Source organism: Nesoenas mayeri (assembly GCF_963082525.1).
Source record: "Nesoenas mayeri genome assembly, chromosome: W".
Classification (NCBI taxonomy): Eukaryota; Metazoa; Chordata; class Aves; order Columbiformes; family Columbidae; genus Nesoenas; species Nesoenas mayeri.
Genome location: NC_137553.1, coordinates 8,319,409 through 8,607,766, shown reverse-complemented (window position 1 = coordinate 8,607,766; position 288,358 = coordinate 8,319,409). Strand labels below are relative to the sequence as shown.

General features: G+C 39.6%; 1 protein-coding gene across 1 annotated transcript; it reads right to left on the bottom strand.

The window, feature by feature from the left end:
• Window positions 1-76,517: 76,517 nt before the first annotated feature.
• Window positions 76,518-275,315, bottom strand: LOC308051434 (nipped-B-like protein). The gene is made up of 48 exons (XM_080361861.1): window positions 275,002-275,315; window positions 247,871-247,933; window positions 206,757-206,900; window positions 203,400-203,565; window positions 202,398-202,528; window positions 197,700-197,799; window positions 195,938-196,089; window positions 194,717-194,877; window positions 191,505-191,598; window positions 164,491-165,123; window positions 148,868-150,361; window positions 126,768-126,950; window positions 122,929-123,126; window positions 122,712-122,783; window positions 122,536-122,625; window positions 121,286-121,389; window positions 119,765-119,851; window positions 117,186-117,417; window positions 116,759-116,910; window positions 116,309-116,389; window positions 115,144-115,244; window positions 113,166-113,304; window positions 112,935-113,017; window positions 111,821-111,953; window positions 110,759-110,902; window positions 107,110-107,199; window positions 106,652-106,866; window positions 106,447-106,549; window positions 105,434-105,532; window positions 105,185-105,331; window positions 103,920-104,054; window positions 102,431-102,529; window positions 99,849-99,902; window positions 98,524-98,632; window positions 97,822-97,958; window positions 96,001-96,141; window positions 95,584-95,677; window positions 95,319-95,473; window positions 94,963-95,053; window positions 86,577-86,750; window positions 85,841-86,031; window positions 84,950-85,057; window positions 83,530-83,730; window positions 83,001-83,147; window positions 79,369-79,664; window positions 78,875-79,049; window positions 78,079-78,264; window positions 76,518-77,462 (listed from the first exon to the last, which is right to left on the bottom strand). The coding sequence occupies exons 3-48, from the start codon at window positions 206,818-206,820 to the stop codon at window positions 77,097-77,099; spliced, it is 8,307 nt and encodes a 2,768-aa protein (XP_080217987.1). The 5' UTR covers window positions 206,821-206,900; window positions 247,871-247,933; window positions 275,002-275,315; the 3' UTR covers window positions 76,518-77,096.
• Between the last annotated feature and the right edge of the window lie 13,043 nt (window positions 275,316-288,358).

Genomic DNA, 288,358 nt, shown 5'->3' with positions numbered 1-288,358 from the left:
CATCATTTGACAATTGGCCCAAGCTGCAAAATAAAGGCCTTTTGTTTATGAACCTTAAGTACTGTGTATATTGTATTCCAAGCAAGGGGACCCACAAACCTGAGTCACTTCTCCCCCTACTCATACCTCTGGGTGACAGCCTGTAGTTAGTGGGGTTCCTCAGGGGTCAGTATTAGGTCCTGTTCATCAATGACCTGGATGAAGAGACTGAGTGTACCCTCAGCAAGTTTTCTGATGATACCAAACGGGGAGGAAGGTTTGATAAACCAGAAGGCTGTGCTGCCATTCAGCGAGACCTGGACAGGCTGGAGGACTGGGCAGAGAAGAACCTGATAAAATTTAACAAGGGCAAATGTAGGGTCCTGTACCTGGGGAGGAATAACGCCAGGCACCAGTACAGGTTAGGGGTGGACCTGCTGGAAAGCAGCACTGCAGAGAAGGACCTGGGAGTTCTGGTCAACAACAGGTTCACCATGAGTTAATAATGTGCCTTTGTGGCCAAGAAGGCCAATGGTATCCTGGGGTGCATTAGGAAGAGTGTGACCAGCAGATCAAGGGAGGTTATTCTCTGCCTTTGCTCTGCCCTGGTGAGGCTGCATCTGGAGTACTATGTCCAGTTTTGGGCTCCCCAGTTTAAGAAGGTATGGGACTACAGTGGGTCTCTGGATTCCCTGACGGAGGGCGTGGGAAGAGAAATTAGCCTTGAAGATATGAAGGCCTACCCGTGAGAAAGATGGGCGTAAAGGAGTATCCAGAGATGTTAAGGATGTACCCGTGAGAGAGAAGGGAGTAAAAGAGTAACATTGATGATAGCAAAATTAGCCAATGAGATGTTGCTGCTGTAACTTGTAACCAATAGTGAAGAGACATATGAATTGGTAAAACTGTATAAAAATGCACTTGTGGCAATAAATGGTATCTACTACTTTCATCCTGGAAGAATTTGGTCTATGTCGTTTGTCCGTCTCAACCACGACATATGGTGACCCCGACGTTATCCTGTATGAAGAAGGATCTCGCATGAAGAAGAGACAGCGGTGAAGCTGTGACAGCCGAAGATGAGCTGTGGAGACAGAGCTCGGTACAGCTGAGAGAGCAGCAGGGGGGAGCTGCCAAAGATCCGGATCCTTGCAAAGACACCACGCCAAGAGTTGGTGAGCTACCGGGAATAGGGGGGGGGTGTGGAACTTATCTAAAGAAGAGGGTATTATATTATCTACATGGAAGTTGCTTCTGAAGAAGCAGGGTATTAGCCTTCTGGAATTGACTTTACGAAGGACTATGTTGCTATGTGGCAAAGCACTACTGAAAGATCCAAAGAAATAACTGAACTGTTAATGACATGGCCCTTGTTGCTAAAGACTTTGAGAGGATTACAAGAGCAACAGGAACAGGCAGAGAGAGCGGAGGGGGGTGGCTTCTGTGGGCTAGATTTGGAAAACAAAACAATACAAACAAAAACCAAAAAAACTGTTCCGAACCCCCTGTTACTAATGATTCTCCAGCACCGTTCAAGTCCATGTTATCTGATGACTAGGATGAGGATGAAGGTCTGCTCAAGCAAAATTAGACCTATGCAATGTAACAGCTCTAGATCATTTAGGACAGAATGATGGGGATTCGTTGAAAGGGGCAGGTATCCCTCAACTCTTGGAACAGACACTAATTGGCACATCACAATTACAGGCATGATAAGTTTCTGAAATCCTGAGGCAGTCAACAGACCTTGCATATCAAGCTATGACAAAAGTGCCTGAAACTGACAAAGCAGCCAAATCATTTGCAATTATATAATCAGGGTCCCAATGACAATTACATGGAATTTATTGACCACCTTCAAGAGGCCATCAATAAGCAGGTTGAAAACTTAGAAGCTAAGGAAGCACTAGTGTTGAAATTAGCAGTAGAGAATGCTAATGTTTGCTACCAGCGTGTTATCTGCGAGTTTTACAGTACATATTACGTGCTTCTGTGTATTGCCCCTCTGAAAATCAAGCAGCTTGTCAGGAATGTGAGTTAATTGTTTTACTGGTTGTTAGAATTGTTTCTTTGTGGTATAAGTACACCGTAAAACTTTCTCCCCACTTTTCCCACTCATGCTGCAAGGAGCCCTGTGTTTTTCCCCCCCTTCCCTCCCTCTTCTCATGGTTTTTACTTACGAGATGGGGTCGGAAACGACTGTTTTCAGTTGTGTTCCTAAGAAATCGGTATTGGGAGGTGTTTTAAAACATAGGAAAGTACTTGGAAATATGAGGAAGGAAGATCTTGTGAAATATTATGGTCAGTGGTGGCTGCTGTTTAAGATAGATGAATGGGATGAGTGCCTGGAGGATAGAACCTTGAAGTATAACACTTTGTTGCAATTAATGTTGTTTTTAAGGTGAGAAGAGCAGGACAAAATAAATATCAACAAGAGATCATTAGATCATTACAGACAGTTTTACAGGTGGAATGGTTTGAACTTCAACAAGCTGAGAGAGAATTAACTGATAACACACAGGTCACAGTAAACTTGCTGAAGTCTGCAAGATACTTTACTCATTAACCTGTTTTCTTTGTGGGTATGTGTTTAAGCATGTTGCAGTTTTAGTAGATCTTTGTGTGGTACGGTGAGTTCACAGACTGTTAAATAATGAGAATCCATGGTCTCAAAATGTGCGTTTTGTGATAATATAGAAGATCATGAGTAATTTAGTTCTTTACTGTGTGAAAGTGATGGTAAAATTTTGTGTGTAGTAGCAGTTAATTTCCTTCTAGCATGCTAGCTTTATTCTGGCGTTCAGACTTGCGCAACTCTGTGATAGGCTGTGTCTCATCTTGGTGTACTAAACTTGGCTCTTTTGTATACACAGTAGATAAAGAATCCTGTTTTTGGGATAACAGTTGTAGCGCACCAGATGAGACGCTAATAAAAGCCTTGCCCAGTTCAGCTTGCTGTGGTGGCAGGGGGGCAGGTGCCGATTGGGCTCCAGTGCGCACTGACCTGTTTTGTCAGGGAGACCCAGCGGCACCTCCACCTGGCTGAGCAGTAAGCAGTACAAAGGTGCAATGCAAAAATCGAGATATTGTCTTGAATTAGTGTAACTGTGATCCATCTGCATATTTGAACTTGGTATTTGGTTTTCATATCTGAGCTCAGTATTTTAATTTGCATATATATATATATATATATATATATATTTGGTACCAAAAGAATTTTGTTTGGGTGATAATTACAAAATGGGAACCGTTTCCGCTGCTAGAATACCACCTTGCTCCCCCTTAGGATGCATCCTTACACATTAGAGTAACTTTTGGGGAAATATTCTAATAAAAGAAAACTTGAAACAATACTGTACTCAAATGTGGCTTAAATGTGGAATTCTGGGGTTTAGTGCTGTATTGCAATTAATGTTGTTCTGCAGAACTTTGGAAAAAAATGGGTGAAGTACGGTACTGTAAGTTAATTTGCTAATTTTGAGAACAGAAAAGAATTTAAATTGTTAAACTCTGATTCGCATTGAAAAAAAAAAAACAAACAAACCAACAAACAAAAAACAACAACAACAAAAACAAACCAACCAAACAAACAGAAAACAACAAAAACCAAAAACAGAAACAAAACAAACCCTAAATGCTATGATGGATGTGAACTTGTTATTGTATGAGGTTGTATTTTAAAGTTGCTAGAATATGAACTGATTTGGATCTAGGAAAATAGAAAAATGGATTGATATTTAATATGCTGGTTTTTGACATCTGGAAATGGCAAAAGGTAAATGGAGCTAAGGAATATAACTACTGCTGAGCTACTTGGAATTGCATATTGTCCTGGCTTTGGTAAAAACAAGTTTCTCTTTTACTTAATTTGCCTGTCAGCTAAAGCCTTCATATTAACTGCATTTTCCTGGAGAACCAGACACATGTTTTGGTAAACATAGCGATGGAATGCAAACTTATTGATAAGCATGGATGGACATCTCGCGAGAGGGGCAACGAGAAACAAGTGACCAAGAAACCGACCAACTGTGTATAACATTCCATTCACGTGAATACTTCATATAAAAGTGGGAGATCACGAGGATCTCGGCCCTTTTCCCTTCTGCTTATGGCCGACATTAGGAGAGGACCTTGCTAGTCGTCCCTGTAAACTGAGGCCTATTGAGAGACTGAATCCAGCTCCGGTTGGCTGCGGAGTCCAATCCAGTACTCTGGGTGCCAACTCTGCAGTTGCTGAGACTTTCAAGATTGGTTTTTTATATTTTGTATGTTTGCTCTATTCTTATCAGTAGCATTAGTAAAACATTGTTAATTTTTTCCAACTCTCTTCTCTCTGTCCTTCTTTTCCTCCCGATCTCCTGTCCTTAGTGGGAAGGGGGGAGAGGGAGGGGCAAAAGGGGGAAGTGGGGGGTGGAGAGAAGGTTAACAATACATCTGCCACGGTTTTTGTTGTCACCTTGCAATCTAAACCCTCGACACATATAAAGTGTATTATGGTTGGAATGAAATGGGCAAACAATAAAGCAAAATATCCCAGGCCTGTGTTGTACAGTTTGAAAATAAATTTCAGGCCTGTGTCAAGCTGCAAGATAAACTCAGCTCATTGTAACTGAGGAGTTTGCCAGAGCCTCCCGCTTTGTACCAGTGATTACGCTACCAGCGTGGCCTTGGTTACATCTGAACTGCAGCAAGGAAAGAAACTAAAAAAAAAAAAAAAAAAAAAAAAAAAAAGGAAAGTACTGAAAAATACTGGTTGCCTGCTGCTAAGCGGAGAAAGGGGGGCTTTATTCCCCCTGCTCTGTCTTATTTTTCCTGAAGTGTTTTCATCCATCTTTGTTGTGGCACTGCGTTGCTTCTCGGCTTTGAATCAGGGGTTGTTGGTGCTGTTTCTTTTTGTTTCAGTCCTGTTTCTTATGTTCCAGCACATCTGAGAAAAGAGCTCATCATTTTACCTCCTTGCTGAAGTCAATCTTTTCACACTGGTCAGCTTTGGGGGATCAGAGTACTCAGTGCTTCTCTGGGTCAGACTGGTACTAATTTGGGTGTGGAGTGGAGCCAGGTTGGTTTGATGGGGAGTTAGAACTGATTTATTTTCATGCTGGGCTGGAGATCTTGCCATCTCAGATGGGGGCAAGAGGGAGGTTTCATTCCCCCCCACCCCCTCCTCCCAGCAATGTTACTGCTAGAGAACTGTAATACTGCATGAAGGAGTGTGAGGGTGAAATTTAAAGGCATCGCCTTTAATGAAGCTGGGAAATTAAAGAAAAAGCAGGGAAATTAAAGAAAATTTTTTTTTAATAGACTTATTCTGTGGTAACTAGTTGCAAGAGATTTCTTACTAAATTCACCATGCTAGTTTTTGAGGTCATGGGAGAGAATGAAATAAAGGCCGTTTTTTGAGACCAATGGAATGCCAAATTTGGAACAAAGTTTTACCATATGATTTCTTGTAGTTGCCAGAAAGCCCTATACTGCTCTTGGGTCGAGATTTCTTAAGTAAATTGTAAGCTGAAATAATGTTTTCTGAGAATTCTGTTGAGTTGCATGTCCTACAAGAAGCTCCTTGGATGGTGCAGATCTGCTTGCTTCAAGTGAGGAATCTCCAAGGAAATTCTGAATGCTGTATTTCCACTAGTATGGGCAACCAAAGTAATGGTAAAGCAAACACTGCACTGATAGAACTGAAACAGGACTTCGATCCGGTAAGGGAAAACAAATAAACAAATAAATTTATGACAACCTTACAGACTGACTGCATTCGATTGGACTTGCAGATTTGTCTATTTATAGCTACAACATAGAAACAACCTGTGGCTATTGTGGGACAGTATGATGAGAATGCTAAGACTGATATACTGATTGTTACTCTGATCAAGAAAAGCAGGGAATGAATTTAAGTATTAATAGGCCATGATCCTTTTGTCATATATGTACAATTTATGAAATTTAATTTTGATTTTATTTGCAATCTATGTCTTTGTAAATTGCGCTATCTGATTTTCTTAACAGCACAGCTTTTGGCATGCATAAATGTAAAATGTAAATTGCTGCAGAACCTGCAAGTCTTTAACATCAGGTCACAGACCATACTTGTATTTGGTCTGATTGTACATACTTGCAAAGTTTTTGTTGATGGTTCTGGGAAGTCTCATAAAGCTGTAGTGGTTTGGTGTGAAGATAACAATTGGCATCATTCTGTAAAATTATTGAAGGTTCAACCCAATTAGCAGAACTTGGCACAGCTTTACATTACTTAGAGCTTTTTAAGGAGGAACCTCTAAATTTGATTTGTGATTATGAGTACGTAGTCAAGGTCCAACGCACGTATCTGATTCTGAATCGTATTTTTATTTTTTTTTTAAAAAGAGGGGAGAAATAGGGAAAACACCACAAAACCAATTGTCAAAAGCATTGTATGTGATGAATCACTTATATCTATGTGGTGCAGCCCAAATTTGCCCTGTGATGAAACACTTTGCAAGTATTACCCAAAAACATGCTAAATCAGAAAGAACCTATATTAGTTATGGTCAAATCACTAGTTAATTTTCAATGGAAAAGGCCACATCAGTTGATAACCTGGGGGAGAGGCTATGCTTGTGTCTTTACAGATCAAGGGCCGCAATGGTTGCCAGCACGAAATGTGAAACCTGTGCTATCTTCCTGACTATGATTACTGCAGCTGCTGCGTTTTGGATGCCTGCACAGACAAAGACTAACATGTGGATTACTTTAGCCAACATGACTGACCAGGACTCCATATGCCTAGCTATGGCATTTTCGGAAAACCCATTCCATGCATGCTTGGTTGGTATCCCCTTTGATGACTACAGCAGCATCACACAACTGTTTCAAAATAGCGGTTGGTGCAAAGGCATTGCAATGAACTGTAATAATATCAACGTGGCACTTTGGATTAATTGCCTCTCAGAAGCAGATATTGAACCACAGGAACTGGAATTGCTGGCATCTATGCCCGTGGACGCTTGTATCCAGCTGGTTTGTGAAAAGTGTCAGAACAATATACAAGAACATGAATGGATAAAACTGCAAAATGTTAATGCTACCCTTGGTGACTATAGAAATGAAACTCGATGGTGCAATGCCTCGCAGAAGAATCCAAGGTGTGTCACTGATAATGTGGGACAGCAACCCAAACACCTCCTGTATGGTGTATTCTTGATCTCTGGAGATAGAGCCTGGCCAGGAATTCCTTCTAATGCTGTTGGAGGACTGTGTATTTTGGGATGATAAACTCTCTTAACGCCCAATGTATCTATGATAATAGATCACAGAAGAGCAAGATGAGAAAAACACTTTTTGCATGTGTATGAGTCAAAATGTGATGATAGTGTAGATTTTTGGGGATCAGGGTTAAGGGTTTTAGGATCTCTTGTCTCTGGTGTTGGCACAACTAAAGCTTAAAATACTTTAGAAAAATTAGGATGATGGCTAGTTAAGCAAACTAACAGAACTTCTAAGGCTTTAAGTGGACTTTTGTTAGATGTAGATTCTGTAAGACATGCTACACTGCAGAACAGAGGTGCAGTAGACTTTTTATTAGCTCAGAGACGTGAAGATTTTGATGGGATTCGTTAAATAAATTGCTTAGTGGTTGGGGGTTTTAAGGATGGTTGTTAGCAGTAGCAAAAACAGGACTGATTGTTTTGATGATATTTGTGGTTGTGTTACTGATGTTGCCATGCATGGTTTCCCTGCTGCAAAGGGCCCCGCAGCAGGCAATGAAGGAACTACTGGAGGGAGTCCAGCGGAGGGCTACGAAGATGATTAGAGCACCTTTTTTATGAAGAGAGACTTGAGAGAGCTGGGTCTATTCAGCCTGGAGAAGAGAAGGCTGAGAGGTGATCTCGTCAATGCTTATAAATATCTCAGGGATGGGTGTCAAGAGTATGGGACCAGGCTGCTTTCAGTGGTGCCCAATGATAGGGCACAGAATGAAGCATAGGAGATTGCATCTGAATATGAGTAGGAACTTCTTTACTTTGAGGGTGACAGAGCACTGGAACAGGCTGCCCAGAGAGGCTATGAAATCTCTTTCTCTGGAGATATTCAAGTCCCGCCTGGACACTTTCCTGTGTGATCTACTCTATGTGTACTGTTGGAAAGTAAAAATGTGTGAAAGCAAGATGTGCAGTTCCAGCCACCTGGATGATAAAGGAAGATCAGTACTAACATGGCCATCTGGACGGTCAAAGAAATAATACTAACATAATCAGATCATAATAAAATATAAAGGGCCTTGGACAGATTGTGTTGAAGTACTTTTCTCATAATTGTAAAGAGTTATAGCCCAGACTCGTGAGAATGGTATCTTGGGCCGGATAACCGCCCCCAAGTGCATGGGATGTGTGAATGTCCTTGGGCCTGGTCTGTGAATGAGTGGAAAAACAAGTGAGACAAACATCACATGAGTTCAGTGTGTTTTTAATAACAATTAGTGGAAAAACATCTTATGTAAACATCTTAGTCCAGGCCCCTACCTGTAAATTCTATAAATTGTCAATGGTGAATAAAGAAAGTGGCCTAGGTCAGCTCTCTGCTTCCCCAGGCTCTGTGCTTTTTTCCAGAACAAGATCTCTGTCTCTGCGTGAATCTCTGTCTGCGTCCCAGTATGCGTCGTTCCTAATCGCCGCAAATGGTGCCCTATGTGAGTGTGTGACCCCTGGAGGCTCTTCATCGAGCAGTGTGTTTGGTGGCAACCACGCAACCTGACGGGTGAGTAAATTTTATTTGTAGCTACATTAATCCCTACGATATACATAGGGACAAGCGGTCCTCATTGAACAAGACAGCTGCGGGATTGTCTTAGTATGGGCAAGCCGCTTCTCAGGAACATAAATTGTATTTGCAGGTTTTAATGCAGACATTACATTCTTCTGGGTATCGTACTTCTGAGAAGCAGGTCGCTTCGCTCCTGGTATGGGTGTGAGAGAATTGTGCTTGGTTTCCGAGTGAGGGGATGTTTGACAGTAAAACTTGGAAACAGGTCGGGGAACATCTACATACGCAAAAGAATTCAGGTTTTGCATTTCCCGATAGTTTGCATATTACTTGGAGATTTGTGTACTCTGCACTATTGCAGTTGCAGTCGGCAGAGCACATAATGCCAAGGCAAATTGAGGAGGATGACCACAAAAACACAAATGAGCAGGTTGCTAATGATCTGAGTCTTGACAGCACTGACAGCACTAATCCTTTTGAGTCAGGCTCTGTAGATCTCAAAAAAGAGTCAGTTTTATATCCATCATTAATGCCATCACAGCCATGTAAAGATAAGGAAAGAATTTGTGAGGAGATGAGTCAGAAGTCTAAAACTTTGTGCTCAGCACCTCCTTTGCCTGATTTTAATGATGCTTATACAGCACCCAGTAACCCTTTCCTGACTAAGACAGCAAAAGTGATGCAAAAATGCCCTGAAAAAGCTATGGAGCACGGCATTTTTTCTTTCGCCTTTCCAGTTATTTACAAACTACAACAACCACCAGAACATGATGCAATAGCTTATACAATGGTTAAGGAGTTAAAAAAAATCTGTGCAAGAGAATGGGTTACATAGTCCTTTTACAATAGGGATTATTGAAGGTATTGGTGCCACGTACGTAATGACTCCATGGGATTGGAAATTGCTTGCTAAAACAATTTTGACACCAGCACAATATTCTGCATGGCAATTAGAGAATAAAGATCTTGTGACTGAACAGGTCTTGGAAAATTTGTCATCAGGAGCAGGGATTAATCAGGATATGTTGCTAGGAACTGGAGAGTATATCACTCCACAGGTGCAGGCTGGGCTTCTGTGGCAGGTTTTTGAACAGGCAACTCGCATTGCTATTACAGTGTGGCATCGGATCCCGGAGGGAGGGCAGCGCATAAGCTCATTTGCAACAATAAGACAGGGACCGCAGGAGTCTTATATAAACTTCACTGACAGATTGCAAACTGGTATAGCAAGACAGGTTGAAAATGAAGATGCAGCAAAAGTTATACTGCTGCAACTGGCATATGACAATGCTAACTCTGACTGCCAGGCTGCTTTGTTGTCGGTGAAAGGTAAAGCCACTGATATCGCGCAATACGTTAAGGCTTGTCAGAATATAGGGACTGAAACATTTCGGACTTCAGTATTAGCAGCTGTATTGTCTCAGCTCAGTGTAAATCAAGCGAATCTTAAGTGCTTTATTTGAGGTAATGAGGGTCATGTCAGTAAAAACTGTCCTCAAAAGCACTATAAAACACCAAGAGAATGCTCACCACGATTGTGCCCTTGCTGTCAGAAAGGATATCACTGGGGTAATTCTTGGAAATCTCAGTTTGATAGCTCAGGGAAACCCCTGCCGAGAAACGGCAAGAGGGGCACGAAACCCAGTGCTCTGCAATGCAACAGGGTACAGAATCCAACTCCCAGCCGCAGAACAATCTCTCCCCCGGAGCAGCAACAGTATCGCAATCCGGTGTACAGTCTATGATCTCGCGCCTGCAACCGCAGGCAGCGCTGGATTGGATTTGGCAACTGCAACAGAATTGTTAATTACAGACTCCCAGGTATATACAGTAGGTACCTCTGTATGGGGACCTTTACCTAATGCATTTTTTGGATTGATTGTTGGATGCTCTAGTGCTAGTGTACAGGGTATATTTGTCCTTACTGGTGTAATTGATGCAGACCATCTCAGAGAGATTAAAATCATGGACACAGCGACTCAGATTCCCTGCAAAATTCTAGCTAATCAGCGAATTGCGCAACTGTTACTTTTGCTGTACTGGGTCCCTCAGACAGTTACAGCTGAATGAGGTGATTCTGGTTTTGGGAGTTCTGGCCAACCACAAGAATTATGGTCCCAGGAGATGACTACACAGCAACCCGTGCTTACTGTTTCAAATCAGGGGAGACCTTTTACAGGGCTAGTGGATACTGGTGCTGATGTTTCTATCATTTCTAAACAACAATGACCAGAAACTGGCCCCTAGAAGTAGCTATGGCCACAATTGTTGGAATTGGAGGAAGTCAAACACCGATGAGAAGTGCTCGGGTATTGCAGGTTGTTGGCCCAGATAAAGTTTCAGCTTGGATTCAGCCGTATGTTTTACAGACTGCTATCAACCTTTGGGGTAGGGATTTGCTATGGCAATGGCATGTTACTTTAACCACTGCAGACACAAATTTATCTTAAGGGTCGCTGATCTAAAACACTTTGTCGAGGATTTTGATTGCGGGGTGACAATAAAACTGTGGCAGATGTATTGTTAATCCCCTTTCCCCCCCCCTTCAGCCCCTCCCTCTCCCCCCTTCCCACTAAGGACAGGCGATCAGGAAGGAAAGAAGGACAGAGAGAAGAGAGTTTGAAAAATTTAAAAATGTTTTACTAATGCTACTAATAAGAATAGAGAAAATAATACAGAATATACAAAACCAATCTTGAAAGTCCCAGCAACAGCAAAGCTGGCACCCAAAGTCCTGGATTGGACTCTGCAGCTAACCAGAGCTGGATTCAGTCTGTCACTAGGCCTCAGTTCGCAGGGATGAGTCGCAAGGTCCTCTCCTAATGTCGGCCATAAGGAAAAAGGGACAAGATCCTCGTGATCTCCCACTTTTATATGAAGTATTCACGTGAATGGGATGTTATACTCTGTTGGTCAGTTTCTTGGTCTCCTGTTTTCTGGTTGTCCCTCTCGCAAGAGGTGCATCCATGCTTATCAATAACTTTGCATTCCATTGCTATGTTTACCAAAATATGTATCTGGTTCTCCAGGAAAATGCAGCTGATATGAAGGCTCCAGCTGACAGGCAAATTCACTAAAAGATAAACTGTGGGAGATTTGAGGGATTTTCTTGAGGTTGTTGTGTGGATGGTTTCTGTTAGATGGAGATTTATTTCTAATCTAGCCAGGCTCAAAAGAAATTTCAAGGCCAGCTCGAAACCTGAAAACAGGACTTGCTGTGGGAGTGAGGCAGTTCTACAATAACAGGGCCTCAACAAGATGTAAATCAACAGACCTATTAGCAGTGAGACTCGGGCACGTGGACAACTCATGAACATGGACAATATCCAATCAGCTAATGCATGCTTGGAGTGTGGACGTGTGATCAGGAAATAACTGCATATCTAAGGAGGCTTGTTTCTGTAATAAAGGGCTTTGCTTGAATTCATATTGGATTGTGTGGAGTCCATGAGTTTTCGCCCTCGCAAGTGGTGACCCTGACGTGATCCCTATGGAGAATTTACGGAAGGTGGACGATCGCTGCGGGGAGCAAGTCCCAGCTGAAACAGCTCGGCTGGACCATGACCGGAACGCAGTCTGTGGGCTGCGTGGCTCCTGATTGATCGCTACAGAAGCGACAGAGGAGGGATAAAGGATCCAATATCGTTGCAACAGACACCCAAAGAGGTGAGCTGCTGGGAGTGAGAGGAGATGGGGCAGAATGTTTTTAAAGAAGAAGAAATAGTGTGGCTCCTCACAGAATCACAGAATCGACTGGGTTGGAAAAGACCTCAGAGATCATTGAGTCCAACCCTTGGTCCAACTCTAGTCTGTTTACTAGATCATGGCACTAAGTGCCATGTCCAACCTCACTTTAAAAACCTCCAGGGACGGCGAGTCCACCACCTCCCTGGGCAGGCCGTTCCAATGCCTGATCACTCTCTCGGTAAAGAATTTCTTTCTAATATCCAGCCTAAATTTCCCCTGGCAGAGTTTAAGCCCATGCCCCCTTGTCCTTTTGCTGACTGCCTGGGAGAAGAGACCAATCCCCACCTGGCTATAACTTCCCTTCAGGTAGTTATAGAGAGTGATGAGGTCACCTCTAAGCCTCCTCTTCTCCAGACTAAACAAGCCCAGCTCCCTCAGCCTCTCCCCATAGGTCTTGTGCTCAAGTCCCTTCACCAGTCTTGTTGCTCTTCTCTGGACTCGCTCCAGCACTTCAATGTCTTTCCTGAACTGAGGGGCCCAGAACTGAACACAGTACTCCAGGTGTGGCCTCACCAATGCAGAGTACAGGGGAAGGATCACTTCCCTTGTCCTGCTGACCACGCTATTTTTGATACAGGACAGGATACCATTGGCCTTCTTGGCCACCTGGGCACACTGTTGGCTCATGTTGAGCTTCCTGTCCATTAGTACCCCCAGGTCCCTTTCTGCCTGACTGCTCTCCAGTCACTCTGCGCCCAGCCTGTAGCGCTGCAGGGGGTTGTTGTGACCGAAGTGCAGCACCCGGCACTTGGCCTTATTGAACTTCATCCCATTGGAATCAGCCCACTTTTCCACTCTATCCAGATCCCTCTGCAGAGCCCTCCTGCCTTCCAGCAGCTCCACACTCCCTCCCAACTTGGTGTCATCAGCAAACTTGCTGATGATGGTCTCAATCCCCTCATCTAAATCGTCAATAAAGATGTTCAACAGGACTGGACCCAACACTGACCCCTGGGGAACACCACTAGTGACTGGCCGCCAGCTAGATGCAGCCCCATTCACCAGCACTCTCTGGGCCCGGCCCTCCAGCCAGTTCTTAACCCAGCATAGAGTGCACTTGTCCAAGCCATGGGCTACCAGCTTTTGCAGGAGTATATTATGGGAGACAGTGTCAAAGGCCTTGCTGAAGTCCAGATAGACCACATCCACGGCTTTCCCCTCATCCACCAGGTGAGTCACCTGATCATAAAAGGAGATCAGGTTGGTCAGACAGGACCTGCCCCTCCTAAACCCATGCTGGCTGGGTCTGATCCCTTGTCCATCCTGAAGGTACTGTGTGATTCCATTCAGGATGATCTGCTCCATAACCCTGCCAGGCACCGAGGTCAGGCTGACAGGCCTGTAGTTGCCAGGGTCAGCTTTGCAGCCCTTTTTGTGGACTGGGGTAACATTGGCCAATTTCCAATCATATGGGACCTCCCCAGTGAGCCAGGACTGTTGGAAGATGATGGACAGCGGCTTGGCAAGTTCTTCTGCTAGCTCCCTCATCACCCTAGGATGGATCCCATCTGGTCCCATAGACTTGTGAGGATCCAGATGGCTCAGTAAATCACCAACTATTTCCTCCTGGAATACAAGGGACCTGTTCGGCTTCCTATCTCTGTCAACCACCTCCAGAGGCCAGTTGTCCTGAGGGCCACCTGTCTTTCTGGTGAAAACTGAGGCAAAGTAGGTATTAAGTACTTCAGCTTTCTCCTCATCTTTGTTAACTATATTTCCCTCAAAGTCCAGCAGAGAATGGAGGTTTTCCTTGCCCCTCTCGCATATTCTCTCTAAGAGAGGGGTGAAGTATGAGGAGAGTAACCTCAAAAGACTATTAATTTGGTGTAGAGGCAGTGGGTTTCCTGCTGACCTGTTAGGAGCTTTTCAAATAGAGACTTTGGAAAAAATGGGAACTGTGTTGTGGAAGGCAATTAGTCACCGTGAAAAATATATTCTCGGCCTTGTAACCACCTGGAAACTGATAATTACTACAGTGAAGCAGTTAAAACCTGAAAAGACTGTTACGAGCATTAGTGACTCAAAACTTAAACTTGAACTTTGGGATGATATAGGGCAGAAATTATGGGATAAAGTCAGCAATGGAGATAAAGAAGCTAAATCATTAGCAACTACATGGAAACTTATAATTACCACCTTAAAAAATCTTAAGGCTGAACTGTCTGCTGCTGCCGGAATTTTTGCAGCATTGCAGCCTGATAAGTATCCTGAAAGTCGCTGTGAAGTTTACCCGGTTCGTGTCTTTGATACCCTCCCTATTCTATCCCCTGCTGTGCCTTTGGCACCCCCGACAGTTTGGCAGTCTGGGGCGGGGGGAGGAAAAATGCCGAGCGGGTGGCCTCCTGTACCATTGCCCAACCCTAGTGAGAACAGCAAGTCCAGAGGATTGGAGTCAGACAACTTGCCCAAGGAACCTGTGAAAGCTGAGATTGCTGAAGTCATAAACAAGTGTACTATCCGTCCTTTTACCAATTTGTATCTGCCTTTACCGCCTTTTAACCCTTCAACTTCCACGAGAGAGGAGAAGGAGTCACTGGATAAGAACTGGACAAAAGAACTGTGTGACAGACCAGATCAGCTAATAGCGAGTGAATCCAGCAGTCTGCAATGTGGTCATGCTGATCGTGACGGGAAAGGGTGTGCTCCTGGGGACTCAGGTTATACGAATAATTATGATGCTAGAAAGTATTGGCGAGAATGTGCACTGTTCTGAACACCCCTGTTACCAACAATTCTCCAGCACTGTTCAAGTCCGTGTTATCTGACAACTCAGATGAGGATGAGGGTTTGCAGCATTTTTTTTTTTTTTTTTTTAAAGATAACAAGAAAAAGAGTATGTGTATGTGTTGCCTCGAGATCAGATAAAAACCAGGAAAGACTCAAGCAAAATTAGACCTATGCAATGTAACAGCTATAGATAATTTAGGGACAGAACAATGGGGATTCATTGAAAGGGGCAGGTATCCCCCAACTCTTGGAAGAGACACTAATTGGCACACCACAATTGCAGGCGCTATTAGTTTCTGAAATCATGAGGCAGTCAACAGATCTTGCATATTAAGCTATGATAGAGGTGCCTGAAACCAACAAAGCAGCCAAATAATCTGCAACTATTAATCAGGGTCCCAATGACAATTACATGCAATTTATTGACCACCTTCAAGAGGCCATTAATAAGCAAGTTGAAAACTTAGAAGCTAAGGAAGCACTGGTGTTGAAATTAGCAGTAGAGAATGCTAATGTTTGCTATCAATGTGTTATCTGCGAGTTTTACAGTACATATTACGTGCTTCTGTGTATTGCCCCTCTGAAAATCAAGCAGCTTGTCAGGAATGTGAGTTAATTGTTTTACTGGTTGTTAGAACTGTTTCTTTGTGGTATAAGTACACCATAAAACTTTCTCCCCACTTTTCCCACTCACACTGCAAGGAGCCCTGTGCTTTTCCCCCCTTCCTCCCTCTTCTCATGGTTTTTACTTACGAGACGGGGTCAGGAATGACTGTTTTCAGTTGTGTTCCTAAGAAATCGGTATTGGGAGGTGTTTTAAAACATAGGAAAGCACTTGAAAATATGAGGAAGGAAGATCTTGTAAAATATTGTAATTAATGGTGGCTGTTGTATAAGTTAAATGATAGGGAAAAGTGTCCAGAGAATAGAATCTTGAAGTATAACACTTTGGTGCAATTAATCTTGTTTTTAAGGTGAGAAGAGGAGGACAAAATAAATCCCTACAAGAGATCATTAAATCATTTCAGACAATTTTACAGGTGGAACAGTTAGAACTTCAACAAGCTGAGAATTAACTGATAACACACAGGTCAGAAAACTTGCTGAAGTCTGCACGATGTGTTCCTTATTAACCTGGTTTTTTTGTAGGTGTCTGTTTAAACATATTATAGTTTGGTAAATCTTTGCCCGTTATATGGTACAGTAAGTTCACAGAGTGTTAAATCATGAGAATCCGTTGACTAAAAAAGTGCGTTTTGTGATAATACAGAAGATCATGAGTAATTTAGTTCTTTCCTGCGTGAACGTGATGATAAGATTTTGTGTGTTATAGCTGTTACTTTTCTTTCTAGCATGCTAGCTTTATTGCAATATCCAGAATTGTGCAACTCTGTGATAGGCTGTGTCTCATCTCGATGTGCTGGATTTGGCTTTTTTGTATGCAGATCAAGTAAAGAATCCTGGTTTTGGAATAACAGTTGTAGCACACCAAATGAGACACTAAAAAAAGCCTTGCCCGGTCCAGCTTGCTGCAGCGGCGGGATGGGGGGGGTGTCGATTGGGCTCCAGTGCGCACTGACCTGTTTTGTCAGGGAGATCCAGCGGCACCTCTACCTGGCTGAACAGTAAGCGGCCCAAAGGTGCAATGCTAAAATTGAGATATTGTCTAGAATACGTCTAACTGTGATCCATCTGCATATTTGAACTTGGTATTTGGTTTTTATATCTCAGCTCAGTATTTTAATTTGCATATTTATATTTGGTGCCAAAAGAATTTTGTTTGGGGAGATAATTACAAAATGGGAACCGTTTCCGCTACTAAAATTCCACCTTGCTCCCCCTTAGGATGCATCTTATACATTAGAGTAATTGCTCTTATTGTTATTTAATAATTTTCAGACCACAAAATAATTTAAGTCGTTAAACTCTGATTTGCATTGGAAAAAAAGAAAAACAAAAACAAACAAAATAAACCCCACCAAAAAAAACAACAACAACAACAACAACAACAAAAAAAAAACACAACAAAAACAAAACAAACAAACCCAAAACAATAACAAAACAAAAAAAACACAAAAAAAACACAAAAAAAAAAACCAAAACCAAAACCCACCACACCTAAATGCTATGATGGATGTGAACTTGGTATTGTATGAGGTTGTATTTAAAAGTTGCTAGAATATGAACTGATTTGGATCGAGGAAAATGGAATAATGGATTGATGCTTAATATACTGGTTTTTGACATCTGTAAATTGTAAAAGGTAAATGGGGCTAAGGAATGTAGCTATTGCTGAGCTACTTGGAATTGCATATGAAGTGTATTATGGTTGGAATGAAATGGGCAAACAAAAAAGCAAAATATCCCAGGCCTGTGTTGTGCAGTTTGAATATAAATTTCAGGCCTGTGTCAAGCTACAAGATAAACTCAGCTCATTGCAATGAGGAGTTTGCCAGAGCCTCCCACTTCGTACCAGTGATTATGCCACTTGCGTGGCCTTGGCTACATCTGAAGTGCAGCAAGAAGAGAAAGAAAAAAAAAATAAATGGAAAAACCCGTTTTCCCGCTGCTACGTGGAGATAGGGGGACTTTACTCCCCCTGCTCTGTCTTTTTTTTTTTTTTTTTTTCCTGGATCATTGTCATCCATCCTTGTTGTGGCACTGTGTTGCTTCTTGGCTTTGAATCAGGGGTTGTTGGTGCTGTTTCTTTTTGCTTCTGTCTTGTTTCCTAGGTTTTGGCACATCTGGGGAGAGAGCTCATCATTTTACCTCCTTGCTGAAGTCAGTCTTTTCCCACTAGTCAGCTTTGGGGGGTCAGAGTGCTCAGTGCTTCTCTGGGTCAGGCTGGTACTAATTTGGGTGTGGAGTGGAGCCAGACTTGTTTGATGGGGAGTTAGAACTGATTTGTTTTCATGCTGGGCTGGAGATTCTGCCATCTCAAATGGGGGCAAGAGGGAGGTTTTATTCCCCTCCCCCCAGCAATGTTACTACTCGAGAACTGTGATACTGCATGATGGAGTCTGAGGGTTGAAATGTAAAGGCATCACCAGTTCTAATGAAGCTGGGAAACTAAACACTTTTTTTTTTTTTTTAATAAACTTATTCTGTGTCCTTTAACAATACCAAGACATTCCACCCCTTATAATATGCCATTCACGGGATACTTAAACCTTATCAACACAATCTATCAATACAATCTAATTAATCACTACTTCTATGTATATATACACATATGTATGTACATATACAGGAGTAATTCATCAGTGGACCATCCTTTGAAAAACTTCATTAAGTTCATTTTGTCACAACAGTCTCCCAGGGCAGGAAAAATGGTACATCAAGTGCATCTCATGACCACTGTTTCTGGGTTAAAGACATTAACTTCGAAGAAGTTGTCAGGTGCCACTGGAAGAAGCTAGCTCTGGTTTCATCATCACTGTCTTGATCTGAAAGACACTTATTAAACACTGTTAGTATGGCAATTAACATCATGTAGTTCAGTATTGAGTATTTTAACCTAGCATCAAATCCCCTTGAGGTACACACCAGACTTCTCCATCCTTAAACATCACTGGCCAGGTGCTGCCAGGTCCCTGGGCAAAAACAATCCCATGAATAGGGTTGCCTTTGCGTGAGGCAGGAGTAACCCAGACTGCCTTCCTTAACCTATTTTTCATGTGTACTACAGGGACTTTATCTCCTTCTACAATACAAAGAATTTCTGATTGGGCAGGCCTGGCTCGACTAGTTGATCTCCTAGTGCTGACCAACCAAGTAGCTTTTGCTAAATGTGAATCCCAGTTTTTAAAGGTTCCACCACCAAGTGCCTTTAGCGTAGTTTTTAACAAACCGTTGTACCTTTCAGTTTTCCCAGAGGCTGGTGCATGATATGGAATATGATATACCCACTCAACACCCTGTTCTTTGGCCCAGTTGTCTATAATATTGTTTTTGAAATGTGTCATTGTCTGATTCAATTCATAACGCTTACCTTGACATGTTTGTGGAAGTGTAATATAATCAATCTGCCAAGCTTCTCCATACTTATATTTCAACCATCGCCCCCCATACCATACAGGCTTTAACCATTTCGCTTGTTTGATTTCGGCGCAAGTTTCACATTCATGAATAAACTGTGAAATAGTGTCCATAGTTAAATCCACCCCTCGATCGCGAGCCCATTTATATGTTGCATCTCTGCCTTGTGGCCCTGAAGCATCATGGGCCCACCGGGCTAGGAAAAGTTCACCTTTATGTTGCCAGTCCAGGTCCACCTCAGCTACTTTAATCTTAGCAGCTTGATCCACTTTCTAGTTGTTTCGATGTTCCTCAGTGGCCCGACTCTTAGGCACATGGCGAACTTTTACAGGCAGGCTCTCTAGCCGAGCAGCAATGTCTTGCCACAGTGTGGCAGCCCAAATGGGTTTACCTCTGCATTGCCAGTTGTTTTTCTTCCATTGCTGTAGCCACCCCCACAAGGCATTTGCTATCATCTGTGAGTCAGTATAAAGTACTGGCCACTTTTCTTGTTCAGCAATGTCCAAAGCCAGCTGGATGGCTTTCACTTCTGCAAATTGACTAGATTCACCTTGTCCTTCAGTGGCTTCTGTAACTTGTCGTGTGGGACTCCACACAGCAGCTTTCCACCTTCAATGTTTTCCTACAAGACAGCAGGATCCATCTGTGAACAGTGCATACTGCTTATCAGTCTCTGAAAGCGTATTATACGGTGGTGCTTCTTCAGCACGTTTTACTTCCTCCTCATCTGGAGACATCCCAAAGTCTATGCATTCTGGCCAGTCTGTAATCACTGCTAAGATCCCTGGGCGATTGGGACTTCCAATTCGAGCTTGTTGCGTGATCAATGCAATCCATTTACTCTATGTAACATCAGTCGCATGATGTGTAGAGGTAACTGTCCCTTTGAACATCCAGCTCAGCACCGGCAGTCGCAGTGCTAGGAGGAGCTGTGCTTCAGTACCGATCACTTCTGAAGCAGCTTGAACTCCTTCATATGCTGCTAGTATCTCTTTTTCAGTTGGAGTATAGTTGGCCTCAGATCCTTTGTATCCTCGAATCCAAAAACCTAAGGGTGGACCTTGGGTTTCTCCTGATGCTTTCTGCCAGAGGCTCCAGGAAAGTCCATTAAATGTGTAGAGCACATTTTTGACATCTAGTCCAGTCCGAACTGGTCCAAGGGCCACCGCATGAGTTATCTCACACTTGATTTGTTCAAAGGCTTGTCGTTGTTCCGGGCCCCACTCAAATTGGTTCTTTTTACAAGTCACTCAATAGAGAGGGCTCACAATCTGGCTGTAGTCAGGAATATGCATTCTCCAAAAACCTACAATGCCCAAGAAAGTCTGTGTCTCCTTTTTATTAGTAGGTTGAGACATTGCTGCAATTTTGTTGATCACATCCATTGGGATCTGACGACGGCCATCTTGCCATTTTATTCCTAAAAACTGGATCTCTCGTGCAGGTCCCTTGACTTTGCTTTGTTTTATGGCAAAACCAGCATCCAAAAGAATCTGAATTATTCTCTCACCTTTCTCGAAGACATCTTTCACTGTGTTGCCCCATACGATGATGTCATCAATATATTGCAAATGTTCTGGTGCTTTACCTTGCTCCAACGTGGTCTGGATCAGTCCATGGCAGATGGTAGGACTGTGTTTCCACCCCTGAGGCAAGCGATTCCACGTGTACTGGATGCCCCTCCATGTCAGGCACAGCAGCACTCAATGGTGGCGTAACTTCATTCAGGCCACGATAGTCTACAGTTAGTCTCCATTCGTCACTAGACTTACTCACTGGCCAGATTGGGCTGTTAAAAGGTGATCGAATCTTACTGATCATACCCTGGCTTTCCAATTGACAGATCAACTTCTGGATAGGAATCAAAGAGTCTCGGTTGGTGCGATATTGCCGGCGATGCACCGTCGTGGTAGCAATTGGCACCTGCTGATCGTCAGTCATCAGCAGTCCTACAACAGAAGGGTCATCTGAAAGACCAGGCAAATCAGACAGCTGTTCAATTTTCTCAGTGTCCACAGCTGCTATACCAAATGCCCACCTATACCCTTTTGGGTCCTTAAAATACCCTCTCCTGAGGTAGTCTATGCCAAGGATGCACGGAGCATCTGGGCCAGTCACAATGGGATGCTTTTGCCAGTTTTTTCCAGTTAGGCTCATTTCAGCCTCTACAACAGTCAGTTCCTGGGATCCCCCAGTCACTCCAACTATATTGATGGATTGCGGTCCTTTATAGTTTGAAGGAATTATTGTGCACTGAGCACCAGTGTCCACTAAAGCTTTGTACTCCTGGGGGTGTGTTGTACCAGGCCATTGTATTTGTGAAGTCCAATAAACTCTGTTATCCCTTTCCTCCACCTGGTTGGAGGCAGGGCACCTCTAATTTCTGTTTTGCACAGTCTCTGGGTGTGAATTAGAGGTTCCTTCAAGAGCAGCAGAATCTCTTCTGCCCCTTTTGTAAACTGGAGCAGCCATTTTCCTAGGAGTTTTTCCTTTTATCTCACGTACTCATTCTTGAAGTTCTGAGGGAGGTCTTTCATGACATCTATTCATGTTGTCTCCCTGCTCACATAGGAAGAACCACAGTTCCTCGGATCATCTGACTGAAGCCAGCTCGGCCGGAGCCGTGAGTGAAATCTTGAAGCTACAGAGGTAAGAGAAGGTAAAGACAGGGGTTTCTGGTCTCGTTTTTGATTTCCATTCCGCTACCCGGGAGTCCCCGGCAGCCCTTGCGGAGCCGGCAGAGCGCGGCCGTTACCACGGTGACGCGGGAGATTTAAAAGCGGGAGATTTAAAAGCGGCTGTAACTCGAGACAAGCACTCAGTTCCTCGGATCAGCTGACTGAAGCCAGCTCGGCCCGAGCCGTGAGCGAAATCTCGAAGCTACAGAGGTAAGAGAAGGTAAAGAGAGGGGTTTCTGGTCGCGTTTTTGATTTCGATTCCGCTACCTGGGAAGTAGCTCTTGTAGGTGAGTTTGTCCGGGGTTTCATTTTGTTATCTTGTCCCCAGTTTAACTAAGGGTAGTAATGGTTTCCAGAAAAAGGAAAGCTGTTGCTGCCATTAATACAAAGAGTGTGTCTACACAGACACTACCTGCCAAGAAGGATGCAGCCACCCAGGCTTCTGGCTGTGCAGAGTGTCTGTGCCTGGCATTAGTACCAGAGAATGGTATGGGAGGCACCTGTGTACGATGTGACCAGGTCAATGACTTACTGTGCCTAGTGGCAGAGCTTAAGGAAGAGGTGGAGAGACTAAGGAGCATTAGGGAGAGTGAAGAAGAAATTGACTGGTGGGGTCAGGCTCTTTTGACTCCTAAGGGTGTGCAACAGGAGATGGCAAAGCCTTGTCCCTCCTGCCATAAGGCAGATAGAGCAGATCTAATTGATGGGGGGGGATGGAAACAGGTCCCTGATCGGAGAGGTAAAAGAACCCTCTCTCAAACCCCATCACCACCCTTGGTGCCCTTAACAAATAGATATGAGGCCCTGGACCCTGAAAATCAGGCAGAGGACAGCCAAGAAGATCCACCTGGAGAGCCCCCTGGATGGACCTCATCTACAAGAAGGATTACAACTGCAGCTGTAAGAAGAAAAAAAAAAAAGAAGAGTGGTAGTAGTTGGCTGCTCCCTTCTGAGGGGAACAGAGGGCCCTATATGTCGCCCAGACCCATCCCACAGGGAGGTCTGTTGCCTTCCTGGGGCCAGGGTGAGGGACATTAATAGAAGACTTCCGGAGCTAATTCAGCCCTCAGACTACTATCCCCTGTTAGTAGTCCAAGCTGGCAGCGAGGACATCAACAGAAGAAGTACTAAGATAATTAAAAAAGACTTTAAAGCACTGGGTCGGTCAGTTCATGGGACGGGAGCACAAGTGATATTTGCCTCAGTTCCTGTGCTATCTGGGATGGATGAGGAGCTAAATAAAGAGAGGAGTAGAAAAGCCCATCTCATCAACAGGTGGCTTAAGGATTGGTGTCACCGTCAAAATTTTGGGTTTTTTGACCATGGGGCAAACTCCATGGTACCTAGTCACCTCAGATCAGATGGGTTTCATCCTTCTAGGGAGAGCAAGAGGACTATAGCCCGTAAGTTGGCAGGGCTGATCAGGAGGGCTTTAAACTAGGTTTGAAGGGGGAAGGGATTGAAACTGGGCTCTCCAAAGATCAGCCTAAGGATGGACAGACTGTATTAAGAGTGAAATCAGCAGCCCACTTGAAGTGCATGTACACTAATGCACACAGTATGGGCAACAAACAAGAGGAGCTGGAAGCCATTGTGCAGCAGGAAAGCTATGACATAGTTGCCATCACAGAAACATGGTGGGATGACTCATATGACTGGAGTGCTGCTATGTGTGGCTACAAGCTCTTCAGAAAAGATAGGCAGGGTAGGAGAGGTGGAGGGGTGGCTTTATATGTTAGAGAGTCACTCGACTCTGTTAAACTTGAGGTCAGCAGTGACAAGGTTGAGTGCCTGTGGACCAGAATCAGAGGGAAGTTCAACAAGGCTGACATCCTCGTGGGTGTCTGTTATAGACCGCCCAACCAGGACGATGAAGGAGATGAATTATTCTACAAGCAGCTGGCAGATGTCTCAAAATCGACGGCCCTTGTTCTTGTGGGTGACTTTAACCTGCCGGATATCTGCTGGGAGCTCAATACTGCACAGAAGAGGCAGTCTAGGAAGTTCCTAGAGTGTATAGAGGACAATTTCCTTCATCAACTGGTAAATGAGCCTACCAGGGGCAAGACCCCGCTAGACCTACTGTTTACAAACAGAGAAGGGCTGGTGGGAGATGTAGTGGTTGGAGGCCGCCTGGGTCATAGCGACCATGAAATAATAGAATTTTCAATACTCAGAGATGCAGGGAGAACCATTAACAAAACCTCTACACTGGACTTCCGGAGGGCAGATTTTTGCCTATTCAGAAGCCTAGTTCGGAGCATACCCTGGGAAACAATGCTTAAAAACAAGGGGGCCCAGGAGGGTTGGACATGCTTCAAGCAGGAGGTTTTGAGTGCACAGGAACAGGCTATACCAGTGTGCCGAAAGGCTAGCCGGCAGGGAAGACAACTGGCTTGGCTAAACAGGGAGATTCTGAATGAAATCAGAAATAAAAAGAGACTTTACCGACTGTGGAAAAAAGGGCTGGCTACTTATGAAGAATTTATGGAAACAGCTAGATCATGCAGGAAAAAAATCAGGGAAACAAAAGTGCAATTTGAGGTTAATTTGGCCAATTCTGTCAGGGATAATAAAAAGTCCTTCTTTAAATATGTTAATAACAAAAGAAGGGGCAAGGAAAACCTCCATTCTCTGTTGGACTTTGAGGGAAATATAGTTAACAAAGATGAGGAGAAAGCTGAGGTACTTAATACCTACTTTGCCTCAGTTTTCACCAGAAAGACAGGTGGCCCTCAGGACAACTGGCCTCTGGAGGTGGTTGACAGAGATAGGAAGCCGAACAGGTCCCTTGTATTCCAGGAGGAAATAGTTGGTGATTTACTGAGCCATCTGGATCCTCACAAGTCTATGGGACCAGATGGGATCCATCCTAGGGTGATGAGGGAGCTAGCAGAAGAACTTGCCAAGCCGCTGTCCATCATCTTCCAACAGTCCTGGCTCACTGGGGAGGTCCCATATGATTGGAAATTGGCCAATGTTACCCCAGTCCACAAAAAGGGCTGCAAAGCTGACCCTGGCAACTACAGGCCTGTCAGCCTGACCTCGGTGCCTGGCAGGGTTATGGAGCAGATCATCCTGAATGGAATCACACAGTACCTTCAGGATGGACAAGGGATCAGACCCAGCCAGCATGGGTTTAGGAGGGGCAGGTCCTGTCTGACCAACCTGATCTCCTTTTATGATCAGGTGACTCACCTGGTGGATGAGGGGAAAGCCGTGGATGTGGTCTATCTGGACTTCAGCAAGGCCTTTGACACTGTCTCCCATAATATACTCCTGCAAAAGCTGGTAGCCCATGGCTTGGACAAGTGCACTCTATGCTGGGTTAAGAACTGGCTGGAGGGCCGGGCCCAGAGAGTGCTGGTGAATGGGGCTGCATCTAGCTGGCGGCCAGTCACTAGTGGTGTTCCCCAGGGGTCAGTGTTGGGTCCAGTCCTGTTGAACATCTTTATTGACGATTTAGATGAGGGGATTGAGACCATCATCAGCAAGTTTGCTGATGACACCAAGTTGGGAGGGAGTGTGGAGCTGCTGGAAGGCAGGAGGGCTCTGCAGAGGGATCTGGATAGAGTGGAAAAGTGGGCTGATTCCAATGGGATGAAGTTCAATAAGGCCAAGTGCCGGGTGCTGCACTTCGGTCACAACAACCCCCTGCAGCGCTACAGGCTGGGCGCAGAGTGACTGGAGAGCAGTCAGGCAGAAAGGGACCTGGGGGTACTAATGGACAGGAAGCTCAACATGAGCCAACAGTGTGCCCAGGTGGCCAAGAAGGCCAATGGTATCCTGTCCTGTATCAAAAATAGCGTGGTCAGCAGGACAAGGGAAGTGATCCTTCCCCTGTACTCTGCATTGGTGAGGCCACACCTGGAGTACTGTGTTCAGTTCTGGGCCCCTCAGTTCAGGAAAGACATTGAAGTGCTGGAGCGAGTCCAGAGAAGAGCAACAAGACTGGTGAAGGGACTTGAGCACAAGACCTATGGGGAGAGGCTGAGGGAGCTGGGCTTGTTTAGTCTGGAGAAGAGGAGGCTTAGAGGTGACCTCATCACTCTCTATAACTACCTGAAGGGAAGTTATAGCCAGGTGGGGATTGGTCTCTTCTCCCAGGCAGTCAGCAAAAAGTGAGGTTGGACATGGCACTTAGTGCCATGATCTAGTAAACAGACTAGAGTTGGACCAAGGGTTGGACTCAATGATCTCTGAGGTCTTTTCCAACCCAGTCGATTCTGTGATTCTGTGATTCTGTGAACCTCTTTTTGTTGACTGCCTCTGTCCTTTCTCTTGAGATTGGAAATGCCTTCTCCTAATAGCTGAAACACAGGTTTGTACAGGTCGTGAATGATACGTGTCTTCTCTGAGTTCTTTGATTTCTTGCAACAGCTTTTCAAACCGGTCATCAGATTTTTCACACATTTTCTCCACAGCAGAGACACAAGCCCGTAGAGAAACAGTAAAGCTGTCTTCAAAGTTCCGGAGCTGCTCAATCACTTCAGTAGTATTTTGTACACCTCCAGCTGACCAGACCATTCCTGCCAATGACTTAGCATATGCAAGTACTTTGTACAAATCTGCGCCACAGAGGTCATGTACAATTGATTCTATCTGGGTACATCCCCTCTTGGCTGATTGGTCCAAAACAGATGATCTCTCGCGCAGCTAATTCTCTCAGGAACTGGATACCTCTCTCCACAGTGTTCCATTTCCCTTATGTGCATATACAATCTTCCTTGTAGGGAAATCTTACTTTCATAGCTGTCAGGAGTCAGGTCCAGTGGGTAGTGGTGTTAGGGTCTCTTGAAATTGCCCTATCAATGGTGGAATCTTTTGACAGAGATCCCAGCTGCCTGGTTTCACCACCTTCCAATTTAATTGTTTCTGCCCCATTGTCCCAGCATCGGAGCAGCCAGCTTACAATATTCTTGCCTTCACAACGACTGAAGTCTTTTTGCAGATCTCTCAGCTCACCTGGAGAAAAGGACTGAGTGGTGGTCACTTCCTCTCCTCCCTGCACTGGTGGTGCCCCTTGGATTGATGTTGGCCCTGTGGCCCCTGTGCCATTACTTGCTGCACGAGTAGTCTTTCTAGTGACTTTCTTACAACCAGCAACTGATGTTGATATGGGCTCACCATCATTTGATTCGTTTCCAGAGTCTGAATGACTGTCACTGGCATTGACATAGTCGCAGTGATTGCTATGGTAACAACAGCAACAGTGCCCAGTGTGTGAGGAAGGAGGGGCTGCCTTATTGGCCTTTGAGGCTGGAGAAGTAACATTATCTGCAGTGACTTTGGCAGAGGAGCTATGTGGAGGAACTGGAGCTTGGGCCTGCGAAGCAGCGGTGTCTGTGATGGGGAAGGGGGGGGGCGCAGTGGCTGCAGCAGCAGCTTTTGCTGTTTTGCTCTTTCTTGAGCGGCCAGGAGTGCTTTTTGCTAAAGCTTCCAAAGATGCACTGCAAATCTCAGGACTAAAAAGAGACGCAAACCTCCTACTGAACTTCATTTCTCTTAACAGTAACACAAACTGACACACATTCAGCAAACCAGATAACACCATCATAGTTCTATCAAAGCTCCAAGGATATTCAGAGCTCTCTCAAACATTTGCAAACTGTCCTAGTGAAAAAGTGAAAGCATTGTTAGTCAGCCTTTCTAAAGATTCACTCGACCAATTAGCAAACACATAGCCATATTGGTCTTTCATCTCTCCCAGAGGTTTTTCAAGGTAAAGCAGAAACAAGTAGAAATTCATTAGCGGCTGCAATATAATGAAATAAACTAGTGCCAAACCACACCGTATCATCATAAGCATCGTCCAGTTTCTTGTTGTTATATAATGAATACTTTGATTCAGAAAGAATGCCCAGCATAGGTATGGGATCACTGAGCACAATGTAGAAAATAACTGATACAACTTATGCCATAACATCTTTAAATCAATGTAATTCACTTTGCCTTAATACCTCCAAATAATGTTCGAAGCAAACAGACCCATGATTATCACAACTCTATGAGTTGGCACCATGCCAAGAAAATTGAAAGGTACGTCAGAGCAGTAGAAAAGCAAAAAAATCTCCAAATTTACCCCTTTTTAGTGCCAAATTTTAACCCTTTCTCTGCCCCACATTGGGCGCCAATTATCTGTCGAGGGTTTAGATTGCGGGGTGAAAATAAAACCATGGCAGATGTATTGTTAGCCCTCTCTCCCCCTCCTTCACCCTTCAGCCCCTCCCTCTCTCCCCTTCCCACTAAGGACAGGCAATCGGGAGGGAAAGAAGAATAAAACCTGGACACCCCTGCTCAAACTTACTTGTTTGTCAGATAGGCCGGTTTGGGTCGACCAGTGGCCCTTGAAAGGGGAAAAATTGCTCCAGGCTCTTTCACTAGTTCAAGAACAGATGCAGGCAGGACACATAGTACCTTCCACAAGTCCATGGAATACTCCCATTTTTGTTATCCCGAAAAAATCAGGGAAATGACATTTGCTACAAGATTTATGTGCAATTAATGCAGTAATGCAACCTATGGGAGCCTTACAACCTGACATCCCAAATCCCACTATGCTGCCTAGTAATTGGACACTATATGTGGAGGGGTTTTGATAGATAAAGATTTGTTGCTGAATTAGTCTGGCTCAAAGGAATCTCAAGGCCGCTTCCAGAAGCTGAGAACAGAATCTGCTGTGAGAAAGAGGGGCGTCTCCTCATTAACGGGGCTCCAACATGGCGTGAATCATCGGACGTATCATCAGTGAGACTCCAGCGCATGGACAGCCCATGATACTCATTTAGCGAATCCATGCTTGGAGCGTGGACGCGTGATTAGAATACAGTTGCATATATAAGGAGGCTTGTTTCTGTAATAAATGGCTTTGCGTGATTCACATTGAATCGGAATGCTGAGTCCTTTATCGTTCCAACAACTATAGATTACTGATTTAAAGGATTGCTTTTTTACCATTCCACTAAATCCTGATGATTGCCAGTATTTTGCTTTCTCAGTTCCCAGCAATAACAATACTCAGCCTATGCAGCATTATCAGTGGATGATTTTACCTCAGGTTACGATTAACAGCCCCACAATTTGCCAGCTTATTGTGAGTACCGCTCTGCAGCCTACACGTGCGGCATTTACAGAGGCTATAGTATATCATTACATGGACAACATTTTAGTTTGTGCTGAACAATCTGATTATCTCCAGGGTATGGTAACACACTTACTTCAAGCTCTGAAACTTCATGGCTTACAGGCTGCACAGGAAAAAGTGCAGACTGTGTCTCCTTGGTAATATTTGGGTTGAATTTTAACAGAAACTATGATCAGACCCCAGCCTTTGACAATTAATAATGACATTAAGACATTGAATGATTTACAGAAATCGATGGGTACAATGAACTGGGTATGACCCATGCTTGGAATTTCTAACCATGAACTCCAGCATCTGTTTAATTTGCTAAAAGGAGATTCAGATTTAACATCTGGAAGGAGGGGTGGACAGAACAGGTGACTAAAATTGACAAACTAAGTATTTCATCATGTCATACACCCTATAAAAGTGGGAGATTATAAAAGTTTTGTGGTTTTTGACTATGGCTGGCATATGAGGAGAGCCTTGTGTGTTATTAGAAGCCTGGTTCCAGATCCTGCAGCTCTGAATCTAGGTCTGGTTTACTGTGGAGTTCAGCCCAGGACTTCTGCACGCTTGCCCTGCAGCTGCCAAAGCAACACCACCTCCACCATGGGCAATGCTGTGCTACTCTGGGAAATTCAAGAGTGGTTTTGTATATTTAGTGTTATTTTCTCTGTTTATTAGTAACATTAGTAAAGCATTTTTGACATTACAATTTATCTCTCTCCCTTTTTCTCCTATTACTTTTCCTTAGAGGGGAGGGTGGGGGGTTAACAGAGAACATATGCCATGGTTTATTGTTACCCTGCAGTAAACGTCGACAGATTCATTGGTGCCCAAATAGTGTGGGGCAAGTGAGAAGGGCAAAGAGTGACAGATTTATTGGCATCTGAACAGGGACGGGGCTCGAGTGAGAAGGGCTAAGAGCGGTTTCTGACAATTAGCCTAAACAGTTTCCTGGGTAGTACAAGCGTTAGACTTCTGATTTGAGCAGTCTGAGTTCTAATCCTCTGGTAGGAGAAGACCTTGGAAAACAATAGATCTGTGTGTTTTACAGGTCATTTGGTGAAGATAAAGCAGTTATTATCTTGATTTAAAGGATGTTGTTGCAAATCTGGTACTATTTGTATTGTTTGCTAACTTGGATGAATTCAATGATGCCTTTTTGGGGGTTGATGCTTCTCGTTAGTGCTTACGTGCAGAACATCATCTCTGGAAGTTGGGATAAAGTTAGTATAATAGCTTTGTTGCTGGGTTGTGTAGCATTGCTTTATATGGTGATAGTTAAACCGACGGTGTATTTCTATTCATTGTTGTCATACTTCAGGAGTATGCATTTTTGGAATTCTCTGGTAGAAGCGAGAGAACTGTACCTTTTTTTTTTTCAGTTGCAGAAGTGAGATTTTAGGAGAGCTATTCAACTACTCTTTGCCTTTTTCATTAGAGCAAATTACAGATGCTTTTGGGACTTTTGTATATCCCTGGACAATGGAGCGAAGCTTGTTGGTGTTACTGGGTCTCTGGAATGTGTGTCAGTCTTTGCTGGTGATAAAACTACTTCGGAGGACTGTACCAATTCTAACTTCTGTGACAGGTGTTTCAGCTATTGAAACCTCAGCTATATGCACTGCAGCCACTCAAATTCCCGTGACAGTTTCTGCAGCCACGTCAATTCTGACAACAGAAGCAACAGCTACTGCAGTCTCCTCGACAAGCACTGCAGCCACTCCAGTTCTTAACTTGAATACTGCAGTCATGCCAGTGCCGAAGACAGTTAATGCTGCTGTTGCAACTCCAACAGCTGACATTGCAGCCACACCAACGCTGACTACAGATAGACTACAACTTCAACAACTGTCACTGTAGCTATGCCAACTCCAGTGCCAGTTACTGTATCCACTCACACCTCCACAATACGTGATGTGCCCTGTTGGAAAGTAAAATGTGGGAAAGCAAGATGTGCGGTTCCAGCCACCTGGATGATAAAGAAAGATCAATACTAACATGACCATCTGGATGGTCAAAGAAATAATACTAACATAATGATTTATAAAGGGCCTTGGACAGATTACTTTGAAGTACGTTTCTCATAATTGTAAAAAGTTATACCCCAGACTTGTGAGAATGGTATCTCGGGCCGGATAACCGCCCCCAAGTGCATGGGATGTGTGAATGTCCTTGGGCCTGGTCCGTGAATGAGTGGAAAAACAAGTGAGACAAACATCACATGAGTTTAGTGTGTTTTTAATAACAGTTAGTGGAGAAGCACCTTTTTGTAAACATCTTAGTCCAGGCCTGTACCCCGTGTGAGTGTGTGACCCCTGGAAGCTCTTCATTGAGCAGTGTGTTTGGTGGTGACCACGCAATCCGACGGGTGAGTAAATTTTATTTGTGGCCACATTAATCCCTATGGTATAGATAGGGACAAGCAGTCCTCGTTGAACGAGAGAGCTGCGGGATTGCGTTAGTATAGGGCAAGCCGCTTCTCAGGAACATAAATTGTATTTGCAGGTTTTAATGCAGACATTACGTTCTTCTGGGTATCGTACTTCTGAGAAGCAGGTAGCTTTGCTCCTGGTATGGGTGAGAGAATTGTGCTTGGTTTCTGAGTGAGGGGATGTTTGATAGTAAAACTTGGAAACAGGTCAGGGAACAGCTACACGCACAAAAGAATTCGGTTCCCAATAGTTTACATATTACTTGGAGATTTGTGTACTCTGCACTATCAGAGTTGTAGTCGGCAGAGCACATACTGAAAGGGTAAATGGGGAGGATGGACAGAAAAACACAAATGAGCAGATTGCTAATTATTTGAGTCTTGACAGCACTAATCCTTTTGAGTCAGGCTCTGTAGATCTCAAAAAAGAGTCAGTTTTATATCCATCATTAATGCCATCTCAGATAAGGCCGGAATTTGTGTGGAGCAGGGTCAGGAGTCTAAAACTCTGCCCGCAGCACCTCCTTTGCCTGATTTTAATGATGCTTATACAGCACCCAGTAACCCCTTCATGACTAAGGCAGCGGAACACATAGGGGTGATGCAAATTGCCGTGAAAAGGCTATGGAGCATGACGATTTTTCTTTCGCCTTTCCAGTTACTTAGAAACCATAACAACCACCAGAACATGACAGAATACCTGCTTCTGTGTATTGCCTTTCTGAAAATCAAGCAGCTTGACAGGAATGTGAGTTTATTGTTTTATTGGTTGTTGTTACAGTTGTTTCTTTGTGATATTGTTTGTATAAATGCACTGTAAGCCTTCTCCCCACTTTTCCCACTCGCGCCGCAAGCTGCTCCATGCTTTCTCCCTCCCTCTTCTCATGGTTTTTACTTACGAGATGGGATCGGGAACGACTGTTTTCAGTCACGTTACTAAGAAATTAGTATTGGGAGGTGTTTTAAAACATAGGAAAGCACTTGGAAATATGAGGAAGGAAGATCTTGTGAAATATTGTGATTAATGGTGGCTGCTGTGTAAGTTTGATGATTGGGAAAAGTGTCCAGAGAATAGAACCTTGAAGTATAACACTTTGTTTCTAAAGCGAGAAGAGCAGGACAAAAATAAAACTCTACAAGAGATCATTGAATCATTTCAGACAGTTTTACAGGTGGAACGGTTTGAACTTGAACAAGCTGGGAGAGAATTAACTGATAACACACAAGTCATAGACAACTTGCTGAACTCTGCGAGATACCTACAAAGAAAACAGGTTAATAAGGAAAAGTATCTGTTTAAGCATACTACAGTTTAATAGGTCTTTGTCTGTTATATGGTACGGTGAGTTCATAGACTGTTAAATCATGAGAATCTATGGACTCAAAATGTGCGTTTGGTGATAATACAGAAGATTATGAGTAATTTAGTTATTTACTGCGTGAATGTGATGATAAGATTTTGTGTGTGACAGCTCTTACTTTTCTTTCTACCATGCTAGCTTTATTCCAATATCCAGACTTGCGCAACTCTGTGATAGGCTGTTTCTCATCTCAATGTGCTGGATTTGGCTCTTTTGTATGCACACCAAGTAAAGAATACTGGTGTGTACACATACGCAGGCACATTGCAAGAAGAGCCAGAGGCCACGAAAGCATTTGCAAAGAACAAGTTTTATTTTAGTTACCTCTCTACTGGGGGATCTCCGAAGCCACACCTAAGCTCCCAGGCAGAGGTGACACAAGCGGGGATGCAGGTGCTGCTAAGTTCAGCCCTGCTGGAAGATTGGACCTGCTGAACTCGCCTGTATTTCAAGGCTTCAGGCAGGCACAGCCTCCCGCTCTTTCTCACAACAAAGCAGGAATGTCAGACATAGTGATAAGGTGCCTAGAGTTTCTCACAGGCCTATGTTATCTAACACAGAGGTTCTACTCATCAAGCACACAAGGCCAGTAAAACAATTAGTGTGATGTATGTGCTTTTTCTACAGACAGGTGCAAGTCACTTGAGCATATTTACATTTAACTAACCTCCTCACCAAATCTTCCGCTATATCCCCATACACCTGGTTTTGGGATAACAGTTGTAGCGCACCAGATGAGACACTAATAAAAGCCTTGCCCGGTCCAGCTTGCTGTGGTGGCAGGGGGGCGGGTGCCGATTGGGCTCCAGTGCGCACTGACCTATTTTGTCGGGAAGATCCAGCGGCACCTCTACCTGGCTGAGCAGTAAGCGGCCCAAAGGTGCAATGCTAAAATTGAGATATTGTCTTGAATACTTCTAACTGTGATCTATCTGCATATTTCAACTTGGTATTTGGTTTTCATATCTGAGCTCACCATTTTAATTTGCATATTTATATTTGGTACCAAAATAATTTTGTTTGGGGAGATAATTACAAAATGGGAACTGGTTCCACTACTGAAATACCACCTTGCTCCCCCTTAGGATGCATCCTTATACATTAGAGTAATTGCTCTTATTGTTATTTAATAATTTTGAGACCAGAAAATAATTTAAGTCGTTAAACTCTGATTTGCAGTGAATTTGTGCTAGTTGGAGGTATGGGAAATAAAACTAAATGCTATGATATATGTGAACTTGAAGGAGGTTGTATATAAAAGTTGCTAGAATATGACTTGATTTGGATCTAGGAAAATTAAAGTAATTGATTGATAGTTAATATGCTGTTTATTGACATCTGTAGGACATTGCAAACAGTAAATGGGGCTGAGGAATGTAACTATTGCTCAGCTAATTAGAATTGCATATAGAGTGTATTATGGCTGGAATGAAATGGGAAAATAAAAATGCAAAGTATCCCAGGCCTGTGCTGTACTGTTTTGAACATTTCAGGCCTTTGTCTAGCTGCAAGATAAACTTAGATCCCTGGCAGCTCCCACTGGCTGCCCGCTTTTAAAGTGGTGAAAGGGGGGTTTTCTCTCCCCCCCACTGCAGCAATGTTGTAATACTGAATGGAGCAGTCTGAGGGTGAAATTTAAAGGCATACCTAGCAGATCTGTAGTTCTGATGAAACTGAGAAATTAAACCAAAAATTTGTTAATAGACTTATTCTGTGGTAACTAGTTGTAAAAGACTTCTTAGTAAATTCACCATGCTAGTTTTTGAGATTGTGGGAAAGAAAGAAAGACCATTTTTTGAGACCAATGGAATGCTAAATTTGGAACAAAGTTTTAACAGCTGAATTCTTCTATTTGCCAGAAAGCCCTATACCTCTCTTGAGTCAAGATTTATTAAGTAAATTGTAAGCTCAAATAACATTTTCTGAGAATTCTGTTTAGTTGCATGTCCCACAAGAAGCTGCCTGGATGGTGTAGATCTGCTTGCTGCAAGTGAGAAATCTCCAGGGAAATTTTGGATGCTGTATTTCCACTAGTATGGGCAACCAAAGTATCGGTAAAGCAAACACTACACTGATAGAACTGAAACAGGACTTCGATCCGGTAAGGGAAAACAATATCCAATAAATATGACAGCCAAAATGGAGTTAGAAATTTTGAATAAATTTATGACAACCTTACAAACTAACTGCATTCGATTGGACTTGCAGATTTGTCTATTTATAGCTACAACATAGAAATAACCTGTGGCTATTCTGGGACAGTATGATGAGAATACGAACAGACTAATATACTTGGAATGTACTTTTTTGCCCAGTTCTTTTCGTAAACTTATTACTGAGCCCCTGGAATTGATTGTTACTCTGATGAAACAAGGCAGAGAACGGATTCAGGCTTTAGGAGGCTGTGATCCATCTGTCATGTATGTACCTTTTGTGAAAGCAGATTTTGAGTTTTGTGGGGTTTTTTAATTCACAATCTCTGTCCTTGCAAATTGTGCTAGCTGATTTTCTTAACAGCACAGCTTTTGGCATGCCTGAATGTAAATTGCTTCAAAATTTGTGTGTCTTTGATACCAGACCACAGACCGTACTTGTATTCGGTCCTATCCCAAATGCTCGCGCAGTTTTTGTTGATGGTTCTGGGAAGTCTCATAAAGCTGTAGTGGTCTGGTGTGAAGATAACAATTGGCATCATTCTGTTAAAACTGTTGAAAGTTCAACCCAATTAGTGGAACTTGGCGCAGTTTTGCATGCCTTAGAGCTTTTTAGGGAGGAACCTCTAAATTTGGTTTGTGATTCTGAATACGTAGTCAAGGTCCTAGAGTGCATCCTCTCCACTTTTCTTAAAGAAATCTCGCAAAAGCAACTCTTTGATATGTTTGCATCATTGCAAACTGCATTACAGCTTTGCAAACACCTACTGTTTGTTACTCACATATGCTCTCATACAACTTTATCAGGTCCCATAACTGAAGGTAATGCAATTGCGGATTCTTATACTGTAGCTACAGTCGACTTCCAGTCTGCCAGGGCTTCACATGCTTTCTTCCATCAGAATGCTGCTGCCTTAAAAAAGATGTTTGGTCTCACTCTCGAGCAAACGAGAGACATAGTGCGCTCTTGCCCGGAATGTCAAGGTCTGATTACAAGCTCGCCCTCCCTTGGAGTTAACCCTCACAGGATCTCAGCTAATGCCATTTGGCAGTCTGATGTTACACGTTTCATCTTTTGGCCATTTGAAATATGTACATGTTTCTATAGATACTTTTTCAGGTGTACTTTGTGCTTCTGTGCATACAAGTGAGAAAAGCAGAGATGTTCAGCGCCACTGGACCTGTTGTTTTGCCATACTGGGAGTACCACAACAGATTAAAACTGACAACGGTCCTGGATACACTGCTAGATCCATGCAATATTTTTTACAGCGATGGGGTGTTTCGCATGTCACAGGTATTCCACATTCTCCCACTGGACAGGCTATCACTGAATGAACACATTCCACATTGAAACAGATGTTATTAAAACAAAAAAGGGGGAATATGATGCCTCAGGAACAATTAGACAATGCAACATGTACTTTAATTTTTTTGAATCATACTATGCCTCCCTCCTCTATCACAGCAGTGGAAAAACACTCCTGTGTTCCAGATTCACTGTCTCAGAGACCAAAGGTTTTGTACCGGGATCCCCTGCACAACAGTCTGTGGCAAGGGCCTGTAGAATTAATCACCTGGGAAAGGGGGTATGCTTGTGTTCTTCTTCCAACAGGACCAAAGTGGCTTCCTGCAAAATATGTTAAACCTTTCTACGAGTTGGACAAACATGATGCAGGACCTAATGCCAGAGATAAAGCATCTGTCCCTGCAACAGAGGGCAACAAAGAAACAGAAGAGACCAAAGGAAGAGGCACTAGCATATCAGAACAATACAGATTTACATTATTTGGACTGGGGACTAACTGGCGAAAAAACGTGCAATGCATTTGTTGTCCTTATTAGTATGGCTAACCAGTTTTCTCCAATATTTGTTAATAACTGTAATTGTTGTAATTTGTATTATTCTGTTCTATTGTAGGTTGATTTGCAACAAGAAAATGACACATAAGGTATGATGATCCACAGTGGGCATTCAAACTCAGCAACAGAATGCTCCCTTTTGACTTTGGAGGCAAGAGGTGACTGCATTACCACTCCAAAGTAGTTTGTCAGATGACTGTGGTCACAGGCTGGATTGTGAGGCAGTATACATTCCCCTGAAATCTGGAGCTTTCAATAAGGAGGTTGATGGCTCTTTAGCACCTTCTGTGCCCCACTGTGCCTGTCCCCACATATATACACCTAGAATGGCACCAAGGTGTTGTCAATCAGCTTCACCTCTACCAACTGATGGGTCAGGAGGGACCCTCGGTCAATTGACAGGATCCTTAACAAAGGAGGTACCCAGAGTAGCTGAGAAGCTTCTGGACTATGTTGTAATGCCCACAGACACATCTGGCCAAACAATGAAACGGGGTTCTCGCCAAAGACACCCTTTGAGTTGTCTTCTCGGAGCTGTGGGTCTGTAAACTGGAGTCCTTTCCTTAGGCAGGAATACCATCTAAAGAAACTTCCTGGGATTAATGACACCTCACTTCTTTATTTGAGTGAGTGGCTATTTCTTGTGAGTACCCTGAAGTAAAAGGCCTCTAGTTTTGTTTCTTGTGAGTGACTACATGCACGTTGTGGATTCTCATTATTCTTATGATATTGTATTTAAATAATCTCCTTAGCTGATACCTGAACCTGTATTTTCTGTTATCAGAGTGCTAAATATGTGTAATACCGTTGAAATTGATTTATAGTGCTTATGAATGATATGAAGTATAATAAAAGTCTTAGCTAATGTGCAAGGCCTGATTTAGGATTTAGCTAGTACCCTGCAAAATAATTACATAGTTTGTAAGAATTAGGACTGTGAGACAAAATGGCTAACATTATCTAATAGCATAAAGTGATTAGACCCTAAAACTTAATTTTCAGCTCTCAATCTGCATATATGGGTTTTTGTGGGAATTGGATATGCTTGTGTGATGTTTTTTCTTGTAGTCCTCCGAATCATCTGGAGAATGATACAGAATGCCAAGAACAACAAAGCCAGGGTCCTTACTGCGCTCATTGAGAACCTGATGTTTAAAACAAAAAAGGGGGAAATGTTGGAAAGTAAAATGTGGGAAAGCAAGATGTGCAGTTCCAGACACCTGGATGATAAAGGAAGATCAATACTAACCTGACCATCTGGATGGTCAATACCTGTAAGTCCTATAAATTGTCAATGGTGAATGAAGAAAGCAGCCTAGGCCTAGGTCAGCTCTTGGCTTGGCCAGGCTCTGCACTCCTTCCTGAACAAGATCCCTGCCTCTGCGTGAATTTCTGTCTGTGTTCTGGTATGCGTCATTTCTAATTGCCGCAGTGCCCGTTCAGACTTCAGCGGTATTAGTTGCCACTTCAAGGAGGAGGCAAAAGAAAATATAATTGGAATCCGTTGTGAAGGAAGGTGAAGAACAGTCAGTGGAGGAAAGAGAAGGTCTTTCTAAAGCAAAGCAACCAGTAAAGGAAGAGGTAATAGACCGCTCCTTATCTCTGAAGTAGTTGAGAACTGTGAAACAAGATTTTAGCCCTTGTGAAGATGAGACAATTGTCACTTGGGTAATTCGATGCTGGGATGGCAGGTAATTAGTTTGGAATTAGATGGCAATGAAGCCAGTCAATTGATAAGGCGATTGCAAAGAAGAAACAAAATCAAAGCCTCTGGAGGAGAATTTTGTCAGTAGTAAAAATCAGGCATCTTTTAAAGGATGATACTGTATGCTGCCCAACCAAATGGACCACCATGGAGAAAGGTATTAGGTATCTGAGAGAACTGGCTGTGAGAGAGATAATTTACAGTGATCCACAGACAATTATAGATCCTGATGAAGTGCCATGTACCCGAGGAGTACTGCAGAAGTTTGTGCAGAGTACACCACAGACTTATACCCATGCTTCAGGATTATTTGCCATTTCAGTGGGAGACCACCCATCACCTGTGGGTGAAATAGCAAACGTTGCGGCAGTATGAAGACACTCTTTCTTCTCCCCTACAAGCCTGTGCCTCAGCTGTGGAGAAACTGTGTGACAAATTGTCCAAGAAGGAGGAAAGATCCTACTCATCGACTGCGCAGGCCCAAGTCACAGCTATTATAAGAAGATGCCCTTCTGCAGCACCAGCAGAAGTGGAACCTCTCGTGTTCCAGCTTGATCCCATTACTCCTTGTCCTGTCATTGTTTGCCAGCGAGAAGAGCCTGGCTTCATCCTCGTGGCATTCACCCTTTATATATTTATAAACATTAATAAGGTCACCCCTCAGTCTCCTCTTCTCCAAGCTAAAGAGACCCAGCTCCCTCAGCCTTTCTTCATAAGGGAGGTGTTCCACTCCCTTAATCATCTTTGTTGCCCTACACTGGACCCTCTCCAGCAGTTCCCTGTCCTTCTTGAACTGAGGGGCCCAGAACTGGACACAATATTCCAGATGTGGTCTCACCAGGGCGGAGTAGAGGGGAAGGAGGACCAGCATGAGAGATTCCATTTTTACGAATTAAATGGCAAGATGGGTGTAACCAGATGCCAATAGAGGTGATTAACAAATTAACAGCTGTGTCCCCACCAACTGTCCAGAGAAGAGCAACAAGACTGGTGAAGGGACTTGAGCACAAGACCTATGGGGAGAGGCTGAGGGAGCTGGGGTTGTTTAGTCTGGAGAAGAGGAGGCTCAGAGGTGACCTCATCACTCTCTATAACTACCTGAAGGGAAGTTATAGCCAGGTGGGGATTGGTCTCTTCTCCCAGGCAGTCAGCAATAGGACAAGAGGGCATGGGCTTAAACTCTGCCAGGGGAAATTTAGGCTGGATATTAGGAAGAAATTCTTTACAGAGAGAGTGGTCAGGCATTGGAACGGCCTGCCCAGGGAGGTGGTGGACTCGCCATCCCTGGAGGTTTTTAAAGTGAGGTTGGACATGGCACTTAGTGCCATGATCTAGTAAACAGACTAGAGTTGGACCAAGGGTTGGACTCGATGATCTCTGAGGTCTTTTCCAACTCAGTCGATTCTGTGATTCTGTGAACTGTCAAAAAAAGAAACACAAGCCTTTTTAGGTGTTGTGGGTTTCTGGAAAATGCATGTTCCAGGTTAAAGCCAGATTGTGCGCCCTCTCTATCAAGTGACTTGACAGAAATGTGATTTTTTCAATGGGGCCCTGAGCAACAACAAGCCTTTGAACAAATTTAACAAGAGATTTTACATGCAGTAGCCCTTGGAAAAGTCCAGACAGGACAAGGTATTAAGAATGTACTCTATATTGCAGTTGGGGACAATGGTCCTACCTCATGCCTCTGGCATAAGGCACCAGATGAGACTCGAGGTTGACCTCTAGGGTTTTGGTTTTATACTCCAACTGAGAAAGAGATACTGGCCGCATATGAAGGAATTCGAGGTGCTTCAGAAGTGTTTGCTATTGAAGTTGGTACTGAGGTGCATTTGGCCTGGCAACATAAATGTGAACTTTTTCTAGTTCAGTGGGCCCATGATGCATCAGGCCATCAGGGAAGGGATGCAACATATAAATAGGCTCGTGACTGAGGGGTGGACTTAACTCTCCATGGTTATCCATGATTGTAAAACATGTGCTGCAATCAAGCAGGCCAAAAGGTTAAAGCCTGTGTGGTATGGGAGGTGGGGGTAGAAATATAAATATGGGGAAGTCTGGCAGATTGACTACATTATACTTCTTCAAACCCACCAAGGCAAGTGCTATGTGCTTGCAATGGTGGAAGCAATCATGGGATGGCTGGAAACATATCCTGTGTCTCATGCCACTGCCCGGAACACTATTCTGGGCCTTAAAAAGCAAGTCCCGTGGTGACATGGCACTCCAGAGAGAACAGAGTCAGGCAATGGGACTCATTTTAAAAGTAGTTTCATAACCAACTGGGCCAAAGAATATGGCATTGAATTGATATATCATATCCCCTATTGTGCACCAGTGTCTGGGAAGACTGAGCAATACAATAGCTTATTAAAAATTACCCTTAAGGCAATGGGAGGTGGAACCTTTTAAAAACTGGGATAAGCATCTGGCACAAGCCACCTGGTTAGTTAACACCAGGGGATCAATCAATCAAGCTGGCCCTGCTCAGTCAGACCTTTTACATACAGTAGAAGGGGCTAAAGTCCCTGTGGTGCATGGAAGGAACATGTTAGGAAAAGCTGTCTGGGTTATTCCTGCTTTGGGCAAAGGCAAACCCATTTGTGGGATTGTTTTTGCTCAAGGGCCTGGATGTACTTGATGCATGATGCTCAAGGGTGGTGAAGTCTGATGTGTACCTCAAGGAGACTTGATTCTGGGTGAGAATACTCAATTACAAGGTGAATTATGTTAATTGCTGCATGATACTAGCAGCATTCAATAAGTGTCTTTCAGGTTGATGCAGTGGTGGTGATAAACCCTGAGCTAACTTCATTGAGTGGTGTCCAGTTACTTCCCTGAGACTGACATCTTTGACCTGCAATTTTTGAGTGTGAACTGCACCAGATTACACACCATCTCTCCTGCCTAGAGAGACTGCTGTGATAGGCAGAGACGTGCAGTCATGTACTAGTGATTTACATGTTTGTGTGTGTATATACATTTGAAGATAGGCAGAAAACAGTAGTGATTTGAGTATGACATAAGTGGTATGGAATAAGGAGTAGAATGTCGCCCTGCAGTAAATGTCAGCAATAACACATGTTTTAGTTGTTGCTAAGCAGTGCTTTTATTAAGTTAAACTAGGAGGGGACTTAGCCAAGACAGATGACCCAAACAGGTCAAAGGGATATTCCATACTGTATGTCATGCTCAGTATATAAACTGGGGAGAGTTGGCTGGGGAAAAGGGGGTGACCTCTGCTTGGGAACTGGCTGGGTGTCAGTCAATGGGTATTGAGCAATTGCATTGTACATCACTTGTTTTATATATTCTTTTATTATTATTTTCCCTTTCTGTCCTATTAAACTGTCTTTATCTTAACCCATGAGGTTTACCTTCTTTCCAGTTCTCTCCCCCATCCCACTGGGGTGGGGAGGAGTGAGTGAATGGCTGTGTGTGGTGGGTAGCTGCCTACCAGGTCAAACCACAGCAGTCCTTTTGGTGCCCAACATGGACCTCGAAGGGTTGAGATAATGACAGATCTAACCAGAGTGTGTTAAAACAAATTTGTTATAAGCATTCATTATATTAGTTTAATAGTTGCTGGTTACAATGTTGTTGTTCTCAGGGTTGTGTTATGCAATACCCAGCTTGCAGTGTATACTCCCTATGCTGTTGTTTATCACTTCTAAGAACTGGATCAAAGTTACCATTTTCTTATACTGTCTGACACTGGTTTATGATATAATAAAATTATTTACTGTGAGACTAATGGTCTAATGTGGTATTTTTACTCAGTGTTGCCATCATGTCTCTATTTTGAGAGCCATGTAGCTGAAACTATTAATAAGTACATTCTTATCTTTTCTCCTTGGAGACCCAATCTATGGGGGAGATGGAGGGAGTGTTTTCTTCTGCTCCTTCACCTTCCTCTTCTCCTTCAGGCTAGTTAGAACAGCTCTTGACAATTAGAAATATCTTTGGTATGTTCAAGCCAGCATGCTCCCTTTGCTATGTCTCCTGAACGTTTTTCAGGTCTCATTTAGGGTCAAACAACTTCTTAAAAATACCACCCAGCAATCTGCCCCGAGGCTGGATAGTTATGAGTGGCAGGGTGTGTGGAATAGTATGGTCAAGTACCTAGGACAGTGGACACTTCCAGTGTTTTGCCACTTCACCCCCTGAACAAGTGCAGAATCCTGAAAAACTAGTAAAATATTTGGGAAAAGTATGCTGTCACCCTGGTAACTCCAGAGAGACACAAATCAATGCAATATGCTGGGGCCTGGCCCAGTTCTACTGAGCCCTGTTCGACACTATTCAGTACCCTCAAGGGGAAGGGAAAGTCTCTGGATCTGATGAGAGAATGACAGGCATTGCAGCTGAACCAGAGAACCAACATGTGCTGATATCAATCACTATGCACAAGAAGACATCTTGAAAGTGGAAGTTAGCACATTTAGTAAGGGATAACAAAAAAGCAGAGCCACCAGAAGAGGAGGAAGTATCCAATATCTGAGGAGATTAGCCATACTGGAGGTGATTTATGCTGACCTGGACAACCAGCAGTCATCCAAAGATCCAGATGAAGTCCAGTGAACATGGCCAAAGTGGTATGGATTGTATGGATTGTATGGATTGTACAAAGATTGTATGGAGCATACCATCATTGCAGTACTGAGCTGGAAAGACAGAGAGGGGCCAACGATGGAGGAATTGGCAGGCAATTCCTCTAGCAATATGAAGAAAATCTCTCTTCCTCTTTCATCTTGGCTGTAGAGAAATTATCCCAGGAGTTCCAGCAATTCAAAGAGGATATATCGTATTCTCCACCTTTACAGACCAGTATTTCAGCTATTAGTAGTAAGTGTTCCTCTGCTCAAGAGAGAGGAAATAGAGGGTACACACTTGGGCCACTCTGTGGTTTTACCTGCATGACCACAGAGAGGACATGAGGAAGTGGGATGGAAAATCCAGCTCAGTCCTAGAGTTGCAAGGAAAAACAATCACATAAGGGGATTCTTCCAGGAAAATTGCTGTTCCAGTTTCCAGTGGGCATTTCCCCAGACAGACTAGAAGGGCTGATGTTACTTCTGTTCTTAATGAAAGAACTTCTGACTCGTATTTACAAGTGAGTAATGAATGCTATGACCAGGCCTAGAGGTGCCCTGCCTCCAGCCAGGTAGAGGAAAGGGATAACCAGGTTTACTGTACTGGATTTGATGGCCTGGCACAATAGAGCCACAGGAGTATAAGGCTCTAGTGGACACCAGTGCACAGTGTACCCTAATGCCATCAAGCTACAGAGGGGCAGAATCCATCAGTATTTTTGGAGTGACGGGGATCTCAACAGCTAACTGTATTGGAAGCCAAAGTGAGTCTAACTGGGAAAGACTGGCAAAAGCACTTCATTGTGACTGGACCAGATGCTCTGTGCATCCTTGGTATAAACTACCTCAGGAAAGGGTATTTCAAAGATCCAAAAGGGTACTGGTGGGCTTTTGGCACAACTTCTGTGGGGACAGAGGGCATTAAATTGCTGTCTACCTTGCCTGGTGTCTTGCAGGATCCTTCTGTTGTGGGGTTGCTGAGGGTCAAAGAACAGCAGGTGCTGATCGCTACCACAATGGTGCACTGGCGGCAATATTGCACCAATCGAGATTGTTTCATCCACTGGAAAGCCAAGGAGTGATCAGTAATACTAATTCCCCCTTTCAACAGTCCCATATGGCCAATGTAGAGTGGAGACTAACAGTAGACTATTGTGGCCTGAATGAAGTCATGCTGCCTCTAAGTGCTACTGTGCCGGACATGCCAAAACTACAATATGATCTGGAGTCAAAGGCAGCCAAGTGGTATGCCATAATTGATATTGCTAATGCATTTTTCTCTATTCCTTTGGCAGCAGAGTGCAGGCCACAGTTTGCTTTCATTTGGAGGCTGTCACGGTCCACTCAGTGATGGACCTGTGATGGTTCGTTTACCTTGATCAAAGAGCGCAAAATTAAGGCAACCAAAATGCCAAGGGTTTATAATTCAATCAAACAGTGTTACTTTATTAATTTGCCCGTAAAGCGGCACGCGATAGAGAGAGAGTAAGAAAAAGAAAAGGGAAAAGAAATGGGAAAAAAGTAAAGATGAGAAATGAGGTTGCATTTATCACTAGTCCAGTTCCAGAAGCGTCTCTCTGGTCTCCAGTCCCGTAGAGCCCTGCCGGTCCTCCGTCGTGGTTCGGGATCCTCTGGCAGGAAGATCTTCAATGGTGTGCATTCATGAGTCATCTCTTATGCTTCTTTACCCCCCCTTGCTCCCATTGTTTGAGGCCAATCTCCACCTTGACTTCGCAACCCAGGCTTGTACTGCGCAGGCTCAAAAGATTTTGCCAACGCTTACATGTCCAGCATTCAGGGGTCTTTCTCTGGTCCATTGGATGACCTCAGGATGCTTGGCAAGCTTCTGGGCATGCTCCTTTTTGTTGGCCATTGTTTGAGGGAGCAGGTGGGGGACATGTGTGACTGAGGCTGCAGGTGAGAACACATCTTCTGGACGGCGGCTATTGTCCCTGAGTCGAAGAGGCCCTCATAACAATCACTTTCAGGAGGCGGGGGCTGGTTTGGCTGAAGCAGCAGGTGAAGTCCACACAGCAGCCATTGTAAGCAGCAGCCCCCCCCTATTAGAAAACCCAGTGCAACACAATGCTTCTCCTCGGGCCTCTCTCTAAGTCACTGTCCATGCGTTCTTTCTGTCAGGGCCTCAGTTCTCTCAGTTCCTGATGGCAATGTTCAGGCAAATACTGCTCCATCTTCAGACCGACTCTCATAGTCTAGTACACCTGGAATCGACTGCCTCAGGGGTGGAAACGCAGCCCTACTATGGCAGTGGACTTATCCAGCCTGCACTGGAACAGGGCAAAGCTCCAGAACACCTGCAATACATTGATGATGTCATCGTGTGGGGCAATACAGCAGAAGAAGTTTTTGAAAAATGGAATAAAATAGTCCAAATCCTTCTGAAAGCTGTTTTTACCATAAAACAAAGTAAGGTCAAGGGACCTGCACAGGTATTAGGGAATAGAGTGCCTTAGCTTATTGAATTATTTGGTATACTACTTCTTATAACACCTGTTTAGAAACTGCTTTCATAGAATTCGCTTACATAAGTAAACTTCTGCAAGCTGTGAACCTTTAAACGTTCTGCTTCATTAAGTAAAAAAGACCACAGAGTCTTCAAGCTAGAAGGTAAGGGGAGTTGGAGGTAAGTAAAGGAACAGAACTGCATCTAACAGAAGAATGTTTTGGCTATTATCAAGAACTTATTTTCTCCAGCTGTTGTCCCAAAAACAGGGTTCTTTACCTGGTGTGCATATAAATGAGCCAAATTTAGCACACAGAGATGAGATATTGTGTTTATTACAGAGTCGCGCAAGCCTGGATGCTGGAATAAAACCAGTATGCCAGCAAGAAAAGTAAAAGGCATTATATACAAAATCTTATGACTACATTCACACCCTAAAGAGCCAATTGGTTACACATTTGCATATTGCATTACATAATTCTTTTAGCGTATAATGAGCAACATTCAGCTAAAGGACGCTTTATCCAACAGTCTTGAGATATGTGTTAAAACAAGACTCAACTAATTGTGCAGGCTTCAAAAGGTCTAAAGCTGCAAGAGAGATTATCCTTCCCCTCTACTCTGCCCTGGTGAGGCCACATCTTGAATATTGTGTCCAGTTCTGGGCCTCTCAGTTCAAGAAAGACAGGGAACTGCTGGAGGGAGCCCAGTGCAGAGCCACAAAGATGATTAAGGGAGTAGAGCATCTCCTTTATGAGAAAGGCTGTGGGAGCTGGGTCTCTTTAGTTTGGAGGAGACTGAGGGGTGACCTTATTAATGTTTATAAATATATAAATGGTGAGTGTCACGAGGATGGAGCCAGGCGGCAATGGTAAGACTAGGTGTAATGGGTGCAAACTGGAACACAAGAGGTTCCACTTAAATATGAGAGGAAACTTCTTCTCAGTGAGGGTAACAGAACACTGGAACAGGCTTCACAGGGGGGATGTGGAGTCACCTACTGTGGAGACATTCAAAACCTGCCTGGACACATTTCTGTGTAGCCTCATCTAGGTGTTCCTGCTCCGACAAGGGGATTGGACTAGATTTTCTTTTTAGGTGCCTTCCAATCCCTAACATTCTGTGATTCTGTGATAGACTCTCATATGCTGGCCCATTACAGTTGAAAAGAACAGAAATGTTTTTCCTTGAAAGCTGCTTCTTCAGTCATTGTCTACATGGCATGTCTACATTCCTAACTTCATCCTCAGCCACACACATTAGAAATTCAAATATTAGTGAAATATATTCAGTGGAGAAAATTAATAACTTTTAGGTTACTTTCAAGAAATGGTTTATATATGTACTCAGTAGTTGAGACTCTGGTCTGATGCTGTTAATATTACATTTTCACTTTCTCCACAAATTGCTGCAGGAGTTGTGTTTATATAATGACATACAAACTGGACTTGCTCTGTTCATCCAATTTGATTGGTGTTCCCCCCTCTGTTTCCTTTATCACTGTTTCATTTTTGCTTTTCTCTCTCTCTCTGAACAGTTTCAGGCACTAAAACTCATTCCACTTCAAGATCTCATTGCATTTCAGCAATGCCACCAGCATCATACTCTGCTCAATACTTCCTTTGACTGAGACCAAACTGAACCTATCCAGTTACTAAAAACTGATGTTGAACCATTTCAGCTGAGATGTGCAGAATAATAGAAAAAGGCAAGCCAAACTTTTAAAGTGAGTCTTCATTTTGAAAGACTTACTGGTAACCTATACCTTCTAGCTTTGAAATCAGTGGGATTTTTTACAACAGCTTCAAAGAAAGTGGGATTGGATGTAATTCTATTGGATGAGAATAACATAGGAAATATTAGTAAAGGCATAGCAGAAAATGTATAGCACTAGGGCATGAAAGGGTTGCTGCTGTTACCAGGCTGATAGGAAGAAGATTCAAGGGGAAATGTTTTTCATACCTGCTGTATCTGTGGTTTAAAATGTTGCTGTCATATGGCTGTTTGCTATATACTGTTTGTGAAATGCTTTGCTAATTACAAAATTAATCTTAATAGGCTACTGTCTGCACTGCAGATCATCACTGTTAGTATTAATCTTCAAGAAAGGGTTACACTCTTTTAATACAATTCAAGATATAAGCTCTGATTCTGAATCCAAAGAGTGATCAGCAAAATTTCTGCTGAAGGGATATTTTATTTTGTTTTGCTAGGTATGCTATTCATTACTTCTGAAATTTGATTTATACTTTGTTAATTGCACAAGCAGTTAAATCAGTTTGTTTAACTGCATGCATATCTTGTTTCAGTTCTTATATAATTACAATAGATTCCCAGTGTTTCACAGATCTCTGTTTTCCAAAGAAAAGTTAATGGCATCATTGCATCTAGAACAGAACACTTGCTTCTGATTATGATGCTTTTAACTCTGGCAGTTGGAAACAGACTCTAAGATGAGTTTTTCACTTGAAGGTGAAAAACAATTGATACATGAGTAACTGCAGCTGGAGTTCAGAATAGCTAGTTTGATGTTATGAGCTGAAACAATTGAAGCTACAATTGTTGACTCAAAATGTACTTATGAGATATTAAAGAAAACTTGCAACTTTTTTTATAAAGCAGTTAATTAGAAAGTTTCAGTGACAACAGAGATGTTTCTTGATGGAGTGTTTCTTACAGATTCCTTACAGGCATATTGTGCAGAATTGTGGGGTTTTTATTATACACAAAATATGGAAATGGAATATTATGCAATTTGTAATATTTCTTATAAGAGCTTACTAGAGTCTTAGCAGATTTTGGTGTGATTATTGAACACTTTCATGAGGCCTTGCAACAATTTTAGGTAGATTTTGGGTAGGCAAAAATAATTATTTGAACTGGTCTGTACGCAACAGTTGTTTGTCTTTTCCACTTTTATTTCAGTGTATATTTCTTAATAGTAATATTTCTTAGAAAACAATGTTAGATATTTTTAGTATTTCAGTGCAAGGGCGAAAACTCATGGATTCCACACAATCCAATATGAATTCAAGCAAAGCCGTTTATTACAGAAACAAGCCTCCTTATATATGCAGTTATTTCCTGATCACGCATCCACACTCCAAGTATGCATTAGTTGATTGGATATTGTCTATGTTCACGAGCTGTCCACGTGCCCGAGTCTCACTGCTAATAGGTCTGTTGATTTATGTCATGTTGAGGCCCTGCTATTGTAGAAGTGCCTCACTCCCACAGCAGGTCTTTTTTTCAGCTTTCCGAGGTGGCCTTGAAATTCCTTTGGGCCTGGCTAGTTCAGTAACAAATCTCCATCTAATAGAAACCCATCCACACATTAACTTCAAGAAAATCCCTCAAATCTCCCACATTTCAGTGCAGTTCTCATTTTTTATTTGTAACTAATATGTTGACAGACAAAAGAGGCATGATAAGAAACAAATGAAAGAGAAAGAGGAAAAGAAAAAAACAAGCATGTCCTTCTGCCCATCATCAGTATTAGTGATACAGTGATGGTTGTTGAATCAGAGACTGGGGTATAGAAAAATTTTTTTTCTTTGCCTTTTCCCATTCCAATATTAACAGGAAAGAAAGAAGCAGCAAACCGTTGTCGTGGTTTTGCTTGCAGGGTGACAATATAACTGTGGCAGATATATTGTTAACCACCTCTCCCCACCCCTTCCCCCTTCGGCCCCTCCCTCTCCCCCCTTCCCACCAAGGACAGAGGATTGGGAGGGAAAGAAGGACAGAGAGGAGAGAGCTGGAAAAATTAAAAATGTTTTAATAATGCTACCAATTAAAACAGAGATGTCCTGGTTTTGTTAAAAACCAAGTTTCTCTTTTAGTGAATTTGCCTGTCAGCTAAAGCCTTCATATTAGCTGCATTTTCCTTCAGAACCAGATACATGTTTTGGTAAACATAGCACTGGAATGCAAAGCATTGATAAGCATGGATGGACATCTCGCAAGAGGGGCAACGAGAAACAGGTGACCAAGAAACTGACCAACTGTGTATAACATTCCATTCACGTGAATACTTCATATAAAAGTGGGAGATCACGAGGATCTCATCCCTTTCTTTTTCCCTTTTTGCTTATGGCCGACATTAGGAGAGCACCTTGCTAGTCGTCCCTGCGAACTGAGGCCTAGTGAGAGACTGAATCCAGCTCCTGCAGAGTCCGGCTGCAGAGTCCAATCCAGGACTTTGGGTGCCAGCTCTGCAGTTTCTGGGACTTTCAAGATTGGTTTTGTATATTTTGTATTATTTTCTCTATTCTTATCAGTAGCATTAGCAAAACATTTTTAATTTTTCCAACTCTCTTCTCTCTGTCCTTCTTTCCCTCCCAATCACCTGTCCTTAGTGGGAAGGGGGGAGAGGGAGGGGCAATGAAAACGAGCTATGGTAGCTCAGCTGATTATATAGTTGTTATATGCATCTGCTAAGTTGTGCAATAGCTATATGCTAAGTAACAATGATGTTCTACTGAAGTTTAATGCAATCCCAAAAGGTGTTATTGAAATATGCACCAAAAGTTAAAAAGATGCAAAGGTAGAAAATCTGAATGTTATGGGTACTGCTTCAAAAATGCTTTTGAAAATATTTGTATACTTTGATCTTTTCCAAAACCATAATGCAGGACTTGGCCATAAGATTTTTAAATATGATAGTATGTATTTCTAGTGTATCATAAAATCTCTAAAGGTGCTTATGAGTGCTTTTCTTGCTGATCTAAAAGAAATTTGTCCTCAGTTTTCTCTGTGTATTTAAAGAAATTTTTTTCATGCATCTTTATGGCTATATAGTTGCAACATCAGCTTAACTGCTTGCTGGAGCTGATGTATTGAATAATTTATTGTTTATATAACAAATGACTATATAGTACTTGTTTATTTATAGCTACTGTACTGTGCTTAGAAGGAGCATTTTAGGGGTATGTAGAATCATAAAACCATTTTGGTTGGAGGAGACCCTCAGGATCACCGAGCCCAACCATAACCTAACCTAACTCTAGCACTAAACCATGTCTCTAAGAACCTTGTCTAAATGCCTTTTAAACCCCTCCAGGAATGGTGATTCCACCACTTCCATGGGCAGCCTGTTCCAATGCCTGACGTACTTCAGATCCATTTTACATTCATATCAAAACATAGTCTAAACTACTTATGAAGCCAAGTGGTAGAACCAAATCAAGGCTACATCTTTATTTATACATAAGACAATATTTAAGATGTCCATTAGCCTCACACAGAGCAACTAATAATTTAGTGGTTTTGTTCACATGCACAGGATTGGTGCATATATCACAGCTCTGATAATGCACTTTCATAGGGAGTTACAACTGATCTAGTTTCAGGTTGCTCTAGGTTGGACAAATAAACTAAATATGCCACTAACATAAACATGTAAGAGAGATTGGGTTTGAATTGCGGGTTTTTTCATTGATCTATATTAATTACTATTTTTTTTCAGGGGATTATAACATTATTTGAGGGGCATGATTGTTAAGATGTTACAGATGATGAAAAGGAGGGCTTCAGACTGTATCCTGTACTCAGTTATACTACATTGGAAGTGCACTCTTCTGCCTCTGCAATCTCTGCTTCTTACTTTCCCGGTGGCATGAAGTCATCATCTGGTATAATTTTTCAGATTTGTTTTTTTTGTTTGTTTTTTTGTTTGTTTGTTTGTTTTTGTGGTTTTTTTTGTTTTTGTTTTGATATTTTGTTGTGTTGTTGTTGTTGCTTTGTTGGATTTTTTTTCTTTTTCTCCTTTTAAAAATAAGTAATCATTTTCTTCATGGTGTAATACTGTCTCATTTTACAAACTGACAGTACATTGATTTTTGAAATTATGAAAAGTCATATGCAAGCAACCTATTGCCTATGTTTAAAAATGTAGGGTGTCTTATTTTCTTATTTTGTCTGCATATTGCCTGCATTGCTTGCTTTCAAGCTTCTAAAAATGAATGTAGTTTTAGGATTGTATAAATGTAACTATTCCTACATTTATACAGTCCTAAAATTACATTTAGCCCTTTGAAGGCAACCACGAGCTTGATGTGGCCCCCTGGTGAAAATTAGTTTGACACACCTGCCATAGGCTATTTAATATATATATTATTAGTTTGTGTACGAGTGTAAGATTTTTATTAACAAAGGCTGTTTCTGTTTTGGGCTTTAACATATGTATAGATCTATGAGACAGATATGTATTTTGACACTGGTTTTGTTGAAAAAATGTTTACTTTAATTTTTTACCAAAAAGGGCACTGTCAAGGTGGAACTTACGTAAAAATCTAGGCTTTCATTTTCAAACTGAATGAAAGCCTTTTTACTAGTTAATTTCAGGAATTTACTCTGACTTTGGTAGAGTGTGTCAGAGATACTTTATGCAAAAGCTGTATTCAAAGTTGCTTTCTAGTTACAAATAACAGAGCTGTTAATGTAGATGATGCTAATGTCTATGTGCATTTGTTATTTCTCCTACTAGCAAAATACTCTTTTTGAACAAGTACATGTAACTGCTGCTAATAGTCATCTACTGAAGCCAGTTGTCACAGAAAGTTTTTGAAGAGCTACCATTTGAAGACTTTAAAACTGGAATGATTTTATGTATTGAATAAAATGGTCTGGCATACATATTTGTTACTGTTAACTGCTGATAGTCTTCTGGTTCCAGTTTTGCAATAGAAACCAGTAGCTGGCTTCCTTTCTTCCTGGTCATTCTACTCAGTTACTCACCTTCATTAAGTTTTCCCTGAAACATAGCAGTGAACTGAATGGATTAGTTTATTTTTAACATATTTAAGTGAAACTTCTTGTTGTGACTGAAGCAGATTAGAGAATGATTACACAACCTTGAGGAGGGGTGTGAGGTGACAAACTTTAGCAGCTGGCGTAGCAAGGGAGTAACTCAAAGCAACTGTAGCTTGTAATCATAAACTACATTACATTTGGGTTTTATTGAAATGGGCAGAATTTAGGTAAAACCATTTTCTCACACTGTCTTGCTAAGAAGGTCACTGAGAGTTTGGCTTCCTGAATGTTATGGTTTAACCCCAGCCAGCAACTAAGCACTATACGGCCACTCATTCACTCCCCTTGCAGCGGGATAGAGGAGACAATTAGAAGAGTAAAATTGAGAAAACTCATGGATTAAGACAGATTAATAAGTAAAGCAAAAGCCTACTCACTGGTGGGGCAAAATGAGAAGAAGAAAAGGCCTTGATGTTGTGTAAGCACTGCTAGGTAATAACAAAAAATATCTCTCTGTTATCAGCACTGTTTTCAGCACAAATCCAAAACATAGCCCCATACTAGCTGCTATTAAGAAAATTAACTCTATCCCAGCCAAAACCAGCACACTGAATCACGTAGCATCCCACAGCCTCATCCCGGCATGGGCAACAAAACAAACCCTGTGGGTGCTCCTGGACTTCTGGGCTGCCAGGCTCAGCCTCCTCTGGGCCAGCCATGTTCACACACTCCACTGGAGCTCATGCAGTCCAGCTCTGGCTAGGGCCACATTTCTGTATGGTTTATTCAGATCCCTCTTTGATGCCATGCCCCAATGTTACTCAGGTCTCACTCATTCTGTCCTATTCACACTGAGGAGCTACAAAGTTTAATAAAGTGTACATGATGACAGGGAAGCTAAGGGGATCACAGAACCATAGAATAATAGAATAGTTTAGGTTGGAAGGGACCTTCAAAATTCATCTAGTCCAACCCCCCTGCAATGAGTAGAGACATCTTCAAATAGATCAGGTTGCTCAGAGCCTTGTCCTGCCTGGGCTTCAGTGTTTCCAGGGATGGGGCATCTACTACCTATCTGGGCAACCTGGGCCAGTATTTTACCACCCTCATTGTAAAAAATTCCTTCCCCATTGGACCGGCTGGATCATTGGGTTGAGGCGCCTCTTCCCCTCTCCTAGCTAACCGACAGAGGGTTAAACAAAAGGAGCTATTAACTGCTCCACTGCAGGGGGGGGGGATGTGTTGAGGGAAAGAGGGATGTACATGCACCTTCCACATTGAAGAAAAAGGGAGAGAGAGAGAGGGGTGTGCAACTGCCACAATATTAAACAGTACTGGTCTCAGTACAGACCCCTGAGGGACACTACTTGTCACTGGTGTCCATCCAGACATTGTGCCATTGATCACTACTCTCTGCGTATGGTAATCTAGCCAGTTCCTCATCCACTGAAGACTCCACCCATGAAAATCCATACCTCTCCAATTTAGAGAGAAGGATGTTGTGGGGGATTGTGTCAAAGGCTTTACAGAAGTCCAGATAGATGAAATCCACAGCATGCCCTTGTTCACTGATATAGTTACTCTACTGTAGAATAGCTGCATCTATACACATTATCCAAGTATTGCTTGTATGCACTAACACAGTGAGATGTAGGGGAAAGAAAATTCAGTATAAAGGCTTCCAGTAAAACAACCTGAATATTCTCATTTTGAGCACAAAAGGAAAGAAAAAGCCAAGTAAAGTGGCTATAAATGTAACTTGGGGCATTCTTATTTATCTTCCCCTCTTAAGGAAGAGGTAATTTTAGCTATCTTGTCTAGGAATTTTTAGATAGGAAAGGAATTTCAGCAAAAAGGTTAAATAATTCATGTTTACTGGTTAGGAAAAAACTGAACATTTTTCATCTTTTTTCTATTTTTAACTTTCCAAATATTTTTTCTTTTTCTTTTTTTTTTTTTCAACATTGACTCATTTGTTCTGTCAAACCCACTGTTAATAAATCTTTTAGCTTTTTGATAATGATCCTAAAAGGGTTCATGTATGTTCTCTGAAAAAATGTTCATCTATTTTGTTTACCATCTAGCCTTACAGAATCACAGAAACACAGAATGGTCAGGATTGGAAGGGACCTCTGATCATCTAGTCCAACCTACCTGCTAAAGCAGGTTCACCTAGAGTATGCATCCAGGTGGGTTTTGAATGTCTCCAGAGAGGGAGACTCCACAACCTCTCTGGGCAGCCTGTTCCAGTGCTCTGGCACCCTCAAAGTAGTTTCTTCTCATATTTAGATGGAAACTCCTATATTTCGATCTGTGCCCATTGCCCCTCATCCTGTCATTGGGCATCACTGAAAGGAGTCTGGTCCCATCCTCTTGACACCCACCCTTGAGATATTTATAAGCATTGATGAGATCCCCTCTCAGCCTTCTCCAGGCTGAACAGACCCAACTCTCTCAGTCTCTCTTCATAACAAAGGTGCTCTAGGCCCCTAATCATATTCGTAGCCCTCCACTGGACTCCCTCCAGTAATTCCTTATCCTTCTTAAACTGGAGAGCCCAAAACTGGATGCATTACTCCAGGTGTGGCCTCACCAGGGCAGAGTAAAGGGGGAGGATAACCTCCCTCAACCTGCTGGTGACACTCTTCTTAATGCAACCCAGGATATCATTGGCCTTCTTGGCCACAAGGGCACATTGTTGACTCATGGCCAACCTGTTGTTGAGAAGAACTCCCAAGTCCTTCTCTGCAGTGCTGCTTTCCAGCAGGTCCACCCCTAACCTGTATTGGTGCCTGGTGTTATTCCTCCCCAGGTACAGGACCATACCCTTGCCCTTGTTGATCTTCATCAGGTTCCTCCCTGCCCAACATTACAGTCTGTCCAGGTCTCACTGAATGGCAGCACAGCCTTCTGGTGTATCAGTGCTTCCTCCCAGTTTGATATCAGCAAACTTGCTGAGGATGCACTCAGTCTCTTCATCTAGGTCATTGATTGAACAGGACTGGACCTAACACTGACCCCTGGGGAACCCCACTAACTATAGCCCTCCAAACAGACTCTGCACCATTGACCAGAACCCTCTGAGCTCTGCCATCCAGCCAGTTCATGATCTATCTCACCATGCTTTCATCCAGCCCGCACTTCCTGAGCTTGCTTATGAGGATGCTGTGAGAGACGTTGTCAAAAGCCTTGCTGAAGTCAAGGGAGACAATGTCCACTGCTCTTCCCTCGTCTCCTCAGCCAGTCATACAATCATAGAAGGCTATCAGGTTGGTCAAACATGATTTCCCTTTGGTGAACCCATGCTGACTGCTCCTGATAACCTTCTTTTCCTCCACATGCTTGGAGATGATGTCCAGAATGATCTGTTCCATCACCTCTCCAGAGATGGAGGTGAGGCTGACTGGCCTGTAGTTTCCTGCATTATCGTTCTTGCCCTTTTTGAAGACTGGAGTGATGTTGGCTTTCCTTCATTCCTCAGGTACCTCTCCGGTTCTCCAAGATGATGGAAAGCGGCTTTGCAATGACATCACAGAATCAACTAGGTTGGAAAAGACCTCAGAGATCATCAAGTCCAACCCTTGGTCCAACTCCAGTCCATTTACTAGATCATGGCACTAAGTGCCATGTCCAATCTCAGTTTAAAAATCTCCAGGGATGGTGAGTCCACCACCTCCCTGGGCAGGCCATTCCAGTGCCTTACCACTCTCTCTGTAAATAAGTTCTTTCTAATATCCAGCCTAAATTTCCCCTGGCAGAGTTTAAGCCCATGCCCCCTTGTCCTATTGCTGACTGCCTGGGAGAAGAGACCAATCCCCACCTGGCTATAACTTCCCTTCAGGTAGTTATAGAGGGTTATGAGGTCACCTCTAAGCCTCCTCTTCTCCAGACTAAACAACCCCAGCTCCTTCAGCCTCTCCCCATAGGTCTTGTGTTCAAGTCCCTTCACCAGTCTTGTTGCTCTTCTCTGGACCCGCTCCAGCACTTCAATGTCTTTCCTGAACTGAGGGGCCCAGAACTGAACACAGTACTCCAGGTGTGGCCTCACCAATGCAGAGTACAGGGGAAGGATCACTTCCCTTGTCCTGCTGACCATGCTATTTTTGATACAGGACAGGATACCATTGGCCTTGGTCACCTAGGCACACTGTTGGTTCATGTTGAGCTTCCTGTCAATTAGTTTCCCCAGGTCCCTTTCTGCCTGACTGCTCTCCAGCCACTCTGTGCCCAGCCTGGAGCGCTGCAGGGGGTTGTTGTGGCCAAAGTGCAGGACCCGGCACTTGGCCTTGTTGAACTTCATCCCACTGGAATCGACCCATTTTTCCAGTCTATCCAGATCCCTCTGCAGAGCCCTCCTGCCTTCCAGCAGCTCCACACTCCCTCCCAACTTGGTGTCAGCAGCAAATTTGCTGATGATGGTCTCAATCCCCTCATCTAAATCGTCAATAAAGATGTTCAACAGGACTGGACCCAACACTGACCCCTGGGGGACACCACTAGTGACTGGCTGCCAGCTAGATGCAGCCCCATTCACCAGCACTCTCTGGGCCCAGCCCTCCAGCCAGTTCTTAACCCAGCAGAGTGTGCACTTGTCCAAGACATGGGCTACCAGCTTTTGCAGGAGTATATTATGGGAGACAGTGTCAAAGGCTTTGCTGAAGTCTAGGTAGACCACATCTACAGCTTTCCCCTCATCCACCAGGTGAGTCACCTGATCATAAAAGGAGATCGGGTTGGTCAGATAGGACCTGCCCCTCCTAAACCCATGCTGGCTGGGTCTGATCCCTTGTCCATCCTGAAGGTGCTGTGTGATTCCATTCAGGGTGATCTGCTCCATAATCCTGCCAGGCACCAAGGTCAGGCTGACAGGTCTGTAGTTGCCAGGGTCAACTTTGCAGCCCTTTTTGTGGATTGGGGTAACATTCACCAATTTCAAATTGTATGGGACCTCCCCAGTGAGCCAGGAAGATGATGGAGAGCAGCTTGGCGAGCTCTTCTGCTAGCTCCCTCATCACCCTAGAATGGATCCCATCTGGTCCCATAGACTTGTGAGGATCCAGATGGCTCAGTAAGTCACCAAGGTTGGAATTGAGTATTGAGTTGGTAATTGAGTATTGACATGTGCCAACACTCTCAGCATATGAGTGCATCCCATCGGGGCCCATGGATTTGTGGATGTCCATTTTGTCTAAATGGTCTCTAACCTGTTCTTCCTCAACCAAGGGAAATTCTTCCTTTTGCCAGAATTTCTCTCCTATGTCTAGGGTCTGGGATTCCTGAGGACCAGTCTTACCAGTTAAGATGGAAACGAAGAAGGCATTCCGTAACTCTGCCTTCTTTCTATCGTCCATCACCAGGGCATCCTCCTCATTCAGCAGCAGACCTAACATTCCTTTTGCTGCTGATGTACTTGAAGTAGCCCTTCTTGTCCTTAACAGCCCTGGCCAGATTTACTTCCAAGTGGAGCTTGGCCTTCCTCACTGCATCCATGCATACTCTAACACCCTCCTTATATTCCTTCCAAGTGGTCTGTCCCTTTTTCCACATTACATAAACATCCTTCTTCCACCTGAGTTTTGACAGGAGCTCCTTACTCATCCATGCTGGCCTCTTACTCCCTTTACTTAATTTCTTGCTCATAAGGATGCATTGGTCTTGAGAGGTTCCTGAAGTCCACTTACAAGCCTCCCAAGCCAGCTGCAATTAAATGATTGTTATAATGAGTTAATATGTAATATTAGTTTTTCTTTTTCAATATAGCTCTGTTATCGGAACATCACAGTATGAGAATATCACAAGCGCTTTCCTTGATTATTTCAGTGTTATATGAAACAGTGGTGTTACCTGCAAATGAAATGTGGTGGGTTGACCTTGTCTGGATGTCAGATGCTCACCAAGCCAGTCTGTCACTCCCTCAACTCATCTGGATGAGGGAGAGAAAATATAATGAAAGGCTCGTATTCTGAGGTAAGGACAGGGAGATCACTCAGCAATTAACGTCACAGGCAAACCAGACTCAGCTTGGGGAATTTAATTTTATTTATTGTCATTCAAATCAGAGTAAGATGACAAATAAAACCGAAGTCTTAAAACACCTTCCCACCACCCCTCCCTTCTTCTCAAGCTCAACTTCACTCCTGATTTCTCTACCTCCTTTCCCAGAACAATGCATGAGGATAGGGAATGGGGGTTGCAGTCAGTTCATCATACATTGTCTCTGCTGCTCCTTCCTCCTCACACTCTTCCTTTTCTCCAGCATAGGTCCCTGAAGAGGGACCCTCAGCAGAAAAAAACTTGGACTATTATACCACCACAATCAAAGCCCCCACCCTCCATGCATGACTATGGACCAAGTACAAAGTGGTCTCCCTGTTCTTCATTGGATCTCTTCATTTTTGTCAGGCAGGCTGTCAGTTAAAGTTCTGACTTTCAGTTGCTATTTTGCACCTGGTACCGGGAATTAACAATTAACTAACTAACACTTAAAGAACTAAAGAGCTAACACTTAGAGTGCTAACCCTTAACCCACATCACTATTGCCTAGCCTTGCTTAGCTTTGTGTCACTTGTACGAGAAACAGGAGTTCACTGACACCTTGCAAAGATAAAAAAACCTTGGATGCATCCTTGGTGCATCCTTGGGTGAACTAGATAACATAAACTTGGGCACAGGACAGGAGATACACCAGTTTTAACCAACTCAGCAGTCTGAGACCTAACCAACTCATCACACTGGACCAAAGGTGACCGTGTACAGAGAAAGAGGATCTTGGTTCACGATCACTGCGCAGCTGCAACCAGGAGGAGCCGGAGGTGGAGACTATGGAAATGGTCTCCCGGAACTCATTGTAATAAGAACCGCTTTCTCGGGGACAGGTTATGAATATGTATAGGTGTTCCTGAAACTTTCATGAATATGTAACAGTTTACTTCATTTAACCAAGCTCACAGCTACTGGAAATTTGCACATCTTAAGTGAAATTATTCCCCGTGTGTCCAGCACTGTAAATACATACCTTCTTTACAATCTCAAGGGTTGTAAGGTCATTTCTGAGCCTCACACCCACAGCTGGAGAAACTAAGTTCTTGGTAACAGTGAAAACATTATTCTGTTGGATACAGTTCTGTTCCTTTACCTACCTCCAAGGATGCAACTTCTGTTATCTTCTAGCTTGAAGACTCTGTGGTCTTATTTACTTAAAGAAGCAGAAAGTTTGAAAGTTCACAGCTTGCAGAAGTTATGCTAAGCATACTTACTTATGCTAAGTGAATTCTATAAGTTCTATAAGAAGGAATACATCAAATAATTCAATAAGCTAAGACAGTCTGTTCCCTAACACTCAGCTAAGTGGGCTGTAGGTGGTTTCTGTGGCTTTTCTGCCTTGTCTGAATAAACATTGTTAGATGTAAATTGTGTGGAGGAATGGTATATGGTAGACGATGGTAAGTATTTAGGTTTTGGTGTGGTTTTTTTCTTGCTGTAGAGGGTGTGGAATAATTACTGAGTGGGGACAAATTATTTAAACTAATTATCAAGGATATTGAGAACAAAGTTATATCCACATCCTCAGCATATAAGGCAGCTGCGCAGCGGGGAAGAAATCTGCTCTGTACGGTTTCACCCCCCCACCTGGCTTGCATTCTTGGCTGGTAGTGCATGGGGAAGCCCAGTGTACTAGCAATTAAGACATACAGGGGTGCAGAGAGGTGTGAAGATACTGTGGCCAGGTCCTGTGTAAAAAGTCAGGTACAGGAATCAGATGGTATAGCTGCTGCCAGTTTTAAAAGATAAGGTATAGGTGCTGTCAATTAAAAAGGATAAATGTTCAATTACGTCCAAATGCTAGTTACTGAGCCAGAAATTTGTCCGATGTATGAACTTTTCTCATTATAATACCAAAACTCACCTCCATCTCAAAGGGTACCCACCTCTAGCACACGTCCGAGCATGCTCAGTGAATTTTTTTACCTTAAAAATCTAATCAAGTTTTTACACCAATCAATAACAAAGATATGTATAACTAGAGTCACTCAAGGTCCATCTAAACCAAGAAAATAGTATAAAATACCCTAAAAGGAGAGGAAAGTTGGGGAAGGCACCATCACTGAGAAGTCAAGGGAACAGCATTATAGCCGCCTTCTCCTCCCAAAGGGACGGTTTTGGATAAGATTTGCATATTTGGTTATACCACAGTTTCCCCAGGACACTTAGACTTCAAGCTTGTATTTGTAATCACATTAATAGCTCTATATAGTCATCTTAGAATGTATATATATTTGGTACCAATACGTATTTCTTGCAACATGTGTTTTTTACAACTAAAGTGTATTTTGTCACTAAAGTGTGTTTTCGCAGACAGTGTATTAATATTTATCAATGGCAATCTAAAATAACTTTTACCTGTTGCTTTAATAAACATCATTATTTGTGGATCTAGTCATGAGAATTTCTCATTGAATGCCCTCAGACATACTGTATATTATACTCTTCGTGAATTTGTGCAAGTTTGTAAATTCAGTGGTCTTGACTACTCTGTGCTATCAGTGAGTCCAGTTGTGCAAATTCAATAAAACATCAGATCAGCTGTTGAGCACGATTGGACTTATAGTGCCGACTTGAGGTTATTTGATGTAATTCAGCCTAGCCACATCTAAGCTGTCACAGTGAAATAGTTAGGACAAGCTAGATCACAAGGAGGCTTAACTTCTGCTATAATAAATTAATCCTCGTAACACAATAGAGGGCATCTGAATAATCACATTCTGTGAGAAAGGAACAGAATTTGTACCAAACCAAACTTTGGTCAAAAAGGATGCTGTTTCACTATAACTCTTGGTTTAATACTGTCCAGGGATAAGAACAGAACTTTCTTAATGAAGGCACATACTGAAGATCTTGTTCGAATTACTACTGGATTTTGGGAGAGAGGAGTCAGACTTACAGTCTTGAAGGTTTCCTGTCCTGAGGATTTTGCAGCTATGCTATCATTGGCTTGTTAAATGACGAGTTACCTTTCCTTATAATCTCTTTGAAATCCAAAGTAGCTTAATGTGCTATAGTAAGAGCACTGTGTAATCCATGAAGTTAGGTCATAGATGAAATTTTTGAAGCATCTTTTGAATAGATTTGATCTACTGCACCTAATGTTGGAGATGTTTGCTTTGTTTTTCCAGGAAATGCCTCTCTGCTCCTACAGAAAAGTACTGCCAGAGGAAGAATGAGAAATGCTGCAAACCATTCTGTTAGTTCTAGACACTTTAAGTTACAAAGAGCAATGACATAGTGCTCTTGAGTTACATAATAACATGGAACATTTTGGAATACAACCTGGGCAGAATTTATGCAACACAGGCCTCAGATAAAGCATTAGCTTAGAAGAATAAAAATCTTTTTTTTTCCCCCCACATAAAAATCCTCTTCATTAAAAAATTGTGATTTTATTCATTCACCTCTTTTTACCTCCTGAAAGGTTTTACCCAGATGGCAGTGCCAAGATTACTGTAGCAAGCATGCTGGACTTCAGTGATTTCCTGAAACAGGCATTACAAAGTCATGAGAGACAGAGGACTTGATTCTTTCAGCTAAAATGCACAGTGGAGAGTTAGCAGTACATTACGTAAGTAGAATAGAAAGGGACTTACAACGATCATCTAGTCCAACTGCCTGACCAATTCAGGGCTCAACAAAAGTTAAATCAAATTGTTAAGGGCATTGTCCAAATGCCTGTTAAACACTGATGAGCATAGGACATCAAACACCTCTCTAGGAAGGCTGTTTCAGTGTTTGACCACCCTCTCAGTAAAGAAATGCTTCCTACTGTCCAGTCTAAACCTCCCCTGATGCGGCTTTGAACCATTCCCACCTCCCTTTCCACTTCCCCTCCTCAGGAAGCTGTAGAAAGCAATGAGGTCACCCCTCAGCCTCCTTTTCTCCAAACTACACAAACCCGAAGTCCTTAGCTGCTTCTCATAGGACATGCCTTTCAGCCCTTTCACCATCTTTGTTGCTCTCCTCTGGACAAGTTCAAGCACCTTAACATCCTTCTTAATTTGTGAAACCCAGAACTGCACACAAAGTGAGGCTGCACCAGTGTTAAAGAGAGCACCTTTCTTGAACAGCTGGTTATGCTTCATTTGATATACCCCAGAAGGCAGTTTGCCTTCTTGCCTTCTGGGACACACTGCTGGTTCATATTGAGCCTACTGTCAACCAGGACCTCCAGATCCCATTCTGCAGGGCTGCTTTCCAGCCACTCCTATTCCCAAACTATACTTGTGCCAAGCTTTACTCCATCCCAGATGCAGAATCTGGTATTTGGTCTTGTTAAATTTCATCCCATTAATCATTGTCTAGTGCTCCAATCTATCTATATCCCTCTGCAAGGCCTCTTGTCCCTCGAGAGAGTCAGCAGCACCTCCCAGTTTGGTATCATCAACAAACTTGCTAATGGCACATTCAACTTCTGCTTCCAGATCATTGATTAAAAATGTTGAACAGAACTGGCCCTAGGATTGAGCCCTGAGGAACACTGCTGGTGACTGGCTACTAGCCAGATGTAGCCCCATTCACTACAACCCTTTGAACCCTGTCATTCATCCAGTTCTTCACCCAGTGCACCATGTACCTGCTCGTCTCACAGTTGGACAACTTGTCCAGAAGGATGCTGGGAGGGACAGTATCAAAAGCCTCACTAAAATCCAGAAAAACTACATCCACTGCCTTCCCTTCATCCACTAGGTGGGTGACCTTATCATAGAATCAATCAATCAATCAATTAATTAATTAATTAAACAGGACTTTCCCTTCATGAACCCATATTGACTGTGCCTGATGATTGCGTTGTCCTTTAAATGCCTTTCAATAATACCCAGTATAATCTTCTCCATAATTTTTCCAGGAACTGAGGTTACACTAGCAGGTCTATAGTTTTCTGGGTCTTCACTCATGGCCTTCTTGTAAACTGGAATAATGTTGGCTAACTTCCAGTCAGCAGAGACCTCCCCAGACTCTTGAGACCTGATCAAGAGGGGTCCTGCTGTAATATCCACTAGTTCCTTTAGTATTCTGGGATGAATCCCATCAGGCCCCATGGACTTGTGAACATTCAGCTGATATGGCTGGTCTGTTACAATTTCAGTGTCAACAACAAACTTCAACAGTTGCCCAGACTTGCTCGTGACAGCAGTATGGTATTCTCAGTTGAAATCTCTCATAAGGACAAGGGCTACTGATCCAGAAATTTCTCCTAATTGCCTATAGAATGCCTATATAGAATGCCTATATAGATGACATCAGTGCTGTCATCCTGGCTGGGTGATCAATAGTAGACACCCAGTATGACATTCACTTTGACTTCCTTCCCCCTAATCCTCATCCAGAGGCTCTCAGACGCATAATCACTAACTGTAAGGGCTGTACAATCAAACCTCTCCCTTATGTATAGCACGACATCTCCACCTTGCTGCCTGCCTGCATATCCCTCCTGAACACCCTGTGGCCTTCCATCCTAGTTAAAAATCACACGGCCATTCACTCACCTTGACAGTTAGATGGAGGAGAGAATTGGAAAAAATACTAAAATTCATGGGTTAACATAAAGGCAGTTTATAGGGGTCAGAAAGGAAAAGCAATAATAATAATGATAAAAGAATAAACAAAACAAGTGAGAATGAGAAGCTATAAGCCCTTAGGCTCTACAGAGGTATTTGGACTGGCTGGATCATTAGACTGAGGCCAATTGTATGAGGTTCAACAAGGTCAAGTGCCTCGTCCCACATTTGAGTTATAACAACCCCAGGCAACACTATAGGCTCAGAAAGCTGCCTGGCAGAAAACAATCTGGGGCTGTTGATTGACAGCTGGCTGAACATGAGTCAGCAGTGTGCCCAGGTGGCCAAAAAGGCCAACAGCATCCTGGCATGCATCAAGAATAGTGTGACTAGCGGGACTAGGGAAGTGATCATCCCCTTGTACTCGGCACTGGTTAGGCCCCACCTCAAATACTATGTTCGGCTTTGGGCCCCTCCCTATAGGAAAGACATTGAGGTACTAGAGAGAGTTCAGAGGAGGGTGATGAGGCTGGTGAGGGGCCTGGAGCACAAGACTGATGTGGAGCGGTTGAGGGAACTGGGGCTGTTTAGCTTTGAGAAAAGGAGGCTGAGGGGAGAACTTATCGCTCCCTACAACTATCTGAAAGGAGGTTGGAGCATGGAGAGTGTTGGACTCTTCTCCCAAGTAGCAAGGAAATGGACTCAAGTTGTGCCAGGGAAGGTTCAGATTGGACATTAGGAAACATTTCTTCACAGAAGGGGTTGCGAAGCAGTGGAACAGGCTGCCCAGGAAATGGGTGGAGTCACCATCCCTGGAGGTGTTTAAAAGATGTATAGATGGGGTTCTTAGGGACATGATTTAGTGCCAAAATGATTCTGATTGTGTTCACAGATGGATCCTGTCGCATTGTAGGTGCATCAGAGGTGGAAAGCTGCTATGTGGTGTCCCACATGACACATCACAGAAGCCACTGAGGGACAAATTGAATCAAGTCAATTAGCAGAGGTGAAAGCCATCCAGCTGGCTTTAGACTTTGCTGAATGAGAAAAACAGCTGGTGCTTTATGTCTATACTGACTCATGGATGGTGGCAAATGCCCTGTGGGGGTGGTTACAGCAATGGAAGAGAAGCAACTGGCAGCGCAGAGGCACACCCATCTTGGTTTCTGAATTACGGCAAGATATTGCTGCCCAGCTAGAGAACCTGCCTGTCAATGTGTGCAATATACATGCTCATGTTCCTTAAAGTCGGTCCACTGAAGAACATCAGAACAACCAGCTGGTGGATCAGGCTTCTAAGATTAAAGTGGCTCAGGTAGATTCAGACTGGCAACACAAAATTGAATTATTTATAGGTCATTGGGCCCATGATGCCTCAGGTCATCAAGGAAGGGATGCAACATATAGTTGGGCTTGTGATCGAGGGGTGAACTTGACCATGGACACTATTGCACAGGTTATTCATGATTGTGAAACATGCGCTACAGTCAAGCGAGCCAAGCCATTAAAGCCCATGTCGTATGGGGGGGCAATGGCTAAAGTATAAATATGAGGAGGCCTGGCAGATTGACTATATCATTCCCACAAAGCTGCCACAGCAAGCACTATGTGCTTACAATGATGGAATCAACCATGAGGTGGCTGGAAACATATCCTGTGCCTCATGCCACTGCCCAGAACACTATTCTGGGCCTTGAAAAGCAAGTCCTATGGTGGCACGGCACCCCAGACAGAACTGAGTCAGACAAGAAGACTAATTTCTGAAACAACCTCATAGATATTTGGGCCAAAGAGCATGGCATTGAATGGGCATATCACATCCCCTAGTATGCACCAACCTCCGGGAAAATTGAACTGTAAAATGGACTGTTAAAGACTACAGTAAGAGCAATGGGTGGTGGAACTTTCAGAAATTGAGATTCAAATTTGGCAAAGGCCACATGGTTAGTTAATACTACCAATTGAACTGGCCTGGCCTAATCGAAGCTTTCACTTACTGTAGAAGGGGATAAACTCCCTGTAGTGCACAGAAAAAAAATATGCTGGGGAAGAGAATCTGGGTTACTTCTGCCTTGGGCAAAGGCAAACTCATCTGTGGGATTGCTTTTTGTCCTGGTTTTGTTAAAAACAAGACCAGTTCTCTTTTAGTGATTTTTCCTTTCAGCTAAGTTCTTCTAGGTGGCTATACTTTTCTGAGTTTTTGCCTGTATATTTTTCCTCGGATTATATACTCAGTGCTGATAAGAAGACCAACAGAATGCTGAAGAAGCTCATGTTTAGATTTATTACTATGGTAGCCAAGAAAGACTGATAAGATTTCCCACATGCTGTCGTGAGAGGGGCGTGTTTGAGGAGGGGTGGACAGAACAGGTGACTGAAACTGACCGAGTATTCCACCCCATGATCGTCATACCCCCTATATAAGAGGGTGATCAGGAGGGTCAAGCACTCTTTGACCATGGCTAGCATCTGAAGAGGACCCTCTCTGTGTGCCTGTGATACCAGGTCCAAGGCCCTGTAATCTCTGCAACCAGTTTCCGGTTTGTTGTGAAGTTCCACCCATGACTTCTGGGGGCCTGACCTGCAGCTGCTGGAGCCACACCAGCTCCGCACAACCAGCTCTGCTGCTGCTGGAGTGACACCAAGTCCACATCGAGCACTCAAGATTGGTTTTGTATATTTTGTATATATTCTTTATTTATTAGTAGCATTAGCAAAATCCTTTAAAACCTTCCAACTTGAAGTCTAAGTCCCTCTTCCTTCCTCCTTATCTTCCCTATCATCTTTCCAATCTAAAGGAAAGAGGTGGCGGGAGGTAAGAGGGTAACAGGGAGCATCTGCCACAGTTTATTGCCACCTTGCTTTAAACCTTGACACTTTTGCTCAGGGACCTGGGTGCACTTGGGTGGTGATGCTGAAGGATTTAGGAGTCCCATATACACTTCAAGGGGATTTGATTCTGGATGAGAATACTCCCATGATGTGAACTGTATTATGTTAATTGCTACATAACACCATACACCACACTAAGAGTATTCATTAAGTACCTTTTAGGTTAATGAAGAATGAACTTCAATAAAATGAACACAGTGCAGCAATGATGGAACCAGAACTGGTTTCAACGACTGGCATGCAGCTACCTCCTCGAGGTCGCCACCTTTGACCTGCAAACCGAGAGCATGAACTACACCAGATGCACAAGCTACGAGTTCTAGATGCAGCATGCAACAATGCAAGACTCCAACATGATACTCCATCTTTCTTGTCTCAGATTGTCTTGATAGATAGAAACCAAAGTCATGGACTAAATGAGTTTTGATGGACATTTTAAAGGGATGAAATTATGTCATGAACTAAGGGAATAATATCTGTGTGTATATATATTTAAGGTGGTAGTAATTAATTGAAATATATTTTAAGACCTGAGAATGACATAAATGGTATCAAAAAAGGGGTGGAATGTGCTGGGTCAGCCAAGATAGGGTTAATATCTACAGGTAGCTGGGGGGATCACAGAATCACAGAATGCTAGGGATTGGAAGGGACCTTAAAGATCATGTAGTTCAATCCCCCCGCTGGAGGAGGAACACCTAGATGAGGTTACACAGGAAGGCATCCAGGAAGGTTTTGAATGTCTCCAGAGAAGAAGACACCACAACCCCCCTGTGAAGCCTGTTCCAGTGTTCTGTCACTCTCACTGTGAAGTTTCTTCTCATATTTAAGTGGAACCTCTTGTTTTCAAGTTTGAACCCATTGCCCCTTGTCCTATCATTGGTTGTCACCAAGAAGAGCCTGGCTCCATCCTCCTGACACTCACCCTTTATATATTTGTAAACATTAATAAGGTCACCCTTCAGTCTCCTCCAAGCTAAACAGACCGAGCTCCTGCAGCCTTTCCTCATAAGGGAGAGGCTCCACTCCCTTAATCACCTTGGTGGCTCTGCACTGGACTCTCTCCAGCAGTTCCCTGTCCTTCTTGAACTGAGGGGGCCAGAACTGGACACAATATTCCAGATGCGGTCTCACCAGGGCAGAGTAGAGGAGGAGGAGAACCTCTCTCGACCTACTAACCACCCCCTTCCTAATACACCCCAGGATGCCATTGGCCTTCCTGGCCACAAGGGCCCAGTTCTGGCTCATGGTCATCCTGCTGTCCACCAGGACCCCCAGGTCCCTTTCCCCTACACTGCTCTCTAAAAGGTCGTTTCCCAACTTATACTGGAACCTGGTGTTGTTCCTGCCCAGATGCAAGACTCTACACTTGCCCTTGTTATATTTCATTACATTTTTCCCTGCCCTACTCTCCAGCCTGTCCAGGTCTCGCTGGATGGCAGCACAGCCTTCTGGCGTGTCAGCCACTCCTCCCAGTTTGGTGTCATCAGAAAACTTGCTGATAGTACACTCTATTCCCTCATCTAAGTCGTTGATGAATATATTGAATAGTACTGGTCCCAGTACTGAACCTTGAGGCACTCCACTAGGTACAGGCCTCCAACTGGACTCTGCCCCATTGACCACAACTCTCTGGTTTCTTTTCTTCAGCCAGTTCACAGTCCACCTTACTACCTGATCGTCCAGACCATACTTCCTCAGTTTAGCTGTAAGGATGCTGTGGGAGACTGTGTCAAATGCTTTACTGAAATCAAGGTAGACCACATCCACTGCTTTGCCATTATCACCTTGTTATGTCTTCATAAAAGGCTATGAGGTTGGTTAAGCATGACTTCCCCTTGGTGAAGCCATGTTGACTGCCCCTAATGACCTTCTTCTCCTCGATTTGCCTTGAGATGGCACCAAGGATAAGTTGTTCCATCACCTTTCCAGGGATAGAGGTGAGGCTGACCGGTCTATAGTTATCTGCCATGTATTTGAAAAAGCTCTTTCTGTTGTCCTTGACCCCTCTCGCCAGGTTTAATTCTAAGGAGGCCTTAGCTTTCCTAGTTGCCTCCCTACATCCTCTGACAACAGCCTTACATTCTTCCCAAGTGGCCAGACCTCTCCTTCCATGATCTGTAAAGTCTCCACTTCCACTTGAGCTTACCCAGCAGCTCCCTGTTTAACCACGCAGGTCTCCTGGCTCCCTTCCTTGACTTCCTACGTGTGGGGATGCTCTGATCTTGAGCTTGGTAGAAGCAGTTCCTGAATGCTAACCAACTATCTTGGGCCCCTTTACCTTCAAGTACCCTTGCCCACAGGATTTCCACTAGCAATTGTTTGAAAAGGCCAAAGTTCGCCCTTCTGAAATCCAGGGTTGCGGTTCTGTTTGCTATCCTGTTCCTGCCACATGAGATCCTGAACTCCACCATCTCATGGTCGCTGCAACCAAGGCAGCCCTCAACCTTTACTGCTTTGACCAGACCCTCCTTGTTAGTGAGGATGAGATCCAGCAGTGCACCTCTCTTGGCTGGTTCATACACCATTTGCATGAGGAAGTTATCATCATTGTACTGGAGGAACCTCCTGGACTGTGGCTGGCTGGCTTAGTCCTTCCAGCAAACATGAGGGTAGTTAAAATCCCCGATGACAACCAGGGCCTGTAACTGTGAGGCTGCTCTCAGCTGCCTGTAGAAGGCCTCATCAACTTCCTCATCCTGATGTGGTGGCCTGTAATAGACACCTACAACAGTATAATATATAATTATATATTCATAATATATAATTATATATTCCTAATCTTGAAAGGTGTGCATCAGCAGCAATTAAATGTGTACAGGAGCTTGTGTGATGGAGATGAGAAATTTTTATTAGACTAGTAAGACACAGACACCTCAGCAATGCTCTGCTAACAAAAATGTTTATAATTGCCTTAAAACCCTTAACTGAAGGTAGGTGGCTACACTGGTCTGGATAACCTCTGTCTATCATGAGACTAGATTTCAAGTCAACATGGACACAGCAGTGTGATACAAGGTTAAGGCATCCTTTTCAAGCCAAAAGGAGCTGTTTTGACACATACAAACAGGCTGAATACTTTATCAGTTGGAGTACTTTGATATTCTGTTGATCATTTTCTTCTGAGAACTTAACAGTTGGGAGGTAACAGAGGTGATGTTTTCACAGGAGACAGGTCAAGAAAAATGCTCTTCAAAAAAATATTCTAGTGCCTCAGGAGGAAACAATGCTCCTCTCTATTAAAAATCTTTATCTGTAAAAATTAACTTCTTCCAGAAAAAAACCAAAATTTTCTTCCAGGAAGTTAAAAAAAACCCCAACAACAACAAAAAAAACCCCACCACAAACAAACAAACAAAAACCCCACAAACAAAACAAAAACCCAAACAAACAACAAAAAGAGACAGTAAGAACAACACCCACCACCAACTAAAAAACCCCAAGTAAACAAAAGAATTAAAATAGCAAGAGAAAAAAGACAAAGTTATAAAAGTAAGAAGATACAACTTTGGCAATCTTTATTCTTTAGTATGATATCTTGATTATTAAGAGACACAGAGTGATAAAGAAAGTGGTACTTACTAGTCATTGTCTGTCTTTAGCTATACATCTTCAGAAGAAGTCTGTCTTTGTCAGAGCTCTGGCTGAGATATTTAATCTAAGGGATTACTAAAGAGATGTCAAATTATGTGAAAAGACAGCTTAAGATACACAGGGCTGCCATCTATGTTTTTGTTTCCAAAAATACTGCCTCAGTAAAGAAAGATAAATAGGTATCATTCACAGGGAACATACAAGGAAAGGTACGTGCATTTTGTGCTGCTTAGTTCCTCAAAGTCACACTCATATTTTCTGAAAATGGAAGAGAGTGTGTTTAGCTGTGGAACAAGATACTTTAAAGATCCTACCCAGGCTTCAAGAAACTGTATTTGGCATTGGAACATGTGCTGAAGTCTGCACTACAATTTGTAAAATTTTTGAAGAAAAAGGAACAAGTATTCATTAATAGCTACTACCCACCGAATAAATACAGCCCTGAAACTTGCTTTTGAAATCACGTTGCACATCTTTATGTAAGGCAGAAGTAAGGCATCAAGAGACTACTCTGATCCTCAATTGGAATATTTTAAAATCAGTTAACATAATAGAAGTTGGTTTTTTTTTCTTTTTCTGATGCATAAAGACATAACAAATAGAAAAAAAGGTAAGTTCAGAAAATACAAAGTTGAAAAGGACCCTCTGAAAGAAATACATGCCTTGTGATGACCAACTATGTGCACCCTCCTAAAAGTATTTAATATGACATTTAAGGAAGTGGCCTGTTTGAGTGGGTTTCTCAGCCACCATTTAAAATTGAAGGCAGGAAAAAATTCCACTAACCATGGAGTATCCAGTACTAATCGGAGTTGTCCATAGAGTAGGTGTGTAGAAGACTGTACATGGTTGGTCTGGAAAGTTTGGTCTGAAGGCTGAACATGGACTTAGTGTCAACTTCTGCTTGCAATTATTTCACATTGATTTCAATTTGAAGGGAAGGAAAGGAATCCTCTCTCTCTCATAATACTTTTAAAAGAAATTTGCTTTCTAGTACAGAACATAATCCTCCCCCTTCCTTGCGGTGTTTTGGTTTTTAAATACCACTGATGCTTTGAGAATATAGCAGACAGACCTTTTAGAGGAATAAATTATTTAGGATATAAAATTCTGCCTTTCCAGAAATTTCTGACAACTGAGCACAAGTTTAATCAAGTTAACACAAATGCATAATTTTTTAAAAAAATTCTGAGTTTTCTGACCTGCTACTGAGCTGATCAGAACTGAGAATTTTATAAAATATGAAACAACTGTTAAATTTTTAGAAAATATCATTATGTTCATTAGTTTTTTATCCAACCAGTACTTTTGGACAGCAAATAAAAAGAATTGATGAGTGAATCAAATCACAGAGAACTTAGTATTACATAAATCTGACCTGCAGATTTGTATGTAGATGAGGTGGTACTATTCAGAACTGCAGGGATGCATCAGACAGGAGATTTTTCAAGGTTGATCTTGAATTTGAAAATCTGTCTCTACACAGAACTCTTCAGAATCAAAAAATTCTCATGAATTGGAAACAAATGGATTTTCTCAAGGAATTATTACACTTGGGCACAGAGCACATTTAGTCTAACCAGGAAGCACAAATCCATTGAATTTCTCCTCTATGCATGTATTTCTGGCTTATAGCAATTAAGTGCAGTTCAGGTTCTGTATTATTTCTGTACAACCTTAAACCCTGACGAGAGAACTAAACAAATAAAAGAGATAGAAAGAAGGCTAAATTAATTGTGGTGACAGACTTAGGTTGTTTCCAACAAATTTTGTAGTCCTCTATAATTGGGAAGAGTATTGCAAGTAAGTAAGAGATAGGTAAAACAAATCCAGAAGATATTTTGGGGGAAGGGTAAGGAGGAAGTGCTTTGAAAAGGAGCAGATCAACAAAAAAAAAGTGTGTGTGGGGGTGTGTGTGTGGTTTACATCCAAACCTAGTAGTTGAAGAGGTGCCCCATGCGACATAGTTTAGTGCTCATAACTACAGCTTCCAAAAGACAGAGGCTACATTACAAACACAGAAGTAGTATCCTGTTTAATAGTAAATACCCTGGGGAGGTGAGGGTGGAAATGAGCTAAATCACCATTCTAGCTTTTAGGAACTAGAATATTTGTTTTCAAAACAAAAATATGAGCCTTTCAACACAGCTTCACTAAGTACAGTTATGAAGAAAAGCTCTTTTGAAGTCAAAACAAAAAAAAACATTAAATATTCACTGAAATACTGAGAAATACTTGCCACTGTGTCACAAACTGTAACTGGGACAGTCAGTTATTTGGTAATGTACTTTCACAACTCCAATGTTGTAGACTCCCTTGCCTGGACAGATGATTGCTAAAAGGCATGCCACACACTTGCATAACCACTACACTGGTTGCCAGAGCTATTGCTGTTGCTCACAGGATAAACTCGCCCCTCCCACCCCCTCACTTCCCCCAAATCAATCCTCAGCTTAAGGATTTTTTTTAAGAATATGTTTGGAAGAGACATTTGATGCAGTAGCTGCAAATAGTGTATTCAGTTGGATGTATGCCAATGAAAATTATTCCTTCCTAATACAGAGAAGTCCAAAATTAGGTGGGAAACTGCATTTGAATCATGTAGAAACTAGAAACTATGTATTTTTGTCTGATGGGCTGAACATAGACTGGCAAGACTTCTCTCAGAATAATTAAAAAAAAATGGATTCCCTAGATGCCTTATAGGTGCTCCAGGCATAATTTGAGCCTTGTGAGCACAATAAGAAAAGAATCAAAAAAGTGTATGTGCATTCTAGGATAAAAACTTGCAAGTTTCATTTTGGAAGGGTCCAAATTGAACTCTTACAACATTTATTTAAAATAATGAAATATGAAAATACTATGAATTTGTTATAACAATAACACTTTAATAATTAGTCAAGGAACCAAGAAATCTAAAAACTTACTACTGAAATTAAGAACTCACCCATTACAACTCAGTACTTTAATGATGACAAATTCTCTGAGGGATATAGAAACACTTGTATGATTATGGTGTGGCTCTTCAGTGAGTGGAAGCAAACATGCGCCTTAGGCTCTCGCTATTTCTAGCACATGAGACTTAGGAGTGTCAGGCACATAACAAAAGCATTAGGCGTTTGATTTCAACTCCATTAATATCTGTCTGAGGCTCAGAGCTAAAATGTGTTATCTTTATAGTAAGGATCAATTGAACTGATCCATTCATTACCCTGGAACATTATTAACACCTGTATTTAGGCAGAACTTCCTGCTGTTTAACTAGCATCAGATGATTCAGATTTGATTATATTTTTTTTTTTTATGAGCCATAAATACATTTAAGAACTATTTCAGTTCTATAAGGTATTTCATGTCAGAGCTAATGTTTAGCACAATTCAATTATTTCGCAGCAACAATATTCTCACTGATGACACCACAACAGCAAAACAAAGGCTAAAGATTGACTTAAAAATGTAAATATCTTTTTAATGGCCACACCTCACTAAAATACTTATGGCTGAATATTGCCCATGCCTACCTTTATACATGTTAGTGTCATTAATATAAGCAATAGAGAACTTAAAAAAATACAAAAGGGTATTACTGAATCATTTAAAAAACACTTATTTGTAATTAAAGTTTTGCTGCAGATAATGAAAATACTCAAGAATTATTCTGCAATTTTACAGTACTGAACTGGAAGATTAAAAATAATAATTTAATTCATATTTATTTAGATTGTGGAAGCGTCCATGTTTTCTTAAAGAGTACAATATGGTTAGAGTTAATTCTAAAAGCTTGACAATATTCCTTTGTTAGGTAAGCTACTGCAACAAGTTTCCATGTACAGAACTTGTATTCAAAGGGAAAAAGCAAAAAGAATAAAAAAATTCAATAATCATTACAGTCATGTATGTAAAAATCTATAGCCATACAGTGAAAAAATACAAAGCTATGTCAACACAAAGGAGTAAAATTCTGTTACTGTACCAATTACTGCACTGCAGCACTTTTTTTTAATGTTAAAAAAACCCCTTATCTCAGTATGTGCTGTTGCCAATAACGTGGTTAACGTTGGTAAACCCACAACTGCTACTCAAAGGCTGAGCACTGCACAACTTATAGTTGCAGCCTCAGGCTTTCTATTTCATATCTCTGAAAATCATCAGCCCATGTTATATACAGGTAACAGGAATTTGTTTCCCAAAAATGAACTCTGCTACCTTTTTCTTTCACAGCAAGTAATCTGAATATTTGTGATAGGCAAAATAAAGCTAGATATTACTCTGGGTAGTACAGAAGGGGAAAATTCAACTCTTAACTAGTGAGAATCTTATTCAATTTATTCAACAATCTAGAATTAATCTTTTAAGTCTATTCTATATTATAGCAAACAGATCCCATCAAGGATCATGTATGCCCTTTCGCATATTATGCAATATAATAATGGTCCAGAACTTCAGACTTCAGGTTTCTATTGTGTAATTATAATTTATTTCTGATAACTTTATTCTAATAAATACCTAACAAATTGAAATAAAACCCCCTCTTTTTTATTGACAAAGCCACATGACCAGGAAACAATTTGTTTATGAACAAGGAAACGTTTGTATTATCTGTTAAAAAAAGATTATTTAAAATAAATAGCATCAGAAATGGCTAACAGACTAGTGACAACATTTTAGACTGCATCTGTATGAAATTCTTGTTTTTATCAATCAGGAGTTTCCTTGTGAAGTATTTTCAACTCTTTCTACTAGTAACATGTGACATGTCATACAACCCCTCTATTCTCAAAGTATGAAATTCCCACTATAAAAGATGTTCCTGGCCCTAAAAAATAGTGTTTTGTCATTTGCTACAAAGATGTCCTGCTTCCAGAGCTTTAGGGGTGACTTCTGCTTTTTCTACTTCTCCCTACTTTAACAATACCTATCTTAGCACAAGATGTGACTTTGTAGAGTGAAGAAAACACCATGAAAAGTGAAAACAAAAAGTGAGAAAATATTTCTGTTTAGAAAAATTCCAGGGATGAAACAGCAAAAAGGCATTTCCCATGGGAACAATTACTAACTAGATTATGAGGAGTTATTAATCAATTCAGTTTAATGGTTTTTCTGTACATGAGAGTATTTTGGAATACTGTTAATATTCCTCACAAATTGAATAACGCATTAGAATTCTGCAATCTAGTTTCATAAAAACAGCCTCGTACCATAAATTAAATTCGTAAAAGAAAATAAGCATAAGAGAAATATTTACTTATTGAGGAATATCTGTTTTAGATAAACAGATTTGAAAACACAGCAGGGTTTACTATTCCCCTAAAAAGTTTAGTTGTTTTGGATTTTTTCTGTTTGCAAATCTGCTGCTTTTGTTACTCTCTAGAAAGGCAAACTGCTTATGAAAGGCTTGTGGCAATGTAGCCAAAACAAATGCTTCTTAAAGCTTTCAATAGCATTTTTTCAATTTACAAAATGTGAAAACATCTTTCAATTAGTAAAAAAAATAGGCTAATATACAAACTTTTTTTTTTAATTCATTTGTGAGAGAACGTAATGTAATTACCTAGATTCATACCCATTCACTCCTCAGATAACTGTAGCTATCTCCTTTTGACACAAACCTCTCTATATTAACCCAGAGAAATGCATTCATGGCCAGTTAGCCCAAGCAGAATAGTCATTCAGCTTTCCCCAAATTTAAACTATCATAAATTACCATTTGGACAGCATTAGAAAGAAATTGAAGCATACAAGGAATAAACTATAGTTTCTTTTTATATCAAAACGTACTCTTGAAAATGTGTTTGGCACAGTGCTAAATCATATAGTTAATACTAAATATTGCAGGATACAATAAAACCCTGGAGTTAACTTGTGTTTACATCCTTTAAGGGATAAAAATAAAAAGATACCAATTATTCAGAAGTCAGCCTATACAAACTGTATAAAGAATATTTTCTGTCTTGTTTTGAAAACCACTAATACAGTAAATTTTACATAAAAGACTGCAAAATAATATAAATTGATTTAAACAGATCTTTACAATAAGAAATTCAAATGGAAACGGACAAGTAACAAAGAGAAGTAAAAAAATTTATTGCAGTATTCGTTCCACCAGATTTGCTGGGGATCCCTTTTCTTGTATTATTTCAGGGTGACCTAATACATCAAAATATACATTTACAAAACTCCTCCTGCAGATAGGTCATAGATACTGCATGCTTTTTTTTCTTTTTTTATTTATTCTTTTTAATTTTTTTTTCTCCTCAACAGAATAAATTATATATCCAGTAGATTCTGTCATTTTACAGCCTGGAAAAACAATGCTTTCCTGGAAATTGGGCTAAGCTAAAGAAAGCCATCCGCTGCTAGGTTAAACTCCAAAAACACTTTATTAAGAACATTAACAGACTAATTTCCAACATTCACTTGTTTATTTTTTTAAACAGAAAGTTTTTTCAAGATATAAACAATTTTTTGTTAAACTATAGTACAGTGGGAGTAAAAATGAACTGAGAAGTTTCTGCTGCACAACAGCGAAGGAAGCTCCCACATAAACGTTTACCAAACATTTCCTTCTTTTCCTGCATCCCAGGTTCCATTCTTACTCTTCATTTAACTGATTTTTTTTTTTTTTGACAGAAAGTTGATATTTCAAGTTTTTCTGTTATTTCAATTCCTGTAAATTTGGCTGCATGTACAAATTCATTAGCTGGAAGTTCCATCCTTGGCAGCATACAGCAATCGTAAAGTCTGAACAACTTTATTAGTCAGCTTATTAGCACTCGTTAGAGCAATTTTTTTGTAAATAATGTCTGACTCTTTAATAGTGTCTACCCAAGGCACCAGTTTGCGGCCATCACGGCGCTTAGCCTCAGTCCAGGAGCCACTGTAGGAGCCTGCCATCCACTGAACACTGAAGCCATTGCTGGTTTTCTGTACTACTCTTGCAATTTGTGGTCGGTCTTTGTACTTTGGACAGCAAATAGCGATGACATCCATGACATCAACACTTTCATTCATCTGTGCTGCCAACTCCGTAGAGTCTGAATTTCGTTTTGACCTTCTCAATGACTAAAACATTGGGGGGGAAAAAAGACCAAGTGTTACACAAAAGAACTTTAGTGAAATTATTGCTTTTATTGCTTTTAATCCCTTGACGCCGGGAGTTGGGATTTCCCAGCACACATTCCATTGCCGGCAATGAGACGCACCGCGACCGCCAGCGCCAAGGGGTTAACATATCATTGTAAAACCACATACTCTTAATTTGTACCCGTGTCTTTATCTCTTATTGATATATAAAATTATATATACACACGAATCATAAAGCTACATAAAAACTTGGCAACAATAAAAAGGATAACACACAGTACATTCCAAAGGAAAATTAATAAATTTTTATATGGGATAAATCTCATTTTCTATTTTTTTTTGTTTGTTTTGTTTTTTGTTTTGTTTTTTTTTGTTGTTGTTGTTGTTTGTGTTTATTTTTTATTGTCTTTTCTGTTAAACTTTCTACAAAAGTTGTATAAATGGTTAAGTAGAGAATCTCTATCTACAAAATGCTTTCTTTCATGTGGATTACATTACTCGGTGTACATTTAATATAATAGACTAACATTTATAAGCACATAAAGTAATTTTACGTAATACGCTGCGAAATACGTTGACTCCTCCTCCGCCTCACCCCTGAAGTGCTTCCTCCTCTATCCTCCCCATCACTTTCATCATCCTCTGTCTCAGCTGCATTGTTTTTAGGGCTGCCTCCTCCAAGCAGTGAGGTAATTGCTTTGTTCCGAGCACTTGTGCTAGCTGAAACCTCTCCATCTTCTTCCTCTTCATCAGGATCCAAATGTTCCATAAGGAGCTTGAACTATTAAAAAAACCCCCAGATCAGTCCACATTCTAACTTTAAAAATATACATTTATGTCACACTACAGTAAATAAAAAACAAATGAAAAGATAAACAGGGTAAAACAAATGGCAGACAACTTCAAACTTCAACAGCTTGTGTTTTGTTCTACAAACTTTCATTTTCTAGTAGGTATGTAAAAGCTTTCTTCCTGTGTTTCCAAAATTGCAAGTTTTCTCTAGTTAATATTTCAAAGAATTGGGGGGGGAAGGTAAATACACTAGATCTAGTCTCTGTTCCTATGATGGAAACAGTCAGGGATAAAGTGAACAAGTTATATGATAGAGGAATACAAGACGGATATCAAAAACAGGAAAATACTCTGCAAAGATGAATATCCTTTAGTTTAAATTAATTTTTATTGTGTTAAAATTTATTAGAAGACTTTGAAAGACAATCCTGCTAAACATCCTGAAAGGAAATGGTGAGTTACCAGTATATCGCATAAGATTACCAGGAACTTAACATTTTGAAATGTTCATCCAACACATCAGCATCTACTTTCAAGCATTATACTGTGTTACCTAGTTTGAAAGGATTTCAGATTTTTTGCAAAGCAACTTTACTTACATCTAAGTACTGTTTTACTATACTTCTCTTCACTTCTTCAGTAATCTTGGAATTAGCCATATCACTCTGCAGAAAATCCAGAGTTTGTTTTGGATGGAAATGAACGCCCATCTTCCTATTTATCGCTTTATCATAAACTTTTGCAGATTCAGATGGAGAATATTTCTGAATTTTACTGTTTAAAGAAAACAAAAGAGTTTTTAAGGAAAGTCCAAAGCAATTTCAAGGAAAAACTTTTAAAATCTTCAATATAAGTTGTTATATTTTAATAATTCCATATACAATAGACATCCTGTTGAGAAATGAAATAATTGCTTTTTCTAATCCAAAGTTTCATTACATTCAACCTATTACATTTATGTTTTTTCTCTTATACAAATCTATTGTTTAAACAATTATTAATGATCAACTTGGAAAAAAAAACAACCTTCCAATCTTAATCCTTACAAAGAACTCACTAGATAACTTATGGCTTATTATCTAAATATCCTTACCTATCAGAGAATCCACAGAGGTTCTTTAAATGCTGTTTCAGCATCAAAAGTAATAATATGCCTTGGGACACATTTGCAAATTCAATTAAAGGAGCTGAATTTTCTGGTAAACACTTCATCACAGCATTTACATCATTTTCTTCATCAGAATCTGAATCAGAGTCTACCCGTTTCCGTAACCTCCGAGGCTTAGAAGCTTCCTCCTCACTTTCGCTCTCACTGACACTGTTACTGTCACTCTCAGTCTCCTCATCTGATGAAGGCTTTCTTTCCTTTTTTTTGTCTTTCACCATAGACTGCAAGACAGAAAAGTTAACACACATTCCAAAATTAGGATAAGTAGCATCATGCATATTTAAAAAAAAATATTTCCAAAATAATTTCTGTCTTAAATTAGGAAGAATTCCCTGAAAATATCATATCATAACTTGATATCCAAAGATTAAAATTATCGATGGCAAAAAGTTGCTGAAGGCCCCTGAAAAACTGATCCAAAGTCCACATTTTTTTCAAGGTGGTTACAGAAGGAACTGAAGCAATAAGTACTCCACTAGCATGTTATTCTTAAAAAGACTGCTCAAGTTTGTTAGTGGAGACAGTAAAATGCAGTAGAAGGCCAAATACAATAAATCAAGAAGAAAATTCCATTTTTGTTTCACCCGAATATAATTTTCGCATGTTACACAGATTTCCATATGTATGTACTTTGGTACACACTAGTTCAATCTGGTTGCCTCTGTTAAAATTCCATAACACTAATTACACTGCTGACCAGTATTACTAATAATCAGTTGTATTATATTACCTGTAGAGCTACAGAATTTCACACTTGCATTATTACTGCACATACTATGATTTTTCATAACACAGAACTTAAGAAGTCCCAAGTAGGATCTCATCCTCTATGTGCTGGTGATACACACTGGTCCCTCATCTAAATAATACACTGTTTCTTTCTAGCAGATTAAAAATCGATTTTGGTAAGGTGAGAATTCAAAGTAGTGTACTTTTCAAGGCATTGTCCTATCATTGGTTGTCACTGAGAAGAGCCTGGGTCCATCCTCCTGACACTCACCCTTTATATATTTGTAAACATTAATAAGGTCACCCCTCGGTCTCCTCTTCTCCAAGCTAAAGAGCCCCAGCTCCCTCAGCCTTTCCTCATAAGGGAGATGCTCCACTCCCTTAATCATCTTTGTTGCCCTGCGCTGGACTCTCTCCAGCAGTTCCCTGTCCTTCTTGAACTGAGGGGCCCAGAACTGGACACAATATTCCAGGTGTGGTCTCACCAGGGCAGAGTAGAGGGGAAGGAGAACCTCTCTGACCTACTGACCACCCCCCTTCTAATACACCCCAGGATGCCATTGGCCTTCCTGGCCACAAGGGCCCAGTTCTGGCTCATGGTCATCCTGCTGTCTACCAGGACCCCCAGGTCCCTTTCCCCTACACTGCTCTCTAATAGGTCATTCCCCAACTTATACTGGAACCTGGGGTTGTTCCTGCCCAGATGCAAGACTCTACACTTGCCCTTGTTAAATTTCATTAGGTTATTCCCCGCCCAACTCTCCAGCCTGTCCAGGTCTCGCTGGATGGCGGCACAGCCTTCTGGCATATCAGCCACTCCTCCCAGCTGGGTGTCATCAGCAAACTTGCTGAGAGTGCACTCTATTCCCTCATCCAAATCATTGATGAATATATTGAATAATACCGGCCCCAGTACTGCTCCCTGAGGCACTGCACTAGATCCAGGGCTCAACTGGACTCCACACCATTGACCACAACTCTCTGGCTTCTTCCCTTCAGCCAGTTGACAGTCCACCTCACTACCCGATCATCCAGACCGCACTCCCTCAATTTAGCTGTAAGGATGCTGTGGGAGACTGTGTCAAATGCCTTACTCAAGTCAAGGTAGACCATGTCCACTGCTCTGCCATCATCCATCCATCTTATGTCCTCATAAAAGTCAATGAGGTTGGTCAAGCATGACTTCCCTTTGGTGAAGCCATGTTGACTGCCCCTAATGACCTTCTTATCCCTGTTATGCCTTGAGATGGCACCAAGAATAAGTCGTTCCATCAGTTTTCCAAGGATGGTGGTGAGGCTGACTGGTCTACAGTTACCCGGGTCCTCCTTCTTGCCCTTTTTGAAGACTGGAGTAACATTTGCTTTCCTCCAGTGCTCAGGCACCTCTCCTGTTTCCCAAGACTTGGCAAAGATGATGGAGAGCGGTCCAGCAATGACTTCAGCCAGCTCCCTCAGCGCCCACAGGTGCATCCCATCCGGACCCATGGATTTACGGATGTCCAGATTACCTAACTGCTCCCTAACCCAGTCCTCATCAACCGAGGCAAACTCCTCCATTGTCCTGCCTTCATCTGGGGCCTCAGTGGTACGGGGCTCCTCAGGACAGCTTCTGGCAGAGTAGACAGAGACAAAGAAGGCGTTCAGTAACTCTGCCTCCTCTGTATCCTCTGTCACCAGGGCACCCACCTCGTTCATCAGTGGGCCTACATTGCCTCTGGTGTTAGTTTTATCTGCCATGTATTTGAAAAAGCTCTTTCTCTTGTCCTTGACCCCTCTCGCCAGGTTTAATTCTAAGGAGGCCTTAGCTTTCCTAGTTGCCTCCCTACATCCTCTGACAACAGCCTTACATTCTTCCCAAGTGGCCAGCCCCTCCTTCCATGATCTATAAACTCTTCTCTTCTACTTGAGCATACCCAGCAGTTCCCTGTTTAACCACGCAGGTCTCCTGGCTCCCTTCTTTGACTTCCTACGTGTTGGGATGCTCTGATCTTGTGCCTGGTAGAAACAGTCCCTGAACACTAACCAACTATCTTGGGCCCCTTTACCTTCAAACAGCCTTGCCCATGGGATTTTCCTTAGCAATTGCCTGAAAAGGCCAAAGTTTGCCTTGCTGAAATCCAGGGTTGCAATTCTGTTTGCTATCCTGTTCCTGCCACATGAGATCCTAAACTCTACCATCTCATGGTCGCTGCAGCCAAGGCAGCCCTCAACCTTTACCGCTTCAACCAGAGCCTCCTTGTTAGTGAGGATGAGATCCAGCAATGAACCTCTTCTAGTCAGCTCCTCCACCCTTTGCATCAGAAAGTTATCATCAAGGCACTGGAGGAACCTCCTAGACTGTGGCTGGCCAGCCGAGTAGTCCTTCCAAATGTATTTAAATTCTCCCAGGTGACACACATGTAACTGCCATCAGCTATTTGACAACAAAAGAAACAGCAAACTGGATTTTATTATTAAAATTATACAAACATGATAAACCAATATTTAATGATGATTCCTGGTTCATGTACTTCCCAGATGCATGCAATTAATATTAATTCCAATTAATACAGCAGTATTATGGAATCATATAGATTTATTATTAAGAACTCAAAATTTGTCATTCTTTTTTAATAACATAAGCAGCAATGCAAGGGAAGATTTTAACTAGTGTCTACCAGATGTAGGCCAGAACAGAAAGGGTTGGTTGTTTTTTAACTACTGGTTACAAAGTAATGCTACTGGTGCATATCATAATAATGATACTGTATTCACTGAAGAATTAACCACATTATAGAGAAGTATATATTTCCATCATAGTAAATATATTAAAATATAACTGCACATACCTCTTTAAATGACTGTAGTAGGTTGCTACCAGAAACTGATAGCGTAATGTCAATATGATGCATTATAAACAGTGGCTCTTCCTGTGTTTGATAAGGAAAACAGGCTAGATTGTCTGCTATGTACAAGAGCATATTCACTTCTGTTTTCTGGAAGTTAAAAAAAAGGTACATATAAATATACATACAAATATCTTAGATTTATACGCTTATCCTCTGTTCCTAACAGTCTAGAACAAAAACATGACCACAAATTTTATTCTACTTACCTCCTAAACAACATGCATGTATACAAATTTTATTCATACCTGAAGATACACTATTTCTGATCAATCCAAACTGAGTACAGAAAGGTACAAAATGATGCATTCTATTATATAGGTAAATACCTTATATTACAAAGCAAAACAAAGTACCTTAGGGAAATTAAGTTATCAATAATTATGTCATAAAAATACATTGTAAAAGGAGAATTTAAGCTTGTGATGTTATATTTTATTTTCTTTTCAAGTGAAGAAAATGTGATGCTTACTGCAGTATCATCAAAGAGGTTGAGTAAAGAAATTAGAAATGCTCGTCTGTGTTGACGGTTCCCTCGGATCATGGAGTATAGGTGTGAACACAATGCACTGGATGATTCATCATGTCTAAAACCTCTTACGGGATCCTTTGGGCACGTATTGATTGCCTGTTGTACCTGATAAGACATCTTCATACCAGCCACGGCTTTCATCTGAAATGGAAAAGTATTTATTTTTATTTAAACCATTGCTTGCAAGCAGTAAAACTGAAAGAAGAAAATTAAACAAAAGCCTGTTAACGGAAAGTGCTAGCTCATTTTTTCGCTTATTTCTTTTTAAGCAGATGTTCATCTGGAGTTTAACTTTCAAATATGCACTGAGGTGCACTACTATCTTTTAAGTTGGGAAACAGATTAAAAAAGAATTTGTAGCAGAGATCAAAATGTCTTGTGAACTGCTTTCACCGTAAATTCTGTTAGAAACATACAGCTAATCTGTTTACCTGTTGCAGCCAGGTATTCCAATTTAAACAATTTTCAATACTAAAATGAACAAAATATTTTACCAAATGTGTATGCGTGATGTCACTTGTAGTGAAACCAACAACTGAGTCCATATTAGTACAATAGCACTGACAAACAGAAAATTAGGGTTGTTTTTTTTTATATATTCTGCAATTTCCAGTTGATTTTACTTACAACAAGCCTCCTGCTCTAGTTTCAGAACAAACAATCCCTAGCTAGGCTGCATATCCAACTCTCCTCATACCACCTTTGCTTCTCTTCAGCATAGTTGTCTCTTCATCTATACATTGCCTTAAATCCCAGCTGTCTACATAGCAAATTTCATCTGCTAGCCTTCACCTACTGGATTAGGTATCTGTTTGGATGCCATACACAGAGCAATGCTCCAATTTCAGTGGAATACAATCAGATATGGGAAGTCCTACAATGTAGTACACACTGAACCAAGACTGGGGCCTTCTGAAATAAGGAGAGGGTTCTGCAGCTCAATTTCAGATCTTAAGCAGAACTAATGGGATGATGCCACAACTCCACAAGTTCTCAGATTTTCCTTTCAACAAGATCCCTCAGTTCTTAACACCTTCCTATGCTCCTTCTGCTTAGATTACAATTTATAAAGCCTTAATGCCTTAATGTTCTAATACATATACACTAAGGACCTCTAGTTTTACAAGGTGTTCTCTTCCCTAGTCTACTGATACAGGAAAAACATTGCTAAACATTATGAATCAGCTGTCCTTGTCAAATAAATGCTCTTATATACTATTCAGTAAGGAAAACACTTCTCTGAATTATAAATTAAAGGAATTTTTAGACTGGAAGAGATGCTTCAAATTATTATCTTCAAGTGTTAAGTCACCAAAGAATGTAACAGTATTTTGTAAAATGATAAATTAGAATTACTTACATGAATGAACCCAGCATATTTTTTGTCTATTTCCACCAACTGCTGATCAGCTTTGTTTCGCATAGAGGGTTCTGGATCTGTGCCCATAGCAATTAAGTATGGCACACACTTGAAAAACAAATGAAATGATTATTCAGAGTCATTGTACCTCCTCTTTCTCACTCTTTGTTTTTCTATTGCACTGTTGTTCTTGCTTTATTCTGACTACTGCAGAAACTAGAATAGGAAGCTCTATGCAACTTACTACCTGACTACCCTTTGCAAGGAGATAGTACAAAATAGACAAGAGACCAGCATTATAAGTGATACAAGTTGTGTGAAGTTTCAGGTAGTATTTCTGTTTCTCTCAAATTCTAATGCAAATTTACACTACCAAAAAAAATGCCATTTTAAGAAAAAGAAAACACCACTTATGACTGAACATGCTGCAGTATAAACAAAGAATTAAAAAAATATTATGTAAGCAAAGAATAATGGAGATGATAACTGAAGTTCTGACATTGACTCTGGAATTCCATACTGTTTGGAGGACATGGGGATCGAAGTGGAGGCAAGCTGACAGTTTTCAGGATAAAGAATCAAATAAAGAAAACAGCTTGGCATACACCTGAAATTTATAAGTGTAACAGAAATATGCTCCAATGTACATTTGTAAGTGCTCTTTAGGCACTGGCTGGGCTTTTACATCTTGATCCAAAACCAAGAAAATACAGCATTTGGATCTCACTGGCTAAACAACATAAAACAGATTTCAAAATATGCTTTCTGTAAAGGCCCCTTGCTACAATAAGAAATTACTGTAGCATAGCTGGAAGAGAAAAAACTAGAAATGCATTTAGCAAGTGTGAAAACCTGAATAACAAAAACACCCATCATAAAAGCCTAACATACCTGAACAGGATGGATGAGACCCTGGTTTAATGTCAGTGCAATGACATTTAGAGCAAAGTGGCGTACACTGGACTGGGTATGAAAGAAAGCCTCAAGGACCTGTTTGAGATATAGCTGCATGATGGAACTACTCATCCCTGAGGAAATATCCCCCATTTCTTTCAGGTCTTCCTGCTTTGCTACTTTTTTCCCTGCAAAAAGGACAAAAGCAATAGCATACTCATCACAGTATAATCATTTACTTTGCCAGTACTTGATGCGTACTGATATTTAAGCTTTACAATACATACACATTTCAGTTGTCTTAGAATGGGTTTATGATCTCATGAAACACAGAATAGTCTGATGGCAAATATACTTCAAAAAACTAGAGACACAACTTTAAAGTCTTGTTCCTCAATAAAGGTTTTAATTTAAAACATTTCTTATTTTGTATTTCTTATTTTATATATGCAAATTGACCTTAGAGAAGATTTTGATAATAAGTATTACTACCATCATTACAGCAATTATGCATTCTGGATTGCTTTCAGGATTTATACGTCTTCAAAGTAAATAATAAGCTATACTTCTCAATATAGCTATGCACATAATTTTTGAAAATTATTCTAAGATACTTGGTGTACAAGATTATCAATAAGATAACAATCAGTTATACAGTTCATGCATATAGTAACTGTATGCCAGAAAGTTAGGTTTTGCATGCTTCATTAGCACAGAAGTACTCAACACTTACAATCTCTGTCTGCCTGCTGCATACGTGTATCCTCCTCCTGCAAGTAGGTCTGGAGGTTTTTTAACACCTGGATTTTTAAGTTTACAGAACAGTTCTTATCTGAAAGAATGCTGTTGTACAGAGTCTTCACTTCCTGTTCGAACATTAAACTTGGGTGTTGTATAAATGCAAATCCTAAGGGTGGAAGAGGAAATATTTCACATTATTATCTAGAAACTGTATTTCTGCTTTTTAAGTCTTTCTTCAAAACAGAGGTATGAGATTTATCTCCTTCCAACAGCATAGCTTTTTCTAGTATAAATAGTAATGCTTTTTCATATGGACACCATTCTAAGTTTATAAGGAGTTCTATTAGCCATGACAATTCTATTAGCCATGACTCTGATAGATAAAGATGGAGTGCCAACCCAGGGCAGTTGCACTAAAGAGAGTTAAACAGCTTTGGAAGCATGTCCAGTGTTCTGGTTTTCATCTGAATAACTAGGAGGTCTCCCAAGAACAAGGAAAGAACATTGCTAAAAATTACCCATTGTTTTTCTAATATATTTGGAGAAAAATATACTGCTGAACTGTGATTCATATGGAGGCAGAGCAAATGTAGAAAAATTGATAAATATCACAAGTATTTAAAGAATAAAATCTTAAAAGAAATAAACATAGTGAACACAGTAAATAAAATTTATACCTCTCACTGTCATTATTCATACACCTATTAAGGTCTTCTTTTGAAAACTATCTGAAGCATTCCCAAGACTACATATGTTGGAAGATATAATAGAATTGTTTTTAGCTGCAGCCTTAGCCTTGACAAAGAAGTGGTTATTCTTAGTCAGGGAAGCCTTTATTTCATAAAAACTTTGATCTAAATTAGTGACAGTATATATCATTTTAGATCCCATATGTAGATTTAGAAGTGCTGCCAATTAACTCTTACAGACTGTCATAAAAAAAAACAGTAATGAGAACATAATTTCCCAATTTAAACTATGCTTAACTACTTGATTCATTTTTTAAGACTGTGAGAAAAGTAGACATTAAGTGTATTTTTCACAACGACAGGAAACTAAGATTCAAAATGACCTCACCAAAAACATATAAACATAAAAGAAGAATGAGGGGAAAAAATGAAAGCAAATAAAATTATGCAAAAGCAATGTATAAAAGTGGCTATAACAAAGGGAAGATAGAGTCAGTTTTTTTAAACTGCCTCTGTGCACACAGAAAAGACAGTGTAGGTAAAGGCTAAGTCTAGGGCAAGACCTCAGTATGTTTAAGATCTCATTTCAGTCTCAAAACAGGAAGAAGAGAGAAAGCAGGGGAGATGGAGGGGAAAGAGGTGAAAGTAAAAAGAATGATTCTCCTCTTTGGAGTATGTAGTATAATTGCCCACTCTATACAGGTGTATATTAATGTTTATAACTTGACCACCTCTGAGAAAGTCCAATCCATTTCTTAAGGTTAATTTTAAAAATGAAAAGCACTTGCATGCATGTGTAACAATCCATAACTATTTATTTCCTTCATTCACTTACTTTAAAGAGTCTAAAACCACCAGTATTCTCAGGGAAATTCTTATTTTTCCATCCCCTGTAAGCAGGGAAGAAATCTTACTTGGCATAAAAATTTGTCATAGGAGATGAAAAAAGGCATCTGTTGTTTCCTTGAAGGACTGACTTCACATCTCGGGGCTGCCCTCACACCACTTCTCTTCATACCTTTGTTTTTACTCTGTTATTAGTAAGCACTGAACTTGGTTAAGACATTATCTGTTAGATACTTACAGGTTTAGTTAAATTTACTAACAAAATTTTGTATCCTCAATCTGCCTTGCAAGTGAACATATAGAAGAGAAGCATAACCATAATCATTAAGCATATGGTTAAGCTTAATCCCTCAACTGCAGTGATACATCCCAAAGCAAATGCTAGAACTGCTGAGTGTCTTTACTGAAAGGACACACTAATAATTACTGATTGGAAAGCCTTCACTGTATATAAATGTTGAATTAGCTTGTTAGTAATTTTTACCTTGCTGCTGCACACAAATGTTGAATGGATTTGACGACTTGGCTCAATTACCAGCCTGTAAGGTAGAACTTTGCGCTGCCTACCACATCTCTGTACATCCAGCAGCTACCCTCAAAATGGAACCAGTACTTAGATGAGATTAATATATCATTGAAAACAGTTGTCTGAGGTTTAATTAAAATAAAGACTGACATGCTTATGGGCAGAGAAAAAATATCTGAAGAATGCCTACTGATAAGCCACCTCTGTTTTCTCCTCTTCCCCTAAACTGATCACAGTTCAGTCTGTAATTCAGAAATATTTTTGACAAATGCAACATTCTCAGAATCTATGAGTAAAGCAATCATGCCTATGGTTAGGAAGACAGCCCCTATCCTATGTGTAATATTCTGCAGAGGACAATTAAATTAAAATGGACTACAGTAAGTGTTGTGCATCTTGATACAATGCCTAGAAAAACCTCCAGCTAGTCCAGAACACTGGAGTATTGCTCCTGCAACAAAGGCAACTCTAAAGCCATTAATCCTACTCAGCTGTCTGAAATGGTTTCCTCAAAGAATATCAAATCAGGATTCAGTCTCAGTCCTTATCCTCAGAGTCCTCCCTAGTCAGAACTGAAACAGGATATCTAAAAAGCCACCAAACAGCAGTATAAGGAGGCAAATTCTTGACCACAGTTAAACCACACAATGCAAGCTCACATGCATGGGAGACAACTTTCTTTAGATTAAGCCATAGTGACAGAGAATGAGGGAAAGTCTGAGGTACTAAATGCCTTCTTCGCTTCAGTCTTTAATAGTCAGAACACTTGTGCTCCAGGTACCCAGCCCCCTGAGCCAGAAGACATGGATGGGGAGCAGTACGAAGCCCCAATAATCCCACGGGAAATGATTAGCGACCTGCTATACCACTTGGACACCCACACGTCTGTGGGGCCAGATGGGATACACCCAAGAGTGCTGAGGGAGCTGGCAGAGGTGATCACTAAGCCACTTTCCATTATCTACCATCAATCTTGGCTAACTGGGGAGGTCCCAGTTGAATAGAAGTTGGATAACATGACGCCCATCTACAAGAAGGGCCGGAGGGATGATCCAGGGAACTACAGGCCCTACAGGCCTGTCAGTCTAACCTCGGTGCTGGGCAAGGTCATGGAGCAGATGATCTTGAGTAACATCACATGGCACTTAAAAGAGAACCATATGATCAGGCCCAGTCAACATGGGTCTATGAAAGGCAGGTCCTGTTTGACCAACCTGATCTCCTTCTATGACAAGGTGACCCACCTAGTAGATGAGGGAAAGGCTGTGGATGTTGTGTACTTTGACACCGTATCCCACGGCATTCTCCTGGAGAAGCTGGCAGCTCATGGCCTGGATGGGTGTACTCTGCGATGGATAAAGAACTGGCTGGAGAGCCGGGCCCAAAGAATTGTGGTGAACGGAGACAAGTCCAGTTGGCGGCCGGTCATGAGTGGTGTTCCCCATGGCTCAGTATTGGGGCCAGTTCTGTTTAATCTCTTTATCAATGATCTGGATGAGGGGATTGAGTGCACCCTTAGTAAGTTTGCAGATGACACCAAATTGTGTCTCTTCACTCCTTCCATCTTCAAGTGACGATGTGGGATGGAATAGGAAAATTCAGTCTCTAAATGGTTGGCTCCAAGAGTGGTGCTACAGGCAGGGCTTTGGATTTTTTGATAATGGTTGGTTCTATAAGACACCAGTCTGGACAGTGTCACACGGGAAAGGTTTATCTCGTAGGGGCAAAAGGATGCTGGGGAAGAATTAGCTGGGCTCATTTGGAAAGCTTTAAACTAGGCTCGAAGGGGGATGGGGTTGTAGCTGGGCTTGTCCCAGTGGGGCAGCATTCTAAAACTGATGAGGACCAGGTGGCCTCCTATGCCCCTAGGGAGAAATTGCTGTGCTCTGCTCGCTCCCTGAAATGCCTCTACACCAATGCACGCAGCATGGGGAATAAGCAGGAGGAGTTAGAATCCTATGTTCGGTCAGGAGAATATGATCTGGTGGCAATTACAGAAACATGGTGGGACAGTTCACATGACTGGAATGTGGTCATGGATGGCTATGCCTTTTTCAGAAAAGACAGACCGGCCAGGCGTGGTGGAGTTGCTCTCTATGTGAGAGAGCAACTACAATGTACTAAATTCTGCCCAGGAGTGCATGACGAGCGGGTTGAGAGTGTATGGGTCAGGATCAAGGGGCAGGCTGGCAGGGGTGACACTGTTGTGGGCATCTGTTACAGGCCACCAGATCAGGCTGAGGAAGTTCATGAGGCCTTCTATGGGCAGCTGAGAGTGGCCTCACAGTCACAGGCCCTGGTTCTTGTGGGGGATTTTAACTTCCCTGATGTTTGCTGGAAGGACTAAGCCAGCCAGCCACAGTCCAGGAGGTTCCTCCAGTGCATTGATGAGAACTTCCTCATGCAGATGGTGGAGGAGCCGACTAGGAGAGGTGCACTGCTGGATCTCATCCTCACTAACAAGGAGGATCTGGTCGAAGCAGTAAAGGTTGAGGGCTGCCTGGGTTGCAGTGACCACGAGATGGTGGAGTTCAGCATCTTGTGTGGCAGGAACAGAATAGCAAGTAGAATTGCAACCCTGGACTTTAGCAGGGCTAACTTTGGCCTTTTCAAGCAACTGCTGGGGGAAATCCCATGGGCAAGACTGCTTGAAGGAAAAGGGGCCCAAGATAGCTGGATTGCATTCAGAGATTGCTTCTTCCACGCTCAGGATCAGAGCATCCCCACACGTAGGAAGTCAAGGAAGGGAGCCAGGAGGCCTGCGTGGTTGAATAGGGATCTGTTGGGTATGCTCAAGTAGAAGAGGAGAGTTTACAGGTCATGGAAGCAGGGGCTGGCCACTTGGGAAGAATATAAGGCTGCTGTTAGAGGATGTAGGAAGGCAGCTAGGATAGCCAAGGCCTCCTTAGAATTACAGCTGGCGAGAGGGGTCAAGGACAGCAAAAAGAACTTTTTCAAATACATAGCGGATAAAACTAATACAAGAGGCAATGTAGGCCCACTGATGAATGGGGTGGGTGCCCTGGTGACAGAAGATACAGAGAAGGCAGAATTACTGAATGCCTTCTTTGTCTCTGTCTACTCTGCTGGAGGCTGTCCTGGGGAGCCCTGTACCCCTGAGACCCCGGATGAAGCCAGGTCAATGGAGGAGTTTGCTTTAGTCGATGAGGACTGCGTTAGGGAGAAATTAAATAGTCTGGACATCCATAAATCCATGGGTCCAGATGGGATGCATCTGCGGGTGCTGAGGGAGCTGGCTGAAGTCATTGCTGGACTGCTCTCCATCATCTTTGCCAAGTCTTGGGAAACGGGAGAGGTGCCCGAGGATTGGAGGAAAGCAAATGTCACTCCAGCCTTCAAAAAGGGCAAGAAGGAGGACCCGGGTAATTATAGACCGGTCAGCCTCACCTCTGTCCCTGGGAAAGTAATGGAACAGCTTATCCTTGGTGCCATCTCAAGGCATATCAAGGATGAGAGAGTTATTAGGGGCAGTCAGCATGGCTTTACCAAGGGGAAGTCATGCTTGACCAACCTCATAGCCTTTTATGAGAATGTAACAAGGTGGATCGATGATGGCGGAGCAGTGGATGTGGTCTACCTTGACTTCAGTAAAGCCTTTGACACAGTCTCCCACAACATCCTCACAGCTAAGTTGAGGAGGTGTGGTCTAGACAATAGAGTAGTGAGGTGGGTTGCAAACTGGCTTAAGGAGAGAAGCCAGAGAGTGGTAGTCAGTGGTGTGGAGTCTAGTTGGAGGCCAGTATCTAGTGGAGTGCCTCAGGGGTCAGTACTGGGGCCACTATTATTCAATATATTCATTAACGATTTAGACGAGGGAATAGAGTGTACTATCAGCAAGTTTGCTGATGACACTAAGCTGGGAGGAGTGTCTGACACGCCAGAAGGCTGTGCTGCCATCCAGCGGGACCTGGACAAACTGGAGAGTTGGGCGGGGAATAACCTAATGAAATTTAACAAGGGAAAGTGTAGAGTCCTGCATCTGGGCAGGAACAACCCCAGGTTCCAGTATAGGTTGGGAAATTACATATTAGAGAGCAGTGTAGGGGAAAGGGACCTGGGGGTCCTGGTGGACAACAGGATGACCATGAGCCAGCACTGTGCCCTTGTGGCCAGGAAGGCCAATGGCATCCTGGAGTGTATTAGAAGGGGGGTGGTTAGTAGATCAAGAGAGGTCCTCCTTCCCCTCTACTCTGCCCTGGTGAGACCACATCTGGAATATTGTGTCCAGTTCTGGGTCCCTCAGTTCAAGAAGGACAGGGAACTGCTGGAGAGGGTCCAGCGTAGGGCAACAAAGATGATTAAGGGAGTGGAGCACCTCCCTTATGAGGAAAGGCCGAGGGAGCTGGGTCTCTTTAGTTTGGAGGAGACTGAGGGGTGACCTTATTAATGCTTATAAGTATTTAAAGGGTGAGTGCCACGAGGATGGAGCCAGGCTCTTCTCGGTGGCAAACAATGATAGGACAAGGGGTAATGGGATCAAGCTGGAACACAAGAGGTTCCACTTAAATTTGAGAAAAAACTTCTTCTCAGTAAGGGTGACAGAGCACTGGAACAGGCTGCCCAGGGAGGTTGTGGAGTCTCCTTCTCTGGAGACATTCAAAACCCGCCTGGACATGTTCCTGTGCGACCTCACCTAGGCGTTCCTGCTCCAGCAGGGGGACTGGACTAGATGATCTTTTGAGGTCCCTTCCAATCCCAAAAATACTGTGATACTGTGATACTGTGTGGGAGTGTTGATCTGCTGGAGGGTAGGATGGCCATACAGAGGGATCTGGACCGGCTGGATCGTTAGGCTGAGGCCAATTGTATGAGGTTTAAAAAGGCCAAGTGCCAGGTCCTGCACTTGGGTCATAACAACAGGAGGTGTTGATCTGAATACGAGCCAGCAGTGTGCCCAGCAGTGTGCTCAGGTGGCCAAAAAGGCCAACGGCATCCTGCCTTGTATCAGGAATAGTGTGTCCAGATCAGGAGTAGTTTGTGTGTCCAGCAGGACTAGGGAAGTGATTGTGCCACTGTACTCGGCACTGGTGAGGCCTCCCCTTGAATACTGTGTTCAGTTATGGGCTCCTCATCATAAGAAGGATATTGAGGTACCAGAGAGAGTGCAGAGGAGACTGACAAAGCTGGTGAAGGGTCTGGAGCACAAGTCTGATGAGGAGCAGCTGAGGGAACTGGGGCTGTTCAGCCTGGAGAAAAGGAGGCTGAGGGGAGACCTTACTGCTGTCTACAATGACCTGAAAGGAGGTTGTAGCATGAAGGGTGTTGGTCTCTTCTCCCAAGTAGCAAGGGATAGGACGAAAAGAAATGGCCTCAAGTTGCACCAGGGGAGGTATAGATTGGATATTAGGAAAAAATTCTTCACGGAAAGGGTTGTCAGGCATTGGAATAGGCTGCTCAGGGAAGTGGTAGAGTTGCCATCCCTGGAGGTGTTTAAAAGGTGTTTAGATGAGGTTCTTCGGGACATGGTTTAGTGCTAGAGTTAGGATAGGTTATGGTTGGACTTGATCCTGATGGTCTCTTCCAAACAAAATGATTCTATGATTCTATAACCATGAACTGAACTCTTCCAGAAACCAAGGCTTATCTGCCCAAACAAGATTCTCTCACATGTACAATTTTGGTCCTTGAGCAGAGGATGAACATGATATAAACCACTCAATGGCAGTTCATGCACTACTGCAAGTCACTGAGATACCATATTAATGCCTTCAGATAAAGAATCTATTTAAAACTGAAATACTGACAAAATCCCAAACCAAACTGTAATATTTAGACTATGACAACATATCAGTGCCTTGTGAAAACTCACAGAGCATCCCCCAGTTGGTATAAACTGCCAGAGTTCCCTTGACTCCTGTGGAATACCTGCCCCTCCACTTAAAATTCTCAAAGGTTTTCCAGCATTTTTTCTAGTTATTTTTTAACCACACCTTGTGAACTGGGAAAAAAAAAAAAAAAAAGGAAAAAAGAAAAAAGAAAAAAGAAAAATTGTAGTTACAATATACTTGCATGTGGGGAATAAATAACACCTCCATTAATTTGGAAACCTGATGCTTTTTAAGACTTGGTCACACATCAAAAAGGCATTTGCTATCAAAAGCATCCACTCTGTTGCAGAAATATGCAACTTCAAAGTATCCCTTTGACTACATTTCTATAGCCAGTTCTCAAATAAAACATGCAGTGAACTTTGATTTTAAACAAACTCCCCTGCCACTACACAAATAAACAAATTCCTGCTGAAATGCATGGATTTTTACTATAGTAGAATTATAAAAACTATTAATATTTCTTACCAAGGCCAATAATGGCTTTTGTCTGTACTTCTTCATCTGAATGCTTTGTAAAATACATTAGCAGTTCAAGTACTTTATCCTTAATGTTAACCTGAGAAAATGAAAACAAAAATAATAGCTATTTGAAGATGAAACAGATGTTTTTAATATCTTATAAAAGCATAAATGTCAAAAAGGAGGAACACAATCATACTGCATGGCCTTTGCAAAACCAGGTGTTTACAAATCAAAAAGCTATATTTTATGCATTATGAAAAAAATACATAGCTTTGAGGGACTAGGAATACCATGCTTTCAAATTGAAGAGGAGCATTCAATATACATAAGATGCAGAGAATAAATACAATTTATTTTACCTTACTGTTGCCCTTAAAGTCTTCCTGATCAAAATCAAAATGCCGACACAGTGCTCCAACAGTGAAAAGTGATCTAAGGAGTGCTGGTTTATTAGCAGTAAGTATTGTACTGTTGGGGTCTTCTTGGTGTTGAGTTTTTAATTTTGAAAGTGCACCTACAGTAAGATAAAAGTTTTGATCATGGTATTTAATCATGGTGTATCCCTAAAACAAGACTTGTAGCCAAAACTGAAGAGTGACAATTACATGTTGTGATTTTACTTACCATAGTATCTGTTAAAACAAGCCCACACAAATTTATAGTTCTGGGTGACCTTGTTCACAACAGCCCCAAGACAGCTCACACAATGCTGAACAACCTAGGATCAAGAAAGAACAAATGAGTTATATATTTAGAAGTTAAAACTGAGATTTTTGTGAAGTTATGTAGGAAAATGCTATGTAGAACTAAAACTAATGATCTAACAGATGTAATGTCCATCTGCTAGACTGCTGTGAAAATCCACCCAAACTTATAATTGTTAAAACATAACAACACATACAAACATCAGTAAACTAAGAACATTGTGTTTTCATGGCTCAAAATTTATCTTCATAACAAAGACAGAATTTGTTTAAAATGAAAATATATATTTCGCAATGTGAAATGGAATCAACTGAATAGTAGCAATTAAAAGCTTACTGTCATGCCATATTTGATGATGAGTTTCATGAGGTCCTCCTCAATAGTGGCAAGAAAGGTCTCACTTGGGTGCTCCATTAGTGGCACTACAAGTTCTAAGATTTTTGCAACATTGCAGATCACCATGAAATCATTCTGGGTCTGAAACAACAGTATTTATAGCATTTAACAGTTCTGGCTGTGTTACCAATAAGCTAAGTATTATTAATATGTATTATGCAATACATATGTATTAACATTACATAATACATATAAATATAATACAATTACATATGTATATAATACAATTACATAATAGTATAATACAATTATGTATCTTAAGTAAGATATTTGATAAAGATTTAAAAGAATATTTATATAGTTTACATATGCTTCTAAATTACATATTATTTTGAAAGCAAGTTCTTGGTTTCTAGAGTTTCTGGAAAAAAAATGTAGAAGCAGAACTTCACCTCTCATCAAGGCTGTGACAGACCTCAAAACTTGGTCTTGATAATTTTTTGGAGTCTTACAATAAATCTAGGAACTCTTCCTGACACATGCACACTAGAGAACACACAATACCTAGCATCATGTATTTGCTAGAAATGAAGTTGTGCAATGGCTGAATGTGGCTTAAACAATATCGATAATAACACACACTAATATAGAAATGACTACTGGTTTGCATTATCATGACTGTATATGTATTGTGAGGAATCTATGGAAAACATTTATATATTAAATATACATCTTGCTAGAAATTTATTTTTTTGACAAATCAAGCTCACTAATCATGATAGGATAATTTCCAAATGCTACTATCAAGTTATTTAACATATGAGCTGAAAGTAGTAATTCTACTATTCATCTCGACCTGTATAAGTACAAAACTTATGTAATGCACGAAAGAGATGTTGCAGCAAGTAAATAATCAGATAACCTGATTATTCTGATCCGACTGATCAGAAGCAGCTCCAAAAGTCTGTTGTAGATGTGCCTAGAGAATGCTCCAGGGCTAAACCTGTGAAATGGTAGGCTTTACCTACAAGCTAATCTGGTAAGTATTCTCAAGCCTGCCCTTCCCTGGGCAGCTGACCTAATGTAATGGATTGCTGCCACCCACTCAGCCAAGCTCTTCCTTGAGCCATGGATGCATGATCCTGCCCTGCTCCTTCTGCCAGATCAGGGGTTCATCACAACTATCACTGAGCCAACTGTACTAATCAAAATGGCAGAAAGCAACACAATGTTTCAGAGGAGGGGGGCCATTTTACAGGAATGGGGGGTTCAACATTATAGGTCTCTACCATTTTTGTGAGCTAAACTGTCTTACAGGGGAATACAAAAACTCAAGAGCTAGGGAAGTGAGAGGTGAAGTGCTGAAGAGGATAAAGCAGGACATTTTCCTTCTGATATTTTCTATATGTTAGATCACTCTGTTTATGGAACCATACCTTTAGTCTTAAGATTCATATGTTAAATCTTAACTACTTTTAAGACTGTGACTATAAACCAAAAAAATTTAAGAAGTTATTTCATAACAGGTGAAAAACTGGGGTTTAGTCCTCAAGAGAAAGACGCAGCAGAAGTTTCAGTCTCATTTAGCTGTAAAATGTGGAGGTAGAGGGTGAGGAACAGCATCTTAGAAGCTAGAGAGATCATCAAAAGGACCTAATATTTTCAGAAGGTATGATGCTCATGAAACAGAAACATAATTTTCATTTCTCTTTTCCTGCCTTCAATTTCATCAAGCATACAAGACAGCCATTAATTTCCATACTTAATTATCTAGGGAAAAAAAAAAAGAAAAAGACTGATTCTCTAATTTTCTCTACTTACACTACATTTAGTGGTCAGGTACGGCTGCATGGTCATGGCATGTTTGATCATTAGCTGGGGCCTGATTTTGCTGAATAAGAACAAAGTGGTTATGCAAGCAACCAAGCGACCAGAATTCACACCTTTGTTGTCAGAATCTGCAAAAAAATAGGAAATACACAAAGTAATGTTTGAGCAATGAAAAACATATGTCCAAAACATCATATGAATATCTCTTTCATATCTTTCAAGATCAGTACAGAATATTCTTATTAGATTAGACATGAGAACATAATGTGTTAACATTTGCATGTAATCACAAAATATGTGAAATAAGAAGCAAAGATGCTTCAAAGACATCACTAGTTTTTAAACTACTTACTGTACACTGACTCAGCCAATGATTCTGATTACAACTGTAGAACATATTAATGCAAATAAAGCTTGCCACATTTGTTTTGTTTTGTTTTTAGTGCTCTAAACATTTGAACAAGCTATTTTTAAAGTAGTTCTATTATTGTGGTTAGCTAGAGAAAATTAGGGGAAGCTTTATTATTATACAGTGCTCAAAAGTTCATAATGAACTTAAATGCAATAATTCATTACCATCGGTTTCGTAATAAGAATTCTGTAACAGTAACTTTTTGCAATAGTAATTTGATCTACTACTGTTAGAGTACAATATAAAATTCAAAGGAGCTAATATGTTGTAAACAATATTACCTGATAAGGATTCCTCATATTTAAGAATGTGCTCAACCAAATTGTCAACAAGTTGAGTACAGGCTTTCTTCACAGGTTTATATGTGGCATCCTCTTCTGACTTCAACAGCTATAGCAGATGAAACAGAAAATGATTTAGTATTAAGGGTGCATTCATTTACACTGGATACATGTTGGGTTTATAACAATTACTACAGATACACAAGGATTTTGCACTACAAAAGCATTTAACTTCTCCATAAAAGTTACATGGTGAAGAAAAAGTTAAGGGAAGTAAAAAACCAACCAACCAACCAAAAACAAAACAAAAAACCCCCAAACAAACAAAACTACACAAAAAAAAGCAAGAGAAGTAAAGTAAAATTAACTGCGACAAAAAGACAGAACAGTACTGATTTTTGCAATTGGATAAAAGCTAACATTGCGCTTAATGAAATAATGCAGAAAACAATAATGTAGTCATACTTGCCAGCAGTAACTAAATAGGAGCTAAAAGGCTTTTTAAAATGCTTAGAAAAAAACCAAAAAGCAAATTCAAAAGGAATGTTGTTTTTGACACTAAGCAAAAATATCAAACTAAGATGAAACAGTTCTATGAACATTTTAACCAGTTAATTTAATAGAGCCCATACCATAGCTTTTTCTCTAGTACAGGCATGAAGAGGCACTTTGGTTTACTTGGCTACCTATTTTCATGGCACCCCAAGCTAAAGTAAAATCTTTGGAGACGGCTAATTCCTCCATACATGCTTTTGTTATTTTTGCTTGAAAATTAACAAACACATACAAGTTGTAGAGGAGAAAGATAACACAGGCTAAGAGAGAGAAACAAAGCAAGCTCATTTCTTAAAAAAATCAGAGTAAAATATAATGTAGAAGTCAGCTATACACTGAAAATTCACTGCTTCTATAAACTGTGTAACAAATATATTGGATGGGAAAATACACTTATCTACCACTTTAAAAAAATCTACGTTACACTAGAGGTCTCATTTTGGAATTAAGTATCTTAGCTGTAGACTTCATGTTACGTCACTCATCGAAAACACCATGAAATTAAAAACAAATAAACAAAAAATCTCCCCAAAACAAAAAGTGAAGTATTTTTAAAACAGATCATATCGAAAGAAAGAAACTACTGTTGGAGACAAAGAAAATTACACTAATGAAGATTTTTAAAAAGGTCAGATGTTTATAGGGCATGAATTGAATTTGTCTACTGTAAAGCACTGCTCTTGGAGTCTCCCTTCAATGTATTTTAGTACCGAAAGAAATGTTAAAATTTTTACAGTGATTGTGCCATACATTAAAAATTCATTACTTACATTTTGAAGAAGCTGTTCAAACCAATCATACCCTGTATCTCTACAAGCTGCAACCTAAAAATAGTTTTGAGAATAAACTGATTAAGAAAGGCATCTGAAGAAAAAATACTTCAGTACAGATGTCATCTTAAAAGATCAGTAAACATGCATAGATATGTTTTCATATACGTTCAGTACAATATATTTGGAGATCAGAAACTGTCTTATGCATTTGAAAAATAGTTCTCACCATTTAAGTGATCCCAGAATTTGTATCCCATACAACACAAGTCATACACATTTTACTGGAGATTGCTGGCTCTAACATAAACCAAATTTTGGTTTTGTAGTAAAACATTTTGTACAGATTAAAGCACAAATGAAAGCCTGACATTAAAAATGAACATGTGTGGGTATATACATGTGTAGTGGCAGAGCCCCCCACCTGCCCCGGGGGGATGGGGTTGTGATCAGCCTGGCTGAGAGGTGAAGCCAGAGACAAAAGAAACTAAAGGAGCACCATTAGAAGGTAACAATGAATGAGCAATCGCCGGACACACGCGTGCAGAGCATGTGGACAGTACGTGCAGCCTATCGCGTTATTGTATAGCACGAGTTACAACCAATCACATTGTTGCAAGGCGCGTGGACAGGGCAGCTTTGGTATAAAGCTAGCCCGGTCCGACAATAAAGTGAACTCTGTGAACATCACATTGGTGTGTCAGGTTCCGTGTCTCACATGGAAAAAGCAACATACATGCATATACAAATTTTTATATAAACAAACTAAGCCTTCACTGGCATCATATATCAGGAACAGTTCACAGGTGCTCCAAAATAGAACTGACAGGAAAACTGAGAATTAAACTGAAGTCAAATCAACCAAATTCTCAGTCTGGAAAAATGCACACTACACTATTGTTTAGTAAAAATACTGAAAAGCTGGATGGAGTTTTAACCCGTAATTTTAAGTAGTGAGTGAGTACTTTTATTTGATATTTACATCTTGGTATAATTGATATTAAAATACCTTCTCAGCACAGTGGTTTTACACAACACATTTGCACTACAAATGTAGAAGCATTTTATTTGAAACAGATTTTTCTTGAGACATACTATTTAATTTGCTGCTCCTAAAAAGTAGATAAAATTACGCAGATACTAGTTTACCCTAGGTGAGAACATAACCCTGTATTTGTTAAAACAGCTTATTAACCTTCCAATATAAATGTTATCAACTGAGGAAATTTTTCTTTTAAAAGATAACTTCTAAGTTAGACTTTATGATATGCTGCTACTAGTACTTCCTGGAAAATGTTAAATATAACACAAATTTGTTGTGTTTTAACTGAACAAGTATTTTAGACAACCTGAATATAAGGTGGTCTCAGTTATCATTGCCAGCAGATTAGTGAGCATTTAAAGTTTCTTACAGCCTGTACCATCAGATGAATAATTCTAGTATATATTCAATGTCAAGAGACATATAAAGAAAACCATCTGATAATTATTAGGTTGGTGCAAAAGGAATTGCATTTTTTTATTGTTGAAATTTGCCATTTGATATTGGAATGCATTCTTAAACAAATGTGGTTAGGTTATACATCATTTTAACGTGCTTTTCTTGCTTTATGTTTTTTTTTTTGCTACTGACTTACTACTTGCTGTTTATTTTATATTTATTTTAGACTATGGAAATGATGTTATACAAAAAGGAAATGTGAAAAAGCTCGAGAAGTGGGTGCCTCACGGGTGGACCAAAAATCCAAAAAATCATCATTTTGAAGTATCATCTTCTCTTATTCTACGCAACAACAACAAACCATTTCTCCATCAGATTGTGATGTGCGCCGAAAAGTGGATTTTATAGGACAACCAGCAACAACCAGCTCAGTGGTTGGACTGAGAAGAACCTCCAAAGCAGTTCCCAAAGCCAATCTTGCACCCAAAGAAGGTCATGGTTACTGTTTGGTGGTCTGCTGCCAGTCTGATCCACCACAGCTTTCTGAATCCCAGAGAAACCATTCCATCTGAGAAGGATGCTCAGCAAATCGATGAGATGCACTGCAAACTGCAATGCCTGCAGCCGGCACTGGTCAACAGAAAGGGCCCAATTCTTCTCCACAATGCCCAAATGCACACTGCACAACCAGTGCTTCCAAAGTGGAATGAATTAGGCTACGAAGTTTTGCCGCATCCACCATATTCACCTGACCTCTCTACAACCAGCTGCCACTTCTTCAAGCATCTCAACAACTTTTTGCAGGGAAAATGCTTCCACAACCAGTGGGATGCAGAAAATGCTTTCCAAGAGTTCGTCGAATCCCGAATCACAGATTTGAACACTACAGGAATAAACAAACTCATTTCTCGTTGGCAAAAATGTGTTGATTGTAATGGTTCCTATTTTGATTAATAAAGATGTGTTTGAGCCTAGTTTAATGTTTTAAAATTCATTGTCCAAATCCACAATTACTTTTGCACCAACCTAACAGAATACAAAAAATATCCAAGTAATTTAAAAGACTACAGACAATAGTTCAAAGATACTAAAAGCATAATCAAATTCTGCAGGCAACCTAATTCAAATTTTTTTAACATACCACATCCGTGATGTTTAGTATTTTCCTGGTCATTGCTGCTTTGTCATGGTGTGGAGTTGGAGTAAACCAGAGTTTCTGGAATGTCTCATTTACTAATTTCTGAAGGAAACAAAAAGTATTAGCAGAAATAAATTAGCTTATCTTGTCATGTAGGCATTATTCCTAATACATCCATACAACAGATTTGTTGATGATACATATCATTACGTAAGGAATTATTCAATCTAAGTGAGACTGTTGTAGAGAATATTATCAGAGACAGATCCAGATCTACTATTACAGCAATTATACTGGCCTCTAAGCAAGCTTTACTAAAATGATCACTTGGAACTGATTCTACAGAAAATGGAGTTAGCACTTACCTGTACTAATTTGCATTCCTCAGGAAGACATAGTACCCTGAGAAACCGACAACTGAACACAAGATTACAATTTCTACATCAGAATTAGCAGTAAGTGTAGATTACTTTGGCATTTTAAGAACAGTTGTGACAAGGTGGGGGAGAGAGAGAAGCCAGAGAAGCCAAGTCTCCCTACTCAAACATAGAAAGTCAGTTCCCTTCCAGTGTTTTTGGATGGAGGAAAAGATGGAACAGAATGAAAGTGAACTAATTATTCCTGAATTACTTATAAAGCATATGGTTGTAAGAAATGTTCCTCATCCATGGAGGCATAAAAAAAATACATTGCAGATACTGCCTCATCTTTCTGAGGTTTTTGGAAAGGCAAAGGAAAGGAGTAGAGAGAAGATCATCCTCCTTTGCAAGCAGCACCTTGGATCCTGGTGTTCATCTACATCTTGATTAACAGTCTTCTCTGAAAGCCACTTGGCATTAACGTATCTCAAGTGGTAAAAATATATGCTGCAGCTTTAAAGTTGCAGATTTCAAATCCCACTGAAAATGTGATACAAAATAATTTCAAGTGTATTCTTAATTACCCAGCAATTTTAAAATTATTTTTGCTAACAAAAAACATCAGTGTCACTTTTATGATTCAATAAATAATGTTAGTTTTATGCCCTTCTGCATATACATTGCACAAAGAGTAGAATATGATCGCATAAGTAACATTTTAGGAGGAATATCTGATTCATTAAATATTCAGAATGAATGGAAAATTAGCACAGATGAATACTTTATAATTTTTATATGCAGAACTTACAAAGTTTATTTTGCTTGCAGAAAGGAGGTTTATATGCCAATTTTACTTGTTAGAAAAGAGAAATACCAGAAACAACACTTGCAAGAAGAAGAAAAAAAACCTCTAGACAATAACTTTTAGAAATCTTTTGATAGTCAGCAAGAACTTGAAGAAAATAAAAGAAAACCAAGTCAGACAGTAATGGAGAAAGATATTTGCTCTCAAAATAAATAAAAATAATAAAAATTACAAAGTATCAATGAAATACTTTTTTGATTTTTTTTTTGGTCAAAATATATAAACACAATATGATAATTAAAATCCTGAAGGATATGTTTCATTCTACCTTGATGCCTTCTTCATCATTGACTCTCCGAATCATTTTCACACACATCTCTGTAATTTTGGGAAATGTTGGTTGTTCAATGCAGATATCCCTAAGTATCTTTATGACTCTCTTTCTGACACTGATACCAGTATCCTGTGAGGAGAAATGCATTATGCTTTTGAAAAAAATAATATTAATTAATTTATGTACTATATAAATTAATATTTGAAGATCACCCAATCTGACCTGCAAAATGTATTTAGGAAAGGCAGCTAAATATTCTGGAGTGCATTTATACAAAAGGTCAGCATAACTTGTACCGCTTTATTTGTAACAATTCTAAAGGTTCTAGTTGAGTCCCCAGAACACTGAAATGTTTCCTCCATTTATAGCCTAAGAGCTCATGATGTTGCAAATGTATAATTCCACTTCTTAATTCAAGAGCTTACAAGTTAGATGTGATGATCCTTTAGCTACTTTGTTGTAACACACAAGATCCTTTGTAGATCTGGACTGTAATGCTTCAGAAGTCTTTGAATTAAGCTTATGGATAATATACATGCAGCAAATCTCCTAGGCTTCGTCTAAGAAGGATTAGGAGCTTAATTTCATATTACTTTATTCAAAACCTGTTTAATCTGAATGTCAGGATGAATGGCTTTATGCATGCTCATATGCACATCTCCAAACCCCTTCACAAACACATTTTATCATGTAACTAGAGCAAATCTTATTTGACTAAAAACCTGACATGGATGCTAAAAAAGCTAGTGTTATCTTACAGTCAAATTAACATTGTATTTTATCTGAATATCCAGACAAAAACCACTTTTTATACAAAAAAAATTTAATAAGAAGCCATTTAAAACACTAAAACATAGCACAGATAAACAAAATAGATCTATCTATCTTTTTTTCTTTTGGATTATAAATGGCAACTTTATATTACTGTGTTGTAGATCTTTCTTCATCACCCACACTACTGAACTGCCCTCAGTGCCAAAATTCCTCATTTCACCTAACTTCTGACTTAATAAAGGACTCAAAAGGAATATAATCCTGGTTCTGATGCAGTACAATTTTCTATATATGTTTACCTTTTGATGTAACAAAGCCTCATTGGAAACAAGTGATGCATTTTGCAAGGTTTGTCTTAAAAGCATGATACTCCTCATTAAAATAATAAGATATAATTTACTCTTGGGATCATCATTCCATATTATTAAACACATAAACACAGTTGAAAATACTTATTTTATCATAAATATCACAAGTCACCATACCAATATTCTTTCGATCAGCATGTCATAATACTGCTCAGCAAGCTGAGGACGACAGAGCACAAATCGGCCAAGCAGCTCCACAGCTGCTTCTCGTACACTAGTGGAGTTATCCATTAACCGTCCGTGAACACCTCGTTGCATATCCAGCTAAAAAGAACAAACAAACACAGGTCCAAAATAAAAAATAAAGATTTCTGTCAAACATGACAGAAGAACACATATGCAGGATGGATGTTTCTTTTTTTTTACCCTGGCTAGAATACTGGGGTCTACAGCAACAACCTCAGATAAACACTTCATGGCTTTTGTTCGAACAGCAATTGCATTTTCACCAAGTACACGCAGAATCTAATAAGAGAACAAAAACAAAGATTCAATTGCTTTGGGAAGGTAACAAACAATGTTTAACAGGAAGAAATGCAGAAGAATAACATGCAAATGATTTAAATAAATAAGAATATTTGTCTATTAAAAATTGTATATATCTTCTCAGATAGTAAAAAGGTGCATGCAAGTGATGTTCCGTGGCACTGATACCTGAGTATGGATATTTACTAGGATTTGCTACATCTCTAAGCCTGGTCCAAACAGGATTTACACAGGGTCCATATGCCCGCTTCAAGCCCCTTCATTTTAAACTCTACTTTTGCCATTTGGTTGTGGCTTTCACCGTGGTTCTTTCAACAGGAGGGTTGGATTTGGTCACTCTAATTTTAAGAATGGCTCTGTATGCAGATCAATAAGTAACACAACCTAAACCAAACTAAATTACTAAACCAGTGCTGGAGTTCAAACATATCACCGTGACAACATGTTGCTGCTCTTCTCCCAGAAAAGGGAAAAAAACCACACTGGTCAAACAACGGCTTCCAAAGTGACAGTAACATTCACTGCAAGTAACTGACCAAGTTGGCTTGTATTTTCAAATAAAATTAAGATCAATGCATCTTACAGAAACTGTAAAAAAGATTTCAACACTTTGTAATTATCCTTTTACTGTGTACATCTAAGATAATGATTTTGCCATATACATACATGGACAGATAAAATAATGTATATACAATATGACATATGAAATGCATGCAAGAAAAAGAAATATAAGCACTTATGTCATCAATACAGAATATGAAAGCACATGGCGTTATCATGGCCTGTTAAATACCTGTGCTCAACAATTAACAGATATTGCACACTACCACAAAAGTGTTCGGAATCAGAAACCAACTGTGTTTCACTGTACTAAGACTTCCAGCACAGTTTACCTGTGTCAAATAAATATCAAAGCTCTGGGCAAATGGCCTCATAGAGGCCAAGTAGCGAACAATCAAACATGCATCTTCATAGTCCACAGTATCAGAATTCATCCTGCAACAAATCCGATGTTTTAATTAGGACATGTTTATCAAAAATGATTTTAAAATGTCAAAATACATGATTAATAAAGAAATCAGTGGTGCTGAAACATACTTTAATGTACTGAACTGAGATGGAGCAGTTTTAATGATGCTGCGAAGAAACATCTTGCGACTTTCCGCTCTATGCATGATTTGTCCTGTGGTCTCAACATCTTTTGCATGATGAGTTCCTTCAGATGAATCCTCATCCTTCTGAGATTTAATTGCTTTCTCTGTCTCCATAGTTGTATCACGGAACCACTGTGCTATATAAAACTTCCGAGAAAACTGGAGAAATACAGCAAGATACACAAAAACCAAAAACAATAGATAGAGAAGAGTGAAATTCACAGATTTATAATGAGATTAAGTGAGTTTAATATAGTAACCATATTTTGGAAAACACAACAGTATATGTTAGGGTGACAATTTAACTGAAGCACTAATATGCATGATTGGAAATAATTTTATTAAGTATATGTTACTGAAATTATTTTTATATACACTTGACATCAGAAAGCTGAAATTTACCACTAATGATGCATCAGTTTCTGTGTTCTCATCCAGATAATCTAGCAAAGCCTTTTGCAGTTGTTGAATTTCATCTTCTCCTCCTGAAACCTATCAGAAATAGAAAGATAGTTATAAAATAGAATATTGCACAGTGGTAATTATAATCTGAAAATCGGCATGTCCACATATAAAATATACTGTGAAGCTAATGTTCTGCAATTATCAATACAACTAACAATTTTTAATCAATTGCTTCTAAACTTTATACAGACTAAACCAAATAAGACTGCAGCTCCAAAGTCTAAAAAACATTAACAGCAGAATAAGACTGGTTTTAAAACAGACTGACTGATTTGATTAATTTTCATTCTATGATCTTGTGTGAAGACCCTCTGTCTCTGAAGAAAGGGCTGAAATCACACACAGCAGACTAACACAAGGTTTAACCTATAAAAGTAATCGTTAGCTCTCTCACCAATATTAAATACCAAAACATGGACTTCACAGGTGAACAAATGATAAAAGTCAAAAAAGTCAAATGAAAATAAATACAAAACACAGACAACAGTAAAAACATATGAGAAACACCACAGAAATAAAAATAACTTATCTCTTTGCAAAAATATTTGGTATAACTGTTTTCAGGGATAAATCATCCATACAGAGAAAGTGCAGCAAGTATGCTCAATCCATCTAGGAAAGAACATGCAGAGGCTGTTCCCAAACACCCCTGAGCAGTAGCACTAAAGAATCACGCTCTCTGAGACTCAACTAAGTTCTATCAGTCAAAAAGCTTGAGAACAAACATACATTTTTATAAAAATGCCACCTAGTGCTCCAGTGCACCTAGCCTACCTACAGAATAGGGTAATAATAATTTTCCTGTGAAGCACTTTTAAGATGGCACAAAAAGATTACATATGAAATATTAATCTGAGAACTAGTGCTGGAGACTATGTATCAGATTTGTAAATATCTAAACTGTATGAATGTTAAAAACAGAATGTATTTTTTCCAATAAGTCATTTTATAGGAAATATGTATATCCTGATCTCTTAAATAGTTCTAGCCTATGTAAATTTAACGATTTTGTATATGACCACCAGACAATGTACTTCTCCCCATATTGGAGTTACAGAGAATAAATCATCATTGACTAACTTGTTAATTAATCAGAAACTAACTTTCTCAACACCTACAAGACAGCATAAAACCAAAAACATTAAACTCCCTTTTTTCCTTAGTATTATACTGAAATACGCAAGTCCTTGCAATTGCTGATGCTATACCAGAAAAAAAGGATTTTTTTTTTCCAAAATAAATGAGTTCAAGAATTCAAAACATGCCTACAGTGCATGTAATAGTAATATAGGTTTATTAATATATATTTGGCACTATAATATATGTGCAAATTGTGATTTGATAGTCTGGCCTGTAACCAATGTTAAATTCTGTGGATAAAAGGCTGAAAAAAAAGGTTGCTTGATGAACCTTAACTGTCTAACTATTTTCAAACAATTAAAAAACCCAGAACAAACAAAAAGAAACTGTGAAGCCCACAACAAAACATATTCAATATTGATAATAAAAGTAGAATAAATAATTTCCGGCTTAAACTTCTTTACCTATAAAACATTTTTCTTTGGCAATAAAAATTATAAACATCTTAACTTCTGTATGAACAGCACAGATTGAGAATCTTGTCACAAATGCAGCACATATTATAGCTTGCAAACATCAACAAGTAGAAAAAGGTACAGTTAGAAGTCCAGAAGATCAGCGTATCAAGAGATAAACTAATGAAAAGCATGCACAAGTGTTCAAATCAACTTGACAGTCTAAGACAGATTTCTATGAAAAAAATCTACTCTTCAAAAATGTCAAAACAGAATAGATTTTCTCCTAAATCTAATTCAATGGTTCATGAGTCCAAACCACAGCAGACAGAGTTATAAGCATTCGTCAGTCATTGGGGAATATCCTGGTAATGATATCAGACGGTAGAAGAAATATCCAACAGAGTCTAAGTATTCAATTCAGAAGGAAAGAAAAATCTGTAGAGGTATAAGTTAATTTCTGAATAAAAACAATAATTTATGATCTTTCTGATGACTAATGTCAAGATAGACAGTGTGTTGTTTATAAATGATTTGTAACACAAGAACAAATAACTACTTGGAAATGTGTACGTGACAGCTAAGCTTCACTTTTTTGTTCAAATGGCAAGAAAATAAGATTCATTGGTAGACATATTCAGCTTTAGTCATCATAATGTATAGTATACACCTTCCACAATGTATGGATGGTACTATCTACAATCATTGATGTTAACCTTCTCAAGTAACTCAAAAAATGCTTTTAGCACTCAGTTCCCCACAGCACTTTATTTTCTGCAGATGTCAATGCCTGATCCTGTAAAAACCCAAAACAAATAGAGAAATTCAGGTCACCACTTGAGTATGTATATTTTAGAGCATCTTTCAATACTATTATATAACTTCTGGAGATAAGGAAAGAGAAAAGGATTATTCTAAAATAGTCTAATGTAGAATTGTCAAAATCACTGCCAACAGAGAAGAATTTTAATCCATTAGCACACAGAAGTATAAATGATATCAAGCCACGGACATAAGATTTGACACTATATATAGTACAATATTCTAATGGACAAAAGTTATGGGAAGTATTAGCCTCATAAAGGAGTAAATTAATTTTGATTCTTTATTTGAATGCCTGTAAATTGCACAAGTTTTTTCCATAAATCTGTTACAGTCATTATAAAATACATATAATAGATCTGTAGTCTTTTCAGGTAACTGAAAGGGAAATGAACTTGATATAACTACTCAACTTCAGATCAAATCATCCTGAGAAAGTTCAGAAAGAAATGTATAGCTGAGTGTCCAAATGCATACATTGTTTTGTTAATAGCTGCCACCCTTGAAGATTTGGAGACATTTTGATAAGAAGCATTAGCAGAAATGCAAATATGCATTCTCTAATGAAAGATATATGCAAGTCCAGTAAAAACAAACACACACGCACAAAAACACCACACAAAAAATGAAGAAAAACATAACAAACCCCCAAACACCAACTAACCAATAAAAACCCCCCAAAATGACACATAACAATTTCTAGTTTGCCTTTTGCCACTGATATATTTAAAAAAACTTTTTTTACTGTCCTTCACAGTATTGGCCAGCTTCAATTCTAATTGAGCTTTGGCAGCACGAATTTCCTCCCTACAATGGCGAGCAGCATCTCTGTAGTCCTCACATGTTGCCTGACCTTGCTTCCCCTGACCATGTAATTATGAGTGTCATAATATCATTTATCACTTTGCAATACCAAATGCCCATACATACACATATATTTTTGAGGCCGCTTAAGATAGAAACCGTCACTCCATTATTTTCTCTATATTGTCACAAGAAAACTGTTTTTACCCTTGCAATTAACCACTTAATATGATCACTAGGGAGATGGTGTGAGAAAGACATGAATTAACAAATGTAATACTTATAAATTGAGTATATTTGTTTCAGAAATCTGAACAACAATGAAAACTCATTCTCCACAACATCAGATTTTCCTATATCTTTAAAATGTTCAAAATTTTAAATGGATACATCTAAATCCAGCTGGCATGGGATGTCTCACACACCTGTTTGAGGATTCTGGCTATAGATCCTTGATCCATTTTGCTGGTGACTGCATCTTTCCTGAGTCTTGAAGCTACAGTTCCAAGATAGTCAAGTGATGCAACTCTTAATGCCATTTCTGTAGATTTGTTACTGAACTGGTGAACCTAAGAAAAACAGAATAAACTGCTATAAAAAAATATTTATTTATGCAACTGAGATTCTTCTCAAAAGACACTGATTGACCTTATTGAAAATTCCACCTAACTTCATGCTGCATAAAATTATGTAATTTACTATTACATCACTGATATACTCCTTACTTTACATTCGTGTTTTTTCCTTTATTTGGTCTCTCTCTCTACAAATATGCCTGTTAGAGTTTTTTAAAAATATGTATTTTTATGAAATAAACTGGACATCTAGTTGGCCAGATATCCTTTGCAATAGCATAGATATTAAGCAACATAATGCAACTTCCTCATTATTCATACAAGTATAAGGAAAATTACCAGGAACAAGACCATAAAATATTTTTCCAAGAAACAGCTGAAATTAATGTGTTAATTACATTGTTATACTGAATAACAACTCTCAATAAACAGTCAACAAAAATATTCACGTTCTATAAAATGTCACATTCCATAAGTAAATATACTATTACTGGTAAAAGACCAAACTACTTAATTATTTTCAGGTTCTGTGCTAAAGGAATAGTCCAGAGAAGTATTTAACAAGAATAATTACAGCTATTAGTTTGACTTTATTCCCAATGAATATCTACACTTATTAGATGCTATATGATAGCATTTTTTAATATGGAAAATGTAATGAAATAGTAGAAGTGGACTTCCATGAGAATCTATATACATATGACCTTTACTAAGTTCCATATCAATGATCTTCTGACCTAAATTTTATTTTCTATGCATTACATAATAGTGATACAGGTAAAAAAATCCTTAAATGCTGTATCTGTGCGTCCACAATCAGAAAACATTCCTGTAATAGTTTGAGCTGAAATAAACAAGTTTCATTGTAATAAAAAACCCCAAATATAATAGTTAAAACCAAGAATTCCTTACCAATAGCCTTCCTAGTAAGCTAAGTAGCAACTCTGCAGCTGGCCATTCTGGTTTATTGACTGTGGAAAGAAGATCTTGAATGAAGTTCTCAAACAGTGGTCTGTAATCTTCTTCCCCTTGTTTACTACCACACCTGTTTAAAAGAAAATGCATTTTGTAAGTGAATTTAAGAGCCATTTAAGCTTTTCTTCTGACGCAAACAGAAGCAATCCTATGCTTAACCAGAAAAACAGTTTTATGTAATTCTAAAAAAAATATCCAAAATATTAGCAGAAAAAATGTTTTTATCCATTTATGGACAAATAGTTTAAACAGTTATCACTCCAAGTTGCACTGCAAGTAAAGCCACTAATCCAGGATAGTAGAATTTTATTCCTAAGATTTTTATATTTATTGTTTTGAGTTAAAGTCTGCGTTAACTTGGATGGACAAAGTAAAATTCTAAAGTTCAAGCTAGAGTAGAGTATTTAGGAGGTTTTGTGTCCTTAAACCTGGTCTGATTTATCTCACAGTGGTAAGATATCTAAGTATTATGCTCCACAAAGGTTAAAATCAGAATGTAAAAAAATCAAAAGATAACATATCCAATAGTGTTTCACTTATATGTGGCATCCCTAACTTTAATGATACCATAAGTATGCAGAGAAATGGCTACATGGTTAGAAAATAGCCTTTTGGCTGAACAGTATAAATTAACACAATTAAAACCTCAGGACTTTTTGTTAAAAATCCTTTGGTTATTCAGGTATATTTTTTTATCCCTGTTGAGCTATTGACATTCCTAACTTTATTTAAATGAAAGTATTTTTAGGTTTTTTTATATCTTTGTCATTTTTATGACTGAAAGAATCTGGTTTCATCACTTAATATTTACTCAGCCTTCTCTTCCACACTTCAGATGAGTAAAAGCCCCCCGATAAAAGGATCCTACATAAAATATCAGATTCTGAAATGAAATTTTTGTTTGGACAGGTAGCTCTATAAAATATATTGTTATATGTAACTTTATTAGTAGGCATTTAGCATTGCGAAGTGGTTTGTTTTGTCTTAAGGTATGACAGATTTTATTTAGAGTTGGTTTCATCAGTATGCTAAAGAATGCAACAGTACTTACTTCTTAAGGAATATAGAAAGGAAGTTTTGTGCTGTTCTCATGGCTGTTTCATACGAGTTAGTAATAAGCACATCTTGATCCACCTAAAAATAACAAACGTTTCTCATTCATCAAATAATTACAGCAGACATAAAATTACAATGCTTATTTACTAGAACACCATCATAAAATATTATTCCTACAAAGTCATCCCCACACAAAAAAAAATGTGGCTCATAAAACAAATCTTACTTTTTTGTTTGATTCCTCCTCTGAATTAGAATCTTTTTCTGTTGATGGCAAATGCACCACACACTGAATAAGCTGCAGAACTAGTGCTGTTACCATCTGAATATACATAGGCTCTCCATCAGTGTCACTGCTGTTTAACCTGTTAACAAAGACAGCATTAACACTAAAACTAAACAACAAAAAAAATCTTGGTCCTAAATAACATCTTTCTTAAATTATTACCACAGCTAGAAATCTGTGTTCTATACATTTATCTAGTCATTTGTTTCTCTCTTATACAGTGAAAGATTTAGTCTAACAAAAACAGTAAGTATTTTTCTCAGGCTGATGAGATGAACTGAAACAGCTCACGGATGGGCTATCAGAGTATCTGTGAAGTTCAGCAGCTGAAAAATCTACAGAAATATTTAATAAATCAAACACCTACATGCTAAGGTACTTACTAATAGGCTTATTATGTATAATGCCATATTCATTTCCAACACAACATTAAAAAAATACACTGAACTTGTCCTAATAATTTATTACTTATATTTAATGTATGCAAAATGTGCAGGACTTTTAAATGAGAAAATACTGACCACAACCTGGTCTGACTTCCACAAGAGTTATACCTATGGCGATTTCAGGTAGCATAACAGACTATAAACTTCAGCATGCAAGAGTGTCTTTAAGTTGGTATGACCAGTACATATACACTCCATCTCATTTTTCTCCCCTTTCAAGTGATTTAACCTGACAAATAGCATGGCATTTACTACCCATACGTACATCAACACCACTTAATGCTACACTTAACAGTATTAAAAAGTGATAATCTCTGACATCAATCATTCTCCCCAAATTATCCAAATAATAACTTATCTTTATGAAGTTATCTTTGCCTACTTGTACAGAGAAAATATTTTCATATCAAATTTTATGTAAGCTGTACCCCTCATGACTGTAGCCACAGGCAGGGAATGTCCTTCAACAAATCAGAGCTAGGGCTCTAGAAATAAACAGTGCAGTCACTGTGGCCTTGAGATAGTGACTTCATTCTAGTAAAGGTCCTAATTCAAAAGAGAGTAATCTACCACTTATGTTCCTATGCCTACCACCTTTCTATTTGCTAGATCTCTCTGATGTCTATAACCAAAACAATAGGAAATACTAGGAACAAGCACTCATGTTGCTGAATTCAACTTAAAAGTTTCAGTGAATTTCTTTTCCTGGATATTTCCTGCTCATCCACCCTGGATCAGAGAACCTATTTCATTTGTCTGTCTCCAGGGAAAAAATGTATATAAGCAAGGAACAAAATTAATGCAAACAACAAATGTTTTAGAATCATTTAAAGTGTCCAACTTCAATTTTAACCAAAATCCAGTTCAGGTCAGATTCTTTCTCAAATTGAACCTGAACCTATACTATTATTCAGAAGATGCACTGAAATCCAGCTGAAGTGCTTAAAAGACAGTTAAAGTGAACTGAGTAGTTCCTAAATTAAACTAATTCAAAGGAGTATTAGATTGATTTCCTGGAAAGAGTGCTCTGAGTGTGTCCTCAAAGAAATTCAGTCAGAATTTTCCTATTAAGTTTTAGTAATGAAGAAATTATATAAAACCTATATAAACAGAAACAAAGAATTTTCCAACAAAAAACCTTTGAATCCAATCCATGCTAACATTATACTTGTTTACATCCTTAGTGAGACAAATAATAAGATAATTCACTTATTTTTGTAAGCAGGCATAAATATGATGGCATAAGAAACAGTGAGTATTAAAAAATACAATATTAAAATACATTTTTTTAAAATATTATTTTCAATAATTTCTGCTTCCACTGTAGAGGTTTTGAAATATCAAACTCTAACAAAGTGCAGCTTGTGGAGTCAGATTTTTAAAGAAGCTGTTAATACTGAAGCCTAAAAGCCTACATCTACAAATCTGTAAATGCTACTGTCTACAGATTATCAATCTATGTCAGAAATTACCTGAAGTTTCTCAAACTCCTCTTGCTAGTTGGTAGTCTTGCAAGGGAAGTGAAAATTTCTTCTAGTATTAACTGTCTATGTTTTTCATACCTGGAGAACACCTATTTAACAGTTACAGAATTTAAAAAAATATATTTATTGTTACATAAAATATAGCTTGTTAAATAGATTGTTAAAAATATATATAGAAACATATAATTTATATGACATTTAAATAAGTTATTTAATGCATACCTTGTTTTTAATGCATTGCTTTGTTTTTTCAAAGCAAGCATTTCATTATAAATACATAAAAACTTTTTCAAATACAGATTTATATCTTCAAATAGCATAAATGTGTAATAGCTCTTAAAAATACTGTATGTTTTAAAAATTTCTGCCAGTGGTACAATACACTGTATAAGAAAGTCAAACAGCATAATGCTAAGCTTTCAGAGTCCAGTATACAGCAAAACTCTATGGTAACATACATTAACATGTATGGTTTTAGAGCACGTTTGAGAAACCAGTTTTACTTCATATCCTAAGCTTTAATGTTTGCCTGACATTAAATATTCTTTCAATTTACAGGGTCAGGATTGTAGAGTTTTCCTCTCCTTTTGTTTAGGCAGAATTATTTTTATAAATACTGGAGTACATCATTCTTACAAAGATGGAAAATTTCCACTTGAACAAGCAGATCTGTGTTGCACTACAGTTTTCCTGAAATAATATTTTATCTGCCCCATGAATTTTTCACATAACCACGTCTTCCGAGGAAAAGGACTTATTCTATTATATAGAAGTATCCTACTCGTTCTATAGCATATTCCATTGCGTAAATTAAAATCTTAACAAAAGAAATAAGTAAAACCACCTTGTTAAGGTTTCTTAAGACAAGAAAGTACAGGTAAGAGGAAGGGGTTTGTGCTTATATTTTAAACAACACAATCAAAATTAAGTAAATTCTTTGGCTTAAGTAGGCTATTTCTATAGAATACTCTGCAAATAGGAGGAGCAGATTTAATATTGTTCCTAGTTTATTATAACAAACTGTAAAAACATGCAAGAATAAAATTAGTTCTAAACTCCAATTCTCTACCAGCAAAAATACGGCCTATGTAAATGCCCTAATAACTCTCGCAGAAGTACAGGAACATGAAACTGCAAATTAAAAATTACTTACTGCAGTCACTAATTTGATGGCACATAACTGTAGTTCACTGACATTTTCTACGAAGAAAGGTGTTATTCCCATAGATGATACCTATTGACAGAAAGAAGTTATTGTAAGTATATTTGACTAACAAACTGATATTTATGCAGTTTCACAAGTAGGTTATTCATTAAGCAGGTATTATTTCATATTATTTACAAATAAAGTTATTATGGGCTATTTGAATACAATCAGATCAAACTTTTCGTAAGTGTACAATAAAAGCCATTAAAGATTTGAATACTAAATGTTCTTCTCCTGCAGTTTACATACTACACAACAAACTAGTCACTGATGTTAATAATTCAAAAGTTTGTACTGATTTCATAGTTCATGTCATTGAGACAATCACACTTTACAGTCTTTCTGGGAAAAGAAAAACAAACATTCTCAGAAAGAAATTCTTCTGATAAAATGTACCTGAAGAATAGTTGTATCAGTAAGAAGCTGTATCTCTAGCAACTCTGACAAACTGCTGACAATGTCACAAACTTTGTTATACAACATCACTATAACTCTTTGCTTGTGGGTGGAACACTTGGCACGTTTTGCTTTTGAACTTAAAACACCACCTAGAAAATAAAAAATATCTATTAATTTTTTTCATTTTTTCACTTACATCAAATACCATTTTCCTCAAAATATGTCCTCAAAACAACTCCATGACTACAGGTTTGTAAATGCAATTGCTTAGCAGAATCAGCTGGAAAGCAAAAATTTCATGTTTTCATAATTGTTCTGATTTGGATCCAGGATTTTTAAATCCATTCTTGAAGTTGGACACCCACATCTGAAGGTATGTATATGGCAAAAAAAATGCTAAATACAAAATATTTAGCATACTAACCACCATGAGGATCCACTCTATACACAGGATCATATTGAGGATAGAGAGTGTTCTGCAAATGAAATTTTGTGTATTGAATAACTCTTTCTATTACATCTTCAATATATACAGCTTTAGGCATATTTGGTGATGTCATAATATTGATAGCAGTAAGACAAGCATCAGCAGATTTTGTCACTCTCTCCATAATAAGATCTCTCCATAATCTTTCCTCATCTTCAGTGTCATTGTTCTGTAACAGGTAATAAAAAACAAGATAGTGTGAATATGAAGTCAAATTTTGATCCTTACCAAGTAAAATATAACATTATTTTAATATACTTACATACACATATGTACAAAATGTTATGTTTCCTTTATGATACAAAAATAGTACGTTTTAGAAATCAATTAATGTTTGTTTTACTAGCAACAGGTTTGTAATCCTAAATTACAAGTCTTCAGTATCTCACTGCATTCTTCTGGTAAAACACAAAAAAGCTTTCTGTGTATGATCAGGAAGCACTATGAAGGAAGACTGCCACGTTCTCTATTTAATCTACCTTAATCAAAATCTAAACTTATTCATCTTAGTATTTTCTTCAGTGTCCTATGCACACCAGTTGCTGCTTTGATCAGTCTAATTTTTGCTGCTAGAGGGAATTCTTACATAAAAAGACTGTTAAGGCACATGAAACTCATGAGAATACAATGTTCTCCACTTCACAGACTGACTCATCTATTATCAATGGGTTTAAAACATGTCTTATCAAATATGACCATTTAGATTTAGCACAGGGTATAGAATCTCTGTATTTCTGTGTTTTACAAGTTATAAAAGCAAACATACATGAGGCTAATTATCACCACCCAGCACTACTGAAATATTGTAATAACATTATTAATTACAAAACCAGGTGGAATTTTTAATAACTTCTCTAGTACAGAGAAAAATAATCTTTCCTGCCTATATAACAGCACACTGTTTGCTTTCCTTGTAAAAATAAGGGGTTGGTGAAACCATACCAACTTTTTTCCCTTTGTGGTAAGATAATCTAAAGATATCACAGTGCATTATATATGAGACATAAATATATTTGAAAAATCAATAGAAATCTGCAAATCGGGAGATCCCTGTAAATTTCTTGCACAGAATGGATTTAAATAATTTGTTCCTTACACAGAGGAGTTAAAAAAAACAAACAAACAAAATCAAAACAAAAAACCCATACCAAAACAAAAAAACCAAATAAACCAACTAAACAATAATAACAAAAACAAACAAGAAACAAAAAACAAACAACCAACCCCCACCCACCCACCCAAACAACAACAAAAAAACCCCATAAAACAAAAACCCAAGTAGTTTTATATATTTTCTATTTTTTTTCTCATTAATCTTGGAAATAAAAAGAATCTGCACATGTAATCAATCTCTGAGAAAAATCCTGACATGGATGTAGGATATTTTCACTGCACTCTACAAGAAGTAAGCTTACTCCTTAGCAGAGTCTTTCTTTGCCATAATAACCTGAATTGTGTTTAACAGGCTTTAATAAAAAAATAAAACTTGTTTGGCTAAAGATTGCTTCTTTTAAAATTGTCTCTCAATTGCAAACATTAGACAATTTCATTAATGGCTTAATAATCTTGAGTTTTACTGCAAAAAGCTAAAAGAAAAATATCACTTTAAAGGCAATGGCATAAAGACTCAATTGTATTGAATTAGAGCATGTAAACTAGCACCTTCTTTTCACTAATTTTTTATACTGCTAAAGACATTCAGAAACATATACTGAAACTTTGAAAACCCAACAAACTGTCCAGATGAAAATATTTAGGTACAAATAACATGTCTCTGGTTTTCATTTTCAAGTTCAAATTCTTTCTTTCCAATGTAATTACTCTCTATTTCTGCAGATCAAGGTTTTTTTATCCATAAAATTCAAGAACTCTATTCTTGCTAGAATTTGTTTTGACTAGACTGTTTTGACTAGAAAGGGTAACAAATAAATGAATAAATAAAATGTGTAATATCACATTTCAGCCTCATAAAAACTCCAATTCCCCATGTAGTTTTAGGTACATCAGAAAAAAATCTTAAACTTCCTGTTAATTCTGTTTACACTGATAACTTCAATTTTGCAGCATAAGAGCAGACCTAAATAAAGCACTTCCTCAGTTCATAATGCTCAGGAGAAGAATATGCTCTATGTGAAAGCTGTAATACTTCTTCCTTTGTGTAAGGGATGTTTTATGGACACATGGAAAAGTAGCAAAGAAATGTCCAATTGTGCAAGTTACACCAGTTACCATGAATATTTCAAGGTGAAACTATAATATTTAAGTGAAAACCCAACTCAATAGCTCCCAATACCTCTTTTATCAGTACTATAGTGAAACATGTCTAGTACTGAAAGAATATAATCAAGTGAATTTTACTTCAAATCTTAAAATTTGGTAATCTCTTAATCACATACATATTAAATCAGAAATTCCTTTCACACACACAGAGTATTTGAAACTATCATTATATGGGACTCAAGTGAAGGAAACTCTATTCTACACAATGGTGTGGAACAATGGCATTTGAAACTCACATGGTTAAGTAATGTAGAAAGCTTTGATCCATCTTGAATATTCTTCTCCAAAATATTCAGGACTTTTACTGTTTTATCTGTTGAGAGCTACAACAAGAAACAAAACAAAACATATCAAACAACTGTAGGAACATAAAGGCTTCCAAACTGCTAAAAAAAATGTCCATGTATGAAGGATAGAACATGTTATGTAATCAGACAATCTTAAATTTTAAGTAATCTGAGATAAGGATTGGATTTTGACTTGTCTGGTTTCTGACACAACATGACTGTGAATGCTGATAATAGAATTAAACTAGTGAAATATGTTTTAAGACTGCAATCAAACTGCATTTTCAACCAGCAAAATCCATAGAAATGTATTTAAAATTGCATTTCTGTAATTAATGCTGTATTGTTATACAAGCAGAAATAAAATTCCCTGATACTTGAGTGCCTAAAAAAAGGAATCATATTCTTCATAACTGTACTGATTTTGAAAAACTAGCATGTTGAAAATAAGTAACTCAAACTCACTAACTGATGTTCTACAGAATTGATTAAATAATCTGTAAAATATACTAAGCTCCAGGAGAGTCAGTTTCATTCATCCAGACACCTTTAGAAGGAACAAAATTCTGATTTCATGTATACATGTATGTACGTGAAAAAAAACAGGGAGCAAAGGTTAAGGGTGAGAACTATCAGGAAAGAGAAACGCTCAGGCTCATAACATGCTACAAAGGAAGGTAGGGAGAATGAAGAAAAGGCATCTAATCTTAAAGAAAACCCTTCAGAGTGACTTATAAGTAGCTTCACAGACACATCATAAACATAGTAAATGGTCACGAGCAGGCAGAATAAGAATTTAACACAAGACTGCCCAAATCCAAGAGTTCTAGGAAGATAAGGAAAGCAAGAACATTGTTTCTAGAGGTGTGATACAGAATGCTCCCTTGAACTGAGGTCAGGAAGAGTATGGCAAAGAAACCACAATATGCAGTCTACCGAAAATTAATCTTATTATCACCTGAGTCATTAAATCTAAGTTTGAAAGGACTCTTGGGGGAGAGGAAGGAAGTAGGCAATTCAATGTGATGCTGGATGGACATAATGAATTTACATTGCACTAACGGCATATAACAGAAAGGGTGGATTTTTTGACTTTGCCAGCAGGTTCTGTTTTGTGCTTCTGTGGTTGCTCAACACTAGCTCTAAGTAGCAAAGCCTATAGGTTGATGATCTTTTGTGAAAGCAGATTAATTATTTTAGATTTTACTGCTTGGGCATGTGTTACCTATTGGCATATAGTTCTCTGAGTCAGTGCTAACACAGAGAAGGACCATTCAACAAAAATGTCTCAGATTCAGATACAGCAATAGTTAAGATGTGGTAACTTTTTAGCACTTCAGCTAAGTCAGTAGAAGCACAACTGTTCACAGTATCTGTCACATGTATACCTGAAGAGGGTGGAATATTACAGGGGATACAAGTTTTTGTATGTTAAATGTTCAAAAATAATTAAATACTATGAAAATGTACCTTGTCCATAATGCCCATTGCCTTGATTTTTGCAGATTCACTACCCAACTCACTAAGTTGATGCTTTCCCAGTAGCAATTCCTGTGGAATCTCATCATCATCACCTTAAAAAAAATTAAAAAATTAAAAATCATATTTCTAATAAGACTTCACGGAAACCAGTATTTTACAGTCAATATGAAAAAGTCAACTGAAGAAAAAGAACTCATTTTCCAAAAAGCTAGCATCTAATAGTTCTATCTAATGAAGACTGATGATGACATCTTTTGGTTGTGTTAAAACAAGTACTTGTTAAATATAATTGAAAGTCATAAATTAAAAAAAAAATTACTATAGCAAAATCCATTTATTGCAGCTCTTGTGCCATCATCCTCATTTCACTAAAACAAATCTTAAATGATTGTAGGCCTAATTCTAAAAGTCAAATCTAGGGAAGGGCAATAGATGAAAAACACATGGGAAATTAAGTACTTTGAGGTACACTGCATCTTAATCAAATGATGTTACAAGATGATGTTACAAGACATACAGAAAGAACCAATTACTTCACTTTTTAATCCAAGGTTGTAGACACCATTGCTGTAGTGATTTGCTTACTATACTCCTCCCCTTGTTCTAATCTTGTGACAAAGATGGTAGGAAAAAATTAAATGAATGCTCCATTATCCATTTCAGTAGAAAGTCATCTTGGTCAACCTGAACAACTCTGTAAGACACTTATGCTAAATGCTAAGCTGACTTATTTTCCACTGAAATGGATAAGGAGTATACAGTGATTCAGTATCTCACCCATAAGTGCATAAGTACTCTGCTGCTGAAATGAATAATCAAACTCTGTTGGGCCAAAGGCCATAACAGATGCAAAATAATGTGCCTCAGACATTATTGGCAAGGGAACCATCTTAAGTTAGTGTTGTTTACAAAGATATGTTTGACAGAAGATAACACTCTAATGACATTCCAAAGAGGTATCCTTTCCACTCCAGGGGACTATTATTTGTCTCATTGTGATTTATGTCCCCTTAGGATTCTGCAGGGAGGAAGAAGGAAGATCTTCCTGTAGCAGCAAGTGAAATTGAAAAGGTAAAGGCCTCCACTCCAGGCAGAAGCTATAAAATGCAGTATACCGTAGCATGTATCACAGGCAATTAAATCGCAAAGGAGGAAGTTTGAAAATACTGAGATGCAAATTTTTTTGTTTCTTGTGTTTCTAATTGGGGGAAGCATTTTGAAAATTTCTGACATATTACCAAAAGCTGTAAAATCCATGTCTTCTAAATTTTCCAAAATATTCTCTATTGAAGCAGCAAATCTTTTGAAAGTTGAAGAATCCATCATTTCTGGTAAAAAAAAGAAATGTATATATAATTATTTTACAAACAAATCAGAAAATAAAAACTGTAAAAAGTAAATAATCTAAAATTACCTTCAGGTGTTAGTTTAGGTTCATAAGCTTTCCTCTTCTTCTGTTTTTCTTTTTTCTTCATTTTTCTAGCCACTAATTGATAGAATAAAGGATTGTTAACATTTCTTTATGCTTATATTCAATACTGCATGTAAAGATGTTTATTTTAAAATATTTAACATATCCTTTAAAAATGCACTAGTATTATGGGAGAAAATAAAATTTTTAAAACACTTACCCTCACTGAGGCTAGGAGGAGGAGAATAATCATCCATATCAGAGTCATCGGGACCACGATTACGGTAACGGCCACTACCAGAAGTCCTCCTTCCTTCATGATAATAACCACTTCTCCTGTGGTCACCAGAACTTCTTCTGTCATGTTCTTCATACTCCCAAGCTTCATCTCTATCCTTTTTATGTCTTTTACGAGAAGCTAGAAATGAAATGTACAAATAAGTACAAAAAATCTACTTTTAATAGCTCAAAATTATACATTTGCAAGTTAAACACTGTCATGTAGATGTTCTGTAAAACAAGTGAACACTCTAAAACTATCATACAAAATTCTGTTATGGCATTATTCTTACAATTTCTTTTGAATTGCATGAAAGCTGTACCTGAAACTGGAAAGATATCAACAAACATTTAAAAATACAAATTTACACGACATTTATCCTTTTAAACAAAGTCAGGAAAGTAGAACAAAATAAGTTTCACCCTTTCATGAGAGAACATTGAGATAATTTATTCAGTTATCGAAATTGTGACTGTTAATCGGTGTCCATGCTCCAATTCAGTGATTGCTTTGCCCGTTCAACACAGCAAGTTCCAATGAGACTGGGCAACCCAGTTGCTTAAAGATATTCTGTTTTGTCAAGACAACTAAAAATGTCTTGATATATATTGCAGAAAAGTCAGTGTAAAGGAAAAAGCTGGAGTCACAGTTCTGGGCCAGGCAGCGAGTATATGCCACAGAAGGCATTAGCCTTGCAGAACTGAATGTTGAAAACCTGGTATAAATGTTCTGTACAAAATCAGAAACTTGGTGGAAATAAAGGGAGGAGGGGATGAAGAGTTCTCTGTTGTTTTCAAAGAGTCTTGAAGGGGAGAGGGTGCTAAGATGTAACAGAAAAAGGATATGGAGGAGATCCATGAAATCAGCCAACTCTCCATTATCTAAAGTAACAGGATAACTGGGCTAGCAAAGAAATGTCTATCACAGACTGTGCTGTTAACGGCTCCAAAGCATCACATTCTAGACTAGCAGAGTTTATTATTCTTGTGAACTTGCATATAATGGTCCTGACATCTGTGTGTCTCTACCAAAGTCTACTGAAGTTTAGAGAGGTATAACTGTATATAGGGTTGTATCTGAGCAAAATGGCTCAAAGCATTCAGACAGAACTGACAAGTTCTTTCCACAACACCAGTTTATTCAGAAGCATAGGAAACATACCAGGATATAATCAAATAGTCATCCCAGGCTCAGAACTAATAAAAACAACATTGAACCTGTGGTGATAACTAATGCTCTGCACCGCACCCTAGAGGGTTCCCACTTCTGAAAAAGGGTATGCACAGAGGTGGTCCAAGATAATAACTTAATTCATCCTTTGAGCTATTCTGCTTATGGATCATACTTGCTTCTGCAGGCAGTACAGTCATGTTCATGAGGCCTGAGCTACTACCACTGTCAGTTCTAAAATGGTTGAGAGATAACTGCAATTGAAGAAACGGATAGCTGTCTGGGATACCTGAAGTGAGCAGATTAGAGAAGAAATTATGGGGTTTATGGGAAACAACTTCACATATCTTAACTGATTCTTTTCCCCCTATGATAGTATTTTGTGGAGGTACACAAAATCTGTCTCCACAGTTTACAAAACATCAGTATCAATTTAAGCTCTGGAGGATGAATTCAGACCCCAGCTACATCTCCATGAGAAAAGTAACTTCCAGTATTGTTTTCTATCAGAAATTTATATTGACCAGTTTATCAATGTTGCATAACAAAACAGAATGTTTTACATTTGTGCTGGCTCTGCAAGGCAAATAAGATGAACATGGGAACAGCTACTCACAACCAGTCATTGCTCTACAAAGTTCATTTTGAAGTAGATAAAACTGACTAAAAAAGTAAATATTATTATTATTTCAAGAGTTATTATTAATTTTTTACATAAAGACTATCTGGAATATAAATACCCTATTTCCTTCTGAATTCTGCCAAACATTTATGCAATAACACGTTTAGTATTTATTGTATGAGAATGATTTAATAGATTTTTAATTTCTCATCATTTAATTTAATGGAATGCCCCTTTCTTCATGAGATACTCAAATTTATCTTCTTATATAACAATCACTATTTCATACTTTTTAAAGTTCAATTTTAGACAATCAAAAGAATTCTGAAATACATACTTGTAAAAAAAAATCTATTCAATGTACTTGTCACAGATCTTTCATTATCTTGATCATGTTGTCTCGTTTTAACTCTGTTCAGTTCTACAGTATACTTTGAGAAATATTATAATTTATTTTTAAACCAGATGAAATGTTTAGAATGGTGGACAGATCTCTTGAGTGGATATAGTGAACTTTAAGCATTTAATTACTGTGAAAGTTTTCGTTAATTTGCTTTACTCTGCATTTAAGAATTTTAACAGCCACTGTGGCTAACAAGTAGATTAAGATCTCTCTGAAATTCCTGACAATCCTCTCCATTCCCAACCAACTTAAATAATTTTCCTTTATTTATTCTTTTTTTTAATTCACTGTTACAGATTACTAACATCATAAACAAGTGAAATTATACAATAAACAGATAATACACAATCCTGAATGAAGTAAATAATCTAATTATAAGTTACCCCAAGATCTCATACTCACAGACAAAGCAGCATTATTCAGTTACATTTTAAATGAAAAGCAAACAAACAAAAGGGACATTCTTTTCTGTTTCTTTGATAAAGATCAGAGGCACTGCTATTATACTTTTTATGTGTATGTGTGCATATGCATTGCTATCTGTTGGACAAAAATTTGAAACATTAAAAAAGCAGGAAAAATAAATCTTTCTCTTTTTGACCCTAAGAAAGACTAAGAATAAGGTTATGTTTTACAAAAGTTCAGTAAGATGTTTAGATAAGCAAAGGTGGAAAGAGTCTAAACTTGGAAAAAAGTCATTATAAGCAAGATGCCTTCTCAGACTAACAACAATAGGCACTTCTGTAGCCCTGCATAGGTAACACAGCTAAGATGTTACTCAGACTAAACTGATTCACTCCATTTTAATGGACTTTCTTTTCAGTGTTGGCTAACTGAACAACCATAGAGACAAACTATACTCTTATTTGTAAGTAGGAAATCCCTTCCTAACTTAGAAGCATATAACAATTTTTTAGACTTACGAACTTTACCTGATCGCACAGCAAAAGTCTAACTACAAGCTTCTTCTCTTCCTTTGAAATCACTTAATTAAAAATAGTATCATCAGCAAATCCTATTTTGAGAAACCATCAGCAATAATTTCAGTTTTACAAGCAATATACCATGGAAATAATAGAAGAAATATTTTAAGAAACTTCTGGGCACTAACATTCTTAATTTATCTTGTCAGAAAAATTCAAGAGGGGATACTTTGCTTTTCTTACCAATGAAACTCAGAAAAATTTAACATGTATATAGGGAATATTTTCTTTGCATAGCTTTTTGTGCAAGTTTTTTGAGCTGCTTAACAGGATATTTTTCTTTAATCTAATTGACTAAAAATGTTTCATTGCACAACTAAAAAAAAAAATCTAGGCAGTGGCTTCCCATAAGATAATTAGGGAAATAAATTTAATAACTAGCTGCTTTTCATCTTGAGTGACAAACTGAAATCAAGTAATTTTTATTTTAAAAGAATAAAAGGTTCTTGAGAAGAAAAGGTTCTCGGCCAAGTAGTTTTCTGAAGAGCAAATTTGTTTTCATATGTTTTAGGGCAGAAAACAACCAAAAAAAGTATATCTTTTTGTAAAAGCTAAATCTTAGTCTTTTTTAAGAGTAGGAACAAAATTATGTACTACTTACATTCAAAAGCTTCTTCACAGTCATTGTCTTCATCAGAAGTGATTTCAGCATATTTTGGTTTCTCATTAACTGTACTACGTTTGCGCTTGTTCATTTTCACACGTTCACAAAGTGGCATGGTGGATTCAATTTCTGCCAGGAGCTCAGGAGGCAACTCCTTTAACACTGACTGATCTATGCTACCTATTAATGGAGAGCAAGAAGAGTAAATATGAACCTGAAGATAATAAGGGCCCAACACTACAGTCCTTTCTCAGGAATAGCTTACAGTATATCCACTAACAAATGATACCATAATTAGATAAACATGGATGTATTAAAGAGTCTTTTTTAAAGTTGCATTTATTGTCCACACTGCAATTAAAAATTAACATAATAAATTGCATACATATTTCCTTCAATAAAATATTTTATCAGGCACATAAACAAATTCAAATTGGTGAATTTCCTTTGTAAAAAGACATCCTTGCTCTGCTTCCACAAAATTCAGTCTTATTTTGGTTCATCTTCTGAATTCAACAGGTTTTCTAACAGTGTAGGAAAATTAAGGATTCATTATGCCTCATTAACAGTTCTGTTTATTCTCATTCATATTATTTAGTGTACATAAGACAGTAATATTACCTTTTCCAGTAGGTAGAGACAATCTGTGACAGAATTTCTGGGGTCTTATCCCTAAATACAGACCAAATCTCTGACATCCCAATTTTTTGTTACCTCCTACTAGTAGTTTCATAATGCAAACCAAATTTTTGCTTGATTTTGTTACAAAGTATAGTTGAAAGATTTTCATTTAATAGAGACAAACAGAAAGCTGGACCACATCAGGTTTCTTTTCCACAGAGGTAAATAGAAATCATCACACAATTCTCATCACAATTTCAAACTATGTTTAGGCCCATATGCAGTCAGTATGAAGGAGATTCACAGTCAAAATATTTTACAAGTAACAAAAGGAAACCAAAGGAAACCAAATTAATTAAAGTATTTCCTGGGGTTTTGTTTATATGATGTCTTATCTTTATTTATCAAAGAACCTGTTGCACAGATTTTATCATACTAAACTATTAACCTTTTTCCAATAACAGGACAAATATCTTTGTCATATATGCCTCTCTCTCCTTCCCAAGGCATATTATATTATTTAGATAGAGAGGAAATCGCCTGCTGGTTGCTATACACACAAAAAGTCCTTCAAGAAATCATATTCTGGATGATAACTCACTTTTTAATTGTATTCACTATATCGCTAACATAACTCTCTAAAATTTATTTCCATTTTTACAATAATATCCCATCTTTGAATCCAAGCTTAGTCTTCCCCCCACTCCCAAACAACTTTAACTGGAAACAGAAGAGCCTTAATATGAGAAAATAGTTTCTAGAAACAAAATTTTTTTAAAAGTCTCATAGATTACTGGTTTCACATATCTCTTAATCCATAAAAACTGCCTATAAGCAATGAAACTAATGATCAGAAAATTATCTTCCCATAATTTTCAGGAATGTTTAACAAGTCATCCTATTTAAGTGCATTTTTAAAAAATATTTAACTTGAAATATTGGGTTTTTCAAACTGAGGTAGGAAAATATCTATAAAGTAAAACTCATAGCAAAAGTTCACAGAATCATAAAATTATTTTGTTTGGAAAAGACCATCAAGATCATTGATTCCAACTGCTAACCTAACACTGGCACTAAACCACGTTCCCAAGAACCTCATCTAGGTGTCTTTTAAAGACCTCCAGGGATGGTGACTCTACCACTTTCCTGGGCAGCCTGTTCCAATGCCTAACAACCATGTCCAAGAAGAATTTTTTCCTAATATCTAATCTAAACCTCCCCTGGTTCAACTTGAGGCCATTTCCTCTTGTATTATCACTTGCTACTTGGGAGAAGAGACCAACATCCTCCATGCTACAACCTCCTTTCAGGTAGTTGTAGACAGTGATAAGGTCTCCCCTCAGCCTCCTTTTCCCCAGGCTAAACAGCCCCAGTTCCCTCAGCCGCTCCTCCTAAGAGTTGTGCTCCAGACCCTTCACCAGCTTCGTTGCCCTTCTCTGAATTTGCTCTAGCACCTCAATGTCTTTCTTGTAGTGAGGGGCCCAAAAGTGAACACAGTGTTCAAGGTGGGGTCTCACTAGTACCGAGTACAGTGGCACAATCACTTCCCTAGTCCTGCTGGCCATGCTGTTTCTGATACAAGCCAGGATGCTGTTGGCCTTCTTGGCCACCTGGGCACATTGCTGAATCACGTTCAGCTGGCTGCTGATCATCACCCTCAGGTCCTTTTCATCCAGGCAGCTTTCCAGACACTCTTCCCCAAGCCTGTAACATTGTCTGGGGTTGTTGTGACCCAAAAGCAGGACCCGGCATTTGGCCTTGTTGAACCTCATACAATTGTCCTCAGACCATCAATCCAGTTGGTCCAGATGAATCTGCAGAGCCTTCCTACACTCCAGCAGATCAACATACCTGCCCAACTTGGTGTCATTTGCAAACTTACTAAGAGTGCACTCAATCCTCTCGTCTAGACCATTGAAAAAGAGATTAAACAGAACTGGCTCCAATACTGAGCTCTGGGGAACACCACTTGTGACCAACCACCAACTGGATTTGACTCCATTCACCACAACTCTTTGGGCCTGGCCATTCAGCCAGATTTTACCCAGCGAAGAGTACGCCTATCCAGGCCATGAACAGTCATGAGTTTCTCCAGGAGAACGCTGTGGGAAACAGTATCAAAGCCTTTACTGAAGTCTAGATAGACACCATCCACAGCCCTTCCCTCATCCACTATGCAGGTCACCTTGTCACAGAATATCAGGTTGGTCAAGTAGGACCTGCCTTTCATGAACCCATGCTGACTGGGCCTGATCGCTTGGTTGTCCTGTATGTGCTGCATGATAGCACTCAGGACGATCTGCTCCATAACCTTCCCCGACACCGATGTCAGACTGACAGGACTGTAATTCCCCAGATCCTCCTTCTGGCCCTTCTTGTAGATGGGCGTCACATTTGCTAACTTCCAGTAAACTGGGATCTCCCTGCTTAGCCGGAACTGCTGATAAATAATTGAAAGTGGCTTGGTGAGCAGCTCTGCCAGCTCCCTCAGAACCCTTGGGTGGATCCCATCTGGCCCCATAGACCTATGCATATCTAAGTGGTGTAGCAGGTCGCTAACCATTTCCCATTGGATTATTTGGGCTTCATTCTGCTCCCCATCCCTGTCTTCCAGCTCAGGGGGCTGGGTACCTGGAGAACAACTGGTCTTTCTATTAAAGTCTGAGGCAAAGAAGGCATTAAGCACCTCACCTTGTCCCTGCTTCCCCCATGATGTGGTCACTCTTATTTATTTACTTTAAGTTGCCATCCTTTAATATTCACCACCTGACAAAGTTACCTAAACTCTCAGTATTGCTTTCAAAAATGCTACAAACCATTTCACAGTGTGGTTTACCATGGCACTGTGAAATGATTATTCTTTGGGGGCCGGGCAAAGATAGAAATATGATAGCACGGACGGATAAGTTCCTCTGTGTGTACCACCAGCTGACTGGATGCCAGTCAGGTCTAATCTGTATGCTGCAGAGCCACATCTGAGTAGTGGTGTCCCCACACTGATACTCCATGTCTCTTTGTATGCCTATACAGTGTCTGAAGAGAGTTAACTTATATTCAGCCCCAGACTAGAATAAATTTGCACATATATGTTTTAAGACAATTTCCATAGATAAAATCGCTAGAGGGCCTCAGGTCCTGTTTTTTTTTAACACATATTCTCAGTTTCATGCACTGTTGGTAATTTCAATGAAATCAGTGGGACAAGACACAGAGCATAAGTTACAGCAAATCTGGTCACACATTCCAAAAAACAGCTGCAAGTAAAGGAACAAAAGTTGCATTAAGATTCATACAGATGCTTAAGAGCTAGAAGGACTAGATGTGGTTACACTAACAGGAGTATTTTCTACAAATATATCTTTAAGCCTCTCCTAGTCTACAATGACAAGTAAATTTAAAAACAGGATAACAACTAAGACAGATTGCTTGCAGAGGAAATCAGAAAAGGAAACAAATCAGTAATGGATTGTATACCTAGCATGGCAAGATTTCCAAGACCAAATTCTAATTCAAATCAATTTCAAACTCAGTTTCAAAAATATCCCTTAATGTTTCATAATGTAATTTTAAGACTGTGATCATTGCTTTGAAAAACTGTTAGAACAGAATTTGCTCTTTATTTTCCTTATACTGTGCACAAAGAAGATCTCAGTAAGCTGAAAGGTAATATATTTTAGAGTAAGAAGACCCTTAGAAAAAAAAAAAACAAAACAAAAAAACCAAAAACAAACAAAAAAACCCCCAAAAAAACCAAAAACCCTTGAAACAAGGAACAAAAATCACAGGCTATTCTCCTACCTCATAGGAATATCTATTCTTGCTTTCCTTATTGATTTTGTTCTTGGGGTAGAACACTACTCAATCTTTAAAAAAAAGTCAATTACCACAGTGTTAATTAGACAACAATGAAAAAAAAAAAGCAATTTTTCCATGTTCTCCAATGCTAAATTCAACTAATGCTTAAACTGCAATCTCTCCTGTTACAGATATTTCAGATGCCAGTATAAGTTTCCCTCTTTTTCTTTTTTTAGGGAATATGAAAATCTATGGTATACATTCTTAAATAAATGTGGTTATGTTATACATAATTTTAATGCGCTTTTTTTGCTACTGACTTATTACTTGTTTATTTTATATTTATTTTAGACTATGGAAATGATGTTAGACAAAAAGGAAATTTGAGCAATTTTCATATTTGAGTTCAAAATGGGTTGTAAAGCAGCGGAGACAACTCGCAACATCAACAACGCGGTTGTTCAGTGTTTGAAGCAAATTGGAAAGGTGAAAAAGCTTTATAAGTGGATGCCTCATGAGCTGACCAAAAATCCAAAAAATTGTTGCTTTGAAGTGTCATCTTCTCTTATTCTATGCAACAACAACAAACCATTTCTCCATCAGATTGTGACGTGTGACGAAAAGTGGATTTTATAGGACAACCAGCAACAACCAGCTCAGTGGTTGGACTGAGAAGAACCTCCAAAGCAGTTCCCAAAGCCAATCTTGCACCCAAAGAAGGTCATGGTTACTGTTTGGTGGTCTGCTGCCAGTCTGATCCACCACAGCTTTCTGAATCCCAGAGAAACCATTCCATCTGAGAAGGATGCTCAGCAAATCGATGAGATGCACTGCAAACTGCAATGCCTGCAGCTGGCATTGGTCAACAGAAAGGGCCCAATTCTTCTCCACAACAACATCCGACCGCACGTTGCACAACCAGTGCTTCCAAAGTGGAACGAATTGGGCTATGAAGTTTTGCCTCATCCACCATATTCACCTGACCTCTCGCCAACTGACTGCCACCTCTTTGAGCACCTTGACAACTTTTTGCAGGGAAAATGCTTCCACAACCAGCAGGATGCAGAAAATGCTTTCCCAGTGTTCGTCGAATCCCGAATCACAGATTTTTAACACTACAGGAATAAACAAACTCATTTCTCGTTGGCAAAAATGTGTTGATTGTAACGGTTCCTATTTTGATTAATAAAGATGTGTTTGAACCTAGTTATAATGTTTCAAATTTCACGGTCCAAAAGCACAATTAGGTTTGCACCAGCCTAATATATACTATGGAACAACATTTAACATCTTCAGGACTTAATGCATCAAATGAAACAATCTACTGATAATGCCTGGCTGAATGGCTCATTTAATTCCTTGACAAGATGAATGGGACACCTGATTTAAAGCGTTCTTGTAGAGATATGTTTATTCCTTTTTCTGTATGTGTTTATTGTGTGCCCCTGTAAATTGCTCTGTGCTACACCTCACAAGCCCAATTGAACACCTCTAGCCTTGCCGGCCCCAGCAGAAGCCATCTCTTGAGTGAGGGGGTGGAATGTGTGGGAACAGCACAAGAATGGTAAGGAGGAGAACTGTAAATACGGTCAAGTGACTGCAGCTGGGGTATAGAAAAGCACATAAATCACAAGATGAACATCTCTGTTTAGATAACAGGCCTGTGAAAAAGTCATCAAGGCACCTTATGATACATCTTTGAGATTCCTGCAGGCAAAGCTGTGGTGCAAAATGCAGAATTAGTGCGTGATGGATTTTCCCTTCTTTCTAATGGGATAACCTGTCCAGCAGACCCTGCTGAAACCAGTCTATTTCATCTTTTTTTTTTTTGCAGCCTCCTCTAAGATGAAAGTGAAGTCCTGGAGGGACTGAAGGGGGTAAAAGGTATTATCGGAGGGAGACCTTATTGGGATGGTCACCAATGGCAACAAGAACTTTGAACCTAATGTTTCATCCAGTTGTGATTTTGGTAGCTCTAACAGTGTTGTCCTTGTTACTTGCAATCATTTTATGTATAAGAGTCTGGTACACATTAAGCAAAAACACCCTGTTTGTTGTGAAAAATTCCCCAATAGTAAAATTGATAGTGATATTTTATATTGCTAAAGCTATTTCCTTGACACAAATTTGCGTGCATGCTAACATTGTATATAGATAATATTAATTTAACACTTAAACCAAGTAGTTTATCAAACAATTGTACTCTCACCACTGATCTACAATAGGCCACATATTTATGACACAGAGGCAAGAGGTAACCACACTGCCACTCTATGAGTGAATAAAGTGGGTTGACTGTAGTCAGGGGGTGGAGTGTGGCAGATGCACTCAAACCCCCCCAGCCAAACCAGCAGCAGTTTGGTCCAGGCTCCAGAGAAGGTAAAGTCCTGACCTGCAGCCAGGCCAAGAACTCCTTTTAGGAAACCCACAAGGAAGCAGAACAGCACACTGAACACTGATAAGTTGTGTGTGCAAGGAGTCTTGTGCATACCTTTCCCACTGTATGAAATGACTACGAGTCAACCACTTTATTCTATAAATGTGACAGCCTGGGTGAGCCTACTTTGAGCTCTCTCAGCTAAACAAGGGTGGCTGTATGGTGATGGTTTTTACTACTCACAGATCAGTGGATGAGCCCAATTTAAGTTTCATATGAGTAATTTAGCTTAATGCATACTAAATAAAATGAATCACCTAGAATTATAAGGTTGTGTGATTTTTAATATACTGTCTGCTTCATGTTACTTAGTAAGCTGAATTTGCTGAAACCTTAAGCTGTGTGCTGTAAAGTTCTGGTCATATTTACCAAAAGCGGCTACAGACTACACTGAACATCTGCAAGAAAAGGTTTGTTCTGCACTTTGCTGGGAAGAACAGAATTGACTGGGGAGAAAATGACGACTTCAAGGCTAACACAAAGACATTATGGACATCTGCGAGATAGGGCCTGTTCTGCACTTTGCTAGGAAGAAAAGAATTCATTCAGACAAAACAGCACCTTCAAGGCTATGGACTATAAACAAGATCTACAGCTAAACAAAACAAAGGCCCATCTCACATCAGTGAAAAGGATCCCATGAGAAGCAAGAAGACTCCAGACTCCAATATTGCTATTGGACTGAATCATGGAGGCAAGGTAAGCAGCATCTGGCTTGGCATATTTCCTCCGTGCAGTAAATAATAGAGTGAACCTTGCCATCAAACTCTCTTAAGTTGCACTTTTCTTTGAGTGATTTAAACATTATTTTGTGGGAGGAAATCACTTTAAATCACTCACCTGTGACAGGAATCACAATGCTGATAAACTCCACATTAGTGAAACTGAAGGGCGAGTCACAGAAAACTGTAAGAACAGTTCATCAACAATTCATCTTGAAGAACTGCATACATGAACAACCACTTCTCCAGTGCTTTTCCAAATCTATGGAATGCTGTTCATGACTTACTAGTTGCTTGCTGGAGGAAGAATATATGCTTGTTTTTGTTTGATTGTCATTATGAAAAGGTTTCTTAGAGAAGATATTAAAGAATCTTCAGCTGTTACTGAATATCCAGTAACCATTAAGATGCTTGTTTCTCACCAAGCAATTCTTGACAAAATATAATACAGTTAACCAGCCAGAGAATCTTAGCTAAAAATGAATTAAGTCTGTAAACCTCCTCCCCTGTTCGATTTGAATCTAGGAAGCTTCTCAAAGGGTTTCACCACATATATTAGAAAGACTTGTGCAAATATCTAGTGGATATAGTATTTCCTTTCTTCACATATGGCTTGAAAAAATAATGGCAAGGCACAGATCTGATTCAACGTTCAGCACTACTTTCTGTTCATAACTTGATGGATGGTTTCAAGTTTGCAGAACACCCTTTAACTAATATTTATGCAAATCCAATCTTTAGAAGAATCTAAAATCACTTTGCCTTGAATTTGCAAGTCAAATAGATCTCCCTGATTCAGGCAGATGCTTGCTGATGCTTAGGTCAGTTTTCCAGGATCAGATAGGCTGTTCCTGCCATAAAATCAAAACCAACACTAATAAACTCTGTTATTTACTCAGTAATGATTTCTCTTAGCTTTCCAAACTATAAAAAACAGATATATGGTTTACATTTTGGTGTAATCTCCTTTTAACTAGCAAGCCATCAAAAAAAACCTAAACTCTGATTTGCTACTTCCATAACTATAAGAGACAGTTAATACAGTGGAAACAACCCATTTCAGTTTGCTTATACAGTTACTTTAAAATACAGTTACTTTAAAATACAGATTACGGCCCAATTTTGCCCTCCCCTCACTCCTTTTTAACCACAGCAGACATTAACTGCCTACTGGACTCAAAGAAATTAAGGGGCGTTCCTCTGAGAAGGTGACACAGCCGACAGCCCAGCTGAAGTGCCTCTATGCCACTGCACGCAGCATGGCCAATAAACAAGAGTACTACTACAAAGCTATGACCTAGTGGCCTTTACTGAAACGTCATGGGATGGATCTCATGACTGGAGTGTGGCGATCAATGGCTATAGGCTGTTCAGAAGGGACAGGCAAGGAAGGGTGGAGGGGTTGCCCTCTACATCAAGAGGTGGACAGAGTATGAAGAGCTGTCTCTGAAGAATAGCCATGAGCAGGTTGAAAGCTTATGGGTAAAAATCAGAGACCAAAGCAGCAAAGGAAACCTTGTGGTTCATGTCTACTACAGGCCACCCGATCAGTAGGAGATTACTGATGAAGCCTTCTTACTCCAGCTACAGGAGGCATCGCGCTCACAGGCTCTCATCCTGCTGGGGGACATCAAACACCCCAACACCTGCTGGAAAAGTAGCATGGCGAGCTGTAGGCAACCCAGGAGACTCCTGGAGTGCACTGGAGATAACTTCATCAGCCAAGTGATAGACAGCCCTACCAGGGGGGATGTGATACTGGGCCTGATGGTCACCAATGCAAGAGCTAATCAGTGACGTCAAGACTGGAGGCAGCCTGGGCTAAGATGATCATGGACTCGTGGAGTTTGCAGTCCTGAGGAATGTAATCCAGGAAAACAGTAAAGTCAGGACCCTGAATTTTAGGAAAGCCAACTTCCCTTAGGGACAAGGAAGCAGAACAGAGCTGGCAGATCTGTAAGGATGCTTTCCATAAAGTACAAGAGCTCTTGATCCCAAAGTCTAAGAAACTGGGTAAGGAAGGAAAGAGGCTGGCATGGCTGTGTTGAGACCTGCTGGTCAAACTAAAGGGCAAGAAGGAAATGCACAGGCAGTGGAAGCAGGGACGGGTATCCTGGAAAGAGTACAGGGACACTGCCCGGTTGTGCAGACATGGGGTCAGGAAAGTCAAGGCACAGCTGCAACTGAACTTGGCGAGGGATGCAAAGAATAACAAGAAGGGCTTCTACAGGTATGTCAAATATAAAAGGAAGGCCAAAGAAAGCGTACCTTCCCTGATGAGCAAGACTGGCAAACTGGTAACAATGGATGAGGAGAAGGATGAGGTATTCAACAACTTCTTTGCCTCACTCTTCACTGGCAAGCTCTCTTCCCACACTCCTCGAGTGGATGAACTGCAAGGCAGGTACTGGGGAAGCAAAGTCCTTCCCACTGCAAGTTAAGATCAGGTTTGTGAGCACTTGAGGAACCTAAACATACATAAATCTGTGGGACCTGACGAGATGCATCCCAGAGTCCTGAGGGAATTGGCCGATGTAGTTGCCAAGCCACTCTCCATGATATTTCAGAAGTCATAGCACTCAGGTGGAATCCCTGGTGACTGGAAAAAGGGAAACATCACACCCATTTTTAAAAAGGGTAGAAAGGAGAACCCTGGGAACTACCAACCTGTCAATCCTCTCCTCTGTGCCTGGGAAAATCTTGGAACAGATCCTCCTAGAAGCTATGCTAAGGCACATGGAGGACAGGGAGGTGATTCGAGACAGTCAGCATGGCTTCACCAAGGGCAAGTCCTGCCTGAACTAAACTAGTGGCCTTCTACGATGGAGTAACTACATCAGTGGACAAAGCAAGGGATGCGGCTGTCATCTATCTGGACTTCTGTAAAGCCTTTGACATGGTCCCCCAGAACGTCCTTCTCTCTAAATTGGAGAGGTATGGATTTGATGGGTGGACTATTTGGTGGATGAGGAACTGGCTGGATGGTTGCAAACAGAGGGTGGTGGTCAATGGCTCAGTGTCTGGATGGACACCAGTGACAAGTGGTGTCCCTCAAGGGCCTGTATTGGGACCAGTACTGTTTAATATTTTTATCAGTGATATAGACAGTGGGATTGAGCGCATCCTTAGCAAGTTTGTGGATGATATCAAGATGAGAGGTGCAGCTGACATGCCTGAGGGATAGAGATGCTATCCATACGGACCAGGACCAGCTCAAGAAGTGGGCCCATGCGAACCTCATGAGGTTCAACAAGTGCAAGGTCCTGAACTGGTAGATGAAAGAATGGACATGAGTCAGCAATGTGTGCAGCATCAAAAGGAGCATAGACAGCAGGTGGAGGGAGGTGATTCTGCCCCTCTACTCTGCCCTGGTGAGACACCACCTGGAGTACTGTGTCCAGCTCTGGAGCCCCCAGTACAGGAAAGACATGGAACCTGTTGGAGAAGGGCCAGAGGGGGCCATCAAGATGATCGGAGGGCTGGAACACCTCTGCTATGAGGAAAGTCTGAGAGAGTTTGGGTTGTTCAGCCTGGAGAAGAGCAGGCTCCAGAGAGAACTTACTGCAGCCATTCAGTACTTAAAAGTGGCCTACAAGAAATATGGGGACAGACACTTTAGCAGAGCCTGTTGCAATATGACAAAGGGTAATGGTTTTAAACTAAAGGAGGGGAGATTCAGGCTAAACACAAGGAAAGAATCTTTTACAATGAGGGTGGTGGAACAGGTTGCCCCACAGAGGTGGTAGATGCCCCATCCCTGGAGCTGGCTGAAGTCATTGCTGGACCACTCTCCATCATCTTTGCCAAGTCTTGGGAAACCGGAGAGGTGCCTGAGGACTGGAGGAAAGCAAATGTCACTCCAGTCTTCAAAAAGGGCAAGAAGGAGGACCCAGGTAACTATAGACCAGTCAGCCTCACCTCCATCCCTGGGAAACTGATGGAACGACTTCTCCTTGGTGCCATCTCAAGGCATATCAAGGATAAGAGGGTCATTAGGGGACGTCAACATGGCTTCACCAAGGGGAAGTCATGCCTGAACAAACTCATAGCATTTTATGAGGACATAACAAGGTGGATAGATGATGGCAGGGCAGTGGATGTGGTATATCTTGACTTCAGTAAAGCATTTGACACAGTCTCCCACAGCATCCTCACAGCTAAACTGAGGAATTGTGGTCTGGATGATCGGGTAGTGAGGTGGACTGCGAACTGGCTGAAGGAAAGACACCAGAGAGTCGTGGTCAATGGCGTGGACTCCAGCTGGAGGCCTGTATCTAGTGGAGTGCCTCAAGGGTCAGTACTGGGGCCAGTATTATTCAATATATTCATCAACAGCTTAGATGAGGGAATAGAGTGTACTATCAGCAAGTTTGCTGATGACACCAAGCTGGGAGGAGTGGCTGACACGCCAGAAGGCTGTGCTGCCATCCAGAGACTTGGACAGGCTGGAGAGTTGGGCGGGGAAAAATTTAATGAAATATAACAAGGGCAAGTGTAGAGTCTTGCATCTGGGCAGGAACAACCCCAGGTTCCAGTATAAGTTGGGGAATGACCTATTAGAGAGTAGCGTAGGGGAAAGGGACCTGGGGATCCTGGTGGACAACAGGATGACCATGAGCCAGCACTGGGCCCTTGTGGCCAATGGCATCCTGGGGTGTATTAGAAGGGGTGTGGTTAGTAGGTCAAGAGAGGTTCTCCTCCCCCTCTACTCTGCCCTGGTGAGACTGCATCTGGAATATTGTGTTCAGTTCTGGGCCCCTCAGTTCCAGCAGGACAGGGAACTGCTGGAGAGAGTCCAGCGCAGGGCAACAAAGATGCTGAAGGGAGTGGAGCATCTCCCTTATGAGGAAAGGCTGAGGGAGTTGGGGCTCTTTAGCTTGGAGAAGAGGAGACTGAGGGGTGACCTTATTAATGTTTACAAATATACAAAGGGTTAGTGTCAGGAGGATGGAGCCAGGCTCTTCTCGGTGACAACCAATGGTAAGACAAGGGGTAATGGGTTCAAATTCAAACACAAGAGGTTTCACTTAAATTTGAGAAGAAACTTCTTCTCAGTGAGGGTGACAGAGCACTGGAACAGGTTGCCCAGGGAGGTTGTGGAGTCTCCTTCTCTGGAGACATTCAAAACCCACCTGGACACCTTCCTGTGTAGCCTCATCTAGGTGTTCCTGCTCCAGCAGGGGGATTGGACTAGATGATCTTTTGAGGTCCCTTCCAATCCCTAACATTCTGTGATTCTGTGTGATTCAAGGCCAGGCTGGACAGGGCTCTGAGCAACCTGATCTGGTTGAAGATGTTCCTGCTCATGATAGGGAGGTTGGACTACATGAATTTTAAAGGTCCCTTCCAATCCAAACTATTCGGTGATTCTTCTTATTTTGCTGATGACTGGTAGATCCACAGTCCTGCTGCTACTCCACAGAGGCTAAGCTCACCTTTCTTATATGTCCTCTCTGAGTATTCAAGAGAAGATAATCTACCTCCCTTATGTACCACCAGCTTACTGCCTAACATTCTCAAGTCATTTTGAGTCACTGCTATAATTACACTGATAAAACCTCCTGTGTCAGACATATATACAGGAAGAAAACCAGTTTCTTTCTGGATTAGCTCAAAAAACCTTCAAACTCTCTGCTAAATCTAATAAAATACACTCTTGCTCTGTAACCAGAGTGCCTTATTTCTTGTTGTTGGATAGCCATGTCATTGTAACTACAACAGCACAGACTCACAGCTTAATACTACTATAGCTACTCATGCAGATAAGGTTCTATTTTAGATTAAGAACTAAAAGAAAAAAGAGGGGATAAAAATACTTCCTTACTTTATAATGATGCTTGGAAAATAAATACTCTTAAAACAGTTACGTACGGTTACAGTATAGCACTTGGGCACTACAGTGTAAAGAGGCACATGAGTACCCGTAATTGATGAACAGCTTACCGGTTAAAGCTGAAAATTTTCAGCTATCCCTTAGTGTACAAATTTAATTATATCCTTTCCACCATGCTCTCCCTTAAAATGCTCCAGTATGTTCTTTATACCTGAGTCCTTGATGTTTGGAGTCCCTTGCCCACCAGCATCACAGTCCTCCAAATAATTATGTGCCCTGGAGAGTTTTAAGAACAGAAGGGGAAACACAGGGAAATTGCAATCCTTATCTCAAAGAGGAATTTAAGGTATGAGAAAAGTACATCTGCTCATATGACAGAAGTTTCACTTTTATCTAAATACCACATTAGCTGAAAAGCACACCATCAAGATGAATACTGATGAAAATAATCTGAGTAGTTTTCCATTTACTTCAGTGGCTTATCTCTTTCCCATTCTTTGCCTTAATGTTCATGGAAGGGTATACAGCTACATCCTATAAACAGGATATAGCCCTCTTTGAGTCCTTTACTCTCACCTTTTGACTACATCCATGAAGGGGTAACTCCCGAGCTCAGTTCACACACACACACATGCCTGAGGGTAGGAGATCGAGATCCCCTCATCACGGCCCAAGGGACTGCACCCACAGGATTCTCTGCTGCAATGGATTTGGCGGGAGGGAGAGAAGCACTGTTAGAAGTATGCCCTATATCATTCCATAGAACCTGCTTGAACATATCTTTCAAAATAATTTTTCCTCATCTATCCCAATATGGGCACAAAGGGAAAGCTCTTAGCCTTGGGCTAAACAAAAAGAGAGATTCAGGTTCCCTGATTATATTCCAGTCCTTAGCTCTGGCCATAAGAAATGGGCATGTTGGGGAGAAAAACTCTCATTATGCAAGTGTAATGAGTTGGAGCACTGAGGCACTCCCTCCACGCTTTTGGAGCTCCTGCCATGTGGGAAAAGACCCCCTTTCTGCCTGGAAAGGCAGCAATGACCAGTCATTCCTGAGAGCCTGGTGTACCTGTGGCTCACCTGCTACCTGGATCAATAGCCCAAGCAAGATGATACCAGAACTATACAATCTGAAAAGTTCTGGATGTAGATAAATGGTGGAAAACACCAGAATATTACCTCATCCTAAGTGTGGCCAAAGTGGAAAAACACTAACTGAAGTCAATGATCTCACGACCCTATAAAAAGTAATCCTAAGTGAGGCCTGTTGAGCTCTGCAGGGTCACAGCAGGCTGTCACCTTACATCTCCCTCTGAGGTGGGACGTCTCTCAGAGTCATCTTGCAACTAATGGACACTGCGAAGCCATGGATGAAGATGCAATCTCGAGATGCAATGAGTGCACATTGAAAATGCCAATTTATTAAAGTGAGTAATGCGCTAAACTCGAGAGGGAAATTTTGACCATAAGTATACCTCCACATGTATTCAAATATCCATGGTTTACTGCACGTGTGTGAGCATGATTTATATATTTGTATTGATGTGTTTTTATCTATATACCAGTGTGCGTGTCTATGTGCATGTGATCTATCTCTTTGTTAGTGTGACCCTCACCATTTTCAAATTTGTAATCAAGTTGCTGTTTTGATTATAATAAATCCCATTGAATCCCTTTCAATCACTTTATTAATCAGCTGTTGATGAAGTGCTATTTGGAATCACTCTCCAGAGATGCTGAAAAGCATGAGAACTCATTACATCGATATCAATTATTTCCTCAAGCTATCCGATTGCTGCAGCAACTAGAGCCACAATTTATTTTATTCCTTATTGCTATTCACTGACCTCTCATCTTTATAAAAATCAATAAAAGAATGCTAGAGGAGTCTAGTTTTGCAAATACTTAACAAAAAATACAGCAGTACTCAGAGTAAAATGGAGCAAGATCGGCAAGTGAAATAAATGCAGTGCTGCACAAAGAATCTCACTTTTATGAACTGGGGTGTCAGGGGACTGCTTTTGGATTTCGCTGTCGTTGCTTTTGAACATATGCATTGAAATTTAAACCAACTCAATTTATTGTATTAAAATGTTAAGGTGTTTTGTATAGTTGCAAAACACAGCAATTCTCACTGAGAAGAAAATTATTTATTCAGACAAAACAGCACCTGCAAGGCTGTGGACCATAAACAATGTCTACAGCTAAACAAACCAAAGGCACATATGAGATCAGTGAAAAAGATCTAATGAGAAGCAAGAAGACATCAAAGTGAAATATTGGACTGAATCATGGTATGAATGGTCTGTAAAGATATAAAAAGTCTATGGTTTTCTATGCTCAGATGGGACCTCTATGCAGGTACCCAGCTTGAGCCAGCCCTCCTGCTATCCTACTCCAGTATTTATTTATTTTTATTTCTGAGAATTTTGTCTCCTGAAAGTCTGCTCTGCAAATGGTTATCAAGCCTCACCTGAAAGTTTGCCTCTGGAGGTCTAAAATATAGACTCCAGAGTGAACGGTTATCAGGGAGGGAACACCTGAAAGTTTGCTTTTGCAAATGGGTACGGGCCTCCCCTGAAAGTTTGCCTTCGGAGCAAACCACAGACTCCGGAACGAATGGTTATCAGGGAGAGAGGAATCCTAAAATTTTGCACTGCAACAGGTATCAGGCCTCCCCTGAAAGTTTGCCTCCAGAGTTCTAAAACAGATTGCAGAGCAAACAGTTATTAGGGAGAGAAGAATCCTGAAAGTTTGCTTCACGAATGGGTACAGGCCACCAGAGAGAAGACACCTGAAAGTTTGCTTTGTGAATGGGTATCAGGTTCCTGGAGAGAAGGTAAGAAGGCTTGACATATTTCCCCCATGCAGTAAATAATAGAGTGAACCTGCCACCAAACTCTTTTAAGTCACACTTTTCTTTGAGAAATCTAAATATTGTTCTGCAGTAAGCAGAATCCTAAATCACTCCCCTGTGACACACTTACATGTGCCAAGGTAATTTTTCAAAAGTGAACTAATTAAACAATGCATTCCTAAATCTGCAAACAGACAAAGCATCATATTTCAGATGAACTAAAGTACAATGAAACTATTAGATTTGGTCAAGTTTATTGTTGTTGCTAAGAACTAGATGTACAACACAAAGTTCACTCTTATTATCCAGAGAAGGCTTAAGAACAACCATGAGAGCAAGAATAAAAATATTTACTTTGGTGGCAAAGACAAAAATAGAAAATAACTCAAGCAGCCTCCAGGAAAAGCAGTGTGCTGAAAATGTCTCCTACTGTACTGGTAACAGATCAACACAAGAAAGGACTCGGGTGTGCAGCTGCTGAATTCCTGCTGTCTGCTGATATCAGTTTATCCGACATCTAGCGATAGCAGTTAATCTAACATCTACTTCTGAAAAACTAACACCAAAAGCAAAGGCCACAGAGAGTACGTACAATGCCCACACATATCCCAATATACTTTTTGGGATAGGACAGATGCACCATGCCTAAAAATATCCCTGCAAGTAGGAACAATCCATGCTAGAGAACAGAGATCTTCCTAGACTATTGGATTTAACTGGTTACATATAGTTTGGTTTTGGCTTCTGACTAAACAATGCCTGGAATATTTTTCTAACTATCAACCCGTTCAGTCCAGAAAGGAGAAAAAAAAATATAGAGTTAAATGGACAAAGTGCATATTGCAATGGATCCCCTGCAAACTCAACATATCTTTAAATACTTCTAATGCCACGAGGGACAGCTAGTCCCTCTTGTAGACTAGTGAAGTTGAAAAGAGGTAGTCACTAATATCGCAGAAAAGAGGAAAACCAGGAAGATTGTAGTATTCTTATGAAAGTTATGTTTATTCTACAAATTCAGTTAAATTTAGAGTTTAAGAGAAGCTTTAAAGACTTCAGTTTAGAAGAATCAAGATAATCTCCTTGCTATAAATCATGAAATATATCCTTTAATTCTCTGAAATGTGGCATAATTTACTGGAGAACTTCAGAGAAAGTTATGACATGCTTGATCAACCTGGCAGTGTATGCACACGCAAGATGCTTAATCAGTTATTACTCTGGCCTTCCCACATGCAAATGCAGTTGCTACCAGGAACTCTAAGAGAGTGATTCTAAATTTCAGATTTGTGGAATTACAGACTTTCACAGTAGTTATCTTTACAAAAGCACAATCTGTAGTAAGCAAGTTGAGTTTCAGCCTTTTCCTTTCCAAAGGAAATATGCTTTTACTCCAGTTATTTCCTTGCAGCACAGCTGCTTGCCCCACTGATTTCCGTAAGTACAACAGTATGTCTGTCCCAGCATCAAGAGACTGTTATTTTGGAAATAAATTTGAGCTGAACTCTAAAGTCTTCTTGATGAGTTAATATTCACAAGCTATTTTTCTCAAAGGTTTGCCAATTTTGTCTTTGCAGAAGTCCTATACATGAAGGATTTAAACAAATGTTTAAAATTGATACTCCCTTTTTGTGTACAGTTTTCAGCTGTACCAAAAAGTATTGGTGAGTAGCTCTGCTGTGCTGCCCAGAAAACTCTGAGAAACATCAGAAGTTGGCTCAGTGAGCCAGCACAATCTGGATACAGCTTTTCATTCTGGAATACTTCCTTTCTTGTCAGTCCTACCTAGAAGATGAGCACCTAATTGATTAGTCTGTTTCACAGGTGAAACTGTTTCCAGCAGTGCTAGAACTCAAAGATGGACTATCATGTTACACAAAAGCCATGGAATTTTATGCTGTTACAACCTATCACTGACTACAAATTATAGTTATTATCAGCTCTGAAAAAGTAATCTGGAATAAAAACAAACAATCAAACAAACAAAAAAAACAAACCAAAAACAAACAAAAAACCCCACAAAACACCACCACTACAAAACAAAACAAAAAACCCAAACAAACAACAAGCAAACAAACAAAAAAAACCCACAAAATCACAACAACACACAAGCATAGAACACAGATAAATCTAGAAGCGTTGTTTTAACACTATGACATAAAGATGATTAAGCAGCAGTAAATTTTTAGTTACACCTGTAAAAATATGAAGAGGACCTTTGAACACGGTATATTTAGGAAAACTCATAGTGAGCAACGAAAACCTGTGTTTAAAGTTCTGTGTAGTACAGATAACAAAATCCTATAATAACTATCTACACAATGAAGGAATAGCATTCAGCATTAGATTCTGCAGTGAAGTTATAACTTTTTTTTTTTTTTTTTTAAACAACAAAGCCTTTTTAGGTGATATCTGAAGACCCAAAAGGTGTTTCTGCACAAGTCTTAAAAACATGCACTCATTTGTCCTAGAAGTAAAACTTGCATTACATATGTGGTACTTATTTTGGAAAACCAACTTGGACATCTCCTTAACACAGTTACAGTTTTTCTCATTATTCTGTTTCATACTTTAAGAAAGCAAAATTTGTCTTGTTCAGAATGCAGTAACTTTAAAACTGGTAACAGCTCCCATCTCAACGTAGGTGATCAGTATAGCTATAAGAAGTAGCAGATAAGGTATTCGCTGAAGCTCTGAAAAGACAGCAAACATGACCTCCCCATTGCAGGTACAAACTCAAAGGGAAAAGTTTAATTGATTCCCCAACAACATACATTTGCATTAAAACCAGGATAAAAGGCATTCACAGATGTTAAAATCAGAAGAAAAAGAAAGTGTTACAATTCATTCTGACTTGGACAAAACAGGCCACAAAATTTCACCATAAGGCCTTTTAACTATTTAATATATTTATATTATATAATTTATAATATATTTATATTTAACTATTAACTTTTTACTATAAAAAAAACTTCCATAACTTTCCTCTGAGCTAGAGTGCATCTTTCAGAAAAATGCTCAAAGAAAAGAGAGAGAAAAATGTTATTTCTTCCTTGTAAATGCCAAAAGGAACTGTTGGGATCGTTCAATCTTAACAATTGTGTACTACAACTATCACAGTCAAAATTAATAAAATGTCAAGCCTGTCTATAAAATTGCCAAATTTAAAGTTTACTGAAACAATGTAAACAGTTGCATATACTTTCAGTATACACAGTATTAATTTTAGCTCAAAACAAGTCACTTTTACTGAGTTTTACAATGAATGTCCCTTAGGACAGAATGCCTATCTAAATGGTGTTTTGAACAAGCTGAACTAATCCTATTTTAAACTGTATTTCAGAGAAATCACAGCAATGATGTTGTATATGACAAAGCCAGGAGAAGACATTTTCTTGGGGGAGGAATGGATGAGAAAGGAGGTAAAAGGAGAAAAGACAAAGCAAAATATACTAAGCTACATGAAATAAGAGGGATGTGAGAAGAAGTAGAATAATGATGTAAAAAGGCAACACTAGAAAAGATTTGCTACAATGTATTAAGAAATATAGGATGAACTAAATAAAGAATGTTTACAAAAATTATATCTCCTAGTGTATTAACATTTTTATAACTGGAAATGGCACGGAGTAAAACAGTGAATGCTATTTCTCTCAGTTGGAGAGAATATTTTCTAAATCAGTCAGTTGCTGACAAATAGACTTTGACTTATGAAGAGATATCTTTATGAATCATGAACCTTTTAAAACACTGGATTTCACCTTATTATTTAGCATAATATATCCTAGGAAGTAGGTTACCAGAAAGTTGGACAAAAAATATAAAACTAAGAATACACATGAAAAATCTGAAGTTCAAAGACACTTTCTCCAAAATCTGCCTGGATGAACACTCAAAACTTAGAAACATAGTTACAACATTATTCTTTCCACAAAACTTATTTCTAGTATCACTTTTAAGAGTCTTATTCTAGATATAATAGCAAAGAGACTGATATCCAATTCAAACATCTTTTTTTCCCCTGGAAAATATGTCCCAAGTTATTTCAGAATATGTAAGAAACATACGACTTCAGAAAACACAAAATACACAAAAACACTGCAGAAAAGTTATAAACCTGACTTTAAAATCAATGCATTGCTCGTGTGTGACACAGCTACTAGTCATGTCAATTGGATAAGTGTCATATTTACATATTACTAAAATATACTATTTAAATAGCCACATACAACACAGACTACAAAAAGTCTACACTTCAGAAACATTTTAGAAAGCATACATGCACTGTATATGGCTCTGAGTGCTCTAAAAATTGCATGTAGAATTGTGTGAATTCAAAATCTATCCTTTTGAGACTACAGCTGAATTCCATCAGAAAGTTTTCAGTATTCTCTATGAAAAACATAACATTTTCATCTGAAATCTTTAGACTAAGCTGACAGTAAAGATGTCATAATTTTATGTACAACTCTAGATACCTATTATTGTTAGAAATGGAAATTTTGCCTGTTCTGAACCTCAAAAAGGGAGGAGGGGAATGTTCATATTTCCAGGATAAAGAGAAAATATTTAACAAGGAGGTTAATATTTTAGAAATAAGTAATACTCATCCTGAATTATCAAGACTTTAAGAGTCAACACAATCAGGTTAGTAGATAGAGAAAAGACACAGCATAATAAATTCATTATACAAACATCAACTCTGTACACGTGCACATAAACAGTTATACATTCACAAAGATGATTTCTATATCATTTCTTATCAGATCAACTTTGTAAGAAAACATTTGCAATCTCACATTCATGAGCAATATTATACCTGGAACTGCATTCATAAATAATCCTGTACACAGCTGAAATCCTCTCCCCTGTCAATTTATTTGTCTATTTTTGAGACAGGACAGATCTATAAACATAACTATGTAAGAAATGTAAATGTTTTAAAAGCTAAACATTAAAAAAGAAAGGAACCCTGACCAGTTAGCAACATTGATTTCACAATTTGAAATTATCTACTTCAGTCTGAAACCAAAGAAGCCAAAATTACACCACCAAGAAGAAAAGCAATCTTATTTAAAAAGTGTTAAATCTGAAGAGAACAGTCAAATATCAAACCTACAAACTATTTTGAATAATTTCCTATTCATATTATTAAGTTGAAAATGCCAGTCCATTGTTTACCAGTTCCTTTCCTCTTTCTGCATACATTGGACCATAGAGACAACAATATCTGAATTCTCCTAAAGACAGAACCTTTTTGAAAGCTTATTGTCATACAGACTAAAGTGTGGAGGCTTCCCAACAGACTTGTATTTATAGTGTAAAAGAGGCAGATGGAACTTTCTAACTGCTTTCTTATTTCATCATGTCAAAACATCCCTCGGAAAAAACACATCTCATTTCCAATTAAAAATATAAAATAATCTTATGGCTTCTATACATAGTATTTCCCACCACTCCATCTATACTGATTTAGCTACAATACTACCAGTCCCTTATACGGACACACTTAAACCAGTTTAAATCATTCATACAGCAGTTATGTTTAATTGAATACATTACTAATGTAGCTGAAGTACAGTTTAAGACTATTTAAGTGTTCCCACATTACGAACTTCCATTGAAGCAAACAAATAATTTCAGTTACACTGTAGCAAGATTTCCAATAACAACAATCCCATAGACAAGTTTCACTTTGTTCACCAAAATCACCATATAACCAAGCATATAAACTATTAAATGTTTGCATTTAATTTTTAACCACAAGAGTAACAAATTTAAAAGAACAGGAGTGTACAAGATATAATGCAATTAACATTTAAAAAATCTTACCTTTATTAGATTTGGATGACTTGTTCTTGTTAGGTTTAAAACAAGAGCCCCTTGTTTTATCTTCTCTATCCTTAATAAATTTCTGCACATCATCCAATGAAAGCTTTTGAAGGACAACTACAGGCTTAGCTCCTTTATTTAAATCATCAACTAGCCCAATCTTCTCTACTTTGTCCTTCTGTTCACCTTTAAATTCAGTTTTTCTTGACTCCTGAGTGACATTGCCATCTTTATCACGCTTGATTTTTGGAATGACAAAATGTTTCAGTGCGCCAGATCTTGCCCCCAACAAATAACTGGGAAACTCTGCTTTATTATCAGCATGTGCTTTATTACTATATACTTTACTTTTATTACCATCTGTCCTTCGTTCATCCTTGCTGTTGGGTGATTTAAAACCAGGTTTATCAGGTCTTGATTTACTAGAATCTCCTTTACCTTCCTGTTTAATGCGTGGGCTGTCAGGTCTTGATTTCTGATCCCCAGAAGAAAACCTTTCCTTTGATTCCATAGACTCATGTCTATGTTTCCTTTCAAATTTCTCAATTTTTGAACCATCAGATTTATTACCATGCTTAGAATCATGTTCATTTTTGTTTGAGGATCTCAAATATTCAGGCCTTCGAATCTTGGATGGATCTCCTCTGTATCTCTCTGACTCCTCCTTGTCTTCAGATCTTTGTTTAAGGCTATCATGATCACGCCTCGGTATATCAGAAACTGAACGCCCACCAGGCCTTTGTTTTGTTGGATCAGATCTACTTTCAGATTTTATCCTTGAAGGATCAGATTTCACATCTAGTTTATGCCTGGATATTTCAATTTTCTTATCTGACAATGGTATACTCAAGTCCCTCCTGTTATCATGTCTATGTTTCGGCATTTCAGGCCTGCCTTCACTCTTCTGTTTCGGTGTTTCGGGCCTCTGCCTTATTTCCTGCTTGCCATTATTTTGTTTTCCCTCATTTTGTTTCATCTCCATTTGCCTGCTCTCATTTTGTTTTGATTCTGTCTGTGTGTTCTCATTGTGTTTCACTTCCATTTGTCTACTTTCATGTTTAGTTTCTACCTGTTTGTTCTCATTGTGTTTACTTTCCAACCGCTTGCTCACATTTTGCTGAAATTCCATTTGTTTGGTTTCATTTTGCTGAATATCTGTCTTTTGACCCTCAAAGTCTGACGCTTTCCTAAAAATCTCGGGATGGTTTTCAGGTTTAAATTTAAGAACTCCAACAGTGTCTTCTTGGGGAACACACACAAATCCATCATTATACTGCTTAATTTCTTCAGGTTTTTTGATGGTTTCCAAATCCTGAGTTACTGTTGCCTGAGAGTCTGCTCTTCCTGCTTGCTGCAGATCTATACTAACCATCAACGCTGGCCTTGCCCCATTTCCTGCAGAACCTGTCTCCTGAGAAGCTGCTCTATTTCCTCCAGTAGCACCTCCAGCCTCCTGTGGTTTGTTTTCTTGTTTTCGTTTCTTCAGAGGTTTATCTGCAAATTAAAAGAAAAAGTCACAAATACTATATATAGAAACAGGTGAATATCCAAGCAAAAATGTCCATTCCCCTCCATCCCCACCAATTAAGCCTCCTCAGCATGTATGTGCACAAAACCCCATTGAGTTTAAAAGCAAGAATAGAGCTTCTCTAATACTTTTAAATGTATTCAGATTATCATTTGTTGTCAGTCTACCACATGTGCCAATTAATCATTAAAAACACACCCTCAAAACATATGAAATCAAAGTCTCTGTAAAATTCCCAAGAGAATCATCTAATAAAGCAGCTGCAATATGTAACAAACAAAAAAAAAATCAATTTACACTTGAAGCAAGTTTTGAGGAATACTACTATAAAATATTATCTTCTGCAGATTCAGGATGCTTCATTTATACATGAACTAAGCAAGGATCTGCAATGATTAAGACAGAGGTTCACCTTACTTGGTTCGGTGCATCAGCTGGACTTCATACATACTGTAGCCAGGGAAAACATGAATGATGAACAAAAATTAAAGTAACTAAAACACTCCATGCTTCTCTTTGAAACAAGGAGTATATGAAGAGAAGGAGTTTATATCATAACACATATGTATTAGATGAGAGGTCACTACACACTGAAAAGCTTGAATATTTTCTCTTTGCAACCCTAATGCTTTTCATAGATGAAAAAAAAAAGTTCAGTGATAACGTAGTGTCAAGAGCTTGACTCTGCAATAATCTTTTCAGTTCACACTAAAAGATCTTAAAGAGTAGAATACAAAAAGATAAAAAGTGAGCCAACCACACACCCTGTAATTTGGTAGAATTCATCAAAATGAGAAGCACATGGAAATATCAAAAACAGTATGTTCTACATACAACCTATTTATATTACCAACATGGTACTCTAAACTAAAATTATTTTATGCCATAAAACTCAAAAGCCCTACCTGCACTAAGGCTTACATTCTCATTTCTCAACTACAATTTTGTAATATGTCAAAAAAGCAATGATTTACTCTGTAATCAGGGAATATGATTTTATGTCTAAGTAATGACCAAACACAGGTTGGAAATTCTGTTCTAGATCTACTGTCAAAACATCTAGACCACAAATGCAATATAAGAAAAATAACTTATTTTGTGCCTAGATTTGTGGTGCCTTATCACCAGATGCAATGAGCCAGCTCTCTTTTAGGGAGCAGAGGAAGGGTAAGAAGGATGCAATCAAGGAAGAGAGAACTAAACTCCAAGGAAAAAAAACCCCAACCGATCAAGTTGTAAATCAGAATTATAATATATGACTTGTAATTTCTTCTATACTTGTAGAAGATTCTTATTCAGAAGAATTAAAACTTTGAAGGATCATCTCCAAAACATTAGAACACAGTAACAAGCAGTAACATGGTGATGTGAAAAGGTTTGTGTTTGTTTGGGTTTTTTTCATAATTTCAATTCTAAAATCTGTCTGTATATCTCTAACATCCTAAAAGTACAAAATTATGTACAACATTTAATGGCTGGAAGACAGTATACAGAGATACAATAAACTCCATGCAGAAACTGGTCAACTGCAAATAAGGAACTTTGAAAAGTTCAACAAAACCTGTAGGAATGCTTGCCAACTTTATGGTAGACATGTTGACCTGCTGGAGGTTATGAAGGCCATAAGGATAGATCTGGACTGGCTGGATCATTGGGCTGAGGCCAATTGTATGAGGTTTAACAAGGCCAAGTGTTGGGTCCTGCACTTGGGTCACAACCCCAGGACATGATACAGGCTCAAGGAAGAGTGGCTGGAAAGTTGCATGGCAGAGAGTGATCTGGGAGTGTTGATCAACAGCCGGCTGAACATGAGCCAGCAGTGTGCCCAGGTGGCCAAAAAGGCCAACAGCATCCTGGCTTGTATCAGGAATAGTGTGGCCAGCAGGACTAGAGAAGTGATTGTGCCACTGTACTCAGCACTGGTGAGGCCTCACCTTGAATACTGTGTTCAGTTTTCAGTGCCTCATCATAAGAAGGACATTGAAATACTAGAGAGTGCAGAGGAGGTCATGAAGCTGGTGAGGGGCCTGGACCACAAGTCTGATGAGGAGCAGCTGTTTAGCCTGGATAACAAAAGGCTGAGGGGAGACCTTATTGCTGTCTACAACGACCTGAAAGGAGGTTGTAGCATGGAGGGTGTTGGTCTCTTCTCCCAAGTAGCAAGTTTTGGGCATTGGAAAAGGCTGCCCAGGGAAGTGGTGGAGTCACCATCCCTGGAGGTGTTTAAAAGGCATTTAGATGTGGTTCTTAGGGACATGGTTTAGTGCTAGAGTTCGGTTATGGTTGCACTCGATGATCCTGAGAGTCTCTTCCTACTGAAATGATTCTATGTTTGAAACCTTCATGCAGTGACAAAAAATCTTTTTCTCCTTGTAACTAAGAGGGCTTTGACCTCCCTGAGTTTCATGGCAAGTCTTAGGAATGGCCATGAAGTAGAAGCTTCCAGACTAATAGATTTCAAATTTGATTATTTTTTTAACATAAACATTAATATACATGCATACAAACACACATCACTACCTTATTTCTCAATTAAATTTGAAACACAAATTGAAAAACTTGTGTTATTAGGAAATAGTCAGCTTTTTTATTCTAATCCAGAAATGTCAGCCATACTGAAAAAGTCCTGTAAAGCTCAGATTGTGGATCTAACAGTAGCCTTTGAAACATTTGTTACCAGTTACCTGTCCCATTCGTTTAACTGAGGTTATCACTTGAAAGAGAAGGGAACACACATTCACATTTCCACAAGTGCATTTCATTGACCAGTGCAACAGCCTAAGACTCTATTGAAGATGGTTTGCATTAACCTATCAGACTGAACAAGTAATCTAAGAGTCAATCAAATGTTTCCCTCTGCTATCCCTACTATAGGAGCAAGGCAAATGGCCAGGAGCTGTGATGTCTTAAACTGCTGTAGCTGGATCAACCAAAACTCACCTTTCAGAGCCCTCATGCTGAGAGCTCCAAGATTAAAGAACCAAAACAATTCAGGTAGGACGAATTTTCCTCTCTTGAACTTCCTTAACTGACCAGGCTCAAAATGCTGCTCTTCATCATCATTCAAAAAGTCAAATTTTAAGTTGAGAACATGTAAATAGATGATCACATCACAACTTGGTATTTTCCCTCTAAATACAGAGCTCTTTTGATGCACCTTCATTTCTCTTGACAAATGAGTACTGATGTTTTAGTAACTTATAAGCACAACCTGTTGACATCTTATCTGAGAAGAAAGAGATGCCTTCAAAGTTTCCTTTTCCTAAATGGCAAGGTGATTGCAGACGGAGTTACAGATTACTCACAGATTTCTTCATATTTCCAGTGCATCTTGATGTCGATCCTCAGAACTAGACTTGATCGTTACTGGTTTGCCTCTATGAAATTTTTGGATCTAGGACAAAAAAGCTGGCCCAAGTATATGAAAATATCAGGTTGAACTAGGGCATTAAATGTAGGATGAGTACATAGTACCACTATCTTCATCGAGCATAATGGAAAGACTCCACTGAATGAGCACAAAAACTTTTCAGGTTGCCATCATAGCTGCAGAAATATGAAAGGTGAAAATGCCGTTGGGCTTTGAGGGCTTTATCAAATCTTGAACTCACTTTGAACTTATATGAGAATAATCAACAGAGTATCAGAGAAGTGAGGAGAGAGTAATTAACCTCTGAAAACAGATGTCTTCAGGTCTTCTCTTTTACAATCATACATATGCAAGTTTGCATAAATCTGCCTTGTTAAGGGATGAGTCTCCAAATGCCTTAGGGTCATAACGAACTGATGAACTTAGGAACTTTTACAATATCCATTCAAATATACTTCATATCCTTCAAGGCATCAGTATCCAAGATTCATCCACTTCATTCCACAGATAGCAGAATTTCTTTTTATTATCAGGATCTAGGACTTTGCCAAAATATCAGACTAATACTTTTCTTTCAAATCCTGCAGACCTAGGTTCAAAGCTTGCCACAGTTCTGAACAAGTAGGCTCACAAGCTCTTGAGACCAATAAAGTGTGATCAGGATCTTTTGGCTTCACCCTTTGTAGAAGTTTTCATAATAAAAGGAATATGTAGTAAAGCACAGAAGAGGTTTCTGACTATATTAGAGATCAGGTATCCAAGTTTGATGTTTTCAAATTCTTTTCTTTTTAGAAACATTATTCACTCCCCCCCCCCCCCCCCTCAAGAACGTAGATACATCCAAAATGTATCTACATTTTGTCCAGTTCCTTGAACAAATTTTTGACAGTTCAGAGTACAGTCTGATCCCAGTTATTCTCCTATGTATGCATTCTTTTGGCTTGGCAAATCTGCATGGATGTTCTCTTTAAATTGCAATGTGCACACTAAAAGGCAGTACCTTGGTACTCAAAGTAAGATCATAAACTATCTTATTCTAAAAAAATAGCAGAGATGTTCTGTCAAATTAAATGGGTCACTGTGGTGCAAGAAACAAAATATTACAGGAACCACAAGTTTGAAATGGAAAAAGACTTTAGCTGGATTTCCAAGGAGTTATGTCTCACCTGTCCTGTTATGAACAGTATTCCTGGAGATAGGTTGTAGCCTTCATCTTTGGAAATATCTGTGTGTCAAAACAATGAGCACTTTCAGATTTAGAAATTAATTAATTACTGTAGAACCTTTGTGCGAAAACACATTGCACTGGAATAACCACAGATACCTTTGAATACATTTCTGCTGAAAGTGAAAGTCAATCGTGATTTGAAGAATATCCATCCTGAGAACAGATATACTTGGAAGCTGAGCAAGTATTAGGGAGAGCAGTTGGATGAGGGGAGCTGTATTAAATAAGTATCTCCATTCTTCCATTTAATCTGAAATCTTTCCAAAGCAGCAGCCAGAACACCACTAGTGCTGAAGTCTCCGATGTTACTGCTTTCTTGCAAACCCGATGATTGTCTTAAGTCCCAGATTAAACTCTCTCAACAAATGAGTATAATAGGATGATAGCCTAAAAACTTATAGAACTACTTGTCCTGCAAACTGAAATGGGCCTTTTGTAAATACCTGTGAAAAGGTAACAAGTCTAAATAAGAACCACATGCATGGTTGTTGAGCTTTGTTTTAGCAGAATGATAATACTCTGCTCTATTAATACTGTTTGGTAGACTTTAAAGTCCAGAGATTTCTAAATCATCTTGAAGACACAACAGATAAATTACCACTTCCCCATTTACACCTTGTAAGGGATTCAGTTGGAGACTTCATATCCAAGATGGTTAAATGTGAATGTATTCCTCTTCAGAACCACAAAGAAGATTGATCCTCTCATGCTGAATTCTGGATGAACCATTTTGATGACTCCAGGACAAACTTTCTTTTTTTAAAGCATGACAATTAAGAGTTTAATATGTTAAAGTTCTAACACTCTTCAGATATTATTGGAATATGCCTCTGCTCATTTGAAATACCACTTATTTGCATTATTTAAATAAGCAATGAATACATTTATACCAAATATAACAGTCCTAAGCAGTTATTACTTATTGTCAAACCTTTCATTTTTGAACATCAAAGTCAGCCAGTGGCTAATTACATCCTTATCTTATTTAATCTAACAGTCAAGACTAGGAATTTTCAACAAATAACACATAACCATATGCCTAAATAACAAATCTGTGTTTACTGACAACTGCTTTCTTTTCCTAGTTAGTTTTCATAGATCTCTTCAAAGCTGTCCAAGTGCCCTATCCCCCTAAACCAACAGTGTTGTGGAGACCACAAAAATCTAAACCAATCAACATAATCTGGATACAAGGAAAAGTTAAAATTACTTTAATGGTACTGATGGATGATCTGTCAATGGAGTGAGAGCAAATATCCATTCTTATCTTTCCACTCTCTCATGACTGTTCAGTGTTATCAGACATGAGAGTTTGCTCTCACCTCAGCTCCCCCCGATCACAGAATCACAGAGTGTAAGGGACTGGAAGGGACCTCAAAAGATCATCTAGTCCAATCCCCCCGCTGGAGCAGGAACACTTAGATGAGGTTACACAGGACAGTGTCCAGGCAGGTTTTGAATGTCTCCAAAGAGGGAGACTCCACAACCCCCCTGGGAAGCCTGTTCCAGTGTTCTGTCACACTCACTGAGAAGTTTCTTCCCATATTTAAGTGGAACCTCTTGTGTTCCAGTTTATACCCATTGCCCCATGTCTTACCATTGGTTGTCACCGAGAAGAGCCTGGCTCCATCCTCCTGACACTCACTCTTTACATATTGATAACCATTAATGAGGTCACCCATCAGTCTCCTCTCTTCTCCAAGCTAAAGAGCCCCAGCTCCCTCAGCCTTTCCTCATAAGGGAGATGCTCCACTCCCTTAATCACCTTCGTGGCTCTGCACTGGACCCTCTCCAGCAGTTCCCTATCCTTCTTGAACTGAGGGGCCCAGAACTGAACACAATATTCCAGATGGGGTCTCACCAGGGCAGAGTAGAGGAGAAGGAGAACCTCTCTCGATCTACTAACCACCCCCCTTCTAATACACTCCAGGATGCCATTGGCCTTCCTGGCCACAAGGGCACAGTGCTGGCTCATGGTCATCCTGTTGTCCACCAGGACCCCCAGGTCCCTTTCCCCTACACTGCTCTCTAATAGGTCATTCCCCAACTTATACTGGAACCTGGGGTTGTTCCTGCCCAGATTCAAGACTCTACACTTGCCCTTGTTCTATTTCATTAAATTTTTCCCTGCCCAGCTCTCCAGCCTGTCCAGGTCTCTGGATGGCAGCACAGCCTTCTGGCGTGTCAGCCACTCCTCCCAGCTTGGTGTCATCAGCAAACTTGCTGACAGTGCACTCTGTAAAAACCCATATTAAAGTAAGCCATATTAAAGTAAACCAAACCCATATTAAAGTAAGCAAAGAATTAAACAACCAAAGAGACCCCTTCCTGTCAGTAGAAAAGATTCCTACACAACTAGCTCCTCCCCTTGAAGGAGAGACTTAGCAAATACAAATAAAAAATTTTAATCTCACTGCTTGCTGCCTTACAGAAGAAAATAAGAAAGTACAGTCATGAAACTGGTACAGGAAGTTTTATAGAACAGAACATAATTTCAAAGGCTCCAAAGTAGAGACCAGAGGGCTTCCAGCTGCTGCAGTTCAGAGGAAGGGACTTCTGAGAATCTGAACAGAAACGACTGCTATTTTTTAAAAATCTGTCAAGAGACTTCATCAAACTTCTGGTCATTATGCAAAAAAGAAAGTCCATCAGGAGGATAGTCCAAACTCATTCAGTAAAAAAAAAAAAAAAAACAATTAAAAAAACCCCAAACAAAAAACAACACCAAAAAGACTACAGGAGTCTCTTAAATTTGACAATAATGTAATCAGCATAACTGAGAATGAAATATGATCTTACAAATTTTTGTACTTAAGGATGTTTGGTAACTTATTATTCCCTGTCAACTATAGTAATACAAAAGAAATATTACATTAGAAAATAACAAGAATTGAACTACAGCAAATTATAATCAAGCATCTCCACTCATTTAGAGACTAGAAACTGTAATTTAACCTCACTGAATTTAATATTACTTTTACAAACAATATGATTTCAATTTATTTATGAGATAGATTTTTCCAAAAGAAATACTGAGTTTTATCTATGTGATTGTTTTGTGAAGAATTATAGTTTTGTAAACTCCATTGTTAAAAAATCTGAGCAAAACCTGAAGTGCAATTACTTTTGAACTACACAGTGCAGCACCTAATTCACAAGAAAAATGCAACACGCTAACAACAGACAATGAAAACTACTTATTTTATGTATCACTTACAGATTAACATATCCACTTAGTTTCAAATTCATTTGTAGGAGGAACAAACTTTAGAAATAAGTAAATTAATTTGAAATTTATTGGCGAACACTTTTGATCTCCCAGATGTTAATTTCATTTTAATATCATACCTTGCATTCAAAAATATCTTCAGTTAACTAGATCCAGTAACATTTATATGGGATAACAATGAATAAAAGTCTGACGTCTTTGGTTGAGGTTGGAGTGAACTTAGTGACTATGAACTATAGAAATGTTGGGCTTAAACTGTTAATAACCTTTATTAATTATACATGCCATTTCTTTATCAAGATATAAATCTATTAGAGAGAAGTGACTGTCCCAGAACAAAATAAAGTCATTACTGTGTAAATAATAAGTCCTCCCATCCATTTAAAAGGTACAATCAAGGGCATATGCTACATGAAAATTATATTTAATTTTCTAATCTTAGTTTGCACTACAGATAAAAATAAAATACACTTCTTACCAAACTACTGTGTTTCAGTTATTTTCTACACCTGCTTACAAGAACAGGTTTCTGCACTACCTTATGTAAAGCACAACCTGGGATAAATGTGGGGATTTACTTTCATATTACACAAGAGCATCAAAAGAAAGTAAATACCATTAAAATATATGCCTCTTTTTTAAAACATATTTTTCACTCAATCAGTATTTCATTATTTAAAAAAATATAAAATAAATTAATTTTTCCTAGATAGACGGAAACATTGCAACACTTCATTGCAATTTTTCTAGAGAGAAGAGGAATTTCTTCCCTTTACTTTTCTTAAAATGTCTGAACACAAAACATTACAAACTGGATATTACACAGAATCCCAGAATGTCAGGGGTTGGAAGGGCCCTGGAAAGCTCATCCAGTGCAATCCCTCCATGGAGCAGGAACACCCAGATGAGGTTACACAGGAAGGTGTCCAGGCGGATTGGAATGTCTGCAGAGAAGGAGACTCCACAACCCCTCTGGGCAGCCTGGTTCAGGCTCTGGCACCCTCACTGAGAAGAAGTTTCTTCTCATATTTAAGTGGAACCTCCTGTGTTCCACTTTGTACCCATTGCCCCATTGGCTGTCACCGAGAAGAGCCTGGCTCCATCCTCCTGACACTCACCTTTATATATTGATAACCATTAATGAGGTCACCCCTCAGTCTCCTCTTCTTACAAACCTGCTTTTTCTTGGGAAAGCTACAAGAGTTGCCAGTTTCATCCACTACAAAATACAGACCTAATGCAAGTTTATATACACAAAATACATGATACCTGATTCTCACACTGTCCTACTACATAGAGACAGAATAATTTATATTCTAAATTGTCTCATTTCATCTTCTGGTATTAGTGACTGTAATCTTCTGCAAGATTACTATACAAATAAAACCCCTATAACGTATTTTCAGAAATGAATGGTAATATACTGGTTATAATTACACATTTTCATTTCATTCATTGGTTATATAAAATTAGATGAAAACAAGCTATTAATTCTTAACAGTGTTCTTCTGTTAGTCTCCTCTTTGGGGAACTTTTGGGGGGAGATGGGTAATGGGGAGAAAGGGAGAGGAGCTGGATAAGAACTTCAAAGGTAAGAGAAAAAGTTTACTTACCTATAACTGTAGTTTTGAGTTTTGCTCCGGCAGATTTACACTCTTGGGGTGTGTGTGTCTGCTGCTATGGGTTTGGAATGAACTAAAAAAAGAAGGGCCCACAGCAGGCATCCTAATGCCCCCTAACTGATCCAATTATTGGAAATCAAGTTATTACTGCTTCACTTCTTCCTAATTCAAAGAATCTACAGTAAGATTCAAAAGTGGGTAAAATGGATTCTCAGAGGTAAAATATATAAGGGAAAAAATGAGTAGGTTTGTCTCATTTAAAAATGCTTCTAATGCTTCTAAGTCAAAAAGAAAAAAAATATTAGCCTCCCAATGAAACAGTTACTGATTAATGATTTCATGACTCTTCTCACAAACTCCAGAGAAGAGTGCCTTTTACGAGTAAAAGTAGAACTTCTTAATCTTTTAAGACAGCTGCATTATGTTACACTAAGTGTCTTTGAAGTAGCCTAAAATCTAACAGTGAACACACAATACTATGTATGTAAGAGCTCAAATTAAAATTTAGCAAATCTTAATAAAAATCTGAATCTATTTAAAAGAGTCGCTGAAAAAAGATGGGTTGCTTTCTGTGTTTTCAAGTAATTTTCAAGGTTATCTTTTCCAGTTTCTAGAATACTCAGAGCTCATTTTAACATTAATATCTTAAATATTTTTGGTTCACAGTGTTTAGGGATTTTAGAAAAGCATGAAAGATCTTGAGGTAGAAACCTGGAACCTGAAAATTAATCAGTAGTAGGTCTAAATCTTGATGAACAAGAAGTACTTAATGTAATGTTCTGAGAAAGGTTTGGACTGAAAGTGACTGACTAGCTTTGAACTACTTGACTATAAACAAAATAACCCACTTGTATCTGAACAGGGGTAAAGTATGAGTTAATGCAAAGAACTGAGGTTACCAAAATCAAATTTCTCCCTCAACACCTCCCCTCCCGCAAGGAAAAAAAGATTTCTGAGAACAGAAATTCCTGGGACATAATTTTCTGTGAAATTACACATCCTTTCAAAAGAGAAGATATGATCTAGTATTGACGACTTGTATCTGATGAGAGTATAGAGGTCATTGTGAGGAAGGCAATGGGAACTGAAAACCTGAGGCCTGTCATGTTCTATGGACTTATGTTTGTTCTGAGGCTATTAAACATAATAGATGTATCAGAAAGTAACTTTCGGTGCTGAGTGCCTTGAACTCCAAAATCTCCAATTATTCCTTTCATTAACAGATATAGACAAATTACTTGCAAAATTAATCAATACAGAGAGACTTCCTTGATGAAAAAAGTTGGAAGAGGAGATGGACACTTCCTCAAAGAAGAGAAGGACAAAACCAACTTTTTCAAATTTTGCACCTATCGTGATGAAAAGACCAGATAATCCACTTAAAGATCCAAATAGACCAAAAGGACAGAATTATAAAAACAGAGCTCTAAAAAGCACTCAGGTATGAGGACAAAAGGTCTATATTATAAAATCTCTTCTTATGCATATCTCATAGATGTTAGGTCAAATCTGCCAGATTTTTCATTTGCACTAAGAATTCCTTTTTCAGAAAGCAACAGCATGACAATCCTGTTCCAGAAAGATATGCTGCTTTTCAAAGAAAGTGGCACTTCCACAAAACCCTGTGTTAGTTCTACCTCTGGAATGGAGACTGCCTCCTACTTCGAGAGATTTTGTTTGGTGGAAGCTAAATATTTTTAAAGTTTGTTAGAATTAGGAATTTAATACAGAAAATACTACAATTTCCAAAGAACTACAATCTCCATTTCCCATCTGTACCAAACACAATAAAAGGACCTCAGCATTAAAAAAAAAAAAAAAAAAAAACAAACAAACAAAAAAACAAACAAACAAACAAACAAAAACAAAAAACAAAACCAAAAAGACCTTAGCATTGCCTTAGCCAACTGTAGTAATTGTATAATTTTTAGCAAGAACCTCCCAAAAAAACATATCTGCCTCTCCTCTGGAATAAACAGTTCCACCACACTACTGGTTCCCAACCTCAGAAAGAACATGTCATACATGTCATATCCATCCAAAGCCTTACTGTTAAAAAAGAAGCATCTGAAAACCTCTGATGAAGCATAGTACTGTAGAGATTTCATGTCTTAAAAAAGGACAGAAGAGACCACTAATCTTCTATCAAAACTTGCAAGTACAATTCAACTCAAAGTAATTTATGGAAGACAACATTTGCCTACACAGAAAGCATAGTGTGACTGTAATATGTATTCTTATGCCTCGATTACAAAAGCAGCAAAGATGCTTTCATGTAGATTTTAGCATGTGCTACCATCTCTAGAGGGACGCTTGCTATGTACAGCATCAGCTACCAGTATACATTCCTGTTCTAATTAGACTGAGTACATGCTACGATCACACTATTTTCTTGAAATAATGTGATCTGAAGTTGCGTTATGTGTACTAAAATGCACAAATGCCAGGCTTTTGCAGTAAGTAACTTTATAAAAATGAATGACATATTTAGGAGTTATATTTCTAACAGATATACTCCATAGGAACAATAGAGGAAGCTTCCTCCTGCAGTCACACCAAACCAAATGGCTATAACTGGAACGATCCCAGAGTGTATCAACTTGTAGACATAGTACAAACGTACAAGCAATTGAAGAAGCATTACCAAAAAATAAGAATCATATTTCTCCAAGGCAACGGCTTTTCAGGAAATCTGTCCCAAGACTGCTAAAAACCTTCTGCTCAGTATTGTTCATTCATGGCTGAAACTTCAGCAGCTAAAGTGAAAAGAGCTGCTGTCTGGTATAGGGGCAACTTACCACCAGTGAATAAATGGTGATCGTTTGTCCCAATATAAGGCAGCAACTCTTGTACCTGATCCATAGCAATTGCAGGAACTCGGGAAGAACTGAGATCTGGCAGAGGATGCAGGTAGAAGGGAAGCATAAGGTTGTAATCCTTATTTGGTAAGATGGTTATTGAGCAGTGGTGAAAGGGAGTGATCATGGGAGTCTGTCCATGGCTATATAATTATGGTAAACAAACTATACAACAAAAGAGAAAGTGTGTTTTAGTCTTGCTCTAAGTGTTTGAAGGCTGCTGTGAACCATCAAAAATACACTGCTGTTTTTGAGATGCTTCTCGGCTAAAATGTGCTGGAGAATCTACTTAAAGTGTGGGGATATAAAAGTAGCTTTTTAAATAATAGGAGAAAAACCACGAGTTCTCCATGAATAAATTAAAACCTAGTAGAAGAGATGTCAGCAAAGTAACAAATTCTGCCATTTAATTAAATAAAAATTAAAGACAGTAGAGATCTCTTTTGAGGTGAGCACCCATTTTCTCTGTATATTCACAATGTTTTCTAAGAAGATTTGATTTAATTACCAAAAAAGAAATATCTAAAAAGTTAATCCTTTTAGTAATTGCAATAAGAACATTTACACACACACACACACAAACACAACAAACTTTCTCTCTCTAGGCATCTTTAAAAACAGAAAAAAAATCTGAATGGGGAGAAAACTTGTACTCTCTCTGCTGGTCAAAGACCCAAACCAAATGTAAATTCAGTTGCCTCCATGCAAGTATATCCAAAATTGACCATCTTCACCTATGAACTTCCAAAATGAGAATCTGCGCTGTTTTCCACTTTGCAAGATTTTTCTTGGGAATATCTAATAAGTTAGAATCATACTATAAAAGATTATTTTTTTACTCAGAAGTTAAACACAGTGCAGAGGAAGCTTCTGAAAAATACTTATGTTAACCTATGACTATCTATTTTATAAACCACATCTTCGATTTGCATGTGGGTTTTGCATCCACTTTTGATATTTCTGAAGTCTATGACCTTCAAACCAGTTAACAATAGGAAGAAAAGAAAAAAAGAAAAAAAGAAAGAAAAAAGAAAATAGAAAATAAGAAAAAATCAGAGAGGATAGATTTAATGAAATCAGTTAAGACAATCAGCACAGCTACTCAAGTGAAGAGCACACATTTCAGAGGCTCATCTGGTTCTGTGCTAGAGACCATATGTGGTAGTTCTCTAAAACTTGTAATGCCTACATAATAATGAATATCCAATTGAACAAACATTTGAGAAAATATAGTAGCATATATTAGCCAATCATTAGAGTCCCTTTAAAAGAATAGATGTGATTTTAGTCTAACATCTTCACATTAGGTTCAAATTGGGATATGAATAAAAATGGCATTAAAAAGTTTTTCTGTATTTTCTTAAATTAGGCAACATATATAGTTAATTAAGAATTCAACTACCCAAACTTATTACAAATTTTTACTTATGGTACTGCTGGGATTTTATAAACTATAAACAACGTCAATTGTACTTCATTCAGTCTCATGGTTCAAAATAAGAGTATCTTAAAAAGAATTTTGAAACATAAGAACTTCATTTTCCATCCATTAAGATCCCCAATAAAGAATAGCAGATATTAAATATATACATATATGAGAGATTACAGCTCATTGTTGGAGGGGAATGGAGATGAATGTCGTAAAACCACCTACACTAAGTAAATGGAATTGAACTATGTGACAATGACAGGAAGGTTTATATATATATTAAAAAAAAAAATATATATAGGGTTTGCATGCATATTTATATAATATATATAGTATACACACGCACACAATCCTTTTACCTTTATCTTGCACTTCTTTTGAAAATCGCTCCCTTTCAATAGCTGATTCACGTTCTATCCGCTCAATTTCAGCCAGTGCATCCAATTCTACTTCATCATATGATGTTATAGTTCCTTGTTGCGAAACCTGTTGCTGTGTCTGTACCACAGGAGTTTGAGGTGGTTTTGCAGCAACTGAAGTGTTCTGTTGTAAAACAGGCACTTGTTGTGCCAGAAGGAAAGCTGTCTGTTCATGCTGCGGCAAACACTGAGCAGCATTTAGTGGGTGGTTAACATCCTGTGGAGTAACGGGTGTTTTAGAAGTCTGTCCTGGGTACTGCACATTAAAAGAAATATCACCCTCTGACACACTGCTGTTCTCCAAACCAGAAAGCATATCATCCTGCTGGTCCATATCCGAAGATCTTATACGAGAGAGTCTTAATGTAAGCTTAGTGGAGTCCTTGGAAGGAGAACTAATGATATCATACATCGCAGCTTTTTCAGTCTGGTCTTTTTCATCCTTGCCTAATTTCATTTTCTTTTGTTTCTTTTGCTTTCTTTCTGGAGAATCTAACAATATGTCGGGGGGAACATCTCTAGGTGATGAATAAGGTGGAGGCTGAGACTGTTGGATTAAAGGTTGTCTTGATCCTAGAATAATTCAGAAAAACTGAACAGTTATGTTGTTCCATGTTTATATTAAAACGCACTAAATATAACCTACATAATTTTAATATGTATGTGTACATATATCTGTGTTCACAAAAGTTCTAAGTGAGATTGGTAGGAAGCACATCATTCCTAGAACAAGAGGTAATCCAGATAGTTGCAGTGTATTTCCTAGGAATTTTAGCTGTCCACTGCAGGTAGAGAAGGGATCATTTCAGAGAAGATGGAAAAAAAACACCACCAAAAAAGAATAAATAAAAGTAGTACCCACAGGTTCAGAATATCAACTATTAGAAAATAGTCAATGAAAGTAAGTTGACTACAGAAAAAGGAAAGACCAAAAAAATTCTTAATAAGGTCCAGTGATGAAGATTTAATGACCAGTGTATAGGCATTAGCCATTTCAGCTACACATCTTTAAGTAATTAAAATATATAAATATTAAAAAATCAAACCATACACATCATCCTTAACTTTGATTCCGACAGTTCATTTTCAACTTTTTTTGTTGTTGTTTTTTTAAAATTTTAGGTAAACTCTTTCCAACCTCCCACGCTCATTACTATCTAAAAAACACTAATTGTCTTAGAGCATTTTTCTATAATTCATGCCTTATCTCCTCTCTTTTTTTTTTTTTTTAACGTATGAATTTTTACTTCTACATGCACCCACTTCAGGCTTTGAGTATATCTAGAGACATTTTTAAAAAGACAACATTTTTTATTAAAAACATTCTCCAACTAATCACATAAAATTTTTTGTTCCTCAAATTAAATCAGCTCCCCATAACTGTTAGCCTAGAAAAAGCTTTGAAAAACAGAGAAACTTTTCAACCTGTCCCAACTATAATTCTGAGCTATAATTTTTGGTTTAAAAAGGAATATTGGTGTGGAAAAAAAAAAAAAAAAAAAAAAGAAAAAAGCCTATTTATCTGATCCCATTCATCCACTGGGGAATACTGATCTTCAGAAAGCAGTGACTGAGATTATTATTATCCATTCTGGTTTAGGTCATCATAGGTCAATACTTCTAACAACAATCCAAAACTAATTGGAATACAAGTCCCCATGTGCTTCATTCAAGATATACCACCAAATATTCTGAAGCTTAAATTTCTATCAGATATTTTAATAAATATTAAGAATCATTAAATGATGTACTGACCTGTAGATGAAAAAAAAAGAATGGACACCTCTAGCAAAGTTTCAGTTCAAATGAAAGGTGTGCCTTTTCTGATGACTTCTTTGCACAGACTACCAATTCTCTCTCCCTAGTACATTCTGTGAGAAGTCTTATGTATGTAGAACAGGGTATAAAATCGGTTTATCTTACCCTTTCTTGACCATCAGCAACCACTCTATTCTGCCAATAAAATCCAATGTTGGGAAGCCCTGTTTTGACTCATCCCAATTCTCAAAATCTTTTCACCACTCTATTTCCCCTCCTCAAATTAGACACCACACTCAGTCACTAGTACTGAAGATCTGTCTACACCCTATTAAGATCTCTCACTTGCCATCCACCAGAGATTCCTATTCTTGTGATACTCCCTCCACATACACTTCTCCTAATTACTGTGTCTTTAGACAATTTACAAGATTGCCTCAGTGTAATGCATAGTAGAAATTGTTAGCTACTAATTTATTTTAAGGCACTGACTGGAAATACAGGCTACATTTTTATTTCTACAACTATTAGAGGCAGCTCAAATCTTTTCAAAGAGATTGTCCTGGTTTTGTTAAAAACAAGACCAGTTCTTTTTTAGTGATTTTTTTTTTCCTTTCAGCTAAGTTCTTCTAAGTGTCTTCTAAATAACTGCACTTTTCTGAATTTTTGCCTGCATGTTTTTCAGACACTGTGCTGATAAGAGGACCAACGGAATGCTTAAGAAGCTTGTACTCAGATTTATTGCTATAACAACTAATAATTGATAAAATTCTGCTGCGAGAGGGGCGTGTTTGAGGAGGAGCGGATAGAACAGGTGACTAAAACTGACTGAGTATTCCATCCCATAATTGTCATACCCCCTATATAAGAGGGTGATCACGAGTCTCTAGCTCTCTTCGACCATGGCCGGCATTTAAAGAGGACCCTGTCTGTCTGCCTGTGATCTATAGGCCTCGGGCCCTGCATCCCTGCAACCAGGTTCCGGTTTGCTGTGAAGTCCCGCCCATGACTTCCGGGTGCCTGCTCTGCAGCTGCTGGAGCCACGCCAGCTCCTAGCTCTGCTGCCACTGGAGTGACGCAAATTCCATATTGGGCATTCAAGACTGGTTTTGTATATTTTCTCTATTTATTAGTAGCATTAGTAAAATCTTTAAAACCCTTCCAACTTGAAGTCTAAGTCCCTCTTCCTTCCTCCTTATCTTCTTTATCATTTTTCCAGTCTAAGGAAAGGGTAGGGAGAGGGTAAGGGGGTAACAGGGAGCATCTGCCACGGTTTATTGTCACCTTGCTTTAAACCTTGACAGATTTAATTGGTGGCCCATACAGGGAATAACGAGAAGCCATATGGAGAAAGATAAGAGAAACCATGACAGAGATCTTACTGACATCTTATTCTTGAATTCTCTCTTAAGTAAATACTTCTGAAGTTGCAACAATGGAACATTTACCATTTTTCATTGATACAGTTCAAATACTAGACAGATTTGATTCTCCCTTGTCCTAAATTTTTAAGTAAATTTGACAAGACTGTTCTGATCTGTATTCATTCCATATTTCTCATGCTGAAAAATATTGCTGCAGCAACAGATAAGGCGGTTCTTTTTGTCTTTGAGTACACCCGCAGAAGTCAGAAGGATTTCAGTGCATTCCACTGAATGTACTTAGAATTGAATAAGTGAAAAAACAAAAGCAAAGTTTTCCCTCTCCTAGGCAGCACTAGAAACAGCTATTTGAAAGTATCTTCCTCCTGAAGGAAATTTCAGAAAGGTGTTAAAAGGAAGGCCAATAAGTGGCATAAGTTGCAGCAGAAAGCTGAATATGCAGACCAGAGCCACTTCTTAGGGAAGTCTGCTGCCTCCCTGGGACTAAGGTTAAAGACATGAAGAGAAAACTTCCTGCCCTGGTATGGCCCTCAGATTATTATCTGTTATTGATTTTTCAGGTCGGCAGTGACGAGGTTGCAATGGGAAATCTGAGGGCAGTCAAAAGGGACTTCAGGGCCTTGGGATGATGAGTTAAGGGATCATGAGCACAAGAAGTGTTCTCCTCTGTCCCCCCAGTTGCAGAGGGAAAATACGAAAAGACCCAGCAGATCGATACCTGGCTGCGGGACTGGTGTCAGCAGCAAAATTTTGGGTTTTTTAATTATGGGTCAGTTTACATGACACCTGGTCTGCTGGTGACAAATGGGACACACCTGTCCTCAAAGGTGGAAAAAGATCCTTGCACAGGATTTAGCAGGGCTCATTGAAAGAGCTTTACACTAGATTTGAAAGGGGAAGGGGAGAAAACCAGGCACAGAAGGGACAAACCCAAGGGCAGCATACCAGCATTTGAGGGATAAAGTGCTAGTGAGGTCCTTCGCTCTTTCTCAGTGGAAGTAGGGGATGGAGAGCCATGCAATAGAAGAGACACAAGGGTTATAAATATGTTACAGATGTGTTAGAAATCATGGAAACACCTGAGAATGGTCATTCAGGAATTAGAGCTTCTCACTACAAAAAGAGAGTGGGATCAATAACCCAGCTGAAGTGCATCTATACCAATAAATGCACAGGAGGAGCTAAAAGACATCATACAACACAAAAACTATGTAGTGGCCATCACTGAAACATGGTGGGATGACTCCCACAAATGGAGTGCTGCATTGAATGGCTATAAACTCTTCAGAAGGGATAGGCAAGGAAGGAGAGAAGGTGGGGTAGCCATGTATGTTAAGGAGCGTTTCAATTGTCTTGAGCTTGATGAGGGTGACGATAGTATTGAGTGTCTATGGGCAAGAATCAGGGGAAAGGGCAACAAGACAGATATCCTGGTGGGAGTCTGTTACAGACCATCCGACCAGGATGAAGAGGCAAATGAAATATTCTGCAGGCCACTGTGAGAAGTCTCCTGATCGCTAGCCCTTGTTCTCATGGGGGACTTCAAAGTACCAGATATCTGCTGGAAATACAACACAGCAGAGAGGAAGCAGTCTAGGAGGCTCCTGAAGTGCATGGAAGACAACTTCCTGACACAGCTGCTTAGTGAGCCAACTAGGGAAGGCGCTCACTGGATGTGCTTCTTGTGAACAGAGAAGGGCTTGCAGGTAATGTGTCGGTTGGAGGTTGCCTTCACAGAATCATAGAATCGACTGGGTTGGAAAAGACCTCAGAGATCATCAAGTCCAACCCTTGGTCCAACTCCAGTCCATTTACTAGATCATGGCACTAAGTGCCATGTCCAATCTCAGTTTAAAAACCTCCAGGGCCGGTGAGTCCAGCACCTCCCTGGGCAGCCATTCCAATTCCTGACCACTCTCTCTGTAAAGAATTGCTTTCTAATATCCAGCCTAAATTTCCCCTGGCAGAGTTTAAGCCCATGCCCCCTTGTCCTATTGCTGACTGCCTGGGAGAAGAGACCAATCCCCACCTGGCTATAACTTCCCTTCAGGTAGTTATAGAGAGTGATGAGGTCACCTCTAAGCCTCCTCTTCTCCAGACTAAACAACCCCAGCTCCCTCAGCCTCTCCCCATAGGTCTTGTGTTCAAGTCCCTTCACCAGTCTTGTTGCTCTTCTCTGGACTCGCTCCAGCACTTCAATATCTTTCCTGAACTGAGGGGCCCAGAACTGAACACAATACTCCAATTCAATGTGAATCATGCAAAGCCATTTATTACAGACACAAGCCTCCTTATATATGCAGTTATTTCCTGATCATGCGTCCACACTCCAAGCACGCATTGGCTGATTGGATATTGTCCATGTTCACGAGCTGTCCTTGAGATTCCTTTGGCTAGTTCAGAAATAAATCTTTATCTAATAGAAACCCATCCACACAACAACCTCAAGAAAATCCCTCAAATCTCCCACAATACCCAATTAGTGAATGCATGCTTGGAGCGTGAACGCGTGATCAGAGATTAGTTGCATATATAAGGAGGCTTGCTTCTGTAATAAATGGCTTTGCGTGATTCACGTTGAAAGCTGAGTCCCTTATCACTCCAACAAATGGTGACCCCGATATGATACTCTGAATGGCGTATCAGTGTGATCGGGGAAAAGCATGGAGTGGCCCAGCTGGAGGCGGATCAGCTGGACTGAGAACCGGGCGGACGCGTACGGATGTTCCGCAGACAATATGTCGAAGAAATCACCAGAAAAGGTGAGCGGCTGGGGGCAGGAGGAGGGAAGAGTGAAGCTATGGGGCAAAATGTATCTTCTGAAGAACAAGCCATAGTTAAACTCCTCCTGCATATTCTCTCTGTGAGAGGAATTAAATATGAAGAAAGTAACATACGTAGACTGTTAGTTTGGTGTAGAACTAACAGCTACCTGGCAGAAACCGAGAAGGCAGTTAAACTTGAACTTTGGAACGATATAGGGCAGAAATTATGGGATAAGGTCAGCAATGGAGATAAAGAAGCTAAATCATTAGCAACTACATGGAAGCTTATAATTACCACCTTAAAAGATCTTAAGGCTGAACGGTCTGCTGCTGCTGGAATTTTTGCAGCATTGCAGCCTGATAAGTATCCTGAAAGTTGCTGTGAAGTTTATCCGGTTCGTGTCTTTGATACCCTCCCTATTCCATCCCCTGCTGTGCTTTTGGCACCCCCGATAGTTCAGCAGTCCGGGGCAGGGGGGGGAGGAAAAATACCGAGCGGGTGGCCTCCTACACTATTACCCAACCCTGATGAAAACAGCAAGTCTAAAGGATTGGAGTCAGACAACTTACCCAAGGAACCTGTGAAAGCTGAGAAGGCTAAAGTCATAAATAAGTGTACTATCAGTCCTTTTACTGACTTATATCCTCCTTTACTGCCTTCTACCCCTCTAACTCCTACGAGAGAGCAGAAGGAGTCGCTGGATAAGAACTGGACAAAAGAACTATGTGAAAAATTAGATCAGCCATTAGCGAGAGAATCCAGAAGTCAGCTATGTGATCATGCTGATTGTGACGGGAAAGGGGGTGCACTGGGGGGCTCGGGTTCTACGAATAATTGTGATCCTAAAAAGCATTGACGGGGAATTATCAGAAATGCAATGATAGAAGGTGAAATAACAAGTGCATATCCGGTCTTCTATCAGCGAGATGAACAGGGTAATCAGCAGCCTGGGTGGACAGGGTTGCGTTGGGAAGAGATAAAGGAGGCTAGAAAAGCGGTACAGCAGTACGGATTACATGGGAAATATACTCAAGGCTTTATTAACACTCTCTTTGATGGGCAAATATTAACCCCTTTTGATTGTCGTCAGCTAGCTACGTTGCTACTAACACCAGTGCAAGAGGTTCTTTGGAGAAGCAGGTGGATTGATGCCTGTGAGGATGCAGCTATCCTTAATTTAGACTGTAGTGAGGGAGATCCGTTGGGCCTTGCTTCAAAAGATATGCTAACAGGGTCAGGGAATTTTGCTGACCCTCAGGTACAGACACGGTTAAATACTGCCATCTTGCGGCAGAGTTCTACCCTAGCAAGGGATACTCTCCGAACTCTGACGGAAGACAGAAAACCAGTCCCTCCGTACTCTCGGGTTAAACAATAAGAGAATGAATCATATATGGCTTTTCTTGACCGATGAAGGGAAGCTTTGGATAGGGCACCGATTGATGCTAATGTAAAAGAACCTTTATTAATGACACTTGTGGTTGAGAATGCTAACCCAGCTTGCAGGAAAATTTTGCTTGCTTTATCAAAGCATAGCTCGATAGCTGAGATGATGGATGCTTGTGCCAGGGTGAGCTCAGAGGAAGAGAAAGCTGGTTTTATGGCTTCTGCATTTGCAGCTGCTGTTAAACCCTTGTTAGCTCACAACTCGAATACATCAGGCCGAATTTGTTTTAAATGTGGAAAACTGGGGCATTTTAAAACCCAATGTTGCAATAAACAAAATTATCTCAGATCAAACAAGACTGATACAGTTGGTCCAATAGGTAATAATTCATGTCACCATTGTGGAAAGTTTGGACACAAAGCTAACGAATGCAGATCTAGGTTTCACAAAAATGGGCAGGCATTGGGAAACGGGGAAATGAGCGCATCGAGACCTGGTGCAACGACACAAGTGAGGTCTCAGGCTGCTTGGACAGCATCGCCGCCGCCACATCAGGGAGTGCCAGAGTAGATGTAGAAACTATGAATGATGTAACATTAGTTGACACTCAGGTATAATGCATACCAACAAAGATGACTGGACCATTGGGGCATGGTTTAAGTGCCTTGCTTCTAGGGAAGATCATCTGTAACTAGAAAAGGCATTTTTATACTTCCAGGTATAATTGATGCAGATTTTACTGGTATCATTTCAATGATGTTATGGACTCCTAATCCACCAGTCCATGTTCCAAAAGGATCAAAAATAGGCCAATTAGTTCCGTTTAAAGCAAGTGCTCCAAAAGCCTCAATTAAAGAGTGTAGCGAAGGAGGTTTCGGCTCTACTGGCGCTGCAGAATTGTACTTAGCTCTAGACATAACTAAAGCGAAGCCAATGGAAAAGGTGACTCTTTTAGACAAAAACGGTCGTTCAAAGACTCTTCAAATTCTGGTAGACACAGGTGCTGATGTGACTATCATCAGCAAAAAGGACTGGCCAGTATGGTGGTGTGGCAGGATGCAAATCCCCCTTTCTCCCCCTCCCTCCTTCAGTATGGAAGGAGTAGGCACATCTCCCTCTCTCTCTGCTGTTTGAGGCTAACAGCTTCTTTTGTTTGGCCCCAGAGCACCCTGGCCAGGGCCATTAGGAGAAGGGAGTGCCGAGGCACCACTGAGCCGCTGGGTGCCTGTGGCCAGTGTGGGGGATGTTTGGAGGCTTCAGGGACACCCCACAGCCAGTGTGGGGGTGCAGAGAAGCTTCTGGAATGCCTACAGTCAGATCTGATCAGCCTATAAAAAACGGGACTCTCGTCGAGACTCCACCCATTGTCGCGGGTCTCTCGGAGCACAAGCAAGATGCTGCCGCCGAGAGCTCCCCCGGGATGGAGACTCCGCTTGCCTGGCCACCACGGGTGTGAGTAAAACTTCTCGCAGGATTGCGAGTGTATTTACTTTCCATGCACATATGCATGTGTAACTTTCCATGCTCATTATGAGCACTTGTAAAATTAATCCACACATAATCGCGGGTGTATTTTCCTCCTGTGCTTCCACATAAGCACGTGTACTTTCCACGCACATTTGCACGTGTAACTTTCCATGCTCAATACAAGCATGTGTATAAATTATTTCCTCGCACAATCGCGAGTGTATTTTCCTCCCGTGCTTCCACATAAACACGTGTAATATTCCGTGCACATTTGCACGCAGGATTGCGAGTGTATTATAAATTTAACCTCGCAGAATCACGAGTGTACACTTTCCGTACTCACTACGTACTACCACACCATATACAGGCAAGTGTGTACTCCTCCCAGACTCAGAGACGGCTCCAGCATTGTTTTGGGTGAAGCCATGTGCATGCACTCTGTGGACTGACTGTTGTATTAGTTGCTGCCCCTTAATAATTTTCCTCAACTGATATCCGAACCTGTATTTAAGTCACTTTTGGAGTGCTAAAACCCTGTTTCTCACCGGTTTAATAAAAGTTGTTTTGGACCCTGTTGTCCCTTAAACTAACCTCGGGGTGCCTCCGTGACAGGTGGCCTTTAGAGTCTCCGCAAATACCAGTCATGGGTGTTGGTGGTATGCAAAGTACCCAGGTGAGTAAAAATCATTTACAAACGAAATTGTCTGATGACTCGCACTGCTCTGTACGACCTTATGTGATGTCTATCCCTGTTTCCCTATTAGGACGAGATGTTTTGGGACAACTAGGAGCAACTCTGGTGACAAAACAACAGCATTTTTAGGGGCGGCCATTGATGATGGGCGACCAGTACTGAAATTACAGTGGAAAACTGATTACCCAGTTTGGGTAAATCAATGTCCGCTCAGTAAATAAAAGCTCACCCATGTCGAAGATCTGGTGCAAGAACAGCTTGAAAAAGGGCATTTAGAACCATCTACTAGCCCTTGGAATACTCCTATGTTTACTATTCAGAAAAAATCAGATAAATGGAGATTGTTGCATGACCTTCGAAAAATTAATGATACTATGGAAGACATGGGGACATTACAGTCGGGACTACCATCCCCAGTCATGATCCCAGAAAATTGGCAAATCTTAATAATTGATTTGAAATATTGGTTTTTCACCATTGCTCTGCACCCTGATGACTGTAAACGCTTTGCCTTTTCCATACCTTCTGTAAATAAGGCCGAACCTCCAAAGCGGTATCAATAGGTAGTTTTACCGCAAGGAATGAAAAATTCTTCAACTATGTGTCAAATTTATGTAGCTTGGGGGCCTTGCAACCAATTAGAAAGTCTCATCCTGAGTTGGTGATCTATCACTACATGGACGATATATTAATAGCTGGGGAGACCTTTTTGACTGATCTGTTGTTAGATGAAGTATCAGAGACACTGAAACATAGGGGATTACAAATTGCTCCAGAAAAGGTACAAATTCAACCAGCACGGAAATATCTTGGTTGGGAAATTTCTCAGTCGACAGTAAAACCTCAGAAAGTAGTATGTCAGCCTGTCACTCAGTCTCTAAATGATGTCCAGAAATTAGTGAGTGATCTAAATTGGGTCCGAAACATTTGTGGGATCACAAATGAGGATTTAGCTCCAGTCGTAAAATTACTAAAAGGCAACAGTGATATTAGTTCTCCTAGAAAGATTACTGCTGAAGCGGAAGCTGCTCTGCAAAAGATCATGTCCAAACTTGTGAAAGCTTTTAACCATAGGTGGAATCCAGATTATGTAATTGGACTATTGATTGTGAACAATACCAATCATCCTTTTGCCCTTATAATGCAATGGACAGCTGATAAGGAACTGTTTAAAGATCTTAGAGTGGGTATTTTTGCCTTTCCAACCTAAACGTACCATTACAACCAGGATCGAAGCCTTTGCCCAGCTTATAATGAAAGGGAGACAGAGAATAGTTGGAATTTCAGGTAGTGAGCCTGCATATATCATCATTCCCCTCACTTTAGAGTATTTACAGTGGGCCTGGCAGAATTCGCTACCCTTACAAACTCCATTACTAGATTCTCAAGCTTTAATCAAGGTACACTCTCCTTCACACAAGCTAATATAGGTTGGGAAATTACATATTAGAGAGCAGTGTAGGGGAAAGGGACATGGGGGTCCTGGTGGACAACAGGATGACCATGAGCCAGCACTGTGCCCTTGTGGCCAGGAAGGCCAATGGCATCCTCAGGTGTATTACAAGGGGGGTGGGTAGTAGATCGAGAGAGATCTTCCTTCCCCTCTACTCTGCCCTGATGAGACCCCATCTAAAATATTGTGTCCAGTTCTGGGCCCCTCAGTTCAAGAAGGACAGGGAACTGCTGGAGAGGGTCCAGCATAGGGCAACAAAGATGATTAAGGGAGTGGAGCACCTCCCTTATGAAGAAAGGCTGAGGGAGCTGGGGCTCTTTAGCTTGGAGAAGGGGAGACTGAGGGGTGACCTCATTAATGTAAATAAATATTTAAAGGGTGAGTGCCACGAGAATGGAGCCAGACTCTTCTCGTTGGCAAACAATGATAGGACAAGGGGCAATGGGATCAAGCTGGAACACAAGAGGTTCCACTTAAATTTGAGAAAAAACTTCTTCTCAGTGAGGGTGACAGAGCACTGGAACAGGCTGCCCAGGGGGTTTGTGGAGTCTCCTTCGCTGGAGACATTCAAAACCCGCCTGGACATGTTCCTGTGCGACCTCACCTAGGCGTTCCTGCTCCAGCAGGGGGATTGGACTAGATGATCTTTTGAGGTCCCTTCCAATCCCAAACATACTGTGATACTGTGATATCGGTCCTAAATATGGGATCAATGGAGGAGGGTCCCTCTCTTCTTTCAGACGTTCCAGTTAAAGGACCTACAGTGTTCACTGATGCAGGGGGTAAAACGCAGAAAGCAGCAATTACATGGAAAACAGATGGTAAATGGCAAGATGTGGTAATAAATGATCTGAAAGGATCAACTCAGCATTTGGAGCTCAGGGCTGTAATAGAAGTGTTTAAGAGATTTGTGCATAGCCCAGTGAATATTGTTTCTGATTCCTTGTATGTGGTAGGTGTGGTAGCTCGCATTGAGAGATCTTTGCTCAAGGAAGTTCAAGATGCACAATTGATGTCTTTGTTTAAGCAATTATGGCTATTAGTTGAGGAGAGAGAACACCAATACTTTATAACACATATCCATAGTAAAAAAAAAAATTCAAGGTGATTTAGCTGAAGGAAACTGCCGAGCTGATTTCTTTGTATCTCCTGCCTGGGTTCCACCTCCAATAGATAAGTTGGGTCAAGCAGTACACTCTCATAGTTTCCTCCATCAGTCTGCTTGGGTCTTACAGCGACAATTTTCACTGTCCAGAAGTGAAGCGTGAGGCATTGTTAAAAGCTGTGCAGATTGTCAGCACATCATAGCGGGCTTGGGTGCAGGAGTCAATCCAAGGGGATTAGGAGCTTTGGAATTGTGGCAAATGGACGTCACACACGTCCCTGAATTTGGCAGACTGAAGTATGTGCATGTATTTATTGATACATACTCCTTTGCCATATGGGCCACTGCGCAAACTGGTGAAACTAGCTCGCATGTACAACGACATTTACGTTCTGCTTTTGCAGCTTTGGGAGTTCCTGCATGGGTCAAGACAGATAACGTGCCTGGTTATATCGCAAAAGCTACTGCTGCCTTTTTTCATTTGTGGGGTGTTGAGCATATTACAGGGATACCAAATTCCCCTACCGGTCAGGCATTGGTGGAAAGAATGAATCAAACTCTCAAGCATCAGCTTGACAAACAAAAAGGGGGAAGTGACTGCACTACTCCACATGACAGACTGAATAAAGCATTATATGTTTTGAACTTTTTACACCTTCCCCAAGGGTTTGATATTCCACCTATGATTTGCCATGGAACAAGTTTAAAAGGTCATCTGACAGATTTTGGGGAAAATCAGTGTCAGGTCAAGGTGCGCAATGGTGTTACTGGTGAATGGGAAGGTCCTTTCCAATTAATAACTTGGGGAAAGGGTTATGCTTGTGTCATTACAGGCCAAGGATTGAAGTGGATTCCTGCGAAATGGGTCAAGCCATGGCTGAATAAAGACAACAAAGATTCAATGAATGCAGATGGACAGGAAGGAGATAAGTTGTGAGGACTGTTTCAGACATAAACCATGGATCCTAATTTAGTGTTATAGATGCTTACAGACCTGGTGATTTAGAAGCCATTAGCAAGTAGATAGCGTACTTTCTGTAGAGAATGACAATTTGAACAAACAGTAGAATTAGCCAAAAGGGTAATATTATATTTAGATAGAACTGAGGTAAAGGTATGGGACATTCTTACCATAGTATCTACTGTATTCTATTTCTCTAGTGTAGCAGCTAGTAAAGCTTTAGGAGACATATCAAAGTTAAGCTATTGGTCTTTTAAATAGGTTAATTTAACTCTTGAAATACTAACTCAATTAATAATAGATGTTGATGGTATTAGACATGTTGCTCTACAAAATCACGCAGTTATAAATGTTCTACTTTTAACATTAGGATTATGGTTGTGCTGTATTAACTTGTTTGATTATTCTGAATCTATTAATAAGTGCTTTAGACAAACTAGAACAATACATTAATAAGATTGCCGTAGTAAAGTTAAGATTTGACATATAGCTTATAAGTTTTGGAATAAGTGGGTAGTTGTTTGATCTTATTTAATAAGGCTTAATTGCATTATATGTAACTGTAATTATTGTGTTAATCATGTGCTGTATATTGCAGTGTATTTCAAAGATGATTCAGCGTGCTGTAAATGGGGCCTGGTTGGTTCAAGAACAAAAAAGGGGGAATTGTGGAGGGGTTTTTGTTAGATGAAGATTTGTTGTTGAACCAGCTAGGCCCAAAGGAATTTCAAGGCCAACTTAGAAAGTTGAAAACAGGACCTGCCGTGGGAGAGAAGCAGCTCTGCAATAACAAGGATGGTCAGGCCCTGGATGGTCAGGCCCAAAGAGTCATGGTGAATGGAGTCAAATCTAGTTTGCAGCCAGTCACGAGTGGTGTTCCGCAGGGCTCAGTATTGGGGCCAGTTCTGTTTAATCTCTTTATCAATGATCTGGACGAGTTGATCGAGTGCACACTCAGTAAGATTGTAAACAACACCAAACTGGGTGGGAGTGTTGACCTTCTTGAGGGTAGGATGGCTATACAGAGGGATCTTGACCAGCTGGATCATTGGGCTGAGGCCAATTGTATGAGGTTTAACAAGGCCAAGTGCCTGGTCCTGCACTTGGGTCATAACAACCCCAAGCAACACTACAGGCTCAGGGAAGAGTAGCTGGAATAGCCCTTACAGTTAGTGATTATGTGGTTGAGAGTCTCTGGATGAGGATTAGGGAGAAGGAAGTCAAAGTGAATGTCATACTGGGTGTCTACTATTGATCACCCAGCCAGAATGACAGCACTGATGTCATCTATATAGGCATTCTATAGGCAATTAGGAGAAATCTCTGGATCAGTAGCCCTTGTCCTTATGAGAGATTTCAACTGGGAACACCATACTACTGTGATGAGCAAGTCTGGGCAACTGTTGAAGTTTGTTGAAGATAATTTCTTGTCACAAGTACTCAGGGAGGCAAAGAGAAAAGATGCCCTCCTAGACTTGCTATTTGTGAACAGAGAAGGACTTGTGGGAGATGTGATGGTAGGTGGCTGTCCTGGCCACAGTGATCATGAAATGGACAAGTTTAAAATTTTCACTTTAATGAGAATAAAAGGTCAACAGAGTTGCTACTGGATTTCAAGAGAGCAAACTTTAAGCTATTCAGGGAGCTACTTAGTAGTGTCCCCTCAGAATCTGCTTTTGAGGCCTTAGGGGGTCCACGAGTGCTGGTCAGTTTTTAAGAACTACCTCTTAGAAACAGAGGAGCAGGCAATCCCACTGTGTTGAAAGTCAAGCAAGTGGGACAAAAGACCAGCTTGGCTGAACATGGAACTCTTTGTGGAACTCAATAGGAAAAATAAATTGTATGATCTCTGGAAGCAAGGTCAGGCTTTGCAGGAAGATTAGAGAGCTGTGATTTATATATGCAGGGAGAAGACACAAAAGGTCAAAGTTCAATTAGAGTTGAAAATGGCCAGTGGTGTGTCAGACAGCAAGAAAAGCTTTAAGTACATTAATAGCAAGAGGTCTAAGGAAAACATTAGACCAATACTTGTTGAAGATGGTAACCTGACTAATAGGAATCAAGAAAAAAGCTGAGGAATTCAATGCTTTTTTTCACCTCATTCTTTAATAATACTGATAGACCCTGGGTTTCCCAGTCCTCTGAGTTGGAGGACCATGACTGTGGGAACAGTGACTTTCCATTTGTGGACACTGAAACTGTAACAGACCAGCCATATCAGCTGAATGTTCACAAGTCCATGGGGCCTGATGGGATTCATCCCAGAATACTAAAGGAGCTAGTGGATATTACAGCAGGACCCCTCTTGATCAGGTCTCAAGAGTCTGGGGAGGTCTCTGCTGACTGGAAGTTAGCCAACATTATTCCAGTTTACAAGAAGGCCATGAGTGAAGACCCAGAAAACTATAGACCTGCTAGTGTAACCTCAGTTCCTGGAAAAATTATGGAGAAGATTATACTGGGTATTATTGAAAGGCATTTAAAGGACAACGCAATCATCAGGCACAGTCAATATGGGTTCATGAAGGGAAAGTCCTGTTTAATTAATTAATTAATTGATTGATTGATTGATTCTATGATAAGGTCACCCACCTAGTGGATGAAGGGAAGGCAGTGGATGTAGTTTTTCTGGATTTTAGTGAGGCTTTTGATACTGTCCCTCCCAGCATCCTTCTGGACAAGTTGTCCAACTGTGAGACGAGCAGGTACATGGTGCACTGGGTGAAGAACTGGATGAATGACAGGGTTCAAAGGGTTGTAGTGAATGGGGCTACATCTGGCTAGTAGCCAGTCACCAGCAGTGTTCCTCAGGGCTCAATCCTAGGGCCAGTTCTGTTCAACATTTTTAATCAATGATCTGGAAGCAGAAGTTGAATGTGCCATTAGCAAGTTTGTTGATGATACCAAACTGGGAGGTGCTGCTGACTCTCTCGAGGGACAAGAGGCCTTGCAGAGGGATATAGATAGATTGGAGCACTAGACAATGATTAATGGGATGAAATTTAACAAGACCAAATACCAGATTCTGCACCTGGGATGGAGTGACATAGGGCATAAGTATAAATTTGGAGAGCAGTGGCTGCAGAGCAGCCCAGCAGAATGGGATCTAGGGGTGCTGGTTCAATAGTAGGCTCAAGAGGAGTCAGCAGTGTGCCCTGGTAGCCAAGAGGGTAAATGCCATCCTGGGGTGCATCAAACACAGCATAACCAGTTGATCAAAGGAGGCAATTATCCCGCTGTATTTAGCAATGGTGCAGCCTCACCTTGAGTACTGTATGCATTTCTGGGCCTCACAACTTAAGGAGGATGTTAAGGTCCTTGAACTCGTCCAGAGGAAGGCAATAAAGCTGTTTAAAGCGCTGGAAGGCATGTCCTATGAGAAGCAGCTAAGGACTTCGGGTTTGTGTAGTTTGGAGAAAAGGAGGCTGAGGGGTGACCTCATTGCTTTCTATAGCTTCTTGAGGAGGGGAAGTGGAGAGGGAGGTGCTGTTCTCTTCTCCCCGATATCCAGTGACAGGAAACATGGGAATGGCTAAACTGTATCAGGGGAGGTTCAGACTTGATATTAGGAAGCATTTCTTTACAGAGAGAGTGGTCAAACACTGGAACAGGCTTCCTAGAGAGGTGGTCAATGGCCCAAGTCTGTCAGTGTTTAACAGGCATTTGGACAATGCCCTCTAATAACATGCTTTAACATTTGGTCAGCCCTGAATTGGTCAGGCAGTTGGACTAGATGATTGTTGTAGGTCCCTTCCAACTCAACTACTCTATTTTGCTCATAACTTATTTGAACATTCATGATACTTTCTCTAATCATCTCTGAGCCTCTTCAGAGCAAAGACCACTCAACCTTTTAAAGCTGATGCACCAAGTTCCCACCACTGGTCACAGCCTTTGTTGTGGTCCGCATAGTTAAAAAACAACTATTAAGGTTACTAGCAACTTAAGATTCAGATATTTTAAAGAATTATTAGCTTTCCACTTGCACAAAAACAACTTCAAAAAGGTCACTTGAAATAGTATCACCATATTCCTTTAAATCCCTTGCAGGTCAAGGTTGCCAGATGTTGAAATAAAGTCTTTCACCCATCCTACATGCTCTTTTGCCAGAAGTATTGTTCCCTATGCATGAAAGTTGGAAAGAAACTACTAGTGAACAAATGAAGACCGATGGCTAACACTTGTTTCATAGCACACTGGAGAGAAATGTCAGGAACATTCAAGTACTACGCCTTTTAAAATCCATAGCAAAGTGATCCTCAAGACTTCAGGAACATAATTTAAGCACGTACCAAATTGTTGTTTGGCAAACCTGGACACAGCATTCCAAACTTTTTACTGAATAAGTCTTTTGAAAGAGAGGCTTTAATGAATGCATATTTTCTACATGTAGATTATTAACATTCACATGAGTAAATATTCTGTAAATAAGTTCTTGAAGGCAGAAGCTGAAGAAGACTAGAGTATCCATACTGCACTCATACTGATGGAAAAAGCCAAGAACCTGGTGATGACAGACACTGAGGAACATCCACACACTACTGCCAAATATTTTAAGAGACTGTAAGTTACAATGTGTAAATGGAAAAGACTTTTTTTTTACTTTTCTTTATTTTTTAGGATGATCCTATTTACCACCTTCACATAAATTGAGTGTTTTCATGAAAATGGGATCAAATAAATTCACCCTGAAACTCTGGCATAACCAATGTCAGAATTGGTAATAATCATTTTGACAATTTCTGCCTCCATCAGATTCAAAAAATGAAAAAAAAAGTCTCTTCAAAAGGATGGTAAAGGACTGCCCAGAGTAGTATAACGAGTCTGTATGACAATTACATACTAGAAGAACAATTTATCCATAAGGATTGAGACAATAGAATTATAAAATAGTTTGGGTTGGAAGGGACGTTCAAAGGTCATGCAGTCCAACCCCCTGCCATGAGCAGGGACATCTTCAACCAGATCAGGTTGCTCAGAGCCTTCTCTTCTCCAGGCTGAACAACCTCGATTCTCCTACCTTGTCCTCACAGGAGAAGTGTTCCATTCCTCTGATCATCTTGGTGGCGTCCTCTGGCCCCTCTCCAACAGGTCTATGTCTTTTCTGTATTGAGGGTTCCAGAACTGGGCACAATACTCCAGGTGGGGTCTCACCAGAATAGAGCAGCAAAATAACGTCCCTTGACTGGCTGGCCATGTTCCCTTTGATGAAGCCCAAGATAAAATTTGCTTTCTAGGCAGCAAGTGCATAGTGCCAGCTGATGTCCAATCTCTCATCCACCAGTACCTCCAAGTCCAGATGGCTCTGGATGATATCCTATCCCTCAGGCATGTCAACTACACCACTCAGTTTGGTGTCATCTGCAAACTTGCTGAGGGTGCAATCAATCCCAATGTCTGCATCACTGAGGAAGATATTAAACAGTACCAGTCCCAATACAGACCCCTGAGGGATATTACTTGTCACTTGGACATCAACACACTCTGGGTGCGACCATCCAGCCAGTTCCTCATCCACCAAATAGTCCACCCATCAAATCCATACCTCTCCAATTTAGAGAGAAGGACGTTCTGGGGGACCATGTCAAAGGCTTTACAGAAGTCCAGATAGATGACAGCCGCATCCCTTGCTTTGTCCACTGATGTAGTTACTCCATCGTAGAAGGCCACTAGTTTAGTTCAGGCAGGACTTGCCCTTGGTGAAGCCATGCTGACTGTCTCGAATCACCTCCCTGTCCTCCATGTGCCTTAGCATAGCTTCTAGGAGGATCTGTTCCATGATCTTCCCAGGCACAGAGGAGAGGATGACAGGTTGGTAGTTCCCGGGGTCCTCCTTTCTACCCTTTTTAAAAATAGGTGTGATGTTTCCCTTTTTCCAGTCATCAGGGATTCCACCTGAGTGCTATGACTTCTGAAATATCATGGAGAGTGGCTTGGCAACTACATCGGCCAGTTCCCTCAGGACTCTGAGATGCATCTCGTCAGGTCCCACAGATTTATGTATGTTTAGGTTCCTCAAGTGCTCACAAACCTGATCTTAACTTGCAGTGGGAAGGACTTTGCTTCCCCAGTACCTGCCTTGCAGTTCATCCACTGGAGAAGTGTAGGAAGAGAGCTTGCCAGTGAAGAGTGAGGCAAAGAAGTTGTTGAATACCTCAGCCTTCTCATCCATTGTCACCAGTTTGTCAGTCTTGCTCATCAGGGAAGGTACGCTTCCTTTGACCTTCCTTTTCTGGTTGACAATACCTGTAGAAGCCATTCTTGTTATTCTTGTTATTCCCTCTCCAAGTTCAGTTGCAACTGTGTCTTGGCTTTCCTGAACCCATCTCTACACAACCAGGCAGTGTCCCTGTACTCCTTCCAGGATACCTGTCTCTGCTTCAACTGCCTGTGCATTTCCTTCTTGCCCTTTAGTTTGATCAGCAGATCTCAACACAGCCATGCCAGCCTCTTCCTTACCTAATTTCTTAGGCATGGGGATCAAGAGCTCTTGTGCTCTATGGAAAGCGTCCTTAAAGATCTGCCAGCTCTGTTCTGCTCCCTTGTCCCCGAGGGCAGTTTCCCAGGGGATCCTGGTGACTAACTCCTTGAAGAGCTGGAAGTTGGATTTCCTAAAATTCAGGGTCCTGACTTTACTGTTTTCCTGGATTACATTCCTCAGGACTGCAAACTCCACGAGTCCATGATCATCTTAGCCCAGGCTGCCTCCAGTCTTGACGTCACTGATTAGCTCTTGCATTGGTGACCATCAGGCCCAGTATCACATCCCCCCTGGTAGGGCTGTCTATCACTTGGCTGATGAAGTTATCTCCAGTGCACTCCAGGAGTCTCCTGGGTTGCCTACAGCTCGCCATGCTACTTTTCCAGCAGGTGTTGGGGTGTTTGATGTCCCCCAGCAGGATGAGAGCCTGTGAGCGCGATGCCTCCTGTAGCTGGAGTAAGAAGGCTTCATCAATAGTCTCCCACTGATTGGATGGCCTGTAGTAGACACCAACACAAGGTTTCCTTTGCTGCTTTGGTCTCTGATTCTTACCCATAAGCTTTCAACCTGCTCATGGCTATTCTTCAGAGACAGCTCTTCATACTCTGTCCACCTCTTGATGTAGAGGGCAACCCCTCCACCCTTCCTTGCCTGTCCCTTCTGAACAGCCACACTCCAGTCATGGGATCCATCCCACCACGTTTCTGTAATGACCACTAGATCATAGCCTTCTAGCATCACGATGACTTCCAACTCCTCCTGTTTGCTGCCCATGCCGTGTGCATTGGTGTAGAGGTACTTCAGCTGGGCTGTTGGCCACATCACACCTTCTCAGAGGAACACCCCTTAATTCCTTTGAAGTATTTCACTGGTGTTTTCCTGTTGGCATCTATTTCCTCAGGAGTCCCTGGCTCATCTCCATAAGACTTCAGGTGTGCTCCAGTGAGGACAACACATCTCAGGGCTATCAGCTGAGGGTCCTTGCTAGCACCCCACCCCTCAATCCCACAGCTTGTCACAGGTGAGCCTGATATCATCCCGCTCCCCCATCATGTCTAGTTTAAAGCTCTAGTAGGTCATCTCATTATCAAAACCCCCAAAACTGTGGTGGTGACACCAACCAAAGAGCCATGTATTAATAGAGTGCACCTGTCTGCTCCTTCTAACATCCCTCCCTGCAACTGGAAGGAGAGAGGAGAAAATATCCTGTGCTCCTGATTCCCTCACCAACCGTCCCAAGGCCCTGAAGTCTCTTTTAATTGCCTTTGGACTATGGGATGCAGCTTCATTGCCACCCCCATGAAAGACCAGTCATGGGTAGTAGTCCAAGGGCTGTACCAGGCTAGTAAGTTTCCTGAAGATGTCCTTAACCTGGGCCCCAGGAAGGCAGCAGACCTCCCAAAGAGGAGAGTCTGTCTGGCATATTGGACCCTCTGTGCCCCCCAGAAGGGAGTCACCTACAACTATACAGGGGTAGGCCTTTCTTATCCTGTCAGCACCTGTGGTGTAGATGGACCTTTGTTTTTCCCAATCATTGTCTGACCTTCCACATCCAGAGCCTCATATCTGTTGTACAGAGGCACTTGGGAGGGTGGGGTGGGCAAGGTGGGGGGGCTTCGCCTGACACCCCAAGTGTGGACTTGCTTCCATTCACCCCTTTCCCTTGATCTACTGTCTTCGGTCAAGTGGGGGAAGGATACAGGACTCCCTTGGTCTTGGTTTCTTACTGGTGGCCTTTCATGTCTCGGGGAGTCCAGAGCTTGATCCCACCAGTATATTTCCTTCTCCAACTCCCTGATGCTTCTCAACCTTTCTAATTCCTCTCAGCTCTCCCACCAGGCTGAGCAGGTCATCCACCTGCTCACACCTCATGCAGCTGTTCTCTCTACTGCCATCCCAGTAATAACAAAGAGGTAGTATTCCAAAGTAAATTTTTTAAGAATAAATATCATCAAATCAATATAATTTTATTATGTAAAGCTATAGGTCTCATGGATTAAGGAGAACTGAGTGCTATGCCTGGACTTTAGCATGGCTTTCTATATAGCTTCTCATAACAATTTCACTAACAAGCTGAGGAAGTATGGTCTAGACAAAAATACTGCAGGATTGCAGTATACTCTCTTGCAAAACTATGTTCAGAGTATCAGTCATTCTTGGTAAAAATGGATGAATGGAACATAGATGAACAAGTGCAGTTTTCCAGAGCACTGTCTTAAGAATAGTAGTATAAAATATTTCTCATTAATAATTTTTTATGTAACAGAATTAGAGAGTATTTTATTAAACTATAGATCATAATGAGCTTTTGGTGTCGAGTGTTTGAGAAAGAGGCCCACAACAACAGAATCAAAATTTACAGTTTTCTCCACTAATTGGAATAACCTTTTGAAACAAAAGAAATTCAGTAAGTAGCAGCTCAAACTTTTTATTCATCTGAGAAAGAGTGATTGTAACAAATGAGAAGAAGATAGATAAGCTCTAAAGAAAGACAGTAATATGCTTATATCAGCTTGCAACAGGAATCTAAATTATCCCCAAACCAAAGAGCAGCTATATTAATGTATGACAGTAGTATTATACAAGGTTGTCTAAAGTACTTTTCTGACTAGTCATCCTTCTAAGTCTTCAAGTAGAGTTGTATCGGGTAGTACAACATCAAGCCAAATGCAGAGCAATTAGAATTCAGATCAAAACATCAAAGACAATTAAAAGCTAAGAAATTATTACTTAAAGATGATAGAAAGAAACCACACTGTTCAGTCTGTAGAAGATTAGATTAGTGCAAGATGTGATAACATTCTTGGATGGATGGATGGATGGGAGGGAGGGAGGAGACGTGAATTGGTTTTCCTTGCTCACTGGAAAGAAGTCAAGCGTTGTACCGAACTGCAACAAAAATTATTCAGGCTAAGCAGTAGGAGAAAAGCTTTCTAGCACTAATAATTTGAACAGGTTGCATGGCAGGAGTAAGGAAACTCCATTACTGACATTTTTACCAAAAAAACAGATTGAAGTTATTGGGAGTGGTACTGGTACACCTCATCCAATGTGAGGGTAAGAAGATGGGAAGCCCCCAAGCCATTTCCTGCTGTATTTTCTGAAGTCACAATACCTTCCTCTGCCTTCCCAAGTCTTGTACTAGATATAAAGAAATTATTACTTATTTTGATTAACAGACTATATTGACATTCATTTTCAAAGTGCATAACTTAATTTATAATTTAAACTTAAAGGGATAGCATATGAGACAAAGAACAACATACATTTGGGAGGCTTTTTGGGACAGACTTTATTAACTTTCCATATACTCTTTCAATAATTTTCAGGGAAGAGTCCCACTACTTTCTCCAGAGGTTCAAATGCCTCATGAAAAACCTCAGCTTTGGCTGTTCTAGCTTAGAACTGCTGTATTAAGAAACATCCTTGCATAAAAAGTTAAGATTTGAAGAAACAAGAATAAATGCTTATTTTGGCCCTGTCAGAAAATACCTTTGAATAAATTTCTTCCACCTTTCTTTTGAAGGAGAGAGCACTGAAGTCTGTACTACAGATTTGAGAAGATTCCTAATTCTTCTTGCCACCCACTATACATTCAAAGACCAAGTGTAGAGGGATCTCTATGGAGAAGTCCTGTAAATCCCTAAGAAAGTAAAAGTAATCTTTCCAAATTATTTTGGAAATAATCAAGTACCTGTTAACAATTTCTGGATGGAATGCAACTTATTTCTGGAGTGGGAAAGTAGAACAAATGGATAAAGGATTTTGATAAGTAATCAATCTTGGGTAACAGACACCACAGAATATTTTATGAGCTCAACAGAAGGAAAATACTTCATGTTAATTCTTCGTAGATTAATTCATAGAAATTAATTTTCTATTAAAGCAGATGCAGCAACATATGATAGCATGAAAGCAGAGCCACTATTCTGTTTGCATAGCTAAAAATATAAAATTTAAATTAAAAAGGATAAAGACCAGCCTAGAACTTCTGGATAAAACTTCAGCTGCTATGGTACCTTTACTGGAGCAGAAGTGAGGCAAAAATTTCTGTTGCAGAGACACTTTACACCATCAAGTAGGCGAATAACCAGTCACAAGAACAAATATAACATCTGCCTTCTCTCAAATACAGGTTGTTTCAAAAAGATGAACCCAATTGCAGAGATATAATGATTTCAAATTGGGTCTAACTTTTTGAAACGCCCTGTATTTGAATTGCAAACAAAACCTGTTCCTCATTCAGATTCTGTCAATCAGACAGTCCTGAAGTAATTCAAGGTTGTACAATCATATTCTCCAAGTCTCCAGAAGTCCTTGCTACTTCCATGTCAGAAGTATAGAAATGTACCCTTATCTTTGGTAACTGACTCGCATTTCTATGTTATATAAGAAAGCTTAGATATTATAACATCCTTCCTGTGATCTTTTTCTGGACTGATGATGTCTAGTGCCATTCTTTTTATCCTCCAAAAAAACCAAATATGTTGCTAATTTTCTTTATCAACGTTTGACTTGTCAACCAAACTTTCAATGACTAACGAGAGTAGCAACAAAAAGCTCAACATAGATACTTGCTGTTTGTTCATCACTGGAAAATTTATCAGCATAACCAATCACTTTCACTCCAAATTATAGGCCAAAATCTTACTGTCAGGGATCACGTATTCTAAGTAACACTGTTATTATCCACACCTCTTCAATACATTTCTAAAATGCGTAATTAGGGGAAGTAAATGTCTGGCAAGATTCTTACAGCATCAAGAACTGGTTTTCTCAATCAGGGTTCATTAATCTCTTTAAGAAGGCAAAATGGTAGCACCATTAGTAACAATATTTCAGTTGTGTGCTTTATCAATGAGAAAACTAAAGCTAACATACAGGTATATAAATAAAGTTCTTCTTGCACTTTTTCAGCCCCTCTAATGCTGAAATGTTACAATCTGAATTGTACAATCAGATTGTTCTCAGAAATAATCTGAAAAGGTATATTTTCAAAACGAGTTCCCAGACAATCAACTGAAACAGCAGCAACTCTATGGGGATATAGCGGAAGATTTGGCAAGGAGGTTAGTTAAATGTAAATACGCTCAAGTGACTTGCACCTGTCTGTAGAAAAAGCACATACACGACACTAATTGTTTTACTGATCTTGTGTGCTTGATGAGTAGAACCTCTGTGTTAGATAACATAGGCCTGTGAGAAACTCTAGGCACCTTATCACTATGTCTGACATTCCTGCTTTGTTGTGAGAAAGAGCGGGAGGCCGCACCTGCCTGAAGCCTTGAAATACAGGCGAGCTCAGCAGGTCCAGTCATCTTCCAGCAGGGCTGAACTGAACTTACCAGCGCCCATGTCCCCGCTTGTGTCACCTCTGCCTGGAAGCTTAGGTGTGGCTTCGGAGATCCCCCAGTAGAGAGGTAACTAAAACAAAACTTGTGGCTGCTCTCCTGTCTGAATTCGCTCCACCGGAGGCATGGCCTCAGCTTGATGATGGGGCGGTAATTACCCCCCAGGTGTGTACACATACGCAGGCACATCACAAGAAGAGCCAGAGGCCACAAATGCATTGGAAAGAGCAAGTTTTATTTTAGTTACCTCTCTACTGGGGGATCTCCAAAGCCACACCTAAGCTCCCAGGCAGAGGTGACACAAGCGGGGACGCAGGCGCTGGTCAGTTCATCCCTGCTGGAAGATCACCGGGCCTGCTGAGCTCGCCTGTATTTCAAGGCTTCAGGCAGGTGCGGCCTCCCGCTCTTTCTCACAACAAAGCAGGAATGTCAGACATAGTGATAAGGTGCCTAGAGTTTCTCACAGGCCTATGTTATCTAACACAGAGGTTCTACTCATCAAGCACACAAGGTCAGTAAAACAATTAGTGTCATGTATGTGCTTTTTCTACAGACAGGTGCAAGTCACTTGAGCGTATTTACATTTAACTAACCTCCTCGCCAAATCTTCTGCTATATCCCCATACAGCAACTTTAACAAAAAAAATAATTAAAATGTTTTTCTGGCTGAGTGGTAATCATATATTTGAGTGGAAGAAGCTTAGATTCACAATGTTGTTAAACTGATAAGCTCAACAAACATGGATTTTGTGTAATGAGTTAAAGAAAAACAACCACATTTAGTCTTTGCCATTTACACAAGTCTTGCAACAAGTCCTTTAGCACAAGACCTCCTAAAATACTGATGCTGCTGGTATGCTATACAAGTACTTCCCACTTGCATTTGAGCCATATTTCTTCTGTCACTGTTTAACACAGTGTATACTAACAGAAGATGAACCACAGAGATCATTTAGCAATCATAGGATAATTCAGTTAAGAATGAACCCTCAGGAGGTCTTCAGTCAATCCTCGTGCTCAAAGCAGAGTGATCAAGGCCAAGTTATGCAGGGTTTTATCCAGCCTGGCCTTGAAAACCTCCAAGGATGGAAAACATGGATTCTCTGGGCTTTTTCCAATGCTCGACTGTCCCTATAATGAAAAGTTTTTCCTTATACCTAGTCAGAACCTCCCATTTCAATTTAAGTCCATTGTCTCTCATCCTTCCTCCACAACACTGAAAAGTCTGACTCATGTCTTACTGATAATCTCCTCATAGGTATGAGAAGATTGCTCTAAGGTCATGTCCATCCACTGTGTGTCATCCTGTCTGTCTGTCCCTCCCCCCATCCCCCCACCAAAGACTTCTCTTATCCAGGCTGCGCAAGCCCAATACCCCCATCTCACCATCACCTGTTCTCCCTCTCCACCTAACCTGACCATCCAGAAAGATTAAATTTTATTTCAGAGCTAAAGAGAAGAAAGCATTGTTGCATCTTTTTACTATTACCATGTAAATACATAAGCACTGAAAAACTAAATTAGCAAGAATATGCCCAAAGCCCTAACTCACTAAGTCTCATGTATCTCAGTCATAACTTCTTAGGGATAATATTAAAATCAGCAGTACGTATTCCAGATTTTAGTAAAAAGAATTATTTTCTCAGTTGACTGACAGTTCTCTATTCCTTCTCCTCAGGTAAAGTTTTCAGGCTTCATTTATTCTATATATATTGTGTTCACCAAACTATTTTTAATTTTATGTTCTTAAAATTTGATGATTGCAATCAAGACAAGGGTTGCATGTTAAAACATTTTTAATTGGTTAAGAGTTCAATACTCATAATGCTGCTTTTAAACCATTTCTTATGTAAAGCAACTGAAACTATTCTTATAAAGAATCTAATCCCCGCATTAGAAAATATTTAAAATTATCTTGTCCTTGGTGAATTTGAGCTTTGTTTTGAAGTATGATTAGTAAAATTTTGGACCTTCAGAAATTTCTTCTGGATTGAGGCTCAAAATAATTTTGTATCTAAAACTTTATGACATACACTTTAGTATGATTGGAATACAGAAGTCAGGAGAACTAACTAAATACCTCTTTAAACTCTGTTCTTTAAAAATTGGAAAAAAATACATTGATATATATACATGACTTCTAGACTACCTTTAAGGGTTCCATCACTTCCAGCTGGAGAGCAGACTGACTGTGGTGACCTCAATGAAAATGATGCAGCATTCCTTATTGAAGGATCACCATCCTAAAGTGACAATGATAAAAAAATTAACATTATAAACATGAACACTTGATAAAGACTGAAATTAGCACATATACTGATAAAATGGATGGGATGAAAAAGCATTCAACAAATATTAGAACAATATTTATTTATTTAAAAATCTTTGTAATTTAGACTGCTATTAGACTACTATATAGGCAACATTCCAGAGCACAATCAGCCTTAAGAAGTATCTAGAACCAGAACATGCACACAAAAATAAATCTTACGTATATGTCTTCTAGCTAAATAAGCACTTTTGGTTGACATTAAGATTCCATTTATAAGTTTTTTGTTACATGCACTCATAGTAAAGAGCTGAAAACCAGAAAGATGAACAGAAAGACCAACTGAAAGATGAGATAGATTGATGACAACTATACGCTCCCTCTGACAATGGCCAAACAGCCAATTTTCATATGCATAGAAGCAGACTAGCCACTGTACACATTATGCCTTCTGAAGGCACAGTTCACACCGCTTGGGGAAAAGGAAACAAAAGTTTGCTATTTATGGACTGAAGATGCTTACAAGGCAAAGAATAAAAATCCATAGGAAACCAGTTTTTATCAGTTTCACCATCCATGGGTACTTATTACTTTATTTGATTTTTTTTTTCCCTCCCACAGCAAAATGAATGTAAAACTCAAGCTGTGCTATTAATTACACTTATTTTTGCAACAGTGCTTGCAAAAAGACTTGTTGCCTCATGTGAGGCCTCATGTGCAAAGAAACCTAATATTCAGATTCAATGCAATAAAAGATTCAATGCAAAAAAAAAACCCATGCAATAAAACACATGCAAGTTTAAGGTAAGTCAAAATGAATTAATTTCCTGATGTACAAGTTACTAGTTTATTTAATACACTGAAATTATGGAGCTGATTTTTTTCAAACCTGACTTATCTTTGAATTGTAATAAATCTCAAAAATAATCACCCAAATATTGAAGAAAAAACAAACAAACAAACAAAAAACCCCACTTACTAACTTTTTAACATGTTTTATTAGAAGAGGTCCTCTACCCACGACTGCCAAGGACACAGGCAAAGGTACCTTTTATTAATTTATCTAAACAGACCAATAGGTAGATGACCTTTCAGGTACACATGCCATTCCTACCATAGCTGACAAATTTTCACAAGTGCTCATTTACTGTTTCCTAGTTCAGAACTTCATCAAATGGTGAAATGTAAGTATGAACTTATATTCTAGGAATTTTCTCAACTTTATCAAAAAATGGTCCTTAAATTCAGTATATGCTCAGTGAGACTTCAAGGGTATACTTGCTGATTTTTTAAAATCATGTATTGTAAATATACAATATCCTGTAACTATTCATCATTTTTAAAGCAACAAAATCCTAAAACTAAGAAAAATACTAAACAATAATTAAAGTTTTTAGTTTTTATGGATTTAATAATCCTCATCCATAACTACCTGTGTCAAAGTTCACACTGCTTCTAAAAAGCTTGCAATATTATGATGAAGCTTATTATTCATACATAGATGCAAAACTTTAATTAATTCAAATTCTTCAAACTGTTTTCTGCATGATAGCTACTAAAATCAGCTTTTAAAGATAATTACTTTTTACCTCAAGTATTTCTCCAAATAAACTGAACAATGATGGTATGTGTTATGTTTTCATAGTCTGTCAGATTTTAATGAGTTGCATTTCCAAGTTCTCATCAACTAGGATGCAGTTGCATTGCTTGGATCACAAAATTAGGGGTGAATATATTTAAATACTTCCTCTTTAAACACTGTGAAATAAATTATCCTAATATTAAAGTTTTCTAAAATTCTTGTCTTAACCAAACCAAGATTCTCTTGAAAGTGTACCTTTAACATAGTTGGGGGATACACATACACTTAATGCTAAGAACAGCTTCTCGTTTCGAAAAATTTTCATTGCTGAAGGAGAGACTGAGAAAAACATCTGATGTTTGTGTATTATGATAGATTCCTTCTTTACAAAACTCTGTTAAGATACCACTTCTTAGCTAATATTTTAAATCAGCATAATTACTGTATTAAAAAAAAAAAAAAAAAAAAAGAGAAGAGTAATAAAACTAAGAACTCTCTTGGAGTTCTAGTGTATTGATCTTGGCAAGAGATTTAGGAAGCCTGGTATTAATAGTACACTTGTTGAATACAACATTTTTTCTTTGATTCCACAAGCTAATTTAGGAAAACAAGAGTTACCCACGTTTTTTGTAAGCTAAATAAAACTTAAACACACAAAAAAAAAAAGAGGCCTGCTTGCCTGTTTAGTTTTGTAATTACCTTTATGCCTACTGTTGTAGGCATCACTATGACCACACTGTTCAAAAAGCTAATGTCAAAAAATAAAAATGAAACTTAAGCACTCTCCCCTTAAGAGCTGTTAAAAGACTGTGTGTCAAACTTGTAAAGATTCCTAACATGCTTCATCCACAGGATGAGTTGCTCATTAAGAAGAAAATTAAGAAGTTCAAAACACTGTGAGAGAAAGTTGCTGGGTTTTTTTCCTTTAGATTCAAGATTTCAGCAAGAATTTCTCCCACATGAACTAAAGTCACCATAGAAAAATGTCTTATAAAGAAAACAGGCCATAAAAGAGCATAACAGACCAGTAAGAAAAGGTGCCAAAATGAATTTTTGCCTTTGTCAACACTACTCTATTACCCAATAAGTTATTCAAATATGTCAGGTCTAATTGACAGTTATGGCAATCTTCAGAAAGACAAGTTAACTATATACCTATTTAGAATCTAGTATTGTTTGCATCAACATATTGCTACAATAATTGCGGAGACACTCTACCATTTTTTTTAAAATAAACTCACATGAGTAAATTTTTTTAATGTTTCATAATTTTATCAGAATCAATGTTACAAACTCTTCCAAAGGAAAGAAATATCTAGAAAAAATTAAAACTCACTCATTAAAGTCGCATGGTTGAGTGCACACATCTGAAACTCAAATATATTTTCAGCAGTTTTATTCATCAACAACAACATAGGAAAATATCTGACTTCTAAGGCAGCTAAATGCATACTTGCTTTATCATAGTAAATATGTGCTTTATCATAATAAACTGATCAAGGTAACATACATCACTACTTAGCCTGTGCACCATCTGTAGGTAATCTTCATTTGAGCCATGTCTGGAATTATCAGCATGATGATTAGCTGAATTTCCAGACAATTGATTTGAAACTTTATTTTCATGGAGATTCCTCATCCCAGCTGTGACAATGGGACTGGATACTGAAGCTGAAATACAAAAAAATATAAATAACTATACCGATATTTTCACACAGTTATTAACTCTAAAAAATTTCACAGAAGACACCATAATAGTGGATATTAATGAGTTGGATGCAAGAGGTCTGAAATCTGAACAATAATCCAACTTTCTTGATTGAATACTTTTGCTACAAATATCTTGAATAAAATTAGATATCCAAGATTTCAATTTTCAAGAGGACTTAAAACCTAAATTGCATGTACAGATTAGCCAAGTTTCTCTCCACATCTATCCCAATTACAGTCATATTCTTACAGGTTATAGAAAACTTTATAATAATTACAAATTATATAATTTGTATTCACTACCTTTAGTAACTTCCAAGGTATTCACGAGATACAAAACATTACATACAAAACATTTATATGAATTCTAAGCACATTGCTAAACTTTAAGAACAGATGGTTTAAAAGAATCCAACAAGAATTCTACTTACCCAAAAAAACCCAAAAACCCTAGATACTTAACAGGGTTCATGTTGTTCAAGATTTATTTTAAAAAGGGGAAAAACAAAGAAATCCATTCATTCTGAAGGTCATCTTTGCCAGTTATTGCATACCTTGAGCATAATTCTAGCCAACTTAGTCATCTACACTACAAAGATTTGGTAAGGTTAAATAAGCTGCCAGCAAATCTTACGTTACACTGGCAAAAATTAGGTTTTTGCTGGTATAAACAATTGCTATAGCTAACAAATGAAAGTTTGGGGGTTGTTTTGATTTTTCTATTATGCATACATGATAACTATTCAAAATGGGTCTATTTAAGGGAGGAGCAGTGTAACATGTACGTTTTACTATTTCTTCTTCCTTTTTTTTTTTTTTTTTTTTTTTTTAAATAAAGTATAAACTACCACTCTGTACAGTCAGGAAAGCAAAGCTTAAGCATACTCAAAAAATTCCCTATCAACTCAAAGATTTGCATTAAGCATGTGACTTCTTCAAAGAAATTAGAGAGCCGTGAAACATGCACATGAAGGTAAAGTTGACATGAGATCAGAGAATAAAACAATTATCATAGACTTACCTTGCTGCATCTGAGGATGTGTTGTATAACTTGGAGGATGTGAATATGGCATGTATCCTGCAGGACTCTGAGGAGCATATGGACTAGGCACTGGACTGTTCTGTTGTGCCAAAAATCTGTTACCAGCGCTTGTCTGTGGTGGCACAAACCGACTAAAAATAAAGTTTTAAGAAGTTGGAAAAAGAGATTTAGACAAATTTAGTATTTCTTTTGGAATATTATACCTTTGGAACATTATTAACTTCTGTAAGAAACAAAATTCCAGTGCAATCAAGAAACCCCTTCAAAAGCAGTACTTTAAGCTATCAATACCTTCTCAACTTCAATTATTACTTAAAAGCCACAGCTTGAGTACTGCATTAGTAAAAGTAAAGAACAGAATAAAAAGCATTCATAAGTCCTCCACCTAGGGAAAGGAAACAATGACACAAATATTTATTAAAATAAGATCTGCAGATTTACTAAAACAAGATGTGCAATTTCCAAAAGTTAGTCCTAGAAGTTTCAATCAAAGTGATAGCTAAGTTTTAATTATCATATAACAACTAGCTCGCTAGGATTAACAACAAGCCATCTACTCTAAATATGATTTTTCCAGTAAGATTTCAAAGAACTTCCTCTAACAGAACTATATTGCCAAGATACAGGAATGTGATAGGCAGTTTGATAGGACCTGACTCAAAGTCCACTGAATACAACTTATTCTTTCACTGGCTTTATCTTACACTCATCTAAAGATAGGAAGCCATGAAAATAAAATAGGCTTTTGACAATAATACACATACATTATAATATTCTTATATGAGCTTTTCAAAATAAACCAAATAAATACTTCAGAATGTACAATACATGCTTTCACAACCCTCAGTTCTAGATAGCAACTCTATGAAGGTAAGCTTCCATGGAAAGAAACAGCAAAGTATATAACACAAGGATTTTGCAAGGATTTTGAGAAAACTTAGCACATTACTAATATTCATAATTCAAAAAACCTTCTTCAATACCACTTATAGATATAAGTAAAAAAAGTATACTTTTTTTTTGTGCAGATACAGAGCATTTCATTTGCCAAAACAATTACACTAACTTGAAGTAAAATAAGTTTATTTTAATAATGATATCTAATGACTGGAGATTAAATCTGTTAAAGCCCAGTAACTGAGTTGAAACTACATGCAGAACTCTTTCCTCCAATCCAGAATACTTTATTATATTAACAAAGGCCTGGATTACAGGTACATACTACTTGCTGACACTCAACATTTGGAAAAGAACCAGAAAGTTGATGAGGAAGCTGCTGGAAGACTGGCCAAACTACTGGGCCTATCCTCCTCTGAGCAGCCTTTTGTATAACTGTTACAGCATTACTCCATGTTTTTACAAGCCTTCTTTCCCACCTCCTGTCACATTGGTACTGTTATACATGCCAGAACAGATAGCCTCTTCTATCCTCCTTGCACCAGTCTCAGCTGGAGGGGTGGCAGGAGGCAGGGGGATTCGTTAAGTAGGAAAGAAAGTTAACCAAAATTATAGGAGGGAGAGAGAGCAGGAAATCATGAATAGTCAGAAAACAAAGATTAAGTCACTAACAAAAAGATGTTTCTTTGCCAGCTGAAGAAACTCACCCTGCTGTCAGACAAATGCAAAATTTGTCTTGACACTGATCATCTTCCATTCACATACTTGCACAAGAACTGACTGTCACTGTAGAAAGAATTTGCAGTTTGCTGCCCATCCCACCCCATTTAAAAGAAAGTGTTACCTGGAAGGGCTATGTGAGATAGTGGTTTGTTGATAACTGGAAGATGCAGGACTACCACGCATGGAATTCTGAGAAATATTAAACTGCGACATCATCATCCCTATTAAGAAGATAGCAGTGTTACTTTACATGCATTTCCTTTTTAATCAATTAAGTCTCTCATTTCAGGAATTATTATATACAAAGGGATTATAAACTTTACAGACATTAGCATCTTCTACCCACAACTGTTATAGAACATTAAAAGAGCTTGATTCTGTGTAAGATGTTCATTTTATACCATGACATAAAATGAGCGTTCCCTAAAGCAGTATTAATTCAATTATAAATATCAATGGTAGTTCCTTCATCTGTACCTTAGCCAAAAACCTGCTAGTAAATAGAAACATTTTACAAGAGGCTCTATACTCCACACTAGTGTGCGTACAGTACTCATTGTGCCAATAAGTAAAATATTTGGAAACTTCACAAGTCAGAAGAACACAGAAAACTTATCTCCCCTTTTTAGAACAATACAGCAAACAATCATCCTGGGCTGAGTGATGCAAGATATTCTCCCTGCTCCTATAATGCCTTAGTGGTTCCTTTCTAACCAAGGACAAAAATGCTTTCTATTCCACCTCCTGCAAAGAAACACCAATATCGCACCTGTAGACTCCCCACAACCTGTAGATTCCCACAGCCATGCTTTAGAAATTCAGGAGATGTACTAGATGGCAAGCTGCAAGTACCAATGTACTTGAACCTAACATCTTTATTAGGGAGAATTTAAAGTAATCTTTTTTTTTTTTTTTTTCCCCCCTCTTCAATATAGGTACAAAGAATTTCCTAACCACAACATGAGACTGGAAGTTAAAGTGGTACAGGTACACCCTTAACCAGCTGATTTTGATGACAGAATTGAATGTCTTGCAGCTAAAACAACATAAAAAAATCACATGCATACTACAGCTTGGTAAGCTGCAGCAAGTGATCCACAGCCATGGGTAAAAGCACATCAGTAATGCAAATATTTTAAATCAAAGGTTAGATAGAAGGCTGACAGTAGCCCCCAATCCAGTGTTTGGAAGCTATCAATCCTTGAATTACAGTTGTGCAATGCTTATTGATGAACTGATGGGGGAAGCATTATTTGTCCACTAGAATAGGATCCTCAGATTGATAGATTGTAATGTCTTTGTAAATTATGCTATTCCTGATTAGGACTGCATAAAGAAAGTTTAAAATATTTAAAGATACAGAGCTTGAGAGAAGCCATTGGGGTCATTGAGTCCCATCCCCCATAACTGCAGATGATCAGAGATAGATATCTAGTGCAAATATCCAGTCCTGGGCTGCTCTGGGCTAGTTTTCATGTGCTAATGTACTTGGAATACAGCACTTCATACCTACCAGGAGGTAGTAACTGCATTCCTGAGAGATTATCCCATCTCTGCTGGGATGAGGGGAAGAGAAAAGAGGTGACACGGAGGATTTCTGAAACTAGCTTTGCTTGTGTGACTATTGTGGTAATTGAAATCGGTAATAGTAATTCAAGCACCCAGCATGCCCACTCACTTATCACAGCCACTCTCAACACAGCTAGGTAGTAGTTAGTCAAACTAATAACCCTTAACATTCATGTACAGAAAGCTGACAATGTTCCCATATGATTATGAACTATACAGATGAATTTTCACTTTATGATTCAAGCAAAGACTGCACTTTTAAAATACTTTAAAAATGTATCTATTTGTTTTCTACTCCCTAAATTTAAAACATGATTTGAACCACAGATGCAGTAGGTTTTGGTTTAAAAGAATGACAGAAAATATATAAACTAATCAATTTTTAATACCATTTAAAAAACCCTTATTATGTGACAAACTGTTCTCACTTCTCTGTCTCTGTTGGGGGGAGGGGTGACATGGGGGATGCAATCTTGCAATCTAGCTAACTTAAAAAAAAAAAAAAAAAAAAAAAAAAAGAAAAGGGGGGGGGTCCTGCTACCTTTGTTCCTTCACAGTTCTGGGTGTTATAATTAGCTGCATTTTGCTTCGTAAACTGTATCCAAGATTCTTACCTTATCTTAAAAACTATGCAGGTTGTATATGAGTTTCATATTTTAGAGAACTAAAAGTTAGTACTTATCTTATCTCGAGAAGATAGGATGTGCTGAGAAGGTACATTTACTATCATCCAAGAATTTATATAATTTTGTGAAGAGTGCGCATGTGCTGTGATGAAAAGTGAAAAGTACACTAGTGATGAAGACTACTTACTTCATCCTGAAGACCCCCAAAACGACCACCAGAGGACACTGCGCATGCTTAGGGTAGTTCCAAGGTATTGCAACTGATATTGTGAAATAATTGTGTAACCTAATGAATATGCAGTATTCACGTTGTAACTCTAATGAATATGTATGTAACCAAACTGTATAAATGTAGTAGAGTTCAAATCAGTGGTCGAAGCCAGCTTTGGGTGCGAACCCCTGGTTTCCCAGCGCTGGAATAAAAGCACCGCATATAACTACGTCCGTGGTTATGTGTCCTTTTTGCTAACATGGGCATTACAAATACTGGATCACAGTACCCAATACTGACTTCACTGCATGCTGGACTTAACAGAAGGACAATATTCAGAAAGAAAACAGTAAGGAAAGCAAAAGAGATGAATTTTAAATACTAGAAAAGAGCCTAAATTTCTAGCTGGCAAAATGCATTATGTAAGATCCCTACCAAACCCCCAACCACCCTACAAATCTAGACTCTACTGAGATTACGAAATATGTTCAGAAAGTAGGAGAAAACCCAACCCTTGCTGCCAGAACACATCAGTGTATCCTCCTTTGGCCTTGGAGATCTGAATGGGATGTATTAACAGCTAATTAAGGCTAGCACGATTTGCCAGCATCTAGCTTAAAAATCCCCCTATTTCCAGGTAAGAGTGTGGCCTTTTTCATAGAAAAAGTCACACTTTGCCTAGCTTTTCCAAATATTGATTCCAGGGCCGTGTTCCTCTCAAAATACTTGGTCTACAGCTATGCTTTTCCCCTCTTCCCCCTTTCTTTCACTTTTTCTGATTTCACACTTATATTGCAATGTTTGCACTGGTAGAAGTATTCAGAATTATGTAAAATAAAATATCCAAGGAAGTTTTAAAGTCTGATGTCTTCTGTTTCCCTGAAATCACTTTATTAAAATAACATCAACTATTATTTTACGTTTCATGCTGAATTCTTTTTAATTCTGTATTAAGACCTTCCTTCAAACATAGGCCCAAGCACATTTACTAAAGATAAAGGTGCTTTTATTTAATTAAGGATTATTCTTAACCTATTGAATTGAGCTGCAAAAGTGTTTCCCTCTCTGATGCACAGAATTAGCAAAAATTAGAAAAAAATTAACTTGCTTTATCTTCTGTCTTTCAAAAGCCTCTGCTGGAACAAATAATTTCAAAACCAATGTCTCCCTTTTGCACTGGCAAAAATAATTTTACTCTACAGAACTGGTGGAAAACTCTGATTCAAATGTATATTCTTTGTGGAACCACTCTGCAAAAACTGGCAGGACAGTCACAACTCTTCCCACAGCTGGAAAAAAAAAAAAATCATATTCTGCCACAGCTACCACCAAACCCACAATCTGGAGACTGTTTTCAGAGCTTAAATTTAATTATATATGTACCAATGAGCTACTAAATATTTAGCACTGCCTTTCACATTTTCATTCCAGAAAATATCTGGATTCTTTCAAGGAATATTACGTGTTCTGTCCTTAGCAAGTTCTTTTCAAATATTGTACGGCTTTTTACTCACTAGCCTAGGTGAACAGTCTAAATAATCTCATTTTCTTATTTTTCCCCTTTAAAAATGCCTTACACTTTCTATACCCTGTGGATTCCAGTAACACTTCTATCTATCTCTCTACAATGCTAGCAAAGCTTTATCCTCACACTGTGAAAACTCTAGAAATTCTCCTACTCATTTCATAGTTTAGTATTTAAAGAAAATATTTCAGCTGCAAATGAAAAAGTCTCCAGATCTACAAGTAGAATCTGTCTGATTAATCCTTTGCTTGGTCTCTCCCCTTCTCCATCTTTGCTATCCAGGAGTATATCTAACTAAACCTCAGAAAAGAATTAGCTGTCAAAATAGCATCACTAATTGCTGAGAAGAGGAATGGCAGGGAGGAGTTAAGTATGGTTCATTCAACCTTATTCCTTACCCCAAAACTATTAAGAACTACCGCTACAAAGATGCACTATAATCATACAAATTTCAGTAAAGTTTTTTTCCAACTTCAATTATTTTCTTAGATAAATATATGAACCTAGCCATGAAGAGATTCAAATAAAATTACAGGGTGTTTCAGAAAGATGGACCCAATTTCAAAGCAGTAGTGATTGCAAATTGGGTCCATCTTTTTGAAACACCCTGTACTTTAAAATAAAATCCAATCACTCATCCTAAATATTAAATTTTGTAGTGAAATTAAACATTATTTTTTACCAAAAATCCTGACAGAATTTATTTCCATGCTTATTCTAATACAATTGCTCTTGGAAGATGGCAAGACATAGCTTTATATCACGATCAAATACAAGGTAAAGCATAAATATCACAGTTGTGCTCCATATATATTTGTGGTTGGTGTCAGTCCCCTAAAATTACAGAACAACATAAACCACAATCAACAAATAATCAAAAATCCTTACCGCTTTGTACCCCATATCTGTTTTGCATGCTTTTCTCCCTGAAAACATTAGGATTCCTTGCCAGAATAGCCTGCAGCAAGACTGGTATATCTCCCTCTGGGTCATCACTGCCAAGGTTATCTTTCAATTCTCTGGAATTTTGGAAGTAAGCAAATTAAGAGGCAAATGCATTTTCAAATTATAAGAAACCATGAGTCAAGTTAAAAAAAATACACCACCACAGAAACAAACAAACAAAAAACCCCCACCCAACCAAAACAAAAGACAATTTCCTGTTAAAATATACAGGAAAAAAAAAATAGTCTGCAAAGCACTGTTCCCCGCCTCTATTATTTTTTCTCTCCTGTTTAAAGAATGTAAGAAGAGGCATTCCTATTAGCCTTCAAAATTATTTTCTGTTAATTAGCACTTATATGTACATGCCTGTCAGTTTCAGACTATTATAAAAAGTTTCTTATGCCCAATTTTGTATTGTGATCTCAATAAAGGAAGAGCACTTTGGCATAATATCACGAAAGTATTACTGTAGGAGTGAAAATAAGTTATGTGTGAATGTATAACATTCAGGTTGCAGTCCAACATTTTGAGAAACTTTGATTTTAAAAAGGAAAATTGGCATATCTTTGACATCACAGGATTCCCTTAGAATCATCAAAAACGTAACAGGTTTTCTATAAATGCATCTGTGCTTTCACTTATTGTTTGCTTTAATGACTTTTAAAAGCTACTTTCGTTTGATCAAAACAACTGATTGGAACATGTAGGAAAAAGGCAGGGCTGTCAACATAAGACAATTCAAAGGACACCTAGGGAAAAGAAAAAAAAACAAACACAAACAACAACACACCAAAAAAACCTAAACACAAACCATACACCACCACCACCACACACACAAAATATATATATATATGTGCTAATTTGCTAAGCTAGCCTAATAAAAAAGCTATATGTTCTAACTTTCAGATTCTCACACTCTTCTCATTTTAATTTTAAAATACATACATGTGATCTGTTGACACCTGATTGAGACTATGGATGAGCTGTGAAACCAGATTTTCATCCCTGCAAGCCAGAAGGCAGTTCACCTCTTCAGCTATCCGTCCATTGAAAAGCAGGCTTTTTGTTGTTGTAGCAGGTAAAGGTGATGGAAGAGGCAGCTGGTTCAAAACTGTTATCAAAAAACAGAAAGAAATTCAGAATCATTTCATTAAACACAAGCATACAAAGATGGACACCTTCTTACTCCCTCATTTGATTAAGGAAGAAAACCTGACAACTCCATCTGAAATATATATATAAGATTTCTGGATCTTATTTTTTAATCATGAACACACACACACACACACACACACACACACAAAGACTGGACTCCAGTTTTAATACTATAATGCAGTCAAGTCCATAAGTTATATTATTATATTATTGCAAATATTTAATTAAGGGGAGTTTTATGAATAAAAACATACTTTTAAACATTCCAGAATACTAAGTTACTTAATGTTACAGCAGTTTTTTCTTGGAGCTGAAGGCATGGATAAAAGGAAGGAAATGCAAAATCCTTGTAGCTGCATGTAGTACTGTAACGCAACCAAAACTAAACAACCCAACAACCAATTTAAGCCACTAATTAAATTCTCAATTGATTCTTCTCCTATTGTATTCATTTTTATGTAAGTAATCTTCTCAAAAAATGGCTAGTATTGTTGTTTGGAAAGATCACTAAAATGTTAATTCAGTCAATATTTCAGTCTGGTGCAAAAGGAATTGCAGTTTTTGCATTGTTGAAATTTGCTGTTTGATATGGGAATACATTCTCAAATAAATGTGGTTATGTTATACATAATTTAAATGTGCTTTTCTTGCTTTATGTTTTTTGCTACTGACATTACTTGCTGTTTATGTTATATTTATTTTGGACTATGGAAATGATGTTAGACAAAAAGCAAATCAAGCGATTTTCTTATTAGAGTTCAAAATGGATCATAAAGCAGCAGAGACAACTCGCAACATCATCAAACGCCATATTCACCTGACCTCTCTACAACCAACTGCCACTTCTTCAAGCATCTTGACAACTTTTTGCGGGGAAAATGCTTCCACAACCAGCAGGTTGCAAAAAATGCTTTCCAAGAGTTCATCAAATCCCCAAGCACAGATTTTTACAATACAGGAATAAGCAAACTTATTTCTCATTGGTAAAAATGTGTTGATTGTATTCATTCCTGTTTTGGATTAATAAATATGTGTTTGAGTCTAGTTATAATGATTTAAAATTCACAGTCCAAAACTGCAATTACTTTTGCACCGACCTAATACCTATTCACAAATCTTGGTAAAAAATTTGTTTAATGAAATCAGCTATCACAATATTTCAATCAGATTATAAATGAGCATACTATACTTTCAGAGGGCATTCTTAGTTCTACAGGCATAACAAAGAAGTCTATCAAATAAGAAGCCTCGACCAGATGATTTGGCTGGGCTATAGAGATGGGAGTAAGCCAGAAGAGGCCAAAAAGCTTGCCACATAGGAAAAGTCACTTTCATGGGTCCATTAAAACAAGCTGACTCTGACTTCAGGTTCCCAGTCTGACTACATTAGAAATAGCTTCAGAAAAAAAACAACTGTGAAATATACTCTTTTGGCTCTTTCATATTTTGAAATTCTTAAAAAAAAAAAAGGGGGGGGGGGGAGGCATCACAGAATTCCAGTATTTTTTTTCCTCTATATAATGAATGTCATTACCCTATTTAGAAATAAACTACAATTCAAATAAAAGTGTATAATTATTAAAATAGCTAGCTTTCATTACTTGCATTATATTACCTTGAATGTGCCTTGAAACTTGGAAAAATTAGCAAGATCAGCAAAACATATTTACTAGAACAGCATAAATTCAGCTAGTTAACTGAGCCTACTCTATTGCCTCTAGTCATCATGTCCTCTATATTTTTAGGGCAACAGGACTTGTCCATTCCATTACCTTATTTTCACATAGAGAGAAATAAGGTGAAATAATGACAAGCCTTTCTCTTTCACCTACTCCTGAGTTTCTAAACATTAGATAAATACCTCAGATAAAGAAGAAAACACACCTAACACAAGGGCTAATCCCACCAAAGGTAGTTCAGTGTTTCAAGAAACTCTTGCACCAGGAGTTTGAACAGTGACTTCTTCCCGTTAAGTATTTTGACTTCTTTAGAACCTTATCTGAAAATACTTAGTGCTTGAAAACTACCCATAGCCCAGAACCTTATGATTTGGATCCTGATGGCCCGTTATTAGACGCACATAATGATACATATATACACATATAAATACATAAGCAGCATATTCCAATTTGATATTTCAAAATATCAGAAAGACATGAAGTGGAGTTATTTTCCCCTCAATTATATCTGCTTTTTTTTTTTACTGTAGGCAATTAAATTCAATTACTGAGTATATACTTTCAGTGTGTCTTGGAAAGTCTCCAAATTTCAGCAGTATAATAATAAAAACAAGAGCTCAGAAGAAGCACTCTTGGGTAACTGAGTCCAATTACCCTCAGACAGACAACCGAGCTATAAACTCTTGCTTACACTTTATAACCAAGATGCATCTTTGTCTCAACTTCTCTAATTGGAATGGTTGTTCTAGTACCTCATTATTGTAAGGATAAATCTCCTCTTAGTTTCCATTAGAAATTTATTTTTTTTTATTTTGATTTTGCACTACTACCAGCTCTTAATATAGTGATTTTCCTTTCCTTGCATTTTGTCTTCCTGACGTATTTAAAGACAGCGCACACACCTCATCTGCTCCTTTTGCAGGCTGAACAGCCAAGAAAGCATCATAGGTTCAGCTGCTTATTTCTGTTCTAGCAGCCATTCTTTGCATTCTGTAATTAGAGCAAATTTTTGTACTTTGTCCAAAACTAAGGAACTAGGTTTCAAGTATATTCAGCATATTCCACAACTCTCTCTAGCTGAACATGAGTCTGATGATCTCTTCAATGAAGATGAGATGTATGTTTTAGAGAATTATTTTATCATTTATATGTTTTGCTTTATTTGTAAGGTATGCAGATATGTTACTGAATGATATTTCAAACAAACTCCTATATTTTTTGTTTCTGGTTTACTTAAGGGGTTTTTTTTAACCTACATTTCATTTCATGTTTAAATTAGCATATTTTGTTTGAATATATGTTTTAAATTTGAGCAATGACAAAAATAACTTTAATACCAAATCTGATTTTGAACAGATTTACTTTTAACAACTTTAAAAATAAATCTATTTTTAGTATTTTGAAAATGCAGGTATTTACTGAAGAGGCAGAAAGGAACACAGCAAAGCGACAAAAAAAGAATACTTACGGTCTGTAAGACTAGCAATCCCTGCAAGAGTAGTGATAGGAACATGAGGCATATCCCCATTCATCCTGAAGTTCTGGGATGGTACTTCCTACACAGATATTTTAGTTCAGGTGCCAGCTATCATTACTTCCCATCTCCCAAGCACTAAAAATAAATAAATAAATAAATAAATAAATAAATAAATAAATATGAAAACCCCAAACACAACCACACAAGCAGAAAACCAAATTAAAATTCTCAGTTTACTTAAAAGACTTTTAAATTCAATAACATAAGTACACAGACCATAAGCTCAGCTGCATACTAAGAAGTAAATTTTGTCAAAAATTAGTGGAATAATATAGAATTTAAATACCAAATGGCATTAAGCAATCAAAAGACAACATTTTGGTCTCAGAAGCAGAGTCCTTCACCAAAAAAGATGCAAGATAAGGCAATCAAAAGACAAATTGCTCAGGTTATAACAGTACCAACTCAAAAATTGGTAACAAAACTTTTGTTTGTTCATACTGCAGTGGACAGCACTTAATCCATAACCAGTTTAAGCAATTAGCCACTATATTCACTTCCCAGTTTCGGAGGAGATATTTTTCATATAAGAAGCTCGCAAAAGCAAAAGGAATAATTTACAGATGCAAAATTCAAGTAGTAAACATGCAACAAATACAAAATCCTAGTATATTTTTAAAGTAGTAGCTATTTCAAAATTGATCTGAAAGTATCTATTTAATATTAAACACTTTCTTGTCAAACTACTGCCAGGAGCTGTTTCACCCACTCCACAGAAATAAAAGGTTTAGTCACCACTGAACTAGCTTGTTTATTTCCTGTACAACAGCACAGTTTATATTCAACTACTGAAAAGGAATTTGTTCATCCAGTTTACACTAACTATAAAGATCCCAATTGTAAGGAAGTCCACACTATTAAAAAAACCCACAACACCAAACCTGCCCCCCAAAAGATCCTTAAAATTATTTCAACTGCAGTTTCAAACCAACAATTTACAAAGACCACAAATTACAATCCACTATTGTTATACTAATGAAATGACAAAAATTGAGCATGATATTTTCTGAATACAAACAAAATAAATTACAGGAAAATAACTTGATATATGCATACATTTACCTATTATAGACAGGTTCCTGTGTTAACAGTTCATGAAATACTAAAAAGATGACTTCTGTCAGAAATTATGTTTACTGAAGATTCTGAAATAATTGTTTGCTTACCCTTACTTTACAAGCCAACATTTTTGCAAATTACATATACAATACATATAAAGCAAAAGATCACTGCAATTTCCTTAATAATTTTTATCTCATTCTTTCTTATGCCACTCCAATTACATTATATAAGAAGGACACCACTGCTAATACATATGTACAGATTCCAAGACAAGGAAAATTAATATTAAAAGTCTTTTTCCTGCTCAAAGTTTTCATGAACCACTGAAGTTAATTTTTCAAAGTTTCTCTATCCACACACAAGTTAATTCTTCGGAGAGGGAGACAACACAACCAACACACAAAAAAACCCCACCCAACACTGAGGTTAAACAGAACTGGCAATGAGTTGACTCCTTTTGCTGCACCTGCTACAGGCTCATTCCCACCACTCAATTTCATGTGTTTATTAAAAATAAAGCACATTACAGGTGCAGAAAAATAGTTAAGGAAACTGCTGCAGATAGATATGCTGTGTGGGTTGTTGTGTTTGGGGTGTTCTTAATCCAGGAAAAAAACGCCTTCAAACACCAAGAGTAGTTTCAAATGCTACTTGATACTGAAATTTCTTTACCTGAAACAAATACCAATATACACAGAATTTCAGTGATTTCTTAGTTCCATAAATAAACAATTCTTTAAGGGACAAAAAAAAAAACAACAAACCAAACAAACACCTAACTTTTCCCACAATGAGTCTGCAACAAAAAACCCAGAAGAGCTAACAACACTTTTAGAATTTAAGTTTTCATTGAAAGATAAGTAGTTAAAGAACATCTTTCACACAGAAGTTGTATATACAAGAAAAAGGTCATGTCTGATAATATATCCTCTCCTGACTGAGACTGCATCAAAGCTGACTAAGGCCACATCACTAGCCAGTACTATTGGAAATCCTGTATGTAAGGGGGTAAGAAATATGTTCACTTTCCCTCCCTAATCGCCTGAAAAAGCTGTAAACATCAGAGGCAGTCACTACTAATACAAGTTCTTTCCTGGTATTAATGCCACAATAATTGAATCATACAGATATTCAATGGGAAAAATTCCTCCAAAATCAGATACTTGAATTAGAAACCTTCTCCACAGATACATGATAAGAAACATGAACTGGCAAGATCCAGATCTGAGAGTGGAGCAAGTGCAGAAAGCTAGAATGGTCAGGGGAAAATAAAGCTTTCTAAGAGGAAGATAGAGGGAGTTGGTTTGTTTAGCTAACAAAACAAAGGTCATAAGGGAAAGTGATGGTCTCTCTAAAGGCAGTCAACTAACACAACAATAAATGGGGGCCATGAATGCAAGCAAGAAGAAATGAGAATGGAGCTTCTAACCATCAGAGATGACACTCTCTGGAACAGCCTTCCATTAGGAGTAGTAGCATAGAGAGACAACAACATTACTTTAAAGATGGATCATACAGATGTTACTGAAGGGATAGGAAGTGGTTGCCTGCACCAGCTGGGAACTAAGAACTGCGATTCAAGAAGCCTGCCTCTTACACCAGGAAGTTTTTGAAAGTATGACAATGTGGGTGAACAGATGAGAGTAAACAAAAGATGAAGAGAGACAAAGGGGATTAAGTGATGAGATTAGTTTATACGACAAACACAACATGAAGAAACCACATGAGAAATTTGGGTCCAAACACCTGTTATGTTGAGAGCAAAACTGCATCTGTTATACAACTGGCAAACAAGGTGGGATTCAATTCCAGAAACAGATACTGAGGTCCGGTGAAACCAGAATTTGATGTCACTTAGGAAAATGCAGAAAAGGATCTGGGGGTGTTGATCAACAGCCAGCTGAATATGAGCCAGCAGTGTTCCCAGGTGGCCAAAAAGGCCAACAGCATCCTGGCTTGTATCAGCAATAGTGTGGCCAGCAGGACTAAAGAAGTAATTGTGCCACTGTACTCAGCACTGGTGAGGCCCCACCTTGAATCCTGTGTTCAGTTTTGGGCCCCTCATCATAAGAAAGACATCGAAGTACTAGAGAGAGTTCAGAGAAGGGCAATGAAGCTGGTGAGGGGCCTGGAGCACAAGTCTGATGAGGAGCAGCTGAGGGAGCTGGGGCTGTTCAGCCTGGACAAAAGGAGGCTGAGGGGAGACCTCATTGCTGTCTACAACGACCTGAAAGGAGGTTGTAGCATGGAGGGTGTTGGTCTCTTCTCCCAAGTAGCAAGTGATAGGACAAGAGGAAATGGCCTCAAGTTGCACCAGGAAAGGTTCAGATTGGATATTAAAAAAAAATTATTCACAGAGAGGGTTATAAAGCAGTGGAACAGGCTGCCCAAGGAAGAGGTGGAGTCACCATAGATGAGGTACTTAGGGACATGGTTTAGTCCTAGAGTTAGGTTATTGTTGGACTCAATCTTGAGGGTCTCTTCCAACCAAAATTATTCTATGATTACTAAACTCACTCATTTAGGGAATTCAAAATATGAAGCAGTTAGGGAAAAAAATTGACAGCTCAATACAAGATATGTTCTTTCATACAAAACATCAGAACAGCATGCAACAATGGCTTGACTGACAGACATGCTTTGTTGTGCTTTGGTTTTGTTTTTTCATTCATCAACTGTAACAAAGTAATTAAAAGTAATACATTGTAGCAGCTCACAATTAGTCAAGAAGAATCAACCATTTATCAATACTTAGAAAATTTTACATCATCAGCTTTGTACAGTAGCTTTTACCAGTAGTACAGCATTTCTACCTCTGGACTGAAAAAAATGAAACTGTTAGTTAACATTAGCTGAATTAAGGAAATCAAAGAACTGCTACATTGGAAAGCTTTTAAACAATGCATCACAGTGTAGCAGTTCAAACAGAGAAGTAGAAACCAAATTTACATATATACAAAGGAGGTCTTGCACATTCAGTATTTATGTATTTAGACTCTTGCTGCTTTATAAGAAACAACAAATAGTGCAAAAGACATTCCAGGGAGGAAGAAACTACAGTGCACAAAGGAAGTGATACAAAGAACCCCTTAGTAAAATGAAAACAGTGAAAGGGCAGCATATACTGAGAATAATACAAGAAAAGCTATCATCATAACACACAATAAAAAAGTTAAACCAAGATAGTAAGGAAAGTAATCTTTTAAAAGTTTATGCTATGGATAATAACTCTACATTTAAAGTGCTACTTCTGTGTTATCTTCTTCCTTTTTTTTTTTGTCAATTATATATATTCTCCTTTACTGCAAAATAAACTCCAAAGAAAATTACTATCAAAAAGTGTTGTGGTTTTGTTTTTTTGTTTGGGTTTTGCTTGGGGTTTTTTCCTGTTGTTTTAGTTTTGATTAAGTATTAGGTTGGTGCAAAAGGAATTGCGGTTTTTGCATTGTTGAAATTTGCCATTTGATACTGAAATACATTCTTAAATGTGATTATGTTATACATAATTTTAATGTGCTTTTCTCGCTTTATGGTTTTTTGTTACTGACTTACTACTTGCCATTTTAGACTATGGAAATTATGTTAGCCAAAAATCAAATTTGAGCGATTTTATTATTCGAGTTCAAAATGGGTCATTAAAGCAGCGGAGACAACTCACAACATCAACAATGCATTTGGTATAGGAACTGCTGACAAACATACAGTGCAGTGGTGGTTCAAGAAATTTTGCAAAGGAGACGAGAGCCTTGGAGATGAGGAGCATAGTGGCCAAAAATCGAAAGTTGGCAACGACCAATTAAGAGCAATCATCAAAGCTGATCCTCTTATAACTACAGGAGAAGTTGCCGAAGAACTCAACGTGGACCATTCTATGGTCATTTGGCATTGGAAGCAAATTGGAAAGGTGAAAAAGAACAATAAGTGGGTGACTCATGAGCTGACTGAAAATAAAATAAAATTAAATTAAAAAAAAAAAAAAAAAATAATCGATGTTTTGAAGCATTATCTTCTCTTATTTTGCAGGGAAAACACTTCCACAACCAGCAGGATGCAGAAAATGCTTTCCAAGAGTTTCTCGAATGCTGAAGTATGGATTTTTACACTACAGGAATAAACAAACTTGCTTCTCGTTGGCAAAACTGTGTTGATTGCAATGGTTCCTATTTTGATTAATAAAGATGTGCTTGAGCCTGGTTATAATGATTTAAAATTCACAGTCTGAAACCGCAATTACTTTTGCGCCAACCACATAGAAAGTGATTGCTAGAAGTCCATAACATGGACATGGAAAATACTGACTGCCTTCCGTGGCACAAGGTTTGGGCCCTATCATGTGGAACCTCTCGACAACTCATCTCTCTACTGGGTTAATGCCAGACTAGAAAACTAACAAGGGAGAGAAGGAAAAAAAAAAAAACTTTAGAGAGAATGGACAGGAATGGGTAAAATTAAGGGATGAAGAAAGGATGAAAGTAAGTTGTGAACAATTTAGGTAAAGAAACAGTGAATACTCAAGTGAAAGGCAAGACTACAACCAGGGAAGAAAAACAAGCAAAGAAAAAACCCCACACCAAACAAACCACCACCAAACAATAAAACAAAACACACCAAAAAAAAAAACCCAAACAGATATTGCAGCATCTGACTATCAATGAAACAACCAGAGGACTCTGGACAAAATAAAGGGAAACATCTGTTTATGTGCAGTAATACACAGGCTCAGTAGTAACGCAAAAATAAGTAACATACCTCAGGATTTAAACATTTAGTATGTACACTTAAATGTTTCATTCCCCATACTCCAGGGTATTCAGGGTATTCTTTAACTTATTATATCTTTAGATTTAAAAAACAACTCTTATATGACTAACCTAATATATTTCTGAGAAGATATAAAATTAGGTGCATTAAAATTAAATTTTAAAGAAGGGCTAGGGTATTAGATATCTACAGTTTTCTTTTTTAAAAGCATTACATTAAATAGAATAATTTAAATACAGTTATGTTTTATTTAGTTTAGACTATGAAATCTTTAGTTACAATGAAAATACTTTTAGAAGTGCTTTTCATTTCTTATATGTTAAGTAGCATTGTACTGATGTAACCACAGCACCATGATCAAAGTTGATTTCTGCAGCTGCACAAAGTAAACGAAGTACAACTCATTTATTAGCTACTTTATCATTTTGGTGAGCAGTGGACTTTTCTTTTAAAACAGCAAACATGTTATTATAAATTTAAGAAGCCTTGCCTCACAGCCAATTTTAAGCTTCCATATTTTGCAATAAACTACTTTTCTTGTTAGATACTAAATGAAGCTCTGCTAGTTATCAGTCCATAAACTGTCCTAAAAAAAATTAGTAAAAATAAATCAGTGAGAGAGGCAGAAAGAGAATTAATTAATATCCTCTAATTCCTATTCAAATAAGATACCATGACTGAGTACATCATACAGATTTATCCACAAGAGGACAGATTTCTGGTTTCCATACCAGAACTCCAGTTTGATAAAATGACAGTACTTCTATTACAAGTTTCCAGAACAAAATGCTTTTAAAAATACTTTAAAAAATACTAAGTAAGGAGATATGGTTGCCAAAACATAGTCTAACACTTAAGTTACATGGAAAAAGAAGCATACACATTCATAATATAAAGCATCTTAACGCTAATTCAATCTTGAAAAAAGTCAGTATTGGAAGTGAACAGTAATTAATAATTGATGCAGCTGTCTAAGGTTAAAATAGTAATGCAGGAAACCTGATATGAATGTAACCTGAGCAACCAAAGGGGGAGGCAGCATGTGGGGGGAGGCAAAGAGGGGTGTCAGAAATCCAGAAGACTCAGTATTAATGATAAAAGCCCATGAAAACACATCAGCATTTATAAAACTAGGAAGTTCACAGCATATAGAGAATAGTTTCACCTTCTACAATACTGTCTACAAAAAATTAAGTTTGAAAATACAGATACGGACATCCCAGAAGCACAAAACCAGGTGAAATTCAGTGTACTATTAAAATCCATATGTTTGGTTCATAAAGTAATCAGCCAGCGGAATCTGAGTGATGCAGACAAAGCAAGTGAAAAATTTAAAAGTTTGAGATAATTATTTAGTATAATATCTAAATCAGTATTAGCATAATGTGCTTTCCTAAAACTATTCCAATAGTAGCTGCTCAAATCACTACAAACTGCAATTACTGTAAAAAAAGACATCTTAGTGAAAATTACTGTACTGGGTCAAGTGTAAATTGCTTTGGAATATAAAGCAATCTTTAGAAAAAGCTTTTAGAGCAACCAGCTTCTTCCTCTGTGGCTACTGCCACATTCTTTTGGTCTCTGCTGTTCTACTTGATAACAATGATACTGATGCCTTTGCTGCCCATGTTCTAGTAGTGGCAGTGACACCACAGTAAATGGCAAGAGAAATCCCAGTAAAGGTGGTGGAAGCATACACAATGTGAGAGGTCCATGGATTCAAGGAAAGATGCCCTCTAATGCAGGAGCACACGCACAGTTTCTAGCAGGGAAAACTAAAAGAAAGCATAATTGTGCTTTGCACCTGTAATAACTCTTCTTTGGGGAGGAAAGGAATTGATGCAATCAGACCATCAAAAAAAACACCACCACTACATGAATGTCTAACAAGAAATGTTTACCTTTCTTGCTACCTTGCAATCACAAAGGGTGAAAATTCATTAGAACCCAGTTTTCTGAAAAGAAGAAAGAAATAGGTCCCCAAGAGCATTAGTACCTTTTTCTGTTAAAGCTATTTCCTTCTTGTAAGCACAGGAAGCTTTTCCTTTTTATTAATTGTATATAAAGCACTTATAAACAGTGTTCTCCACATAAAAATAACGTCTCAAATATTTAATTCAGGTGCCTTAGCACTAAGAATTCTTTAAAATGAGCCCATATATCAAGTCCTTCATAACCAAATAAGACATTTAAGCATCAAGTAAAAGCCTATTCATTAGGGCAACACAATCTGTCCCAAAAATTTGCAGAAAACCAAATTATGTTTACAAAGTGTTGTGACTATTTCAGATGAAGAGGAAAACACAAATCTCAGAATTATTGATTTTCAAGGAAAATGCCCAATGCATTGATAGAGCTATGTAAATAACCAAGAATACTGTTCCACAGCAAGTGTATTTCCTGCTGTTTCTTTAGAGAACTAATGCAAAACAGAGTCTGTTTGAAGAGCCTTACTGTTAGGCAGCTCAGTTGTCTTCTTAAAATATGGGGATTAAATTTAAGTGAATGGAACAGAAATCTTGCACCTGGTTCCAAAATAAGATACTACTGGCTCCTTCTCATTAGAAAAGTGATACAAGATGAAGTCCTACTGATAAGGCAGCAAAACCTAGATCAAATAACTGGTATGTTTCAAAAAGTCAAGCTATATATTAATGTATGTGCATGGAGCTTAAATTGAAAAACAGGCAACAAGATTAGGAGAAAAGGGAATAACATATCACAGGTCAATATTAATTCCAATATAAAAAAGCAGTGAGCCACTTTCGATATGCAACACACAATCTGTTTATATAGAATTTTCCATTAGCATTTATTGCGGATCTCTAAAGAAATACTGCACATCTGTTTTCTTTGTGTGTATTAAAAGAGCTTAGCGGTATTTTAATTGCTTTTCAGAGCCAAAAAAAAGAGACAAAAATGGTGTGACTGCAATACTTGAACAAAAATCAGCTACTGCCTCACCAGGTATATTTCTTCCCAGTTTTGTTTTATAAAGATTATGAATCATCTGAAAGAGTTAAAGGACAAAAGTGCAAGATTAAATTTGGAAAAGACTCCTGAATTAAATAGATTTTGGTCCAGTGTTTACTCACTAGCTTGTCAGCTTGGTTAAGATCCAACCTAAAAGTCTTTAAAATATAAGTACACAGTTGTTTTTAGAAAGGGGTAATGCTACTACCAGCTAACATAAATGAGACATTCAAGAAAAAGTTGAAGAAAACCAGGTTACTATTTCCTCTGTCATACCTGTCACAACTATTTGTTAACAAATATGCATGTTACAATCTGAAGTGCTCTCCATTTGACAGAGCTGACCTACTGAACCCTCTTAATTGCTCTTGCTCTTCTACAAATCTCTTATCTATTTTCTTTCAGTAAAATGAACTGTATCTAATATCAGCTGCTGCTTGTGTGCCTGAGCAAGCAAAAGGGCTGTGCTCACCAAAAAGAGCACAATTACAGATGTACTTTTTTTGTTGCAGTAAAAGTTGTATGTGGAATATGTAGTACAGATGGGAAATAAATCTATGAACTACTGAAGTAGACTGGGGTTTTCCTTTTATGTTTTAATTTCTCAGCTGCACTTAATATCATGACTGCTTCCAAGCAAAGTTAGGTTTTTACAGTTTAATTCTATGTTTGCTTCTGCAGAACAAAAAGAATTCAGTAGCTCTCAGTAGTGTCAGAATCTTTGATGTGGAGAGGCTCACAGAGGATATTTATTGGTTAAAAAGATGTAAAAGGAGCAGTAATAAACTCCCCAAGTAACTGGATTCTCCCTGATAAAAGTTTTAGCTGCTTTATTTTGCAGAACTGGCAAACATAACTACCCTACTAAGGTATTTTGTGTCTAATAGCTATTAATGTTGTTGTGCCTGCAAAAACAATGTGTATTTTATAATAAAAGAGATGCTGTACAACACTGTAAGTGGTTAAGATGCTTTTCTTCTGGATTGGTGTATTATTCCCCCCATATCTCCTCACCACAATGATATAATTCCTCCATCCAAGGGCTCTACAACAGCCCTCCGTGACACACCCAGTTTTCTCCCCTCACATCAAATCTACTCCCACACCTCTGAGCTGCTAGATGGGAGACAGCACATGCTGCAGCCTCTTCCTCAATGAGGACATGAGTATCTCCTTTATCCAACAACCAATTTTCACAAACTAAACTGTCTTGAGACTTTCACTTCCTGTAAAATTAGCTGATACTTTCCAAAATTATTAGACAGAGAGACAGATAAACAAGTGCCATGATTGTTAGGCAGAAAATTATTAAATAAGTCAGTACTTTTACCAACTATGTGCAGAACCACATAAAGAGCTGCCTTATTGTACACATCTGCACAATTACTGGTAATGGAATTATTTTTGTAATTTTATAGCATTCACTATCCAAAATTTGTTCTCTTTGGTTCATTTTACAAGAGGTAGTTTATACTGCTCATGCAACATACAGATAAGATATACTCTCTCTAAAGGAAAGTATGCAAATGAAAAAAAAAATAATAATCGATGGAATTCAACATTTTAATTAAGATTACTAACTTCTTGCAAAAACACACTGCCTGGAAAGATTAAACAGGAGAGCAAAAGTAACTGAAAAAAAAAAAAAATAAATACAGTGTTAGTGTCTAATAAATAAAATAATTGTGTAAGATCCTTCAAACGTGAAAAAAATCATCTCTGATTTTAGTTAGTGCTTATATTCTAAAATTCAGGATTACATATACTTTTTGGCACACACTATCTGTGGCAGAAGCACACCTCCCTCTCTCCCCCTCCCTTCCTTCGATATGGAAGGTGCAGACACATCTCCCCCCCCCTCCTGCAATGGGGTTAACAGCTTCTTTTGTTTTAACCCCGGAACCCATTGATCAGGGTTGTTAAGGGAGAGAAGGGGTAGGGGCACAGAGGCCCCAAGGAGCTGCTGGGCACCCAAAGCCAAAGTGGGGGTGCTTAGAAGCTTCTGGAATGCCTACAGTCAGATCTGATCAGGCTATATAAAACGGGATTCTCATCGAGGCGCCGCCCCCTTGCATGTACCTCTTAGACAACGAGCCAGATGCTGCGGCCGAGAGCCCTCCTCCTTAAGCAGGATGGCTGTCTAAGGTGATCTCCTGGAACCTGGATTCCCGCCTCCTCCCCCCCCGAGCCACGTGGCTGAGTGATAAAATTTTCTTTAATTCCTCGCAGGATCGCGAGTGCTTATTCCGTGCTTCAATATAAGCACGTGTATTTTCTTTAATAAATCCTTGCCAGATTCAGGCAAGTGTATACTTTTCCCGGAGTCAGGGACGGCTCTGGCATTGTTTTTGATGAGCCACGTGTACGCACACCATGGATCCCCACTGTTATTATTTGCTGCACCTTTAATAATTACCTCAACTGATACTCGAACCTGTATTTAAGTCACTATTGGAGAGCTAAAACCTCGTCTTCCACCAGTTAATCTGCTGCACTTTCTTTACCGAATAAAAGTTTGTTCAGACCCTGTTGTCCATCTAAACTAAATTCGGGGTGCCTCCGTGACATTTTTGGCGCAGCAGAGCAGGGTATCAGATATGGAGGAATTATTTAGAGGATTGAGTAATATCTCTGCAGTAACCTGGGGTCTTGCAGTAATGTGGACCACGGTGTGTTTCAGTCTCGCCGTTTGCTTAAAGGTAGCACAGGATCTGTGTAAACTTAAGCTCCAAATGGAGGAAAACCTTTCACAGCAAAGCAAACAATCCAACGCTTTAGAGCAGGACCTTTTGCGGCAAAGCAGACAATCAGACTTTTTAGAACAGAGACTTTGATACAGGGAATTGACAATTAAGTAATTAAGAGAGGTTCATGATCACTGTGCAGCTACAACCAGGAGGAGTCAGAGGTGGAGACTATGGAAATGATCTCCCAGAACTCATTGTAATAAGAACCGCCATCTCGGGGACAGATTATGAATACGTATAGGCGTTCCTAGAAGTTTCATGAATATGTAACACTTTACAGCATTTAACCAAGCTCACAGCTACCGTAATTTTACACACGTATTAGGTGAAATGATTCCCTGTGTGTCCGACATCGTAAATAAATACATACCTTCCTTATAACCTCAAGGGTTGTAAGGTCATTCCGTGCCTCAACTTGGCTTGTTAGAACAGAAACTTGAGTGGCATAGTGAACGGCAAAGTTTACGATGGGGCTTTTTGGAACAAAAACTTGAGTGTTTGTTAATTAATAAAAGAGACCCCCTCATGTCCCCCAAGTTCAAGCGGGTACTTTCCCCCCGCCCTTAGCCTGGGAGAAAGATATGTGGGGAGATTTTAAAGAGGAGGTAAAGGATGTGCACCCTCTCACTAAAATTGAGACAAGTACTGCTGTTTGTACTACCCCGTGTACCGAGGGTCATTGGATATTATTGAGTAATGAGGAAGTTGCGGGCTTTTGGGAAGGTGATAGTCCAGACGCTTCCCCCCGAACTGCCGAACATGGACTGGAGGGACCGACGGGGTGGACAGAGGCAGAGCCACCTCTCCCCTGCCGCGGAGAACCTGTCTTGCGCTCCGCGTCCCGCCTCAGGGACGGAAATATGCTAGACCCGAGCAGCAGCCCATGCAGGAGCCAGACGGTCCAGAAAACGAGCTGAGCCTCTTCCAGGGCCGGCCGCCCCCCCGTCCCGGAAACCAGAGCGTTTTGGCTGCCAGTCAGATCAGAGCAGCAGCGTGCAACAGAGCAGTCTCTGGCACTGTGCGCTTGCTTTGGGGGTGCCTCGAACGCTGCTATATAAGCTTCCCACTGAGCATATACAGGAGCTGGTGGAATTGTTAGAGGAAAAATCAGAGAACATAGAGGAGGCACCGGTAACCACACCGCCCCCCCCTCCCAGGACAAACGAAACATTAACCCTTTCGTATCCTCACAAAGGGAGTCAAAGGAGCCAAAAAACTAGTAGAAGCGGATTGGAACCAGGACCACCCAACCCCTTTTGTATCTTCTTGCCAATGGTCCGATGATGAGGAAGACCCTTGGGGACTTGATGTACTTTTTAGTGAGGAATCCGGCACTAGTAGCGCTGCGGCCTCGCCGTGGGAGCCTTAGTGGGTTCGCTATAACTGGCCACTCCCCTCCCCACCGGCCAGACCAGATTGCCAATCGCAGTGGAGACCAGAGGAACGGACTGAGGCAGCACCGCTTCTCCCCCGCCACATAGAGCCCGGCATTATTAGTATAATAGAGTCCCGTTCCGAGAATACACTGGATCGCGACAGTAGCCTGTCTCTGTTCCCGTCCATGCCGCGGTACCCAGACGGCTCCCCCCCGTACTGGCAATCATTCCCCCCACTGAGGAACTCTGAGAGCCCGGCATAGCAAAGCTCGGCCTCGCGAGCGCCAGCGACTGCCCCGGGACCGGCGGCGCGAAACGGGGCAGCCTGGTAAATCTGATTAAAGGACATGTCCAGTACGGGTATGAAATGGGATGGGTGTACCCCGAAAACGGCAGCAAAAACGGAGGCAAACTTGCCCCCGTGAAGCTTCTAGCGCCCGTCCGCGCACCTCCTCCCGGCTGCCTCCCCCTCCCCGTTCCAGGAATTTAAGTCCTGGCGGTGCGGAGCGGGACAGCCCGGCCTCGGCAGCGCTGGCAGGCAACCACCTTCCCCCGGTTGGCCGCCTCCCCCCCCACTCGCATTTGTGTTGGGAACGCCTCCCCCCCACACACACTTTCAAACTGAAGAAAAAAAGCCACGGTTTGGGACCAGCAACCCTGCCCCCGCGCAGAGCGTTTCTGCCAATGGTCCACTGATAAGCTGAGGTTTAGAGTACCCTGCAATATGCCTCGGCACTGCTGCTTACTAAAAAGAGCTGCTAATATTACTTGCTATCAAAAATAACTTGCAATGGTATTTAACAAAGATGTGTTTTTCATAATTCCCCTCTGAGGGAGGAAGACAAAACACAATTTGTTTTTACCTGGGCCAAACGATTAGCACAACACAGGGCATTTTGTCCTGAAAAGCCACTAACAGACAGGAACTTAACAAAAGACAAAGAGAAAACTAGCCCCCAAAATACAACTAACTCTGAAAGCCCGGTTCCTCCCTCGGGACAGAGGTCTGTCTTTGTGTTCTCTGGCAGGACAAGAGGAAGATGACTGGGTGGAAGAGGATCCATCTGGTGGTTAAAGTCAGTCCTTGGAAATGGCACCAGGGTGACACCAACGAGCCATTCACTATCCTATTTAACAATCCTAAAATTGTAGAGTTCCATGATTTTGTGACTACAAAAGTATGATTAGTGTCAGGAGTCCCTAAGTCTTTATGGCTTTTTTTTTTATTATCTTTCAGGTAGTCATTCCTATAAACATTATAAATAAAGAGATTATCAACAAGCATGTAAAACAATATCACTAGTCAGCCAAGATATTCCTTTTTTCCCAAGCGCGCACACAGTCTAGTGACTAAATGCTTTTCTTCAAATGAACCTTATAGTCAGCTAAACTTCTGGAGTACAATGAACTCAAAGACATAGCATAGGAAATAAATGGAGATTACAACTGGGAAAGCACACATATTCGAAGTTATTAATAAGCCTTGAAGCATACAGCACACATCATCTAGAGGTATTGTGCTGAAATTACTGTTAATCAACCAAGTTCAAATGATAACCAGCTCACCATGAGAAACTGAGGCTAAATTGTAACAATCAGGTATCTCTCAATAGCTAGAAAAATTATTATGTTGGGGTAGGGCCTCTGTAGGTCTGGGGGAAGGATTCATACATTTACCTATGTAAACTGTCCTATGTCATCCTGAACTTCTGCTGCTATTGCTGGTTCTCCTACATCTGCAGCACAAACACAATAAAAGTTTCTTAAGCTCGCAATCCATGCTGAAAAGAGGGATACAGTTCCAAGAAAAGCATTTCTCTAAAGCAGTGTCTCTTTGATCTTACTGATCATCTTCCTTATCCTACTCTTGATAGGCTGCAGATGTCACAAATCTAAACCAAAGCTACCTGACAATTGCAGCAATTGGTTTGCAAAGCTACTCACAGGCTATGATCACATCAGTCGAGCTTTAACTTCTGAACTTTCAAATTTTACAAAATAACTAATGTCACATCATAAACAAACATTCCATCAGTAACAATCAGGTGAAATCTCAAAATTATTATGGCCATGCACAAAAAGGCTTGGGGATTTTTTTATGTTTGACATGTTAGCATTAAATGCTCTCAGCTCATCTCCATTGGGTACTGCAGAAATAATTCTACAAGTCATCAAATGCAGCAGCAACACAAAGGAATACAGAATAGCTGTTAACAGTGAAAGCATTCTTGTAGAAATAATAATTTGGAGCAAAATAACAGCTAAACATTTCTGTGAAAAGGACTACCACAAACCAGTTAGTAGAAAGTTGCCCTGGTTTTGTTAAAAACTAGACCAGTTCTCTTTTAGTTATTTTTTTTTTTCCTTCCTGCTAAGTTCTTCTAGGTGGCTGTACCTTTCTGAGTTTTTGCCTGCATGTTTTTCCTTGGATGCTGTACTTGGTGCTGATAAGAAGACCAACAGAGTGCTGAGGAAGCTCATATTTGGATTTATTGCTATGGTAGCCAAGACAGACTGATGGGTTTTCCCATGTTCTGTTGTGAGAGGGGCATGTTTGAGGAAGGGTGGATGGAACAGGTGACTAAAACTGACCAATTCAGTATTCCATCAAAGTATCACAGTATGTTTGGGATTGGAAGGGACCTCAAAAGATCATCTAGTCCAATCCCCCTGCTGGAGCAGGAACGCCTAGGTGAGGTCGCACAGGAACATGTCCAGGTGGGTCTTGAATGTCTCCAGAGAAGGAGACTCCACAACCCCCCTGGGCAGCCTGTTCCAGTGCTCTGTCACCCTTACTGAGAAGAAGTTTTTTCTCAAATTTAAGTGGAACCTCTTGTGTTCCAGCTTGATCCCATTACCCCTTGTCCTATCATTGTTTGCCAACGAGAAGAGCCTGGCTCCATCCTCATGGCACTCACCCTTTATATATTTATAAACATTAATAAGGTCACCCCTCAGTCTCCTCTTCTCCAAACTAAAGAGACCCAGCTCCCTCAGCCTTTCCTCATAAGGGAGGTGCTCCACTCCCTTAATCATCTTTGTTGCCCTACGCTGGACCCTCTCCAGCAGTTCCCTGTCCTTCTTGAACTGAGGGGCCCAGAACTGGACACAATATTCCAGATGTGGTCTCACCAGGGCAGAGTAGAGGGGAAGGAGGACCTCTCTTAATCTACTAACCACCCCCCTTCTAATACACCCCAGGATGCCATTGGCCTTCCTGGCCACAAGGGCACAGTGCTAGCTCATGGTCATCCTGTTGTCCACCAGGACCCCCAGGTCCCTTTCCCCTACACTGCTCTCTAATATGTAATTTCCCAACCTATACTGGAACCTGGGGTTGTTCCTGCCCAGACGCAGGACTCTACACTTTCCCTTGTTAAATTTCATTAGGTTATTCCCCGCCTAACTCTCCAGCCTGTCCAGGTCTCTGGATGGCAGCACAGCCTTCTGGCGTGTCAGCCACTCCTCCCAGCTTAGTGTCATCAGCAAACTTGCTGATAGTACACTCTAGTCCCTCGTCTAAATCGTTAATGAATATATTGAATAATACTGGCCCCAGTACAGACCCTTGAGGTACTCCACTAGATACTGGCCTCCAACTAGACTCCACACCATTGACCAGCACTCTCTGGCTTCTCTCCTTAAGCCAGTTCGTAACCCACCTCACTACTCTATTGTCTAGACCACACCTCCTCAACTTAGCAACTAGGATGCTGTGGGAGACTGTGTCAAATGCCTTACTCAAGTCAAGGTAGACAACATCCACCGCTCTGCCATCATCCATCCACCTTGTTACATTCTCATAAAAGGCTATGAGGTTGGTCAAGCATGACCTACCCTTGGTAAAGCCATGCTGACTGCCCCTAATAACCCTCTTATCCTTGATATGCCTTGAGATGGCACCAAGGATAAGCTGTTCCATTACTTTCCCAGGGACAGAGGTGAGGCTGACCGGTCTATAATTGCCCGGGTCCTCCTTCTTGCCCTTTTGGAAGACTGGAGTGACATTTGCTTTCCTCCAATCCTCGGGCACCTCTCCCATTTCCCAAGACTTGGCAAAGATGATGGAGAGCGATCCAGCAATGACCTCAGCCAGCTCCCTCAGCACCCGTGGATGCATCCCATCTGGACCCATGGATTTATGGATGTCCAGTCTACTTAATTGCTCCTTAACCCAGTCCTCATCAACTAAAGCAAGCTCCTCCATTGACCTGGCTTCATCCGGGGTCTCAGGGGTACAGGGCTCCCCAGGACAGCCTCCAGCAGAGTAGACAAAGAAGGCATTCAGTAATTCTGCCTTCTCTGTATCTTCTGCCACCAGGGCACCCACCCCATTCCTCAGTGGGCCTACATTGCCTCTGGTATTAGTTTTATCCGCTATGTATTTGAAAAAGTTCTTTTTGCTGTCCTTGACCCCTCTCGCCAGCTGTAATTCTAAGGAGGCCTTGGCTATCTTAGCTGCCTTCCTACATCCTCTAACAGCAGCCTTATATTCTTCCCAAGTGGCCAGCCCCTGCTTCCATGACCAGTAGACTCTCCTCTTCTGCTTGAGCATACCCAACAGATCTCTATTCAACCACACAGGCCTCCTGGCTCCCTTCCTTGACTTCCTACGTGTGGGGATGCTCTGATCCTGAGTGTGGAAGAAGCAATCTCTGAATGCAATCCAGCTCTCTTGGGCCCCTTTTCCTTCAAGCAGTCTTGCCCATGGGATTTCCCCCAGCAATTGCTTGAAAAGGCCTAAGTTTGCCTTGCTGAAGTCCGGGGTTGCAATTCTGCTTGCTATTCTGTTCCTGCCACACAAGATGCTGAACTCCACCATCTCGTGGTCACTGCAACCCAGGCAGCCCTCAACCTCTACTGCTTCGACCAGACCCTCCTTGTTAGTGAGGATGAGATCCAGCAGTGCACCTCTCCTAGTCGGCTCCTCCACCATCTGCATGAGGAAGTTCTCATCAATGCACTGGAGGAACCTCCTGGACTGTGGCTGGCTGGCTGAATGGTCCTTCCAGCAAACATCAGGGAAGTTAAAATCCCCCACAACAACCAGGGCCTGTGACTGTGAGGCCACTCTCAGCTGCCCATAGAAGGCCTCGTCAACTTTCTCAGCCTGATCTGGTGGCCTGTAACAGACGCCCACAACAGTGTCACCCCTGCCAGCCTGCCTCTTGATCCTGACCCATACACTCTCAACCCGCTCATCATCCACTCCTGGGCAGAATTTAGTAGATTGTAGTTGCTCTCTCACATAGAGAGCAACTCCACCACCACGCCTGGCTGGCCTGTCTTTTCTGAAAAGGGCATAGCCATCCATGACCACATTCCAGTCATGTGAACTGTCCCACCATGTTTCTGTAATTGCCACCAGATCATAATCTCCCGACCGAACATAGGATTCTAACTCCTCCTGCTTATTGCTTATCCCGAAATTGTCATACCCCCTATATAAGAGGGTGATCAAAAGGGTCAATCTCTCTTTGACCATGGCCAGCATCTAGAAAGGACCCTGTCTGTCTGCCTGTGATCTACAGGCCTCAGGCCCTGCATCCTGCAACCAAGTTCCGGTTTGCTGTGAAGTCCCACCCATGACTTCCAGGGGCCTGAGCTGCACCTGCTGGAGCCACGCCAGCTCCGCACACCCAGCTCTGCCGCTGTTGGAGTGACGCCAATTCCACATCGAGCATGCAAGATTTGTTTTGTATATTTTGTATATATTTTCTATTTATTAGTAGCATTAGTAAAACCTTTTAAAACCTTCCAACTTTAAGTCCCTCTTCCTTCCTCCTTATCTTCCCTATCATCATTCCGATCTAAAGGGAACGGGTGGTGGGAGGTAGGGGGGTAACAGGGAGCATCTGCCATGGTTTATTGCTGCCTTGCCTTAAATGTTGACAAAAATAAGTATGATGAAGAACATTACTTTGAAGAAAATATCCTTATAGATTTCCCCCATAGAATTTCCCAAAACCACTAATCTGATGTTTTTATTTTTTTTTTTTTTTTAACAGATTTAACCACCTCAAATCAGGTGGAAATTTTTTTCGGAGTTCATTCAGCACAACTTAATTTTACAGTAAAATAAAAACAACTGAATTCATTGAAAATTTCTATCATAACTTCTAGTATAAAACTTTCAATCAGAATAAAAGTGGGCAGAACAAATAAAAGAAAAGAGAAGATTTATTATGACATTTCAAGATTGGTCTATTGTCAGTCTGGGGGAAGATCCATGTCAAAACCAAGGCATATTACCCTAGAAAAAAAGTACAAAAACTGCAGGTCATAAAGAGGTAAGACTGTGGGATTTCATTTTCACTGAAAAGAGAAAAAAGCTGGGAAACTTTCCTACTAAGGAACTATGCTAGAAGTTTTCACTTCATTTGCAGACTTATTCGAAAAACACAGAACATGGCATTTCCATAATGGCTACCTCATCCTTCCACAGCAATTCCAGAAGGCACAAGGCTAGAGGAAACAAAGAAGGCCAAAGAGCTTACAGAACAGTCTGTGAAAGTTACTATGATTACCAACCAAACAAGTTATCCTTCACTGCCTCCATCCAAATTTTTTTTTTTTTTTAATAATTTCATGTATTTTTATTCTAATCTGGTTTTGTTCTGCTCCTTTAGGTCTATGTTTTGCCAGCTGTCTTTCACAATTCCAAATTATGAGACTGAGTCACAGAGTTCGAAAGCAGCAGCTCAGTTCCCCAAACAAGGGTGCATACATACATGCATACTCATGTATAGAGACTGGGGAAGAAGATGGAAGGAGTTAAGGAGTTTAAATACATGCAATCAGTAACTACAGCTGGGATTTCTGTTCTCTTAAGGAATAGGATTTCTGCTGACTCAGAGGACAGCACAATGACAAATAAGTCAAAAGGAAGACAGTTTCGCTTCCCAGTTTATTTATTTATTTATTTTTTACAAACACAGCTTTTAGGTGACTAAAGGGACAACACACAGTCTTTTTCCTGACCTGCCTTTCTCTCACCCCAACTACTTATTTTCCTCATGTCCATGATTTATGCATTAATCTCATTTCTCCATAAAACATGGTCTGCCCATGAAGATATTAATAGTTCTGTAGAGCTCTCCTTTTTAAACACAAGGAACAGCAGAAAACAAGTCACTTGAAATTTGACAGGACTAAATATTACCATCAAGGCAACACTGTAACTACTCTCCACTGTGCTAAACAATGCTTTTTAGTACCAATGACACAAAAGATAGTCTGTGGCAACAAATACCAAAGACATTGCATATACTCATTTTCCCTTCTCTCTTCCATCCCCCCCAACTTTGTGGGGGAAGGAAGGAATAGAGGACTACTAATGTGCACATGCATCCATGATTTTGTATATCTCACTGCTTTTCTCCCAAAATCACAGAATAATTGCAGTGAGAAGTAACCTCTGGATGTCACCTTGTCCAACCTCCTGCTCAAACAGGGACACCAAGATCAAGTTGCCCAGAAACTGTGAAAAAAAAAATTAATAAATACATAAATAAATCTATGTATTCAAACTGATTAATATTTTATTTTCTTTAGCAGTAATCTTTGGCATATAACTACCTGACTTGCTCTATAACAAAATTAAAGACAATTCAGCCATTTAGACAATATATTTTATTAAATTGAAGAAAGTATTTCCCAAAATCTCAAGCTCCCTATTCCAAAAATAAAAGTGTAAAAAAGTAATTGAGCAATGTTACATTAACAAAATTAAACTATTCTGCTGTTGCTTAAAGTATTATTTTTTCAACTCCTCTAAAAGTCGGCATTTTCTCCATTTTAATTTTAAAGAAAAATAGTGGGACTTTTAGATTACAAAGGCTTCAAGGAAAGCTGCATCTAACATTTCTAACCTTGACACTAAGAACAACAAAGCAAAAAGTTTCCCTAAAGTTCACCACACTAACCTCTTTAGACCAAGTATGTTGCAATTAACACATAACCACATGCCAAGAAAGAGTACATACAGCTATAAAAGTCATCACAACGTAAAAGAGCATCACTAATCCACAAATTGCACTAAAGTCTGCAAAGAATTAAGTCTACACTTAAGTTCACTCATTCCCCAAAGCTATTCCATGTTGTAATTTTTACTTTTGGATTTTACTCCTATTTTTGTTTACTTTGATGGAAGGCAGAAACTAAGTTACTTGCTTGAAGAGAATTCACATGTACACAGAAAAGCTGTATTTAAAAAAAAACAAACACACAACCTTTTACTGTAAGAAAGAAGAATAAAAAATAAAAAAATAAAATTAATAATGATAATTAAACAACACACCAGAGGCTTTTTAAATGTATCTTGCAAAAACAGTATTTAAAAGAAAAAAATCAGAAGTATCCATCATGAGACAGGCATTTCTTCTTATATGGTCAGTGGAAGCAACAAAGTCATTACTACTCTATTCACAGATTCACGGAACTAGAAAAGATTCAGATTCTAGTTTTAAGTGCCAGTACTCAACATGAGCTGTGGGTTTCCTATTCTTGCTTTGACAAATATTCAGACCAATAGTTAAATAAGCTCTCTACAACCAGATGAAGTGGAAAAAACGGAAACACTGGATCCAAGGATCCAAATTTTCTACTTCACCAATTAGACTATAGGTATAATTTAGAACAACCACTACAGTTCCTCAACCAGGATGAAAAACAGTTATGTTCATCCCCAAAGAACACAGTTCCCAACAGCAAAGCCATACTCTTTCTATTTGGAGGAAAAAAAAAAAAAAGGTAGTAAAATAGTTGTGTACTATACTAAATAGTAAGTCTGCATTACAACAGTTTAAATATAAAAATTCTATTTTCTTAAGCTTTCATTTAACATACTAGCCAAGTTTTACTGATAATAAACTACCCTGAATAGTACTACAAAGCTGTGTCTTAAACATAACATGACATTACCATTACAAGATTTTATCAATCACTGTGTAATCAAAGCTAACTACTTCATGGTGGTGAATGGAGTTAAGTTCAGTTGGGGGGCAGTCACAAGTGGCATTCCCCAGGTCTCAGTATTGGGGCCAGTTCTCTTTAATACATGAACAATCTAGAGCAGTATTTAAACAAATATGTGGCCCATTGTACCTGTGTACTGAATATTGAAGAATACATGTTTATACCACCAGCTTGAAGTTTTATTTACATGTTTTCCACAATTCAAAGGGTTTAATTTTGCAGGAAAACAAAAACCACAAACCAAACAAAAACCACAAACCAAACAAAAACCACAAACCAAACAAAAACCACAAATGGCTCAGTTCCTTCCTAGTGATCTGAAAGTGCTATGACTCCTCCTCACACTAAGCAATTCACCCAGTATCACCTGAATAGACATTTACATGCCTAACCTCCAACCAAATAGTTAGGTATCTCAAATTGCTAAAGAAGTTGTTTCTTCTGTGGATTAAAAAAAAAAAAAAAGCCTAAACTGAAAATCTAAACTCTAAGAATAGGTAATATTTTAAACAGTCAAATCCATAGCAGAAAAATAGTGTGAATAGCATCTGGAATACTCTGGAATGGAATAAAGAACCTCTCTGCAACTAAATGACTGGTACTTAGGAAATGCTTGAAAGACAGTTTCATATATTGTTATGAGGTGAGCTCATGCCTTCTAAACCAGCATCTAATTAAGAGCCTCCAACTGCCTTGTCTTTACTGCCAAAGATGATAGGTTTGGGGGCTTCTGGCATTGATTTCAGAAATGGAAATGGGTAATATGACATGGGGTAATGGTTTTAAAGTAAAAGCAGGTAGATTTAGACTACATATAAGGAAGATATATATATATATATATTTTTTTTTTAATTTTTTTTTTTTTTTTTTTTTTTACACTGAAGGTGTTAAAACACTGGCCCAGGTTGCCCAGAGAGGTGGCAGATGCCCCATCCCTGGAGACATTCAATGCCAGGCTGGACGGGGCTGTGAGCAACCTGATCTGGGTGAAGATGTCCCTGCTCATTGCAGGGGGGTTGGACCAGATGAGCTTTGAAGGTCCCTTCCAACCCAATCTATTCTATGATTTTATTATTATTATTATATGGAGATAGTGATGCAAGATGTGCATCCGCTACCAGTTTTTAATTTTAATTATTTTTTATTTGGCTTCAGAAGTTAATTGAAATCATGCTAATTCCTTCCTGTGTTCTCCTCTCAGGGGTGTTTCAACCCTGTGTTAGATAAAACTACATGAAATAAACTGTAAGTGTAGGCCACAGCAAAACACGCATTACATAAACTATATTCAACTGAAATTTTTTCTGGCCAACAAGTACAGAGAAAAAACAAGGAGCTCCTTTCAGAAGCCACTACCATGTCACCACAAACACACTTACATAGGTCCATGTAAGCCTATTAAAAACATCTCCACACGTGTAAAGTATAACATCTTCCAGCAGCTATGTTTCCTTACTTGTGCCTGTACGGGACATCACAGTTCTTCAAAACATCAACATGAGACTGAGTGAAAATATTCACAAATACCTTCTACAGTTCTGATTCAGGAAACTTGCTGACTGTAAATGAGGTTTTTTTTTTTAAAGTAAGACTTTATGCAAAGAGCCAAGCAAAAAAAACGGCAGTAGGTATCAAGCAGGAAAGAAATTGGTCTCCTAAATACAATCTAAGGTATCTTCAAACACACATGTCATTTGAAGAGAAAGGAGAATCCATCATAAAGCATAGTCTTCTACTTCTCCTATCAGTTCATAAAATTCTACCTGACTTCAAAGTTCTCACAATTTCCATTTTTGTTAAAGAATGACATCACAATTACTGGCCATAATCCAGAGGCACCTAGGCTCAGTATGTATGCTTCCTTGGCTCTATGCAGGGAAGCAACAATGCAAACTTCATCAAGCTAGCAAAGCCACATATAAAAAGAACATACAGTGAGCAGAAAAGCTATCTAGAAAGGCTTGTCATAAGGAGGATAGGGAGAGGAATGTGTAAAGCAAAAAAAGAATCAAAGCTGCTATTTGAAATTTGAATGTCCCTACTTACTCCATCTAAAACAGGGATTTTGCCTTAGAGTTTATATTTAGTTGAACTACTTCAGTTTCTTAATTGTTTAACAAAATGTAATGGATAATCTGAAAGGAAAAAACAACTCAGAAAATCACTAAAATATTTTCCCACAATAAAATGTAATTTGATTAAAACACTGATCACCAGTAGTTTAGAAAATAAAACTGCTCACTTTAACAGAGCATTGGTTATACTGGCAAATAAAAATCAAAGATCAAAAACACTGCAGAAAAAGGCAAAGACTTCTGCAACATGCATGAGATCTCAGGCTTTAACACACCAAAGATCAAACAAAAACAGAAAGCACTGTGAAAGAAAAATAAAATTCTAATATGCAGAAACAAGAGCAAAGAAAGAATCTCACTGAAGTGTTTGACTACTGATATTTACTCATTTATAATAATCTGCCCTTCAAAAAATAAGGATCTCTCAGAATTTAATTTTACAGATTATAATACAAAATTATTTTGTCCCATGCTTCATGTCAGCTGTTACATAACAGATACGCAATTTCTAATTGCAGATAAGCACAGCATTGCCAGCCAGGCAAGGGAGGCGATTGTCCCACTCTGTACTGGTGCAGCCTCACCTGGAGCACTGTGTGCAGTTCTGGGTGCCACACTATAAAAAAAAAGATATAAAGCTGCTGGAGAGTGTCCAGAAGAGGGCTACAAGGTTGGTGAAGGGTTTGGAGGGGAAGCCCTATGAGGAGTGGCTAAAGTCACTTGATTTGTTCAACCTGGAGAAGAGGAGACTGAGAGGAAACCTCATCGCGGTCTACAGCTTCCTCAGAAGGGGAGGAGGAAGGGCAGGCACTGATCTCTTCTCTTTAGTGACCAATGACAGAACCCAAGGGAACGGTAGGAAGATGTGCCAAGGGAGGTTTAGGTTGGACATTATGAAAAGGTTCTTCACCCAGAGGGTGGTGGAGCACTGGAACAGGCTCCCCAGGGAGGTGTCACAGCCTCAAGCCTGGGAGTATTCAAGAAGAGACTGGACAATGGCCTCAGACACATGGTTAAATCCTTCCATCTTCTCAAGAGATAATCCCCAGGAATCTTGATTTCATAAATGCCTATTTTAAAAAAATCACATCACTGGCTCCTCTGGGTATGGGTAAAGACATCAGATATAGTTTAAATGGGTTTAAAAAGAGTCAGTACATATTAAGAAAGAAAAAACTATGCATGATTATCTGATGCTTATTTTGCAAACTTCCTGCTGGTTTCACTTGGAATTCTGCCTCAGAAAGCTTAACAAATACTGGCCCATGCAAAACTGAAGCATAGGATAATTCTATGGTTGTATAGTTTTGTTTTGCTTTTGTTTGGGTTTTTTTAAGCTAACTACTCAGTAATCCAAGATTCAGTTTTAAATGATAGCTACAGAGCTTCTGGATGAAAAGAATTACAGTGTCAGCTGCTGGACTGCTGCTTTGTACAGATACTGATATATAATAACATTTTCTTTTACCTGTGGACACAACTTAATTTTTCCAAATTATTCCGTTTTTTTGAAATTTTTCAGCAATACTTTGCACAACTTCTAAAGAACTACAGAACTGACCAATAATGAGTACAGACTGATAATTTTGTTTTCTCTTTACCAGATTACTGAGGGACTAAACAAAAAGCAGTCAAACTTTTCAAGCCTGTAACAGTGGTTCTCATTTGTCCCTCCTAGCTCCTGCAATTGTTGCAGCAACTTGTAAACACCTGTCCGCTCATCTAAATCTATGGGGACTGAATTTTCTTTCCATGTACAGGGTGCTTCAAAAAGATGGACCCAATTTCAAAAGCAGTTGCAGGGTCATCATCTTGCAAATGGCTGAGGCTACAGGCTATTTGTGTGCTGGGAGAGGCATCTAGCGGTAATCGTTTGAAACACTATGTCCCGCCCTTTCACGTGGTAAGAGTTTCATTCATGAGGAGTTAGTAGTTGCAGAGATATAGTGATTTCAAATTGGGTCCATCTTTTTGAAACACCCTGTAAAATCTCCTTCAAGAAAGGACTGCCATTACCTTGAGAATGTTCAGTTTAGTTTTGCACGCACTTCTTTCTCTTTAAATCATTTTAGTAACTTTAAATCAATTTTAAGTAAAAGAGTAACACAACATTTTAAAACAGGAAATAACATAACATTTTAAAACAATAATTCAAGCAGACTAGATTTAATCCTCTCACCATTTAAACTTATATTACAGAATAGTTTGGGTTGGAAGGGACATTCAAAGCTCATCTAGTCCAACCCCCCTGCAATGAGCAGGGACATCTTCACCCAGATCAGGTTGCTCATAGCCCCATCCAGCCTGGCCTTCAATGTCTCCAGGGATGGGGCATCTGCCACCTCTTGGGCAACCTGTTCCAGTCTTTCACCACCCTCACTGTAAAAAAATTCCAATTTGATGCAGTCCAAGATACTATTGGCTTTCTGGGCTGCAAGTGGACATTGACAGCTCATGTCCAGCTTTTCATCTACCAGTACCCTCAAGTCCTTCTCCGCAGGGCTGCTCTCAATCCCTTCTTCCCCCAGCCTATATTGATACCGGGAGTTGCCCCCACCCAGGTGCAGGACCTTGCACTTGGCCTTGCTGAACCTCATGATATTTGCATGCACCCACTTCTTCAGCTTGTCCATATAACAGTATTTTTTTTTCATTTTGCTAATTTAAAAAATAAAAAAAATATTTTGCTTGAGTACTATTTTAAGACCATAATGTATAGTCTGCATATTTAACATGTAGTGAAGTTTACATTAATGATAACTCACACAGTTCTTAGCTACCTCAACACAAGTCAAAACCGAGGAATCTAATGCAAGTCAAGATTTGACAAGCTGGGAGGAATTATAAAAAAAAATTATAAATTATTTTAAAAATTATAAAATTATTTTAAAAATTCCTTCCTCATGTCTAGCCTGAATCTCCCCTCCTTTAGTTTAAAACTGTTACCCCTTGTCCTATCATAACAGGCCCTGCTAAAAAGTCTGTCCCCATCTTTCTGATAGGCCCATTTTAAGTACTGATAAGCCCCAATAAGGTCTCCTCCTTCTCCAGGCTGAACACCTCCAACTCTCTCAGACTTTGTAGAGCAGAGTAGAGGGGCAGAATCACTTCCCTTGACCTGCTGGCCATACTCCTTTTGATGCAGCCCAAGATACAATCTGCCTTCTGGGCTGCAAGTACACACTGCAGGTTCACATCCAGTCTTTCACCCACCACTATCCCCAAAACCTTCTCCGCAGGGCTGCTCTCAATCCCTTCTTCCCCCAGCCTATACCGATACCAGGGGTTACCCCAACCCTAGTGCAGGACCTCATACTTGGCCTTGTTGAACCTTATGAGGTTCGCATGCACTCACTTCTCGAGCTCGTCCAGGTCCCTATGGATGACATCTCTTCCCTCAGGCATGTCAACTGCACCACTCAGCTTGGTATCATCCACAAACATGCTGAAAGTTCACTCCGATTCCACTATGTCTATGTCATTGATGAAGATATTAAAGAGTACAGGTCCCAGTACTTCTATTTATGCAGCTCTCAAGGTCAAATTTTTTCTGTCCTTCCTTGTACTGACAAAAGCTAGAAACTTTAAATCCACAAGTGATACAATTAACTTAATTTTTTATTCATGGCTTATTAACAAATCCACAATTTTAGATGGCTCATAGATCCATCTTCAGATCTTGTATTCACTATAAACCATCTTTTAACATGGCTTTACAATAAAAGTGCATTCCTTCTTGCACTTACGTACAAAAAGAGATCCTATATCAGCGTATAACTTTTCAGTAGTTAGGAGAAAAAAAAGTCCTTTAGAAAAGATGAAATTATATTCTTTTAATATCACTACTGTGAAAGAACACAGAGTTAAAGTTATACGACAGCCACTCCATAAGAACAGAATACAAAGAAAAATCTCATATAGTATTTGAACTTGCAATTATGATGGCTTTGAGCAACACCCTGTAGAAAACAACTCTGTGCAAGATATTTTAGTACAAGTATTTCCACGCTTTCATAAATTATGTCAATGCAGTAAATTAGATACATAAATTAGAAAATACATTTTAAAAGCTACCTTTTAGATAAACAGCTTAATCTAACTGAAATAACTAATTTCATCAAACCCATGAGAGGTACTATATAAATGATCTTACACAGGAAAATAACTGCCAAGTGTTGTGCTTAAATGAAATTATGTTCATGCTTGGAATATATTGAATATGTCATCCAAATAAGAATTAACTGGTCCAGTATTTTAAAACTGCTTTTCCTCAATAATTCCTGTTGCTACACAAGTATAGATAATGTTTCTTAACAGAAGCTAACACAAAAATCATAGACCCATTTACAGAATCACAGAATGTTAGGGATTGGAAAGGACCTCAAAATATGACCTAATCCAATCCCCCTGCCGGAGCAGGAACACTTAGATGAGACTACACAGGAATGTGTCCAGGCGAGTTTGAATGTCTCCAGAGAAGGAGACTCAACAACCCCCCTGGACAGCCTGTTCCAGTGCTTTCTTACCCTTAATGAGAAGAAAATCCTTCTAAAATTTAAGTGGAACCTCTTGTGTTCCAGTTTGAACCCACTACCCCTTGTCCTACCATTGGCTGTCACCGAGAAGAGACTGCCTCCATCCTCATGACACTCACCCTTTACATATTTATAAACATTAAGAAGGTCACCCCTCAGTCTCCTCCAAGCTAAAGAGAGCCAGCTCCCTCAGCCTTTCCTCATAAGGGAGATGCTCCACTCCCTTCAGCATCTTTGTTGCCCTGCGCTGGACTCTCTCCAGCAGTTCCCTGTCCTTCTGGAACTGAGGGGCCCAGAACTGGACACAATATTCCAGGTGTGGTCTCACCAGGGCAGAGCAGAGGGGAAGGAGAACCTCTCTGACCTACTGACCACTCCCCTTCTAATCCACCCCAGGTACCACTGGCCTTCCTGGCCACAAGGGCACAGTGCTGGCTCATGGTCACCCTGCTGTCCAACAGGACCCCCAGATCCCCAGGTCTCTACGTTGCTCTCTAATAGGTCAGTTCCCAACTTATACTGGAACCTGGGGTTGTTCCTGCCCAGATGCAAGGCTCTACACTTTCCCTTGTTATATTTCATTAAATTTTTCCCTGCCCAACTCTCCAGCCTGTCCAGGTCTCACTGGATGGTGGCACAGCCTTCTGGCGTGTCAGCCACTCCTCCCAGTTTGGTGTCATCAGCAAACTTGCTGATAGCACACTCTATTCCCTCATCCAAATCATTGATGAATATACTGAATAATACAGGCCCCAGTACTGACCACTGAGGCACTCCACTAGATCCAGGCCTCAACTGGACTCCGCCCCATTGACCACGACTCTCTGGCTTCTTCCCTTCAGCCAGTTCGCAGTCCACCTCACTACCTGATTGTCCAGACCGCACTCCCTCAGTTTAGCTGTAAGGATGCTGTGGGAGACTGTGTCAAAATGCTTTACTGAAGTCAAGATACACCACATCCACTGCCCTGCCATCATCTATCCACCTCGTTATGTCCTCATAAAAGTCAATGAGGTTGGTCAAGCACGACTTCCCCTTGGTGAAGTCATGTTGACTGCCCCTAATGACCCTCTTATCCCTGATATGCCTTGAGATGGCACCAAGGATAAGTCATTCCATCAGTTTCCCAGGGATGGAGATGAGGCTGACTGGTCTACAGTTACCCGGGTCCTCCTTGCCCTTTTTGAAGACTGGAGTAACATTTGCTTTCCTCCAGTCCTCAGGCACCTCTCCCATTTCCCAAGACTTGGCAAAGATGATGGAGAGCGGTCCAGCAATGACTTCAGCCAGCTCCCTCAGCACCTGCGGGTGCATCCCATCCGGACCCATGGATTTATGATTGTCCAGATTGCCTAACTGCTCCCTAACCCAGGACTCACCAACCGAGGCAAACTCCTCCATTGTCCCGACTTCCTCTGGGGCCTCAGCGCTACGGTGCTCCTCAGGACAGTTTCCGGCAGAGTAGACACAGACAAAGGTGGCATTCAGTAACTCTGCTTTCTCTGTATCTTCTGTCACCAGGGAACACACCTCGTTCATCAGTGGGCCTACATTGCCTCTGGTGGTAGTTTTATCTGCCACGTATTGGAAAAAGCTCTTTCTGTTGTCCTTGACCCCTCTCGCCAGGTTTAATTCTAAGGAGGCCTTATCTTTCCTAGTTGCCTCCCTACATCCTCTGACAACAGCCTTATATTCTTCCCAAGTGGCCAGCCCCTCCTTCCATGACCTATAAACTCTCCTCTTCCACTTGAGCATACCCAGCAGCTCCCTGTTTAACCACGCAGGTCTCCTGGCTCCCTTCTTTGACTTCCTACGTGTTGGGATGCTCTGATCTTGTGCCTGGTAGAAACAGTTCCTGAACACTAACCAACTATCTTGGGCCCCTTTACCTTCAAGCAGCCTTAGAGCGACCTCTGGACTAATCCTCTGCTCAAAGTAGGAACAATTTCTAAGTTACATCAAGTTTCTAAGGGCCTTCCCAGTCAAGTTCCAAAAGTCTCCAAGAATGGAGATTCACTGTGAATTTCTTCCCCTTAAATCCAAACATTATTTCCCTTACTGCAACAGCAGCTGTTGCTTCTTTTGTTGTGCACCTCAGACGAGCTTGACTCCATCTTCCTTACTAATGCTCATTATCTAGAGTTAAAGGCAACATTTCAAGCCCTCTTAGTTTTCTCTTCCACCCTAACCACCTTAGTGACCCTCTGTCACACTCCTTCCTGTTTGTCAGCATCTTTTTTTTTTTCTTTTTTTTTTTTTTAACATTCTGTTTTCAGAACGATTTTGTCCTCTCAGGCTACAGCATACTTCATTGTTAGAACTGTCTTCTAGGCATTTTGCATCCACCTTTCTGTCTTGAACCTTCAACCAACTTCCATTTCTGTCCTACTAAGTTACAGCTATAAGACTTTGTATAGTTTTTTTTCCCCACTCCATGCTGAATATCACTTACACACTTTGTATCACAATATGCTCCATTCCACCTCCTCCATGGCGTCAGTAAGTCAGCTCCCTCTACCGTTAGCCTTTCACACTAATGGCCAAAGGTTTTATTCTGTCTTCTGTATTCAAAGTATATTTCCTAGATTCACCACAAGTCCTTTGCATTCTCTAGCTTAAAATCTCTTGTGAGCAATATTCTTCTTGAAAAGCATGGAACACTTGTTGATTGTAATAGACAAGATACAACTTGCATACTCTATATAAACTTGTAAACATAACTGTATTTACCTACTTCATGTACCCACAAAGTATCCCATCTTTCCTGAGACTGAAAGGTTATTGCAACTTTTAGTTTAGAAGGCAGTTACACAGCTGAGGTATTGAGCTTCCCTCTCACCATTTTTGAAAACTGCTTATTTCAGGAATGGATTTTATTATTTTCCTAATGAATCACTGAACGGGTTTTAATTTAGTTCAGTACAAGAACTGTGGTCATCAAGATTTTATCTATCCATATAATGTCTGTATTGTGGCTTAGGGTTGCTCTTCAGGCTACTGTGCATCAGCTGAGCTATGGTAACCGCATGCAACTTCCTGCAGCTTTGCAACAGATATATAGCAAAACTGCAAATATGCCTTTGTCAATATACAAAAACATTATGCTATCATACTTTGACAAAGGAAGTTTAGCTCTGTGGATGGGTTTTGATAGATTAAGACCTGTTGCTGAATTAGTCAGGCTCGAAGGTATCTCAAGGCCACTTCGAGAACAGAGTCTGCTGTGAGAAAGAGGGGCGTTCCTCAATCACCGGGGTCCTGGCGTGGCATGAATCATCGGACGTATCATCAGTGAGACTCCAGAGCACGGACAGCCCACGATACTCATTTAACTAATCCATGCTTGGAGCGTGGACGCGTGATTAGAATATAGTTACGTATATAAGGAGACTTGTTTCTGTAATAAATGGCTTAACGTGATTCACATTGAATCGACTTGTTTTGCTTGGTCCTTATCTCGCTCTACATCTGGTGACCCCGACGTGATACTCTGACCGGCGTACCACTGAAGTTGGGGAAAAGCCTAGAGCGGCCCAGCCGGAGGCGGATCAGCTGGACTGAGAACCGGGCGGAGGCGTACGGACGTTCCGCGTTGTTGAAGAAGTCACCGTAAAAGGGTGAGCGGCTGGGAGCGGGAGGAGGGAAGAGTGAAGTTATGGGGCAAAATAAATCCTTTGAGGAAGAAGCCGTAGTTAAACTCCTCCTGCCTATTCTCTCTATGAGAGGACTTAAATAAGAAGAAAGTAACATATGTGGACTACTAATTCGGTATAGAATTAAAGGCTACCCGGGAGAAAACGAGAAGGCTTTTAAACGTTAACTTTGGGATGATAAAAGGCAGAAATTATGGAATAGGGTCAGCAATGGAGATGATAAAGAAACTAAATCACTAGCGACTAAATGGAAGCTTAAAATTTCCACCTTAAAAGACTTTAAGGCTGAGCGGGCTACCGTTGCCAGAATTTTTCCAGCGTTGCAACCTGATAACAAACCTAAAAATGACTATGAAGTTTACCCGGATCGTGTCTTTTGACCCCCTCCCCACTCCATCCCCTGTTGTGCCAGCGGCACTGATTCAGCAGTCTGGGCCGGGAGGAGGAAAATTACCGAGTGGATGGCCTCCCATACCATCACATGACCCTAAAGAGACCAAGCAGTCCAAGGAACTGGAGTCAGATAATTTGTCAAAAGAACTGTGTGAAATGTAACAGCTATAGATCATTTAGGACAGAACAATGGGGATTCGTCAAGGGGGGCAGGTGTCCCGCAACTCCTGGAAGAGACACTAATTGACACACCGCAACTACAGACACGATAAGTTTCTGAAATCCTGAGGCAGTCAACAGATCTTGCATATCAAGCTATGAGAGAGGTGTCAAATCATTTGCAACTATTAATCAGAGTCCCAATGAGAATTACATGCAATTTATTGACCATCTTCAAGACGCCATCAGTAAGCAGGCCGAAAACTTAGAAGCTAAGGAAGCACTAGTGTTGAGATTAGCAGTAGAGAATGCTAATGTTTGCTATCAACGTGTTATTTGCAAGTTTTCCAGTACATATTATGTGCTCCTGTGTATTGCCTCTCTGAAAATCAAGCAGCTTGACAGGAATGTGAGTTAATTGTTTTACTAGTTGTTTTTAAGTGCACTGTAAAACCTTCTCCCACTTTTCCCATTCTCGCTGCAAGCAGCCCTGTGCCTTCCTCCCCCTCCCTCCCCCCCCTTCTCAAGGTTTTTACTTGCAAGATGGGGTCGGGAATAATTGTTTTCAGTTGTGTTCCTAAAAAATCAGTATTGGGAGGTGTTTTAAAACTTAGGAAAGCACTCGGAATTATAAGGAAGGAAGATCTTGTAAAATATTGTAATTAATGGTGGCTGCGATATAACTTAAATGATTGGGAAAAGTGTCCGGAAAATAGAATCTTGTTGCAATTAATGTTGTTTTTGAGGCGAGAAGATCAGGACAAAATAAATCCCTACAAGAGATCATTAAATCATTTCAGACAGTTTTACAGGCGGGGTGCTTTGAACTTCAACAAGCTGAGAGAGAGTTAACTGATAACACACAGGTCACAGAAAACTTGTTAAAGTCTGCAAGATGCTTTCCTTATTAACCTGTTTTCTTTGTGGGTATCTGTTTAAGTATGTTGCAATTTTGGTAGGTCTGTGCTATATGGTACGATAAGTTCACAGTCTGTTAAATCATGAGAATCCGTTGACTCAAAATGTGCATTTTGTGATAATTCAGAAGATCATGAGTAATTTAGTTCTTTACTGCGTGAATGTTATGGTAAATTTTGTATGTAGTAGCTGTTATTTTTTTTTCTCTAGCATGCTAGCTTTATTCCAGCATTCAGACTTGCGCAACTCTGTGACAGGCTGTGTCTCATCTCGGTGTGCTGGATTTGGTTTTTCTGTATGCACATCATGTAAAGAATCCTGGTTTTGGAATAACAGCTGTAGCGCACCAGATGAGACACTAAAACAAAACAAAACAAAACAAAACAAAAGAAGGCCTTGCTCAGTCCGGGTCGGCGGGTGCGGATGGGTTTCAGCGCGCAACTGACTTTTTTTGTCAGGGAGACCCAGAGGTGCCTCCACCTGGCTGAGCAGTGAGCGGCCCAAAGGTGCAATGCAAAAATTGAGATATTGTCTTAAGTTGGTGTAACTGTGATCCATCTGCACATTTGAACTTGGTATATGGTTTTCATATCTGAGCTCAGTATTTTAGTTTGCATATTCATATTTGGTACCAAAAGAATCTTGTTTGGGGAGATAATTACAAAATGGGAACCGGTTCCACTGCTAAAATTCCACCTTGCTCCCCCTTAGGATGCATCCTTACACATTAGAGTAATTGCTTATATTGTTAGAAAAGCATTTAAATTGTTAAAATGCTATGATAGCTGTGAATTTGGAAGAGGTTGTATTTAAAAGTTGCTAGAAGAGTAACTGATTTAGATTTAGGAAAATAGAATAATGGATTTATGTTTATTATACTGGTTTATACTGTTTTTTGACATCTCTAAATTGTAAAAGGTAAATGGAGCTAAGGAATGTAACTATTTCTGAGCTACTTGAAATTGCATATAAAGTGTATTATGGCTGAAATGAAATGGGAAAACAAAAGACCAAAACATCCCAGGCCTATGTGCAGCTCATTGTAACTGAGGAGTTTACCAGAGCCTCCCACCTCGTACCAGCTGTGTGACCTTGACTATATCTGAACTGCAGGAAGAAGAGAACGAAAAAAAAAAAATGGAGAAACCTGTTTTCCCGCTGCTAAGCAGAGAAAGGGGGGCTTAACTCCCCCAGCTCTGTCCTTTTTTTTTTTCCCTGAAGTATTGTCATCCATTTTTGTTGTGGCACTGTGTTGTTTTTCGGCTTTGAATCAGGGGTTGTTAGTGTTTATTTTTGCTTCTGTCTTGTTTCCTCGGTTTTGGCACATCTGGGGAAAAGAGCTCATAATTTTACCTCCTTGCTGAAGTCAGTCTTTTCACACTGGTCAGCTTTGGGGGGTCACAGTGTTCAGTGCTTCTCTGGGTCAGACTGGTACTGATTTGGGTGTGGAGTAGAGCCAGATTGGTTTGATGTGGAGTTCAACCTGATGTGTTTTCATGCTGGGCTGGACGTCTTGCCATCTCAGATGGGGGCGAGAGGGAAGTTTTATTCCCCCCCGTGCCCCTCCCCCAAGCAATGTTACTGCTAGAGAGCTGTGATACTGCATGAAGGAGTCTGAGGGTGAAATTTAAAGGCATCACCAGTGGATGCATAGTTCTAATGAAACTGGAAAATTAAACCAAAAATTTTTTAATAGACTTATTCTGTGGTAATTAGTTGTAAGTGACTTCTTAGTAAATTCACCATGCTAGTTGTTGAGGTCATGGGAGAGAACGAAAGAAAGGCCATTTTTTGTGACCAATGGAATGCCAAATTTGGAACAAAGTTTTAATACATGAATTCTTATAGTTGTTAGAAAGTCCTATACCTCTCTTAGGTTGAGATTTGCTAAGTAAATTGTAAGCTCAAATAATGTTTTCTGAGAATTCTGTTTAGTTGCATGGCCTACAAGAAGCTGCTGGGATGCTGCAGATCTGCCTGCTGCAAGTGAGAAATCTCCAAGGAAATTTCAAATGCTGTATTTCTACTAGTATTAACAGCCAATGTTTCGATAAAGCAAACACTACACTGATAGATCTGAAACAGGACTTCGATCCGGTAAGGGAAAACAATACCCAATAAATATGACAGCCAAAATGTAGTCAGAAACTTTGAGGAATGAATTTATGACAACCTTACAGGCTGACTGCGTTCGATTGGACTTGCAGATTTGTCTGTTTATAGCTACAGCATAGAAACAACCTGTGGCTATTGTGGGACAGTATGATGAGATTGCTAGCAAACTGATATACCGACTGTTATATACCAATTGTCACTCTGATCAAGAAAATGCAGGGAATGAATTTAAGTCTTAATAGACCATGATCCTTTTGTCATATATGTACCATTTGTGGGACTTAATTCTGATTTTTTTTATTTATAATCTATGTCTTTATAAATTGCACTAGCTGGTTTTCTTAACAGCACAGCTTTTGGCATGCCTAAATGTAAAATATAAATTGCTGCAGAACCTGCAAGCCTTTAACATCAGGTCATAGGCCATACTTGTATTTGGTCTGATCCTACATACTTGCACAGTTTTTGTTGATGGTTCTGGGCAGTCTCATAAAGCTGTAGTGGTTTGGTGTGAAGATAACAATTGGCATCATTCTGAAAAAATTATTGAAGGTTCAACCCAATTAGCAGAATTTGGCACGGCTTTAAATTACTTAGAGCTTTTTAAGGAGGAACCTCTAAATTTGATTTGTGATTCTGAGTACGTAGTCAAGGTCCAACGCACGTATCTGGTTCTGAAGTTTTTGTTTGTTTGTTTGTTTTTAAAAAAAAGGGGGGAAGTAGGGGAAGCACCACAAAACCAATTGTCAAAAGCATTGTATGTGATGAAACACTTTGCAAGTATGACCCAAAACCATGCTAAATCAGAAAGAACCTACATTAGTTATGGTCAAATCACTAGTCCATTAAAAAGGCCACATCAATTGATAACCTGGGGAAAAGGTTATGTTTGTGTCATTACAGGCCAAGGATTGAAGTGAATCCAACAAAGATTCAACGGATGCAGATGGACAGGAGGGAGATAAGTTGTGAGGACTGTTTCAGATGTAAACCATGGATCCTAATTCAGTGTTACAGATGCTCGCAGACCTGGTGGTCTAGAAGCCTATTAGCAAGCAGGTGGTGTACCTTCTGTGGAGAATGGCCATTTGAACAATCAGCAGGAGATCCAAAACGGTGATATTATGATTAGATAGTCAATGCATAGATAAGGTAAAATTATGAGATATCTCTATCATAGTAATCTAAGTTCAGCAACTGATAAAGTTTTAGAAGGGATATTAAGGTTAAGCTATTGATCTTTTAAATAGGTTAAGATAACTTTTAAGATATTAATTCAATTATTAGTATATGCTGATGATATTAAGTGTGTTACCCTATAAACTGCGCAGTTATAAATCTTTTAGGAATTTAAGAGAATATATTGTATTAACTTGTCTAGTTATTTTAAATCTATTAAAATAGTGTGTTAATAAGGTTGTCATAGTAGAATTAAGGTTTTAAGAATAGGCAGGTAGTTGTTTGATCTTATTAAGTAAGGTTTAACTGCATTATATGTAATTGTAATTATGTTGTTAATCACGTGTTCTATGTTGCAGTATATTTCAAAAATGATGCACCGTGCGGTTTAAGGGGCCTGACTAATTCAGGAAAAGAAAGGGGGAAGTGTGGATGGGTTTTGATAGATTAAGACCTGTTGCTGAATTAGTCAGGCTCAAAGGTATCTCAAGGCCACTTCGAGAACAGAGTCTGCTGTGAGAAAGAGGGGCGTTCCTCAATCACGGGGGTCCTGGCGTGGCATGAATCATCGGACGTATCATCAGTGAGACTCCAGAGCACGGACAGCCCACGATACTCATTTAACGAATCCATGCTTGGAGCGTGCACGCGTGATTAGAATATAGTTACGTATATAAGGAGACTTGTTTCTGTAATAAATGGCTTAGCGTGATTCACATTGAATCGACTTGTTTTGCTTGGTCCTTATCTCGCTCTACATAGCCCTAGGAAACATCTGCTTTATATATCAGGAAGCTTTCCGTTCCATTTAGTTTTGCATTAGCATGGTAATTTTATCAAAGTATCATAAATCATAGAGTATCTTGAGTTAGAAGGGACCCATAAGGATCGAGTCCATCTCCCTGCTCCTTGCAGGAGTGCCTAAAACTAAATCACATGACTAAGACATCATCTAGGTGTTCCTTGCACTCTGACAGGCTTGGTGCCGTGACCACTTTCCTGGGGAGCCTGTTCCAGTGACTGACCACCCTCTTGGTGAAGAACCTTTTCCTAATGCCCAATCTGAACTTCCCCTGACACAGCTTCATTCCATTTCCTTATGTCCTATCACTGGTCACCAGAGAGACATGAGCACTTTCCCCTCTGCTGGCCCCTTTGAGGAAGTTATAGACTGCTATGACGTCACCCCTCAGCCTTCTCCTCTCCAAGCTGAAAAAGCCAAGTGACCTCAGCCACTCCTCATAAGTTTTGCCCTTGAGGCCTTTCACCATCTTAGTCTCCCTCCTCTGGACACCCTCTAATAGTCTGATGTCCTTATATTGAGGCACCCAAAGCTGCACACAGTACTCGAGGTGGAGCTGCACCAATACAGAATAGAGCGGGACAATCACCTCCCTCGCCTGGCTGGCAATGCTGTGCTTGATGCACCCCAGGATGTGGTTGGCCCTTTTGGCTGCCAGGGCACACTGTTGCCTCATATTCAACTTGCCATCAACCCAAACCCCCAGATGTCTTTCAGTGGGTCTTCTCTCCAGCCTCTCATCCCCCAGTTTGTATGTACAACCAGGATTACCTCATGCCAGGTGGAAAATCTAGCTCTTGTTCTTGTTAAATTTCATATGGATTGCCTAGCTCTCTATTCTATCCAGATCTCTTTGTAAGGCCTCTACCCTTGAGGGAGTCCACAGCTCCTCCTAGTTTAATATCATCAGTAAACTTCATGTACACTTGACTCCTGCACCCAGATAATTTCTAAAAACATTACAGAGCATTGGCCCTAAAATATTTCATACTTTAAGTTTGGATTAAGAAGAGACACAGGATTCTGAATCACTCCACTGTTTTTTATTTAGACCATTAACAATATAAATTAATTGAAATTGCTTAACATATTGTGTACATAAACAGAAAAACTGGAGCACAAAGTTGCATTATTGTTTGACAAGTTAGTCCCATGACTTTCTCTAAGTTAATGCATCAGGAAACAAGAAGAATAAACAGAAATTAATAAAAAAAAAAAAAAAGCAGGACAATCTGAGATGCTGAGTTAAAGTAATAGCACTAAAGGTGCTGCTGACATAAAGCACAGGATAAAGTTCCATGTAACAGCTGAACTGTTTCAGTGGCTTACTGCCACTAAAAGCTATTGCTCTTACAGCACACTCCGGTTCATTATTCATTTCAGTGAGAAAGGACAATATAGTAAACAAATAGGAAGGTAAGAACAAGATGACCTAATCTTATCCTGAGAGAGGGTACTCAAGAAGAAATCTATATTGTAAATTTCTAATGCAATTAAAAGCTGAATTGAGAAACAGAAGAAAAGCACTAATCATTTCTTTATCTCCCTTTGCCTCCTTCTGTGCATTTTCAACTGCTAAAGCAAAACCAGATATGTCTCCTTTCCTACTACTGTTGCTACTGGCACCTCTTAAAAAATACTATTTTGCAAAAGCCTTGCCTCAAATTCAAATATTCTATGTCTTACTGCCTTCCTTGTCTCTCAGTTCTATTCATTAGCCAGGTTTCCTTCCACACTGTCCCCACTGCTTCATGCAAAGAAAAACTCTTACTACTGAAATACCAAGAAAAACTAGAATTAATCCTGCTCCTTTTGCTCCCTCAGGACAGGAGAACAACACTGTGGTATACTCAATATAAGTATTAGTAGAAACAGCAAACAGCAGTGAGAAGGTGATTTAATCTTTAAGAGCGCAGACGTGCTGAATTCTTTTGTCCAGTCTGCCAATATTTCCGAATTCTTAAATTATAGGATAATAATTCTTAAAAAATTATATAGGGTAATAATTTAAACTTGAGATGTGTACCTGAACCCAGATATATATGGACAAAAAGCTACAAAGGAAAAAAAAAAAAAAAAGAAAAAAAGACAGACACAGAAAGGTCATGTGAACTTGATCATCACTGATGAAAATTACTCTAATGAAAGGCCTCTCATCTCCAAGTACTACAGAAAGTATCTGGTAACCTAAAATTGATGGGGTTTTTGTTTGTTTGTTTCATCTGTTGCTACCATCTTATCAAGAGTTGGTCTACACAGGGAAATTGGTCACTTCAAACACTCACATCCAAGTGTTCAGTCTACTGTTAAACACTCCACTGGTCCCACACACCAGACAAAAGCCTTCAACTATTGTAGCCCAATCCTATGGTTACTTATACCTCTAGCAGGATAATTTTATCATTACAAGCATCAGTATGTCAAAAATCATGTGCAAGAACAATGTAAAATAAGCTGGATTTAAAATAACACCATATACTATATTGTACTGGTTTTGTTAAAAGCAAGACCAGTTTCTCTTTTAGCGAATTTTTCTTTCAGCTAAGTTCTTCTAAGTAACTGCACTTTTCTGAATTTGGTTGCATGTTTTTCAGACACCGTTTGCTTTGGAGCTCATAATGGTAGCAATGGTATGCAGAAGAGGCCCAGGTTTAGACTTATTGCTATGGCAGCCAAGGGCACTAATAAATTTCACACGTCCCGTAAGTAAGAGGGGTGTATTTGCAAGGAAGAGTGAACAGAACAGGTGACTACCAACTGATCAACTAAGTATTCCATCCCATATATGTCATACACCCTATAAACACGGGAGATCACGAGGGCCTCGCTCTCTTCGACCATGGCCAGCATCTGAAGAGGACCCTGCCTGTTGTGCCTGCAATCCGAGGCCTAGTTCCAGACCCTGCATCCCTGAATCCAGTTCCAGTTTGCTGCAGAGTCCAGCCCAGGACTTCTGGGTGCCTGCCCTGCAGCCACTGGAGCAATGCCAGCTCCAGGCAGCACTGCCCCGGGATATTCAAGATTGGTTTTGTATATTTTGTATTGTTTTTTTCTATTTATTAGTAGCATTAGTAAAGCACTTTTAACTTTTTCCAACTTGCAAATCTCTCTCCCTTTTCCTCCTACTGCCTTTCCTCGGTGGGGAGGGCAGGGAGTTAACAGAGAGCATCTACCACGGTTTATTGTCACCCTGCAGTAAACGGTGACATATATCCACAACAAAATAAAGACATGCAATCACTGTAACACCCACTATTCAAAATGACTTAGATCATCGAATAATTTCTAACATGCTGTTCTGCAGAATCCATGAAACCTTACCTTATAGCTTCTGCAATACGGCAGCATAAGACTGGCAAGCTCTGACCATTTTCAGTGGTACTACTGTAGACAAAGAAAAAAAAAAAATCTAAGACTTCACCAAATTACTACTATTTCTATTTTTATACCTTGGAAGAATTACCCATGGTGGTCTCTTGAGAACCAAACTAACAAACTCAAACTCCAGTTGATGTTTCATTTGCCAACAAACCCATAGCAATTCATTGGAAGTTTTGGTCTACTGAATAGACTGACTGAAAACAACTCAGAGCTGACCTCTAAAACATCTGTATATATGTAGATAGTTAACCCATTAAATAACATTGTGTAAACAGCACTCATCAATATATAGCATACTTAGAATTTACTCCTCACTGTCCACTGAAAATGGCTCATTTTTTACAGGTTCCTATTCCAGATATTAAGGGTAAGCTCTCCTCTAACATAAATTCTGTTCAGTGGACAGCCTGGCCTCCAACTCCTAATTATGCTTACATGCCTTCAAAGCAGTAACAGCTTCTGGGTGAAACATCAAGAATACTTTAGCAATGCTTCCAACACTGTCAGGTAATCCTCTTCAAAAAGCCTAATGACCCAAGTGTTTTATGATTCACGAATAACAGCACTAGTAAATACTAGAAAATAAGTAGCACTTCTGTGAAGATGCACAGGCTTGAGTAGCAGTGTTTCTCAGAAATATTTATATTGTTTATATTGAAATATTTACTATTGTTCACTGGCCTGTCAAGAAGCAGAAATTTGACTGGGTTTTAGAAGGCAGTATGCAAAGATGCTTGATCAATATAAGATGTGGTAGACAGGGAGAGACACCTGTCCATTAAACTGCAGGTAGTTCTTTCAAGCTTTTAGCAAAAAAATCTTATGCTTGAATTCTGTGAACAAGGAATAAGGCTCATACAATGACAACATCCTTAAATCTCTCTCTCTATCTTTTGGAAATTACCATCACAAAATTAAATGTATGATCAAATTTACTAAGAACAAGCATTTTCAAATTCTGTAACTACTGATATGGTTTGGTTTTGTTGCTTTTCTTCTCCTCTATTACAAAGGGATAATTTTGAACATAACATATGCAACCTGAAAGTTGTAATATAAAAATATGAAAAAGCCTTCTCTGATTCTTACTGTTCAGAAAAGAAAAAATAGTAGAGAAAAATAATGTACGTAAAAATGTCATGGTGTTAAAAAGTCAAAGTGCATTCAGTAACAGCAAAATACTGGAAACAATTCTTAAAACAAGGTTATCCCAAGCCAATAAGGGGAATCCTTAGAATAAATGACATCACCATCTCAATTTGGATAACAATGACAGTTAAAATCAGGGAAATATGCAAAAGAATTAATATCATACCTTCATAAAGGTAAATTTAATTTATCGAGGTTTGGGGTTGGTTGCCTGTTTACATTCGTGCTTTTTTTTCCTTAACAGAATTCTCCTCATATTCTCTAAAATTGTCAAAGCCATAAGCCAAACTAGTTTCAGAGGTAAGAGTAACCTATTCCAAGTAAATAATTTATTCCTAAGTTTGCCACTCCACCTAAATAGCTAAGCGATCCCACTTTTAACAAATGACAGAGCAATCCAAATTGAGTGATCATACTTTAACTTGAAAGATAGCAGCCTGTCCACACCACTAAACTAAAAATTACCATATAATTAAACATCACTAGCAGTCACTGTTCAAAATAGGCTGACGTTCTTAATAGCAAAAGCACTTCAGCGCGAGACTGACAAGCAGGGATAGAGCTACAACAATAAATGGATAGAATGCATAATTTTAATCTTCTCACATTCATTTAACATAGTTCATGTAAGAAAAAAAACTGTACCAAGTAATTAAAAAATTAAGTTTTGAACATAACAGAGCAAAACTTGATTAAAGGACTTGCATGTTAAGTAACTTATTGATCGAAAGATTAAATACCTGCAGTTGCTTATATTTTCTGCATTGCTGTTTGTAGCATGACATATTCAAAACAATACTAATCTTTCTGTCAGCATGAGCAGTAAGAAGAAATGGAGGCTTTCGTTTGAGTAGGACTAAAGATACCTCAAACCTATCCAGGCATATACAGCACTTAGTTTCAGTTGTAACCACTTCACAAAACTGCAATAGTCCAGCAAATTATTTAATCATAGGCTGTGTCAGTTTTTATACTACTCACAATCAGACACAGTCCCACTAACAACAAAGTTCAACTAAGAATAGATCCCACATGTTAGGTAACACATGATGCAAAGGAAAACACCCTTCTTATCTAAAAGCTTTTCATTGAATTTTTTAAGTTAATTCTTACACTTATAATACTTGTACGTGTTTTTAATCCCTCTGAAAAGCAATTCCATCACCTAGGTCAGCTAAGAAAGATTTCCCTCACTTTTACCAGTTTCAGCCTACATGCTCCAGCACCTGGTGCTTTGAGAAATTATGAACAAGCATTATAAGTCAGCCTTTGATCGTAGAAACTGAGACAATCTTTGAAACTGCCTAGATCAAGTACCACCAACAGTTTTGGAGATCAGGGTATAATTTTGTTTTAAGGATAACCTTACACAGGAATTCAGTGAGACCTACTAAGCAAACGGCAAATCCAAAGTTAAATCCAAAATACATGGTTACAGTAAAATTTAACCAGACTGTAAAAAAAAAAAAAAAAAAAAATTATTTAAAAATATTGATTTGTATGCCGTTTCCCAAAAACAGTGTATTGCAATTCACTGTGTCATTTTGTTTTGAACTCTTGGTTAACTTAAAAATAAAAAAATAAAAAAAAAAACTTGTTCTCCTATTGTCAGGATTTCTGCCAAAACTTGACTGAGCTCTCTTGATCAGTAGGTGGAAAAAGGCATTTCTTTACAATTTAATACCAGTCATTCAGTTTCAAGAGTCATAAGGCACAAGCTGCATATGATACCTGACTAGACAAAGGGTACAAAAATGCTCTCTGCCAATAATGTGCTGGAAACTTCAAAAGTTGCAAGGCTTTGGGATTTTTCTTTTATAATACCTCCACCTTCTACATCAGGAGTAGTTACTCCTACATTTTTACAGTATAATTTTGTATAAAGGATAACCTTACGCAGGAATTCAGTGAGAGTAGTTACTCCTGCATTTATACAGTCCTAAAATTACATTTGGCCCTTTGAAGGCAACTGCGAAGCTGATGTGGCCCCCAGTTAAAATGAGTTTGACACCCCTGTTTTACATCACCTGATGGAATTCAACAAGGGCAAGTGTAGGGTCCTGCACCTGTGGAGGAATAACCCCATGTATCAGTACAGGTTAGGGGTGAACCTTCTGGAAAGCAGCACTGCAGAGAAGGACCTGGGAGTTCTGGTGGACAACAGGTTGACCATGAGTCAGCCATGTGCCCTTGTGGACAAGAAGGCCAATGGTACCTGGGGTGCATTAAGAGAAGTGTGACCAACAGGTTATCCTCCCCCTCTACTCCGCCCTGGTGAGGCCATATCTGGAGTACTGTGTCCAGTTCTGGGCTCCCCAGTTTAAGACGGAATTACTGGAAAGAGTCCAGCAGCAGGCTATGAAGATGATGAAGGGGGTCTGGAGCATCTTTCTTATGAGGAAAGACAGAGCTGGGTCTGTTCAGCCTGGAGAAGGCTGAGAGGGGATCTCATCAATGCTTATAAATATCTCAAGGGTGGGTGTCAAGAGGATGGGACCAGACTCTTTTCAGTGGTGCCCAACGATTGGATGAGGGGCAACAGGCACAGACTGAAGCATAGGAGCTTCCATCTGAATATGAAGAGAAGCTTCTTTACTTTGAGGGTGACAGAGCACTGGAACAGGCTGCCCAGAGAGGTTGTAGAGCCTCCTTCTCTGGAGACATTCAAAACCCATCTGGATGCATTCCTTTGCGACCTGCTCTAGGTGAATCTCCCTTTAGCAAGGGAATTGGACTAGATGATCTCCAGAGGTCCCTTCCAACCCCAACCATTCTGTCATTTGGTGATTATTCTTCCTCTAGGTTGCAGGCTAAGATTACAGTGCGAAGTGAAAACTGAGAATGTTTACCTTGCAGTATTATGATGGCTTGTTCCTGTAATAATATTTAGATAATTACAAAAGTTGGTTAAACTATACCTTTTGGTTTTTTTCACTTTCTATAGATAACATGACTACACTTTACATCATGCTAGACAGATCCAGCATTTGTCACTATCCATTCAATTGGCTCTAAGATTTTATGGGGTAGCAAGTATTCCCTTCTCCTCTTGTTGACGTAGTACTATATCAAAGTGCTAAGAAAATTAATTAGAACAGTGAAAAGCCTAAAAGATGGAATAGATTATCAAATAAATTGATTTAAACTCTCAGAAGGTAGAAATATCTTCAATACTAACCAGTATGCATCCTTTACTCAGCACCACAGAAGTTGCAAGCTTCATTTTGCATGCTCACACATCTCAAACTTGTGATTGACACTCAGGGGCTGACCTGTTCAGCAAAGTCCCTTTTTTATCTCACTCCAATTCCTTTTAATGATGCAGAAATCAAGATTACAAAATTTACTTACTGCACTGTGACAGCTGTTTTACAAGGCAATGCTTAAAAAGATATATTAAATACATTTCCATATGTTAAAATTCATATAACTGAAAAAAATTATGTTGAAGATCTGACTTTTAAAAAGCCCTCTAAAACAGAACATTCCACAAAGAAAAGTTGATATCAACAAATACTCAAACATTACTTTTTCTGTGTATCAAACTGAAAGCTTTCTAGATTTGTACCAGGAAATCCCATACCACCCCAGCTGAAAGATCACATTTGCAAATTTTAATAAAATTTAATAAATACTCCTTGTGCTCAAGATTTCTGACAGTCTTTGGATTATATAATTACGTGACATTCCCCTCCCACCCCTGGGCCAAATCTTCATTCAGCTTACAGAAAGGATCTGCTCTGGAAAAGAATCAGAGGCTATTCATAAGGCTGTATGGTCTGTTGTATACATGACTCTCCAACTTAGAATAAAAATGCAAGAGAAGTATGAAGTGAAAGAGGCCACAGATCAGATAGCAAGAAACAGAAAAATGCCAATCTTGGCAATCTGATTCTATTTTTATTACTAATGGCAAATATTTCTGTGTTCCTTTCTTTCTGCATGCTCTGAAGCTGAATTTGAAAAAGCACTGATTAGTCATATTTATGACCAAAATTAACAAAATCTGTTTTAATATTATCACACACATTATGATACACAAAAAAAAAAAAAAAAAATCAAATTAATTTCATATCCAGGTCCTACAGTTGCTCCAGTTGGACTTCCAAAGTTATAAAGACCAACTTTTGCATCTCAGTTCCAACCTGCATGATTACATGCTCTCCTCAAAAACATTAAACAAATAAGTATTTGTGAAGCATTCCAATATTACAATACACATTACAGAAAAGCCTGTGAGAAAATTGAGAATTCTGCCTCTAGAGCAGAGTTTAATGGCTTTGCTCAGCCAACCCTTGTTTTGTACTTCTAGCTTCTCAGGCAATTTGTTCTTCCCCTCTCTGGTCTCTCTCAGTACATACTTCCCACTCATTCCTATCCTTAAACTGTTTCCCTTGACTGTACACCCAATTCCATAGTACCCTTCAGTCTCAGTTTCTTGCTAAGGCTGTTTCACAGCTCTTCCTGTATCTTCACTACAGACAGTTATATATGCCCCACCAGCTCTTTTATCCAGCCCTCTCAGATCAGTCATTACTTCCTTAGGAACTCCAAGCTCCTACTCTCCTCCCAGTTCCTGCCCACTCATCTGTGTAAGTCTGGTTCCAGTTCACCACTCTTCTCCTCCATATGTTCACCCTTTCAGCCACCTGCAACCTCAGTTCTTGTCTTTTCCATATTCAAATGAATCAGCACTGTGGATAAGCAGGGAATGGACACCAGAAAACAAACACTCTGTACCACATCTCACTGTTTTGAACTATACTTATTAGAAAAGTCCTGTTGTGCATACAATATTTTTGAACTTTAATGCCTACAACCAGAGAAGTTGGCTATTTTTTACAACACAAATAACTTGCCCAATTTATGGACAAATTATCAAATGGCAACAAAATGGACATCCCTAATGCAAAAAGTCACCTCACTCAAATTCCTCTCCTAAAGAAGAGAGGTGTCTGATTGACTTGAAGAAAAAGTAAAATTATATTTTTAAAATGTTTGTTTTCTCTAGCATTAGCCTTAGGAGCCAGTGAACTATTTCAGCTTTAAGCTTTACTGAGTCAGTCATATAACCATAGAATGGTTTGGGTTGGAAGGGACCTTAAAAATCATCTAGTTCCAACCCCCCTGCCATGGGCAGGGACATCTTCCACTAGACCAGGTTGCTCAAAGCCCCATCCAACCTGGCCTTGAACAATTCCAGGAAGAGGGCATCCACAACATCTCTGGGCAACTTGTTCCAGTGCCTCACTACCCTCATGGGGAAGAATTTCTTATATCTAATCTAAATCTCCCCTCTTTCATTTTAAAGCCATTAACCCTTGTCCTATCACTACACACTCTTGCTAAAAGTCCCTCTACAGATTTCTTGTAGGTCCCCTTTAAGTACTGAAAGGCCACATTAAGGTCTCCTTGGAGCCTTCTCTTCTCCAGGCTGAACAACCTCAACTCTCTCAGCCTGTCCTCACAGGAGAAGTGCTCTAGCCCTCCAATCATCTTTATGGCCCTCCAACATGTCCATGTCCTCTTTATGTTGGGGGCCCCAGAGCAGTACTCCAGGTGTGGTCCCACAAAAGCAGAGGGGGAGAGTCACCTCACTCGACCTGCTGATCACACTTTTTTTGATGCAGCCCAGGATACGGTTGGCTTTCTGGCCTGCGAGCACATGTTGCCAGGTCACATTGAGCTTCTCATCAACCAACACCCCCAAGTCTTTCTCCTCAGGGCTGCTCTGAATCCATTCTCCAGTCTGTATTTGTGCTTGGGATTGCCCTGACCCATGTGCAGGACCCTGTACTTGACCTTGTTGAACTTCATGAAGTTTGCATGGGCCCACCTGTCAAGCCTGTCAAGGTCCCTCTGGATGGCATCCCTTCTCTCAGGCATATCAACTGCACCACTCAGCTCGGTGTTTTCAGCAAACTTTCTGAAGGTGCCCTCAATCCCACCGTCCATGTCACTAAGATGTTAAACTGCACCGGTCCCAATAACTGACCCCTGAGGAACATCAGTCATCACTGTTCTTCACTTGGACATTTAGCTGTTGACTGCAACTATGAGTGTGACCATCCAGCCAATTGCTTATCCACCAAGTGATCCATCTGTCAAATTCATCTCTCCAATTTAGAGACAAGGATGTCATGCAGGACAGTATCAAATGTTTTGCACAAGTCCAGGTAGATGATGTCAATCACTCTTTGTGGATGGGTTTTGATAGATTAAGACCTGTTGCTGAATTAGTCAGGCTCAAAGGTATCTCAAGGCCACTTCGAGAACAGAGTCTGCTGTGAGAAAGAGGGGCGTTCCTCAATCACGAGGGTCCTGGCGTGGCATGAATCATCGGACGTATCATCAGTGAGACTCCAGAGCACGGACAGCCCACGATACTCATTTAACTAATCCATGCTTGGAGCGTGGACGCGTGATTAGAATATAGTTACGTATATAAGGAGACTTGTTTCTGTAATAAATGGCTTAGCGTGATTCACATTGAACCAACTTGTTTTGCTTGGTCCTTATCTCGCTCTACATCTGGTGACCCCGACGTGATACTCTGATCGGCGTACCACTGAAGTTGGGGAAAAGCCTAGAGCGGCCCAGCCGGAGGCGGATCAGCTGGACTGAGAACCGGGCGGAGGCGTACGGACGTTCCGCGTTGTTGAAGAAGTCACCGTAAAAGGGTGAGCGGCTGGGAGCGGGAGGAGGGAAGAGTGAAGTTATGGGGCAAAATAAATCCTTTGAGGAAGAAGCCGTAGTTAAACTCCTCCTGCCTATTCTCTCTATGAGAGGACTTAAATAAGAAGAAAGTAACATATGTGGACTACTAATTCGGTATAGAATTAAAGGCTACCCGGGAGAAAACGAGAAGGCTTTTAAACGTTAACTTTGGGATGATAAAAGGCAGAAATTATGGAATAGGGTCAGCAATGGAGATGATAAAGAAACTAAATCACTAGCGACTAAATGGAAGCTTAAAATTTCCACCTTAAAAGACTTTAAGGCTGAGCGGGCTACCGTTGCCAGAATTTTTCCAGCGTTGCAACCTGATAACAAACCTAAAAATGACTATGAAGTTTACCCGGATCGTGTCTTTTGACCCCCTCCCCACTCCATCCCCTGTTGTGCCAGCGGCACTGATTCAGCAGTCTGGGCCGGGAGGAGGAAAATTACCGAGTGGATGGCCTCCCATACCATCACATGACCCTAAAGAGACCAAGCAGTCCAAGGAACTGGAGTCAGATAATTTGTCAAAAGAACTGTGTGAAATGTAACAGCTATAGATCATTTAGGACAGAACAATGAGGATTCGTCGAGGGGGGCAGGTGTCCCACAACTCCTAGAAGAGACACTAATCGACACACCACAACTACAGACACGATAAGTTTCTGAAATCCTGAGGCAGTCAACAGATCTTGCACATCAAGCTATGAGAGAGGTGCCAAATCATTTGCAACTATTAATCAGCATCCCAACGAGAATTACATGCAATTTATTGACCATCTTCAAGACGCCATCAGTAAGCAGGCCAAAATCTTAGAAGCTAAGGAAGCACTAGTGTTGAGATTAGCAGTAGAGAATGCTAATGTTTGCTATCAACGTGTTATTTGCAAGTTTTCCAGTACATATTATGTGCTCCTGTGTATTGCCTCTCTGAAAATCAAGCAGCTTGTCAGGAATGTGAGTTAATTGTTTTACTAGTTGTTTTTAAGTGTGCTGTAAAACCTTCTCCCACTTTTCCTATTCTCGCTGCAAGCAGCCCTGTGCCTTCCTCCCCCTCCCTCCCCCCCCTTCTCAAGGTTTTTACTTGCAAGATGGGGTCAGGAATAATTGTTTTCAGTTGTGTTCCTAAAAAATCAGTATTGGGAGGTGTTTTAAAACTTAGGAAAGCACTCGGAATTATAAGGAAGGAAGATCTTGTAAAATATTGTAATTAATGGTGGCTGCGGTATAACTTAAATGATTGGGAAAAGTGTCCGGAAAATAGAATCTTCTTGCGATTAATGTTGTTTTTAGGGCGAGAAGAGCAGGACAAAATAAATCCCTACAAGAGATCATTAAATCATTTCAGACAGTTTTACAGGCAGGGTGCTTTGAACTTCAACAAGCTGAGAGAGAGTTAACTGATAACACACAGGTCACAGAAAACTTGTTAAAGTCTGCAAGATGCTTTCCTCATTAACCTGTTTTCTTTGTGGGTATCTGTTTAAGTATGTTGCAATTTTGGTAGGTCTGTGCTATATGGTACGATAAGTTCACAGTCTGTTAATCATGAGAATCCGTTGACTCAAAATGTGCATTTTGTGATAATTCAGAAGATCATGAGTAATTTAGTTCTTTACTGCGTGAATGTTATAGTAAATTTTGTGTGTAGTAGCTGTTATTTTTTTTTCTCTAGCATGCTAGCTTTATTCCAGCATTCAGACTTGCGCAACTCTGTGACAGGCTGTGTCTCCTCTCGGTGTGCTGGATTTGGTTTTTCTGTATGCACATCATGTAAAGAATCCTGGTTTTGGAATAACAGCTGTAGCGCACCAGATGAGACACTAGAACAAAACAAAACAAAAGAAGGCCTTGCTCAGTCCGAGTCGGCGGGTGTGGATGGGTTTCAGCGCGCAACTGACCTTTTTTGTCAGGGAGACCCAGAGGTACCTCCACCTGGCTGAGCAGTGAGCGGCCCAAAGGTGCAATATAAAAAATTGAGATGTTTTCTTAAATTGGTGTAACTGTGATCCATCTGCATATTTGAACTTGGTATATGCTTTTCATATCTGAGCTCAGTATTTTAGTTTGTATATTCATATTTGGTACCAAAAGAACCTTGTTTGGGGAGATAATTACAAAATGGGAACCGGTTCCACTGCTAAAATTCCACCTTGCTCCCCCTTAGGATGCATCCTTACACATTAGAGTAATTGCTTATATTGTTAGAAAAGCATTTAAATTGTTAAAATGCTATGATAGATGTGCATTTAGAAGAGATTGTATTTAAAAGTTGCTAGAGTATTAACTGATTTCGATTGAGGAAAATAGAATAATGGATTTATGTTTATTGTACTGGTTTATACTGTTTTTTGACATCTCTAAATTGTAAAAGGTAAATAGAGCTAAGGAATGTAACTACTGCTGAGCTACTTGAAATTGCATATAAAGTGTATTATGGCTGAAATGAAATGGGAAAACAAAAGACCAAAACATCCCAGGCCTATGTGCAGCTCATTGTAACTGAGGAGTTTACCAGAGCCTCCCACCTCGTACCAGCTGTGTGACCTTGACTATATCTGAACTGCAGGAAGAAGAGAACGAAAAAAAAAAAATGGAGAAACCTGTTTTCCCGCTGCTAAGCAGAGAAAGGGGGGCTTAACTCCCCCAGCTCTGTCCTTTTTTTTCCCTGAAGTATTGTCATCCATTTTTGTTGTGGCACTGTGTTGTTTTTCGGCTTTGAATCAGAGGTTGTTGGTGTTTATTTTTGCTTCTGTCTTGTTTCCTCGGTTTTGGCACATCTGGGGAAAAGAACTCATAATTTTACCTCCTTGCTGAAGTCAGTCTTTTCACACTGGTCAGCTTTGGGGGGTCACAGTGTTCAGTGCTTCTCTGGGTCAGACTGGTACTGATTTGGGTGTGGAGTGGAGCCAGATTGGTTTGATGTGGAGTTCAACCTGATGTGTTTTCATGCTGGGCTGGACGTCTTGCCATCTCAGATGGGGGCGAGAGGGAAGTTTTATTCCCCCCGTGCCCCTCCCCCAAGCAATGTTACTGCTAGAGAGCTGTGATACTGCATGAAGGAGTCTGAGGGTGAAATTTAAAGGCATCACCAGTGGATGCATAGTTCTAATGAAACTGGAAAATTAAACCAAAAATTTTTTTAATAGACTTATTCTGTGGTAATTAGTTGTAAGAGACTTCTCAGTAAACTCATCATGCTAGTTTTTGAGGTCATGGGAGAGAACGAAAGAAAGGCCATTTTTTGTGACCAGTGGAATGCCAAATTTGGAACAAAGTTTTAATACATGAATTCTTATATTTGCCAGAAAGTCCTATACCTCTCTTAAGCTGAGATTTGCTAAGTAAATTGTAAGCTCAAATAACGTTTTCTGAGAATTCTGTTTAGTTGCATGGCCTACAAGAAGCTGCTGGGATGGCGCAGATCTGCTTGTGCAAGTTAGAAATCTCCAAGGAAATTTCAAATGCTGTATTTCCACTACTATTAACAGCCAATGTTTTGATAAGGCAAACACTACACTGATAGATCTGAAACAGGACTTCGATCCGGTAAGGGAAAACAATACCCAATAAATATGACAGCCAAAGTGGAGTCAGAAACTTTGAGGAATGAATTTATGACAACCTTACAGGCTGACTGCATTCGATTGGACTTACAGATTTGTCTATTTATAGCTACAACATAGAAACAACCTGTGGCTATTGTGGGACAGTATGATGAGATTGCTAGCAAACTGATATACCGACTGTTATATACCAATTGTCACTCTGATCAAGAAAATGCAGGGAATGAATTTAAGTCTTAATAGACCATGATCCTTTTGTCATATATGTACCATTTGTGAGATTTAATTCTGATTTTTTTTTATTTGTAATCTATGTCTTTGTAAATTGCACTAGCTGGTTTTCTTAACAACACAGCTTTTGGCATGCATAAACGTAAATTGCTGCAGAACCTGCAAGCCTTTAACATCAGGTCATAGGCCATACTTGTATTTGGTCTGATCCTACATACTTGCAAAGTTTTTGTTGATGGTTCTGGGAAGTCTCATAAAGCTGTAGTGGTTTGGTGTGAAGATAACAATTGGAGTCATTCTGTAAAAATTACTGAAGGTTCAACTCAATTAGCAGAACTTGGCACAGCTTTAAATTACTTAGAGTTTTTTAAGGAGGAACCTCTAAATTTGATTTGTGATTTTGAGTACGTAGTCAAGATCCAACGCACATATCTGGTTCTGAATTTTTGTTTGCTTGTTTGTTTGACCAAAAAAAAAAAAAAAAAAAAAAAGAGGGAAGTAGGGGAAGCACCACAAAACCAATTGTCAAAAGCATTGTATGTGATGAAATACTTTGCAAGTATGACCCAAAACCATGCTAAATCAGAAAGAACCTACATTAGTTATGGTCAAATCACTAGTCCATTAAAAAGGCCACATCAATTGATAACCTGGGGAAAAGGTTATGTTTGTGTCATTACAGGCCAAGGATTGAAGTGGATTCAACAAAGATTCAACGGATGCAGATGGACAGGAGGGAGATAAGTTGTGAGGACTGTTTCAGATGTAAACCATGGATCCTAATTCAGTGTTACAGATGCTCGCAGACCTGGTGGTCTAGAAGCCTATTAGCAAGCAGGTGGTGTACCTTCTGTGGAGAATGGCCATTTGAACAATCAGCAGGAGATCCAAAAGGGTGATATTATGATTAGATAGTCAATGCATAGATAAGGTAAAATTATGAGATATCTCTATCATAGTAATCTAAGTTCAGCAACTGATAAAGTTTTAGAAGGGATATTAAGGTTACGCTATTGATCTTTTAAATAGGTTAAGATAACTTTTAAGATATTAATTCAATTATTAGTATATGCTGATGATATTAAGTATGTTACCCTATAAACTGCGCAGTTATAAATCTTTTAGGAATTTAAGACAATATATTGTATTAACTTGTCTGGTTATTTTGAATCTATTAAAATAGTGTGTTAATAAGGTTGTCATAGTAGAATTAAGGTTTTAAGAATAGGCAGGTAGTTGTTTGATCTTATTAAGTAAGGTTTAACTGCATTATATGTAATTGTAATTATGTTGTTAATCACGTGTTCTATGTTGCAGTATATTTCAAAAATGATGCACCGTGCGGTTTAAGGGGCCTGATTAATTCAGGAAAAGAAAGGGGGAAGTGTGGATGGGTTTTGATAGATTAAGACCTGTTGCTGAATTAGTCAGGCTCAAAGGTATCTCAAGGCCACTACGAGAACAGAGTCTGCTGTGAGAAAGAGGGGCGTTCCTCAATCACCGGGGTCCTGGCATGGCATGAATCATCGGACGTATCATCAGTGAGACTCCAGAGCACGGACAGCCCACGATCCTCATTTAACGAATCCATGCTTGGAGCGTGGACGCGTGATTAGAATATAGTTACGTATATAAGGAGACTTGTTTCTGTAATAAATGGCTTAGCGTGATTCACATTGAATCGACTTGTTTTGCTTGGTCCTTATCTCGCTCTACAACTCTTCCCTTATCTAGCAACGCTGTGACCCCATCATAGAAGGCCACCAAATTTGTCAGGCACTTTTGGCCCTTAATGAAGCCATCTTGGCTGTCACCAATCACCTCTCTGTTTTTCATGTGCCTTAGCATAGTTTCCAAGAGGATCTGCTCTGTGATCTTGCTGGGCAGAGTGGTGAGACTGACCAGCCTGTAGTTCACTGTGTCTTCTTTTTTTCCTTTTTTAAAAATGGGGGTGATGTTTCCACTTCCCCAGTCAGTGGGAACTTCACCAGACTGCCACAACTTCTCAAATATGATGGGCAGTAGCTTAGCAACTTCATCTGCCAGTTCCCTCAGGACCCGTGGATGTGTCTCATCAGGTCCCATGGACTTGTCCATCTTCAGGTTCCTTAAATGGTCTTGAACCTGATCTCCTACAGAGGGCAGTTCTTCATTCTCCCAGTCCCTGCCTTTGCCTTCTGCAACTTAGGCGGTATGAATAGAACAATTGCCAGTGAAGACTGAGGCAAAAAATTGTTGACTACCCAAGCCTTCTCTATATCCCAGGTATCTGGGTCTCCCGTTTCCTTCTGGAGAGGGCCCACATTTTCCCTAGTCTTCCTTTTATAACCGACATACCTATAGAAGCTTTTCTTGTTGCCCTTGACATCCCTGGCCAGATTTAATTCTACCAGGGCTTTAGCTTTCCTAACCTGATCCCTGGCTGCTCGGACAATTCCTCCTCCCAGGCTACTTGCCCTTGCTTCTACCCTCTGTACACTTCCTTTTCGTGTTTGAGTTTGTCCAGGAGCTCCTTGTTCATCCATGCAGGTCTCCTGGCATTTTTGCCTGACTTCCTCTTTGTTGGGATGCCTCACTCCTGAGCTTGGAGGAGGTGAACCTTGAATATTAACCAGCTTTCTCAGGCCCCTCTTCACTCCAGGGCTTTATCCCATGGTACTCTACCAAGTAGATCCCTGAAAAGGTCAAAGTCTGCTCTCCTGAAGTCCAGGGTAGTAAGCTTGCTGTGCACCCTCCTTGCTGCCCTAAGGATCTTGAACTCCACCATTTCATGGTCACTGCAGCCAAGGCTGCCTTTGAGCTTCATATTCCCCATCAGTCACTCCTTGTTGGTGAGAACAAGGTCCAGCATAGCACCTCTCCTCATTGGCTCCTCTGTCACTTGGAGAAGGAAGTTATCATTGATGCATTCCAGGAAGCTCCTGGATTGCTTATGCCTTGCTGTGTTGTCCCTCCAAACAGATATTGGGGTGGCTGAAGTCCCACATGAGGAGCAGGGCTTGTGAACATGAGGCTGCTCCTATCTGTCTATAGAGGGCCTCATCAGCTTAATCTTTCTGGTCAGGTAGCCTGTAGCAGATCCCCACTATAATGTCACCTGTCCCTGCCCTCACTTTAATCCTGACCAGATTGGAGCTCTCGGTTGGCTCCTCATCCATCCCCAGGCAGAGCTCCATGCGCTCCAGCTGGTCATTGACAAAGAGGGCAACACCCTCTCCTTGTCTCCCCTACCTGTCCTTCCTAAAGAGCCTGTATCCTTCCAACACTCCAGTCATAGGAGCCATCCCACCATGTCTTCATGATGCCAATAAGATCATAGAGATGCGTGTATGTCTACAGGGCTAACTCCTCTTGTTTATTCCCCATGCTACGTATATTTGCATAGAGGCATTTAAGTTGGGCCCCTGATGAACCTGACTTACTGGCTGGAATTCCTTTATGCTGCTCTCCAGGTGCTCTCTTGCTGACCTGTGACCCTTCTCCAGGCCCTGGGCATCTATTGCTGGCACTGGCATCAAGCTGGTAGGAGTGCAATGGACTGAGGTTCCCCTCCCTCAGCAACTTTAGTTTAAAGCCCTCTTCACCAGCTTGGCAAGCCTATGACCAAAGATGTTCTTCCCCTTCTCTGACAGATGGACCCCATCAGCCCTCAGTAGACCAGGTTCCTCAAAGCAAGTCCCATGGTCTAAGTAACCAAACTCCTGGCTGTGGCACTAGTCCTGTAACCGTTTGTCGATTCGTCAGATTTGACTGGCCCTTTCAAATCCCTGCCCTTTGACTGGGTGGATTGATGGAAAAAAAGCTACTTGTGCTCCAGAGTCCCTTACTGCCACTCCCAGGGTTCTGTAATCCTTCTTGATACTCCTCAGACTGCTCCTGGCTGTATCACTGGTGCCCATGTGCAACAACAGCAGCAGATAATAGTCAGTGTACTACATGAGGCACCCAAGGTTCATATCCCCTGGTAATCAGCACATCTCTCTAGAGTGTGCGCCAGGTCAGCAAACGGGTGCCTCCATACCTCTCAGAAGAGAATCACCTGCTACTATCACCCATTGCCTTTTCTTAGTTGCTCTGGTTGTTATACAAGGAGCAGATTGGGCTGCCTTACTCAGCTCCAGTGTCTCTCCTGATATGATGGGTCTTTCAGTCTGCAGACCAGTGAAGCAGTTCTGCAAGGGCAGTCCAAGCTTTGGGGTCTCTTCCTCCTGCTGGTCCTTATCATTGCAAGCTTCCATTCTTCTGCACTATCGCCCCCCCCCCCTTCTGTGTGTGCCAGTGGGGGAGTTTTTGGCTGTTTGGCCACGGGCTGTGGGTCCACTGCAGACTGCGCTTGGAACCAGCTACCTAACTCCTTTTCACCCTCAGTCACCCTTACCTTCTCAGCCTTAGTTAATAATAGCATGGAAGATTTCAGCCCAAATTACTCAAGTTTAGCAAAGTCAGAAGTAAAATCAGTGCCTTTAAACATTAAGTGTTAAGAAACTGAGAGAAGTCACTACCAGCCTCACTTATAGAAAACAAGCAGGAAACAACATGCATTCTTAAAGTTGACTAGCAACTCCGTCAAGTAACGTTTCAATTGCTCATAACTGCCAAATTTTAATAGGATACACTGAAGTTTCTCTGTGTTACAGGTTATGCCTCAACAACAGTATTTAAGGAACCTGCCAAGAAGAACCAATCATCACTGAGAATGCTAGTACAAGGAAATTCCTTTCTCATGATTAAAAACAAAAAAAAACACAAACTAAAAAACAAAGAAAAAAAAAAACCAAAAAAACCCCCAAAAAAAACAACAATATAACAACCTAGCACCCACTGTAGTAAGAAGTTATCATGTCTCCTTAGTTTGAACTAGGAATTTGACAAATCATCAGGCAGATTTTTAGTTTTCCCTTCAGTAAACTAAATTGTGGATGGGTTTTGATAGATTAAGACCTGTTACTGAATTAGTCAGGCTCAAAGGTATCTCAAGGCCACTTCGAGAACAGAGTCTGCTGTGAGAAAGAGGGGCGTTCCTCAATCACGGGGGTCCTGGCGTGGCATGAATCATCGGACGTATCATCAGTGAGACTCCAGCGCACAGACAGCCCACGATACTCATTTAACAAATCCATGCTTGGAGCGTGGACGCGTGATTAGAATATAGTTACGTATATAAGGAGACTTGTTTCTGTAATAAATGGCTTAGCGTGATTCACATTGAATCGACTTGTTTTGCTTGGTCCTTATCTCGCTCTACACTAAATCAAAGTTAAACTGATTTTAGATCTCCACAAAGCACTGTCCATTAGTTCTCACCACAGTCTTATTAAATTTTCCCAGCTTTAAGACTGCAAAAGGCATGTTCTAGCTTTTCTCTACAGGTGCCAAGACAGTTGCTGTACACAGCATCTGATGAGGGCTCTCTAAATTTCCCCTCATCATTAATATCCAGAAAGCATATTTGAAGAAAAAGAGGAAGCAACGTATCTGAATGGAAGATAACATAGAAGACAGTGGAACAGTCTCTATTAAAACCTAAGACCTGAAAACAAAATTTCAGAGAAAGTATTTGTAATCTTATCCTTTTGGAGTACCTGGTCAACACAGAGGAGAGATTGTCAGCTCAAACATGAGAGATAGGGGTTACACTGTCACAGACACATTTACATTCAAAGAACATGATAAAGAACATTATTAAAGAACATTATAAAGAAAAAAAAAGTTAGAACTATAAAACGAAGCATTAAAGTATTAAGAAATGTTAGAATTATGTTTGCTTACACCTACAATTCAGTCCCTTGTGCATTATAATAGTCATTCATTAAATGATCATATATTGGTTTTGTTATTCACGGGATCCCTGCCTCATATATGGCATATGACATATGAAACAAATCAGAGTTAACAGTAAACAGAGATGCCTTCTTTGGGACATTACACTTTTTTACTAAGGATTTTCAGTAAAATGTAGTTAATAAATCCAGTCAATTAAAAAAAGTTTCCCATCCAAGAGATCTTTTTCTGCAAACTACCAGTTCGTAAAAAACAACTCTTCTTAAAAAAAAAAAAAAGTGCAGCTTATTTTCACAGAAAATTTCCATCACAAGGAAAGAAATAAAAGTTCTACCTGTTCCATAATACACCCACAGCTTCTGGGTCATGCCTAGAGCATATGATTAGAACATAAAAAGCCATATGGGGAAGGAAAAACTCAAGAACTTCTTTGCCTGATACAGATCAGGCATTTGAACCTGGACTTCCTGTATCCCAAAAGCAATGTTCTGGCTTGGAACATGCTTACTACAACTCTGTACAGTCTTGCATTCCTAAGAGAGCCATACAACAGCTGGACTACAAACTGACATCACAATGAAATGGTCTGACCACTAGACTGCAGAGGTTTCCATTGAACCAGTTTACATGAACTGCAACAATTATCAATTAAAGAGGCAGAGTTTTATCCCTAACAGTCAATAACCAATGCTTAGAATACTCTCCAGGGTTGTTAGTTCCTGCTGAAAGTTAACAGAATAATAGTTTGAACCTCTGTCTCCAATACTAGTGGATGAAATATTGGACATAAGCCAGTAATGTGCTCTTGCAGCCCAGATGGCAAATCGTATCTTGGGCTGCATCAAATGAGTGTAGTCAGAAGATCGAGGGAGGTCATTCTGCCCCTCTACTCTGCTCTGGTGAGACCCTAGCTGGAATATTGCGTCCAGCTCTGGAGCCCCAAAGCAGGAAAGACATGGAATCTGTTGGAGAGGGGCCAGAGGAGGCCACCAAGATGATCAGAGGAATGGAACACCTCTGCTATGAGGAAAGTCTGAGAGAGTTGGGGTTGTTCAGCCTGGAAAAGAGAAGGCTCTAGAGAGACCTTATTGCGGCCATTCAGTACTTAAAAGGGGCCTATAAGAAAGATGGGGACAGACTTTTTAGCAGGGCCTGTTGCAGCAGGGCAAGGGGTAATGGTTTTAAACTACAGGAGGGGAGATTCAGGCTAGGCATGGAAGGAATTTTTATTTTTTTTTCTTTACAATGAGAGTGGTAAAATACTGAAACAGGTTGCCCAAGAGGTGGCAGATGCCCCATCCCTGGAGACATTCAATGCCAGGCTGGACAGGGCTGTGAGCAACCTGATCTGGTTGAAGATGTCCCTGCTTATTGCAGGGGGGGTGGACTAGATGAGCTTTGAAGGTCCCTTCCAACCCAGACTATTCTATGGTTCTATTCTATGATACTGCAAGCAAGTCATTTAATTACTTGCAGGATTTGGTTTATTATCTAGTTGTTTTCTCTGTTCTTTCAGATAAACTTCAAGATATTTTGGTTTCCTCACAATATGGACGATGATTCTTGTAATTTTTCAGGACAGGAAATATTCTTGTCCAGCTCTTGGCATGGTCAAGACAGTTGAAACCAAATAGATTTTTAAGGTCATCAGCAAAAACTCATTCTATGCTTCTTCAGAATCCACCACGAGAAACAATAAGCCTGACGTTAAAATGCAAGGCAATCACAACCAAAAATAAAGTCAAAGAAAACAATGTTATGAACTTCCTAAGTGCTGTAAAGTAACTCTCAAAATCTCAAGAATAAAGCATGTCAAATTACACAAAGTTCATAAGCAATTTTCAAACTCACTACTGGACTCCGTTTCAGTCTTCCATCTGTAAAACTAAATTAATATTTTACAGATGTGCAAAAAATCTCATTTGTGAAGTGCATACGCATATTTTGAGATAATTCCTACAAATGAATAGATTAAAACACTTCAGCATTAATGAAAGATTTGAATGGTATACAGCAGGTAATAAAGCACACTGAATGACAAAGAAAAACAAATACATCAACAAGGTTATAACAGTATACAAGTCAGCTATGATTTCCCATGCACTGTATAAGGAATTGAATTGGGGCCAGGACGGTGCAGAGAAAATACAGTAATGAAGTCAAAGGCCCAGTGTATGGAGAAGAAAGAAAGATTACATTTGTTTCTACAATCTTAGTCTGTTGTTCCCTTATCTGAGTACCTGACTTTGCAGTCTAGTGTTTTTTAACACTGTTCCTGTAAAAAGCATTGCATGTCTACACGTACAGACTCCTTCAAGAAAAAAAGTGCTTCAAATCAAGCCACAGCAATAGTATGAAAAACGAAAACATCTGCCCGTATAAAGAATTCTGAGATCTCTGACTGGAAAGCCACTTAGAACAAACTGATACACATAGTAAATACAGAAAAATTAAACTTCTCATGAATTTTTTCCTGCTTAAAGACTTTAACATGAAAAATGTTCTTCAGTGTTTTGATTTAGTTTTTAAGTTATTCGTATGAACCAAGTAGTCACCTTCAAGTAGAGCCTCAACAACTTTGTTCAATTTCACTGTAATTCCTTCTATTTTCTACATAGAGTTGAGCCAAAATCCTTTCTCCCTTCCCTTTTGGGAGCGAGATTTTCCATAGTGAACAGTAGTGACAGGAAGTGAGACAAATCCTCAGTACTGCACAACCTCCTCAAACACAATTTCCTCACTCCTGGGGTGCAGCAGATATCAATACAAAGCACTTTTCTCCCACATACATCAGAGGTCAGGACCAGCTATGAAGAAGTATGCATGTAACACTAATAAAATAAAACCAAATATATAAACTAATTATACTAAAGGTTTTCAAAATATAAGCCTTTAACAATTGTCACAGATTCACAGAATGTTAGGGACTGGAAGGGACCTCAAAAGATCACCTAGCCTAATCCCTCTGACGGAGCAGGAACACTTAGATGAGGCTGCACAGGAATGTGTCCAGGCAGGTTTGAATGCCTCCAGCGAAGGAGACTCCACAACCCCCCGGGCAGCCTGTTCCACTGCTGTTACCCTTCATGAGAAGAAGTTTCTTCTCAAATTTAAGTGGAACTTTCTTGTGTTTCAGTTTGAACCCATTACCCCTTGTCACCGAGAAGAGCCTGGCTCTATCCTCATGACACTCACCCTTTATATATTTGTAAACATTAATAAGGTCACCCCTCAGTCTCCTCCAAGCTAAAGAGACCCAGCTCCCTCAGCCTTTCCTCACTCGGGAGATGCTCCACTCCCTTAATCATCTTTGTTGCCCTGTGCTGGACTCTCTCCAGCAGTTCCCTGTCCTGCTGGAACTGAGGGGCCCAGAACTGAACAAAATATTCCAGGTGTGGTCTCACCAAGGCAGAGCAGAGGGGAAGGAGAACCTCTCTCCACCTACTAACCACCCCCCTTCGAATCCACCCCAGGTACCATTGGCCTTCCTGGCCACAAGGGCACAGTGCTGGCTCATGGACACCCTGCTGTCCAACAGGACCCCCAGGTCCCTTTCCCCTACGCTGCTCTCTAATAGGTCATTCCCCAATTTATACTGGAACCTGGGGTTGTTCCTGCCCAGATGCAAGACTCTACACTTTCCCTTGTCATATTTCATTACATTTTTCCCTGCCCAACTCTCCAGCCCGTCCAGGTCTCAATGGATGGTGGCACAGCCTTCTGGCGTGTCAGTCATTCCTCGCAGTTTGGTGTCATCAGCAAATTGCTGATAGTGCACTCTATTCCTCATCCACAGTATCACAGTATGTTTGGGATTGGAAGGGACCTCAAAAGATCATCTAGTCCAATCCCCCTGCTGGAGCAGGAACGCCTACGTGAGGTCACACAGGAACATGTCCAGGTGGGTCTTGAATGTCTCCAGAGAAGGAGACTCCACAACCTCCCTGGGCAGCCTGTTCCAGTGCTCTGTCACCCTTACTGAGAAGTTTTTTCTCCAAATCATTTATCCAAATCATTCATGAATATACTGAATAACGTAGGCCCCAGTACTGACCCCTGAGGCACTCCACTAGATACTGGCCTCCAACTAGACTCCGCCCCATTGACCATGACTCTCTAGCTTCTTCCCTTCAGCCAGTTTGCAGTCCACCTCACTACCGGATTGTCCAGACCGCACTCCCTCAGTTTAGCTGTAAGGATGCTGTGGAATACTGTGTCAAATGCCTTACTCAAGTCAAGGTAGACAACATCCACCACCCTGCCATCATCTATCCACCTTGTTATGTCCTCATAAAAGTCAATGAGGTTGGTCAAGCACAACTTCCCCTTGGTGAAGCCATGTTGACTGCCCCTAATGACCCTCTTATCCTTGATGTGCCCTGAGATGGCACCAAGGATAACTTGTTCCATCACCTTCCCAGGGATGAAGGTGAAGCTGAAAGGTCTATAGTTACCCGGGTCCTCCTTCTTGCCCTTTTTGAAGACTGGAGTAACATTTGCTTTCCTCCAGTCCTCAGGCACCTCTCCCATTTCCCAAGACTTGGCAAAGATGATGAAGAGCAGTCCAGCAATGACGTCAGCCAGCTCCCTCAGCACCCGCGGGTACATCCCATCCAGACCCATGGATTTATGATTGTCCAGATTGTCTAATTGCTCCCTAACCCAGTCCTCATCAACCGAAGCAAACTCCCCCGTTTTCCTGACTTCCTCTGGGGCCTCAGAGGTACGGGGCTCCTCAGGACAGCTTCCGGCAGAGTAGACAAAGGTGGCGTTCAGTAACTCTGCCTTCTCTGTATCTTCTGTCACCAGGGAACACACCTCGTTCATCAGTGGGCCTACATTGCCTCTGGTGGTAGTTTTATCTGCTATGTATTTGAAAAAGCTCTTTCTGTTGTCCTTGACCCCTCTCGCCAGGTTTAATTCTAAGGAGGCCTTATCTTTCCTAGTTGCCTCCCTACACCCTCTGACAACAGCCTTATATTCTTCCCAAGTGGCCAGCCCCTCCTTCCATGATCTATAAACTCTCCTCTTCCACTTGAGCATACCCAGCAGTTCCCTGTTTAACCATGCAGGTCTCCTGGCTCCCTTCCTTGACTTCCTACATGTCAGGATGCTCTGATCCTGTGCCCAGTAGAAGCAGTTCCTGAACACTAACCAACTATCTTGGGGCCCTTTACCTTCAAGCAGCCTTGCCCATGGGATTTCCCTCAGCAGTTGCCTGAAAAGGCCTAAGTTTGCCTTGCTGAAGTCCAGGGTTGCAATTCTGCTTGCTATTCTGTTCCTGCCACACAAGATGCTGAACTCCACCATCTCATGGTCACTGCAACCCAGGCAGCCCTCAACCTTTACCGCTTCAACCAGACCCTCCTTGTTAGTGAGGATGAAGTCCAGCAATGCACCTCTCCTAGTCGGCTCCTCCACCATTTGCAACAGAAAGTTATCATCAAGGCACTGGAGGAACCTCCTGGACTGTGGCTGGCTGGCTTAGTCCTTCCAGCAAACATCAGGGAAGTTAAAATCCCCCACAACAACCAGGGCCTGTGACTGTGAGGCTGCTCTCAGCTGCCTGTAGAAGGCCTCATCAACTTCCTCTCCCTGATCTGGTAGCCTATAATAGACATCCACAACAGTATCACCCCTGCCAGCCTGCCCCTTAATTCTCACCCATATACTCTCAACTCGTCCCTCATCTGTACCTAGACAACACTCAATACATTGTAGTTGCTCTCTCATGTAAAGAGCAACTTTTGCAATTGTCATTTCAAAAGGACTTATCTTTTCGATTATTAAAAAGGATCGTTGTTATACAGGGTTATTAGCAATAATACACGCGTCACCAATTTCGGGTATTTCCTTGTAGATATCTCTGTGCAACTGAGTGCTCATTACTGTTGATGATTCAAAATCAGAAGCTAACCTAACCTGTACTACTTCTAATAAAGGCAGATGAAAGGCAAGATTGAAAATAAGCCATATCATATTGAAATGAACAGGTTTTTTCCTAGTGTTAAATATTTCTCTTGATGTATTTTGCAATACTAAAAAGTTGTTCTAACACAGGATGATCCACCACACATCTACCAGACACCAAATTCTAAAGTTATCGCAACTCATATTTTTCCAGTTAAGTATGCCCGTAATTGCTGTTGAAACGTCCACACATTGATGAATATTATATAGTCCTCTAGAATAAATCCTAGAAAGCATACATTTTTGAATTTGAAAACTTAATTTCTTTCCTGTATCTAGATATTCAGAACAGAAGTATATTTTTTTCTTCTATTTACTAGTAATTGTCCAATAACTTTGCATTTTTTGTGCAATAGTTATGAAGAAAATGTTAATATAAATTTAATATCATTACTTTAACATTTTCTAATATACGCACACAAAAGTACCACACTTCCCACTGAACACACAGAAAATTGCAATAGGAAACTTGTTATACCAAATCCTGGCTCAAATCAATTCACAGTTTGACTATTTTTCATCTAGCATCCTTCAAATTATAATATATTTATATTATAGAGGAATTCATACATGAAACATTTAGGATTAAGGCTGTATTACCTTAATGGTCATACAAACACAAAAAAAACCAAAACACACAAACAAAAAAAAAACCACACAGTCATTTTCTTGGGTTAGAACCATCTATTGCCTTGATTCTGCATGAAGAGTCATATGAACATTAATGTACACAGAGTCTCAAACATGCAACGAGGTTACACCAGGGTACATCTACTCTTACATGGAACAAGGATCTGCAAATAGTTTTAGTGGTATAATTTTAATTCTCTGATCCTGTTCTGCTTCTCCTAAATCAAAATATAAAAAAAAAAATGTTTAAAAAGTATAAAAACAGCTTTAAAAAATAGCAAAGGTTAAGGAAAAAAAAAAAAATAAAACCTGTACACAGGAGAAATTCAAAATGTACAAGGTAGTCAAAAGCACAACATAAAATATAAAATATTAAATATTTTCCTCTTTCAGTTAAAATAATTGTTACAACTAACACCTTGAGAAAAATTAATTTTGTATTTCTATAACATGAATAAAATAACTACATCCTTCTTAAGCAGCTAGCTCTTGAGATAAGCAGTGGACCAGTATAAACCCCTACCACTAGGGAAAAAGAAGTATTAAAGTAACAGTCCTGCTTCCCACACACTCTCTAAATACAATCTAAACCAAAAATAAGTCATCTTATAAACATTTCCACATTAACTATTTCTGTATGCTATATATATTTTTCTGAGATAAATTTAAAACTACACAAACTGTGATAATGCAACTAATTCAGAATTAACCTCATATGGCTCAGAAGAACAAAATCAAAAAAACTCATTACAAATTAAAAATAGGCATAATCTTAAATTTCCATCTATAAATACTTCTATTTTTCACACCAGAAAAGTGCATACTTTACGATGGAAAAAAAAAAAAAAAAAAAAAAAAAAAAAAACCACCATAAACACAACCCTGGCAAGATAAACTTGACAGGTACTACATAACCACAGTAGCTCATTTCCTGCTCTTATCTGGTATATTTAAAGCAAACCTCCTTAAATGAAATATAAGTCAGAGAAGTTCATTACTGTTAGCTTAACCAACCCATTTTTATTAAAATAAGAGCTGTTTGAAACAGAGAACAAAAGAAATGCTAGAGCTCATGCTGCTTCCTGACGATGAAAACTACCTAAGAACTAAAACTACTGCATAGTCCTTTCTTTCCTGTAAAGCAGTTACACTCGGCCTCTACATACTACAGACCAAAAGAAAACAGCAATTCAGCTACACACAGAAATAGGGACAGTTGGAGATAACTAGCAGCTTCCTCTGCAACTCACAACGTTTAAAAATAAAAACCTCCTTTTTCGAGGTGTAAATAGTTCCTCTCCCCGCACATAGGCCTGAGGCCCTGTTGCAAAGTGTCTAACAGGACCAGGCAGCACAAAGACAGGAATGGGAGATTAGTAAGAGGGAGGGAGGCCGGGATTGGGGCTCAGCAGGATCTTCAGGCTTTTTAAAATTCAAACTGATCCCTGACCAATACGAATCACAGACATGCTAGTGACTACTACACAGATTTACAGCATTAAAAACACACTTTCTACGTGACAGCTATATTAACTTTACCCTTTTAAACATGTATCAGGGCACTCAGAGACATGATAGTAGAGTTTGTAAGATTCTAAACACAATATACCAGAAAGTCACTTTACTAGACACATTAACCACTTATTACAACAGATCTGCCTGAACAACTAAAAAAAACTACTAAAAAAATTGAAAAACTATGTAATGTTGATAGTTGTTTGCCATTTTCTATTTCCTTTCTATATGAAAGATGAAAATTGGTATCTTAAAATTTCCATCAATTATGTAATTTCTGTAGGAGTATTTTTATTATTATTATTTTAAAACTACCTCAGTTTTTAATAACACCCTCAACTCTACCACACAGTAAGTCCAATATTTACTGTAAAAATTAGCTACCATTTATAAATAAAGACCTGACACTTAATCAACCATAATTTACAAAACACATTTCACCTGTTAAAATGACACCTAATTATATATTCAAACATCATGGACACAAACAGCCAATAACAACCTCAGGATCTCAAAGTGATATGGCCCAACAAGAAAGGATGACACTTACTAAGTGTTCCTCACTTTTCACTTAATTAAATTTACTTTTAGTACTTAAGGTAAGATCTCATCTTTGCCTTGGCCCCTGACATGTCATAAACATAGCACTTAACAGAAAATGAGAGAGGGGTCGTGTGTAAAGAGTATAAAACAGTATTTCATCTGAATTTAGTATATATTCCTGTAAAGTACACGGCACATGAACACTGAGATTGTGTGGAGTACCTGACACAATATGCTTGTCTATCTGTATTTCCTGAGTCTGCAGGTATGTGCGTTGTGTCAATCACCCCACAAGCGCTAGTTTTACGCTATAAACATACTAAGTGATTTATGCACTAGTCAATCGCTATATTATTTAGAGATTAAACCTCTGCACATTTTAAATAAATATGCATTCGAACTTTTGATTGTTCAGAACAGAGTTGGTTAAAAGGAGAAAGTAACAGCAAAGAGAGCTGATACTTTTGTTTCTGGGTAGTTACATTGTCTCTCTTCCTCTATTCCTCTACTTAGTCCTTTCCCGCTTCAGAAAGCTGTCTGCACTGGGATCTTCCTTCCTTGCCCTCGTGAAGTTGTAAATATGGCAAAAAGATCAGTACACATTTGCGACTAGTTGTATTGTTTCCTCCTCCTCCTGCTCCTCTCATGGTTGAGGCCTGTCACTGAGAAGCTGCTTCGCCTTTCTAATCTCCGAGTTAGAGTAAAGGTGCTGGCCGGCAGGCCTGCGCTCTCCACCGGGCCTGGGCCCCTCAGCAGCCCAGGAGAAAACAATCTCCTCCACCAAAACCAAGCGAGCAGAAAGAGAGGCTGCTAAATAAACACTTCTGGTTGTCACTTATTCCCCTCTACCCCGGATAACAGCTAATCCCCTCTGCTCCCGGCAGTGCTGGGCCGCCTGGGCTGGGAGGCCCAGCCCGCTGCTGGAGAAGGCAGGGAGGGGAAAGGGAGACAAGGAGGGGGGATTACCTGAGCAAATCGGCGTCTGAATCCAACGAGAATCCGAGAGAGGGGAAGAGAAATCCGTCCCCTCCCTCCTCAGAGGAGCTGCCGCCGCTGCTAGGCCGCCGCCACCGCGGAGCAGGCAGAGGAGGGAAGATAATATAACAACAATAATCCGGGCCGAGAGGGGGGATGGCTCCTCTTCCGTCTCCTCAGTGCAGCGAACATGTAGAGCTAGGGTGTGAGCGGCTGAGACAAATCTCTTACCCTTTAGCCTGCTTCACAACATCAACCCGGGCCAAACCGAACCAGTTCCGAGACACACTCCAAGCCGCAGCGGGGGTTAGTCGGGGGGAAGAAGAAGAAGAAGAAGGAGGAGGAGGAGGAAGAAGAAGAAGAAGAAGGGGGGGGGGGGGGGGGGCGGCGGCAACTGCCAATGGGCCGCCGCCGCTTTCTCTGGATACGCGAGTGCAGGAGGGTGGGGGAGGTGGCAACCTGGGCACAGTGAGTCGGTACCGAGCGGGGAGTGGGGGAGGGGGAAGAACAAGAGGGGAAGGAAGAGGAGGAGAAAGGATCCGATCCTGTGTGTGTCTCTCTCGCTCCCTCTCAGAACAAAATGCCGACCGGAAGTACAGCTGCAGGAATGACTCCCTCCACCGGCGCCAAACACCAACAGCCTCCGTTGCCTCTTACTCGCTCAACCAGCGTCGCTTCCGCCGCCACCGCGTTGCTCTACGCTGTTTCCCTCCCAGCTCCTCTGCATCTGGAGCCATTCCCTCCGTCTTTCCTCGTCAGGCAGCGGCGGACACAATCGAGTCTTCACCGTGTAGCTGTCTCTTCCCCTCCCCGTCAGCTGCTGCCTGAGTTTCTTTTTCTATCCCCTTCTGATGTGCGGAACAAGACCGGAGTTTACGCTTAGGCCTGCGCTAAGAGGAAGGCAGCCAGTGATTTGAGATGAAGTGACTGTTGAAAGAAACACACGTTTTAGGTCTTATTTTTGCCTTCCTTAGGGATGGTGGGGAGGAATGCAAAATGCCACCTCGCAGGAGGCAGACTTAAAAAGGCGTCTTAAAATGAACCCACAAAGGTGGCAGTCCTGTCTGTCTGTCCGTCCACCCCCGCCCCAGCGGATGAGATGTGTCAGACCTGGGACACTTGCAGGAGTTACTGTTCTCATGTCTGTCTCTGTGGGTGTAAATAGTAGGCGTCGCAGGAACTGAAACACCCAATGCTGAGACCATTGCCGGGGCGAGGGGTTTTCAGGTGGACGTACCGAACTGGAGTGGCTTTTGAAAACTTTTTTGGACAAACACGGGGAAAAATGCAGATGAAGGGCCCTTTGCTGGAGGCTGATGGTCCCCACCACCACCACCAGATTTACTGGAAATATTTTAATTATAGGTTGTAAAGGAGTGTTTAGTGAAAGAGAATGTCTTAGTCTGAAAGGTTTTCTGGTTTTCCTCTGTACAGGTAAAACTGTGAATAATCATAGAATGGGATAATAGCATTTATATCTGATGAACTATGTCTTTTCCTACTAATGTCATTTTGTTTCTCAGTACTTGGACAAAAATCCTTTGATTTTTAGAAGAAGCCTTCCTTGTCTGTGGACTTCAAGATTCAGCCATACAATTGGACACAGCTTTAAATACCCTGTGATATATAAACACATCCTTTCAGCTCTGGATGAATATTATTTGCACAAAGGGATACTGTCTTACACCAATGCACCTGAATCTTTCCTGAATAATGCTCTGTCTTTAATACAGATTTAAAATATCTCTCTCAATCTTAAAGAACTATTAAATTTGTAATGTTGGATGAATCAAAGTTTATTTTACAAGTGTATGTGGTTTTGTTTGAAAGTACAGAAATGAAGATGGCACTGGAGAATACAGTAATTCAGTACTGAAAATACTAATATCTAATGGGTACATGCTCATGTAAGTTTAATGGAAACAGAATATACTGGGCTCTGAAAAAAAAATGAATTCTATAACTTTGTTCTAAGTTAATATAAAAGGTCCCAATCCTATAATTGTTTATTAATTCACAACTTCAAGTTATCCATTTGAAATAAAGGTAAATAATTGGTGTAGTAAATGAAATATGTTCATAAGTCTTTGTGCTTAATTTAATACAGTGCAGCTCTGTAAGTCAAGGGGGAAAATATTTATCCACTTATTTTGGTTACAAACTAAAGTTTAATAAACTACCAAGAGTTCACATACACATATGTATGTGGACATATACACCTATGAATTCCAAGGAAAATGTGATTCTAAAATGACAATTTGGCGGCCCAGGAATACTTCAATCTACTTCTAACTGATTGTTACCAATTCATGTTGATAGAGTCTTTTTGTGATTTCAGTAACTTTATATCACTTTTTTTTCTTAATTGTTGATTTAATGTGTAAATAACATTTAAATACTGAAATTTTTATTTATTTGCTTCCATATCAAATATGGTTTAGCCAGTACAAACATCATGGTAAGACACAACACCTTTTTTACTCCTTTGTTTCTGTTGGAATTTTCCATTGAGAATGACACTGGACCATTTTATGTTTTTAAAATCCTAAAAGAATTTGTAGAAACATCTATTTTGTCTGAATACTATGATGTTATTACCTGCACAAGAAAACAACTAATTTAAGTCAGTTGTTTAAGAAGGTGGTGTTGTAACACACATGAGCAAATCAGGATTTTTTTTTCATTAAGGGAAATTAAATACTTAAATATGTTTTATTCCATTAGATATTACTGTAATCGACTTTTTAAAAGTGCAAATTCTTCAACTGCATTCAACAAGTGGTTCCTTCTATTCCTTTTGTCTTCAAAGGTCCACTCTCAACAATTTATTGCGGAATGAAGGCTCACTATGTTCCTAAAAATATTTTAGTATGCATGGGTTTCATCTCATTATGCCTGAAAAGCTCAGAAAAAGGGATAAAAACAAGTATTTCATAATATTACTGGAAAGCATATGAAAAGATACTTTAAACCTTATTTCTGTTCCAGACCTTAGTCATGGGGTATAATCTGTATGGGAGGAGCTATGCAGTCATACAACCATGACTGTGGCACACTAAGGAGCATACACTGCACTAAACAAAGCTGGTGGCAGTGCAAAGGAAGGCAAAGCTCTCTGAGTTCTCCTGACAAATCCACACCTATGTTGTCCTGAAAATGATCTGCAAGTTTCAGGGTAAAACTTTAGAGCCTAATCCTTTGATGTCAAGGGAGAATGTGTCTTTTGCCCTAAGCAAATGACTGGGTTCACATAAATCTAAGCTATTTGCACAATCATTTATTCTGAGACTAATTTCTTGTTCTTCAAAGAGAACCAATAATTCAGTATTTTTAGTGTAACTATAAAAGGCAGGAATAAAAGATGTTCATGCAGACAGTACTATTTAAAGAATTTATTTCTCAAGCAATTTGCACAAAAAATCTTAAGTTCTAGTTACCTCTTGCTGCTCTTAACTGTGTACTGAGATAAAAAGCTTTCTAGTTATAAAGACAGTATGCATATGTACACTGCTGAAAATAGTGAAGAGTCCTCCTCTTTGCCCTTTTAATTCTGATGTTAACTTCCCTGACAGCTACATGTTGTTATTCAACTGTATAAATTATGGACAGCATGTAATATTACAGTAAAAACACACCTGACACCAATGTTTTTTTAGAGGTTGCTTGTTGTAATTTGATTTTTTCTACAGGATGAATGAAAAATGTATGCTTTTCCATTTTTGTCTCTTCAAGGGCTGGTATAACATACGGGTACCTGTCATTTTAAGTTGTTCATGGAATGCACAAATATTGTTATATTTATCTGTTAGTCATTTATAGGTAGTATGTATTTCTGGGCAGAATTTTAAAATAAATGTGATGCTTCAGGAAAATATATTAAATATATGATGGTATATATATTTTTTTTAAGTAATTGAAAGGAACTCAGCTCATTTTCTGAATGTAATATAGTAATAAATTTAAGTATTCAAATGACTGGGAATCTGGTATTAAGGCTGGACTACAATAGCGAATAGGAAGAATATAATGATGAATGTTGTATGACAAGTAAGATAAAGTTATGTTCTTTGCATTGCCTTTAGTTTAAAGGAGCAAATAATAGCACCACGTAATTAATTCACTAGGGAATATTCGTCATAAGAAGTAAGCAACCTAAATATCAGATGAGGCCTACAGTGGTACAATAAAAAGCCAAGGAAGCCTGCAGATAGAGGAGTAAAATATTTATGTAGGTACTTGCTCTAAGTTCCTATTTTAATAGGGCTGTAAGAGCAGACCAAACAACAGCTGTTTTTGTTGGGAAGAGAAATGATCAGTTATTGTCGTGGTTTAATCCCAGCTGGCAACTAAGCACCACACAGCCACTCGCTCATTCCCCCCTGGTGGAGGAGAGAATCAGAAGGATGAAAGTGAGAAAACTCATGGGTTGAGATAAAGACAGTTTAATAGGTAAAGTAAAAGCTGCGCATACAAGCAAAGCAAAACAAGGAATTCATTCACCACTTCCCATTGGCAGGCAGGTGTTCAGCCATCTCCAGGAAAGCAGGGCTCCATCACGTGTAATGGTTACTTGGGAAGACAAATGCCATTACTCTGAACTTCCCCCCCCTTCCATTTTCTTCCCCCAGCTTTATATACTGAGCATGATGTCATATGGTATGGAATATCCCTTTGATCAGTTGGGGTCAGCTGTCCCAGCTGTGTCTCCTCCCAACCTTTTGTGCACTCCCCAAATTCTCATTGGCAGACCAGTACAAGAAGCTGAAAAGTCCTTGACTGTTTAGCAACAACTAAAATGTCAGTGTGTTATCAGTGTTATTCTCATATTAAATCCAAAACACAGCACTATACTAACTACTAGGAAGAAAATTAAATCTATCCCAACCTTAAATGACTGTATCCTCTCAAAGGTTTTGTTTTGGACAGGCACTTACTGTCATGTTTTATAGTAGAGATATAGAACTGCATGTCAGTTACATAACAAGTCTTGTGCAATTTCATACAAGAGCTGTGAGGGCCACTATGGATTATTTTGAGAGATTAAGATAGAAACATTTGGGCATTTTTTTTTTAACCTTTTCAGGTGTAAAGGTAAATTGATACAGCTTCATGGGCCAGCAAGTTAATGTGGACATTTATCTTCTGGCAAAGGACAGAAATTAAAAATTGGCCTAACAGACTGATGTATTCAGCACAAGCTGAAAGCCACACTTGTATGGATTAAAGAAAGCTGAGAACATCATATCATGCTTAAAATGCCTTGCCACTCCCTTTTTAATGAACTTGCTAGTAAAAAGAAGATTTAAGACAGAGAGATGATTATCTAAATCATGTATGTTAAAAGAGCTTGGGCTTAGGCCTTTAAAAATTGCTTATTTGAAAGAAAGCGGAACTTTTCCATTCTTCAGATACTGAAGTGTTAACCATCTCAGCCAAAAGATTCAATGGCTACATATAAACTAATAGGTTAAACATGCCTGGGACTGTTCTCTGGCATTGAGGCTGGTAGCCATACAAAATTTTATGATTTTATTATTAAACTCTTTTATTCTTAAAAACAGCATAGTCACATGCATTGACTGCCCATTGGGAATGGTTCCTGACTCACACTAAATCCCAAACTGTGCCCAGGAATTTTTTGGGAAAGTACTAGCTGGCATGCTTTTAGCCTGTGCCAAGGTCTTTTCAAACATTTTAATACATTTTTAGACAAATTATTTCCAATGCCTATTAATGTTTTGTGGTGGTTTCATGTACATTGCATTTTATAGACACACCTAATGCAGTCATCTTGGAGTGATTAACCAAAAGGAAGGTAAGAGGGAACTGTGGTCCCTCACCTAGAGATAAATCACATTCATATTTCAAATTAATTATTTATTGACGCAATCGCCTATTTTTTTATCCAGAAACCTGACAAAAGAAAGTTGATTGGAATTTGACTATCAAGTTAGATATTTGTTCATGTGAAGACATTTTAGAAAGTCCTATATGGTGGCTAAAACAGCCTTCTAACCTGTAGCAGATGTCTCTCTTAGACATCCTGTGGCCCTTATGAAAGGATGTTACAGTAAGAACAGGAATAGAAAACACACATTGTGCAATAAAATGAAATAAATACAAGTAACTTTTGCACTCCTTTAAATTATGGCTTCTAAAATGTAATTTATTGATTTTAAGATAAAAATTGAAAAGGAATAAGGATAAATAAAACATCATTGGGTATTTTCTGAATGCTGAGTATTCCTTTTAAAACTTCTTAAAAAAACACCAACAATCATTTTGTAACTGGACACATATTGGTTACTTGATTCTCATTGTAGTCATGAGGACAAACATCAGCCCATCTGCTTTGTCAGCACTCCAGAAGATGTGTGGGTGCTCCATTAGTGAGCCAGAAACGAGTATTAACTTGTCACAGATTTAATTTTTCACAGACTTTCCATACCATGCATTCTGATGCTCAAACGGTGACAATAAGTGGTCCATAAAATTGAATTGTTGACTTGGAGAAGCTGCCTGGGCTTTTACAATGCAATTAAATACAGATAGATGTCTCTGCATAGATGGTGCAATTCAGTTACAGTAGGGAAAAAAAAAATAAAAATAAACAAACCAGAGATAAGAATATACCTTTTAGCAATGGTTAGCATGGAATTCTCAAAATAGCCATATGCAGGGCACGAGAAGATTTTGTTATGGTAACCCAGGATAGTTCACCTCCCCCATCCAATTATGTAGAGTCCCAAGCACAATTTATCTTGTTGTTACAGTAACCTGGGATAGTTCCCTTCTTTCCATCCGAGTATGTAGAGTCTCAAGCATGTATTTTCTCGTCGTCACAATAATGCAGGATAGTTCGCTTCCCCCTGCTCCCCCATCTGCACATGCCTCTGCAAGGGCGCCAACAAGGGCAACCAGCTATGGATCTTGGAATTCGGACAACAGCACCTGCATTACATCAGCTAGTTCGCTAATGAGCATACAAGACATTGCATATGTACGATATGTTAATCAGCGCAAGTTTTATTATCTATCCCTGTGGTGCTTTCCTTTGAGCTTCACTTCCTAGCAGGGCTCCACTGTGTTGGGCTCCTATTTGATTAGTGATGGTGTCCTGGGGCTCCCATCTTGGTAACTCTACGCTATCATTATTTCATTTGCTGAGTGTTGTACCACGTCCCTGGGGGATCTGCACCTGCTTTTTACTTGCAACACCATAACCTAAAAATCAAGTCAAAATGATCTATTTATGAAAAATGTCTTTTTCTGTATCATGATGTTTTTAAACTCTAGGTTTTGATGTTTAAAGTTCTCTATTTGTCCTCTCACTGTTTTAAAATACCTACATGAGTTTCCTCAGGTTCCCTAAACATAATTCATATTTGAAGAACAGCACAGAAAATCTTGGCCTAAGAGGTATATATTTGGAGGAATAACAGGATAAGCATGAACAGTTTTCTTAAGGTTACAGGTTAAGTGTAAATTGTTTACAAATCTTGGCTATAATGAAAGAACACTATTGTGCACAGCATTGTTAATTTATAGCTTTGAGTTACTATTGAACATTTCGTAGGTTTGCCAACTTTCTGTACTGTATTTCCAGTAAAGATTTCAATCCAGCGCAAGTACTTATACGAAAGATGATATAGTGACTCTCCTAAAGAGGCTGTAATATGTATACCTGTGCTTTTGCTAGTATGTTTTCCATGCAGAGTTCAATTAAGGTGGCCTGTTATTCATAATATCGGTGTTAGATAAAACATATTACAGCTAGTTATCATAGACAGTGCTCTTTAAAATCGTTGTAAGTAGTTAAACTTTCTGGAACAAGAACAGCCTCCACAAGAACATGAGTACATGTCACCACCCAAAACAAAGGCACATGTGGGCAGCACATGTTTTACTGGATATTTTGAGGATAGTCATGTGTGAGAAAAAAGATATAAAATGCCATCGAAACAGATGCAGAGAAGACACAGAAACCCATACATAGGCCTGAGAATGTAGATCTAAGAAAAATGGAGTAAGAGAGATTCAAGATGACTGTCAAGCAAAAAGGACTTGGGACTTTGAGTGAAATTTTCCTATGGTTTCAGAGGAAAAGAATGTATGCACAATCTTTATAAATAGAGTGCATCAAAATATCTGATGCCATCATATATATTTTTTGTCAGAGACAATCCACTAGCCATTAAAGTCAAGGCATCTAAGAGTACATTTCCAATTTTAATGATAGTTGCCTTCTAAATAGACCCATAAATAACAATAACTTGGCAGCATTCAAAATATTAATTTTACTGACAGGAAAATATATACACATGCCTCATAAAATATTTTTTATATTTTCATTCACTAGATATTCTCCTGAAGTTACTCATTACTTTCATACCTTCCATGGTTCCACTGCTGTTTCCCCTCCTTTCCAGAGTTAAGCCAATCTTGTGTTTACTCCAGGCTATACTAGTGATCAGTCTCTTCTGGTCAAAGTGCTTGTTTCTCCTGCATTTCCTTGGGCAATATTTCTCTTTTCTTTGCCATTAGACTGTGTTTTCCCTAATGTTTTGGATTGTTTCCTTCTCACTTGCTCCCAAAGATAGAGGCAGCTTATAAAAGCCCTTACTTGCCTTCTTTTCCTATTTTGACTCTTCTCCATTGGCAAAAATAATCCAAAATATGAACCCCTACTTGTTTCTCTTAAAGAATCCACTGGCTTAAAAGAGGATCTCTCTATAAGCAGTGATCTTACTGGTTTTATTTTTTCATGTTATCATGTTTACAGACTAGTCAAATGCCCATAGAGGCAAAAGAAGAATTTACTATGTCTTTGAGTAGAAGGTGAATGTAAAATTTGCTTTGATGGGTATGCCATTTAATTACTATAGAAAAGGTATTTGTGTTGAATAACATTTGGATAAAAAAGTCGGTTACATAAGGGATGATATTTTGGTAAAGAGATTAATTGCAAAACCCATGCTATAAAATCTATATTTAAAGTATAGTATAGCATAAAAAGTACTTACATGAAAATACAGTTTCAGAAAAATTGTTATATATGTGCAGACTTGAAAATATGATCTTTCTATCTTCAGTTTTTTCACACCTAATTCATTTAGACTATAGAGTGCAAATGTTTAATTTTTTAATTTAAAATGTAAATATGCTGTGTTTATGATTGTGAAGAGCTTAGCATATTACTTATACTATGAAAACTTGGATGTTTCCATGTAGTCTTCAGAAGTACTGAACTTGACTGTCCAGTCTAGGGGCATGTTAAGTGGAGTTGTACAGGCTATGTATTTTGATGTTAACTTCATCTGAATTTTCCTTAAGAATGCGGTTTCATGAAAAATTGGTCAACTAAACAAGTACTAATAGAAGTTTTCAATTTTATTTTGGGGATTTTATTTTGGGGATTTTATTTTGGTTTTAGAATCCAGATTAATAAAGGTTAATGCAGCTTTTTTTTAGTCCATTTGAATTTTAAATGCAAAACATCAGGTTTTATTTTACAGTTAGTCACACGATGTTCTTATGGTCCCCTTATTTTCTAAATCTTCTCATTAATACCAGCTAAAGCTTGAAAAGAGAAAAATGCTTAGTATTCCTATAATTCCTATATTGTTGATGATTAACTCAAAAATATAACATGGCCTATGGGAGAAGGAGTGAGGCTTTGTTCATTATCATGAACACTGTTACACAGCACTCTGATGACCTTCATAGTGTTATGAAGATAGTATACAACTGCATAACTTTTGAACATTCACAATCTATCAAACTGATTATCCTTAGCAGTTAATTCTATCTTTTTTCTCCTTCTCACTGTTGCTTTTTCCATGCGAGACACGGAACCTGACACACCAATGTGATGTTCACAGAGTTCACTTTATTGTCGGACCGGGCTAGCTTTATACCAAAGCTGCCCTGTCCACGCGCCTTGCAACAATGTGATTGGTTGTAACTCGTGCTATACAATAACGCGATAGGCTGCATGTACTGTCCACGGCTCTGCACATGTGTGTCCAGCGATTGCTCACTCATTGTTACCTTCTAATGGTGCTCCTTTAGTTTCTTATGTCTATGGCTTCACCTCTCAGCCAGGCTGGCGACAACCCCATCCCCCTGGGGCAGGGGGGGGCTCTGCCACTACATCTCCTCCTCTTTGATTTAATATAATATTAACAATACGCCATATCATGCTTTAAAGACAGTGCAAAATACAGAGTAAGAACATTAAGGCTAATACAATTAAAATTAACAAGAACATACCTGTTTTGAATATTCCTTTTAACCAAATAAGGCATCCAACCCAAAAAACCCAACATCTCTTATTTTCTTGTTCTCCAAATCTTTTATCTTTTTATCTTTTGAATTCAAACAACACGTACAATCAAACTCTTCATAACTGTGACCATGGCCAATAACAAAAAATTGCTGCTCTGTTTTACAAAGTGGTATTCTCAACATTGGCTACATCCGTTGCTAAAAGTGATAACACCTCTGAGGTTAGAGGTTGTCATCATTGAAATCGGTTTCTTCTTTGTTAGCTAGCCAAGGTCTCACCCGCTTTGCTGGGATCCACGAATTTTTGTGGTTACCTGTAGAAACACAAGCATATCCCCTTCCCTAGGTTATTAGTGACATAGGACCTTCCCATTGTTGTGTTGTCGGATTAAACACACTAACCTTAGGTACATTTTCAGAAAAATCTCTGACATTTTTGATATGGTGCATAACAACAGGTTCTATTTCAGTCTCACTTTTCGGATTAAGCCAGTTCAGCACATAAAATCCCTTCATCAATACCTCTTCTGGACTCACACCAATTCCCCCTTGTTTTTTCAAAACAGACAAAAGATTTTTCAAGGTGCGGTGTGCACGCTCAATAATTGCTTGACCAGTAGAATTATAAGGGACTCCGAACAGGTGGTGTACCTTCCACTGGATGAGGAAGGTTGCAAGTGTGTCAGAGCGGTATGCAGGACCATTATCTGTTTTGATTTGTGTAGGGACACCCATGACAGCAAAAGCTTGTAATAAATGATGCTTTACCACTTTTGCATTTGCTGAGGTCAAAGCTGTAGCCCACAGCAGTCCTGAACAGGTATCTATGGACACATGAATGTACTTTTGTCGGCCAAACGGTGCAAATTCAGTAATATCAGTTTGCCATAACTGACCTGGCTGCAAGCCCCAAGGATTTACTCCCTTTTGTTGCAGAGGCACTATGCGGGCACAATCAGGACAAGCTGCAATAATGGATCGAGCTTGTTCCTTGGTAAGTGCAAACTGTTTTCGGAGTGATGCTGAGGATTGATGAAAGAATTCGTGAGCTTGTCTGGCTTGTTCAAAAGGAGATATATCCATTACTGCCACAAGTTTGTCTATAATGCTGTTTCCCTCAACTAGACCACCTGGTATGTTGGTATGGCTTTTTATATGCATTATAAATATTGGCGCTGTTCTATAATCTAACATGTTCCACAAATCTAACAATGCTTTGAACAACAAGGAATTGGAAACTCGCTGCAAAAGCACTCTATGTATTCTTCGTACAACAACCACAACATAAAGAGAATCTGCTACCAGATTAATTGGACAGTTATGCCATTTTTGTAATGCTGCTAAGTGTATTGAGGGCAGTCTCTTTTAAGATATCCTATCTGTCTGCAAGTAAAACATGCTAGGCCACAAGAAGAAGGGCTTCGGCCTTTCATTGCAGGCTTAAGTGCTGCAGCCAAGGCCGCAGCGTGGGCTTGAGCATGTATTTTTGCCTTTTCTACCTCCTGTTGCATAATTGGTACCTGTGTACAAGCTTCCACCATCTCTGCCAAAGAAGCAGTTTTTCCCAAGCCGGCTAATATCTGTTGGCATTGGGTGATTGCATTCATCATGGCCAAATCTTTCCCCGCAGCAGCTTTTGCCTCTGGAGTCAGGTTAGGAGAAGCATCTATAGCTTCTTTTAAACGGTCCACAAACTTCATATATGGTTCCCCAGGATCCTGCTTTATTGTAGAATAGGGTGGCACAGGGTTACCTATATTTGGTAACTCTTTCACTGCCGCCAGAGCAAGCCCTTGTGTTTGCTGCAAAATTCTTGGATGAAGAGATGCCTGAGTGGCACCATCCGCATATTGTCCACGACCCAGTAATTGGTCCATGCTAGCTAATCGCAATGGCTCATCAGCTGGTAAATGAACATTTTCTAATACTGTTATAGTTGTAACTAAGTTTTGTAAACTGTATCCAAGATTCTTACCTTATCTTGAGGCTTTGCAGGTTGTATACAAAAAGAGAACTGAAAGTTAGTCCTCAGTTAGTCCTTATCTTATCTTGCAAGGATAGGATGTGCTGAGAATGCACATCTAAGAAATCCAAGAATTTTACATGATTTCACAATGAACATAGGAATAGTGCGCATGTGCAGTGACAAAAGGTGAAAAGTACACGAGTGAAGAAGACTCCTTACTTCATCCTGAAGACCCCCTGAACGACCACCAGAGGACACTGCGCATGCTTAGAGTAGTTCCAAGGTGTTGCAACTGATATTGTGAAATAGTTGTGTAATCTGATGAATATGCAATACATACGTTGTAACCCTAATGAATATGTATGTAACCAAATTGTATAAATGTAGTGGAGTTCGAATCAGTGGCCGAAGCCAGCTTTGGGTGCGAACCCCTGTTTTCCCAGCGCTGAAATAAAAGCACCGCATATAACTACGTCCGTGGTTATGTGTCTCATTTGCTAACATTTTGGTGACCCAGGTGGGACCTCGTGGGCAATGCTGAGGCAGATCGCGTCTTGATCCTGCTCCGGCTAGCACCGAGGTATTCTTGGGGAGCGCATCGGACACAACCGACCCTCTGCTGCTCTCGACGGACCTCTGATTGGTAAGAAGGTGCTTTTATTATTATTTGGGTACCCAATATCTGGTCTGGTTCTGGTAGCCTGCCAGTCAGACGCGGCGAAAGCCACGCTTGGTTGGGCAGGGAGCTCCTGATCGCTAAAGCCTATAGGCGCCGTCCATCAGACAGAGGGAAACCGCTGCAGGTTCAGCATTTGGTCTGGTTCCTGAATCCTGGTTTCTGAATTTATTCCAGTCTGGTTCCTGAATCCTGGTTACTGAATTTGTTCTGATCTGGTTCCTGTATTTGTTCCTGTATTGGTTCCTGTATTTGTTCTGGTTCTTGTATTTGTTTCTGTACTTGTTCTGGTATGGTTCGGTTCCTGTATTTTTGTTTGTTTGTTGATATGTCCAGTGCAAACGTATCGTCGTTAAATTGCTTACTGAAACATTAGAAGGAGGCTGGGTTTGGACAGTTTATGCATAAAAAGAAGTGTA

Excerpts from the sequence above, each read along its gene's own strand:
- LOC308051434 (XM_080361861.1), bottom strand. The coding sequence starts at position 206,820 with ATGAATGGGGATATGCCTCATGTTCCTATCACTACTCTTGCAGGGATT. Across the intron at positions 115,245-116,308 it reads CCATCAAATTAGTGACTGCA|GTGTTCTCCAGGTATGAAAA; the intron begins GTAAGTAATTTT and ends ACTGTTAAATAG. Across the intron at positions 99,903-102,430 it reads TACTAAACATCACGGATGTG|GTTGCAGCTTGTAGAGATAC; the intron begins GTATGTTAAAAA and ends AACTATTTTTAG.